The sequence below is a fragment of the Dermacentor variabilis genome, chromosome 3 (genome assembly GCF_050947875.1).
Source record: "Dermacentor variabilis isolate Ectoservices chromosome 3, ASM5094787v1, whole genome shotgun sequence".
Taxonomy (NCBI): domain Eukaryota; kingdom Metazoa; phylum Arthropoda; class Arachnida; order Ixodida; family Ixodidae; genus Dermacentor; species Dermacentor variabilis.
Window position 1 is genome coordinate 123,055,214 of NC_134570.1, and position 277,353 is coordinate 123,332,566.

General features: G+C 46.6%; 1 protein-coding gene and 1 pseudogene across 2 annotated transcripts; one reads left to right on the top strand and one right to left on the bottom strand.

Moving 5' to 3' along the window:
* The first annotated feature begins 90,635 nt into the window (after positions 1-90,635).
* LOC142576259 (uncharacterized) lies at positions 90,636-242,442 on the top strand. Of its 2 annotated transcripts, XM_075686303.1 has the most exons (8): positions 90,642-91,126; positions 94,409-94,592; positions 111,062-111,310; positions 113,923-114,165; positions 124,778-125,018; positions 193,720-194,243; positions 236,662-236,842; positions 237,081-242,442. In XM_075686303.1, the coding sequence occupies exons 1-6, from the start codon at positions 90,962-90,964 to the stop codon at positions 193,739-193,741; spliced, it is 1,104 nt and encodes a 367-aa protein (XP_075542418.1). In that variant the 5' UTR covers positions 90,642-90,961; the 3' UTR covers positions 193,742-194,243; positions 236,662-236,842; positions 237,081-242,442. The 2 variants fall into 2 exon arrangements, with proteins under 2 accessions (XP_075542417.1, XP_075542418.1); XM_075686302.1 differs by lacking the exons at positions 193,720-194,243; positions 236,662-236,842; positions 237,081-242,442 and having other exon boundaries at positions 90,636-91,126; positions 124,778-127,626.
* On the bottom strand, positions 132,183-133,592 carry LOC142576260 (uncharacterized; annotated as a pseudogene).
* Positions 242,443-277,353: the final 34,911 nt, after the last annotated feature.

The following is a 277,353-nucleotide window of genomic DNA, read 5'->3' on the forward strand; positions in this document are numbered from 1 at the left end:
CATACATACATACATACATACATACATACATACATACATACATACATACATACATACATACATACATACATACATACATACATACATACATACATTCCAGGTGCTGCAAGTAAACCAACTTTGTGGGCTTCCGAAGAAATTTGCTGTCTGACGTATTTAATACGCCGACTCTGGAGGTTTGGTTTATGCTTGGGAAAATTTCCTTCGCCAAGCAGATTTTCCGAAAGGCTCTCGAATGTCGCTCTCCAAGTAAGACGATGTCGCATTTCTTCAGTTTCCGGCGATGTTCCTTAATTACCCGATCTTATTTCTGCACCCCTGATTTCTTTCGTTTACTCGTAGTGCTATATTTTTCATCGTGCTTTTGTAATTTCACGTAGGTTGCCGTACTATTCTTCAATGTTTCCGTCCATCAGCTCCGCAGGAGTTAAGATAGGCTCTCCAGGTCCTTCGTGAATTTTTTAACCATTGCAGTGCATATCGGCCGCTCGCTTTTCGCCGTTGACTTGAAAACTATGGATGAGCCTTTCATAGAGACTGCCCCAACACGGAGCGTTTTCCGGAAGTAATTTCCACTCAGTGGTTGGTGATGAAGTCCTGAGTTCTTTAGTGACTTATCGTTAACCGCGTTCAATTCTTTATTAGTCTTCCTGAAAGTCTTGCGTTGTCGCTGAGCACATTTCTTTTCGAGCTGAGAAGCGCTGAAAAGATTGCAGCAAACCGAGGAGAAGCGTATCCAACAGTTTCCCAGTACACACCTCTTGTCACTGCAAATGTAAAATTTACTACATAAAGTTTGACAATGTTGCAATAGTTTGTTTTGTTGCAATAGCTCCCAGAGCACACCATTTGAAATAGCTGGCTTACGTTTCAACGGTGGTCTTAGTTACTCTATCGACAGGAAGAGGTACTTCCTCTTACAACGATCTGAAAATGCACCGTCGCCGCGCAACGCACTGTCATATTACCTATTTCACTTACTGTCGTCCTCTGATTACCCGAAATCTGGTTATTATAGGAGTCGGTGCGTCACGTACTCCGCGGTGACAATTTTGTCTATATACGTGTCGATATACGTCAGGAGAATCCCAGCTAATGTGATCGGGTGCTGCTCAACTCATATATGGGCCCTACCGAAGGCACCCGTGAAAGCGCAATGGGGCTTTTTTTTTTTTCTTGTCCAAAAGCATTGTACATCTGCGTATTGTCTGCACATTTGATTGCTTGCTGAATTTCTTATTCTTTTGTAATATCCACTTTTTTTTCCTAGCCCAATGCAGGTTACCTAAAATACCGGTCTCAGCGCTATTTCTTCTGCTCTTAGTGAACCGCTGACCTCGTCTTCTAACATAATGTACGCAACGACATTCACGCAGTTCATCTGCAAATGTTTAAGTAACTCCCTAATATGTCATCTTCAATACTTATTCTTGCTATCCTTCCCGGCGTATATGTAATACGTGATTCATCTCCTTCATTCCTTTCCTAATTATCCTAATTATCCCGGTTGTTGTAACACGGCTATTCTTTGGTCTGTAGCAACTCGGATCCCTTCCACAAAATTTTTGACGATGAAATCTGTGCTGCGGTGACACTTCTCGTTATATCTCCTGGATTTTCATTACTACTGACGTATGGCCATTGTTTTTTCCACTGATAAGTCGCTTATTTCTTCCTATCGATGTTCAATGGACGTTTCACCAATGCAGGTCAATTGCAGCAGCGGTCCAAAACTCGGTCACTTTCTCGTTTCAGATTATTCTTGATGTCACTCCACATTACCCATTGTCGCTCGCTAGTTCTAATTTTGTGAGACGGACGACTGTCTTCAATATAGCTACTCTGTTCTTTGCCAGCATTAGCAATGTCTATCTCCGCTCTCGTCGTACCGTCAATGCTGAACTTACATGCGCCGCCGGGCTTGCATCCGAGAAAATAAGTCAGTGCTTACGTTCCATTTCTTGTTGTCGATATACTCTTAAGGTATTTATTCTGATTTTTGTCTTCCTCCATGCATTGATCCATAAATCATTTATCTTCGTACGGAAGAGCGTTGCCCCATGATATTCCGGTTTTTCACAGTCATTGAATACCAATATTTGCTGTCACAGTGAAGGACGTTAGAAATTCCAGCGTACCAAATATTTTTTCCATGGCTTGAAGCACTCGGCCTTTCGTGGGAATTTCACTCGTCATCATATGGATGCGGTAGCAGAATATCGTCGTCCGTGTCCCATTGCATTCCTAGAATACTGGTCTCGCTTGATTCCTTAGGAACAGCACCATGATGCGCATTCAAATTTAAATTTCTTCGCTGTTTGATGTCCACTTCCTTGAATTCATTGCAGCTCCCCGAATTTCCTTTTTTTCTATGTGCACGCCTTTTGCCTGGTTTTCTTCTGATGTTGCGATCATAACTCCATCAATCCGAATCTAATTACGTGTGCTGTCATCGCAACTGGGTATCTTCGCAAATTCATTGTTAGTGTCGGTACATCTATATTCAAGTTTCCTCTTGTCTCAAGGTTATCATTCAGAAGATTCCTGATATTGACCACGTGGCGTCAAATACGATGCTTATTTTTTGTTGCTAGTCGGCCTCCTCGAATTGCTTGATGCGGCGTATGGTATTTAAAGGGTTCATTCCGACAGCGTTCGTTCTGTCATTCCAGGCATGAAATATCTTGCATTGCCTAGTTTTACTTTTCTCCCGGAATAGAATGTGTCTCGGGTCCTTGAGATAGTCTTCCGATTGCTACTTCATTTTCCACTTTAACTTACTCTTAAATGTAATCGAAGAAGTAAAGGTGTTGCAAATGTTCTTCTTCAAATTAGAAAATGTTTGCGCATAGACGACAAAATTATCTTTTTATTCCTCCACATAAAATGAACATGGCACTGTTCTGAGGGAGGATGTTCCCCTTCTGTGTTCTTGTTTCTACAGCGCCATCAACAAGCATATACAGCGTGCGTCTGTACACCCACTCTCCTGCCTATGGTATACAGATGAATTTGAGCACTACTACTCATATGGCCAACCGTGTTACATATGCATTTTCTCGCCGCTGTGGTCCTGCTGGCAGACTGGACTTTCCTCCTTACCCTGCACTACTAATGGTAAGTGTCGTGTACAGACGACTTGTATTACGGCTGTGTCCTCCAGTGGTTAACAAATGAGCAATGTGTCGTTCCAGGTTCCGAACTACTGTTTCTGATTGCGGCCTAGAGAGAAACCTAGCCCCCACCTGCACAGTGACTTTTGGGCCTACGCTCCAGAAATTACTTCGAGCGCGAGCACCACCCGTTCCCTAAGCGACTGTCATCCTCCCGTTGATGGCGGGCTGCTGCTACATTGGACTTAGCCTGGCGCCCTTGCACTTAATTCTGGTAAATATGACATACGCACGACAGTATTGCGACTGTTTACGATTGACCAACAAGCAGGCTTTGTGTCGTTTCAGGTTGCCAGTGTTTGTATCGCTTGCAGGACAAGAGCAACATTGTGTGGGGGGCAAGAGCAACAAATGTCTCCGCATGATCATTTACAAGAACCCTCCGGCTTTTACCCCAAGATTGACTATCCTCAGCCCGATCGTCCGGCCTCACTCCTTCAGCCCACCTCTGCCGATCTGTGAAATGTGTCGTACATGCATCCCTCTTGGAGGTATCCTGCACTGTGTTGGCGGCGTGTTAATATTCTGAAGGACTGCGTGTCATCACCATCCCGCGACCGTCCATCGGATGTACTCGTGGAGTTGTTCGCTTTTGCCTTTTTAAGCAGGCATACTCTATAAGATTAGTACAGCAACCTTTCCTGCTTTGAAAGTATGTTGCACACCGAATGAGTGGCGCTTCTAGCAGTTAGGATAATACGAAGCAGAGCAGTAAAAAGGTCTAGTTACGTGGAGACTCCCCGCTTTTCGTAAGGGTTGTTGATGTCATGAGTTGATCTATATATTTGAAGGGGAGAGTAATATAGATTCATTCACATTTCACACTATCGTACTAGTACATTGATATTATGTGTGTTATCCATTTGTGAGTGTTGGTTGATTTCGTATGTACACACCTGTTTGTGCTCCTTTTGTTTAGTTGAGAACATGTGTATGACAAAGCTTCGCTGCTGCTCTCGCACTTCGAATTCGTTTTATTACTGTAACATTTCCAGTGTCACCATTGTGTCCACAAAAACCGTTCATGGTTCATTTTCCACGAAAAACATGCTGTATTTTTTTAATTTTTACGTCAATGTATCTTGAAGCTGAGAAATTATGTGTCCTATGAAATCCCGCTATTTATGATAAAGCCCAGTCACGTGACATTGAGTCGCTTTCAATTTTGTTTGCTTCACAACCGTGTTTTGCGCTGATTCTACTGAACATGCATTGCAATAAACTGTATACTTACATTTCTGTCAAAAAAAAAGGAAACCTTATTCCTGTTTTCCGTCTCACTAACTGCATGTAGTGGAAAGACTGTGTCATATCAGCTAGCCAGCCACGAGGACACATCCTCTGTCTGCAACTGGTCGCGCGACACCGACTGAATGCGAGCTTCGAGGACGGGTTAGTAGAGCACAATCAGCCAACCATTCTTTCTCTAGAACATTCATGGCGTCAGCGCATGGGCGGATTGGTTATCACGGAATGAAAAAAAGGTAAGCCTATAGCTCATTAAAATGTCGGCCCAGCCAGATCCAATCACTTCTCCGAAAAGCGCTGGTTCGGCTTAAATTTGACCCCCACGGCCATTGCATGTTTTGACCAGATAAAGGATGTGTGCAGACTCGTTGCGTATCACGAAAAAAAGTCTTCCCGGCCAGACCCAATCACTTCTCTGAAAAGGAGAGTGTTTCTTGTGCAGTTGGCTTATCGTTCTTTCATTTTTTCCAGATGACTAATCTGAGCTTATTCGTTTACTTATACGGCGTCAGCACGTGCGTGGGTAGTTTTGTATGCGAAGAACCTTCAAGCCGTCACTTTAAGCCGAAGTTCTGACCTGGTGCTTAGCATTCGTGAACAGAAATGGGGGGCAAAAAGAAATGTTACGCTGAACATTGTATAACACTGTCACGTTGCAAAGCTGCAGAAACTACCAAGAGGAGTACCGTTCTTAGTGAACTGTCAATTTATTTATAGGGGTATCCCAGTCTCGTACATTCTTTCACGAGTTTGAGAAGAGGAGAAAAAAAAATAGAAATGATGATCGTGTCTGCAAAGTATCACATCGCTACACGCCGTGGAAAGATCTGAAATTTCAAACCGAACGCCGTTTGCCCTTCTCCTCGCGGCCGCCGCGCTCCAAGCCGGAGGGTGATGTCCACGTGCTAGTGCGCCTACGTACACGTGTTTGTGCTGTGACGTCACTCGCGGTGACACGTGACTTTGAAAATATTCAAGGCAACAGCTGTTATTTGTGTAACATGTAGCTTAAAGGGACACTAAAGGTTACTATTAAATGAACGTGGACTGTTGAAATACCATCCCAGAAACCTCGAAACGCTTGTTTCGTGCCAAGGAGAGACTTATTTTAAGAGAAAATGCGTTCTGAAGCGTCCGCGTACCTCTAGCGCAGTTCAAATCGCCCGCCCTCCGATCGAGGAGTACTGACATCATGGTCTCATAGTGACGTTGCGCCATCGGTGAGTAGAACGGCGTCCGCAGACGGCGCTACGGCTTTTCCGCGCAAAACGCAAACGCGCGGCCAGAAACAGCCAAAACAGAGCCGACAGCAGAGCGAACGTATCCAGCTTTTCTGGACATGAGGGTTTAGTTCGCGTGAGTGCCACCACGTGGCGTACTAACCTTAAACTTTTCAAACTTCCCGCGGTGACGCGTGATGACGTCAACCAAACAAAATAAAAAAAAAATAAAAGCTATCCCTGCGCATTGAACTTCGCCACAATGCTTGTCCCGCCGGTGTTATCAGTGTTCTTGATCAAGCGTATTCGCTCGTCGCCTAGAAATTACTCGTCATCCTAAGAGCGTTTAGTCGCGACGAGCAATGGTTGATTCTGGGCTTTTGATGCGGTTCTTTTTTCTTCTTTTTTTTCTTTTCCTTTTCTTTTTTTCATTCTACGGAGTAAAGAAGCTAGCCTAATCGTCAGAAGTACTTCGGGGCAGCCTTTCTTCAGTCGGCATACATTGTTAACGTCCGAACATCGCACAGCGCCTACTAGAGACGCCGTCGTGGGCGGATTTTGATTTTCCACTATCGAATTCGTAAAGGTGCACAAAATTATTTCACTAGCGACATTGCAATGCGCAAACATGGGCCACCGCCGCAGCTGCAAATCTAGATGTGCTTAAGCATTAAGAAATATGCACGGATAAGTTGGTTTTTCACCTTAACACAAAAGTCACGATACAAGAGTTGAGCAAACTGTCCCTGTGTCGTCGCAGGCTGTGAGACCGGGCTAGTTGGTATTCCATGCTAAAGTGACTAGCGCAAGAGTGGACACGGGACACTAGAGGCGACAAGGATAAGCGCGCAAACATCCAACTGGGCGCTTGTCCTTGTAGCGTCTTTAGTGTTCCCTGTCCACTCTTGCACTAGTCACTTCAGTTTGTGTCGTTGTCCGTTAGCACGCTATAGCCGAAGCTGTTCGCAATATTACGTCTCCATTTACTGGCCACCAGGCCAGGTACACCATTGGGTACGACATATACAGTACTTGCAGTTAGTTTCCAAAGTAGTCTCCTATGGCGGTTGTCCACGTGCGTGAAGCAAGAACGATATTTAAAATTATTGTGCAGTAATATATGCGGGATTTGTGTGTTCTCCCCATTCTCTACCATGTTGCCGTTCCGCCTTTATTATATAGCCGCAATGTAGACTAGCAGCTATCGAACGCCATAAAGGCTATCCACATACTCAAAGACCTCGCGCACAACTCCTGACGCTTAATTGTACTCAAGAGTTGTGCGACTGCCCAGGACATCCTTAACGAATGTTACATAACACATTATGAGGTTTTACTTGCCAAAACCACGCTTTCATTAGGAGGCACACCGTAGTGGAGGATTCGAGAATAATTTAGACCACTTGGGATTTTTTAACGTGTGCCCAGCCCTAAGTACGCGGGTTTTCGCATTTCACACCCATTGAAATACCGCTGCCGTGGTTGGGATTCGATCTCGAGACCTCGTGATTAGCAGCCGAACCCAATAAAAGCTAAGCAACTACGGAGGGGAAGGAATGTTGGCAGTAGGAGAAAGGTGACAGCCGGAAGGTGAGACAATTTGTTCCAATCCTCATTACGCGAAAATCGGTACCATCTGTTGAAGAATGACACCGTAGAATGCACTGTATTCAATGAGTGAAAAAATTATGCGAATCCTATGTATGTGCGAATCGATGTAAGCAAAGCTTTCTGCGTTTGATGTCATTGTCATGCGTAATCTCCACAGAGTACGCAGGCACTCTCTAATGAAATGCTGTCAATGTTTGCCTGGTTACGCCTGCCATTGTGATGCAAATAAACGGGCGCCTTCAACTCTTTTTCTCAGAAAGAAACGCTGAATGTAATGCTGACGTGATCCTAAAGAAGATCAACAAGCGCCGAAGTGCTCGATCTTACGACGCCCATATTCGTAAGCTTATATTCGTGATTTTTTTTTTTTTGGGGGGGGGGGGTTGTGCTCTTGTACCCTAGAAATGTCCCTCGGACGTCTCTGACGTGCTCGTTTTTATTCTCAAGTACGCAATGAAAACTCTCATCACTGCAAGTTCATGATGTATTGGTGGCAGGCCACCATGGCGTGTCGCGCAAGTATGACCACGCTGATTCGTTTGGGTTGACATATACTATTTTGTGCGTCATACTTCCCCACATTCATTTTTCAAACTATGCCAGAGCTCGAAAAGGGCGGCCAACTCACTACGTCCCTTTCCTCTGTTTACTTCCGCAAAATGTGTGTTTATCGCTGTGGTTACCAAATACGCCCAGCGGTATGCTACGACACAAGCCTTTCTGGCGGCTGAGCAACTGAAGTCGCAGGCTTTATTCAACATGGCGTCGACGTTCTATATGGCTATCCTCAATTACTTTTCGCGGACTTCGCTCACCGCCTTCTCTCCAGTGTCATCTCTTACGCTACTAGCTCCTGCTAGACACAACACAAACACGCAACGACCTTAATGAAGTATCAATTACACGCTAATTGACACACTGTCGACGTATATTGCCGCTGAGCACCAGGATGGGAGCGTTGTCCTGTCTATGGTGACATTATCCGTCTACAGCCTCGCTCAACAACACCGCTCGTTACTCATCACGTTTTTTTTTTGTCGGCAAGAGTATAGTGTATTTCCTCCGAATGTGCTTTCGGCTTTAGACGTGACCTTGCACGCCCGCTTATTCTGTTACGTTGACGGCGACCGTTGTCGTCAGGATGCCGCCTCATTCTGAGCTTCGCAGTCACCAGAGACCACAGAAAGCTGTCTTCACAAACAAACCACCGAGATTCGAGCCCATCTCCCAAATGCTCCATCTTGCATTTGGGAAATGGGCACGCTAACCATTACGCTACCACCTGCCTCCACCAATTTCTGTTTATCTATCTGCCTGGAGCAATTGCCGGACTTGTTCGCCAGGCTAAACCCGCCTGCTGCTACAATTCACCACCACCACCACCACCACCATCCCACTTCACGTTTTTGCCGTAGACGCAGGCAGAATGGATGCAGAAACGAAAAAAAAGTAAAGATTGCTTGAGCGGCCAGCTGACACATGACCTTAACTTTGGCAGGTTATTCTCAGTGGAGCGCATGTAGGCTTGCGGCTGTGTGCAGATTGTGGGTCGCCTTAGCTTTATTGTAAATTTGCTTTCACCGACTCTTTTCAGCTAGAACTCAAATGCCGGACAAAAATGATACCTACCGTTGAATATTTTTTTCTTGGTTTCAACCAAAAACGCTGATTTACACAAATAGTGATCTTTTTAAGAAATGGCATAAGGATACTACATTTCGGGTCATGTCGTTGTGTCAGTACGGGCCGGCACCACGTATCGACGAAAGGGCATCACAATGCCGATGCACGCGGCAGGTTACTGAATGAAGAAATCAGGAAGCGACTGTTTTTCAGTTCTCGCAACACATTGTAACAGACACGAAAGGCACGGACAAGAAGAGAAGAAAGAGAGGACGAAGAAAACGAGGAGTTAGAGAGGCCGGGCTGCGCTACGATCACGCTACCATCATCGTCCAATTCTCCTGTAAATAAAACCATTTCTTCGCAACTCCTCGTAACAGTTGTGGTGAAAGGTGCTGCGTAATCGACACCCGAAGACGGAGGCTGAACCACAAGTTCTTCGACGGAGCCGTCGCCTTGCTGGACTCCCACCGAATCTACCGGAGTTGAATATGTCCCACGACGCAGACGAACAGCGGCCCATTCCGACTGCTGCCCCAAGTTCTGCTCTGCAACTGAGAGATGCGCGTCCCTTCGCCGGAAGATCGGACGAAGACGTCGAGGAATGGCTCATCCATTATCACCGGGTGAGTGCCGCCAACAGGTGGAACAGCGCTTCTCAGCTTTCGAACGTCGTGTTCTTTCTAACCGATGCTTCATTGGTGTGGTTCGACAACCACGAGGAAACATTCACAACATGGGGAAGACCTGTTTCGGAAATCAAAGAGCGATTCGGTGACTCCGCAACGAAAAAGAAAAGGGCAGAACAGACGCTACTGCAACGTGCGCAAGTACCAGGCGAAACCTGCACGACCTACATTGAGGCAGTAATAAAGCTGTGTAGGATGGTGGACTCTGGAATGTCCGAGGAAGACAAAGTCGGGCACATCCTAAAAGGAATTGCCGAGGATGTTTACAATTTCCTCATTGCAAAAGACAGCCTGGCTTCCGTCGCTTACATCATTCGGCACTGTCGTACTTTCGAGCAACTAAAGACGAGGCGCATAACGCCGAAGTTTGGCAGGCTAGCCAATGTAACGACAGTTGCAAGCGTGGACAGCAACCAGCCCCTTGATCTTGAATCAACGATCCGACAAATAGTTCGGGAAGAACTCAGCCTGCACGCGCAAGTGACATATCCAGGCACTCGTAGCTTCCGCCTACCACCAGATTTTGAGCCAAACGTGGCATCCTTCTCCCCGTATCCTGCGGCAAGGGGCACTGAGGATTATGAACTCGCGCCCCGACAGCAGTCACGTCTCTACGACAGAGGCCCTACTTATGGCGCTCGGCCACAACAAGAGCAGCCGCGTTTTTACCCCCGAGGCCCTGCGACTTCTGTCAGGCCACGACAAGAACAGCACCGACCCTACTACCACGACGCGACTTATGAAAGATATAATGGATTTCAGCAAGCAGCAGAGACACGTTATCCACATGACCACGAACTTTCTCGCCGCCTGCAGCCGTCTACCATTCGTTTCGAGGTAGACGCTGTGAACCGCGACCCTCCCGTGTGCTACAACTGTCGTTCCACAGGCCATATAGTTCGGTATTGTCGCCAAGCCCGTCAATCACGTAGGACACCATCGATGTTCTCGCCACCCAGAACCCGTACTTCATATGACCTGCGGACGACCGATTTGCTTCCAAGGGATCACTTCTCACACGAGACCAGACGCAGCGATTCGCCAGCATCTGAGCAGAGTTTCACGCCTCCAAATAGCCGTCCCCGTCGCTCTGCGTCCCCTCGGCGCCGTTCTTCCTGACCGCCCCCGGGAAACTAGCAACCGCGGCCAGTGGATGTGTGGTCGCCGGACGGTCTTTGAAAGAAATACCTCTGCCTGTTGTGATGTTCAAAAACACAGTGAATGTCTCGATTGACGGAATACCGACCATGGCGTTAGTTGATACTGGGGCGACTGTGTCTGTGATGAGCCTCGCTTTGAAAAACCGGCAAGGCCACAAAGTTATGTTTTCTTGGAACGACGGTATTACCTTTCGTGGAGTAGGCGGCGAGTGGTTTCATCCCCTTGGTGTTTGTGCTGTGAGTGTTTTGTTGGCTGGGAAAGTGTTTGTGTCGGAATTCCTTGTTCTTTCTCGTTGTTCGCACGACGTTATTCTTGGTATCGATTTTCTTGAACAGTGCGGCGCTTCCGTGGACTGTGGTTGTGGCGAAATCTCATTGAACAAGTTATTTATATCAGCACATTCTGAACAAAGCTTGGGTAGTGAAGACAAGGACACAGACACAGTCAGTGTTCTTGATGAAGTGATTGTACCATCGTGGTGCCTGACGCCCGTTCGTGTTTCTACAACTACTGTTGATACTGATTGTGTTGACCTTGTAGTTAGGCCTCTCCGCATAAACGGTGCTAAAAAATATACTTGTGCCCTGCTCTGTCGTGTGAATGACGAAAGGAGTCGCCACATTGTGGGCGCTGAACTCTTCCGCCACGCCGGTTGTCCTTCCTCGCGGTATGAAAATCGCTCTTTTCGATGAAGCCGCATGTACTTCAATAGCGGCACTAACTACGGACGTTTCTACAGCTTACTTTCCTTGCGATAATCGCCATTCTGAAGAGCTAATGCTTGGCATGATCAGCAAGGCTCTCGGTACATCGGAACGGCAAGCACTGGTACAAGTCCTTGCCAGGCATGAGGCCGAATTTGATTTCACGCATGGAGATGCACCCCTTCATTTACCGTCATACCGCGTCCTGCGCTCGGCACAGAATAGATACTGGCTCAGCACACCCCATCCGCCAGAAGCCCTACCGAGTGTCATCGTCCGAGCGCAAAGTTATTGGCGAGCAAGTCAAGGAGATGATGAACAAAAGTGTCGTTCAAGAGTAATCTAGTCCATGGGCAGCCCCAGTAATCCTGGTCCGAAAAAAAGATGGCTCCTGGAGATTATGCGTGGATTACAGACATCTAAACGCAGTGACGAAGAAGGATGTCTATCCACTACCGCGAATCGATGACGTCAGTGATTGCTTACACGCTGCTTCTTACTTCTCAACACTTGATTTGCGATTGGGGTACTGGCAAATACCTATGGACCCTGCCGACAAGGAAAAGATCGCTTTCGTGACTCCAGATGGCCTATTCGAATTTAATGTTATGCCTTTTGGCCTTTGCAATGCTCCTGCCACCTTTGAAAGATTCATGGACACAGTACTACGCGGTCTAAAGTGGGAGATATGCATGTGTTACCTCGATGATGTTGTAATCTTTGGCCGCACGTTTGAAGAACGTAACGAAAGCCTCAGCCTCGTTCTCGACTGCATTGAGAAAGCTGGACTGGTCCTAAACTCAAAAAAGTGTCGGTTCGACGAACGTCAAACACTGGTCCTGGGACACTTAGTCGACAAGGATGGCGTCAGACCCGATCCTCGTAAGATTGAAGCAGTGAGCTCCTTCAAGCCACCGCAGTCAACACGAGAACTCCGCTCATTCATTGGCCTATGTTCGTATTTTCGTCGTTTTCTTCCCCGGTTTGCCGACATCGTTTACCCGTTGACAAGTATTTTGCGACAAAATGCATCCTTCAATTGGACGCCAGAGTGTGACGCATCATTCTCTCAACCGAAGTTTATACTAACGTCAGCACTCCTCTTGCGTCACTTCGATCCATCTTGCCCGACTGAAGTTCACACTGATACGAGGAGAATCGGGATAGGAGCGGTGCTTGTACAACGTCACAGTGGTGCAGAACAGGTTGTCGCATATGCCAGCCGTTGTCTGAGCAAACCTGAACGCAATTATACGGTCACGGAACAGGAATGCCTGGCAGCCGTTTTCGCCGTACAAAAGTTTCGATGTTATCTTTACGGTAGACCATTCAAGATTATCAACGACCATCATTCTTTATGCTGGCTGGTCGGTTTGCGTGATCCCTCAGGTCGCCTCGCACGTTAGGCGCTGCGCCTCCAGGAATACGACTTTGTGGTATCGTACAAGAGTGGCCGTCGTCACGCTGACGCAGACTGGCTCTCTTGCGACTACCGACTGCGATGCTGAGAATTTTGACGACTGTCTCGCTGCTGTTACTCCTACGTTCCCTGACGCGGCAGACTTTCAGCGAGAACAACGGGATGATGTTACCCTTGATCCGCTTTTTGTCGCCGCCCGTACTTCTAAAGGCAGCGGTCACTTTACTGTCCGTGATAAATTGCTGTACAAAACTAATTACTCCGGGCATGGAGCGCGTTTTCTGCTTCTTGTCCCCGAGAGTCTCCGCTCCGAGGTTCTACGCGCCATGCATGACGATGTGACAACCGGCCATTTCGGCTTCGTACGAACGCTGCACCGCACGCAGGAGCGCTTTTACTGGCCCAAGATGTACGAAGCAACCAAGCGCTATGTCGCTATGTCGCTAGTTGTGAAACGTGCCAACGTCACAAGCGACCGACCACCGCAGCCCCGGGTCCCCTTCGGCCATTGACACCGCCCAGTACGCCGTTTGAGCAAGTAGGCATTGACCTTCTGGGTCCATTCTCGCCATCTAACAACAGGAACCGCTGGATAATTGTCTGCGTAGACCATCTTACACGGTATGCAGAAACTGCAGCCATACCGTCTTCCACCGCTGCTTGCGTGGCGGCCTTCCTTCTCCGTTCCGTGGTCCTTCGTCATGGCCCACCACGTGTCATCATCAGCGATCGTGGTCACCGTGGTCGCCAGTTCACGGCTGATGCCACTGAAGAGTTACTTCGTTTGTGCACTTCACAGTTCCGTCATTCCATGCCATATCATCCACAGACCAATGGCCTCGTTGAAAGGACAAACAGAACGCTGACTAACAAGCTTGCTATGTACGTCTCCTCCAATCATAAGAACTGGGACGACGTGCTGCCCTTCATCACTTATGCATACAACACTGCGAAGCACGAAACCACGAATTATAGCCCATTTTGCCTCCTGTATGCAAGGTTACTGCGAAGCCCTCTGGACACTTTCCTACCCTTCGTTCTGCACAGTGATGATTCTGTATCGAAGACTTTGTGTCTCGCTGAAGAAGCGCGTCGAATAGCTCGTCTTCGTACTCTGGCCTCGCAAAGTCATTCGAAAGAGCGATACGACGACCGTCACGTACAAGTATCGCTGCAAAAAGGTGACTTATTCCTCCTTTGGACACCGCAACGCAAGCGTGGATTGTACCAAAAGTTCTTGTCACAATATTCAGGCCCATTTGTAGTTGTGGACCGCCTGAGCGAACTCACTTACGTCATAGCTCGCCTCCTGTTCAATGGTCGGCGATCAAGCAGGACTCAGCTGACTCATATTGCTCGCCTGAAGCCTTTCTACCCTGCTTGTACATCCTGACTCGCCCCACGGGCTTCGTCTGCTTGCGGGGAAATTTAACAGATACGAAAGGCACGGACAGGAAGAGAATAAAGAGAGGACGAAGAAAACGAGGAGTTAGAGAGGCCGGGCTGCACTACGATCACGCTACCATCATCGTCCAATTCTCCTGTAAATAAAACCATTTCTTCGCAACTCCTCGTAACAATATTGTACACAGCACACTAGGCAGCCACCACCATGACATTTTATTTTTGACAACTGCGACACCAAATGGCGGACTGATATACTTCCTAAAGGGGTTTAACTTTATTTTTTCATCGCAGAACCGCAAGCACAGGTTGCGTCGCGCGTATACCGCAGCCACGTACTGTGGCCGCACTCCTTTTCCTCTAACCATGTGGCCCCCGGCGGCTTCACGCGCTCCCGTAGGTGGCGGATTGGACTGTCACTCCAGAAGTTTAAATACACAACCTCTTTGCATAGAAACGACGGCATGATTGTTAACATATTGTTGGCTTGGATATGTTTGGCACGAGGCCCAAGACCCTGTCTTCTAACACGTTCTTATGTTTGCGTTCGCGTCTCTGTCTTGAAGGGACTCACACCGTGACATGCTACAATGGTGCTTGCGTTGGGCGTATGTAAGGCGAAAAACGCGGTTCTAAAATGTCTGTTCACTAACTTGTGCAGTAAACCCATGTTTATAGTATTCGCGCAGTATAGTAGTAGTATAGTAAGAGTCACGAGTATGGCATCCGTAACCGCAAGTGCCACGTTATGGTCGTAACTTGTCGGGACAGTGTAGATGTAATCCACAGACCCTGCCACTAAGGAATACGTGGCTAGGCATGGCTGATGAATAAGTAATTGCGAAGGTTGGTTTTCAGTAAAGGTTTGTTACCAAGAACAGTGGGAGCTTATACTGCCGCAAAGGACGGATGCTGGGCGGTGACTCCAATCATTTACTCGGCACATCACACATCTACACTGGAATTCAACTGGTTTCGCCAACTCTTGCTTATATTCTCTCGCCTCTAAGCTGCGACTTCGCCTGCCACCCAGGCCCCAGCTTTTCCTCTTTGTCCCCCGCTTCTTTCCCAGTCTGCTGAGACGTGCTTCCACTGAGTCTTGCTCCTCCTTTTTCTCAATAAATAAAGGCATTCATTCATGCATGCCTAGGTTACTGCAGAAAATAGCGTGTCTTTATCTCCATAACCACCCCGTCTCTCACCTGGACTCTCCCATCGCAAAACAAAGTTGCTGTGTTCCAAATGGCTGGGCGTCACATATACAATTTTCTAGGAAAGGCCAGTAGCACGGCGGGCAATTTTCGGTGGGTGACGAGACATTATATAGAACACCTTCTCTGCCATATCCACACTCAGTGCTCTGCTTCGTGAGCTACTATTAGCCGCTACGACGATGTACGAAATGAAAGAAACCTAGCTGGGCTGGTCGCGCGCAGCTCTTTTTGGATTCGTGATGCGTCGGTTTAAAATAATAATATTTCTTATCTAAGCCTAAATGACAGCGATATAGGCGAGGTGAGTTACGGTAGCTAGTTGGCTTGGACTAACGACGCTCTTCAAGCAGCACTTTCGTCTTATGCCTGTTTGCGAACGGGAATGAAAGACAGGAGGGTAACACGCCTTCCTGAAATGAAACATTCGGAATGACCCTTTCTTTGTCGGTTGGACATATGTCGAGGGTGCCCAATACGAACAATCTGCAAGTCTGTATTACCTTGCAAAGGGGAACTCAGATGAAACGCTGTCAAACAGATAGGCTTTTAATTATCGTAAGTAGATCTTTATTGGAATTCTTTACCATGAAGTGAAAGCCGACTAATAAGCATTTAAATTTTCTTTGTTAATAAAACGTCCTGTTAGTAAAAGGTTGCTGTGCTTTACAGCCCCCTAAATTAAAACGCAAGTTATGGAAAATAAATTGGTGTGGTTAATGTGTAAACGCATACGCAAGAAAAGGCCTAGTCCATTTCCTAGTATTCTCTCAATGAAGATGGAGCACCTCTATACTCTCACGTTGTAGTGATGTGAAGAACAAAACACTTCCAAAAGAGTCAGTCACGAATGTTACTCATTATAAGATGAGCTTGCGCTGGAAAAGAAAATAACACTCAAAGATACCGATGGCTGCGCGCAAAGTGCTTCCTCTGATTCCGATCTACGGATCAAGGCGTCGGTTCGTCAGATTGGAATGCTCGTACATCGCAGCGCAATCTCGGGTCGGCAAATGTGATGGAGAATGTACGCCAGTATTCGCTTCACGCGCGCAATCTGATAAGATAGCGCTCTTTCCCTATTGAATCCGTGCCAACATACTGGATATTAGAAACACATGCAGGCGCATCTTGAGCTAACTGATAACATTGGAACTGTGGTTAGACGCTAAACCCCCCCCCCCCCTTAAAAGAAGGAATACAGTTGCTTTCAATATTAGCTGAAACATAGTGCTGGTGGTATAAAAAGGGCCCACAACACTGCACAGCGGCGCCTATTGACATACAGGAAATTCAAGAGCGAACCACTTTACAATTACTGGTATTTATCAAACCAGCATATCGTGGTTTAATGTAGCCCTGTATTCCAGGGGCCAGTTCCAACACGGGTACTGTGTCGGAGCTCATATTTCATGTCAGCATTATTTGTCACAAAATCAAAGCATTTTTTCTTTAGATATTAACATTAGACAGCCAAAATACATGCAGCGAAACCATCACCTTAATATTTCAGTACTTTTCGTTCTAACGTACATATCCGTGCTGATCCATATGTTACAAAGTGCTGAAAATGTACCCAATGCTTTCCTCCAGGAAGCTGTTTTTATTCCTTATGATGCCAGGAAACCGAGTCTGATGCCACCAACGCTCAGAAACCTAGTCGGGAGCGCGCACAATGTTCTCGCACACCTTGTGGGATGTACCGTAGCGCTGAGGTGCTTCTTGTATAATGTATGAGAATCGGTTGTAAAGACAGACGTGCAAGGTTGGGTCATGTGCTTAAGCTCATGAAGTTGATTTGTGCCAAGATAACCTGTCCAAACTTTCACACTTACTTTATAAGAAGTCTACAGCACTATCAATATGCCGGCTGCTTTTAACTGCACAAAACAAAACCATTCGAACGATGCAAACAATGTTAACATCATTTTATCATTCAAGTGTTCAGATTGGTAACCTCTAGATGCGGAGTAAGTTGAGAAGTTGTTTGCGTAATTAACAAAGCTACGTATTAAATTTTCAGTAAGGGTTTTTACGTGGTTAAAGAAAATGAGCAGTTTGGAGCCCGTCCTCGAGATTAAGCAGCCAAACGAACAAATTTCGACTAAATATGCTTCTGTAAGAGCAATGCGAACAAAAATTTTCCAAGTAAACACTCTTGGAAGACGTAACTGACGCAGAAAAAGAACATCTGTGAAGTCAAAGAAAGAACAGCACTTCACGACGGGACACACAGGGGGAACCACACACAAACTGCGCTAACATTAAGTGCTGTTCTTAATGTGATAATGAAGCAACTAGCCCGTCCAGTCTTTCCTTCCAAACCTGTAAAGTCAACCTGAACACATCTAGCCTTTTGTGGGGCTGTCATCAATAGTATGGCCCCGTGAACATGTTCCCCATGGTCACATAGTTGCGTTCCATTTTTATTCACGCTGCTTTCTCGAAGGCAAGCATTTTAAAGTTTTAGTGTCAATACGGCAGTGAACGTGTGCCGCCGAAAGCTTGCTTGGTCGCAGAAGCGATGCATGACGGAATGATGGTGCAGATTTAGCGTGTCGTCGGCATCAAGACAGTGCACTGCCGCCGAGCGAAGGAAGATAACGAAAGGGAACAGCTTGGTAGCTGCTCAGGAAGCCGTGCCGATGGTGGCGGTGCCATCATGACAAAATCTGAGGCGGCGATATTGACGGCTGAGGCGATATTTTTTCTTTTATTCTTTTATTACTTTTTTTTACAACGAAGTCGTTAAGAGTATGCTTTAACTCGGGCCCAATTCCGACGTGGCCTATTCACATAAATGTAAAACGCCGAAACGATTTTCTGAGATAACCCCTGGGTCGATTTTAATAAATTTTGCTGGATTCGGGAGAGAAAGGTAAATTCTAGTGACTATTAGAAGCGCAAATTTCTATTTAGGGCTTGAATTCTGGTAAAAGATTTTCAAAAATTCAAAAGTGCGAAAAATACAGAAGCACGAAGTTTACAAATTAATAACTCCGCATCAAGAACTGATATCGCGGTTATGTAAACAGAATCCTTTAGACAATTCAAAGCGGACAAATCCAATATGCCGATTAATATCTTACGTGAAGTCGTTACTTTGTGAACAAGGGTTGTGGAAAAGCTGCATTTCCACATTACTAAATTTTTTTAGATTCGTGCGTATTATATCAATTTTGTCCGCTTTAGATGTGCTGTCAGATGCAATGTACAGAATTGTGATATCAGTTTTGATTGCCGAAAGACAGAGTTGTAAAGTTGGTTTCGTTTTCTGAAAATTTTTGATTTTGCCAATTTTGAATAAACAAATGATGACCCAAATAAAAAATTTTAAACCAACAGTCACTAGATTTTAAGTATTTCTTTCAAGTACAACAAACCTTGTAAAATTTGATGCAGTGGTTGTGGAGAAAAACGAGTTCTCCTTTTACATGTATTTATACAGGACCACCAGAGCTAAAGGTTCCTCTTAAGGGCTACTTTCCCCACTATCGCGTCCGCGTATAGAGCAAAATCCCGAAGATAGCATAATACCGGCCTGACCTGCAGCAGAGGTGCAGCAAACGTTCAGCTCTCCCCATACGTGGGCTGATCCCGAATGTAACGCCATGCCAGGCCGACCAGCGGCGGAGGTGAAGCAGGCATTAAGCACTCCCCATACGTGGGCCGATCCCGAAGACAGTGCAACGCGGTGCCGACATACGGCGGAGGTGCAGTTCGCCATTAAGGGGCCCACATACACAGCTTTGCGGGTCGTATTTCTTCAGAGAGTGGGAGGGCACTGAGATTTTTTACTTATCAAACATCAGGTCATCGACGGCGAAACTAGGGACACCAAAGCCGTCCTCGGGCTCCACCTAGAAAGCGCCTTCGACAAAGTTGCGCACTCTGCCATCCTCGCGCAGGTATCGCATCTAAACCTAGGCGAGAGGTCGTACGAATATTTCAAAGGCATCCTCACCGGCAGATGGCGGAGCTCAGACTCGGCGACCTGAAGACGGACGAGAAGACATTAGGGAGCCAGGGCACTTCCCAAGGCTCCGTCATCTCACCCATGCTATTTATTCTTGCTATGATTCAAGTTGCCAAAAGACTACGCCAGCTTGAAGGACTGAAGCACACGATATACGCGGACGACATTACGCTGTGGGTGGACGGGGGCAGTGATGCCCGCACAAAATCCACGCCACAGACGGCAGTTGACACGATCGAAGAAAGCTTGGAAGGTACGGGACTGTGTTGCTCCCCAAGTAAGTTGGAGCTCCTGCTTTACCAACCGATCAAAACGCACAGAATCAAGAAGCAAAGGAAACACGAAAAGATCAAGATCCGCACCAGGGATGGTAACACAATACCGACGGTCAGCAAGATCCGAGTCCTGGGCATGACGATCGAAGCGCTCGGCAGGAACGGAGACACCATCACCCTCAGCATGGGTGAGGCGTCCAATGCCAGCAGACTGCTCAAGCGCGTTACCACCAAGAAGGGAGTCATGAAGGAGGAAAACTTCATCAGGCTTATACACTCCTTCGTACTCTGCCAGTGTACGTGGCAGCCTTCCACAAGTGGGTGAAAAGACATCCTAATCCGGAGGGCTTACAAGACACCCCTCGGTCTACTTGAAACTACCAACATGAAACGTCTCCTCCAGCTGGGCATACACAACACGCTCGACGAGGTCATCGAAGCGCAAAGAGCCGCTCAGTTGGAAAGATTGTCATCAACAAAGGCCGGCAGAAAGATCCTGTGCAGTCTAGGCATCGGTTATCATGAACAGCAGGGACCAAAATGCCCCGTCCCCGACCACGTACGATGAAACGCGCAGGTTGACCCCTTGCCGAAGAGCATGCATCCGGAATTCAACGAAGGCAGAAGACGAGCTATAGCCAAGGCACTAACGGACCTGCACGCGGAAGACAGCGGTGCCAGATACGTGGATGCAGCCGAATATGCCGGCCGCAACTGCTTCGCGATCGCGGTGGTCGACTCCGTGCGGGCGACTGCCAGCACATCGAGCAAGCAAGTGGAGGAAGCAGAAGAAATAGCCATCGCCCTGGCCATCGTAACCCGAGAATGCCACATGATCCTCAGCGACTCCAGACAGGCGGTGAGGAACTACGCCAAAGGAAGAATTGCCCCAACGTCGGCACGCGTCCTGCTCCGACAGGCATACCGCGACAAGAGGACTCGAATCAAGTGGTTCCCGGAGCACGCAGGAAAAGCGTCGGAGAAGCATGCCAATCGCAACGAAACGGCACACGCCCGAGCGCGAGGATTAACCGACTGCCCCCAAGGCAACGGCTGCCCGCTGTGTTTCAGCGCCAAAGACCGGATGACCACCTATAACGAACTGACGAAGGCTTTCGGCTGCCCCGTAGACTTCTCCCGCCGCCCTGCAAAGGGCTCAGCAGGTCGCAGGCCGTGCTGTTCAGGTAACTACAAACGAGAACACTTCCAAGCCCGGCGCTATTGCATAGGATGTAACCAGAATCGCACCACCATGACAAGTGCAGAGCGTGCTGCAGGGAGAAGGCCACATTCGAGCACATGCTATGGGATTGCTCCAAACATCCAAGCCAAGCTAACTCAGGACACATACCGCCGCAGCTTGAGGAAGCAACGTGGAGCGAAGACCAAGAAATACAACTACAGGCCGTCGAGCAGGTCATCGAGGCGATGGCTAGGCAGGAGCCTGGTGAGCCGGCAACGGCGAGCGGGGATCCTCGCAGAGCACCCGCTGTAAGAGTCGGCAGTCGTAGCCGTAGGGAGGACCTTGTGGCGACAGGACTAGGCGAGCAGGATTTATTTACATATTAACATTTTAAGGAAGATACATTGGCAGTTTAGCGCGACTCCCATATGGAGCCCGCAAGACTATCATACAGCAAACAGCTTACGAGCACACAGCTCACTAGTACATTTCTAGCATGACAACGAGCACTCAGCTCCCGACGACGAGCACGCTCTAGCAGCCGGTAAACGCTGCTTATAAGCTCTCCGCTCGACGTCATAGTTCGATGTCCCCGTGGACCAGCCCTTCTCGCGGAGGGCTCACAAACACGTGCCGCACACACGCACAGGGGAAAAGGGTCCGGAGCCGACGTCAGAGGGCTTCGTAGAACTCTGCTTTGTCTCGGGTGGCGCAGCCGAGTACCACATTCCTGAGTTGACCGCGCGCCACGTGGCTGCCGGTCATCCGCAGTTCTCTGAAGTGCGCCCTGTCTGGTGGGATTGGAACAGGTGCTGCGGGCTGAAAGCTGGCACGTTGCCACCCCGTACGGCCATTCCTAACACCACCACGATGACGACGTAGGTCACGTCCGAAGCGCGCCTTCGCGCTTTACTCCAGGCTCAATAAACGTTTTCCCAATCTAATCCAATTACTTATCCGCGTTTGTCCTGCATGCGTGTGCAATAGAAACAAGAAGCACGTATGCATAGAAAATCTGAGGTGGCGCCGGCGGGTCGTAGCGCAGAAGTTAGCATGCCCAGCCCCTCCAGGTATTGACATCTGCATTGACATGGGTTCGTGGTAGTGATAGCGACCACAGCTCTACTTTTTCTGCGCGCGATAGCCATTGTGGCAGCACGCGCAGAACTGGCAGAACTTTCGAAGTTAATCAACAAGCGTAAGACAGCTGACATAAGGAAATATAATATGGATAGAATTGAACATGCTCTCAGGAACGGAAGAAGCCTAAAAACAGTAAAGAAACTAGGAATTGGCAAGAATCAGATGTATGCGTTAAGAGACAAAGCCGGCAATATCATTACTAATATGGATGAGATAGTTCAAGTGGCTGAGGAGTTCTATAGAGATTTATACAGTACCAGTGGCACCCACGACGATAATGGAAGAGAAAATAGTCTAGACGAATTCGAAATCCCAAAGGTAATGCCGGAAGAAGTAAAGAAAGCCTTGGGAGATATGCAAAGGGGGAAGGCAGCTGGGGAGGACCAGGTAACAGCAGATTTGTTAAAGGATGGTGGACAGATTGTTCTAAAGAAACTGGCCACCCTGTATATGCAATGCCTCATGACCTCGAGCGTACCGGAATCTTGGAAGAACGCTAACATAATCCTAATCCATAAGAAAGCGGACGCCAAAGACTTGAAAAATTATAGACCGATCAGCTTACTGTCCGTTGCGTACAAACTATATACTAAGGTAATTGCATATAGAATCAGGAGCACCTTAGACTTCTGTCAAGAAAGGACCAGGCAGGATTCCGTAAAGGCCACTCAACAATAGATCATATTCACACTATCAATCAGGTGATAGAGAAATTTGCGAAATATAACCAACCCTTATATATAGCTTTCATTGATTACGAGAAAGCGTTTGATTCTGTCGAAACCTCAGCAGTCATGGAGGCATTACGGAAACAGGGTGTAGACGAGCCGTATGTAAAAATACTGAAAGATATCTATAGCGGCTCCACAGCCACCGTAGTCCTCCATAAAGAAAGCAGCAAAGTCCCAATAAAGAAAGGCGTCAGGCAGGAAGATACCATCTCTCCAACGCTATTCACAGAGTGTTTACAGGAGTTATTAAAGACCTGGATTGGGAAGAATTGGGGATAAGAGTTAATGGAGAATACCTTAGTAACTTGCGATTCGCTGATGATATTGCCTTGCATAGTAACTCAGGGGACCAATTGCAATGCATGCTCACTGACCTGGAGAGGCAAAGCAGAAGAGTGGGTCTAAAAATTAATTTGCAGAAAACTAAAATAATGCTTAACAGTCTCGGAAGAGAACAGCAATTTACAATAGGCCGCGAGGCGCTGGAAGTCGTAAGGGAATACATCTACTTAGGGCAGGTAGTGACGGCGGATCCGGATCATGAGACGGAAATAATCAGAAGAATAAGAATGGGCTGGGGTGCATTTGGCAGGCATTCTCAGATCATGAACAGCAGGTTGCCATTATCCCTCAAGAGAAAAGTATATAATAGCTGTGTCTTACCAGTACTCACCTACGGGGCAGAAACCTGGAGGCTTACGAAAAGGGTTCTACTCAAATTGAGGACGACGCAACGAGCTATGGAAAGAAGAATGATAGGTGTAACGTTAAGGGATAAGAAAAGAGCAGATTGGGTGAGGGAACAAACGCGAGTTAATGACATCTTAGTTGAAATCAAGAAAAAGAAATGGGCATGGGCAGGACATGTATTGAGGAGGGAAGATAACCGATGGTCATTAAGAGGAAGCTTTAGCTCGGGCCCAACTCCGACGCGGCCTATTCAAATACATGTAAAACGCAAAAAAGTTTTTATGAGATAACCCCTGGGCTGATTTTGATGAAATTTGTTGCATTTGAAAGAAAAAGTTAAATTCTAGTGACTGTTGGAAGCGGAATTTCGATTTAAGGCTTAAATTTTTTTTAAACGATTTTCAAATATTTGACCGTTCGAAAAAAATAGAAGCACGAAGTTTACAAATTCATAGATCTGCATAAAGAATTTATATCGTGGTTCTGTAAATGGCATCCATTAGATCATTCAAAGCGGACAAATTCAATATGTCATTTTCCATCTTACGTGAATTTGTTACGTTGGTTACAACGGTTTTGCAAAAGTTGTATTTCCCTATGAATACATTTTTTATATTCATGTGCAACATATCGATTTTGTTCGCTTTGGATGTACTACTAGATGCCATTCACAGAATTGTATTATCATTTTTAGTGGTTGAGTTACGGAGTTGTAAACTTGATAGTTTCGTTTTTTGAAAAGTTTCGATTTTCGCCAATTTTTAATAAAAAATTGACGAAATAACTCGAAAATTCGAAACCAACAGTCACTAGATTTTATGTTTTCTTTTAAATGCAACAAACCTCGTCAAATTTGGTGCAGTGGTTGCCGAAAAAAAACGAATTCTCCTTTTACATGTATTTAGATAGGAGCACTCGAGCTAAAGCTTCCTCTTAAGGGTTACGGACTGGATACCAAGGGAAGGGAAGCGTAGCAGGGGGCGGCAGAAAGTTAGGTGGGCGGATAAGATTAAGAAGTTTGCAGGCACGGCATGGCCACAATTAGTACATGACCGGGGTTGTTGGAGAAGTATGGGTGAGACCTTTGCCCTGCAGTGGGCGTAACCAGGCTGATGATGATTATGATGAGCCATTGTGAAACTAAGGATGTAGTTGGCATGCCCAGCCGTAACTGCTGCAAATTGCAGCAGTTACGAGTGGTGGAACCCCGCTGGGGCTGATAGTGAAGAAAGCTTCCTTTCTCTGCGCACTCTCGCGATGGTGAAGCTAAAATGAGGAGGAGGCCACCATAACAGAATGGATGGACCACCTGCGGATAGGACGAAGCACACCAAGTTTTTAGCACTTGGCCTGGAGTCAAGCGCTACAATGGCTAGTATGGCCTCACGGAGATGATAGACCGAACTGCTTCGCACTGCTAACACTGGTCTGATACTAAGAAAATACTCCGTTCGCAGACACCACGCTACACTGAAATTAGCAAAACAAAATCAGTTTATAAACTGACAGTGTCAATTATCTGGTGTCCTTATTGTGCGTGTGAATGGCATAAAGGTCCTCGCAATGAAATGGTAGTATCTTTGTTTTTGCTGCAGTTGCACACAAACAGACTTCGTTGAAGTGATCGGACAGCAATCTACCAGCAGGGAAGACCAACCCGCAAATTAAAAATAATTGCTGGTTTCAGATCTTCCAATGTACTTTGCGCTCAGCTACTATCTGTAATATTTTTTTTTTCTTTTTGTGCTCTTATGAAGAGGAAAACTCCACATTTCTACAATATCAACAACAGTACACAAAATAGACTGGCTTTGAAGCTGTGACCACGCACCGCACTTTTCTACATTCAGCACATGTAGTATTGGGGCAACGCGTTTGAGCAAAATGATTAGGTTTTCGGTGAAAGCGCTGTGACAGGCGGGAAGAAATCGTTGTCATGCCCGGTCTAAATAATACCATCTGAAATCTTATTTACCTAACATATTTTTTGAGAAATCACTATAACCCTTTATACGTTTGCTTCGTATGAGTTATGTACTAGCTTGCCTCGTCAATCTCAAAAATGTATTGTCTTTGTGGGAAAGGCTTTCGTGAAAAACGGCCCAACATAACAGTAAAACATCCAGCATGGTTTCTATCCAGATGATTGACGAAATTCTGCACTGAGAACGTGTCGACTAGCGTGCGATTGAAAGTTTAATTATGATCGTTGTAAGCTTGTGTTGCGTCTAGCACGAGCGAGTAGTGTTAGCGATGTCATTGGTGTGAAAATGGTCAGCTCGGTCTGCGATTTGTTTTTGTGGACCTCCACATTGAACGTCGCAGTCGTCACGATGAGAGCACACCCATGACATCATTAGCTCAGTGGGCTGGGAAGGCTCGAGTGGTAGCTCACCTTGAGGGATATAGGTAACAAGTATTGACGTACGTACTTTGCGATGATGAAAAATATGCAGAAACACCACTGGTGTTGTCTGACTATTCGTAAACAGGCCCCCAAATTTCAATTGGCCCACCCCAAACAATAAGTAGGCCCACCCCCAAATTTCAAGTTGGCACACCCTCAAATTTAAATTGGCCCACCCTCAAGTTTAAAGTCGGCCACGCCCTATTTTCTTTTTGCCCAGCCTTAAACCCGAATTTCAATTGGGCCACCCCTAATTTTCAAGTTGGTCCACAGACGAATTTCCATAAATCGTCCTCCAAATTTCGAGCCGACGCATCCCAAAATTTAGGTTGGCCCACCCCCATATCGCCCCCAAATTCAGATTGGCCGACCCCGAGATTGCTCCCACATTTAGGTAGGATCACCCCCAAATATAGATTGGCCCGCCTCCACGACACCACCAAATTTAGATTGGCCCACTCCAATACCACCCGAAAATCTAGGTTGGCCCATCCCCATATCAGCCCCAAACTAACGCTGGCGCAACCCTCGATCACCTCAAATTTAGGATGGCCCACTGCAAATCGCCCACCAACTAAGGTTAGTCCACCCATATTTTACCCTCCAATTCAGCTTGGCCCAGCCGCGCATCACCCCCATGGTTAGGTTAGCCCGACCCCATGTCAGCCCCAAATTTAGGTTGGCCCACCCCCATATCATCCCCAAATCCAGGTTCGCCCACCCCCATATCAGCCCCAAACTTAGCCTAGCCCAGCCCTCTATCACCTCAAATTTAGGATGGCCCACCGCAAATCACTCCCACATTTAGTTTAGCCCACCCCCGTATCACCCCCGATTCAGCTTCACCCAGCCCCATATCAGCCCCATGGTTAGGGTGGCCCACCCCCCATATTTCTCCCAAATTTAGGTTCTCCCACCCCCGTATCCTCCCCAAATCCAGGATGGCCCACCCCCCATATTCCCCCAAACTTAGGCTTACCCACCCCTATATCACCTCAAATTTAGGTTGAGCCACCCCCATATCAGCCTCACATTCAGCTTGGCTCACTACCATTTCACCCCAAATTTAGGTTGGGCCACTCCCATATCACTACCACATTCAACTTGACCAATCCCTGTATCACGGCCAAATTTGTGCTGACGCCACTTCCAATTTCAAGTTGGCCACCACACCCACTTTTATAAAGACCTATGTATTCATATGGGAAATGCGTCAAGTTTTTTGGCGTTACAGACACGATTTCGCACGATTTTGCTACCAGATCACTGGGGCACTCACCAAAGAATGCTTCGCATTAAAAGCAACTGCACCGAACGAGTGACGCCATATGTTGATCCTAAATACTGACGGCTAGCCAAGCTAGCTTCTCTGTAGAGCGACCGGGGCAGACACAGCACGGGACATTTATTCAAATTGTTTTTTTACGGCCACACCTACGGATTCATACCACTTGGCTGTAGGGGACACATTACCAGTAGCTATTAATCCACACGCTGCACATCTCCTATTTGGTGCATTTCTTAATTGGATGAATCTTTAGAAATAATTAACGCTCGGGCAGCGACTCAGCTTAGCAGACACTTTGTTCCGCACGAATGTTGCGTAGGAATGGCACTGGCCACCGGGTGGCATTGTGGCCCAGGTTGACCTCATTCGCTCGGAGTATTAAAGACATGGGAAAGTCGAAGAAAACGCACCTTCCAGAAGGACGCAATAAGAATGGCCATTTTGTTCTCCCAGGTGCCACGCTACAGAGCACGAAAGTTTTTTTTTTTTTTTTGCGTAGCACAAAGCTTTGCGCAAGCTTCTAGTTATGATGTCCAATGAATAAAACCTTCATAAATGCGATGACCTAACAAATGAACACGACATTGCTGTGTTTTAGGAAGGAAAAATAGAAAACATAATATTTCAAGAGAACGACTGGAAAACCAGAACCGAAAGCAAATCATGAGTTTTGTGTTTCTTCCATCTGGTGGGAGACTATAAAACTAAGTCCTATGCGGCTGTAAAAAAAAAACTGCGCCGCTGAAAAACCAGATCCGAAAGCAAATGTTGGGTTTTGTGTTTCTGCCATCTAGTGCGAGACTACAAAACTAGGTCCTATGCGGAAGAAAAAGGAGACCGAAGCGAGAATCGAACCGCGGCCACCGCGAAGCGTGACTAAAGGTGCGCGCAATTCTACCGCTCGGCCACGGCTTCCAAGGGTTCGCGCAGGCGTACGAACGTCTTTTTATAGACACCACGTAAATTTTCACGACAGTGTTACAAAAAACGCTTTTGGGAACAGTGTTACGCCGTGTGTGGAGAGTCGAGCTAGGCATCAGACCAAAGCTGAGTCTCCGGACTACATACGCTGCACTGCGTATTGCGATAGAAGCCGTAGTGTAATCACAGCCGCGGTTCTTGCCTCGAAAATGGAGTGCAAATTTTCGTCGTTTCCATAGGCTTCCATTGCTAAATCTTTAACCGCTGTGGGAACAAAATTCTTACGTGCCATAGAGTGATCACTGCACTTGGCTCGTGTGGATTGTCTTCCAGAACACGTCTGTCACCTGCGTTTTTTGATAATCGACCTGCAGCTTTTGTTATTCGCGAAAAACCCGCTCGTTCCATTGAAAACGCGCTAGCTTCGTGCCGGGGCCGCTTGGGGCGCTAGTTGGTACGTGTCCAGAAAAGCTGGATATGAGCGGGAGTATGGTGGCTAGCGGAAGGAGAAACGCGCGACCATAAGCTGGTACTTTATTCTATGACGCAAATTTCGACGCTCGTTGCAATGGACCCTGACAACGACAGATTGGCTCGCGATGCTGGGCTCAACTTCAGCGATTTGAGCACTGACGAGCGCGACCTGCTGCTGAGGGCTCGCGCTGCCGGCGTCGTTGCGTACTACGACGGCGGCCTCGACACCGGCTCTCCGGAGCGGGAAAGCAACGAGGGCTTCCCACGACATCACAAGGACGTGGCATTCTCACTGCTTGTTCGAAATGAAAGTTTCGCGAGCCAGCAGAACCCGCACAGCACGACGCGATAATGAAACTACTGAAACTTCAAAGCGTGCGCGACGCAGAGTCGAGCGCGCAGAGTCGAGCGAAAACGAAACCTTTCGACCACCCATACTACAGAAGGGTAATGTCAAAATGTTATTTTTTCTTAGAATCGAATAGACGTAGACAAGTAGTATTTTCTTCCGTCTTATAATCGAATGAAATGATATTTTCAATACGAGTAGTTGAGTATTAGTAACACAAATTATGAGGAGTGCTTTCGTCATCGGACTAGTACCGGAATGTCGCTGGGGGGTCTCAAATCGTGTCATGCATGTACCTCAATTTCTCGGTTACTAAAGCTCAGTTCTCGATTATATTGACGCCTTAGACGTTCTAGAACATTGCTCTACCACTTTAACTTGACTTTCTGGTAACCTTTAGTGTCCCTTTAAATAGACGAATTAACGTTTCGAGAGATACTAAAACACACAAACTGAATGTCTGCGTGTTTTTCATTTCCTTCGCACCGCAGCAAGAGAGATGTACTCCCGTTTCTTCGGCTTGTTCCCACGTCGTGCAGTTACGCGCGCAGGCATCGACACTATGTGATTTTTCTACCGGGTTCCAGCGCGGGATCATGCTCTGTGATCCGCTTGTGTCTTCCTCAGTATTCGTGTAGCGCTGAATAATACCGCTAGTCACGTGTCCTCGTGCACAGCGCGCAAAATAGTGCGCCTGCGCGAAACGAAACAATCACAACACCTCGCGCGCGACACCGCCGCAAGAAAGCGAGAAGGAAAAAAAAATCAAGGCGGGGCCTGTGACGTATGCGTCACGCAATCCTCGAGGTCCGGTATGGGAGAACGCAGGGAAGGAATTTCGCTTGCGGAGGCTAGACGGGGCGAGTGGAGATAATGTCTCGCTTGACAGTGGAGCTCGCCTCCTGAAATCATGGGTTCACGGCCCTTAATGAAATCTCGGCTTTTTTTGAAATATTTTTGCGGCAGAACGCTTCCTAGAGGACACGTAATAATCACCACCGTATAACGAAAATGTGCTATGGGGCCTGGTAGGGGGCCCTTTGAGATTAAAACAACTCAATAGACAACCTGAACAAAATTGGCACGCTTAATTGCTCATTTTGCGTGATTATGCAAACTTTTGAGTAGACTACAAGAAAATCTCGGACAAAAAAAGACAAGCGGTAGAGCACACGTTTCCAACCAAGTCTCGCTTATGTGCTTCTTGTGGCATTCCGCGCACTTTCACAACGGCGATTTCTTTCATGTGCTTCGCTTTCAGTTCGCACGTCACCGGCAGTACCTCTCTGTCACACATTCCTGAGTAATTCGGTTCACTCGGCATAAATATCGTTAGTTACATCGATATTCTGTGGCATGAAAAAAAGAGAAGGCGAGAAAGAAATGTCTTATCGCTGGGCACATGCCGAAGCTTAATTACATATTGGGCACGTGCATTTGGTGTCCTACGTAACTTAAGCCAAGCTTTAAAAATATGCAAATACCACGTAGACGGACCTATTTAGGGTGATGTTTACCGTCGCTTGGAGATACTCGGATTATTTTTTGCATTCTTCCCATAGTTAGATAATTAGTCTTAATTAATTAATAAATTCCTAATTATTATATTTATATGAAAAGTGTCATTTAGAATATTGTAGAACAACATGAAAAACTCCCATTACATTTTTCTGTTGCCCAATACGCACAACATAAATGTTTTTTTCCGATCGTGAAAGGAGATACCACACTGCACGATGAACCTCTGTTCGTCGTTATGCTCCGTAAAGCACTCCTTTACGGCAGTCATAAGTTCCGCTTGGGATATTGCATGAAATAAATCCTCAACATCGATTGTGAACGCGTTGCACTCCCCCTACGTTACTGCCCTGTAAGTACCGTGCCACTGCTGTGCAACTGTTATCTTGGAACTGTTCTCTATGTATTTTTCATCCACCTATACACGTTTCCTGTCGATGACAACGTTTCATTCAGAAGTCTGGGGTCTGTATTGGCTCCAGAGTAGCACACGTCCGAAGTGACATCTTTTTGTCAAAATTTGATAGGGCCATCAGTGACGAGTTCAGTAAAATAGCTGTTCGCGTTTTTCGCTATGTGAGCGACTACCTGCTCTACGCCACCGCGGTGGCGTAGAGGTATAGTATTTGCCTCGCATGCAAGAGGACCGTGGTTCGAATCCCGGTGCCGCGCAATTTTCCACCGGATTAAAAAAGATCCGCGTATTGATAAAATTGCATCAACAGTCCCGGAGTGCGGCCTGATCCCAGTGCCCAGAACCGGTAATCCACTCCCTCATCAGAGCAGAATTAGCCACCCTGGGGCAGTACTTGGCCACAACCTCCTATACGAATACACCAATCAGACTCCGGCCCTCAGTCCCCAGCAGCTGCGACGCAACTGACCACGGCGGCGGTCTGCCCTATGACGCAGCAGAGGGCGCTGAGAATATCTGGGTCTGGACAGGCCGCCCTTGGAATCAACCTGGCAACGTTTAACGCTAGAACGTTATCTAGTGAGGCGAGTCTAGCAGTGCTATTAGAGGGCAGTAAATGGGATATAATAGGGCTCAGTGAAGTTAGGAGGCCAAAAGAAGCATATACAGTGCTGAAAAGCGGGCACGTCCTGTGCTACTGGGGCTTAGCGGAGATACGAGAACTAGGAGTCGGATTCCTTATTGATATGGCTGGTAACATACAAGAATTCTATAGCATTAACGAGAGGGTGGTAGGTCTTGCTGTGAAACTTAATAAGAGGTACAAATTGAAGTCGTACAGGCCTACGCCCCTACATCCAGTCATGATGACCAAGAAGTCGAAAGCTTCTATGAAAACGTGGAATCAGCGATGGGTAAAGTCAAAACAAAATACACTTTTGCAGAACAGAATAATATGCGGATAATGAATACCTTCTTCCGCAAGCGGGATAGCCGAAAGTGCACGTGGAGGAGCCCAAATGGCGAGACTAGAAATGAAATAGACTTCATACTCTGCGCTAATCATACAAGATGTGGACGTGCTCGGCAAGGTGCGCTGCAGTGACCATAGGATGGTAAGAACTCGAATTAGCCTAGACTCTAGGAGGGAGCGGAAGAAACTGGTACATAAGAAGCCGATCAATGAGGTAATGGTAAGAGGGAAAATAGAGGAATTCCGGATCAAGCTACAGAACCGATATTCGGCTTTAATTCAGGAAGAGGACGTCAGTGTTGAAACAATGAACGACAACTGTATGCGCATCATTAAGGAGTGTGCAATAAAAGCCGGTGGTAACTTCGTTAGATAGGATACTAGTAAGTTATCGCAGGAGACGAAAGATCTGATTAAGAAACGCCAATACATGAAAGCCTCTAACCCTAGAGCTAGAATAGAACTGGCAGAACTTTCCAAGTTAATCAACAAGCGTAAGACAGCTGACATAAGGAAGTATAATATGGATAGAATTGAACATGCTCTCAGGAATGAAGGAAGCCTAAAAGCAGTGAAGAAGAAGCTAGGAATAGGCAAGAATCAGATGTATGCGTTAAGAGACAAAGCCGGCAATATCATTACTAATATGGATGATATAGTTCAAGTGGCTGACGAGTTCTATAGAAATTTATACAACACCAGTGTCACCCACGACGATAATTAAGAAGAGAGTAGTCTAGATGAATTTGACATCCTACAAGTAACGCCGGAAGAAGTAAAGAAAGCCTTGGGAGCTATGCAAAGAGGGAAGGCCGCTGGGGAGGATCAGATAACAGCAGATTTGTTGAAGGATAGTGGGCAGATTCTTCTAGAAAAACTGGCCACCCTGTATGCTCAATGCCTCATGACCTCGAGCGTACCGGATTCTTGGAAGAACGCTAACGTAACCCTAATCCATAAGAAGGGGGGCGCCAAAGACTTGAAAATTTATAGACCGATCAGCTTACTGTCCGTTGCCTACAAAGTATTCACTAAGGTAATCGCAAATAGAATCAGGAACACCTTAGACTTCTGTCAACCAAAGGACCAGGCGGGATTTCGTAAATGCTACTCAACAATAGACCATATTCACACTATCAATCAGGTGATAGAGAAATGTGCGGAATATAACCAACCCTTATATATAGCTTTCATTGATTACGAGAAAGCGTTTGATTCAGTCGAAACCTCAGCAGTCATGGAGGCATTGCGGAATCAGGGTGTAGACAAGCCGTATGTAAAAATACTGAAAGATATCTATAGCGGCTCCACAGCCACCATAGTCCTCCACAAAGAAAGCAACAGAATCCCAATAAAGAAAGGCGTCGGGCAGGGAGATACGATCTCTCGAATGCTATTCACAGCGTGTTTACAGGAGGTATTCAGAGACCTGGATTGGTAAAAATTGGGGATAAAAGTTAATGGAGAATTCCTTAGTAACTTGCGATTCGCTGTTGATATTGCCTTGCTTAGTAACTCTGGGGGCCAATTGCAATGCATGCTCAATGACCTGGAGAGGCAAAGCAGAAGGGTGAGACTGAAAATTATTCTGCAGAAAACTAAAGTATTGTTTAACAGTCTCGGAAGAGAACAGCAGTTTGCGATAGGTAGCGAGGCACTGGAAGTGGTGAGGGAGTACATGTACTTAGGGCAGGTAGTGACCGCGGATCCGGATCATGAGACTGAAATAATAAGAATAAGAATGAGCTGGGGTGCATTTGGCAGGCATTCTCACATCATGAACCGCAGGTTGCCATTATCCCTCAAGAGAAAAGTGTATAACAGCTGTGTCTTACCAGTACTCACGTACGGGGCAGATACCTGGAGGCTTGCGAAAAGGGCTCTACTTAAATTGAGGACGACGCAACGAGCTATGGAAAGAAGGATGATGGGTGTAACGTTAAAGGATAAGAAAATAGCAGATTGGGTGAGGGAACAAACGCGATTTAATGACATCTTAGTTGAAATTAAGAAAAAAAATGGGGGGGGGGCACGTGCATGACATGTAATGAGGAGGGAAGATAACCGATGGTCATTAAGGGTTATGGACTGGATTCCAAGGGAAGGGAAGCGTAGCAGGGGGCGGCAGGAAGTTAGGTGGGCGGATGAGATTAAGAAGTTTGCAGGAAAAACATGGCCACAATTAGCACATGACCGGGCTAGTTGGAGAAGTATGGGAGAGGCCTTTGCCCTGCAGTCGGCGTGACCAGGCTGATGATGATGATGATGATGATGATGACGACGATGCTGCTGATGTTGCTGTTGTTGTTGATGATGATTATGAGGATGATGATGATGACGACCTGCTTTTTGTCGACTGAGGAGGACCGGGTTCTTAGCACTGGGAAGGTTTTTAAAAATCGTGGCCAGGACTTCGCGGTTGAACACCCTCATGAAAACGAGCTACAGTATTTGGATATTCGCCTGCGCTTTGAAGTGGCCGACACCTGCTGGTTATTTCATCCCAGATACATGGAAGCACCCTTAAGTTTTTTCTTCAGGTCAGTAAGGACAGTAAAAAACGGCATTGTTGGGTCGAGCATTGGTGCTTCCCTACTGAAATCTTGCGCCCACACTATTGCAGAGAGTGTTCAACATCAAGTAGTTAGTGTAAATACAGCTGGTTATCCCAGCTCTGTCACAGCAATGGCTTGCGAAAAAATAGATTAGGAAGGTTAAGTGTAGCGTCACTGCTCCCCATCTCAAGACAATAACCTTCTCTTAAAAGGGTGTGCTGACTTTAGTTGAAAAAGTCGCAGTTTCGCCCGAAAGGCCAAGCATCGATTGCGATAGTACCCGCCATGGTTGCTTAGTGGCTATGGGGTTGGGCAAGCATGAGGTCGCGGTTTCAAATCCCGGATACGGCGGCCACATTTCGGTGGAATCGAAATGCGAAAACACCCGTAACTTAGATTTAGGTGCACGTTAAAGAACACCAGGTGGTCAAAATTGCTGGAGTCCCTCACTACGGCGTGCCTCATAATTAGATCGCGGTTTTTGCACGTAAAACCCCATAACCTTTTTTTCGATTCTGATAGCGAATTAGTGAACAGCTATACCAAGTAAGGATATTAGTTTTATCGGCCGTATAAACTTGTAAACATAACAATACAAACTAAATTAACAAGCATGGTGTCACGGACGCGCAAGCAAACACGAACAAATTTATTTATTTATTTATTTATTTATTTATTTATTTATTTATTTATTTATTTATTTGAATAACCTCAAGGCCACAAGGCGTTACAGAGGGGGTAGGTTACATTGCAATGAAATAGTATAAAAACAAAACAGGAAAGGAAAGTACACCCTAATATACATCGTAACGTACATCCAAGTATACGTCATTATATGCTCTCACTCGATAACCGCGGAAGCTCGCTGTCAAAGCGCTGCAACGAGCAAACGCCGCCACAGCAGCAGCGAGCGAGCTTACCTTGGTGCCGCAATGGTTCAGTGGCATGGAGCAAACCGCAATCGATCTGATATATATATATATATATATATATATATATATATATATATATATATATATATATATATATAATATATAATATATAATAAATATAATAGGCTGCTTCTAATATATATATATATATATATATATATATATATATATATATATATATATATATATATATATATATATATTAGAAGCAGCCTATTATATTTCCACTGCAGGACGAAGGCCTTTCCCTACAATCTGCAATAACCCCTGCCCTGCGCCAACCGATTCCAACTAGCGCCTTCGGATTTCTTAATTTTCATCACCACACCTAGTCTTCTGCCGTCCTTGACTGCGCTTTCTTTTTATTCGCGCCCATTTCGTAACCCTAATGGTCCATCGGTTATCTAACCTACGCTTTACATGGTCTACCCAGCTCCATTTCTTTCTCCTCATGTTACGCCTAACATTCTTCGTTCCATCGCTCTTTGCGCGGTCCTTAACTTGCTTTCAAGCTTCTTTGTCAGCCTCCAAGTTTCTGTCCCATATGTTATTTACGCTATACGCTAATTATGGGGGCCCCAAAACGTTCGGGTCCGCTATTCCAAAACTCTAAGAACAGCAGCGTGATACCTACGAATACTTGTTCTCAAAATTTATCTCAGTTGTAATTGTAATTATGCCAGCGCTGCCGTATAAGTATTACACTGCTTATAGAACAGGCTAATAATGGCTTGAACCATTTGGATATGTATTCTACTGGAAAATGCGCCTTTAACCCACCCCTTTCCGACATTGCATACACATTCGCCATACCATGCCCCAATTTTTCACAGATATAAACAAAAGGCCATATTTAGCTCCGGATACCGGATACCGGAGAAACAAGCTAGGAATCTCGTACGGTTCACGAAAACGCATGAAAAAAACGTAGGTTTAGAAATTATCTGCAACACTTGCATTTAAAGCAAGAAAGTGAAAGTTTCGCCGCGTATTGAGCTTAAAATTCTCTCTATTTTCACGGAATGTCAACCGTCTCTCGTGCTGTTGTTTTAGGAATCTGCGAAACGTTTCGATTAGCGGCAGTATGGCACCCTGGAATGCTTTATTGAGCAACTTTCTACAAAGGCTGCAATGAACCTACACAGAATAAACATATATCGGTCGTCACTAGGAACATTGCTTCGTGCTTCAAATAAATATAAACACCGTGCCCCGCATAGTTTACCGAAGATACCGGTGGAAAATAAATGCCGTGTATAAGGCAGACAAATTGGGAGAAAGCGAGCATTCACGAAGGGTTTTAAGACCACATAAGCAACCTACACAGTTCAAGTTTTCAGTACACGTCACCGAAAAGTGGCCCTCACTTCAAAATGTGAAATATCTGCTGTTTCCGATCCTGCCGGGAAGCAAGTAATAGTGTATGTCAGGAGTGATGCTCGCCTTTAGAAAAATTAAAGTCAGTGTTCTATTCGTATCGAAATGGCTCTGCACGTTCGACCGTGGCCATTTTCATGAACATATCTACAGTAAGTCGTGACTGCATAATTAAATTTGACGGTTATACCTCTAAGAGGTTTGATTGGATTTTTGATGGTGACTGAGACTGCAACGCTACGCAGGCTATTTCTTGACGGAGACTCAATAGTTCCAGCATTTTATATACCAACGATTTCCTGCCGTAAGGCACGTCAGTCGTTGGGCGCGGCTGATTATAATACTTCATCCCGACCTGCGCTTCGCCCGCAGGTTAAATATAGCAAGCTAATTGTGCTTTCAAATACGGATATATACAGTGGTCTCGGCGGGATGCAAGTAGCGCAACCGGACATTTGTTAGGGCGGGAACTGCCCAGTGCCAGGCCTTCAGCGCAGCCCGAGTGCGCATGGCGAATCCCGTGCGTCGTCCGCTACAGGGCGTCCCGATGAAGGCACAAACGACAATTCTCGGTGCCCAAGCAGGGGATGCGTAGCGAAAAATAGCGTTGCTTATGTGGCCACTCTATTGAGATGGAAAATCTTGATTCAGCTGTAGTTTGGGTTGACTTTCCAGCGTGCAGCCAAAAGTGGCCGCCTTCAAAACGAGGGTGGGGGGGGGGGGGTGAAATGGCATACTTTGCCTCCCACTTTTGTCAATGCGGGAGAAAGTAAATACTTCGGTAAATACGCCTATCTGGCGGTTTTTCTTGGTGGAAAGTGTCGCGCAGAAGCGTGTAGACGTCTCATAAGGGGAAGAACTTTCCTATGCGCGGTCTTGATTTGCTAACGGCATGCTCCAGCGATCAGATGCGTGGTGACGCTGGTGATCGCTATTTCTTTCGCATCGCGACGAAAGTAAACAGTTTCATACATTGAAACACATTCCGTACGCAGAAAAGAAGAATGCCTCGCAGAAACATCCCAAAGTGTGCGAACGTCACGTTGAGGACTACGTCGTTCGGTATTTTTAAACGTTGTTCTTGAAAACAAACATATATTGATTCCTCCCGGGAAATATGGACGCTGGTTCTCGGCGCGATTCCCCGACTCAATTTTCCCGGTCTTCTTGAACCCATCTCGAAGCCAAGAGATGCGATGCAAAAGCGAAGTTCGCCAAGAGAAGGAGCTCGAGTGTCGGCAGGACCTTCGGCGGAAGTTTGCAGCGATGCGCTTCATCGGGTTCAAACCAATTGTGCTTGGAATATCGTTGTCCTTACTTTAGAAACATGCGCTACTGACTGTGTTCAACGAGCCCGACACCGTGACTTTGCCTTCTGTGCGCTGAAAACTTGAGTTTATTGAAAACGACGCTACACAGCGGCGATAGGTGGATCGTTTTGCATGAGGCAACTCGTGGGTGGGCGTCTCTTTAGTTGTGGGAACCGTTGTCCTTGAAGAGCATCGCACCTAATTTGCTGCATGAAATGCTGCAAAAAATTCACAAAAGGCAATTTCTAGCGACTACACTGCTCTCAAAATCGTAATTGAAATCATCTTTAGGGAAGCAGACGTCTTGAAAATTAAGCACGGGTGTGCATAACAGCAAGCCAAAGTAAAACGGCGACATATAAGATCATGTGTGCACCATAAAAATTTGTAGCACTTACAAAAGTGCACGAACGCTTTCTCCGTCGGCGCGGACAGCTTAATTCGTTCGCGCAAGCTTCCGAACGCAAATCTCAAGCGAGTACATCAGAACATGCACGTATGAGCAATATGATGAAGAAAAATACCTCTGGATGCGTGATTCTCGGCCATAACAAGCCTCATCGCAGGTATAAGCGGTTGTTCAAAACCATGCTGAGATATTTATCAATAGTGCACAGAATTTAAAGGTTACTCGTCACACACTTGAGTGAATCCTGTTTCTGGCGATTTATTCTGGAGCATCCCGGTCAGGCTAGAGATCCCATCTGCGGGTGCCTGCATTTGGATGTGATGATTTGTAAACCTTGAAGTGCGTAATAAAGTTTGATATGGCATTGCGCATGCGCAATTAAAGAAAACAAAGCAATAAGACGATCGTTTACAGATCACATGCACGTAACCCGCCAGAAAAAAAGAAAGACAAAATTACTCTTAAAAAAGAAGACGTTGCTCAAGTAAAACAGTGTGTCGGTGCACGCACTGTGAGAATCAAGGTTAGCGATGCTTTGTGTGCTGTTTCCTTTGATTCGTGATCCTTAGCGGTGACGTTAACGGCTAAAGCTTAATTTCTTCAACGTTTAGGCTAGCGCGAGGGTGGTGAGTTTATGTTGAACGTTACCCTGCGCGCACCGCTGCTCTTTGTCGGCGTAGTAGTACACGGAACAGACAGCGAGACGTGTTTGCTTGAGGCGTTGTCGTGCGCCATATTTAATAATCACCGAGAGTGTTGAGCATTGTCATTGCCTCACACGGCACATCACAACGTGGCAGAAGTGCTAAATTTCAATTCGAACATGGGGTTGTACATGCCAAAACCACAATCGGATTATGAGGCACGCTGTAATGGCGGACTACGAATTAATTTTGCCGCCCCTGGGCTTCTTTAGCGATTACCTTAATCTAATCACACGAGCGTTTTTTTGTATTTCGCCCCCGTCAAAATGTGGCTGCCGCGGTTGGGATCGAACCCGCAACCTCGAGTAATGCCATAGCGGCAAAGCTACCAGGACGGGCACAGAAGTGTTGATTTGACGTGCGACCGCTTCCGTTGTGTCGCCTATATATACGGTGCTTTAGTGAGCTACGCCTCTGCACTCCGTGCATCAGTTGACGCTTGGCAAATTTGCATGGTGTTTATTTTTCAGAAATAGCAGTACCGTACCGTAGCATACCTCGAACTTTAATTTATCCATATTTTTCGCCAACCGCTGTCGTGTCGCATTTATATACCCGGCGCTTTTAAGGCGAAAGCCTTTCTAGGCTCGTGGTGAGGTTTGTTTCAGCAGACCTGACCGCCGGAGTGTCCGCCGAAGCGTCATAGGCCGAAGCGTCGAAGCGTCACGCCATATGAAGACAGATTAAAGAATGAAAAATAATTGATAGTGAGAGTTAGTGAATAGAGATTGGTAGAGATTAATAATGACTAGTAGTGATAATAATGACTACTAATGACTTGTAATTACTTATAATGACTCCGAAATGACCAATATGTCTAACGACAGCTTTTAATGGCCGCAATTGATTACAAATCACTAAAAATTCTTAGTAGTGAGCAGTAATGACTAATTATGACTGAAATGAGTTGTAATGACTTGCATATGACTGCTAATGACCAATATGTCCAACGACGAATTGTGACGGCTATTAATGATTATAAATAAATAAATATGCTTACTAATGAGGGGAATGATAAGAGGAGGAATAGTAGGCTTTCGCTGTTCACCTGTTAAGAGAGATCGTAAGAGACCCTGTAATTTTTCTTTCTGCACCAAATATTTAAGATTAGAAAAATATGAAACACGGTAACGTTATGTTTGCAATTTGAGTGTACGAATTGACAGCCTCTAAGTACAGAGCAATTTCAGCACTTACGGGCGTAATTAGCGAAGTTATGGTAATTAATATTCTAAGTAGTTTCTAATTAACGCGCCATACTCGAATATGGCTGCGTTGTATGGAATCCATACAAACACTGTGAAGTAAAAGAACTAGAATCAGTGCACAAAAAAAGCAGTGCGTTCTGTTTGTAGGAGTTATGACAAGGAATTTTCGCCGTCTAACTCTCTTCCCCTACTTGTTCTCACTCCTCTTGCAGAGCGTCGCAAACTTGCATGCCTAAAATTCCTTCACACGTTAATCAATTATCCTCGACTCTCCTCTCTAGATAACTATTTGACTTTTTTCAAACCTTCACGTAGAAGGAGTCGACATGCTCTAAACATCTGAACTTTTTTTGCCCTCACTGATTCCTTTATACTCAATTTTTTTTCCATCAACAATTGAAGTCTGGAATTCATTACTGGGCAACATGCGTTTACTACCCCTGAAACAATTCACGCAAGCCTGTTTATAAATGTTTGTATGTTTGTTGTTCATCCAACTCTTGCAATAGCCTCATTGAGGCTGCAGTATGTATGTATGTATGTATGTATGTATGTATGTATGTATGTATGTATGTATGTATGTATGTATGTATGTATGTATGTATGTATGTATGTATGTATGTATGTATGTATGTATGTATGTATGTATGTATGTATGTATGTATGTATGTATGTATGTACGTACGTATGTATGTATGTATAAATAAATAAATAAATAAATAAATAAATCAGTAAATAAAAATTGTCAACAATAGGTGGCTACAGCAAATGAGTACTTTGGGGCCCGTTCTCGACACTACCTATCCCAACGATCAACTTTTGAATTGACCACAGCGGCCGCAAAGGGGCTGGAGTGACCCCGTTCCCCCTGCGAGAATGCCATCTTACGCACGCGAATACGCACGCGAAACGGTTGCCACACGGTGCGTTTTCGGCGATTGAGCCATATCGGCATCAAAATCACCGACGATTGACTCCACTCTCCCGCGAAAGAAACAGATGTTGCGCTATAGCGGTTTGCGGCCAACGAACGGTGCCCAACGGTTGAAACGCGATACTAGGAGCACGCGGCTGCCGGCACTTCTTCCGCCAGCAGGAAGTGCTGTAAGAAGAAACGTCAATCGTCAAACCAATTCACCCAATCGTCAAAACGATTGCAGCTCCCGCATCTCCAGTGGCGGGCCATGCGCCCAATATACGGAGCTTTGGATTAGTGATTCCGCACGCAAAAGCGAAAATGAGGTGAACTAATGACGAAACAAAAGATTTACAATGTAGACTGCTTGCGAAGTTTGACTTGCATGGTGTAACACTCGGTGTACCTAATAAGCAGCGTCGCCGTTCCACCATCTTCACGGACTGGAAGGGGCGGTGATTTTTTTTATTGGGCGGACGCGTGCCCACAAGAGCAAGTTACACTCAAGACACGACAGCGGCGAAGAAAATCGGCGATCCTCGAAAAACTTATCAGCGGGTCAAACGCGTCGGCTTCTACATGAGTTATCTAATGTACCAGAATATTCGCTGCTGCTCGCATGTCTTCCGGAAAGTTCTACACAATTCGCGTCGCGCATACATGCAATCAGATCACACAAGGTTCGGTGACAACAGACAGTGGATAGAACCACCGATAGCATTCGAGAAACTTGCGATACATGCAGGCACGTCCTGTGGTGAGCGATAACGTTTAGCCTTTGTTAGCCGATGAAGAAGCGGTCACCCTAGAGAGATAAACAAGTACACGTGTCAATATTTAGCGGAAAATGGGGGATGGGGGCATGTACGTAGAGGGTGATAATTTTAAATTTTATGGAATTTCCATAAATGCCTGTGGCGGATATGGATTATTCAAAGAGGAGGACATTACTAGCACAATAAATCGAAACACATATTCAACCAACTAAAAAAAATTCCAAATTAACGTATGAATTGATTACTTTACGGAACATATTGCACTTGAAGCCGGTGAGCTTGCAAGACGTATCCACTTGAATTGAAGTTCCAAGATGACACCAGTTTCGAGGTCTTATTTCCAAAAGTGTGGAACGAAATACATGGGGGTTCCAGTTACTTTCGTGCTTGCATGCACAAAAGAGCGCTTTGTTTAAAAAAGAAAGTAAGCGGAACAACACTGCATTTTTACGCCAGGTTTGATGGTGCATATCTCCAAATCGGCGTCGTTTGGAAATTCATTCCAAATGGATGCGCCTTGCAAACTCACCTGCTACAATTTGTAAATTCCAATATGTGCCGTAAAGTCATTAATTCAGAAGGTAATTAATGAATATCTGGTAATTAGTTGAATATGTGTTTCGATTACTCGTGCTAGTAGTGTGGGGCCTCTTTGAATAATCCAGCTCAAGGACTAGAATTATGCTATGTGCAACAGGTTATATCTAAAAAAAAAACATCCACATACATTAAAAATGATCACCCTGTATAGTACGGTTTCTTTTTTTTTCTTTGAATACACAAAGGTTGCCTACAAAGTTTATTCGAATTACGTCACTGCTGATGAATTACCTGCCCAGGTGACCTTACATGCTAGGAAAAGCAACGTGAGTATTAACATCCATTAATTGCTTAGTTAACAACGTTATACGGCACGTTTTTACTGTAAAGTCGGGGAGAATAACCGTAAAGATTTAATTCCGCGCTTATACTAGTGCAAGTGGCCGCGCATATTGAAATAACTGCTGTCAAACTATTTGTTCAATTCACCTCCCCGTGCAGGCGTCTTCTCAATGCGCGGTTGGCGGTCCAAGCCTCCTTTGACGCATATACGATAAAGGGTGGCGCAAAACCAAGCTTCGCCCCAACGCGCGAGATAAAGCGGCCCGCCTCGCCCGTACCGATAAAGCGATTGTCAATCGGCAGTTGCGCCAATCGGTATCGCCTCTTCACAGAGAGAGAGAAAAGGGCGAGGGGCAGGAACGTAACGGCGATCACGCGCGTGTGTACCACGATGACGCAAATACATATCGATGCATTCCGATACGGCGTCTCTTATCGACGAGACGCGAGTGTCCGTTAAATTCGTTTAGTGGCTTGCGAACGGTAATTTGGTCAGACCGAATCGAATCGAATACTATAGAAAGCGAATCGAATAACGAGTAGTACTTGAATAATAAAATGCCTTTTGTAACTGGTAGTAAAGATTACAATAATGTAACGCTACATTTAATGGGACACCGGCAAGCCTTAATTACAATGACGGCGCCGAATAAAACACACGAAGAAGGGAGACACGAGACAAGCACGTTTGTTTTTTCCTTCGGCGCCGTCTTTGTAATCATGCTTAACCAACTATAGCCCACCAGCACATGCTCAGTGGCAAACCTTAGTTAATCGAGCGACATGCGTTAGCTGCGTGGGATTAGAAGGCGGCACGCACGCTTAAGCCGACATGCAGCTTACGCCTCTTCTGTCGCTGCAGCTGGTCGTTGGCGCGCAGCGACGGCCAAGTTCGGTGTCGACCGAGGAGGAGGACCAGCCGTCACGTGCGCTCGTGACTACATCGACAGCATCGTCGTGGATGGCACCGGCGGCGGATAGAACATTGATGCCTCCGAACAATATATTAACGCCAGGCCGTTGCACGAAGCACGATGCAATGATGGCGGAAATTAACGGCAAACTGCATGCGCGACAGAAGGCCAGATCAGGAAACTCAAAGATGCAGTAAGCGTGCGCGGGAGCACCATTAGGATAATGGAAAAAGCATTCAGAGACAACTGCGAGGCAAGTACGTTGACTAAAAAACAGAACAAAAAAAGAAAGAAGCCGCAGAAATAACCTGTAGTCTTTTATGGAGTCGATGACACACCGAATCAGAAACGTGGGAACATTCCGAACAATTGCTCAATAACATTTGTAAAGAAAAAGAAGGCTTAGAAATGCAGTCGGTAGAAAGAGCGCACCGTATGGGTCGCTATAACGAAATTAAGACCGATCATCGACAATTTTGACTTCCGCAAAGAAAAATCCAACGTTCTTTCTAATGCTAGGAACTTCAAACGAACTGCATACATTGTCGACCAAGATTATGCCCCTAAAACAAAAGATATTCGGAAAAGGCTCTGGGAATATGCTAAGGCCAATAAAGCGGATGAAAAAAAATAACTGCATCAGACTAAGCTTTGGCAAGTTAGTTGTGAATGGTAAGACGTTTAAGTGGGATACAAAAAAAGAAGAGGTCGTTCAAGTCGCGAAAGTTAAATGACCCAAAACAGAAAAACGGGGGCATCAGATGATTTTATTGCAATGATAATGAATTCTAGAAGCGTCGCTAACAAAGTTGACGACCTCGCTGCTCTTGATGACTCTTGTGAAAGCCGATATAGTCCTTGGGTCTGAATCGTGGTTGGATCCTTCTGTTAGAGACAGGGAAGTTTTTCTGGAAGGCTTCGTTGCTTATCGCAAAGATACATCCCGCGTGGGTTCGCCGCTCTTTAAACTCACCTGAATTAGATATAGGTCATGACCATGTAGAATCAGTATGGTGCAAGGTTACGTTGCCAGATAATTTTTCATTCGCAGCCGGAGCTTTCTACTGGCCTCCTAACGATCGTCTTTCACCACGCTACGTGTTATATATGAAATTGTTTCTGAGGGTTCTTGTCACACGTTCATGCTGGCGTGAGACTTTATTTGCCTGATTTATACTGACGCGAAGGAACTTGGAAGTTCACAGAAGGTGGAATCTTAAACTTGGACATGAAAAGTATCGTAGATTCTTTCGGATTAACGCAATATGCTATTGATCCAACTCGTGGCACCAATACACTGGACCTTGTTTTCTGCAACTCGCCAAATATAGTGAATTTGGTTAATGTTATCTAGGGAATAAGTGACCACCTGGGGCGCTATAACGTAAAGCTATTCCAAACTTTTCTATTCCAATTCTGCAAGCAGCCTTCCGCGATTGGTCAAAAACTTTTTTAGACCACCCCTAGTTCACCTGTCTGTCACGCGACGTCACAAAAAGCGCGGTAGCGCGCCATCTGATATAACGGGTATACAATGATTATGCGTGATTTGACCGAACAAAAGAAAAATAGTTATTTCTGATTCGACGCCTTTTCGCCGTTAGCCCTCGGCTATTGGTTACAAGTTTTCGGGCTGAACCCACTTCACCTGCCTGTCACGCGACGTCACAAAACCGCAAGAACTTACCGCGTCAAAATGACATGTACGCGTTAAAGATGCCTTATAATGCCGAACAAAATTGAATTTTCTTCAGTGTAGCCACACGCTGCCCTGTTCCGAAAGGAATAAAAGATGGCTGCCGCCGATCGCTCAGGCATTGGCTACTCGCTCCTGTCGTAGAGCATGGGTTTATTTGCGTATAATACTTTTTGTCTGGCCATGTAACGTTTTCGAGCCCTTTCGGCACGTTTACGATCTCGTTATGCCAACTAATCTTAGCTGAGGATCCGTTTTAGCGTCATTCTTCAGCTTCTGTTGCATGCGCCGCCCCGATTTAAGTTAGGGAAATCTATGTTAGGGAAAGCTAAGTTAGGGAAAGCGGACCAGTTAAAGACGCCGGTACCACCCTCTTCATCCGGTTACCGATTTTCAGTGCAGTGGCTCGGCCCCGTCAAATCCCTCTCCATTTGAGCGTGCTCCTCGCCTCTTGTCAGTCAATTAGATAAGACAAGCCGCTCAGTGTAGGCAATGTTATTCGTTTTTCAAGCTAGCAAAAGCGACCTCCTATGATCGAGGACAGCGTTTGATTGGTCTTTTAAGACAGCCCTGCGGGTGACCGCCCGATGCTTGCGTCAGCGGTTACGCAAATTTGACGTCAGGAGATTGGAATAAAAACATGTTGGAATAGTTTTACGTTATAGGGCCCCTGGCTGTTAACAAATGTTAAAACCAAAAGTAGCAGACAAAAGAAGAAAGAGACCAGAACAATGTACCTATATGACAGAGATGATTATACCAGCATATCAAGGGAGCTTCTTGATCATTTGCCGCTTTTTGAAGGCCTCTCAGTTGATTGTGACATTCAAGAATTGTTCGACAAGGGGCCCTATAGCGTAAAACTATTCCAATATGTTTATATGCCAATCTTCTGACGTAAAATTTATGTAACCGCCGACGCAAGCATCGGGCGGTGACCCGCAGCGTTGCCTGAACAGCCCTATCAAACGCTCTCCTCGTTTATGGGAGGTGACGTTTGTTTGCGTTCAAAACGAATAACATTGCTTACATGGAGCTGTTTTTCTTATCTAATTTGCAAACAAGGAGCGAGGAGCACGCTCAGGTGGAGAGGGTTTCGATGGGGCCGAGCCACCGCACTGAATATAGATAATGGTAAAGAGGGCGGTGCCGGCGTCTGCGATTGGTCCCCTTCCTCTTACTTACGTTGCTATGGGTTGCCTAAAATCGCGGTGGTGTGCAACGGAGAGTTAAAAATGCCGCTGAAGCGAATCCTCAGCAAATAAAAGTTGGCAGAGCAACGTCGCAAACGTGCCTAAAGTGCTCGATAACGTTATACGGCCACGCAAAGCGTTTTGTTACACGCGAATAAACCCATGCTCTCTGGCATGTGAGAGTAGCCAGCGCCTGAACGATCGGCGGCAGCCATCCTTTATTATTTTCGGAATGGGACAATCTCCGGCTTTTCGGAAAAAGATGCAGTTCTGTTCGGCATATTAATGCACCTTTAACACGTGCGCGTCACTTTGACGCGAGAAGGCGTCAAATCAGAAATAATTGTTTTTCTTTTGTTCAGTCGAATCATGCGTAATCAGTATGTACACGTGAGGTCACATTGGGAGCTATCGCGGTTTTAATCCCGTCGCGTGACAGACAGGCGAAGCGGGAGTGGTCCAGAAAGCTTCTGACCAATCACGGAGGGCTGATTGCAGAATTGGAATAGAAAAGTTTTGAGTAGGTTTACGTTATAGCGCCCAAGTTTAAAGAAAAACTCAAGGAACTTACCGATACCTATATTCCCAGCATCAAATGCGGTAGACTTAAAAAGCATAACAAACCAAGGGTGACTACGCGTATACCTCAAGAATAGTTAGGGGTAGAAGGCGTATATACTTAAAACATCAAAGAACTAATCGCAATTGTCACTTTGAAAAGCTGTGTGATGTAATTCATGAATACAAAAAAAAATCACAAAGGTTGCTAAGGGGCGCTCTTTGATAAACTCGTCAGGGAAATAAAAACGAATGCCAAGGCATTCTGGTAATACATGAAAGGCTACGGAGCAGAACCAGTGGGCATCACACAAGTTGTCTTTAATAATAAAAAGTTATTAGATGAGATAGAAAAGGCTGCTGGTCTAAATAATTATTTTCGTTCACTATATTTGCCAAAACACAGTTGTAGACCTTCACCATGTACAAGTTCCGTTTCGACTATTAAATCGGTAGAATTAGATGTGAACCGAATCAGAGCATTACTAAACAAGATTAACGGGAATAAGGCAAATGGACCAGACGCCATTTCACCTCAAATTCTAAAGCAATGTGCTCAACCGATTTCCCTTTGCTGCTACGTAATCTACACCAACTCTTTATCTTCTGGTGCCCTCCCGTATGACTCGAAGACATGTCGTCCTTATTCATAAAGGTGGGTCTAAAACAGGTGTAAATAACTATAGGCCCGTTGCACTTAGGTCCATACCATGTAAATTATTAGAACACATTTTATATAAAGAGATAATAACACATCTACTAACAAGCAACTTACTAGCTTCCCAACAACGTGGGTCCCTTAACAACTGAATGAATTTCATCACGACCTTGTATCTGGCAAGGACGCCGGCGGACAAATCGACTGCCTTTTCCTGATTTTCAAAAGGCGTTTGATGCTGTTTCACACCCTTTGCTTTTAGGTAAACTTACTGTGACCCTAAATATTGATCATACAGCTCTAGCTTGGATCGAAAACTGTCTATCGTTCTGCCGACAGCGCAGAGTAATAAATGGCAAGAAATCCAGTTTCGAAGATATCACATCGGGTGTCTCACAGGGCTCAGTTTTGGGGCTACTTTTATTTTTGAAATATATATACAAATAACATTTGCTCAGGCATTGGTTCTAGTATACGGTTGTTTGCCGATGTTACGTTTCGCCTACGACGCGCGGTATAGCCGGCGCGGATGCAACGGACGTCGGGGCTTCATTCAAAGCGGCGAACATTTTGGCCCGTTCAGCGCTGCCGTAACGCTTCCTGCCAAGCGCGTCCAGGCATGTTTCAATGCCACGTGTCTTCGTGTGTGTGTGAGTGTGTATGCATGTTGGTGCCCACGCTTGTCAAAGCGCGGCATCCGGGGAGAGGAGCTCCCCAACTGTGAAGCGAGGAGGTCCGATCGGCGCCGGCCCGGCGGACGCGTCACTTCTTGTCTCAACGTGTCTCTCAACGTGTCCGTGCCCCGCCGTCACGGGCGCCTCTCGCAAGCCGTTCCTTCTTGCCCTCGACTCCGAGAGTATAAAAGCAGCTGCCCCGGACGCCGAGTGAGGCTCCGATTTCTTCCGTCGAGTAACGTGCTCTCCCGTCTCTCCACTTCGGTCGACCTGACCGGCCGCTCTTTTGCGATGCTAGAATAAACAAGTTGTTCTGTTAGCAGTCGACTCATGCTTTGCCAGGACCTTCGGATGCTTCCAGTTGTGCCCCAGGCCGCCAGGCCAACGCTACTCTTGGGGCTTGCGACCCATTTGCAACCACTGGTGGCAGCGGTGGGATCGCGACAACGGAGGCCAGCAGCGAAGATATGCGGTTGACTGTATGCTGCGCAGCACAACGACCATCCGGGAGCAGTGCAACGAGCCCTGTGTGATGACTGGTTGCCTGCAGCGGAACGACTGCGCTGAATTCTTGGCTGCGAGGTTTGGTGAGTGCGGGACTTTCTTCTTCTGAGTTTTGCCAGGCTTTTGTTAGTGTCAGAAACAGAGCTGGTAATTGTGGTTGTCGTTGCTGCCGGGTTAGTTTGCGGCAAGACAATAGTAAGCAGTAGAGAAAGCAGCATTCAGAGCAGCCATGGATTGGAAGTCGTTGCGCAAACCGAAATTGCTGGAGCTTGCAAGAGAGTTGGGTCTGGATGTCTCAGACAAACTCAGAAAACCAGAACTGCTAAGGGCTATTCTTGAGTTAGAAGCTGAGGATGACGAGCTGTCGGAATGCCTTGAGACCATTGAGGAGAGGGAGACGGCAAAAAGACAGGAGCGCGAACGTAAAGAACAGAATGAGCGAGAGCAACAAGAGAAAGAAAAGGAGGAGCGCGACCGTCAACACGCTTTGGAAATGAAGCGTCTCGAGGTAGAGATGGAACGCGCTCGTAATGGAAGTCAGGCACACGGTGCAGGAGAACGAGTATCGTTCAAAATGACTGACCTGATGCGGCCGTTTAAGCTTGGAGAGGACATTGGTTTGTTCCTGGTTAACTTTGAGCGAACGTGCGAGAGGCAGGGGTTCTCTCGGGAAACGTGGCCACAGCGCTTGCTCACTTTGTTACCCGGCGAGGCGGCCGACGTAGTCGCTCGCTTGAAAAGAGAGGAGACAGAGGATTTCGACCAAGTGAAATCGAGTCTGCTAAAAAAGTACAGGCTGTCAGCGGAGGCGTTCCGTCGGAAGTTTCGGGAAAATGAGAAAGGCACAAGTGAGTCATATACAGAGTTTGCCTACAGGCTTATGTCAAACATGCAGGAGGGGCTCAAAGAAGAGAAAGCGTTTGATGACCACGAGAAAGTTCTGCAGTGTTTCGGGCTGGAACAGTGTTATAGTCGGTTACGTGAGAACGTGCGGTACTGGGTCTTGGATAGGCCAGACGTTTGTACGGTGGCTAAAGCCGCCGAGCTAGCCGAGGAGTTTGTGACGCGTCGGGCTCGCGGAGCTAAGGACGGTCAAAAGGGTGAATTTGGCTCGAAGTTTGAGAGGCCGAAGTTCACGCCCATGAGAGCAAGGGGGAACACACGTAGTGCGGATGCGAGTGAAAGCAGTCCGACCGGACCTAAGGAGACGGCGGCAGCCGAAGCCGAACGCAGAAAGCGGTTCGAGACGAGGCAAGCGCGTGTGTTTTATACGTGTCAGAAGCCGGGTCACTTTTCGGCGCAGTGTCCAGAAACAAAAACAAAAGTCGTGTTTTTGTCATTATGCAGCACTGACGAGAACATGAAGCTTCTCGAGCCTTACATGCGAGACCTCCTCGTGAACGGGAAAGAGTGCCGAGTGCTTCGTGATTCCGCAGCTACAATGGATGTAGTTCACCCCTCTTACGTAGAACCCGATATGTTAACGGACGAGTGTGCATGGATCAAGCAAGCCGTGGAAGCTCATAGCGTGTGTCTGCCCGTAGCAAAAGTGCTTATTGAAGGACCTTTCGGAGCACTTGAGACGGAGGCCGCAGTGTCATCTATGCTGCCCCCCCCCCCCCCCCCCCCCCACGTACCCGTACCTATTTTCGAACAGGTCCGATCACCTCCTGCGCGAGAAGGGGCTTTTGTTTGGTGAGGCTAGCGTTGAGGCCTTAACCAGATCGAGAGTTCGGGAGCTCGCTGCAAAGGCGGTAGGTGCGGGGCCGACGTTGTCGAACAATGAGAAAGGGTCGGAGGCGCAGCAAGCTGATATTCAGAGCACGTCCGAACTGAATAAAATTGAGCCTGTAGCGTTGAAGGCACCAGATACTGGAGAGGAAATGTCCGACACGGGAAGGTTAGAAGAGCTATCTGCAAATTTGCTCATCGCGCCTACGTCAGATGGACTTAATAGGTTGCTAAAAGTCTGCCGGTCGGCTTTGATAGCCGAGAAAAAAAAGGATGGCAGCCTAGAAAACATGCGCTGCAAGGTCAAGGAAGGTATCGCCAAGAAAAATGCTCGTTTTGTGGAAAGAAGTGGGGTCCTGTACCGGAAGTATCTAGACCGCAGGGGAGTGGAGTTCGATCAGCTGATCGTGCCTCAGTGCTACCGTCAGGATCTGTTGCGCTTGTCGCATGGGGGTTCGTGGTCCGGACACCTAGGAGTTCAGAAGACTAAGGACCGTCTCTTGCAAGAGTACTATTGGCCAGGGTGTTTTCGTGACGCAGAACACTTTGTGAGGACATGTGACACCTGTCAGCGGGTTGGCAAACCAGGGGACAAATCGAGGGCGCCGTTGAAGTTGCTACCTATCATTACGGAGCCTTTTAGACGGCTCGTTATTGATACAGTGGGACCTCTGCCGGTAACAGCCACGGGGTTCAGACACATTTTGACTGTGCTCTACCCAGCGACAAAGTTCCCTGAAGCAGTGCCGCTTAAAGAACTCAGCTCAGTTGAGATAGTCAATGCACTACTGTCCATATTTGCGCGAGCGGGTTTTCCTGCGGAAATCCAGTCAGATCAGGGCAGAGTGTTTACTAGCACTTTGACGACAGTCTTTCTCGAAAGGTGTGGGGTAAAGCTGTTACACAGCTCAGTGTACCACCCACAGTCGAATTCCGTTGAGAAGCTCCACTCCGTCATGAAGCGCGTGTTGAGAGCATTGTGTTTTGAACAACAAACTGACTGGGAGCTGTGTCTGCCTGGGGTGATGTTTGCATTGAGGACCGCGCCGCATGCGGCTACAGGGTTTTCGCCAGCTGAGCTGGTGTACGGTCGCTCGCTGCGATCTCTGCTTCGCATGCTTCGAGACGGATCACTGCCCTCTCCAATGGCTGCAGACCATCTCTTCCACAAATGGCCGCCTCCTGCGCTGGAGCCTCGCTTTGCAACAATATTCCTTTGAGGTGCGTTGCAAAAAGGGGAGTCTCAACGGTAACGCCGATGGCTTAAGTCGAGACCCCTAACGTAGGAATCAGCCTCAAAGTTGTTTGTTACTGATGTTTTCTTCCTGAGGCAGGATTTTTAACATATTGCTTTTGTTTAGTCTTTCAAAGTGATGACGTGCTTTCTAGTACAATTTTCCAATTTGTGGACGCGTTCTGAGTGCTGCTAGACTGTAAGGAACTAGGCAGTAGTATAAAAGGGGAAAGAGCCTGGCAGGGCTAGTGAGGGTTGTGTCGTGCTTGCTGACTGAGCGGTTGAGTTTCGGCGTAGTTCTAACGCTTGCTGGGAACGAGAACAAAAATGGCAACTCTCCCGAAGTCACTTTGCAGTGTCCTGTGTGAACCTGAACGTGAGAACGAGGCCTTCTCTGTGCGCTGCGCTCAAGAAACGCCGAAGGACGACCGACTTCGGTTATGAGCATCGGGATCTCCTTCTCCCGGCGGGGTGGTCTGTTACGTTTCGCCTACGACGCGCGGTATAGCCGGCGCGGATGCAACGGACGCCGGGGCTTCATTCAAAGCGGCGGACATTTTGGCCCGTTCAGCGCTGCCGTAACGCTTCCTGCCAAGCGCGTCCAGGCATGTTTCAATGCCACGTGTCTTCGTGTGTGTGTGAGTGTGTGTGCATGTTGGTGCCCACGCTTGTCAAAGCGCGGCATCCGGGGAGAGGAGCTCCCCAACTGTGAAGCGAGGAGGTCTGTTCGGCGCCGGCCCGGCGGACGCGTCACTTCTTGTCTCAACGTGTCTCTCAACGTGTCCGTGCCCCGCCGTCACGGGCGCCTCTCGCAAGCCGTTCCTTCTTGCCCTCGACTCCGAGAGTATAAAAGCAGCTGCCCCGGACGCCGAGTGAGGCTCCGATTTCTTCCGTCGAGTAACGTGCTCTCCCGTCTCTCCACTTCGGTCGACCTGACCGGCCGCTCTTTTGCGATGCTAGAATAAACAAGTTGTTCTGTTAGCAGTCGACTCATGCTTTGCCGGGACCTTCGGATGCTTCCAGTTGTGCCCCAAGCCGCCAGGCCAACGCTACCCTTGGGGCTTGCGACCGATTTGCAATACCGATGAGTGCGTTTTATATAGGAAAATTAGAAAAGAAGATGACGTTGCCCTGTCACAAAGTGACTTGTCATGTGTTCTTGAATAGTTTTCAAGATGAGAAATAAACTTAAATACTAAAAAGCGCCTTCATGTTGCTCTTAAACGTAAAAAAAAAAAAACAGGTTAACCTCTCAGTATGCCATCAGCAATAATACAGTGCAGCAAAGATCACAGTGTAGATACTTCGGTGTGACGTTTCAGCCGATTATTCATGGAATGCTGACGTTGATACAGTGGTGGCTAAGGCTGCCAAGGCCTTAAACTTTATACAACAAAATCTGAAACATGTGCCGCTTTGTTCGAAATCAACTGCTTACTTAACATGAGTTCTGCCGATGCTATAGAATATGCATATGCCGGGTGGGACCCTTGGTAAAAGAAAAGAAAAAAAAAAGACGAGAAAAATCCTGAACAGCGCAGCAAGGTTTATTTTAGGTCGGTACTCTAGAACTGATAGCTGTACCAATATGAAAAATAAAATATGGTGGAAAAATCTTTCATCTAGACGAAGAAAATTGCGACTGAAACTTCTTTATCAAATATTTCATGGTAAAAGTGGTATTCGAAAGGAAATATACTTACACATGCCTCATTATGTCTCTGCACGTACTGATCATTGTTTCAAAATTTTAGAATACCGCACTAGAACTAACATGTATGCTACTTCATTTTTTGTTCGTTCCATTAGCGAATGGAATCGCCTGTCAATTCAGCAAGTGTGCTGTGCCAATGATGATGTGTTTTTTTTTTTTCTCGACATTGTAACCCTCCTGTTGTAGCACCTTCGGGCTAAGCGGGGTAATCATAGAATAAAGAATACTAAATAAAGTATTAAAAATGTTTCTGTAGTTGGACTGCTCATTACGAAGTGCTACTTATCAAAAGCTTGAATGGAGCATTGTAAAGAAAGAAACTGGCAGTCACTTTAGCATACGCCAAAGAGGGTGAAGAGGGAAGCCTGCGCGCTCGAGAGACATTCGTTAAATTACTTGACATTCTCATTTGAATGCGTTGTTACTTCTTATTACTTGTTTTCTCCCACCGAAGGTCGTGGGTTAGAGTGCCTTAATTGACGCTGCCTAAATTAACTGAGTCTTAATTAACTTCGCCCTAATTAACACCAAATGTCGTGGGTTCGACTCCCACCAAAGATATATATATATATATATATATATATATATATATATATATATATATATATATATATATATATATATATATATATATATATATATATATATATATATATATAAACGAGATACGAAAGGCAGGGAAGTTAACCAGAACATAGATATCCAGTTTGCTACGCTGCACTGTGGACTGGGTAACGGGAGACAGAAACATAAAGAAAAACGCATACACATAGACAGAGAGGGAAACTAAAGAAAAAAAACAAAACAAAAAAAGGAAAACAAAACACACGCACACACGAAGGAACTCAGGACTGTTACAGTCGTTCAAACAGATCGCTTGACCGGAGGAACTTCAGTAGTGCCTTCATCGCCTTCTGATTAGAAGACTGCATCAGCCGGCACTCCAAGAACGTCTGCTCAGAAAGCGCCCGGTCGTCGAGGCATGCCAACTCCGTTGCGAGTGACTGTCTCTGGTACCTGTAGCGGGGACAATGACCCAAGATATGTTCGATTGTCTTCTCGCTGCCGCAACTATCACAGGCAGCACTGACAGCCATTCCGATGCGGTAAGCAAATGTATTCGTAAAAGACACCCCAAGTCACAGTCTTCAGAGAACAGTTGTCTCAACTCGGGAATGTCTAGGTGGAATGCGTAGTCGGAGGGATGGGTCCAGACGGTGCAGTCGAATGCGCCGGACGCCTGGCGTTTTCCACATGGATCGTGTGGAACAGGCCCACCAAAGGTCGATGGTGTGACTCCCATCAAAAGCCGTGGGTTCGAGTGCCTTAATTGACTATATAATAATTAATGGTGCCTTAATTAACTTCTCCTTAACACCAAAGGTCGTGGGTACTACTTGCACATAAAGTCGAGATTCAAATCCCACTGAAGGTCGTGGGTTCGAGTGCCTGAATTAACTTTATCTTAATTAACTTTGCTTTTTTTTTGCATGATGAGCGGCACCGGAGCCAGCCGTGGAAGAAGACGACGAATGCCTGCCGCCGTGGTTGCTTAGTGGCTGTGGTGTTGGCTGCTAAGCACGAGATCGCGGGATCGAATGCCAATCATGTCAGATTGCTATAAACAAGTCAGATTGATATATTTAAACCAGGGGAGAGTGGTCGGGTCCACATAAAGTATATTATAATCAGCTGCGCCCAGCGATTGCACGCCTTACCACAAGAAGTTGTTCAGTTATCAAATACCGGAACTATCAAATCTCCGTCCAGACATTGTCAACATATAGCGTTGCAGTCTCAGCCCCTTTTAACCACCAAAGAAAAAAACAAATAGTGTCACATTTGTCAAATGACTGTCAAATTTTATTGTGTAATCACGAGTTATGTTAGATACGTTGGTGGAGACGACCTTGTCGAATGTGCAGAGCCGCCGCAATACCGTTACGGCACTGACCTCAATTTTTTGTTTCTTTTTGTATCGGCATGTGTCACTTCTCACGTTGTACGTCTGTCCATTTCATTTTCAGGCTGTTTCTACATAATATTTAGGCTAAAGCATGGTCCCTGGCAGGAACAAGATCAGCAGAGAATTCATATATTGAGAAAAATGGGGCTATTTTTTTGGGGAGATGCATACCGAAAGTTAGAACTGTGTAAGTACTTATGTGCTTCGAAAACGATTACTAAATGCTCGCTCTCTCCCAATCTGTATGCGTTATATAAGGCGTTTCTTTTTTCGCCTCAGTGCTCCCTTCAGTTGATAGTCGGCGTTCGTGTTCTCCACTTCTCTACTCTTGTGTCCTGTCTGCACGCCTCACCTCTTTTTTTACATAATAAGGCATTTGGTTGCTTTTTTTCGTTTCTTCGTTAAACTATATGCGAAGCACGGTATTTATATTTCGTTGAAGTAGGAAGCATGCTCTGTGTGACGAGCGATAAATGTCTAATCTGTGTGGGTTCATTATAGCCGTTGCAGACAGTTACTTGTTCAAGCGCGCCAGGGTGTCATAATGTCGTTCTTCAAAATGTTTCCCAGACTCCTAAAACATCTGCACGAGATACGGACTCCAAACTCGTTGCGAAAATTTCACGCTCCTAGCACGTTTAAATGGAAGCCCCTCACTTTCCCTATTTCCGAGTATCATACGCGGATCGTAGCTTGCTCCTTCGATGCCTTTGGTGAACTATAAACGAGGCACCACGTTCCTATTTAGAAAAAATCAGGGGCACAATATGGGCAATGTGTAGACAATATTCTAAACAGGCGGGTTAAATGCACCTTTTTGCAACAGATTACGTATGCCAGACTTTCAAGGGGCGCAAAGCGTTATCGGTGCCAGACGGATATCGCATGCACGAGCCAATTGACCTTAGTTTCCTAATAAGGTACAACTGCGATCAGAGCGAGTCATGCAGCTCAGATTATGTCTATATAAACTTGTAGAGTGCATACTTCGGTTTGTCGCTTAGTGCCGGGTGCCTTGGCACCAGACGTATTGTCAGATGGTCACATCTCATATGTTCCACGTAGCGTGCTTATCTGTACGCATATGATCTGTTACAGCCACATCCCAGCATTTGACTCGTTTGTACCACATAAAAAAAAAAAAACTGGTCATGAGAGAAGTAAAAACTTTACTCCCTTAATTGAATAAACTATATATGTGAAGATTTCTTTCTGTAAAATGACGGAACAACAATAAAGAGATTATATTTCGGTGAAATCACAGAAAAACAAGCTAACAGAACACAGACGAGAACATAAAATATATACATGCTACACAATTTCCATACATTTATTTTTCTGTTGCCTCCACACACACACACACACACACACACACACGCACACACACGCACACGCACACGCACGCACACAAAGAAAATTTACGGTGTACGCGCTTATTTTGTGCGCCTGGGGGATCTTTAACGTGCACCACATGCACGGCACTCCAGCGTTTTTTTTTTCTTTTTTTGCATTTCGCCCCAGTCGAAATGCGACCGCCGCGACCGGGATTCGATCCTGTGACCTCGTGCGTGGCAGCGCAACACAATAGCCGCTAAGCACCGAACAAGCTCGTGCTTTTGTCATCCTCTCGAGTGCGCTCTTGTCGACAGTGTTGTTTACTTAGAGCAACGGTGGCTCAAAACTCAATTATATATACTGTGGAGCCAAGAAAATAATAATTCTTCCCCAGGCCGTAATTAATTAACCGAAATACTATGAATTTTGCCTCCACATAACCAATGATGTGCCCCTACTTTTCGTCAAATATTGACATCGTGCGAATAGAATTTCTGCGGGACACCGGGAAACAGCGTAGTACGGCCATTTAACGCTTTCGAACATTCGCATATCTTTTCTTCTTTTCTTTTTTTTTTGCGAAAGCTGCATTGTATCCACACGCATCTAACTTCGCACGCCGTCACTACTACGTGACAATATTTCCCCACCATATTCCATGTTCCCAGCATGTTCCCTAAATCTTATCTGGGTGGTGTTTGTACTCACACCATGCAGGGCAGTGGGTTGAATCTATAGAGCTTCCGGTAAAACACTATCGTAACGCTCGGTGGCACTTGCATGCGTTCTTTATTTCAAAGGCCACGAAAGCGCAAGGACTTTCAACTTTGCCCACACAGGGCTCAAAATGTGCCCCCTATTGTGTAGACAAATATGAACAAATTAAAACGCCTTGTTCACGGACGACACCGGAGAACCTCGTATGTAACGCATGGAAATAGGGGATGGCCGGGGTGGGGGTGGGAAGGGGGAGGAACGAAGGCTTAGTAAATATTTTCAACGCCTCTAATTACACCAGACACGTGACAGTTTTCCCACTTATTACACCTACCATGTCCTCCTCCCCCTTCTTTTTTCCACCAAATTTGAATTTTTTTTTTGTACAGTTGTTTTGAGTCTCTAAGAAACATTTCGGATTATGGCGGCATGGCACCCTGAAACGCTTAAATAAGTAACGTTCCCCGAGGCTGTAATTAGCATACACAAATTAAACATTTGCATTTCGTCACGCAATATGTTTCCCGCTTCAACGAAATATGAACAATGTCGTCCCGCATAGTTCACCGAGTGGATGGGGGAAAAGCAACTGAATGTCTCGTATAACACAAAAAATTGAGGGAAGACAAATATTTAGCAATTGTTTTCTAAATACGTAATTAACCTTCACACTTCAAACTTTCGGTAAACGTCATCCATAAAGTAGCCCCAAGTACCTCTAAATATGACATTGCTGCCGTTTTCTGTCCTCCCAGGGAAGCGGGAAGATTTTGTAAACGATTCAAATAACGCCTCTAAACGGGCCGAAAACTATAGTATTTATCACTTTTCATTTAACCCTGAATTGTCACAAATGCTTCAAACTTCGCCCGCATATGGTCTCTAACAAGCCCCACATCTACTTAAACTGTAAACTTTGCGAATGTTCTAGTTTAAAAAAAAAATACCGCAACAACCGGCCTATAAGGTCTAAGAGAGCAAAACCGAACACGTGTATTGTACGAGGCGCGGGCGTACGCAGGTATTCGCGAACCGCAGGCATTCTCGGATAACGCTTCGGCCAGCGAATCTGCCTGTGCGAGCATGCATTTAAAAAAAAAAAAGGTGAAAACGTGTGCACGGCGGAAGGTTCTAGCGAATCATCACAATGGCACGACGTCGCTGCTCTGCCCCGAGCGTGCTAGGCGAGCAACGTAATCCATTTCCTGTTAACATATGCGATGACACAGCGCAGATGGTCTATACCGCGTTGTTCGGCCGCGCTTTATAGCTGGCGTATCGCCGCGCGCGATTCACAGGCGCTCGGCAGAGGCTCGACAATCGATCAAAAGGGAGGAAGAGACCCGAACGTCACGTGACGCGAGAGCGCGGGGGAAACGAAAAGTGGATAGCGGCGAATGCGAACTGTTGGTGAAACGCCAAAGACGTCGCTTATTAGATTCGATTTATTTTCTTTCTTTACGTAGTCTTTTGTTTTTTAGTTGCGATAAACTGGGCGGATATTCACAAAAACAATGCACTTACGCTAAAAGTGCCTGGTGAGGGAAATTCCAGCCAATTCTGATATCAGCTGGGCATATTATTAGTGAAGGTGGTGACAATGGCAAAAATGACTCACAGGCGCTCTTTGGCCATATCTGGCCCTTGCGCCACTAAACAAAAACGACTCACAAACGACAAGCTGTGTGAATTCGACCTTGAAGTGATATATATATATATATATATATATATATATATATATATATATATATATATATATATATATAGTGCCATGCTCCTTAGCAAAAGCTGCAACTGAATCAAGTGGGTGAGCTAGTAAGAAAGCGAGCTACTTATTGAGTGGGCTGTTGATTGATTTGTAAATATAAACGAGTTACTGAGGGCACGGAAAGTCGATCGAGTAAGAAAATGGGAAAAAAAAACTCATGAGTCATTCTACTCTGTAAAGGTGAATGACCAGCGAAGCTGTGTAGCACACGAAAAAGAGGTGACGAAGAATTTTGAACAAAGTTACGTACGAACACGTTTGTTGTCTTGATCTGTGGTCATCGCCGACGAAAGGTACGCACACACATTTATTTTGATACATTCGCGTTCATTCGTGTTATGCATACACACACACACACACACACACACACCGCTTTGTTCCTAAACAAAATTAAAATAAGCACGCAAGAAGACTGACCGCACTTTAAAGAGAACCAAAAAATAAATGTCACCGGCGTAGTCTCTCCGTGTCGTTTTCAGGAGAACGATCTGAACTGTCCGCTCGGCGTCGAGGGCTAGCTGCGGCTTGTCCTGCTCTCTGCACAGCGGTCTGCTGAGCCCGATGTTGCCTGGTTGCAGTCGCGCGCGTAGCTCCACGATTCGTTTCTTCATCAGTGGTTCGTGCCTTGCGAAGAGGCGCCACAATGCGTAGCGAAGACGTAACACAAATAGCGAAACTACGCGGCGCCCATGTCACATCATTGGATACGTGGCACGACACTATGCACGTGGTACATGTCGTGACACCTGCTGCAATAAAATTATGAGCCATTGTTCTCTGTGAAAGTGGATGACCACAGAAGCTGTGTAGCACACGACGAAGAGGTGACACAATTTTGAACAATGCTACAAAACACATTTATTGCCTCGATGAGTGGTCATTGCGACGAAAGGTACGCACACACATTTGTTTTACAGTGGAGCTGTTAAAACCTCGCCGGTTTTCTCTTGACGTCCGCAGCTTTGCCGAGCTGGGGGAGAGAGAACTGAGAGAGAGTGAAAGCAGAGTATAAAAATAGCATCGCGCAGCTTAGCGACAAGGCGAGAATGGGTGGGCGGAGCCTAGCTGGGGAAAAGGAGCGGTGCGGCGGGGGCCCAGGTGGTGCGACGTCATTGCTCTCCGATAAAAACCCGCGCAGTGGAAAAAAATATGCGTGACCCTGCTATCGCAAACAACAGAAACCAGTGGAGCTGGGAGAAGCGCAGCAAAAGATGGACTAAGTGTGCGGTTTGGCGCTACTTTACTGTCCTTCGCCCAGCTCCGCTGGTCTCTGGTGTTTGCGATAGCAGAGCCACGCATAATTTTTATACATCCTCGTTCATTTGTATAAAACATTCGTTATATACATTCGTGTTTTCATTTCGCGATATATTGAGGCAAAGAATTTGAGACGGAAATCAGCGCACCGACTGGCAGTGGGCCAGTGCCGTCAGCGCCTTCGCAGAGGGATGGGCAGTATGGGAACGCCGGCACGATGAGCAGCAACAGACCCAGCGGGCGACGCTCTAGTTCTTGGGCGAGTCGAAGGACCGCATATGACCCCTGTACACAATGTTATCCTTAATACCCTCTTTTTGCGGACTATATCTTTATGTTTTCAGTCAGCTTTATTATTACGTTACTTCGACCCCGCTGTTGTCATCATTCGCCTACACGGGACGAAAAGGCTACCGCGAACTTTTGCCCATAGGAGGAGGAGAAAAATAAACAAGAAAAGGTACGGAGCTCAACCAGACGTACGTGCTGTTTGCTACCTTACATGAGGCAAGGGGTTTAAGGGACGAAAGCAAAGAAAGGAGAGAGAGGAAAGAAGGTCTCAGTGTGAACATGTGCGGTTGTCCATCACTTCACGTCTACAGTCGGTCACTGAGGCCAGACAGTTTCATAAATCGTAGTAATGCCCGAGTCACTTTGTATGCCTGCGACACGTGGGACCCATGGTCTAAGAATCTTTGCTTCTGAGAATGGTGTGCTGACTAATCGGTTTAAGACACTCCGAAGAACGTAATGGATTGAAGGACATGTCTCAAGTTGAGGGAGATAAAGTCGGAAGTCTTTAAATTGGTTTGCTGTGGTATTCTGCATGGATCCGTACTGTCGCCTATGTTATTCAATCTGGCGATGTCGAAGTTGGCTAATACAATGGACACTGTCCAGGATATTGGCTACTCTATCTACGTGGATGACATTACTATATGGAGTGTCGGTGGTAGTGATGGAGAGCTTGAGGCTAGGCTGCAGAAGGTGGTAACGCTTACGGAGGAGTATCTGGGTCTCATGGGGCTCAAGGGCTCCACTAAAAAGTCGGAGTTGTTGATCTTCAAATCTAAGAAGCTAGGTCGTAGGCCGAATGGTTGGGTACCGGAAGTTGAGCCTTGCATTAGAATTCATACTAGGGAAGGGTCGGTGACGCCCAAAGTTAAAGCGATCAGGGCCCTGGGTTTTGTGCTTGAAGCGAACGGATCGAACATTAGAACTATTCAGCGTATTACCAAGAAGACGAAGGAGGCCATAAGAATTATAAGAAGGATCTCTAACAGGCATAGGGGTTTAGGAGAAGAAGGTGCGATGCGCTTAGTTCACGCATTTATTATGTGTCATTTCTCGTATGTGGCAGTTATGCTAAATTGGAATAGGGGGGAGAAAAAGAAATTGGAAGCATTAATCAGAAGAGCCGTCAAGGCTGCGCTTTGTCTGCCTGTGACTACGTCAAACGATATGTTGTTACGACTGGGTTGGCACAATATTTTAGATGAAATTGCCGAGGCTCAGCGTACTGCACAGAGGCAGCGGTTGCTAGGTACACCAGCGGGTAGGTATATTTTAGAGTCAATTAAAGAATCGGTGGCTGTGTCGCATGATAGGGCGCCCCTACACGAGTTGAACGTGAACCTTAGGGCAAATATCATGGTTCGGGCGTTCCCGCGGAATGCGCACCCCGTGCACAATGTAGTGAGGCGGGTCGCGAGAGCTAGGGCTTTGTTGCGATAGGCAAAGGATCAGGAGGAGGAGTGTGCGTTTGTTGACGCCGCATGGATTAATGGTAAAAATGCTTATTCGGTGGTGGTGGTAGATGGTAAAGGGAAAGTTAGAAATGCCGCTTCCAATTATACCAAAGATCCGGGGGTCGCCGAACAGGTGGCTATTGCTCTAGCACTAATTGATTCAAGAAGAGTTTTCGTGTTCGGTGACTCGCGATCTGCGATTAAAGCCTTCTCGAGAGGACTTGTTGCGGAACCGGCTAACAGATTGCTGCAGGGTAGGGATATCACTTCGCACACAGTTGCTTGGTTCCCGGCGCACATGGGGACAGTGGAAGAAGCCCCGCGTAACCTCAACGAGGTGGTGCACAGGGAGGCACGAGGATTAGTGTGCCGCGTACTCCCTGAAGGGGCTGGATCTCCCGCTCCTGAGTACAGGGACCAACTGTTAACCTACAACGAAATCGCCAAGCACTATTACTTAGGGCGCAGGGCATTCCCGTTGCCACATCCTAAATTAAGTAGGCCGCAGGCGGTTACATTAAGGCTTCTGCAGACACGGACGTACCCTAACCCGGTCATCATGAATAAAATTAATCCGGACTGCGGGGTTTCACTCTATTGTAGTAAGTGTGGCGGTTTGCTCGATTTAGGAAACATGCTTTGGCGCTGCTTGGCGTTGGCCGGTGATGGTTCTCGAGGTGAACAGTGGTGGCAGCGGATGCTGCACAGCGAAGTGCTGGCAGACCAACTCAGGGCTGTCCAGAGGGCCCGTGTGACGGCAGAGGGGCTCGGCCTCTCTGTACCGACGAGGGAGCGGCCCGCATCAGTCCCAGACTGATCCCTCAGGACTAAATAAAGTTCTTCATACCATACCATACCATACCATACCATACCATACCATACTCCGAAGAACGTCGCGTTCGATGTCATAAAGATTATAAAAGCACAGCATCTGTTCGATCGTCTCTTTACGGTTACATGAGTCAGAGATAGGTGCGTCGGACATTCCAATAAGGTCCTTGTCAAGGACAGATGCTGCAAGAAAAAGCCCATCAGTCGTGTGAGTTTGATTTATTGATTCCGAAATTCAGGAAACTCAAAATTTCCGGGGTCTCCCACTATACAATGTGCCTCATAATCATATCGTGGTTTCGGCGCGTAAAATCCCAGACTTTAAAGGGACACTAAAGGCAAATATTAGGTCAAGCTAAAATGATAGATTATTGCTCAAGAAAGGACATGATTAGAGACTCCCGCGGGACATTCAAGTACTTGCCCGATGACGAAAGCACTCATCAGTTGAATTCTGTCACTATTACTCAACAACTCGTTGGAAAAAAAAGAACATCCTTATATTGCATTATAAGACGAAATAAGATGCTACTTATGCAGTTCTATTTCCTTTTTAGAAACAAGAACTAATTGAAATTACCCTTGACAACTACGCGGGCGGTCGAAAGGTTTCGTTTTCGCTCGACTCTGCGCCGCCCACACTTTCTCGTTTCAGTAGTTTCGTTATCGCGTAGTGCTGCGCCAGTTTTGCTGGTTCGCCAAAGTGGCACAAACTGCAAGTAGCAGAGAATTCACCTTCCATGTGATGTCGCGGGATTCCCGAATGGTCGACACTACTTCACCAAAAAGCAGCTTCAGCGGCAAATCCACCGCTCTGTCTTTATTTGTCTTGGCTGGGTACCGCCGTCTGTCGAGCGCTGTTTTACTCACCGATGGCAGCAAAGGATGGTGATGGCGTATGCAACATCACCACTCCCTAGGTTGGGTGGCGGTAGACTTGAATTTCGAAAAAGGTATTCGGGCCCTTCAGATATGCAATTTTCTCGTAAACTAACTCTTGGCCCAAAACAAGCGTTGCAAAGTTTCTGGGATGGTATTTAAACAGCCCACGTTGACTTTGTATTTGCCTTTAGTGTCGCTTTAATTAAAATTTGGAATGCGTTTAAGATACTCAAGCACTGAGCAGAGGACGTAAACTTCTGGAAAACGCTGTTCACAGAACGAAGACATGCTGTGAATATTTCGTAACGCAGTGCATATACATATACATACATATATATACCGTAACGACAAAACAGGGGAAATTACTTGTACTTAATAATTGAATTAAAGAAATGATAAATTAATGGAAATGAAAGTGGACGAAAAAAGAGCTTGCGCAGGTAGCGAACGATCCCACGTCTTCGCATGACGCGTGCGTTGCTCTACTAATTGAGCTACCGCGGCGCCATTTTGCCATCCACCTTTTGGGGTATTTACGTGTTACCACGAGAACTAACGACAAGAAGCGCTAAAGAACGTTATGGTAGTATGTATAGTCATGTACTAGCCAGAATTTTAACAATTTATGCTAAGAACAGCGAGATTTTCCTTGCAAGCGGCCCGTTTGCTTGTGTTTCCGCCACACGAGTGCTTCAGCAGCTTCTTTTTTCTCTTTCCTCAGCTCCTGATCTCTTTACTTTCGGCAACCATCTATTTAGCGCTGTTGCAAGGCTTCATTCCATACAGCACCCATTGAGTCTCGGAAACCTTGTTTGCAACCCGGCTCTAAGGGTCTCGAGATAACACTCTTGCAATTATTTAATAGCAATTAGTCGTCTTGTGCTTAAAACTGATTCTTCGTCCTTGACAGCTAGCTGTCTTTTTTTGGGGGGACTAGTCAGTCAGCTTGTTTTGGCCGAACAGTTACCAGACCCTTAGATGCAATGCTGCCTGTCAGCGACAGCGCAGAACAACTTGCACAGAGGGCCGAAGAGGCACGTCAACTGACGCGATACAGTATTCAACAAAGGCAGCGCATCGACCCTGAGCGTTGCAACTTGCTGCGAAGAGAGAGAGAGAGAGAGAGAGAGAGAGAGAGAGAGAGAGAGAGAATGAAGAGGAAAGGCAGGGAGGTTAACCAGATATGAGTCTCCGGTTTGCTACCCTACACTGGGGATCGGGGATAGGGGTTAGAAAGATGACAGAGAGGAAAACACTAAAAAAAGGGGAAAAAAGGAACGCGCACACATGGAGACGCACACACAAAAGCGTTCCAGTTAAAGTCGTTCACACAGGCCGGTAGATCGCAAAAAGCGCAAAAGCGCTTGCACGGCCTTCCTCTGTGACGGTAGGTCCTTTCGATGTTGTAGAATTCTTTTTTCGGATAGCGGTTGGTCGTCCAGTTGATCAAGTTCGTGGCAAAGGCATGCCCTCTGTGGACTGTACTGCGGGCAGGCGCACAACATATGGCCAATTGATTCTTCTTCATGGCCGCAGTGGTCACAGGTTGGGGTGTCGGTCATCCCTATGCGGAATGCATAGGCTTTAGTAAAGGCAACGCCCAACAAAAGTCGATATAAAAGCGTGGCGTCTCTACGGCGAAGCTGTGATGGCGCTCGAAGACTTAGTGTCGGATCAAGTGAGTACAGTCGCGTATTTCTTAAATGTGGCTCATTCCATTGCGACGCAGTGCAGTGCCGAGCAAGTAGGCGGAGCTTCCGTGCCGCGTCAGTTCTCGAATGAGGAATTGGGACGTGGCGCTCCTCAGTATGGGCTGAGCGGGCAGCGTGATCCGCCCGTTCATTGCCGATAATCCCGCAGTGACTTGGAAGCCACTGGAAGGTTATTTCATGGCCTGCATCACTTATATGGTGTAACGTCTCTGTAATATGGAATATTAGTTGTTCGTGTGGTCCGCGTCCTGAAGGTGACAGTAGAGACTGCAGTGCCGCCTTCGAATCGCAGAATATTGTCCACTTGTGTGGTGGTTCATCACCAATGTGATGAAGGGCAATAAAGAGCGCTGCGAGCTCTGCTGCCGTCGATGTTGTCGCGTGGGTCGTCTTAAATTTGATTGTTGTAGCTTTCGCTGGTATGACGATTGCCGCCGCGGAGCTGCTTGGAAGGACAGATCCATCAGTGTAAATATGCGTAGAGTCACGGTAGTTCTCCTACAAATATAGTAGCGTGAGCTGTCTAAGGGCTGGCGATGATAGATCAGCTTTTTTCGAGATACCAGGTGTTGCAAGATTGATATTTGGCTGAGCGAGGCACCATGGAGGGATCGACGGTCTCGCAGCCGGAGTGAAACAAGCTGGCAATGATTCATCATATGCAGTTATCGTTTGGCTGAAAGATGTGTGTGGTCTGTCCGCTGGTAGAGAGGCTAAATGGTGACGAGGAGTCCTGGCTAGATGCCTTATATGGGCCCTGAGTACTTCAATTTCAATGTGGGTCTTGACAAGGTGGTCTCTAGCGATTGCTATCATAGCCACTGTTGAAGCACTCTGAGGCAGGCCTAGACAGATCCGGAGCACTTGACCCTGAAGACTTTGTATTGTGCGTAGATTCGTTTTGCCTGTGTTGTTTATTAATGGCAAGCTGTATCGCAGAAAGCCTAGAAAAAGCACCCTGTACAGTTGTAACATGGCACTTGGCGACATTCCCCAGGTCTTGCCAGCGAAAAACTTGAACAGGTGGCAGATCCCTGACAACCGTTTTTTCACGTATGATATGTGTAGGCTTCATGGCAAGTCCCTGTCGATTATGACACCTAGAAACTTGTGCGATCGGACCCGTCGTATTATTTGGCCATTTATCATTACACTGTAGTTTGCCATGGGTTTGCGCGTAAATGGCACTAGTGCGCATTTCTCGGAGGAAATTTCCAGGGCTCGATTACGGAGGTAGATAGCAGTTTGTGTGGCGGCTCTCTGAATTCTCGCTCGCAACTGTCGGCGTGTTACTGCAGACGTCCATATGCAGATGTCATCCGCGTACATTGATAGCCTGACTGTGGTTGGAACGTGCTCAAGGATAGCAATTAGTGTTAGATTAAATAACACAGGGCTAAGTACACCGCCCTCGGGGACGCCGCGGTAGCTATAATGTAGAGAAGTATGGCCTTCCTCGGTGCTTACAAAGAAGGATCGCATGGATAGATAGCTCCGTATCCATTGAAACATCCGACCACCCACTCCTACCTCTGCGAGAGCAGAGAGGATGGCTTCATGCGTAACGTTGTCATACGCCCCTTTAACGTCGAGGAATAAAGAAGAGCAGAGACACTTACGGCATTTATCATGTTGAAGGTAGGTGACCAGGTCGACGACGTTATCGATCGATGATCGACCGCTTCGGAAGCCCGCCATGGCATCTGGGTAGGTGTTGTGGTACTCCAAGTACCCCTCAAGGCGTCCTAGGGCCATCCTCTCCATTACTTTGCCCGCACAGCTCGCCAAAGCGATCGGGCGATATGATGAGAGTTCCAACGGCGACTTGCCAGGCTTCAGCAGTGGAACAAGGCGACTGGTCTTCCAGGTTGTTGGTAGCGTGCCATTTCTCCAAGATTCATTCTACACCTCAAGGAGAGCTCCTCTCGCTCGCTCCCCCAGGTGACACAGAGCTCGGTAGGAAATTCCGTCAGGTCCTGGCGCTGATGTGCGGCTACACAAAGCTAATGCTGCCTTAAGTTCGTGGATTGAGAATGGTAGATCCAACCGGTGATCACGTGGTGGCGGACAGCTGTTTGAAGGCGATGGAATGTTGTTAGCTGTGAGTTGGCTGGATAATCTGGCACAGAAATCCTCTGCCACGTTAATCTCCGATCTCTTTTGAGAGAGGGCAAGCGCCTTGAATGGGAATCGCTGTACGGGAAGTGTACGGGAAGTGCAACAGAGTATGGCTGTGGACTCCCGTGCGGACGCGCGACCTGTCCGAAAAGCTTTTGCGCCGTTATTTCGCCCCTTACCGAGTACTTCGCCGCATCAGTCCCTTAAACTACGAAGTTTCGCCGGAAGGACAAGTGAGCTCATGATGATGCCGACGTCGCCCAGAAACTGTGCATGTGGTCAGAATGAAGCCATATTATGAGAGGCAATGAATATTCTACCAAACACATCTATTCCCTACCAAATACCACTTTAGTGTGGACAACAGCTGGTCAACAATTCCGTCGCATTACGCATCGGGACGATGCGTTTCTGGAGGGGGGGTAATGATACGAGGCAGAAACCAGGCACGCAGGTTCGGGCGCTCTCCAAGAGGGCAACGGCGTATTGGTTATGCCTCCCACTGCTTCATTGTGTTACTGGTATTTGGCCTATGAGGGTGCTTAGTGCACTCCCAGGTTATATGTATTAGGGCAGGTATGCCACCGCACCAAGGACAGTTGGCCCTATAACGAGTGGAATACATGGCGTTTAGCAATTTTAAATGGTGGAATACCCCGGTCTGTATTTTACGCCAATCGGCGGCCTCTTCCCCGTTAAGTTGTGGGTGAGGGGGCGGGTATTTTCTGCGGACTCCGCGCTGATGAGCAAGGATGTCTTTGGCATTTAAAATGGTGGGATTTTGTGAGGGATAGTGCGGGTGGTTAAAAAATTATGGGGTTTTACGTGCCAAAACCACTTTCTGATTATGAGGCATGCCGTAGTGGAGGGCTCCGGAAATTTCGACCACCTGGGGTTCTTTAACGTGCACCTAAATCTAAGTACACGGGTGTTTTCGCATTTCGCCCCCATCAAAATGCGGCCGCTGTGGCCGGGATTCGATGCCGCGACCTCGTGCTCAGCAGCCTAACACCATAGCCACTGAGCAACCACGGCGGGTGGGTGGTTGGGGTTAGAAGAGGGCGCCGTCGCTCGGTTAGTGAACCCTCGAGCTAACGCGTTAGCCTTTTCGTTCCCCTGTACCCCCGCGTGGCCCGGTCACCAGAGTAGGCGATGATGGTGTGAAGTAACTCATTTACCTAGACGTTTCCTGTTGGTCTAATATCCGTGCACCTGAAGGAAAACAGTAAATTTAGCAGAAGGGTGTAGAGTGGCTTTAACTTTACTAATTTATTTACTATAGGTTGGGCGATTATTCGAATTTTCGAATAAGGATATATAGTTGGCGTGCAATATTGTATTCGTATTCAAAAATGAACTATTCGTTCTTTTTTTTTCGAATATCGAAGCTAACCGAATATTTCTTAACAACCGACCGTTAAAACAGGGTTACTGTTTTCGGGCGTGCCGAACAAAGCATCGCGAATTATAATTATCAGAGGTAAAACAGCGACAAAGTATTTGAAGCAATGCAGAAACGAAATCGGTGATGCAAAGCGTCGCTTTCGGTTTTGCGGTGAAAGTGTAGTGCTGGTTAACACTCCTTGGGTTAGGTCTCGCACACGTACATAAGTACCCAAGAATGCACGGATGTCGAAACTGCCGTTGCGGTAGTGCAATTGGTAGTGCAATTCGCGCGTAATGCTCCGTTTCCCTTTAGGTTTCATTTTGGCACGTCACTCAAAAACAACAACATAATTTCCCATGTGGTATTCTTTTCTTCATTCTCTATTCGCGCCATATTGTTCTGACTAACAAATATGTGCGAGCGTTCTTACAGAAGCGGTGCCCTTACAAAACCGGGCCCCTCGGTTCGCCTTCTTTTCGTGTAATACACGACAGCTGGCTATTTTTGCTTCTGGCTTGCCAGTCAGTCTTCCTTGCAGTCTAGTCATGCAGCAGTGTTATTTTTACATTACAACCTGTGATGTTTTCCTTGTAGCAGGCCGTTTATTGTGTCTATGGCGCACAAATACTTAACTTTTTTTCTTTTCCAAAACTTCTGATATTTTTTCGACAGCTATTAATTTTGCATTTTTTTTAGAGCTGGTCATACGGCAGCCTGACATTCCTAGAAAGCTTGCTTGCCACCAGGCTCTGAAAGTGTCAAGCGCGTATTCGCGCCATTCTTTTCCTGGCGGTTGTAGTGACATTGTGTTTGAAACGAATCGGTGGTAGTTGACTGTCTATATTCAGTACAAGCGCGTTCATAAGTACAACGAAATAAATATTCCTGCTGTATATATGGTGATTTTGGGCTTTTATTGGCGCAAGGGCCAGATATGGCCAAATAGCGCCAGCTGCAAACATGTGTGTCTGTGTTTGTATATTCGATAGTTGATTCGACATTCCATACTTACTGTTCGATTCGTATTCCAAAAAGTCGAGATTCACCTACCTATAATATTCACGCAACGGATTATGATAGCCTAAATTTTTCATTACGTTCAGATTGGAAGGTTACAAATACAGCCCGATTCAAAGAAACACAAGCAACGCTTTTTTTTTGTTTTCTAGCATGAAAATGCACTTAGTCTACATGCATATTATCTCTCAATTGTTTGTACTTCTCGACGTTCGTGGTAGCAGAACTAGATTCTGCGGAACGCACTTGGCCGCACGTTGTTAACAAGCCGATGACAACTACCCGAGCTTTCTACAGGTCAAGTACCACATTTTCGCCCTTGATCTACGTGAAAGCCGCCGTGAAGCACTGATTGGTTCGAAAGCCGCGACGAACGGAAGTGATTGGTTCAGGCGCACGTGAACGAGCTCAGTCGATCGTTCCGATATTTATGTCTTTTTTTACGCTTTCGATATGGCTTATTCACCCGGTGTGTTCTAAATCTGGACACAGAACTTATTCCACTTAGTTTTGGTATAAATAAAAAATAAATAAATAAAAATAAATAAATAAAAAAATAAATAAAAAATTAGTTAACTCTCTGACACGCTTATGTGCACGTCCACCAATCGAATGGATTTGGTGTCACCGCAGAACCTGCCGAGTTTAAACGCGCTCAAGTATGTTTGGCTAAGTAATAAAGAGACATAATTTTTGTGAGCACAGTGTGAAGGCTATGACGACCACTGTGCTGTGAAGCACAATGTTAATGTGAAGGCTACCAAAGTGAAGGCAACCGTTGGTTCCTCGTGGTCACAGAAGCCTACACGTCGTACCGCGAGTCTCGGCGACTTACATGTGGCTTTTGAATATTAAACTGCGTTCTAGAAGGCCATTTTTTGAAGCAACCTTCCTAACTTCGAAGTCGTTAACATATCGCCAGTTGTGACAATTCAAGTGACAAGAAAACTACAGACATTATGAGAATTGTCTACTAAACCGTAAGCATTGATTGGCTCGGATGTGACTTCGTTTTCCTTTTTTTTTTTTTGCTTTGTGTTGCTTACTTGCCTTTCCTAACATACGCGCGCCTACCCGGGGGGTTTCCGGTGCCAAAGAATGCTTTAAGGCTTTAGTGGCCAGTTGTCAGATTTTTCTCGCCGCATCCAACCCCTTCAATGCCAATTGTGCCAATTAAGCCGGAACTCCGGGCACGAGCGCGCCTCGACGGAGCAGAGCCGTCGAAAGCGAACACCGGCTGCCGCAGTAGCGCGTGAGGCGTTGCGTGAGGGGAGAGTGCATCGACGCGATGCCATGACACGACGACACACTCGCTGCCGCTCGCGTAAGCGTAAGTCGGAATGAAAACGTTCCAAGCGTTTCAACACGCTCGCTTGCCCGCGATATGTGTTCCTTACTCGAAGGACGCTCAGCGGCGTTCAATCGAGCATTGGGCCACGTACCCCTAAATTTCAAGCAAGGCCAATCCAAATTTCAAGTAGGGCCACACTCAAATTTCAAGTTGGCCTGCCTCCAACGTTGAGCTGGCCTACCCCCAAATTTATGTTGCCTTCCCCCTCCCAATTTAAGAAAACCCGCCATCAAATTTCAACTTGACCCACCCCCAAATTTAAGTTGGCCCATCCCCTTCAAGTTGGCGCTGTGTGTGTGTGTCGCTCTCTCGTGTCCCTGTATTTTATGTGCTGTGTCCTTTTCCCCAAATATAAGTTGGCCCTTCCCCAAATTTCAAGTTGGCCCATCCCCAAGTTTCAAGTTGGTCCACCCCCAAATTTAGGTTGGCCCGCTCCCTAATTTCAAGTTGGCCTACCCCCAAACGTAACTTGGCCTGCCCCCAGATTTCAAGTTGACACACCCCCAAATTTTTGTGCCACTGCTCGCGCGTTTGTGGTCGTCTTCCATCTTGCACAGCTGGCTGGCTCTATCTTGAAAGCGATCACCTGACGCCAAGGAAGGACGGACAGTTTTCTTGTTGGGCAACCAGAGAAATGCTTTCGCATTTAATTAAGTCGCCTATTGCTAAATAGAAAACCTAGTCGTAGACAGCCAAAAGAAGTAATTAAATACATAGCGACAAAATCGCTAAAACGGCAACACTGATTATATACCGTTAAATTAAAAAAAAACTGATTTCGTGCTTTCAAAGATGGTTATATTAGACGGTTCCAACAAACATGGATGATGCAAGGATAGGTTAAACTTGTTTTGGACTTTCCAGCGACAGCTTGCTCAGCAGTGACGGCTTGCAGGGCCCGTCCAAAGCCACCTAGAAATATTTTTTTCTAGGTGGCTTTGGCCCATCCCGCAGGCTGCTCGCACCGCGAAGTTCCTGCGGCCGTACGAGAGTCAGCTGCTACACCACGGGGCGGCGAGGCCCGAAAGAAAATCCCGGCCGCCCAAGCAGGGGACGCGTAATAAAGAATCGCACCTACGCGGGCTCAATTCTGAGAGAAAACTTGGCATCGGCTGTTGCTGGATTAGCCAGTGCGCAGCCGCCAGTGCTCGCTTTCGCAAATGTGTGCGTGTAAAGGGGGGGGGGGGGGCAAATGGCCTACTTGGCCCTTTCACTTTTGATTGGGCGGGTTCGGTACACGACTATGAAGTCCTTGAGGTTGGCCAGCTGCTTCATGAATCCGTCTACTCGTATTCGAATTCACACGTGCAGCTGACTGTTAAGTCCGAATGGGGGTGAGTCTAAAGAGTTTAAAGTAAATGAGTCTTGGAAGAGAAATGACGCTAAATTCTTGGGTCAATTTTTCTTTCTTGAAATAAGCGCTAAGTTCGGAATGAGGCCTGAATTCTTCGAATGTACAACAAATCATGAACTATAATAATAGCCTATGATGCGGAAAATTCAAGAAGCACGCTAAATTTCTTAGCGTAAGGATTCCTTACAATTATGGCACCCCACTACAACCCGAAAAAAGAGAGGAGGGTGAGCGGGAGATCGCGTAGTATCTCTTATACGCAGGTCGGTGGAGTAGTCGAAGCTACATTGCGATCGCTTTGCCGAAAGCTTGAGGCGATGGAATAGAGGAGAGAATGTGAGAAGGAGGAATGGTGACGAATCCATTTTTCTTTTGACGCGCATTTCGAAATGGCCATTATAAAAGACTACACAATTGCTTATTTTTCTTTTTGCACGTACAAGGAATTCTGCCATGAAACTATGTTTTAGATACCGCAGTAGCGTAGCCGGAAATTAGGAAAAACTGAGACAAGCTGGCAGCATCAAGAAACAGCGGCGGAGGATTAGATCTTTGAGACCCAGCCTACGCACGTATGCTCTACTATTGGCCTCAAACCATCTTGCTAGCGTGTGGGACGTGGCCGTCCAGGTACCAATTTACAAGTCATCAGTTTGAAGGATTCTAAATGACGGCCTTTCACCCGTCTTAGCACCAATGCTTGGAAGATAGGGACCTGTAGAATCGCCTAGATTTCTCTAACTAGGACCTCACAAATGTGGGTGCGTCAGCCGACTTTGTGAGCAACATCATGTGCACAGATGGAGCCAGTTTTCGCAGAAACGCCCAAGTAAATTTGCATAACGCACACTATTCAAATGTCTCCAATCCTCACTGGGTAAAGCGCAATCGGCACAAGTACCAGTGGTCGTTCAATGTGTGGTGCGGAATTTACGCCGGTGCTATAATGAGTCCCATCTTCTTCGATGACACACTGACTGGACAGCGTTACGTGGACTAAATTCTTGAAGGTGTGGTGGATGAGTTTCTCAGCGAACTCCCGCCGTCACGTGGCATCAGCAAGATGGAGCACCAGAACACAGCAGCAGCCGAGCACGCAACTGGCTGGATGCGACTTCTTATGCGCAGTAGATTGGAAGGCACGGGCCTGTAAATTGGCCGGCTAGGTCAGCTGACCTCTCTCCACTCGATTTCTTTCCTTGGGGTTATGTGAAAGATTGTGCTTACATGATCAAAACGGACGTCTGATTAGCTTCAAGGCAAGGATAACGATACCTGCTGTAGAATTTGAGCGTCGGTCATTAAGAAAGCCACTGATAATGTGATAAAACGGACAAAGTACTGCGTATTTTCAAAAGAAAACCTAATCGAACACGTCATCTAGGCAGCAGCTGGCTTATTTAGAAGTTGTATATTTTTTGTTTCTTGAACACAACGGTTTTGCCTTTTCTCTAGATGTGGGTCGCTTCTCGGTCGGTTTCACTTTTATTTTTTGGCACGAACCTGTTTTTGCAGCACGCATACACTTTCATGAAAAATAAAACCGTCGCTTCAATTTGGTTTCTGCAGTGAAAGCAAGTTTTTGGCGCGAAATATAGCTGCACGTGGACTCTTTCCATGTGGTGTTAGCAGAGCTGGGATTTTGAAACATTCCGTGCCCATTCCATTGCTTTTCGCGTTTCGGGCACAGTCAGTGCGGCACTTCGGCCGCATTACCAAGAGGCTTTTGTTATCAGTGTGATCAGTTGGCCTTGAGAGACGGATAAAAAGTGTGTCCTAGAAATGAGAGGAATGAATAGCTGCGAAACTCGAAACCTGCTGTTAATGCCCCTCCCGTACCATTATCAAGGTGATGCGCTGTCTCTTCGGGTTTGCGACAGGCATCCATTTGCTTTTAATCGGCTTATTTGAGGGCGCTGCTTTATGATGTGGGTGGGAGCACCCCCTCTCCCACCCCCAGTCACGCTGCATTTTTTTATATTTCGTGATGTTTCTTAGCTAGGCGGAAAAAATTTTTCGACAATGTGTGTGTGTGTGTGTGTGTGTGTGTGTGTGTGTGTGTGTGTGTGTGTGTGTGTGTGTGTGTGTGTGTGTGTGTGTGTGTGTGTGTGTGTGTGTGTGTGTGTGTGTGTGTGTGTGTGTGTGTGTGTGTGTGTGTGTGTGTGTGTGTGTGTGTGTGTGTGTGTGCGCGCGCGCGCGCGCGTGTGTCATGAGCCTGTTTTATGTCCACTGCAGGACAAAGGCCTCTTCCTGCGATCTCCAATTACCCCTGTCCTGCGCCAACCGATTCACTAGCGCCCGCGAATTTCCTAATTTCGTCGCTCTACCTAGTCTTTTGCCGTCCTCGACTCCGTTTCGCTTTTCTTGGTGCCCATTCTGTAAGCCTAATGGTCCAACGGTTATCTAACCGGCCCATTACATGACCTGCCCAGCTCCATTTTTTTCTTTTGATGTCTATTAGAATATCGTCTATACCTGTTGCTCTCTGATCCAAACCGCTCTATTTCTGTCTCTTAACGTTACGCCTAGCCTTCTTCGGTCCATCGCTCTTTGCGCTGTCCTTAACTTGTTCTCAAGCTTCTTTGTCAGTCTCCAAGTCTCTGCCCCATATGTCAGCACCGGTAAAATGCACTGATTGTAAACTTTCCTTCTCAATGATAACGGTAAGCTCCCGGTCAGGAGCTCACGATGTCTGCCGTATGCGATCGAACACATTTTTATTCTTCTGTGAATTTCCTTCTCATGATTAGGGCTCCCTGTGATTAGTTGACCTAGGTAAACGTACTCCTTCACAGACTCTAGAGGCTGACTTGCGATCTTGAACTCTTGTTCCCCTGCCCGGTTATTTATCATTATCTTTGTCTTCTGCATATTAATCTTCAGCCCCACTCTTACACTCTCCTTGTTAATGTCCTCAATCATTTGTTGCAACTCGTCTGCATTGTTGCTGAATAGAACAATGTCATCGGCAAACCGAAGTTTGCTGAGACATTTGCCGTCGACTGTTACTCCTAAGCTTTCCCAGTTTAATAGCTTGAATACTTCTAAGCACGCAGTGAATAGCATTGGAGAGATTGTGTCTCGCTGTCTGACCCCCCTCTTTATAGGTATCTTCCTACTTTTCTTGTGTAGAATTAAGGTGGCTGTGCAATCTCTGTAGATATTTTCTAGTGTATTTACTTAAGAGGTCTGTACTCCTTGATTATGCAATGCCTCTATGACTGCTGGTATCTCTACTGAATCAAATGCCTTTTCGTCATCTATGAAAGCCATATAGAGAGGCTGATTGGGCTCTGCGGCTTTCTAGATTACCTGCTTAATGACATGGATGTGATCCATTGTAGAGTATCCCTTCCTGTACCCTTGGCCTGTTCCCTTGGTTGACTAAAGTCCAGTGTTGCCGTTATCCTATTGTAGATTATTTGGTAAATATTTTATATCATACTGGGAGTAAGATAATGGGTCTATAATTTTTCAATTCTTTAACGTCTCCCTTTTTGTGGATTAGTATAACGTTTGCATTCTTCCAGTTTTATGGGACCGTTGCAGTCGATAGACACTTCGTATAAAGAGCCGCCAGTTTTCCAAGCATTATGCCTCCTCCATCTTTGATTAAATCGACTGTTATCCCACCTTCTTTTGCCGCTCTTCCTCGTTTCATGTCTTGCAAAGCCCTTCTGACCTCATCGCTAGTTATAGGAGTTTCTGTCTCATGTTCATTACTGTTTCTAATGGAAGCACCCTGACTCCTCTAGGTCAGGATACCTCCATTCAGGATACCTCCATTCAAGAAACCTCCATTCAGGTCAGGATCCTAACCATTTCAGAACTCACCAAATATAATCAAGGGATTTTATTCTACAAATATATGACTATGGAACTACCATCAATCTACGTCTCACCTTATGACCTGATAGCTCATAGTCACACTAGATTTGTGCTCAATAATAATTACCGTCTACCTAAAGTGCGAAATAACTATGGTAAACAGACTGTGGAATTTTCCTACGAATTTTCCTTCGGAATACTCTACCACCTATAATCAAAAATGCAAAAAATTTATACCAATTTAAAAGAGAACTAAAAGCATTCATAATAAATACTTACTGATATTGTCCATATTTTTGAAATATTATTTTGTTTTTTTTTGTTGTCATGCTGTTAACAAGTGTTCTTATTACTCATATGCTATACACATGTTTCCACATTACTCTTAGCTCTCATCTGTACTACTGTTGCTTTAAACATTGTATAGCATCATAAGTGTCTTTAACAGGAGGTCCCGATACAATCTGTGACTATGGGACATCTTTATGTACACTACGCACATGTAATTATCTGTATTTTTACTAATAAATAAATTATGCAATTATGAAAATTATAAAATTATTGCACACGTCAGTATAGGATTATTCCCTTTGTTTTGCTATATCTTCGAGATTGCTGATGATATTACACTGCTTATCTTTCAGTGCATACATCTTGGTTTGTCCTATGTCAAGTTTCTTTCTCACTGATTTCAGGCTGTGTCCATTCTTTACGGCTGCTTCAGTCTGTGTCACGTTATAGTTTCGAAGATCATTTATTTTCGCCTTGTTGATCAGTTTTGACAGTTCCGCAAATTCTATCTTATCTCTTGAGTTGGAGACTTTCATTCTTGTCCTTTCTTTATTAGGTCCTTTGTTACTTGGGAGAGCTTGCCTGCTGGTTGCCTTGCCTCCCACTTCAATTGCTGCCTCTGAAGCAAGCCTAGTTTCGGTTTGAGATGAATCCTAGCCCTCACTAACCTATGACCACTGCACTTTACCCTAGCCGTCACTTCTACATCCTGCCCTATGCTGGGATCAGCAGAAAGTACGAAGTCAATTTCATTTCTTGTTTCGCCATTGGGGCTTTTTCAGGTCCACTTTCTGTTGCTACGCTTCCTGAAAAAGGTGTTCATTATTCGAAGCTTATTCTTTTCTGCGAATTCTGCCAGCATCTATCCTCTAGCGTTCCTAGAATCGACAGCGTAGTTGCCAACTGCTTGTTCACCAGCCTGCTTTTTCCGCACTTCTGTATTGAAGTCGCCCATTACCACAATATACTGAGTTGACACTTTTCTCTTCGCTAATTCAACATCTTCTTAAATCTGATCTACTTCCTCATCATCGTGACAGGATGTTGGAGCGTAGGCTTGTACTAAAATTAATCTATACCTCTTATTAAGTTTGATTATGAGTACGACTACAGCTACCCTCTAGTTAATGCTGTAGAATTCGTCAATGTTGCCCGCTATGTCCTTGTGGATTAGGAATCCTACCCCGTATTGCTTCATATCTAGGGGACCTCTATAGCAGAGGACACGTCCGTTATTCAGCAATGTATGGGCCTCATCACTTCTAATCTCACTAAGGCCGATGATATCCCAAACAATGTGTGATAGTTCCTCGAACAGTCCTGCTAAGCTAGCCTCACTAAACGTTGCAAAGGTCAGTATATATATATATATATATATATATATATATATATATATCTATACCTCTTATTAAGTTTGATTATGAGTACGACTACAGCTACCCTCTAGTTAATGCTGTAGAATTCGTCAATGTTGCCCGCTATGTCCTTGTGGATTAGGAATCCTACCCCGTATTGCTTCATATCTAGGGGACCTCTATAGCAGAGGACACGTCCGTTATTCAGCAATGTATGGGCCTCATCACTTCTAATCTCACTAAGGCCGATGATATCCCAAACAATGTGTGATAGTTCCTCGAACAGTCCTGCTAAGCTAGCCTCACTAAACGTTGCAAAGATCAGTATATATATATATATATATATATATGGTTCGGAAAGCTGGTTGGGCCTCCCCTGCCCCCCCCCCCCGGAAAAATGAAAACTTTCTGCCTATGCCTTGGAGCATGAACTATACTTGTCCAGCGAAGCGGCCGTTTACGAACTGCGCGAGCGTTCTAAGGAGTGTTTGGTGCTGGATTACAGGTATCTTTGTTCTATATATCATAGTCCAAGCATATGGTATCAGCGTTTATAGATCTGTAAACGTTGTGCGGTGTGCCTATGCGCGGTCGTATTGCGGCGTTAACCCGTTTTCTCTTTCTTTTTCGAGAAAAAGGATGACGACCGAATTTCTTTTTTCGGTTGTATTCGTTCCGTTCTCTAAGACGCACTTACACGTATTACGGAAATATTGTCCGCAAAGATAGCCATCGCATTCTGTTTATGCGATGTCCCTCATATATTATGGCCTTACAGGGCAAAAAGGCAATGCCGAAGGACATAGCTTATATATGCATCATGCTGGTTCACCAATGTATGAAAGCCTCTAACCCTACAGCTAGAATAGGACTGGCTGAACTTTCCAAGTTATTCAACAAGCGTCAGATAGCTGACATAAGGAATTATAATATGGATAGAATTGAGCATGCTCTTAGGAGCGGAGGAAGCCTAAAAGCAGTGAAGAAGAAACTAGAAATAGGCCAGACGCAGAGGTATGCGTTAAGAGACAAAGCCGGCAATATCAGTACTAATATTGGTATTTTAGTTCAAGTGGCTGAGGAGTTCTATAGAGATTTATACAGTACCAGTGCCACCCACAATGATAATGGAAGAGGGAATAGTCTAGAGGAATTTGACACCCCACAAGTAACGCCGGATGAAGTAAAGAAAGCTTTGTGAGCTATGCAAAGGGGGAAGGTGGCTGGGGAGGATAGGACAACAGCAGATTTATTGAAGGATGGTGGGCAGAGTGTTCTAGAAAAACTGGCCACCCTGTATACGCAATGCCTCATGACCTCGAGCGCACCGTTATCTTGGAAGAACGCTAACATAATCTTAATCCATGAGAAAGGGGACGCCAATGACTTGGAAAATTATAGACCGATCAGGTTACTGTCCGTTGCCTACAAAGTATTTATTAAGGTAATCGCAAATAGAATCAGGACCACCTTAGACTTTTGTCAACCAAAGGACCAAGCAGGATTTCGTAAAGGCTACTCAACAATAGACCATATTCTCACTATCAATCAGGTGATAGAGAAATGTGCGGAATATAACCAACCCTTATATATAGCTTTCGTCGATTATGAGAAAGCGTTTAATTTAGTCCAAACCTCAGCAGTCATGAAGGCGGTACGGAATCAGGGCGTTGATGAACCATATGTAAAAATACTGAAATATATCTATAGAGGCTCCACAGCCACCGTAGTCCTCCATAAAGAAAGCAACGAAATCCCAATAAAGAAGGTCGTCAGACAGGGAGATACGATCTGTCCAATGCTATTCACAGCGTGTTTACAGGAGGTATTCTGAGACATGGATTGGGAAGAATTGGGGATAAGAGTTAATGGAGAATACCTTAGTAACTTGCGACTCGCTGATGATATTGCCTTGCTTAGTAACTCTGGGGACCAATTACAATGCATGCTCACTGACCTGGACAGGCAAAGCAGAAGGGTGAGCCTGAAAATTAATCTGCAGAAAACTAAAGTAATGTTTCACAGTTTTGGAAGAGAACAGCAGTTTACGATAGGTAGCGAGGCACTGGAAGTGGTAAGAGAATATATCTGCTTAGGGCAGGTAGTGGCCGCGGATCCGGATCATGAGACTGAAATAATCAGAATAATAAGAATGAGCCCCCCGCAGGGGCGTCTGCGTCAGTAGGCGTTTGGTGTGTTGCGACACCACGTACCCGAGCACACGAGGGTCGGACCCTCCCGCGTGTAGCCGTGTGCGGCTTAGCCGTGTCCGAGGAAAAGGGGATCTTGGGGGTTGAGTCAATGACAGGTGTTCGGACCGTTAAGGCCCCCCGACGGAGGCAACACACCTCTTTGGCCTCTGCTTCACGTAGACGGCACTCCCGGACTGACCCACCAGGGGGAAATCGACAGTCGCCTTTTCCTGTCCACCTCTTCAACCTTTTTCTTTCCTATCTTCTTTCTTTTACTGTCCTTTCATCTCTTCTCTTCCGTCCCTTCCTAATTTTCCTAGGCGGTTAGGGTTAACCTTGTGTATGTGCCCTCCCTTGGGTATAATATATTAGGTTATAGTGGCAATGCACGGTTGGCGCCTGCAGCCTTACGCGTTAAGTCCTGCAGCGTCGCCATGTTGGGCTCCGTGGTGGGTGTCCGCCATTACTGCCGAAAACAAACTAACATACTATGGGAACACCCGCATTTCCCCGCCTACTTGATCGTCACCCTCAGAAGAGGCGGCGCACCGATGACTTAAGTACATATTTGACCCGCACAAAAGAGAACTAACTACCCGAGATACCATGTTGTACATAGTGAGAACGCTGCAAAACAGGCCAGACTCATTTCACCATTCATAATTTCAAAATCTTTGACCGAAGCCTCAGGGTCAGGTTATAAGGTGACAAAAATGGCAAGCGGAGATCTTCTTCTTCAGATCCCACAGAAAAATCAATACGAAAAGCTAGGCAGTCTGTTGACCTTTGGTAACATACCAGTTTCTGTTACACCACACCGATCAATGAACAGCTCACGCGGAGTCATGTCAGAGGCAGACCTTCAGAATTTGACAGAAGCTGAACTGCTGGAAGGGTGGAAAAATCAAAATGTGACCGATGTAAAGAGTATTATCATTAGACGGGACTAATAATAAGGAAATTCCAACCAAGCATCTTATCTTAACATTTGCATCCAGCGTACTACCAGAAACCATCGAAACAGGATATATCAGGTTAAGCGTGCGACCATATATCCCCAACCCTAGACGGTGTTTCAAATGTCAGAGGTTTGGCCACGGCTCGCAGAGCTGCCGTGGTCAAATAACTTGTGCAACGTGTAGAGTCCAGGGCCACCCCTCCTACAACTGCAGTGGCACACCTCACTGTGTGAACTGCAGTGGAGACCATCCAGCCTACTCACGCTCCTGTCCGAACTGGAAAAAAGAAAAGGACATAATCACACTCAAAGTTAAAGAAAATATTTCATTTAAGGAAGCCCGTAAGAGGTGCACACCTTTCCACAGCACACCTTATGCTGATGCGGCGCGTCGGGGGGCAGCGTCGCAACGGCCAATGCCAAGTGCCCTGCCCGCGTGCAGCGAAGAGATATCTTTGACTCCTGCCACCAGGGTGGAAGTAGGTAAGCCTACTCCATTCAACCAGCAACTAGGCCAGGCCACCCTTGGGTTGCCGGCCCCACAAGAGTTATCTGCGGCAACCTGCGCTACACGCAGCGATCCCGCAGGACTGATAGCGGCCACGAAGGTAGGCGCAGCCGAGGCTGCCTCGACCTCCCCGGACCCTCCCAGCGCTGGCAACAGCCGGCGCAGTCAAATTCCACAGGGAGCCCCATCGATCTCCGGGCTGGTGGGCTCAGGGGTCTTGCCTTCCGAGGTGAGACTCTCCCGAAAAACTTCTCGCACGCAAGAGCGCGTGTCCGGCGCCTCACAAGAGGCAATGGACACAACACCTATCCTCACGGCGCACCAAGCGCCTAAGGAGCGGCGAGGCCCCCTCGAACGCTCCAAAAAAGGCAAAACCCCGGTTACAGGGCCTCGAAAGTGCTCTGTAACCTAATGCATCACTTTTGTTTCTGTATACACAGCACCGATTTACTTCAAATATGGATTCGCAAATAATTCAATGGAACGTCAGAGGCCTTCTTCGGGACCTTGATGATGTGCAAGAGCTTATCCAAAAACATAATCCAAAAGTGCTGTGTCTACAGGAAACACACCTAAAACCACAACGCACAAAGTTTCTCCGACCGTATGTCACGTTTCGCAAAGACCGCGATGATGGTGTTGTATCATCAGGCGGTGTTGCCATTTTTATCCATAAAAGCATTTCCTGTCAGCGCTTACAGCTACGAACGCCCCTTGAAGCAGTGGCGGTTCGAGTTATTCTCCTAAACAAACTCATTACCATTTGTTCCCTTTACATACCCCCACATTACAATTTAAACAAACATGAATTTCCGTCCTTTATAGACGAATTGCCTGAACCTTACGTTGTTCTTGGCGACTTCGATGCGCACAGTTGCCTGTGGGGCGACTCTCGTATAGATGCGCGAGGTCGTTTTGTTGAACAGTTCCTTTTCTCTTCTGGTGCGTGCCTTCTGAATAAGAAGGAAGCCACATATTACTGTCTTGCAAACAAAACCTTCTCTTCAATTGATCTCAGCATAGTTTCTCCGTCCATACTGCCCTAACTCGAATGGGAAGTTACAAACAATCCTTACGGGAGCGACCACTTTCCCATACTGATAAGAACATCTAAAGAAACCGAATATCATCCACAAGCTCCTAGGTGGAAGATAGACACAGCCGACTGGGAGAAATTTCGAACTCTCACTAGCATCTCATGGGCTGACATGTATTCTTTAGAAATTGATGCTGCTGTGGATTAACTTACAGCATTCATAATAGATGCCGCATCAAAATGTATATCTGAAGCAAGTGGTTTGGCATGCAAACCACGTGTACCGTGGTGGAACAGAGAATGTAGGATTGCCCGTAAGAATCAGAACAAGGCGTGGGGGTTGCTACGCGCTTCTCCCACTGCAGAGAATCTTATCAACTTTAATAAAGTAAAGTCCCAAGGCAGGCGAACCCGCCGACAAGCCAAAAGAGAAAGTTCGCACAAGTTTCTATCGAGTATTAACTTGTTCAGAGATGAGGCCAAAGCCTGGAACAGGGTTAATAGGATTAGAGGGCGGCAAACATATTCACTCCCTCTGGTAAACACACAGAGCGATACACTGCAAGACCAGGCAGACTCACTTGGGGAGTATTTTGAGAGCGTGTCAAGTTCAACAAATTATTCACAATCCTTTCTCAAACACAAACAAATAGAAGAATGTAAGCCTTTCATCAGAAAATGTCGTCAGAATGAACCATACAACCGTCCTTTTAGTATTGCAGAGTTGAGAGCTGCCTTGAGCGCATGCAAGAGCTCTGCACCAGGATCGGACAGAATAATGTATGAAATGATCAGAAACTTGCACACTGACACGCAAGTTACACTACTCACACTTTTCAACACCATCTGGGATGCAGGGTACCTTCCAACCGCATGGAAAGAAGCCATTGTCGTCCCTGCTTTGAAACAAGGCAAAGACCCTTCCTCAGTGGCAAGTTACCGCCCGACAGCCCTCACAAGCTGCCTTTGTAAGGTATTTGAAAAAATGATTAATCGGCGACTAATTCACTTCCTTGAACTGAGCAAAATGCTAGATCCCTATCAGTGTGGCTTTAGAGAAGGGCGGTCCACAACCGATCATCTTGTACGTATTGAAGGATATATTCGCGACGCTTTCGTACACCAACAGTTTTTCCTATCTATATTTCTCGATATGGAGAAGGCGTATGACACAACGTGGCGGTACGGAATCTTGCGAGACTTGTCGCGAATGGGCATCCGTGGCAATATGCTAAAACTGATAGAAAGTTACCTGTCCAACCGTACCTTCCGCGTGAAAGTCGGGAATGTGCTATCACGTCCATTTATACAGGAGACTGGTGCATACCAGGGAGGTGTGCTCAGCTGCACGCTCTTTATCGTTAAAATGAACACACTCCGCGCTTCATTACCACCAGCTATATTTTATTACGTGTGCGTAGATGACATACAAATAGGTTTTAAATCCTGTAACCTTGCAGTGTGCGAAAGACAAGTACAGCAGAGTTTGAACAAGATATCTAAGTGGGCAGACGAAAATGGATTTAAAGTCAACCCCCACAAAAGTTCATGTGTTCTCTTTACAAGAAAGAGAGGCCTGGTTCCAGACCCGTGCATGGAACTGGGTGGACAACAAATACCTGTCAACAAAGAACAGAAATTTCTAGGTGTAATACTTGACTCTAAGCTTACTTTCATCTCGCACCTAAAATATCTCAAAACTAAATGTCTAAAAACTATGAACTTGCTAAAGATGCTATCACACACAACATGGGGTAGCGACAGGAAATGTATAATGAATATTTATAAGAGCCTCATTCAATCACGGTTAGACTATGGCGCCATAGTGTACAACTCTGCCGCCCCGAGTGCACTAAAGATGCTGGATCCCATCCACCACCTGGGTATCCGTCTGGCCACAGGCGCATTCGGAACTAGCCCCATTCAAAGCTTGTATGTAGAATCGAATGAGTGGCCACTCAATCTGCAGAGATCTTACACCAGCTTCACATGTTTCCTCAAAGTGCACTCTAATCCTGAACATCCGTGTTGTGAAACTATTAACGATTCTACATGTACTGCACTTTTCCGTAATCGACCCTCTGTGAGACAGCCTTTCTCACTCCGTTTGAGGGAGCTTAGCGTGGAAATGGATGTTCCAATCTTCGAACACCGCTTGATGCCTCCAGCGAAGCAGCTACCGCCTTGGTACTGGCAAGTGATAGAATGTGATATGTCTTTTGTAAGAGCTACAAAACACGCACCAGAACTCGAAATACGAATGCATTTCCTAGAACTTCAGTACAAGCACTCATGCACAGAGTTCTACACAGACGCTTCCAAGTCACATGCCGGAGTATCCTATGCAGCCGTCGGTCCATCTTTTTCGGAATCCGATGTACTACATCCAGAAACAAGTACCTTTACGGCAGAGGCCTACGCTATATGGTCGGCTGTAAAGCATATACGGAAATCAAAACTCCAAAAAGCCGTAATATATACGGACTCTCTAAGTGTGGTGAAGGCCTTAATGTCACCCTACACGCATAAAAATCATGTACTTACTGAAGTCTATTCTGACCTGTGCAAAGCTTATTATCTATGTAACCAGCATACCATCATATGCTGGGTACCTGGCCACAGGGGAATCGAAGGAAAGGTTCTGGCAGACCAGATGGCTACGTCAATTGCACCCCCTGCTGTTAATAATACTGCTTTAGTGCCTCTCACAGATCTGAAACCTTACATACGAAAGAAATTGCGAAACCACTGGCAACGCATATGGGACGCAGAAATAAATAATAAACTGCACGTTATAAAGCCACAGTTGGGTTTTTGGCCCTCCCCAACAAGATCTCGGCGAACAGATGTCCTATTCTGTCGCCTCAGAATAGGACACACATTTGGCATCCATAATTAGCTGCTTACTGGAAGTGAACCTCCAACCTGTGGTAGATGCGGTGAAAGGCTTACCGTCCTCCACGTGCTTCTGGAGTGTCGGGAAGCCGAAACGGAGAGAAAGAAACATTTTCCGCTTGCTTACCATTATTACATCCCTCTACACCCGGCTATGTTTCTTGGTAAGGAACTGCTTTTTGACACCAAGGCAGTCCTCAACTATTTAAATGATGTCGTACTACACGTTATATGCCCATTAAATTCGTAGAGCATCCTCGCTTCAAAGGATGCCACTGCGATAACAGTTTTGCATAGCACATGCCTCCAGGCCCTTGTTTTTCAAGGGCATAAGGAAGCAGTAGTGCTCTAGCATATCTTATAAACTTATATATTTTTACACATCGTATCATTCTTTTTAAATGCATCTTAATGTTCATAGTACACGTCATAAGTCATCGCCATAATCTTATTATACAGATTTTACGCACTTTAGCGCGACCATTTTTAAGGCCCCTCTACAGCCATGTCACACCAACTTCATCGAACTCATGATTACACTGCGAAGTCATTACCACGGACATGGCGCTCTTTGGCCATACTTCGACCTTGCGCCATAAAACATCAAACATTCATTCAAGAATGAGCTGGGGTGTGTTTGGCAGGCATTCTCAGATCATCAACAGCAGGTTGCCACTATCCCTCAAGAGAAAGGGGTATAACAGCTGTGTCTTACCATTACTCACCTACGGGGCAGAAACCTGGAGGCTTACGAAAAAGGTTCTAATTAAATTGAGGACGACGCAACGAGCTATGGAAAGAAGAATGATGAGTGTAACGTTAAGTGATAAGAAAAGAGCAGATTGGGTGAAGGAAGAAACGCGAGTTAATGACATCTTAGTTGAAATCAAGAAAAAGAAATGGGGGGGGGGGGGCAGGGGCAGGGCATGGAATGAGGAGGGAAGATAACCAATGGTCATTAACGGTTACGGACTTGATTCCAAGAGAAGGGAAGCGTAGCAGGCGGCGGCAGAAAGTTAGGTGGGCGGATGAGATTAAGAAGTTCCCAGGGACAACATGGCCACAATTAGCACATGACCGGGCTAGCTGGAGAATTATGGGAGAGGCCTTTGCCCTTCAGTGGGCGTAGCCAGGCTGTTGATGATGATGATCATGATCATGTCCCGAAACGCTTCCCTGGCGATCTGACGAAGTTGAAGGCGTCGTCCTCGATCCCTTTAAGTACGTGGCCGACTTTGTCAACCTCGGCCATTTTCTCGTCGACTTTCCCGTAAAGAGCGAGCACGTCTTGTTTGTACGAGACATACGATTTAGTAGAAGACTGAACTCGGGTAGCAAGCTCTTTTCGAGCAGCCATCTGCCGACCGTTGGGATTTACGAAGAGGTCGACGAGCTTCTTATTATTTTCGTCCTCATGTGTCCGGAACCAGACACGAGGAGTTCCGCCCAAGTAGAATAGGACATTGGTTAGCATAATGGTGGGGTCCCAGCGGTTGGTTTGGGTAACACGCTCATACAGGTTGAGCCAGTCCTCAACGTCGACATTATCTTGGCCGGAGAATATGCCAGGATCGCGGGGATTTGTAACCGTAACGTACGTTGTTGTCGGGGCCGCAGGAGAAGGAGACGAGGTGTCGTCGCCGGGAGCCGTGGCGGAAAGCGGGACGGTGCGGCCGCTACGGAGCTCCGTGGCGAGGACAGGGAACGGCACCCTCCACCACAATGTTACGCGAAGGACGAGTCAGTAAGACGAGCCACTATTTGCAGGTTATATTTACGACAGCGGTTGTTGTTGTAGCCAGTCACACGTGTGGCTCCTACCCACGATGGGGGATTGGCCAAGAAATGGGTGGATTATTCCAAATTAATATGCAGCATAAATTTCCTAATATCTATGGAATTCCAGCGCTGACAAGTTAGATTTACAGCGCGAGCCGGGTTCGTTCTTCCTCCTCTTTGCTAGAGTGATGGCGCCCACGCGCCTCGTTCAAACAGTCAAATATCATACGCGTGTAGCAATATGAACGGACATTGCGTAAATTTCACAAAGTATTATCTAAAACATCTCGAAATCGTTCCGCAGCACGCGACAGCAGTACTTTCAAGCAGCGCCACGCCGGATCGCACAAGCCAGAGAGGAGGAAAGGCTCACCGTGCGCCCTTTCCTCCTCGCCCCATAAAGCATGGCAGAGAGGGAAGATGCGAGAAACTCGTTTGGACCTTTGCACCGCGTCGAGTATGCATAATGTCCGCTGGAGCTCCCTGGGCCTCGATCGCCATATTAGCCTCTTGACAGCTGTAAATACCCGTGACCCTCCGCAAAACCACTGCAGAAATCGCAGCGCTTACCTTTCCTAATCGACGGTCTTTCTCGGCTGTTGTGGGTATCTTCTAGTGCGCTTATTTTCCGTCGATCTGCAATGCACCATCTAGCCCGTATGCAGATGTTGTCAAACTACCTTTCCACAGGGAAGGTAGATGGAATGGTAGAGAGGAGGCAGAGAACGGATAGAACCGACGCAGTCGCGAAACGAGTGATTTAACAGCCTTGCCACTCTTCTCTCGCAGTTACCATACAAGGGGAGGGGATAGGGAAAAGCCGACGGGAGATAAGTTCTAGGTACGATGACATGACAACCCCATCCTCCCCTTCGGACCGCCACTAGCTCTCGCCTCGCTTTCATATTCAACCTTTCTTTCATCCATGTCGCTCTTTCGGAGCCCACCTCCTCAAAATTTCTATTCCGTGGGAAAGGGGGGTATCGTAAAGATATTTCGGGGGGTATCGACCCCTACGCCAGTGACCTACAGGGTTGGATGACGGGATAAAGCAAAGAAAAAGGCACTATGCGAAATGCAGGCGTATGATCAGCATGATATTTTGGAGGGCTAAATTTTATAATTGACGAAGTGAACATGCCAGTTTGCAGGCTTACTACCGACGTGATAAACATGCCATGTTGGAGGCTTATAACTTACCACTGACTCAATCAGCATGCTCGCCATTTTCGTCCGCCTCGGTTTTGAACTGTCATTGGACTGTATACTTTCTGTGAATTTGTTTCTATTGTATGATCGTATGTAATGTAACTGCATCGGTTTGACAGTAACAATAATCCCATGCAATAAAGAGAAAAAAAAAAAAAATCGGTAGCGCAGTAGGCAGCGCGTCAGTCTCATAATCTGAAGGTCGTGAGTTCGATCCTCACCCGGGGCAAAGTGGCGGCGAATTTTTTTTTCTAGCCGCGCCATCACGTACATTTTTGTTTCGCTTTTCCTCCAGCTCTATATTCTTTTTTTTTTCGCTTTTGCCCTCTGTTGTATGACTGTCGGCATCCCTAAAATAAGTCCGAATTTAGGAACGCACTACCGTTAAATTTGTAAGACGCATTTAGTGCGAGCATTTTCATATGCGTGACATCGTGATCACTTCTCCTGTATATGAAGCAGCAGACGTTAGACGAAATTGTAGCGAGAGGGGGTAAAGGTAATGCTGCCAACCATAGAGAAGTTACCCTAGATCGCAGGCCTCGTATAAGGGAAAAGAGAAAGTTATCGAATACTAGGGAAAATTTTCTCCCAATTAAGGCATAGGGAGGAATTAAAGGCACTGCAACGTCGGGATGACTGACGCACTTGACGGCCTGTTTTGATTTCAATCACCGCACATTACTTTCGCATTAGCAGGTGAAGTATGTATACCGTACGCATACTGGAGTGAACGCATCTTGCCGAGTAAACGACAAGGTAAGTTCTGGGCTGGTTAACAAATCAATGCCACTGCGCTATTTCAGTTGATTCTTATTGAAGACAATTTTATAAAACGTCTTTTATGAGATATAGTTCTTGCCTCTATCTGTGCTGTTATTTTCTGTGAATATTTATATGTAACCACGCAAAAAGCGTACCTACAACACTAAATAAAACAGCGCAGGAAAATCTCAACATAAACAGACTCGTGTCCCAGATATGACGCACCAAATAAAAAAAAAAAAAAAACTGCAACAAATACAAAAAATTATAAAGAACACGTGCGGATGAAATGCATTGCATGTCGATCGTTAGCAGCAAACTAAAAAAAAAAAACGTATCGTATTTTTTTCCTCTTAATTAGTAATAAACTTGTAATGCTCAATGAACTAACGGCAGACATGCCAACATAAATTAGGTGGTAGAGCGACTTCGAAATCGTCAGTTAAAACTTGAACAAGGTTTGCGAAATATTTTAGAAGCATTAAATAATTATGATTTTTGTTTCGGGTGACAATTGGGGGGTTTGAACACGAAGACGCACTAAAGAAACGTCCTAAGGGGAGTTCCCGGAACAGCAGTGTTCTGTAACCGGAAGGAATAATCATTGCGGAGAGTTCACGGCTTTACGTTGAGGAATGCAACAATAGCCCCTTTTTTTCCCCCCATGAATAGCGACGAGCAGTCAAAGCTTTCGCGCTGCGCTCGCCCCTCCGTAAAACCATCAAAGTCAGCATCTCGCTAACCTCGCCTACAACTCCTGTGAAAGAGCACCATGGAGAGCGCAGATAAGTCACGTGACACTAAGCGCTTCGAAATGTACGCCATTTTGGAGGGCATGCACCGTGCCAAGAAGCTCCACAGCGGAAAATTAAAGTTGGGGCGTTTGGAACCGAATCACTCTTCAACACAAATGAATCCGTGTACTACGTGGCAGTGAAACCTGTGATAAAATGCCAGCGTCATGCTGCGCTTCCGGCTGCTCCAACAGCGTGACCCGCGGCAAGCGCCTGTTCCGTATCCCCTTGAGCGAGAAAGACACAGCCCGGCGCGAGGTGTGGCTGGCGATTATCAAGCGGCAGGGATTCGTGCCGACGACGGAATCACGTCTCTGCGAGGTGAGCGTTCCGATAAACCCTGACGAACTTGGCCCCGCAGTGGCTGTTACTTCTCTGAAAAGCGCGAGCCGGCAACATCCAGGCCTAGCTTTCGACGACGCTCTCGATGTCTCGCTGTAACTATGTTTTGGGTTTCCTTGTTGAGTTGTGTATGTACTGTTTAGTTGTGGTATACCCTTCCATGGGTGAGTGTCGCTGTATTATGATGTCAACATGCTACTGACGTTGACTGTTGCACGCGTTCTTGTTAATTTCATCCTCTCCATTGCACCGACCTGTTGAGCGGCACATGTGACTGGTGAAAGTCTGGAGGCGTGGACGTAGCTTTCAATCTTTCGATATGACACCGGAAGGTTGCTTGGCAACAGGTAGCGTGAAACTTTTGAGCATCGTAAACACTGCGGCGGCTAGAGAAGGAACAAAGAAAAACGTGAAGGTTTTATCAGAACGCGCGTGGCCGTTGCCTTTTACTGCGGGCCAACTTTCCACGAATTGTTTTCGAACTGTTGTTGCCGGTGGTGACTGCAGCGGGCTAGCGAGCGAATGCTGTGATAAACGAAGCCGGTCGTCGCGAAAGCGTTGCTTGCGTGCGTTGTCATCTTGGCTTTCCTAACGGTGGAGACACCGATGAAGCTGTTCGCTTCGACATTTTACTACGCTTTTGTGCTTACTAGCGAACGTAGGGGTCGCAACTAGCAAATATAAATGCTGCCCAACCATCCAAAAATATAACAAGTGTCTTTAAGACACCTGCGATGTCGGGCCTCGTAAAAAAAAAAGAGAAAGCCTGGAGTAGGCAGCAACCTGGCAGTACATCGCAAAGCTTGCGGGTGCTATTCAGATTTGAGTAATGCAAACATTCTGCGAAGATATGAAGATTAGCGAGCACGCGAAATCAATGAATCGTGCAGCATGCCTTCAGTTAACCTTTTTGATGAAGATGACGAATCTTTAGGCGTTGGTTCATTCAGTGGTACTTAAAATGAAATCTTGCGTAAGCATCTCGTCCAGATTTCCTTCCCCTTCTGCAGCCCCTTCCTGGAGCACTTGCAGTGCTTTGTCATCCATGTTCCACTCTTTCACAAGTCTACCAGCAGGCCTGCATCAATGCCTGTCTACAGATTGACGAACTCAAAAAAGTCTGCAGGGCATTCATGCAAGTGTCTACAAACACAGACCGCTGGGACGTCTTTTGTTTGGCCGCTGTTGGTCACTTTAGCCGTGTATGGTATTGCATAGTACATACTACAGCACTGCCACATACCGAGAATGCATAACAATGCACTTACATTTTTCTTCCAAAGAAAATAGGAAAGCCATGTTGATATTAGTTAAATTTTATGGCGCATACAACTGGTTGTTTCGGAGTACTCTAGCAGTAGTACGAAGGTTGTGTAAAACAGTTATAATGCTGTCTTATGAAATAAGCAGGTATGGTAGAGATTGCATGGCTTTGCTGATCCCTGTGGAGCCGTTTTATGCTCGTGGTAAATCTTGGTTGCTGTCTCACATGACCTTTATAACTCAATCTAAGCACTCTGAAATGATCAATGAAATGTGCCATTAGTGTGGTGAGCAATTTCTTTATTAAGCATTAAGGCAGATCGTGACAGCAACCTCTTGAGAACGGTCCTACGTAAATTGCAGATATAGCGGCAGAGATTTTGTAAGCCAGGCCTGGCAGTTGACCTCTGCATTGGAGGCCCAGGACGAATGCATGGTAGCACTCTTGAAGCCCATAGTTAACATCCCAAGTCTTGATACTTCTGTAATCGCTCTTCTCATCATCTTGCACTTTCTGTAGGAGGCAGTAGAATTTGTGTGCCTGTGGCCAACATTTGTACGATAAATTAATAGTGTGCATAACTTTGAACTGAGATTGAAAAGCTATAAAGGGGCAGAAGAGTCATTCACAGCTTTCAAAACATTTTAGGCCAACATAAATTATGTCACCTTCTTAGGAGCTGCCATTTAAATACACGGGAATGAAGAAATCCTTTTACTTGGTCTCAGGGTGTCTACCAACCAGGAAAACCAGGAATTCTCAGGGATTTTGAGTAGTCGGGAAAAACTCAGGGGAAACTCAGGGAATTTGTGCCTCTATCAGGGAAATATGCTGTAATTTTATTGAAAGGGTCGAAAGCCACGGTAATGCTGGCTTGAGTAACAGACAGGAATCCTAATTAATCGTCTTTGACGCCCTGTCGTCGGCTAGAGGTGTTGCCAGTGTACAGTCAACGACCGACTTTCCGGATTCCTGATAATTTGGACGGCTTATTTCTATTTGAGAATGTCTTACTCTATTTGCAATTTTTTTGAAGACATATTATTAGCTGTGCATTTTACTAACCCCGCTCTTCTATTCTTGTTTTGGATAACATAAACACTACTCCTTAGTATTCTAATTGGATTAAATAGTTTTTTAATTTTTTTCATATGCTACTAGAGAGTGACAGCATCGGGCGATATAATTTCAGCCCGTCTTGATATAAAACATAGTTCTGCATCACTAAGGGAATTTTGCAAAGGCACTGAGGGAAAACCTGGAAAACTCAGGGAATTTGGAAATGTCAACTTGGTAGGCACCCTGGTTCTCTTCTGAACCAATTTTGATGAAATTTGTCGCATTTAAAATCGGTAGTTAAAACCTATTTGAGATGGAAACAGATTTCTGATTTAGGCCGTCTACTTTACATAGTGTGGCAGCGATTGGAAAGAAAAAAAGATCGAGCATGCTGGAACTTTCAGTGAGAACTGATATAACCTTACTGTGAACTGCGTTGATTAATTCATTGATTGATAGAAGAAGCTTATTGCTCTTCAACAAAAAAAAAAAAAATCAGATTAGGATATCCATATCTGAGGAGAATTGTCCAGCTCTTAAATGTGCTGCTAATTTGTGGATAAAACTTTGACAGCTGACCTGAACTCTTTCAGGCAAATGACTTTTGCAGAAATCTTAAATGTAGAAGTAGCCTGAAAAGGATGATTATGGCTGTGGTGACTGCTCCTGCAGCAATTTTGTGACTGGAACCAGGCTTTCGGTCTTGGTTTGTATCTGCTCATGTCTCGTATAAGATGTATCATGGTGCGGCACATTGTGTTGGCTAAACTTTAACACTTTTTTAAAAAGGGTAAGGTGATGCAACTTCTGACTCCGCAGTTGTTGCAACTTGCCAAATCATTCTCGTGACAGGCCTACTGTTCATTTTGCCACCTGCCATAAAGTTGCCCTTCCACGAGCAAAGGCAAAAACTTTGTTAATAACTGTGTTGTCTTCAGGACCATTTTGAACCGGACCAGTTTGAGCAGTACAGGGCAGACGGGCGCAAGCTGCTCAAACACAATGCCGTGCCAACCATCCCCGGATCTGCGATACCCACAGGTCAGAAGAGAGGACGGCGTCGGAACAGGTGGGCACCAAGTGCAACCAAGAGGAGGCGCTCGCCGTCGGACTCTGTGGATGGTCAGTGGTGCATTGAACTGCGTTTTCATTCCTGATTAAATAAGTGGTTGCAGCGCCCAGTCCAAAGTCAGTACAAGACAGAATTAGCTTCTACAGTCAACGACGGGCCAAGAATGCAGCGACTCAAAGGGAACATGCACCCACGTGTATGCATACGGCATTTTTAGATAAAATATGTCATTAAGTATATCATAGGTACAAATATGGTATACTAGAGTGGTATCTTAAGATGCTAGGTTATCCTGTGTCTCTGTCACGTCCCTGTCTTATTGAATTGCACTAAAGGGTTTGCCATTATGAGTAAACCGTACCAATTAGCCCAAGAATCAGCCATGCTAGGTTACAGGTATCGTCAATAAAGTCCAGCCCTGTCTTTAGTGTCTTGCCACCATGTTTTTAGCCAGTCTGTTCTTGAAAACCATTTACAGCGAATAGTATAATCGATTATCTTAATTTGAAGCATTGAAAAAAAGATAAAAGGATTACCTCTGGCTGCCTCTTAATTGGATCAGAATCTTGCTTTATTCTTCCAAGGCTTGGGAGGGACTCCTGGCGAAAAGCTACAATAAATAGCTGACTGGGTGTGGGGCCACTGGGTACAGGGCACACGACGGCTGGGAGGCATGAATAAGAATAACACACAATTGCTGATGAAGAAAATTAGTGCAACAAAATGACCGCGCATGCAGGAAGGGAAGTCAAAAGTGAGTGTTTGTCTTTGACTTTTCTTCCTGTGTCTGTGTGCTCTTTTTGTTGCACTAATTTTCATCACCCATGCAAGGCTAACTAGAAATTCTCCTTCTGTGGAATGAGCTTGGAAACATTAACACTAGTGAAATAATGTATTATGTAGCATATTAATGGACAGAAGTTAAAAATATGGAAGAAATATAAACACCCTTGTACAATTTTCACAAAAAGAAACAAACAAAAATACAAGCAGAAAGGCAAGAATATGTACCAAAGAAAGGTAAAAAATATCTGTATTAGAACGTATGCAACTACAGACAGAAACAATCAACATTTTTAACCAATGTGTCGGTTGCTTCACCATAGAATAACAAACACATGAATGATGAAAATTAATGAAGCATGGAATAGAATTTTCAGCATTGTACTATTCATTAAAGGGCCCCTCACCAGGTCCGGCCATATTGAGCTGACCAGCTTAGAGCACACATTGCGCAATAACAATCGTGTCTGCAAAGTATTACATTGCTACGCGCTGCGGAACGACCAGAAATTTCAAACTGAACGCCGTTTTTCCTTTTCCTTGCGGTCGCCGCGCTGCAAGCTGGATGGTGACATAGTCATGTCCGCAGTGCGACGTCGCTCGTGGTGATGTGTGACTTCGAAAATTATTCAAGACAACATCTGTTATCTGTGTGATCTGTTGCTTAAATTAACGAATTGAAGTTTAGAGAAATAATAAAACACACTAACGGAATGTTTGCATGTTTTTTGTTTTACTTTGCACTGAAGCAAGAGAGAGTACTTCCGCTTCGTCTACTTGTTCCCATGGTCGTGCGGTCACATGTGCAGGTACCAAAACTATGCCATTTTCTACCGTGTTCCGGCGCGTTATCATGCTCTGCAATCCACTTGTTCTGCCTCAGTATTCGTGTAGCACTGAATTATACAGCTAGTCATGTTTCCTTGTGCACAGCGGGCAAAATCATGCTCTGCACGAAGAAGACAACAGCTTGCGCGCAACGCCGTCGGCAAAAATGTGTACACCGGAAAAAAAAACTTGCAAAAAAAAAGATATGAAGGCGGGGCCTGTGACTTGTGCGTCACATGATCCTCGAGGTCCAGTATGGGAGAACGCAGGGAAGTAATTTTGCTTGCGTAGGCTAGACGAGGCAAGATGAGAGAGCCTCTTGCTTGGCAGTGGAGCTCGCCTGCTGAAATCATGGGTTCGCAGCACCGAAATGTTTCTATCTTGGCTATTAATTAGCTGATTTGTTTTGCGGCCGAACGCTCCCTAGAGGACACATAACAGCTTCCAGCGTATAACCAAAATTTGCTATGGGGCCTAGTGAGGGGCCCTTTAAATGTCACTCTAAAGGGTATCTGTTTAATTGAAAAGTTCCACGTCCATAAGGCACAATATCTATTGGTGAGACAAATGGTAATATCGATGGTTTTAAGCTTCCCTTGAAGTTCTCGTTTTAGCCAACTCTTCCTTTTACAGCTTAGGCCAGTGTCATCGTGCAAGCCTTTGTGTGTCGCATTGTCTTATCGAGTGATCTGGTGCGATTCGAAATTGCACACGGCCCTGTGTGACAATTCTCTGTATAAGAGCAAGCCGTTCATGGCCATAAAATGAGTTGTCTTTCTGCTCCTAGACCCCTGTTGCTCATCTGCGTTAGTTCATCTGGCGACGAGGGTGGGCTCGCCGTGACCTGGCCTACTAGACACGATCACTGACAATGTGGCGGCTCAACAAGGCCACGCTACTCCCGGAGGTGTTGCTACCATAGGCCAGCAAGGGACCCGCAAGTGAAACAAGTAACATTTATTTCTCCTACCAAGCCATGGCTCTCCCGGCTTGGCAGACTAAACGAGTACAACCCTAAGATCCAGAACATCGAATCCAATGCCGAATGATTTAGCATTACGTCAGGGCAAATGAGATGGATGAAGAGAAGAAACTGTGTTTTCTTGACAGTAATTGGTACAGAGGCATATGAAATTCTCAGGAACTTGGTTGTTACATTGCTGCCAGGAAAGAAGTCTTTCGTGGAAGTAGAAGAGCTCTTGCAAAGCCATTACAGCCCGAAGATGCCTGTAATTGTGGAAAGGTGCAAATTCAACCGTCGAATGTAACTTGAACACGAAAGTGTTGAAGATGTCTTAGTAGACTTGAAGCACCTCGTCCGGATATGTGGGTAATTTCTCCTGGATGCACTATGCGATAGACTGGTAGCTGGCATTTGAAGTGAAGAAACGCAGAAGGCATTGTTCACGGCTGAAGCACTCACCTTTGAAAGGGCATGCAAAATAGCTCTTGACAGTGAGTTGAGGAAGCTGGACAGAGAGCATAAATGGAATGAAAATGAAAACTAACTAGCATAAGCATAGTGACTGTGACCCAGCAAAGGAGAAATACTCGGTGCGAAACAAGGCCAAGGAACACAAATGTTATCGCTGTGGCAACACGCATGCGCCAGAAAATTGCTGGCATAAGAACTACAGTACTCATGCAAGCTATGTTCAAAATTTGGACACCTTCAACACGACGAGGGAAAGTCAGCTGAACGCACATGCAGTAATGGAATCATCAGGGAAGGACATGCACACACTGTACAACTGCGCAGTTGACACATCAGGGAAGAATGGTTATGTAGTGACTGTAAACGTGGAAGGCCAGCAAGTGTCAATGCAAGTGGACACGGGGGCGGCAGTGACAGTTGTACCTGAATGTGTGTACAAAGAAAAGTTTTCGCATGTAAATTATGAACTCAGCTTTTTCTAAAGACGTACACAGGCAAGAAAATGGATGTCGTAGGGCAATGCAATGTAACCACGACCTATGAAGGGCAGAGTGCTATTTTGCCAATCATTGTCAAAGAATGTGAGCATGAGTTACCTGTGTTGCTGGGAAGAAGCTGGCTTAATAAGCTTCGGCTGAATCGGAAATCGCTTTGCAGTGTACGCAGTGAGGATAGAGTAGATAAGATTCGCGTGAAGTTTCCAAGCGTGTTTTCGCATTCGCTCGGTGCTATCGGGAACTTCGAGGCATACTAAATTGTTTCGCAACCGGGTTGTACGCCGGTGTTTTCCAAAGCACGAATGCTTCCTTTTTCTTTGCGCGAACAAGTGGAAAAACACCTCACTGAACTAGAAATTCAAGCGCAGCCATAATCATGCCTGTGAGTAGAAGTGACTGGACAACTCCACTGGTTTTGGTCCCAAAGAAGCAAAGTGATCAAATACCGTATTTACACGATTTTAAGTCGACTCGAATGTAAGTCGACCCCCCCATATCGCTTGACCGAAAAAAAAAAAAAATCCGAGGGCGCATTCGATAACGAAAATTTATTAGTAGCTGACATGGTCACTGGACTACTCGTCTTCACTAGTGCTGTCATCATCGTTGCTGCGGTCCCACAGCGCGTCGTGGTCCAGCGAAATTTCAAATTTGGCAAACGACCGCACCAGGACATCTTGCAGAACAGCAGCCTACGCCAAATGCACCCAACCACACGCAGCTGTCAGGGAGGCTCTTTTGACAGGTCCGGTTGGCGTAATCTCGCAGTCTTCTGCCGCCAGCCACTCGTACTCACGGCGGAGCAGAACCTTAAAATTAAGGCGAAGGTCCAGGCTTATTTCATGACCACGTCACACTTCACTGGCACTTCAACTTCACTGTAGGCTAAGCTTGCTGCCGCAAGCTTAGCCTACAGCTTTGCAAAGCGTCCAGACTTCGGCACGTGGGAAATTTCTCACTTGCCGCCACAGGGTGAAAATTTCGCTTCGCTGCAGTCGCCACTCTCGCACCACCAGCTTGGAAACATCGAAATTGCGGCCCGCTGCGCAGTGATTTGTTTCTTCGGCGTAAAGGATGGCAGCCCTCTTGAACGCTGCTGTGAACGAGTGCCGAAAGATTAGTGGGCCTGCTTAGTGACGACTGGGGAAGCATAGAAGTAGCACGCAGCCGGCAGTCAAGTGGAGCGCGTCAAAAAGTAGGTCAAACCAATGCCAATGCCTTTAAACAGAGAAAGAGAAACCCGCGGACGGTGTCTGCTCTTCCATGAACTACCGATACTCCCCGCAAGCGCCGCCGTTCTAAGGGTGCCGCCGCAAATAGGAACAGTGACGCTTCCATCAACTATTGACACCCCCCCCCCCCCCTATGAGTGTTGCATGCACTGTAAGACTCTCAAAAATGTTGAAAAACCCTTCCGAAAAGCAAACAAACACGCGGGATAGCGAAAAGATACGGGTAGGACCATAGAGCAAACATAAAATTGTAACTACCCTGTAGCTCTCGTTGGTATCGCTTTTTTTTGGCGGGGCCATGTTTTGGTTTCGATTGTAAGTCGACCCCCCAACTTCAGACTTTCAAATTTTAAAAAAGGGGTCGACTTACAATCGTGTAAATACGGTACGCCTCTGGGGTGATTACGAAATCACTGTAAAGCCTGTGCTTAAAATAGACCACTACCCGCTACCACAACTATTCACAACTATTCAGTTCACAACTATTTGCTGAGGCAAAGCATTTTGCGTCTTAGATTTGTCACTGGTGTACCAACAAGTGGTACTGAGCCAAGAATCAAGACAGATTCTGACAGTTAACACACATAAGGGACTTTATCAGTATAGCAGACTTCCTTTTGGTGTAGCGAGTGCCTCTGCTTTGTTCCAGTGTTGGTTGTTACATTGATGATGTCATAATTGCAGGCTGGAATGTGGACGATTACCAACAAACACTCGAGTGGGTGCTAGGCAAGCTTCCGGAGCATAACATTATGCTAAAGCTGGAAAAATGCAAGTTTTTCCAAGATTCACTCTCGTACTCTGGTCAGTGCTGATGGCATCTACCTGACAAGAGAAAGTGAAGGCAATCCTGCATGCTCCTGAGCAACAAATGTAACCGAATTGAGAGCATACTTAGGGATGCTCAATTTTTACAGCAAGTTTATGAAGAGCGTGTCACCTGTTGCAAATCCAATGTATGGATTGTTAGGGAAGGGAGAGTGATGGCTGCGGACGAAGCAGTGTAGTAATGCTTTCAAAGCAACTACGCATCTGCTTGTAAACAGCTGTGCTCTTGCAAACCGCTCGGGTTGCAATGTGACGCGTCTGCGTATGGCGTGAAAGTGGTTATTTTTCACATGCTGCAGAACGGAGAAGAGCATCTGATAGCTTTTGCTTCGCAAGCTCTGATGTCAGCCGAGAAAAATTATGCTCAATGTGAAAAAGAGGCCCGAGCGCAGCAGCAAAGCGGCGGCAAGATAGAAGAAAGTGCTGTATCGTCTCCTCCTCCTCACAAAAAGAACAAAGGGGAGAGGGAACCAAACCCGACCTGTATAAATAGAAATTTAGGGAGGGAATGCGGCAGCGTAATTTGGTGAGGCAGACCTCAAGCATCTTTATGTAACAAGATTCGCTATGCCAGGGAAATGCCAGGTGTTTATACTCTGGAGAATCTGTCAAATGTGGGTTTAATAAGGCTGATCTAATTGATCTCATCCGAAATCTTGCCGCCGTGATCTGTGCTGTCACTGGTAGAATAGGAAGAACAGGGCCGGCTAGTGATGCATGTGCCAGTGAATTGGCAGTTTCATTAAAAAACAAACCTTTATGACCAGGCACCCAAATCAAATGAATACATTGCACATGGGCAGGAACTAGTAAGTGGAAGAGTTTTAGCATGGGTGACTCATTAGTAGCGGTAAGGCAAGAGCATACAGAAAGGGAGTCAGTAAGAATAGCAGCCGTTGTAACCATTTGGTCTAATTTACGCAAAGCTAGGATTACTGCTAACAACTCGGCCAGAAAAATAGGCACAAAATCAGGTGATCTTAAAGAAAAAGGCCAGTCGAGCGCAGGACAAAATATTCCAATGCCAGCTTTTTCCTCGCACTGTGAGGCATCTGTTGCAATGATAATGTTTGTTTCTAGGGTGCTTAGGTGCTTTGCCCGGCTATTTATCATTATCTTCATCTTCAGCATATTAATATTAAACCCCACTCTTACACTCTCTCTGTTAAGGTCTCCAATCATTTGTTGTAGCTCGTCTGCATTGTTGTTGAATAGAACAATGTCATCGGCAAACCGAAGGTTGCGGAGATATTTGCCGTCGATCTTTACTCCTAAGCCTTCCCAGTTTAATAGCTTGAATTCCTCTAAGCACGCAGTGAATAGCTTTGGAGAAATTGTGTCTCCCTGTCTGACCCCTTTCTCTATAGGTATCTCCCTGCTTTTCTTGTGTAGAATTAAGGTAGCTGTAGAACCTCTGTAGATATTCTTACGCGAAGGACGAGTCAGTAAGACGAGAAACTATTTACAGATTATATTTACAACAATGGTTGCAGCGCTGACCAGTTAGATTCACAGCGCGAGCCCAGTTCGTTCTTCCTCCTCTTTTCTGGAGTGATGGCGCCCACGCGCCTCGTTCAAACAAACAAATACCACACGCATGTACAGTCGCCGACCGTTTATTCGGACCTCACGGGGACTGCGAAAATGTCCGAATAAGCAGGTGTCCGAAAAAGCAGATTAAGAAAAAAAAATGAAATCCTTTATTTCCACGCACTTATTCGGGCTCGGCAGTAGCCTTGGAAGAAATCGTGAATGCGCCGTTGCACGCTGTTCCGTTTACGCGCAATCAGATAAGCCTGAATCTCGGAGAGGGTCGTACGGTCACTATTGGTGGCTGAAAGCACAGTCACTGCTTGTACACGCTCCGCATGCGACGGCAGCGTAGCACATGGTGCGTCATCTTCCGACTCGGAGTCATCGTCCGGCGGTGCAGCAGAAACATAACGAATGATCTTGCCGTCGTCGAGTTCTGCGCATGTCAATACAGCAGTGTTAGCACCTATGAAACTTTCAAATGAGACGGTGTCCGGAATCGCAATGCCACCACTGCGCAGGTCTCGGCAGAACATTTTCCGCGTCAGTAGGCAGCACATCGGAAGGCGACAAATCTTAGGCCTCCCGGCACCCGCTTGCCGGCATTCCCCAGCGCAGTCTGCGCGGGCACTGTCGGCGCCATTAGACCCTTGACGCGATGTTTACGTATGCCGCGTTGGATCACCGAAACCTCGACACAGCACACAAAGCAAACTAAAGCCCCACCACCGTGCCGACACCAGTCGCACAAACGAAAAACGCGGCCTGCTCGCAGCGTCTTGCGCGAGGAAACAAATCAGCTGCTGGATTGTCTTGACATGGCTTAGTAAGCTGAAACCGGAACTGCTGCAGAGCCGCTCTATCTAACTACAGTCTAACCAGGCAGAAACGATGATGATGAACGGGGATTTCTAGTAGCGCCACTTCGTGGGGCAGCAAGGAAGCTCCGTTCAAAACAAAAATGGCGTTCAGCAAGTCGAACCATGCAGCGGTCAGAGTCGGTGCATGGTGCTCTCGACCGAGTTAGCTAAAGGAGTGTCCGAAAAATCAGACGAGAGGTTGCAAGGTGTCCGAACTTTCGGCAGTTGTTATACATTATGGTCTATGGGGAGAATGGCGGTGCCGCGAAGCTGACCGAATAATCGGGCATGTCCGAATTTTTGGAGTCCGGAAAATCGGTCGGCGACTGTAGCATTATTTTCCAAGCTTTTTACGTAAGCGTTCTGTACTCCTTGATTACGCAGTGCCTCTATGACTGCTGGTATCTCTACTGCATCAAATGCATTTTCGTAATCTATATAAGCCACATAGAGAGGCTTATTGTACTCTGCAGGTTTCGCGATAACCTGATTGATGGCATGGATGTGATCCATTGTAAAGTATCTCTTCCTGAAGCCAGCCTGTTCCCTTGGTTGACAAAATCCAGTGTTGCCCTTATTCTATTGAAGATTATTTTGGTAAATATTTTATATAATACTGGGAGCAAGCTAATGGTCCTATAATTTTTCAATTCTTTAACGTCTCCTTTTTTGTGAATTAGTATAATGTCTGCATTCTTCCAGTTTTCTGGGACCCTTGCAGTCGATAGACACTTCGTATAAAGAGCCGCCAGTTTTCCAAGCATTATGTCTCCTCCATCTTTGATTAAATCGACTGTTATTCCACCTTCTCCTCCCGCTCTTCATCGTTTCATGTCTTGCAGGGCCCTTCTGACCTCATCGCTAGTTATAGGAGTTTCTGTATCCTGTTCATTACTGTTTCTAAGTGAGGTATCGTGACTCCTCTGGGTACTGTATACAGGTCAGCTTAGAATTTTTCCGCTGCTTTTGCTATATCTTTGAGATTGCTGATGATATTCCCCTTTTTATCTTTTAGTGCATACATCATGGTTTGTCCTATGCCAGGTTTCTTTTTTACTGATTTCAGGCTGCGTTCATTTTTTACGGCTTCTTCAGTGTTTCTCATGTTATAGTTTCGAATATCAGTTATTTTCGCCTTGCTTATCAGTTTTGACAGTTCCGCGACTTGCGTAACGCTGTGCGGCCGCCAGTCCCATACAACCGCGTAGAGCGCAGGACTCTGCGATTCTAGACGTACTGCGCTCACCACGAAAGGTTAGAAAAACACCCACATAAGCACAGCAGAGAAGTGGCTACGTGAGGCGGTTCGACCGATAACTGTATAGAAGCGTCATTCAAAACAAGTAATTGTTCTCCACTTCTGGCGGCGTTTTCTCTACTTCCTTTTTCAATAAAAAGATGTTGATCCATAAATAGTCTCATAAACAACGGTTAACTTTTTATTATTCGCTTTTGCTTGCAGTTTGGTTGTTGCCTTGGCTCTCTCCCTTAGTAGATCGCTTAATTTCTCAACTCCTTGTGATTCTTGTTTCCAGTTGCCAATTTTGCACGAAAAGTGCTATACAATTAGGGAAAAACAGACGAGGTAACGGGCGACAGCCATCTTGCTTATGGGTTTAAGGGTTATTGCAGGGTTTCATGATGGACACTCTTTCACATTATTTTATTTCCCATCTTATGTAACCCATATCACGTGTATATGGTTCCGGGCATCTGCCAGCGTCGCGGCGAGCCGTAACTCAAGAAAATAATGAAGCAAAAAAAAAGTTAAACGCAATTGGCGTTTTCTCTGGCCGCAACTTGTTCCATGAGAGTACAGACCAGCTGAGTAACAGCCGCATCTCTCTCCTGGTCCCAGGATCAGCCTAAACAAAGAAGGTTGAACTAACAAAAGCAACAGCTATGCGCGTGACGGTTGAATAGATGGTGACAACTGAACGCATCTCGAGTTAATCGCGCGGGTGCGGAATCTGTGAGAAAACTGTCCTTCACATTACAAGAGGTGCCGATAGCTACTGCCATCTAACAGGAGTGAAAAAGGCAGCGTAATGCTGACCGATGAACAGCTGTCAAGTCTCAACATTGATCTGGCGGCGCTTTAGGAATGTGTGAGGAGTGGTGGCGTGGATGGCGAGGGGGGTATGCCACTTGATTTCGGGGGGGGGGGGGGGGGGGGGGCCGTGCCCCCCCGGGCCCCCCAACATGGGTACGTGCCTGCCCTAGCGCTTATGTTTCGACTTAAGAAGTTTCATAAGTTTCGTTTTGGTAGAAAGTTTATGTTGTACATGGACCATCAGCCACTCGTAAGCATCTTGGGACAAAACAAAGCGACCCCATCACAAGCAGCAGCCAAACCGCAAAGATGGTCCTTAATAATGTCGGCATACCAGTGTACACTTAAGCACCAAAGAAGGGCTGAAATTGAAGTAGCTGATGCTCTGTCTTGTCTACCTTTACCATCTCGACCCAAATATGGGAGTGCGGAAGTGCTTTCCATATTCAAAAGCACTCCGTTGAACTCTTCAGACGTAAGGTCACTGCACGAGATGGCAAACTGTGCAGAGTCGTCGAGTTCATGCAATATGACTGGCCTTCAGAGATGCCTAAAGAACTTCAGCCATACTACGTTAGACATCTAGAGCTACCGCTCGAGCAAGGTTGTGTCACGTGGGGCACAAGGGTGATCGTGCAAGATGCATTGCAACTGGCTGTGTTGTCTTTGCTGCATGAGGATCACCCAGGCACCTCAAGGATGATGATGCTGGCTAGAAGCTTTATCTGGTGGCCAGGGCTCGACAAAGCCATAGAAGACTACGTATGAATCTGTCGGGTTTGTTAAGCCATGCAACCGGCCCCGCAGCCTGTACCATTACACCCTTGGCCTTATCCATCAAAGGTTTGGCAAAGGTTGCATGTTGACTTTGCTGTGAAAGGACAGTTCAACTTTCTAGTCTTAGTTGATGCCTATTCTAAGTGGATTCAAGTCTGGCTAATGACCTCAACCATCACAAGCTAAATTCCAAATTTCGAAGTGTTTTTGTGGCGCACGGATTCCCAGACGAAATTGGGAGTGATAATGGGCCTCAATTTGTATCGCAAGAGGTCGAGCACTTCTTAGCTACAAACAACGTAAAACATACAAGAACGGCGCCCTATATTGAACAGGGCAGCTGAACGTTTGGTAGAAGCTATGAACCACACATTACTGATACAGTTACTATCAGATGTCTCGCAAAACAAAGAATCTGTGCAAGCAGGATTAGACAGCTTTTTGATGAGCTATTGAGGCACTCCTCATAGTGTGACTGGAAGCACTTCTTAAAGAGGCAACCCAAGATAAAGTTCTACTTTCTCAAACCCGATTTCCAGCAAGATATGTTCCTCAAACAGCTGAACAGCAAGCGGCAGAAAGATAAGCACCGAGGTGCCAAGTGTGCATTCCGAGTGGGTGACAAGGTATTTATTGAATGTGTTCGCGGTGAGAATGTGGCTTGGGCAGATGGTGTAGTTACGCAGATTGTGAGCCCAGTGACATATCTTGTGAATGGGGCGGGTGAAGAAGACCAGTTGCGTAACTCTTTGCGAGACCTGTTTCACCTCGACCATTGCAGCTACTTCCCGATGTGATGCGCCTGGCCGAGCCGCAACAACCGCCATATCAAAATCCTGTAGTTACGCCTACAAGACTTCCGATGGACGCCGCACAACCCATGGAATCATTATCATCATCATCATCATCAGCCTGGTTAAGCCCACTGCAGGGCAAAGGCCTCTCCCATACTTCTCCAACTACCCCAGTCATGTACTAATTGTGGCCATGTTGTCCCTGCAAACTTCTTAATCTCATCCGCCCACCTAACTTTCTGCCGCCCTCTGCTATGCTTCCCTTCCCTTGGAATCCATTCCGTAACTCTCAATGACCATCGGTTATCTTCCCTCCTCATTATGTGTCCTGCCCATGCCCATTTCTTTTTCTTGATTTCAACTAAGATATCATTAACTCGCGTTTGTTCCCTTACCCAATCTGCTCTTTTCTTATCCCTTAACGTTACACCTATCATTCTTCTTTCCATAGCTCGTTGCGTCGTCCTCAATTTAAGTAGAACCCTTTTCGTAAGCCTCCAGGTTTCCGCCCCGTACGTGAGTACTGGTAAGGCACAGCTGTTATAAACTTTTCTCATGAGGGATAATGGCAACCTGCTGTTCATGATCTGAGAATGCCTGCCAAACGCACCCCAGCTCATTCTTATTCTTCTGATTATTTCAGTCTCATGATACGGATCCGCGGTCACTACCTGTCCTAAGTAGATGTATTCCCTTACCACTTCCAATGCCTCACTACCTATCGTAAACTGCTGTTCTCTTCCGAGACTGTTAAACATTACTTTAGTTTTCTTTAGATTAATTTTTAGACCCACCCTTCGGCTTTGCCTCGCCAGGTCAGTGAGCATGCATTGCAGTTGGTCCCCTGAGTTACTAAGCAAGGCAATATCATCAGCGAATCGCAAGTTACTAAGGTATTCTCCATTAACATATATCCCCAATTCTTCCCCATCCAGGTCTCTGAATACCTCCTGTAAACACGCAGTGAATAGCAGTGGAGAGATCGTATCTCCCTGCCTGACGCCTTCCTTTATTGGGATTTTGTTGCTTTCTTTATGGAGGACTACGGTGGCTATGGAGCTGCTATAGATATCTTTCAGTATTTTTACATATGGCTCGTCTACACCCTGGTTCTGCAATGCCTCCATGACTGCTGAGGTTTCGACTGAATCAAACGCTTTCTCGTAATCAATGAAAGCTATATATAAGGGTTGGTTATATTCCGCACATTTTTCTGTCACCTTATTGATAGTGTGAATATGGTCTATTGTTGAGTAGCCTTTACGGAATCCTGTCTGGTCCTTTGGTTGAGAGAAGTCTAAGGTGTTCCTGATTCTATTTGCAATTACCTTAGTAAATACTTTGTAGGCAACGAGCAGTAAGCTGATCGGTCTATAATTTTTCAAGTCTTTGGCGTCCCCTTTATTATGGATTAGGATAATGTTAGCGTTTTTCCAAGATTCCGGTACACTCTAAGTCATGAGGCACTGCGTATACAGGGTGGCCAGTTTCTCTAGAACAACCTGCCCACCATCCTTCAACAAATCTGCTGTTACCTGATCCTCCCCAGCTGCCTTCCCCTTTTGCATAGCTCCCAAGGCTTTCTTTACTTCTTCCGGTGATACCTGTGGGATTTTGAATTCCTCTAGACTATTCTCTCTTCCATTATCGTCGTGGGTGCCACTGGTACTGTATAGATACCTATAGAACTCCTCAGCCACTTGAACTATCTCATCCATATTAGTAATGATATTGCCGGCTTTGTCTCTTAACGCATACATCTGATTCTTGCCAATTCCTAATTTCTTCTTCACTGTTTTTAGGCTTCGTCCATTCCTGAGAGCATGTTCAATTCTATCCATATTATACTTCCTTATGTCAGCTGTCTTACGCTTGTTGGTTAACTTCGAATGTTCTGCCAGTTCTATTCTAGCTGTAGGGTTAGAGGCTTTCATACACTGGCGTTTCTTGATCAGATCTTTTGTCTCCTGCGATAGCTTACTGGTATCCTGTCTAACGGAGTTACCACCGACTTCTATTGCACACTCCTTAATGATGCCCACAAGGTTGTCCATGGAATCAGCATTACATAACTCTATGCAGAGTCCAATTCCTTGGGCTTCAACAGACTCTCCGACAACGGCACCTTCAGCGCCTTCACACAAGGACTCGCCCCCCGCAGAGCAAAGCACAGAAGTTCCAAACAAGCCAGAAGTCATGCCTCGAAAAAGTGGCGATGTCCACTGGATAGGTTCAGACATAAGCATTTTAAGAAGTGAAGTGCAAACTTAATCAAAGTGGGAAGGAGTGTTGTAGCCCCAGCTCTTATGTGTCGCATTGTCTTATCAAGCGATATGGTGCGATTGGAAATTGCACACAACCCTGTGTGGTGTCTTACAATTCTCTGTATAAGAACAAGCCATTCTTGGCAATGAAAGTAGTTGTCTTTCTGCTCCTGGACCCCTGTCGCTCATCTGCGTTTGTTCAGCCATGTGCCTCATTTCGTATGTCATATTATTCAAATAGTCCAATGTTCATCTGCTCTATGCATTACATGGCCTGCCCAACTTGATTTCTTTTTATTAATTTCATCTATAAAAATGGTTTTTTCATTGATATGCTAGCACTTGTGAAATGCACTGATTATGTACTTTCTCTCTCAGGGATATTGGCAAGCTGCCATTCGCTACTTGAGAATGCATTATAAGTGCTCTGCAAATGGTTTTTAATCGTCTGCGGAATGACTATTCTTGTCGAATTTTTCGTGTCCTTGCAACTGTAGCTCATCTTCTTATGAGCCAAATTGTTAAGTGGAGCACTGATGATTCAAACGTCCAAATTTGAGCTAGTAATTCCGACTGATTGTTGGGTGCTGTCACAGCTCCATGCATTTCGATGGGGTAAGGCTCCTTGTGAATTGAATGCATCAGGATGTTCAGTGACTATATTGAATGAAATTGGCCCCTTGTGATTGTACCTTATCCGCTGTGGTGGCATAGTGGCTTTGGTGTGGCACTGCTAAGCCCAAGCGCATGGGATCGAATCCTGGCCGCAGTGGCCGCATTTCGGTAAGGGCTAAATTAAAAAAACGCCCATATAGTACTGTGCAGCCGTTAAAGAACCCCAAGTGGTCGGAATTAATCCGGAATCCCCCCTCTGTGGTGCGCCACATAATCATATCTTGGTTTTGGTACACAAAATCCAGGATTTTTTCTTTTTTTGGCTACATCTTGTTGCAGAAAAAGCACGATCATTGAACTTAAATTTGCAATGTTTCTTTTCTCACAGTGGAACACTTTAGTACAAGCAGTAGTTGCTTTCCCTCGTGCCTCCGTTCGGTGTGGCACAGGCTGTTGCAGCATTTTTTCATACCCTGTACTATGTTCCCAAAATGAAATGAGACAGGGAAACTTTGAAGTAGAACACCACATATGCACAAGAACTCTAGGGTGCCATGTGCTACAAATCTGGTCACTAAAGGGGATGCAGACGCTGTTTCAACTGCACAAGCTGAAATTATGCCAATGGCACACAAACTGGAGGCAATGGAAGCAAAAACACGTGCATAAGTTAAGATTTAATGGACACATTTTGTTCCACGAGTGCAGTAATGTCACTGTCATGCTTAACTTGGATATGCCTTAAGCACTTTCTTGCTTCTCCCTTGTGGAGGCTGCTTGAGATTTCTTGTTTGGGTGCCTCAAATGTGCTTAGTTAGTGCCTTCCAAAGCATTTTGTGTTTGCTCTTACAGTCCCTGCTTCATATAGCTATGTCAATGTAAGTGTGCCTCCACTGCAGGAGGACACGTTTGGTTAGTTGGTGCTTACTTAATGACATATTGTAGCATAAAGGCACTCCCATAAAGAAAGAGACACATGTCACAGGTGCAGCTAACCTCTTTGCATGTGAAATTGTTGGTTGTACTTGTGACGTGTCTTTGCAGGTGCGCCTTTGCACTTCAATATCGCCACTATGCGTCTTCAATGTTTTGGACAGGTCTCACAGTGGCTGTGCTGCCTGGAACCACGTGATCCTGGCAAAGCATGTGCAGCATTGGACTAGAAATTCTGATGTGGCTCTGTTGTTGCTTTGCATGCTGTTGGCTTTGGTTTAGTTGTTAGTCTCGACTTTGTCAGCAGCATCGACAGGGTCATTTGGCAAATAATCTGCATCTTGGTCCATATTCGGTAGTAAACGTTTTGTACAAAAGGATAGAAAGTTGAGCGAGTTGGTACGGTAACATGATCTTGGGTTGCAGCGCGAAGGGACACGGGCTGTTGCTAGTGTACATTGCGTACATTGGATGAGACTTCTTTGAGCTGTGATGCCCAGCGACTGAGACGTCCAGACAGATCATTAGCAACGAGAGCCAGCATAGGGCATGATGGTCTGTAATTACTAAAAAAAAATTTGTCCGAAGAAGTAAAGCCAGAATTTGATGACAACCCCTTACTAAAGCCAGTCACTCGCCCTCGGTAATGGAAAAGTTTCATTCTGACCATGAAAGAAGGCAGCTGACACAGGTGATTTACCCATTCCTTGCTGTGCTGTTGTAGACCAAGCTCAGACCCAATTCCATGGCCACTGGCATCATTGCAAAGTTATGTAGGTGATGAGGGGTCGAAATAAGCCAGTAGTAGTAATGTATTAAGCACATGGATCAGGTCAGAAGAAGCTATGTTATAATGTTATGAAAATCCAGATGTCTGGTTGGGCACAACACTGAAAATTGTTCCCCTGTCCAAAACTTTCTTGAGGTCTGGTTGAACACCAGCATCACTGACCAACAGGATGATGTTCTTCTGTTATCTTTAGAGTTTTAATGACACGTACCTTCCTCCGTGCACTTATTGTGGCTGAGTTGCCTTAAGCACCGTGTTGTTGTTCGTTCGTTACAAGCTCTTTTCACACTTGTGCAGATGCAGATAGTGAGAGTGAGGAGGAAGTGGATCACTCCTCGGGACCCGAGGCAGCAGAGGCTGCTCACATGGAAGAGTCAGCAGAGACATGTGGCCCCTCTGACTGGGCTGATGCGCTGACACGCAAGGCCCTGCAGATCCGCTTAGCAGCTGGCCAGCAAGGCTATGCGGTAGTGCGCGAAATGTGCCTTGGATTTCCCTCAGAGCTGCAGCTACGGCAGTGTGTGGAGACACTGCCTTTTGAACCTGGTAAGGAACAGACGAGCACACTTAAGGCTCCCTCAGTGATGGCACTGAAATAGTGCCCACCTGTGCCATTAGGCAGGCAGAATGGATCCTTTGGGGATGATTATCTATGTTAATGCGATTAGCATTTCATGCAGTGGTACGTACCGTATTTACATGATTGTAAGTCGACTACTTTTTTAAAATTTGAAAGTCTGAAGTTGGGGGGTCGATTTACAATCGAAACCAAAACATGGCCCCGCCAAAAAAAGCGAGACCAACGGGAGCTACAACGTAGTAACAATTGTATGTTTGCTCTGTGGCCCTGCCCGTATCTTTTCGCTATCCCGCGTGTTTGTTCGCTTTCAGAAGGGTTTTTCAACATTTTTGAGAGTTTTACAGTGCATGCGACACTCATGGGGGGGGGGGTCGATAGTTGATGGAAGCGCCGCTGTTTCCATTTGCAGCGGCACCTTCAGAACGGCGGCGCTTGCGGGGAGTATCGGTAGTTTATGGAAGAGCAGACACCGCTCGCAGGTTCCTCCTTCTCTGTTGAAAGGCATTGGCATTGGTTTGATGCGTTCCACTTGACTGCCGGTTACATGCTACTTCTATGTATGCTTCCCCAGTCGTCATGAGTGCTCCAGGCCCACTAATCGTTCGGCACTCGTTCACAGCAGCGTTCAATAGGGCTGCCATCCTTTACGCCGAAGAAACAAATCACTGCGCAGCGGGCCGCAATTTCGATGTTTCTGAACGGGTGGTACGAGAGTGGCGACTGCAGCGAAGCGAAATTTGCACCTGTGACGGCAAGTGAGAAATTTACCATGTGCCGAAGTCTGGACGCTTTCTGGAGCTGTAGGCTAAGCTTGCGGCGTACGTCGCTGAAATGCGTGATCTATCCCTGCCAGTGAAGTGTGGCATGTTCATGAAACAAGCCCGGACCTTCGCCTTAATTTTAAGGGCCTGCTCCGCCGTGAGTACGAGTGGCTGGCGGCAGAAGACCGCGAAATTACGCCAACCGGGCCTTTAAAAAGAGCCTCCCTGATGGCTGCGCGTGGTTGGGTGCATTCGGCATGGGCTGCTGTTCCACAAGATGCCCTGGTGCAGTCGTTTGCCAAATGTGAAATTTCGCTGGACCACGACGCGCTGTGGGACCGCAGCAACGATGACGATGGCAGCACTAGTGAAGACGAGTAGTCCAGTGACCATGTCAGCTACTAATAAATTTTCGTTATCGAATGTGCCCTCGGGTATGCTCTTTTTTTTTTTTTTTCTGTCACGCGATATGGGGGGGTCGACTTACATTCGAGTCGACTTACAATCGTGTAAATACGGTATGTAATTTGGTGATGGAGAACTCATTACTGGTAGATATTTACTGATGTATTTATGTTATTTAGTTACGGAGTGTAATACAGACAACTTACACTCCGTAAGTTTGACCACTAGGTCGAGTGCCGTTCCGGCAATAAATGAAGAGAATTGCAGCTTTCTCATTGCTTTTGTATTAAATAGATGCGGGATTTGTTGATTCATTCAGTAAGTAAATGCGTGCTTATTTATAAGCATTTCTTTGTTTTTTGTATGCCCTTGATAATTTGACATCTGGTTGATTTTGACTTTTTTTTTTTTTTTGGCCCTGCAATATCCGAATGAACAAGCTTTTACTGAACATGCAAACTGTTATCCTTTGTGGAGAAGGATTTGACTTTTCTCGCAACTGCTGGAAATAGCGATATGAGCCGAGCTGATTTTACCTGGCATGAATGTTTAGTGGTGTTGATGCATTTCGTTGGGCTCAAAGTAGTCAAACTGCCTGCCTTTTACATGCAGTGTGCAAATGCAAGGCTAGCTTCATCACGATAATGATGTGCTACTGAAAGTGTAGTTTTAATCGTGGCAATAATGTACTCATGTAATAATGTAATATAATGTAATCATGTAACAGTGTACCTGGCGATACAAAGCCACACCTTTGGGCTCTGCTGCTGCAGCGCTTGAGTGTTCACCATAACAATGGACCCTAACATGTATGCGTACGACACAATGCCTGTAACACCGATGTCTGCCTGAAATCACAGTGTACAGTTGAGTACTGTTAATTCGAACTCAGTTAATTCAACCTTTGGTTAATTTGAATGCACCGAAAAGTCCCAGCAAGAAACCATACATTGCTACTTGAGGAAAACTCGCTTAGTTTGAATGCGAAAGGATGCCCCACTAGTGCCCCCTCACATGCATAGTGGTTACTAAAACCTTGAAAACAAAAGAAATTCAGCAGACGGTGCGACTTACTTTCTCTTTTAAGGACTTTTTCAGTGCCAACGACACTGTTGAGGTTTGTGGGCCACTCACAGATAATGGCATTGCCACCAACATGACAGACAGTCCAACACTGTTAACACGTCGGCACTCTTTGCTGCATGCTGGTTGATTCGCACTTGAAGAGGAAGGAGCAAAAGTGCAATGTGCACTACTTCAAGAATTAAAAAAAAAGAATTCATTCATTTTGTTGCCACTTTCTAATTTCATCTTTCGGATAATTAAACCAAATGTAGCGGTCTGACAAGGGTCAAAATAATGGCAGTGACGAGTCAACTGTATTACAGGTATAGGGGGGTGGTTGTGCGCAGGGTTGCTGGATGGTCTGTTACCTGCACTAGAGCACAAGGTGTCCACCATGCGGCCAGAGGACAGGCACGTCGCCCTCTGGCTGGAACGGGTGGCAGTGATGCCAGGTTCAGGACCGACCCTTGGCGGGACGGACGAGTCGTCAGGAGACGCACTTGTTTTCAGCATAGCGGGGCTGGCCTCCTACTGGAAGCAGACGCTGGGATACCACCTGCTTACTGAGTTGGCCTCTTCCACCTCTACAGGTGAGAATCCTGAAAATCTGCCATGGTAGCTCGGTCACTATGGCGTTGCGCTGTTCAGCGTGAGGTCACGTGCTCGATCCCAGTTGCAGCGGCTGCATTTTGATGGGGGTAAAATGCAAAAGTGTCTGTGTACTTAAATTTACGTGATTGGTAAGCTGGTCAAAATTTGGAGTCCTCCATTATGCCATGCTTCAAAATTGGATTGTGCTTTTTGCACATAAAACCCAGGAATTTACTTTCTTGAGTCGTTCACTTTGCAGCTACAGTGTAACCGCATTCCTTGTCGGTGCATCTTTCTGGCTTTAAGGTTTTCAGAGCACAGTCCCAGCAGAGCTGACATGCGGCAAACCTTTGTTACCTGCTTTATTATGTGCAAACATCAAGCAAGCATGCGTGCTGACGAGGCAAACTCTATTGCCGCCAGCAGTGACAAAGCTATAATGCAGGTACCCCTGCTCAACACATCATAGAGGGCTGCATCTTTATATCGTCAAATCCAAATCATAACAAGCAGAGTCTGACTACCATAATTTTCAGATAGATCTGTGTGCCGTACCTGAGGGGTACACAAGAAAGGCAGGTGACGTGTTGCAACTTCGTGGCATTGGCAAAAGAACCATGGGAAGGCGTTATAAGTAGCTTGGTTATTTCCAATCTGGTATAGTCATATTGACTGTGTCATAGGTTATACTGGGAGTGAAACTGAATGTTGTGCCAGGCATACAAACAAAATCGTGACAAAACTCTTGACAGCTCTTGGTATTTGTATGGGTTGAAGAGAGGCTGATACACAAGGAGACTGCCAAAGTCATTAAAAAAGTACCGTGGAACCTCAATTATACATCCCCCAGTCATGCGACGACCCACATTTTACAACGAATCGGTATGGTCCCGCAAAACCTCTGTAGAAATATTGTGTTGAAAACCCTGATTATATGACGTATGGCAAAGAAGTCCGACACTGCTGTGGACGACACGAAGGACGCGGACAAGAAGACGCAACAGCGTAGGCTTAGCCAGTCACACCAGGAACAGCATCTAGCCCGAGCCCCACTTCCGTAGCGCTGGCAATCCGGCTGCGGAGCTCGGCACGGCGCACTTCTTCTTCCTTACAACTTCCCCCCTTGCTGAAGACGGAGCCGCACAGGAGGCCTAAGGCGTCGTGAGGACGAAGGGCTCGTGATACGGCTTGAGCCGATCTACGTGCACAATTTCGCGGCCTCGGCGACGCAGGTCCGTAGGGGGCGTCAGAGGTTCGATAACGTAGTTCACCGGAGAAGTTTGGCGTAGAACCCGGTAAGGTCCATGGTATCGGGATACGAACTTGGAGGAGACACCTTGTGTCGAAGTAGGAGGCACCCACAACCAAACAAGAGCGTCAGGCGAAAACTGGTGGTGGGGGCGCCCATCGTCATGACGAAATTTCTGTAGCGCTTGTTCTTGTGTTGTAAGGGAGCGAGCTAGTTGCCGACATTCTTCTGCATACCGGGCGGCTTCGGAAACCGGTGTACCCTCTGATAAGTCGGGACGGTAAGGGAGAATAGTGTCAAGAGGAAATGAAGGTTCGCGGCCATATAGAAGAAAGAAGGGAGAAAAGCCCGTCGTTGACTGGGGTGCCGTGTTGTAGGCGTACGTGACATAGGGAAGGATGAGGTCCCAGTTGGTGTGGTTGGAGGCGACATACATCGAAAGCATGTCGCCAAGAGTCCGGTTAAAGCGTTCTGTCAAGCCGTTTGTTTGCGGGTGATATGCGGTGGTACACCGATGAATAATGCGGCATTCAGCGAGAAGTTCTTGAATGACATCGGCGAGAAAGACGCGGCCACGGTCGCTCAGGAGTTCGCGGGGAGCGCCGTGACGTAGAACGAAGCGTTGAAGGAGGAAGGAGGCAACGTCACGAGCCGTCGCGGCTGGCAGAGCGGCCGTTTCTGCATACCTCGTGAGATGGTCCACAGCTACAATGACCCAGCGATTGCCAGCAGCTGTGTATGGCAGAGGCCCGTAGAGGTCTATCCCAACCCGGTCAAAGGGTTGCGAAGGGCACGGCAAAGGTTGCATTGGTCCAGAAGGGCGGCAAGGATCAGGCTTCCGGCGTTGACATTCTGTGCAAGAGCGAATGTACTTTTGCACAAATGTGTACATACCACGCCAATAAAACCTATGACGTAGTCTGGTGTAGGTCTTGAAGAGACCAGCGTGTGCGCACTGAGGGTCGGTGTGGAAAGCGGCGCATACATCAGTGCGGAGCTGCCGAGGTATTACAAGCAGCCATTTGCGGCCGTCGGAACTGTAGTTACGGCGTTAGACAATTCCGTCGCGGATGGCGAAGTGCGAAGCTTGTCGGCGTAATGCTCGGGATGGTGAGCGTGTAGGTGAATTAGAGATGTAATTTATCAAAGATGAAATCCAGGAGTCCTTGCGCTGCTCCAAAGCCATGTCGACAGAAGCGAACGGGAGAAGTGGGTCGTCTAGCACGGACACACTGACAATGTCGGCGTGGACAGGCGAGCGCGACAGAGCATCGGCATCGGCGTGCTTCTTGCCTGAGCGGTAGACAACCCGGATATCGTACTCTTGTAGCCTCAGTGCCCACCGGGCTAGGCGGCCGCAGGGATCCTTGAGAGACGACAACCAGCAAAGTGCGTGGTGATCGGTAACGACATCGAAGGACCGGCCGTACAGGTAGGGGCGAAATTTTGTGATGGCCCAGATGATCGCGAGACATTCTTTTTCCGTGACGGAATAGTTGGCTTCAGCTTTCGTCAGAGTGCGGCTCGCGTAGGCAACAACATATTCTTGGCAGCCGGGCTTTCGCTGGGCGAGCACAGCGCCAAGACCAACACCGCTAGCATCCGTATGGATTTCCGTGGGAGCAGTGGGATCGAAATGGCGTAGTATCGGTGGTGTTGTGAGCAGGCGACGTAGCGTCGCAAAGGCATCATCGCAAGCCGGGGACCATGAGGTAAGATTGGGGTCTCCTCGAAGAAGCTCTGTAAGTGGTGCCATAATCGAAGCGAAATTGCGAATAAAGCGGCGGAAGTACGAGCAGAGGCCAATGAAACTGCGCAAGTCTTTTAGTGACGTTGGCCTCGGGAATTCTGTCACAGCACGGAGCTTAGCGGCATCAGGGAGAACGCCATCCTTCGACACGACATGTCCGAGAATTGTCAGCTTGCGTGCGCCAAAGTGACATTTTTTCAGGTTTAGTTGGAGGCCAGCGTCACTGAGACAGCGTAAAACCTGCTCCAAGCGATGAAGGTGAGTAGGAAAATCTGGTGCAAACACTACTACATCATCCAAATAACACAAGCATGTGTGCCATTTGAGGCCTCGGAGAATAGTGTCCATCATTCGCTCAAAAGTCGCGGGCGCGTTGCAAAGTCCGAATGGCATCACACGAAATTCGTATAGGCCATCTGGTGTGATGAAAGCAGTTTTAGGCTTATCATCTGTAGCCATAGGCACCTGCCAATAACCAGAGCGCAGGTCGAGGGAGGAAAAGAACTCTGCGCCTTGTAAGCAGTCTAGGGCGTCGTCGATCCGCGGCAACGGATAAACATCCTTTCGGGTTATTTTGTTTAGGCGACGGTAATCCACACAAAAGCGGATCGAGCCATCTTTCTTTTTAACTAAAACTACTGGCGATGCCCATGGGCTGTCGGATGGTTCAATGACACCACGCTTTAGCATGTCACCTACTTGCTCATCAATGACGCGCCGTTCGGTCGACGATACGCGGTATGGTCGCTGCCGTAGCGGTGAGTGAGAACCGGTGTCAATGCGGTGACATACAGTCGTCGTTCGGCCCAGAGAAGTGGTATGGCTGTCAAAAGCAGGGTGAAATTTCTCGAGGAGACGAAGAAGGTCATGGCGTTGCTTGGGGGTTAAGGCATTGTCGATGACATGGTTGAAAACGTCTTCAGGCGATGTGGACGTCACGGGACTACAGTAGAGGGTGTTGACCTCTGACGCTCCAATAGGAAGTTGCAACGTGGTAATGGCGTCGTAAGGCTCCACAGTGCCGAGAGATTCACCACGAAGCAACGTAATCGGGAATGGGAAGTAATTGTATACAGGAAGGTGAGTCGCGCCAGCTTGAAGGCCAAGCAGCGCAGTTGGGAGTGGTGAGAGGTGGCGATGAATGAAAGCAGTCGAAGGTGTGAAGAGGACGGTAGCGACGGAGGCAACGGAACAGGATACAGGTGCCAGAACGGATGCGTGTGGAGGTATTTGGATGTCGTCAGTGAGGGACAACTTGGTGCAGGAAAGCGAAACGTCATCAGATATGGCATTGCCAAGCGAAGAGAAGGCGACTTCTGCACGGGAGCAATCAATGACAGCTTGGTGACGGGAGAGAAAATCCCAACCTAAAATAATATCGTGGGAACAGTGGGGAAGAACGACGAACTCGACTGCGTAGAGCACTCCTTGAATTTCAAGTCTGGCGGTGCACGCAGCCACCGGCTGGACGTGCTGTGCTGTGGCCGTGCGGAGTAAAGGACCGAAGAAAGGCGTCGTGACTTTTCGTATTAAGCGGCAAAGTTTTTCGGAAATGACAGATATGGCGGCGCCTGTGTCAATGAGGGCAAACACAGAGACACCTTCAACAGCGACATCGATAACGTTGGTCGGCGAAAGAAGAGGGCTTGAGCGTTGCGGTGATGACGCAGTTCTTGCCTCAGGAACTGCGCCACCTAGTTTTCCGTGTCAGCAGGAGAGGGACGTCGACGCATCGGGGAGGGCGAGCGACGACGAGGAGAAGGAGAACGGCGGTCAGAAACTTGACGAAGCCTTGGGCGGGGAAGGGGCAAATCGCGGTCAGGAGCGTAAGGCAACGGATGGTCGTACGCGGCTGTGCGTGGGTCGTCACGTGGATGAAGTGGACGGCGGCGACACAGGCGTGCAACGTGACCGGGAATACCGCACGAATAGCAGATGGGCCGATTGTCCGCTGTACGCCATGGATTAATTACTCGATGAACTGGGGGTCGTGGCGGCGTGGGGGTAAAGACAGGGCTAGGCATCGGAGGCGGAGCCCGGAAGGTCTGTGGTCGTGGTCTTGCGACGGCGTCAGCGTAAGTCAAAGGGGCGGTGAGTTGAGGCGCCCGTTCGAGAGGAAGGACCTCGGACACTTGTTCTTCTATAACGTGTCGTAGGGTCGGACTAAGGGACGAACTTGACTCCGATGGGTTGGAGATGAGGGAGAGCTGGCGAGCAACTTCTTCCCGGACGAAAGCCTTGATTTGCGAGAGGAGGGTGGCATCTGGAAAAGGAGAGGTCAAGCCGGACAACGATTCCTGATGGGGAACACGACGGCGGGTGAGGAGGCGTTGACGGCGGAGCTCGTCATAGCTTTGGCACAGTTCAATAACTTGGGCAACAGTAGAGGGGCTCTTTGAAATGAGCATCTGAAACGCGTCCTCGTCGATACCTTTCATGATATGCTTGATTTTATTGCCCTCAGTCATGGATGCATCGACGCGTTTACAGAGATCGATGACATCTTCGATGTAGCTGGTAAAGTTCTCACCAGGCTGCTGAGAGCGCGACTGCAGACGCTGGTCGGCACGAAGCTTTTGAACAGCAGGGCGGCCGAAGACCTCGCTGAACTTTGTCTTGAACACCGTCCAGCTTGGGACTTCGCTTTCGTGGTTCCGAAACCACAAGTGGGCAATTCCGGTGAGGTAGAAAGGGACGGTGGTCAATTTCATGAGGTCATCCCATTTGTTGTTCCGACTGACGCGTTCGTATGATGAGAGCCAGTCATCAACGTCGTGGTCGTCAGTGCCGCTGAAGATAGGCGGGTCCTGCTGGCGGAACGTGCCGGGGCATACGGTAGACTGGGGAGCAGATGGTGGTAAGCTCGTGGCGCTTTCGGTGGTCATGATGGCAGGGAGAGTCCGGCTGCGCAATTCCAGGATTGCAGGAGACCCAGCAAACCTCCACCAATTATGGCAAAGAAGTCCGACACGGCTGTGGACGACACGAAGGACGCGGACAAGAAGACGCAACAGCGTAGGCTTAGCCAGTCACACCAGGAACAGCCTCTAGCCCGAGCCCCACTTCCGTAGCGCTGGCGATCCGGCTGCGGAGCTCGGCACGGCGCACTTCTTCCTTACAGACGCAATTTTATGCCAATTTCGCCTTGTACGACGTCTCTCTGGTACCGTCTCAAAAAAAGAAGAAAAAAGGAAGGACTCATCATTTCGATCCTGCGAAAGTAGATGGCCAGCAAAGCTGTTAAAAAAACCACTCAAATGCCGTCGATGGGGATATGAAATCTTTTATTGTTCTGCCTAGTCTTAGCATGACACCATTCTTGAGCATTACGATTTTGCGTTCTTCGGCGCTCGTCATATTATGCTGCTCTTCGGGAATGTTAACTTTGCGTGGTCTACCCATAGTGGTCTTTCGATGAAGTGAATGAGTTGCTAGGCAGGTATCCCTCTTATATATGAAGATTGGCGACATCACTCACTTATTCCTACGATGCTGTTGTCCCGTTCCCACCAGAGCAGCCTATGCAAGCATATTATTTACTGGCAAATACATGTGGATAGAAGGAATGTGCCTCGCTTTATTTACAGACACCTTGTCATCCATCATGTGGTTTGTTTTGTGCTTTTCTTTATTGAAATGAGTACTGAGCTGTGTGTTGTATGCGTAATTCCAAAGGAGATATTCACTTTCTTTTCGATTCAATTTCATTTTTTGCTGACAGACACCAAAAATTCTGACCAACTAGAAGCTAACAGCTTCACTGTTAAAAAGCACCCCAAGCAGACGCAGGCTGCACGTGAGCACACTGCGTCCAGCTGATGACATGTTTTGTTTGTGTTACATTCGAATAACAAAACAATTCACAATTTTAAAGCAAATATCCTAAATTCCGCAGTTTTCAGCGCTACATTGGCAACCTGTGCTTTTACGTCTCTATCCAGTCCCTAGACAAGTCAAACAATTTCACTTTTTCGTGATGTTGTGGCATTCGATATGACGCCCACTTGGAGAGATGGGCGATTTTGAAGGCCAAGAAGGAGGGAAACTCCGTTGTGGCTCAGCAGCTCAACATCAACGATTCGCGGATGACAGGACCCGTGGGAGGCCCTCTTTAGATGTGAGGCCTGTCAGAACTGCTCTGTGGACCTCGTAGTGGCCAGGTACCATACCTGAATCAAATGGTTGTGCAGCCTCTTAAGGGGAAATGCTACTTGGAAATATTTTTAAATTATTATTTGTACTAGAGATTTGAAAATGTACCCATACATAGAATTTTTTATATGGATTTCAGATATGTCATTAGTTCTTGTGTAGCCGCTATAGCTTTGTTTAGTTACTTTCAACACAACTGCAAAATATAGGGATCTTTGGAGGCACTTTCTTCTGTGCTAAATTATCATGACAAATGACGTGCTGTAGCTTATTTATCTCTTTGTAGACTGCACAGTGTCAATATCTATCCATACTGCATGTATAATTGGTGGAACTGTGCAAAAAAGGACTAGTACATTTCAGCAAATTTTATTTACAATCCCATGACAATAACCTTGTGAATTTATAATTGTCTTATACTAACGAAATTTGGCATACGTGCTCTTTAAAGTACCGTAGTTGCTCAAGCCTAACGCGCACTTTTTTTCTGATAAAACAGGTCCAAAAACTACTTGCGCATTAGAATTGAGTACGACCCTGAATCTGCATTATCATATCGCCATCGGCATTTCAAGATGGCTGCCTCGCATGCACTGTGATCCTAGCTGCTGTAGCTTCCTCCACGTGCTGTAGTGCATGTGCTTAGGTTAGTGCGCCATCAGTCTTCCCGGTCTTCCTGGCCTTCCCATTTTCTGTGATTGCTCTATCAGCATGGAAGTGCCATTTGCAAAGACATGCCGAGTTGATCACAAGGCTGTAATTAAGAGGAAAGGGATCACGTGTGTGGAGACAGACAGAAATTGGGCCGCACCACGGGTGTTCGGAATTCCCGAAACTTGCGTGCCGGACGGGTGCAAACAGGAGAAACTTTTTACTTCGGTGGCTGCTGCGTACTGTGCAGCCGCGCGGCCCCTTTCTTGAAAGCGATCTGCGATGACGACCGAGCCTATGCATCTAGGCGCACCGCGCTGTGTTCTTGTCGCTTAGTGCGCGTTGAAGCGACAGGCCGCACTAAGGTCAATTTGCTCGCTGATGCTTCCGCTCTTCCTCACTGCAGCGTTTTGATAAAGAGTTTCCGCAGTCATCGCGTGAGACGTGTTGTTTGCTTGTGCGCGCGTGACACCATGCTTCTTAATTTAGTAAGCGAATGTTTAAAAGTTTATACAGCCGATAAAGCTACTATCCTTACTTTTCGTATAGCTGTCTACTAATTTGCTGTCGTAATCAGTACTTCGCCTTTTGGGCGAAACTGCGACTTCTTTTATTTATCGCAACATTATTGTATTCGGAGTCAATCTTTATTTTTGCAAATGAGAGAAAGTTGTATTCCTGTATGAAAGAATCAGGTGCACAGTACTGTAAAGGGCATTTCTTTTTTTCGATCATGGAAAACGTGTGCACGTTACAATCGAGGGCGCATTAGAATCGAGTAAATATCGTATGTAGAATGCTAATATTCACTTGAAACTGCAGTATCTCAGCAGTAGTTGTGAAAGTACAGTCTGCGCTCATTACATTGGACCCGTGTACAACGGACTTTCAGATATAACAGACCATTTTGCAACCTTAGTTTGTTCTGCCTATTTTATTAATGCAATGAAGTTAGCTTTTAACGGATTGCACTACAACGGACTGTCAGCTACAGCGGACGAAATTAGTGGCAATTTTTGTCAAAATCGGGTGTGTAAAACGGATTTTTGCCGTGTCAACACGGCCTGGCAACTGACTTGCGAGGTTCAGCCGACAATCACGGCTCAATCTTGCACGCAAGGGAGGGAGGAAAGCGGGGCGGAAGGGTACCGTCTTTCGTGCGCGAGGCATGGGAGGGGGGCGGCGAGGTAAACACCGAGTTCTGCTCCGGTGCCTGCTGTTAACGGTGCGGCCGTGCAGACGCCGTATCTTGAAAGTGATCTGCGATGTGAACAAAGTGCGCACCTGCACAGGACTCTTCCTCCAAGTGACCTGTGATGTGGACAAAGTGCGCCCAGTGCCGGTAGCTTCGTATGTGCTGTGCTTTTGACGTTTAGTTCGCGTTGAAGCGAGAGACAGCACGAAGGTCAGTTTGCTCACTGCTGCTGCTGGGCTTATCTTGCATCTGTGCTATCGCAATCGATGCTTTGCCTTTCGGGTGAAACTGCGACTTTTGTTTGTTTTTTACTTTGGACGTTTTTCACTCACTCCTTGCAATAATCGTGTTAAACATAACAAATCTTTCAGAATTGAGGCATCTCGGATATTACGGACTTTGAATATACTGGACATTTTTTGTCAGATCAGCAGGGTCCGTTGTAAAGAGAGTCAAGTGGGATTGGGAAAAAATTTGTTAAACTGTCTTGACTTTTTTTGCAATGTTCCAGTAAGTTTACATGCTGTTTGGATAGATATCGGCACTTTACAGCCTACAACAAGCTGTGTAGACTGCCATGCACCATTCCAATCCATATCATTTCAAGGCTGCCATTGAATCCACATTTCACTGAAGTGATCACCCATCCCTCATGTAATACCCCATATCAGGGCCTTTGAGGTAATAAATAAATAAATAAATAAATAAATAAATAAATAAATAAATAAATAAATAAAAAAAAAGTAAGATACAGCATAATGCTTTTATGAAAATGTTATAATCAAGGAATTGCCTCCAAAAGTCGCTATATTTTACAATTGTGTAGGACTTAACTAAAAGCGTATGGGATCTACACAAAAACTAATGACCTATTTGAAATCTACATAAAAAATTATATGAATGGCAATATTTTCACATTTCTTGCACAAATAATAATAAAAAAAAAACGCTTGCTTTTTCAAGTAGCATATAATCTTAAAGAAGCTCGGAGGTGACGTGTACCCATGTCTTCGTGCAATCACTTATGAAGATAGTTTCGTTTTCGTGAGATTTGGCTCGTCCCAGCTCCGAACCCCTCGAAGTATATGGCAGATAGTGCTCTTGGCACTGATATGAGCTTTGCACAGCGCCAAAAACGCTTGTCAGGGATGCTTTTGGCGCCAAGTCACGTGAAATTTCGCTTAGGTAAAACCATCTCTGAAAGGGATTGCCCAAGAATACCGCTTAAGGAAAGCTGTCTCCACCTCGGACGACGACTATGAATGAAAAGAACTTGTTTCCGAATCGTCTGTTTGTTCCAGCTTATGCGGATGGGTTGCGCATCGTTGACAACATTTCGCAGTTTCGTTGTGTACCTGGTGATGTCGGAGACTTGCTGCCAGATGTTGCAGCTCTCAAGAGGAAGTAAATGTCCAAAAATATATCCCAGATTTTTTTTTAAAGGTGAGAATAATGATACGTTCACACCTCCTCCAATTAAATGCTTGCTTGTCATTTTTTTGAATATAACTTAATCTACCTTTCTTGGAGCAGTACCGCTTCGTGCCGCGGGTTTATTCATGCGGTCTGTGTCTTCTAAGCATCCCTGCATTTTTCTCTCCTGTTCTCAAACAGGTGGTTCGGCACTTTGTGGCATGCTGAAGAATGCCATCTTCCGAGTGGTCAGAAAGTGTGAAGCCCTCGGCCTGGCCATCGATGCCCTTGTGACGGACCTGAGTGCCCTCAGCCTCTCTTTGTGGGAGCTGTGCAGAGTTTCCACCCGTCCCGTCAGACGACCGGTCTTCTCAACCCATCACCCGTGCACCACCGCCGAGCAGTCCGACCATCGGTGGCTGATGATCCTCGCCGACTTACCGTATGTGACGAAGAGCATCGTAGATGCTCTCATTGAAAATGAGACATTGCTTCTTCCCAGAGATGTTGTTGAGAAGCATGGCCTTCCCACAGATGAAGTGTGTTTCGACCATATTAAGTCGCTCTTTGTAAAAAACAATGCTGATAATTTGGGATTTGTACGCGTCATCGAACTAGATTGCCTTATGCCCGAATGCACGCGAAAGGACACGAGCATATCTAACGCAGTCTTGAGCCAGGGCACTGTGACGGGGCTACGTTGCCTGCTTGCAGTCAAGGTTCTTCCAAAAGAAGCAGAGACGACAGCATGGTTTGTTGAGCAGGTAAATCGCTGGTGCTCTTTGATGATGTCGGTTGCACCAGGTGCTACAAACGAACAATGCAAGGAGGTAACAGCATTCCTCCATGAATTCAAGGACACATTCTCGCGTGTGTGTCTTTTTTCGCAGAAAAAGGAGGAGGGAGCGCTAAGGACAGCTAAAATCGGATTGTGTGTTTCGACAGCAGCGGCATTGAAGTTGCACGAGATTTTGGTGGTTGAAAAACAATTTAGGCATGTGCACATTTATAGAGGGCCATCTGCCTCGTTGCAAAAAGTACTTGGGACTGCTTGTCTAAGTAGCTGTGTGCCCAGCCACACGGACTTTCGATTGTTGCTGCACACAATGTGTCTCGCACAGCTCTTCCTGCCCATTGAAAATGGTGGATCTGTGCTTGATGAGAGTGGTGACACTGCAGAATTTATGTAGGTGCTAAGCCGAGTGAGAATAGGGATCAAAGCTGTACCTTCATGTAAATAGAAAAATGCACTGAGAATGCTGAAAGTTGACGATGTTTGATAGTGCAACTTCACTTTGTTATGGTGCATCTGACTGGTCACATTCGAGCGTTCTTATTTGGCTGGTCGAAATCGAACGCTCACTGCAATTGAGGTTTTATTTGGACATAGAAACGTCCAGCAGCTCCGGGCAATCAAAACTACCTGAAGGGATCTTACGCTCCTCTGCGTGCTTGGCGTGGTGCAACAAAACAAAATCATCACCCCTTCCAGTCTGTGAAGATAGTCAAACCGTGAAGACGTGTTAGTTATACTACAGAGTGTTGCACCATGCAAGTCAAACTTCACAAGCCGTTTCTATCGCCGATCTTTTGTTTCACTATTCTTTCGCCTCATTTTCATTTTTGCGGTAGGCCGCTTGTTCCTCAGGAGTACGCACTACTCGTGGTCTTCCCATAGTCGTAGCTGGGATGGAATGTGCGGAACAACTAATCCAAAGCTCTGTATATTGGATGCAAGGCCCGCCACTGGAGATGCGGGCGCTGCAATCGTTTTGACAATTGGTCGGATTGGTTTGACAATTCACGTGCTGGTACTTCTTGCACCAGCAAGAAGTGCCGGCAGCCACATGCTCCTAGTGTCGCGTTTCAATCACTGGGCACTGTTCGTTGGCCGCAAACTGCCAGCATAACATTTGTTTCTTTCGTGGCAGGGTTGTATCAATTGTCCATAAATTCGATGCTGATCTGGCTCGATTGCCAAAAATGCACCGTGTAACAACCGTATAAGATCCGCATATAAGATAGCATTCTCACAAGGGGAAAGGGGTGACCCCAACCCCTCTCCCCCTGTTGAGTTCTTCTTTTCCTCTCCTGCTAGGTCACGTGGCCCCTGTTTAGCCAAGTCCGACGACGACGGTGCACTGTCCGCATAAACAGCTTCACTGTAAAAGGGAACAGATTATATCATTTAGACATGACGACAAGGGCTTTAAGGGCGGAGGCTAGCCTTGAAAAGCAAGTTCTTTGTTGAGATATCTTCATGAAATTTTCACGATAGGCTCACAGCAAAAGCATTTGAAGAACCACAAAGTTTCATGCAGTTATGTTCACTGGTTCCCATGTTACAGCAATATCTCATGATGCTTCACATAGGTCCCTTATTCCAGGTCTGGAGAATTTGCAAAATGTGCTAGCATGGTGAAATTCACTATGATGATTCCTGGATATGTACCTCAGGCCAAGACAGAGAGCCCTTTTAAAAAAATTTACTTGCTAAAAAATTTTTATCAGAATACTGAATTTAGTGTCGGTATTAGGCTTCTATCAATTAAATTTTAATTATCACAAATTACAGACGCAATACCATATAGACTCATGTAAGGGCCGCATCGGTGTAAGGCAGCATCTTCAACGTGGCAGCCCGAAATTTGGCAAAAAAGTTTCCAATGGATAAGCAGTCGCGTTCGGTGCTCCTATGCTGTGCACTGCATACTTTCCCATGCCACTACTTGGTGGCTAGAGCCAGGGCATACGCATGATCCAGGGTGTACACAAGTTGCCAGCTGCGCAGGCACCATTTTGACCAAAAGGTTTGGCCCTGTGCAAAGGCCACACCTCGTCAGAATTATGAAAAAGAAAGTGCGGCCCTTACATGAGTCTCTATGGTATATTGACAAATGTGCTTGTGTTGCCCTGAGAAATTTATTCGAGTACACAATGAAAGAAACCTGATAAAAGTCCAATCAACGATTCCAGAGATATTTCTGAAGCAAGCAGCCCCACCAGCCAAAAGATGTCATTTTGGTAAAGTGAGCTTTCAAAGTTTCGAACACATACCGTATTTACTCGCGTATAACCCGCCCTTGCATATAACCCGCACCCCTAACTTTGAACCCCATGAAATAAAAAAAAATATCCTCGCGTATAACCCGCACACTTACCTGAAAAAATGAGGACTAGGAAGTTACAACTGAGCAAACAGTCACCATTTTAGTTTTCAAAACAAATATATTTGAAAACGACTGCCGCAACGTTGTCAGTGCTGTCGTTCAATTGTCAATCGTCGCCACTCTCACTGCTGCCGTCTGAGGCTTCATCGCCGCTCTCAAAGACGTAATCATCTTCGGTACCATCTAGGCTGTTGCTTATGGCACACTTCTTGAAACTCTTGCGTACCATGTCGGCCGGGATCATCCCCCATGCATCTACGATCCACTGGCACAGCAGTGCAATATCTGGCCTTCGCACGCGTCCCGTCGGCGTAAGGGCGTAAAGGCCATCGGCCATCCACTGGGCATATAGCCGCTTCACGTGAGCCTTGAAAGGCTTATTGATGCACACGTCGAGTGGTTGGAGCATGGAAGTCATGCCGCCAGGTATTACGACAAGGTCTGTGCCGTTGTCAGCGAGGCGAGCTTTCACCGCGTCAGTGCAGTGGCCTCGGAACGAATCCAGCACCAGCATCGAACGGCGTGCCAACAAGGCACCTGGTCTTTTTTCCCAGATTGCTTGAATCCAGTCAATGACGAGGTCACTGTTCATCCACGAGTTATCTTCCACTCGCACAACAATTCCTGGGGGAAGTGGTGTACTCGGTAGAGTCTTGCGCTTGAATATTACATACGGGCGCAGTTTGGTGCTGTCGGCCAAAGCACACAACATCACTGTGCAGCGCAGCTTGGTGTTGCCGCCAGTCAGCACACTAACAGATTTTGCGCCCTTTTTTTCCAGGGTCGTGTCCATAGGCATCTCGAAATATACTGGCGTTTGGTCAGCATTTCCCAGCTGAGATAGCAAGTAGTTGCGCTCTTTCCTCAGTCCGATGACGTAACGTTGAAAGTTGAGCAGCTTCTCCTCGTAAGCGTCGGGAAGCCGCTGGCACATGGTAGTTCGCCGCCGCATCGAAAATCCATGCCTGGCCATAAAGCGCTGCAGCCATCCGCGGCTCGCATGAAACTCGCGTGGAATGTGCATTTCCCGGGCCAGCTTCAGGGCTTGCATCTGCGCCATCTCTGTAGACACAGCGTGGCCACGACTCCTCTGCTCCTCGATGAATTTTGCAAGCTGCGTCTCGAGGTGAGGGTACGCGCCAGTCTTCGGGCCGCGAAACGCTCGCCTGTCCTTGTTCGCAGCTTCGAGAGAGTCTTTTTTCTTCCGCCAGTCGCGAATGCAAGATTCGTCGACATCGTTCTTTCTCGCAGCAGCTCTGTTGCCGATTTGTTCAGCAGCGGCGACGATCCTGAGTTTCTCCTTCGCCGTGAATGATTGCCGCCGAGACACACTCATGATGCCTAGACAAGGCTGGCGAACTGTGCAAACTGGGCGTACAAGAAACGGCACCTTACTCAAGGCCCATCAACGTCTGAACAAAGCGTATGCAAAGCATGCGAAACGCGTGGCTGGCGTGGGACTAAACAGACTATGGATGTGGATCTGGCTGTGACCTGCGTTGGCCTCTTGTGAACTGTAATTTGTCCCTCTTTTATAGACTCACTCGTCCCTAGCCCCTTTTGCACCAATCTTCCAACCTACTCTTTGTCACCACTACCCTTCTCTCATCCACACGTCCGTCCTCCCCTGCAAATCCCAGGGCACCCTCTATATCTATCGCCGCGTCTTCGGCAATGTCCGGACGAAGTGTTCTGCACCGCAAAACGATATGCTCCATGGTCTCCGCTTCCACGTGGTCTTCTTTCAGTCCATACTGGCCTTCGGTGGTCAAAAGGTTGGTGCAATATTAATATGCACTGCAACACACGTTGATGTCGATGGGGATGCGGACTCTGCACGGCAGGCCGCGCGTTGCCGTGAAGCCGACCCGCCGAGCCCCCCTTCTCCGGAATATTCGCGTATTACCCGCACCCCCACTTTTTAAACACATTTTTTCAATTTTTGGTGCGGGTTATATGCGAGTAAATACGGTATCTTGGTCTAAAATGACCCTGCAGAATAACTGAATCTGTCCTTAGAAACTCTTCTTTTGCCACTTTTCCTCCGTCTCTTGGAACTGTTTGGCCTTTTCCAGACGCAGGGTATCTTTCTCGGCAGCCTGTTGGATGACTATTTGGCCAGGTGTGAGCCCTACCAATGAAGATATCTTGGGTGGCCCTATAGCAGCCAGCGTCAGACCTCAGAACTGCCTCACACAGTGCAGTCTCTGCAGCAGTGAGGGATGCTTGTTGTTCTTTGGGCGTCAAAGACCACAGCACAGAGTGAAAGGACTCCGATACATTTTGGGTCTTGGCTCTCAGGCAGCATTGCAGAAGAGAAGCCTGTGACAGATGCTGATAAACAGGCAGCATTGCTTCTGCAATGTAGCCCTTTTCTTGGTAGTGTTGTGACGGCGCCACGAGTTAGCACCCTCTGGGCACAAGTCATGGTCATGAGCCTTGTCCGTTGATGTCGTACGGTGATATGACACCATCACTGCACACTGCATCGAAGCCACATTGTTCGAATTGTTTCATAGGGCCCAGCTGTAATAGTCAGTCAACTTGTCGATGAGGGCCTTCGTCAACCTGCCCTTCCCTCCCAAAGGCTTTTTTTTCTTTACTAGGGTTGTGTGAATACCGAATAGTAAGTCTCGAATCGAATATCATATAACAAAATTATTGAACAGAAGTTTGAATATTTACAAATTCTCATGCAAAAAAATATCAGCTGTTGTACATGATCTGAGGTCAACTTCTCCCTCCGGGCCATAACAATGTTGCCAGTCGTCGAAAACAACTTTTCACTTGATACACTCGTTGCTGGAATACCTGTGTACTTCATGGCTATCTTGCACACTCCTGGGAAGTGTTGCTTGCCTGTTTCTTTCCAGAATGCTAGAAGGTCTTGGTCCTTACAGCAGGTGGGCTCTCGAAGATACCGTTGAAACTCCTTGATGTTGGCTGTTTTGGAGGAGTGTCTTCTTTCTGATGAAACTGCCAGCTTCTCAATGCTGTTCCAGATACTGCTGACGCACTGCTTGTGAGCTGTAGATGTTGACACTTCTGCACAGTCACTTGATGCTTCTGCTGAAGAGCTCCGCAACTCAGTTCTTGCAAGCTCCAAGAGCCTTGTTTCCTGGAACGACTGAGCACAAAAGAGTTTTGTAAACCTTGGGTCACAGGCGGTTTGCCAACTGTTACATTCTACTGGCCAAAGGCGGGCAGCTACGCGATGAAATCCAGGCCGATTCGCAGAGCAATAAGATGACACTTTATTTCCATCTCGGAAATATATATAGAAGAGAAAAGAGAGAAAGAAAAAAAGAGGGACCATTGACGCATGCGTGGAGAGGCGCACGTGGCTCCGAATAGGTTATCTGCAGCATTCCTTTCCCCTAGTAGCCGTAGCGCTCCACTGGCTTTCTGGTTCTTGTGGACCGACGTAGGTCAGGAATAGGCCCTTCGGGAAGGTCTTGAGCCTCGTATTTCGGGGCCCCTAAGGTCGTCGGAGGCGATTACCCGGGACTTGATATTTCTATGCTTCCATCTGTGTCTGATGAACGTTTCCGGATCAGGTCGACATGGCGTCGAACGACACCGTCCTCGGTAGCCACAGTGACTAAACTGGCACCACTCGTCGATTTTACTTTGCCTGGTGTCTACTTTTCTCCTATGCCGTAGTTGCGCACATAGACGGCATCTCCAGGGGCGAAGTACCAACTGGCGGAATCAGCTGCTGGATTCTTGAGCTTTTCGTGGCTCCTGGGAGAAAGACACATATCTAGTCTTGTACGCAAACGGTACCCAAGAAGTAGTTCAGACGTAGAAAACCCTTAAGCCTGTTGCGAATTTCTGTAGGTTCAAAGAATTCTAGCCAAAGCAGTTTCCAACTCCACACCAGGCATTCTCGTCAAGCCCTCCTTGATAGTTCTCACGGCCCGTTCGGCGAGACCATTGCTTTGAGGGTGATAAGGCGGGGTGCGAATATACTCAATTCCATTTTTCTGGGAGATGCTACTCGAAGACACTTTTTCTTTAATTTTTGACTTAGAGCTATGAAACTCCACCTATTAATTTAGTTTTTTATGCTGATTTCAAACCTGCAATTAGTTTCACTGTAAGTTGCATAGTTTTTGTTCTATTTGATGCCAATGTGCAAAATTGCACCTTTTTAGCCCCCCTTTTTGTCACACTTAACTTCCATAATCACAGATCATTGATGACTCATTTTGATTCATATAAACTGTAGAGGGCCAAAAACGAATGATAAAGTGCATACAAAATATGCTAATGACGTGAAAAATTTGAACCTGGCAAGTCTACATTTTCATGAGACCACCAGTGGAAATTTTAATTTTTTTGTAAATATTTGACCAATATTTATGTTTGAGAGAGACAATGGCACTCCTCACACTTCAGAGAAAATGTGTGCAAAATTTCATTCAAATCCAAGCATCAGAAGTGCCAAAAACATGAGGGGCAAACTAAAAAAATTGCCCAAAATTTCACTTTGAGAGAAACGCATTTGAAGTTATAATTGCATGTTTATTTACAAAAGAGGGCTTGAATTCTAATCAAATTTTGACATAAAAGAAGAAAATTGTTCATAAAACAGCAACTGCCACTACAAACTTCCTGCAGCGTATGTCTCTCCCTCACGGCCCTTGTGAGTGAACTCCTCAACACGTGCCTTTTTTGTCAGTGTGCGGCGATTTGCTCTCGCTTCCACAGTCAGCTTCAAGGACATTTTTTTCTGCCTTGCAATGTCTTTGGATGTGCCAAGCTCCACCAGACTTTCAGATGGAAACATGCCTAGTTCTTCGAAGACACGCTCAAAGCTGATGTGCCCTCTGTTGAACCAGAGGACAGCCAAGGCAGTAGCCATTTCCACTACATACCGTGAGGCAAATCTCGTTTTGGGGCAGAGAAGCCATATTTTGCTATTCAATGACGCCGCGGCATTTTGGGTTTTGCCTTGGATGCACCTGGCCAGCAACTTCTCATCGGTGAGCCGCTTGTAGATCGGCAGTATTGCCTTTCCCTGGGCCTTGGTCAGTAGCAGTGTGTGGGTGAGTGCAGGCTCACTTGACGCTTCAGCATGCCTGTGCTTGCACCTGGATGTTGCTCCTTCTGGACAAAACTTATGGCTGCTAGCACCATCGGATGAGCATGAGTGAAAATATGAGGCCCAAATTGCTCTATACATTCCTTTCACGCTGCCCCTGTTGCTAGTAATAGAAACCTGATAGTAGGTCTGCAGCTTTAGGATAGCAGGCTCCTTCAGTTTCTCTCCTCTTGGCAGGGGTTCTTTTAGCTTCCGGAGAGCGGTTCCGAGGCGCTTTGCCACGTGATTAGTGCAATCTTCTTTTTCAATAAGGACACCACTGTAGGCATTGGCCTCTACCACTGCTGCATAGGCTTTCGAGTCCCCGTCGCTAAGAAACCTTCTGAAATACAGTGATGTGTCGTAAGATCGGCTCCTCTGCCATATACGCACTGCTGCTTCAGTCTCCATAGCATGGGACGAACAGCCTACATTCTTTCGACACACAGGGCCATGAAATGCCTGCCAGACTTCTTCTTCCTCATCTGGCAGGACCCTGTGCCGGCTGCAGGCAAGGCAGTAGTTCGAAAGGACCTCGAAGTCCAGGCAAAGGCCCGGTGTCCAGGGAAACAACTGTCCCAATGCCGTTATGGCTTTTATGGCCGTGTTTATGCCATGTGCCATCATACATCACAGCAATATTATCCCCGCCGGCATCTCTCTTTGTAATCTCCCGCGATTTCTGGAGATTTTCGGAGACTGCACTCATCGCAGCATCGTGTACCTTTCGGCTGATTGCAGCGAAAGATTTGTGATGCATCGGTTTGTGAAGTCCAATCACTGATGAAAACCGCACTAGCTGCTCATGCCCAATTCCTATCGAACGGGCCGCCACAACAGCTTTGACGTTGACGGCGAAGCTTTCACGCGAGCTCCCGCTGTCATAGTCTCGGCACGCACCTTTGCTGGTGTCCCTGCACGCCGCAACTCGCCGCGATGAATAAGTTGCGGAAAGAGCACTTTTTGGGCACGCACAGTTCTCGAAGTGTAGCTCCAGGAACGAAGCGAGTCCTTTGCGCTTCGTGGCCGGTTCCCGGACACGGAGTTCTGAGCGCTGGCATGTTGGGCAAATCGCGCCGCTCACAAGAATGTTGAGCGCTGTCAAATCAGTAATGAATGATGACACCCCATCACGCGCTCTTTGCTCATCTTGGAAATGTCCAATCTTCTTTTCCGACGCACTCACGTATTCTAAGGCCGCTTCAAGCTCGCCGTAGGCATCCGTAACACGGGCGGGATCCGCACCGCTTGCGCTAGGCCTAACCGCCGTGGCGGCCGTGGATTGAGTTGTCGCTGGACGAGCCTTTGCCTTAGATTTCCGCCGGCGACCTCAGTATTTGTGCACCGAATGGTGTTTCACTCCATGACGACTGCGCTTGCTTGGTCTCGCTTCGTCCATGACGAAGATATAGTTGCCGAACGATCGTCACTCTGAAGCGCACCTCGACGAAATATGGACCCAGCAAGTAGGCTTCGCCACATGTACGCGCATGATGGCCACTGACGTTTCCCAATTCGTACCACGTGATTTAAAAACCAGTCGCAGCGCTCGGAAAACGCAGCAATAACATGCTTTTTTTATTATTTCTAGCGCTGTAGACGCCCAGGCAACCATGGCGATTCAGAGAATGAGGCTTGGCTGATCTCACGCGATCCGCAACAGCGAGGCATAGAGTTTCCTACAAAAATTACTAGAGGGAACTCTGGCGCTAGTGTCTACGGGAGCTGCAATGGGAGCAGTTGTCCCAGCATGGGAATTATGGGAAGTATACATGAATTTGCCTAAACTTCATTCTTTTGGCTTCAGACGGCTTTGTGACTTTGTAAACTCGTCATTTTCAACAGTTTATTGCATAATAAATAATAATATAAACATCATTAAAATTGCCTGACGGCACAATTCGAACACAGGGACTCTAGCACAAAAGCCTGATATTGAAATTATTAAGCCACGAACGCATGTATTGACGAGCGAATGAAACGCCCTTATGAATTTATCGCGGGCATGCCAGTGCCTTGAGACACTTGGCGCGTTTCGATTTGGCCATCTGTACGAGCTCAGTCGTTGCAATTAATAGCAATTGTGCGCGTTGCCGGCGTCTTCTGCACTTCGAAGAATATAGATTGCGCTGAAATATACGACAATAAGATTTATATAGCGTAACATACAAGGCCACAAGAACGTCTGAATCCACAAGCACGAAGATCAGACAAATCCATGTACTTCCCATCATTCCCATGGTAGGACAACGACTGCAGCGCCAGAGTTCCCCCTAGTAATTTTCATAGGAAACTCTATGCAGCGAGGAACCGTGCCATGGCGGCGGCGAGACGCTCGAAGACAGAGTACTTTCGGTTTTTTAATAGCCACCTTGTGCTCTTTAAATGCATTTTTAATCCATTTCCCATTTAAATTCCGCTTTAGTCTTTATTTTCATAGAAGTAGAGGTATTAAACTTGGCAAAACAAGTAAAAACAAAAAATGGATAATTTTCGGAAAAAAAACGTGATTTTCGACCCGCATCTCCCCTTCGCATGCAATCGGCAGTTGCATTAGCAGTTGCTCGAGATACTGGAATGGCTTCTATCCAATAGCTGTGTGCGTCGACGATTACAGTGGAACCCCGTTCATACGTTTTTCACCGGACCGAGGAAAAAGAAAAACCTAACAGCTGAGAAAACGCAACAGTGAGGAAAGCTCCGAAAATGAATGAAAAAAGTGCAGCTTCAACTATAGACAATTTATTTCCACAGAGTGCGCTTAGGACTTAAAAAAGCTTAGAATGGTGGCTTGCCATTTCTTTCGCTCGCTAGAGATCACCACACGTTTCTCAATAGTCTGGAAGGCCGCATTGCTGTCAGCGTCGCTGTGAGGTGCGACGTACCTGCGGAGGAGGTCCAGAGCCGCGACGGCTTCTCCAAAGCTAGGATTTGGCAACTCCCCGCCATCATGTGGCTCGTGCTCCTCGTCGTCACCGCGCCACGGCAATGGCAACGGACGAAGGAACATCCGCGGGAAATTTTGCCCTCTTTGGCGAAATCGTGCTAACGTGCTAACGATTGTTTAGTATTGCTGCTGAGCGCGCGCGTCCGAGCAGCCCGGTTGCGCGCAGCGCGGCGTGGTTTCGCGAGAAATGGAAACAAGAGAGGAGAGCTTGCCCAATAGGCGGAGCAACGCCAACTTCTGGCTTCCCTTTAGCTATAGCTTCACAAAGAGTGACGTCAGGGCCTCTCCTGAGTTTCCTTCCTCCGTGAGTCGACCCGTCCAACAAACCATACGGTGACCGTAACCACAGTGATGATAGTGAAAGCATTTTTCACAAATGGCCACCTAGTGGCGGCCTCTCAAACTGGCGTGCGGCTTCTTGTAGCCAGTTCCATAGCCAAGCCTGGTCAAAACTCGTCAAAAGCCAAAATGGTGGTTGGAGCGCGTTGCCTACTTTAGCCCAGGCGGGTTTGGGTTGCGACGCATCATGCGGGAACGTTTTCACAGCTACTACGTAACAGCGGGGTTCCTTATACATTGGATCCTATGGAAGCTATGCCGGGACCGGATGAAAACGACGTAGCAGCCGGGAAAACGCAGCAGTGAGGAACGTAACAGCGGGGTTCTACTGTACCAACAACATCTTGTTTGCAATGGGCCCTGCGTAGTCGGCATGCAGCCGTGACCACCTCTCTCGCGAAATCGGCCAACTAACGGGGTTCCGTGCAGGTGGCATGGGCAGAGCCTGCACGCTGCTTCGACAGTCTGAGACCATTGTAAAAATGTCTCGATCTAGATCTGGCCACCAAAATCTAGCCCTCGCCCTTGTCTTCATGGTAGACGCCCCCTGATGAGACTCGTGCAGCATCTTCAACAGTTTCTCATGCACCTCACTTGGTATCACCACACTATGGCCCCAGTACAACAGCCCCTTCTCTACAGACAACTCGTGTCGCCTTTTCCAGAATTCCGCCATTTTTCCGCAGTCATCTTCTACGATGGAGGGCCACCCTTCAGTCACGTACCTGCATATCGTTTGCAAAAAAACGTCAGCTGCTGCGAGTGCTTGAATCTCTTGGTGGGAAACCGCTGGCTGGTCCCACTCGTTTATGATAAGCACCTTTTCCGACAGATCTTCGGTTTCCGCTAGCGGCTCCTGCAGCGATTGAGGCAAACGGCTTAGAGCATCAGAAATTAGCATCTGTTTGCCAGGTTTACAGATCAGCTTGTATTAGTATGCCCCAAGCAAAAGTGCCCAGCGCTGAATTCTGGCGGCAGCCATGACAGAAGTTTGATGATCCTGTATGAGAAGGCCCAACAAGGGGCGGTGGTCCGTTACAAGCGTGAACTCCCGTCCCAACAGGTAATCGTGGAACCGTGTCACGCCAAATACCAGGGCTAAAGCCTCGCACTCAATTTGGGAGTATTTTCTCTCTGCTGAGGTGAGCGTTCGTGATCAGAAACCAATTGGCCTGTCTTCACCATTTATTCGATGGAAAAGGGCAGCACCGACACCTTAAGGCGACGCGTCGCATTCGAGCATCAACTCCAGCTGCGGATTAAGTATTAAGTATTAAGATTATGCTAAGTATGTTAGCACTGGGGCTGAACACAAAGCATCCTTGGCCTTCTGAAATGACGCGTCTTCTTTTTCGGGCCAAACCCATTTTGCACCTTTTTCAAGAAGGCTGTACAAGGGTGCAAGTATAATGGAAAGATTTGGCAAAAACTTATTGTAAAATGTAACCATTCCACAAAGGATTGCAACTCAGCAACATTTCGCGGTGAAGGGGCTAGCCTGATTGCATTCACATGCCTCTCGAGTGGGTGTAGCCCTTCAGCATCTATACGATGGCCAAAATATGTCACTGATTGTTCACCAAACTTGCACTTGTCGGAACGAAGCTTGATACCGTACTCGCAGAAACACTGTAGCACAGCTTGCAGGTTTACGTTTTCTGCATTGCTGCTCTCGGCTATCAGGACGTCGTCTAGATAAGCCTGGGTCCCTTTTAGTCCTTGCAGCAGAGATTCAATTTTCCGTTGGAATATCGCTGGAGCTGATGCGATGCCAAACGGTAACCTGTTATAGCAAAAGAGCCCCTTTTGTGTGTTCATCACTGCTAATTTCCGCGAGTCTTCACCTAGCTCGACCTGATTGTAAGCATTGCAAAGGTCTAAAATACTGATTTTTTTTCCTCCACACAGGTTTGCAAAAATATTGCCTTTGACAGGCAAGGGTACTGCTCAACATCGCACACAGGGGCTGCACAGGGCAGTGCAGCCAGAGAGGAAGGTGTGAACGTAGTTGTAGGTTTTAGGGCCTACCTGTAGTGCCTGTAGTTCCCGTAAAATGGTAGCATGTTGAATTCTGTCAAATGCCTTAGTAAAGTCAACTGCCAGGATAGCTTTAGTGAGATGGGGGGATGGTATCATCAAGCACATTGTGCGTATTTTGAAGTAGGGCATCCTGCGCAGATAGGTGCGCATGAAAGCCCACCATACTGTGGGGGAAAAGGTGATTCTCTTCCATGTACATTGTCAGTCGGGCAAGGATTATGTGCTCAAAGGCCTTGCCGAGACAGGATGTAAGAGGTATAGGGCGGATGTTCTCGAGGGGGATGGGCTTGTGAGGTTTTGGGATAAATATGATTTTTCCATGCTTCCCAGGCAGGGAGGGTACCTGCTTCCCAGCACTCGTTAAAGTAGGTAACTGGTGAGATATGGAGGCATCATCAAGATTTTGGATGGCAGCTTTTGTAATTTGATCTTCCCCGGGTGTGGTATTGCGCAATTTCGATAGGGCTGTGCGAAATTCAGATTCTGTAATAGGGGCGTCAAGCTGTGGTTGGGGTGAGCCCGTATACTCAGGATCATACCTGCCAACCCTCCTGATTCGTCTGGGAGACTCCCAATTTTTTACTGAACTTTCCGATTGTACGATCACTGCCTGATATCTCCCGAAAAGTGGTCTCTGTTCGAGCAATAATGGTTTTTGCGAAACCGGCACTGCAGAATCTACAGCCACATCGTAATCGTCAGCATCACCAACAACGGCTGCACTAGCACCATTGATATCATTGACTAAGCAGCCGACTACGGTGCCTAGTAAGCCAACCAAAGCCAGAGCGAATGTCGCCCTTGCATTTCATGCATGCCTGTGCAGTGCCTCCTCTATTTTTCTGTGCCTGGAAAATGGAGCGGAGAACCAAGGGAACCGGCTGTTGGCTCTAGTACAGCTTTTTGCCGCGCCGCCGGAGTAGGATCTTTGTCGCTCATGGAAACGCAGGGCACGGCTGTATTCGCAGCTGTTAAATGGTTGAGCTTTTGACTGTATTTGCATTGTTTCAAGTACAATTAAGACTTTTGTAAATTCGAACCCTGAAGCACTTGTCGCTCTGGGCAACCAGCCCATTTTAGAAGCATGTGTCGTTCATGGCTATTGCTGTTCGACGCGCTCGCGCGTCGTCTGCTGCACCGATACGAGAGCGCTCTCCGGTTGAAATCCAATGCATTGAAAAATGTTCTGTCACCGTTATGTTGTTCGCTTACGTAAAAGTCGATATTTGAAAGCAGTGCTTGCCACCATATAATGGGAAAGCTTGGGCACTGAAAGAGCCCTGGTGCGTCTTAACGTCTACTTATGTAGCGGACTGCATGCAAGCCGGGAGTTCATGCGCTAAATGACACGTAATGTCGTGAGACTGCGTCTGCAGCAAAATGTGATGTTGTGTTCCCTTCTTAAAGTTTTTGAGAATTACATTTGTTGCCACCGCAAGGAAGCCACACCTGGTGTCAGAAAATGAGCTGTGCCGTGTCATTTAGGAACTCAAAACAGTTGAATCGTGACTCTCACAGTTTCGTGTACTTTTAACGAAAGGGGCTTTCTTACAAAATGTTGAACTGTGTCGAGCCTATCAGTAACATTGAAGGTGTCGCAGAACAGCGTCCTCAGGAAACGAACCGATATGAGGTTTCTTTAGCTTAAGCCGGTGTTCATTGCTGTCGTTGCTCTTACACTTTAGCAACTTTGAAGCACAATGAACTGGGACGGCGTTCTCCACTAAGGTAGTTAGTGGCTTCTGCAAGGTCTGGTGCTCCTGCAGGGCACGGTCAGCAAAATCTCTTACAGTCCAGGACAAAGAGAAGTTGTTCCGACGGGTAGAGCAGCCCACCTCGATCTTGGCTCCGAGTGAGCTGAAAGAGCAGCTGGTTGCTCACTGGCTTCGTACACAAAGTAACACAGTTCTCGCAGTCAACATGCTTGCCTACAACCCTTGCAACATAGCCCCCCACATAGGCAGTAGCCGAAATCTGTAGCGATGACAGCTGCTGTGGCAAAATTGTGGTATTAAGTCTCTGCAATGCCAATCTTGCTCTCGAGAGCTGGGGCAGTGCTTGCACAGTCGACGTCAGGGGAGGCATTGGAGCTGAAGCAGAAGCTGGTTGTGCAGAGGAAAGCGTGTCATACAATATGTGCCCCGACATTGTACGACATTCTTTGTGGGCAATATTGGAGGCTGCATTGGATGCAGCAATTCCAGTCTTCAGTAGCTTTTCTAGACCTGATAGTGCAGCCCGAACGTCCAACATGTCGTTGCACCTGGATGACATTCTCAAACTTCCAAAGAGCGATTCAATTGGATCGCTGTTGAACTTTCGAGTGAGCAGAAAAGAAAACTTCTCTTCTGTCCACAGATATCTGATGCACGCCACTGTCGAATAGGTGGTTAACAAAACTGCTTCATACGTTTCGGCTGTGAGAAGTTCACGGGCATGTCCAGATCTTTTCTTTAATGTCTCCAAGTACATAGGAAAGGTGACCTCAAGCCATTCAAGCCGCGGATCAGCACTGTCATCAAATTGTGGCCATCCGAAAAATTGTAGCGTATGTGGTGCATCCTGTGACATCGTGAAGCATGGACCACCGATAAACATACTTCATGAAATGTAATTGTTGGGCCTGCGGCTGAAAATGACAGTGCACAAGTGTGTCCAGCCTGATCCTTGAGATGTTCCAAGGCAGCGGTTACACTTGGAGACATGAGCTGGATGGCTCTTGCCACGTTCATCTTTTCTATGTTAATCGGATAGACATGCTTTTTGCTTAAAAACTGAACAGGCTTTACAGACAAGCCTTTCTGCAGTTCGTAGAGATCTTTTATGTGTGAAGCAGAAATCTCACCTTCCGGGCCAAAGTCACGCGATAGAAACTGTGACCTCACATTCTTCAGCACGCGGCACGGATCAAAGCTAATGAAAAGAATCCTGCTGCGGTCACAGGGGTGTTCAATCCGGTAGGTAAGCAGGCCATTTCCAAGCAGTTTCATGCAGTTAACATTCACTTTATGATTGTCCGTGACAAGGCGAACAATCCTAAACCCACAAGCTTCCACTTTTTGCATGACGAAAATCTGCAACTTGTGGAGTTCGGGGCCGGTTAGCCCTTTTGTATAATAGTAGGCAACTGGAGTTCGAAACTTTGTTGTCAGTCCACTGATGACAAAGCACAGGAGTGAATTGGCTAAGACAAGGTCACTGTTTTGCTCTTCCACCCCAATGTCTACTTGCCCAACAAAGCAGTCACGTTGCTTGTTGTATTGCAACTTCTGCTTTACCCTCATCTCGTCAACGATGAGCGAGCAGACCTTTGATTGATTGCGGTTTGGCAAAGTTTTCGGCTTCACATATCAGCTGAGCTTCCACCAGTTTGCTGAAGCTGGTCTCACCACTTGTAGTTCCAATATAATTGGTTAGGGTCTTTCGGTCTGGAAGCTTCAAAAGCATCTCCTCGCGAATATGTTCGTAGGCTTTCGTTGATAAATGCCTCAGTACCACACAACATAGTGGCTTTTCAGACCAGGTAGGCCTTTTTTTTCTTGTAATTGGTAATTTGGTCCACGATAAACAATGCTGAAGCCTCTTTCTCTGCTGCTCTTTCTCTAGTGTAGAAAATGTCTGCAGTCAAAGAATCCTCCTGCAGTTTCTTGAGCTTCTCTGTGTACTTGTCAATGGTCTGATGTGGTCTCAGTATCTGGCTCCTCAGATCTCTTTCATTTCTCTTCCATTTGGCCTTTTCAGTATTGAGCAAAGCAGAGGCCGAATTGTTGTTGACCTGGACACTTTTGTCGCACGAGGCAGCCTGGTCAGCCCTGTGCACGCATTTATTCTGGCACTGTACATCATGATTGTCTCTTGTTTCGCAGGTAGCGCTTGTAGTGTCCATCGGCTCTGATTCTTCAGCTTCGGGACCTGATGTTGCCAGCATTGCACATGGCAGCGGTCGCGAGGCAGCGTGGCTACTGGTGCAATCGTTAGTTGACTGTTCGTTCGCAGCACGGTCACGTGTAGTGATACTTGCCATGCTTCGTTTAATAGCTTATTCACACCAGCAACTTGAGAAGGTCGTGCGACCATTTGCGACTTGCGACCAAAAAGCGACCGAAGGCGACAGATGTTCACACCGGCAAGCCCGGCTGCGCGCCACCAGCAAGTCGCAATCCCGCAGATTATCGTTCTCAGCGAGAACTCTCGGAATCTACGCGGAATTCGCCTCGACGCGGGAGGAGGCCAGACGTAGACACATGAAAGATCACTTCCGGTGCGCCACTGATTGGTTCATCAGTTTAGTGACCATGGTCGCGCGACTGAAAAATCGAGCAGCAAATGGTCGCTTTTCGAGAAAAGCGACCATTTGCGACTGTTCGCTTTGTGGCCAAATTTGGTCGCGCGACCACTGTCAGTCACCGGTGTGAATGAGCCTTAATTGTTACCTTCAGCTGCAAACGTGAAGGGTAGTCTGCAAAGACTGACGGAACTGCATCCTTCTTGAGCCGCTGTTTTTTTCCTTTTATGAAAGTAGTAAAAAACGGAATTGCCATGTTGTGCCTTAAGTCTTCTCTCACCAGATGCTGCATGCACAAAATGAGCGCCAGTTTTAATGCGTAGGTCCGGTGCCTATTAGGAGCAGGTTATCCTAGTGTGGCAGTGGCCACTGTGGCTGAGCGCCTAAAGAAGTCGGTTTTGAGGGGGATGGACGTGATTACAGAAAGTAGTAATAGCAAAAAAAGAGTAGTGGCTATTCCGTACTTTCATTAAATGTTGCACAGGCTTAAAAAAGTTGCAAGTAGATATGATGTTAATGTTGCTTTCACTGCTCCCAATAAGCTAGGTAAGATATGCGCTGCCGTGCAGAGGAAAAAGGAGCAGGTAAAAGGCAAAAAAAGAACAGATAGTTGTCCAGTGAAGCACAATAAGAACAACAGGTTTACTGACTGTCGTATGGGTGTGGTTTATAAAATTCCCCTTAGCTGTGGCCAGTTCTCCGTAGGTCAAACGGGGCAGTGTGTCAATCAGAGGCTAAAGGAACATAAAAGGTCGTTAACCGGTGGATCGCCTCCTACTTTTTTCCTACACTGCCAAGATTGTAACTGCATGCCAGAGTTAGATGAATGCGCAATATTGTACAGACATAAGAATGAATAAGAATGCGTCTTATGGCAGAGGCATGGCAAATCTATAACGGTGGAAGTGCGTGCGTGAGTGTGTGTGTGAAGTGATTTTAGAAGAGGAAACGGAAGAGATGAGTGCAGTGCCGTAACTGTCTCTCACAGGAGGACACCTCAACAGCACTGCACGGGGAAGGGAGGAATGGGAAGAAAAAGATGAAGGAGAGAAAGACAGGACGAACGTGGCAAGGGGAAAAAAATAGTGAGTGCAGGGCTCAGAGCCGCGCTCTCAAGTGCGTCGCATTGCAGTAGTCTACCAGTGCTGAAAGAGCGTGCTTCACGATGGACGAGTGGGCTGCAGGGAATAGCAGCGCGGTCGCCGTATCGCAAGTCAGTCCCAGTCGCCGATAGACTGTACACAAGTCCGTGCGCTCCACATCGAAGGCAGGGCAGTGAATTAGCAAGTGGTCGAGTGTCTCCAAATCGGCGCAGTTGCTGCACGCGGAGTTGCCAATTCCCTGCAGTCTGTGTGTTCTAGCAGCCGTCTTGTAGCAGCCAACGTGCAGGCGAAGCAGGAAAGAGCGGTCCGCCCGGGAGAAGCCCACGCGGGGGAGGAGTCGAAGTGACGTACCTGCGGTGACGCGCTGGTCCGGGTGCTGCGCACGTAGCCTTCGCAGAATGGTTGTTTTGGCCACGTCGAAGCCGCTGACCGAGGTGGCGAGGGGGAAGCGCAGGGAGTGAGCCTGCTTTGCGAGAGCGTCGGCGGCCTCGTTCCCTTGCAGGCTGATGTGCGCTGGAACCCATTGCAACGCCAAATCGCAGCCCTGGCTGACGAGATGGCGGAGCTTTGAGCCGACGCGCTGCACCAACGGAGGTCCAAGGTTGGTGCAGCGCGTCGGCTCAAAGCTCCGCCATCTCGTGAGTCAGCCTTCGATTACTTTACATAAGGAAGAGGTTACGTGCCTTAACAGTTATCTCTCACATAGACCGACACATGTACCCAACTTACACGTGATGATACCATTCCTGAGCTTGTGCAGATGAGTTTTGTGTCTTCTTTCTTTTTTCACCTCAGTGCTCCCTTCAGTTGATAGTTGGCGTTCGTGGTGTCCACTTCTCTACTCTTGTGTCCTGTCTGCCTCACCTCTTTTTTGCATAAGGAATCCTTACCATCTAGCTCAGCTTTCTGTCGTTCTAAGCTACAGGTTGGGCTGGGCTCTCATCAGGCCTCCTCTTTTTCTGAGGAGGTTGGTCGGACGGGGTGGATGAAGAAGATGGGGGTGGTGGAGTGGGGGTAGAGTAGGGGTGGAGGTAGAGAGGGCTGCCTTGAGCTACCTTACCTCATCCCGCAGAGCCTTCACTTCCAAGTCCTGGGAGGTCATGATGTTCGTCTTGGCAGCCTTGGAAGCCCATGTAGAGGTAGACGGGAGGGCCGTGCTAAGCGGGGGAAAGTCCTTCTTGGTAGGGCACTTTGTCTTCTGGGGCGGTGGGCTGCGTCGTTTGTTGGTGGCATTTCTTGCCTTGCACGAGCCAGTGCCCGTGAGGTGCTGCCCCTCCGAGAGAATGCAGGTCGGTATGCAGGAGGGAAGATCTTGCGGCTCATGCTTGACCCCGCACCACGGGCAGAGACCACTCTTGGGGTGGGGGCACAAGTCGTATCTGTGGCCCGGTCGACGATAGTTTGTGCACGCGTCTGGACTTCCCTTGTACGTTGTGCATCTGTACACTACACTCATGTAGCGTATGGTGTGAAGGACTGGGCCATGTGCAAATGTGATCAATATGGAAAGGGTCCTACCCATTCTGCGGGCTGCGATGATATCAGCTTCTGGGTTGCGAGTCTGGAGGTCCTGTATCATCTCTTCCGGTGTTTCCGCCCAGTAGGCTTGCAAGATGACTCCACGCACAGCAGCGGGCAGCGGAGCGATGTAGGCGGCGACAGGATAACTGGTCTCTTGAAAGACCACTTCCTCGAGTTGTGCAACGTGAAAGGCCGTTGACTCGTGAGGTGTAGCGACCGTGAAGGTGTTATTCGTAGTGTGGATTCCGGTGGTGAAACTCTCCTTGGTCCCGATCAGCGGCGGTGACTTGCAGAGCTTGCATGAGTGGCTGCGCCATGGCTTTGTTCAAACCGAGGCCTCCTCTTGGTCGGAAAACTACCCTTATATTGCCAGGAGGGAGTGAAGCAAGTTGCTTACTTTGCAGTGCGATTGCCTGCATCATGGGCAGCTATTGTTGTTGAGCTTGGTATGTCAGCTTGAAGGTCGCAGGGGCAGCGTTGGCCGGAGCACCGACGACAAACGCGGTAGGCTTAGTTTGAACAGCAGCTGCACGAGGAGGCACAACCAGCGTTTCCGGGCTTGGTTTGCCACCCTTGCACGCGCGGAGTATCATGGTCCACTCACTGGGTCTAAACGTTGTTGAGCTGAGGTCTTCACCCTGCGATTGCACCTCCATGGCTGTTGGGGGTGGGTGCGCTACCGGTGATAGGCCTAGCCTCTTGCGAGGTAAGACCCAGCACGGTGGCTGGCCAGGAGCAGACTTTCTGACGTCGATACGGTCAAAAAAAAAAAAAAAGGTTCGGATGAAATAATGGCCGTAACGGTTGAAAGGAGCTCACCTTTAGGAATTGTTTGACATAAGAGGTGAGGCACAAAGCGCGTGTGTCGCACGAAAAGATTACACCTGGAGCCAAAGCGGGGCACGTCTTGCTTCTCGAACACGTCCCCCCCCCCTGATAGAGCTAGTACAGCATACAAGATGAGGCTCGTATGGTATTCAATGATTGCCCAAACTTTAATATGATAGGCGTGGAAACGCTTATGCTACATTTTATCATAACTCAGTGATGTCTCTGTAGAAAGATGGCATGTGCACTGAGCTAACACAAGAGTAGGAAGTTCCGGAATATGTTGTTGCAGGGAGAAAAAACGCTTGACAATATATCTTACGAGCACGACAGGAGATGCCCATGGTTTGAAGAAGGTTTGATGACATCACAGGCAAGCATTTTGTCAACTTCCTTTTGTATAACTTGGCGCTAAGCGGAGGAGACATGATAGGGATGCCGGTGTATGGATTTGGCATCGCCAGTGCGAATCTGATGCTTGACAACTGTTGTTTGGCCCAGTGGTCGGTCATTGAGATATAAAATGTCCTGGTACGATATGAGCAGGCCCCGAAGCGCGTGTATGTTTTCAGCCGGAATGGCAGTGGCAATCGTCTTTGTTATGTTATTTAACATCATGGGGTTCGAATCAGTAGCAGCAGGAGTCGGTGCAGCAGGCTCAGTTAAGACGGAAACATGATAGTCCGAGCCTGAAGCTAGGGTTGCAAGATAGATACCCTCGGGTATCACTTGAGGGCATAGTCTAAAATTCACAGTAGGGAGACCTGTGGCATTGCCCTTTATACTGATGACCGAGTGCGGCAACATGACATTCTGCGAACAGAGGATGGTAGCGTTGGGCAACACAATGTAATCACCGTCGTCCGCATGGGGATCAGGAAAGACGTCAATGTACATCATGGCTAGATGTGGTAAACGAATGTAATCAGTGGAACACAGCCGACTCGGTGCAGGATCAGAAGGCTCAACAGCATGATTTAAGGTGAGTTGGATAACCCCTGCAGAGCAGTCCAGACGAGCTAGATGTGCTGAGAGAAAGGCAAGTCCTAAGATGATTGCATGTGGGCACTGATCCAAGACTGAAAACAAAACAGGAGGGTGGCGTCTGGCAACAGTGACACGGGTGGTACACAGTCCAGCAACAGCAGGAGACGCACTATCGGCTATGTAAACTACAGCGATCGGAGCAGGCGTAAGAACTTTTTTCAGACGAATACGGAGGTTTCAGTTCATGACCGATATATGGGCGCCGGCATCAATGAGTGCGATGACAAGTATACCGTCCATGTCTGTGTTGATGAGGTTGTGATCTCCTGGTAGTGTGAGCAGAGGAATTTCGGCTCACCTCTTGGAGCTGTGCCCAACAGTTTTCCGATGAGCGACGGGAGTGTGAGGGAGAAGGAGAGCGACGACGCAGAGGTGAGCGGGACAGGTGGCGGGAAGGCAAAGGGGAGTGGTTTGATCGTGCTGGCCATGATGGCGGAGCGCTGTCGTTGTCATTGTGTACCAACACTCTGGAACTACCACCTGGACTTCAGATGTTTCGATAGCTCGGCGAAGGCTGTGAGTTCCAAGCACTGCAACAATGGTGGGAAGTGTGTCCAACGCTTCTACAACAGAATCAGATGGGCCTGTTATCTCAAGTGCGCCATTCTGCAGAATTCTGATAACGAGGACAAACGATGGGGCGTCTGTATAACTCGGGTGCGGCGGGTTTCTCTTTCCCTGTAGCTCTTTAGTTTCATGCGTTCGATTTGACTGCCGGCCACATGTTACTTCGGTGCTTCCTCAGTCGTCATGAGTGCTCCGAGTCCGCTAAACATTCGGCACTTGTTCACAGCAGAGTTCAAGAGGGCTGCCATCCTATGCACTGAAGAAACAAATAACTGTGCAGCGGGCCACAAGTTTGATGCTTCATAATGGGTGTTGTGAGAGTGGCAACTGCAGCAAAGGAAAATTTTCACCTGTGATGGCAAGCGAAGAGGTTTCCACAGGCCGAAGTCGGGACTCTTTATGGAGCTGGAGGCCAAGCTTGTGGCATACGTCGCTGAAATGAGTGATCGGTCCCTGCCAGTGACATGCGACATGGTGATGAGAAAAGCCTGGATCTTCACCTTTTAAGGACTTACTCTGCCGTGAGTACAAGTGACTGGCAGCAGAAGACCGCGAACTTGCGCCAGCCGGACATGTCAAAGGAGCCTCCCTGACGGCTGTATGTGGTTGGGTGCTTTCGGCATGGGTGACTGTTCCAGAAGGCGTCGTGGTGTGGTTGTTTGCCAAATGTGTAATTTCGCTGGACGACGACGTGCTATGAGATCGCAGCACCAATGATGATGGCAGCCCTAGTGAGGACAATGGCACAATATATTGTTGAAGTAGGCCCTGCTTCCGTCGGTAGCCTCTGCAGTTCCATTGCTATATGTCTAGATTTTCTTGTTTGCTTAAGGTTTTTCTGGCCATGTTATGCTTCTGTGTTAGTCGTGGCTGCGTTGGCGAGGGATGTCAGTGTGGGACGGTGGTACGCCTTCTCTCTGATGTTTTTGGTGAATTTTCGCTTGCGGATCGAGCTGCGTAATTCCGTTATTTGTGCTTGCGTTTGTTGTGTTGTTTATTGAATAATCTGTTGCATCATCTGCTGCATTTTGGCTTTAAATTCGTTAAAGTTCTCGTTGCTTGCCTGCGACGAGTGCGGCGGTTGGGTTAGCTCGGGTTGTGGCTGCTGAGGGCTGCTCGATCTTTGATCTCTAACTGCTTTCGTGAGCTCGGCTACCTGGCGTTGTAGCTCGCTCTGTCTGACGTGGGCAAGTTCTAGTTCGCATCTTAGGGCTGTGATTACTTTGTTTGCATCCTCCTGCTGCTTAGGCGCATTGTTGTTGTTTGTGTTTGTGTTCTGTTTAACTTCCCCACCCGAGTGCGGAGCAAACCAGGGATTTCCTGCTCCCCAGCTCACCTTGACTCTGGTCTTCCGTGTGGGTGTCTTCTGCTTTTGCTGCCGCTGCTGCTGGCCAACCAGGGGCACCAGGGGTGGGAAGGACCATGAACAGCTCCTCGACCGGCTCCGTGATGCCCGGGATCTCGAACGGCTCCGCGAGGACTCCCCTTCAGAGCCGAACCACCGCAGCTTCTTGCCGCGGTCGTCCTGGCTGCGGCGTCTGCTGTCGTGGCCGCCGGGTTGTTGTGCAGCTCCCTGGCTTTCTTCAACTTGTCTTGGAATTGGATCCGGTGACGTGGCTACCACCGCAGATCAGGCATTTGGGTGTGCATTGGTGGCCCTCCGCCGGGTTTTGCGTACCACACTGCTTGCACGCCTTGGCTTCCAGATTGGGGCACACGTCCGACCGATGACCTTGTTGACAGCAGATATAACGTACCTGCCTCGTGGGACGATACGGGTAGCACCACATCTCGCCTCTGTAATAAATGACTTGTTTCGGGACTATGGGGCCGTCGAAGGTGATGACAGCCGACTTGGATTTTCCTAGCATTTGGGCACTGTGAATCTTGACTCCTTGTGTCCGCACCCGCAGGTTGGCTTTCAGTTCTTCTGGCGAAGTCCTGGGGTCCACTCCGTGAATCACGCCGCTGCGGGTGTCTTCCGGAGCTGCCATGTAAGCATTAACATCATACGAGCATTCCCCAAACGTGAGGTTGGAAATGCGTCCCACGTGTTGGGCGGCCATTTCGCTTGCCGTGCTCACTATTATGATGTTGGATCCCGTGCGAAGTCTGTTGATCAGGTCTCCTTTACATTGGTGGTTGCACGCTACCGCTACGGCGCAGGCTACTTGGTGGGTCTGGGGCGACCTGACTATGAGTGCTTTCGGTCGCAAAATGATCTTGAAATCGTCCTTGGGGAGCGGGGGCAGCCTTGGCCTGGGCCGCCGCAGCGCTCCTCTCGCCGCTATTCGAGGCGCTAGCTGCCGGTGGAGCAGTCGCCGGGGTTTTTGCCGCTGAGGTCACCTTGAGCGGGCAGCGGAAAATTCTCAGGAGCGTTCCGTTCATTCTTCCCTTGTCGCTTCTTCTGGCGTTTGGACAGGGCCAATTTCCAGTTCGATTCATCTTCTCTCTGGGCTTTGTGTTGCTGCTCTCGCATGGCGGCATCCTCGATCCCCCCCGTCTACCGAGTTCTCGGAGTCGGTGGCGCCGAGGTAGTCCTCGTCCATCTTCTGGGCTTCCAATAAAGTCTGGGATAGTCTGCTCGTTATTGGTTCAAAACTAGGGTAACTCATAGGGCGGGAGTCCATACCGGGCTGCATCGTTGCCTCGGAGTGAGCCGGGGTGCCCACGAGTGCCCGTAGTCAAGCTAAGCCTCGTTACGCCTAGCGCCCGCTCGGCCACGTGGAATCTTCCAAGTTTGGTAAAAAGCCAAGAATTGGTCTTACCGTCATGAATTCTGTGTCCAGGTGGTCCAGCTTGTGTTTCCTCTAAGCTCCAAACAAAATTTGGGGGCCCAGTGGGTTGAGAAAGTCCGGGGGGTCAGATTCTGCGAAGCCCATGCAACGCATGTCCGCACTTCTTCGTCTTCTGCTCGCATCTCTTCGAACAAAAGTATTCCTCACAAATTTGACAAGGTGTGGCAAGTCAGAAGTGAAGTACAGAAATTGTTCTGGGTCTGTAGGGTGCTGCCTTCTACAGACCGTGTTTTCTTTTCTGCCATGTATATCGAACGAGTGCCACACAGTCCTGTTCCACGCAGCTCCATCAGTGGCAATGAACTCTATGTGCAGCTCGGCATTTTTGCACATGACCACTGTTTCGAGGATTATTTTGCATAACGCGTCCAACTTCACATTGCTGTGGGATGCAAACACACCAATAATCAGGTGCCACTTTCCATTAAAAGGCAGAAACAATACAACGAGGCCATGATTGCATGTCACGGACTGCTCTCTTTCAGGTGTGAACTTTCCAAGGTCCACAAAAGCTTCAATGTTGCCACTGGATGCTAAGCTCAAGTTTTCGGATAGCTTAATCTCATCAATTAAGAGTCCACCATGGCGTTGGAATGAGCGCATTGATTTTGTTTTTTCCACTACAGCGCCAAACACCTTCTCGCTTAGGCAGAACCCACTCCTGTAACTCTTTAGATAACAATATAAGGATGTTTGAGATTGCAAGGTCATGATCTTGTTTCTACACATGTGCTCGTAGAGTCTGGGGCTCTTCGTGCACATAATCAAGCACTCCAGCACCTACTCGCTTTTATACTTCATTCCTCGTGCCCTTCCTCTTAGATGCTGCAAAGAACATTTTGACCTGTTGCTGTTGCTTAACTCGTAGAGCCTTGATCGTTTCCTTAAAGACTGCAGAATCAATCTGCACATTCTGCTTCAATTGCTTTATGCATAAGGACACTCAGCCTGGTCCTTTTTGCTTGTACTGTTCGCAGCTTCAGCCTGTATGTGAGTGGACCCCTGTTTTTACTCTTCTTCTTCTGTAGGATGCCCGATTCAGGAGCAGTCTCCTGAGGTGCTTGTACTGTGGGCAGGATTTTTCTGGTGTTTGAGCAACTCAGCGGCAAGATGGGCTGAAAGTTCTGCCACCACAAGTCTTCTCTTTGTGCTTTGCATTCACTTTAAATTCACCAGTTTTACCGAATCCTCTGCATACGATCATAGAGTCTAAGTTGCAAAGCAACTCTTCTGCGATTTCAATGCTGGTAATATGAATGGTTTTGATTTTTTGGTTTGTGCAAAAAAGCGTTGCTTGCACTGTCCTCTCATTTGTTGTCATCAGCACATACTTTTCATGATATATGTTTTCACCTTCTAGAGCGCACATGATGAACGCCGTGACGTCGGCTTCAGCCATCAGGTGTCTAGCCCAGTAAGTGCTGGGAAGACCACGCTTGCGGACGTCAGGAATTGCTGGAGAGTTCAAACCAGGTACTTGGTTGCAATCGCCTTGTGCACTGTATGAGTGAGTTGCTTCTCCACAAGCAGATGTGCTTGCTTCCTGACCCTGGATCTTCGAAGGCAAGCCGCAGATTGATGTTCTCGACGTCCTTTTCTTTGGTGCTTTCATCGAAAGATATGCAGGAACATTGGGAAATACGGTTGGAACTGCATTGGGTTTCAGTACCGATCGCCCTCAGGAAATCTGAACAGTTTCTCTGTTTATCACAAGCGTAAAACAACGCTCAATACATTGCTCGTCGAAATGATGCTGACAGAGTGCCGACTTGGCGTCCAAAGATTTGTCAGCACGAGGAACGGCTCATCGCCAAGCTTCGAAGCGTGCGTTGCCCTTCGGCATAGAAGAGAGAGACACACACTGACCCTGCTGCCTCGACGACACGTAACCGGACATGAAGCTGGGAGCGAAGCAGTGAAGTTGCCTCGCTTTCTTTGCACTGGAGTCGATCTGTCTGGCAGACTTCAGCACTCACATTAGCATGTCATCAGCTAAATACATCAAATGAGATAACACGCTGGCAGCTATGAAGAAAAGGGGCACTGTCCAGATGCTGCGGGAAACTGCACACGTGACACGCTCTTTCAGATGCCCTTAAACGTGAGTGCGAGTGACTGTGTGATTGCATCGACAAGTTGATGGCATCGCCACTGTGGCCTTCGTTGCAGCACATGAAGCAGAGGATTGCACTTTCTCGATGGATATGTGGGCGCTGGCACCACTTCACCCTTCTAGCCACCATAGCCGCACGCCGATATGACACAGGCCAAAATGGCGACTTCGCTCGTGTACTTCACTTGGCTACTGGTGCGGCTAGTAGCGACTGCGATACTGACTTTCTAGATGGCGCTAGCTATGCACCGTATTTATCATTTTTAATTTCAAACTGGCACGTTTCTTTAAAATCCTCCAGTCTAAGCCGACCCTAGATTTGGCTTCCAGCCTTCACGTTGAACAGCCCGCTCCCATGTGTTTTGCAAATTTGGGTCCATACGAGCTTTTTGAATGTGAAGAACAACCGAGAGTCGCTGTTAAGAGGCCTGCTCTGAAGAACATTCCCTTCTCTTCGAGGCACAAAACATTTCTTTGTGAAGTTTCTGTAACTGGAGAATCCGAGCTGGCACCATATGTCCCTGTTTGCGGCTTGAATGTCTGATGCGTTGACCTGAATGCCAAGGTAATGGTTGTACAAATCTCAGACATATATTTTCAAGTCTCCAATACATATATTTCTTAGAACTGATATCAGCATATCACTCCCACTGAAGTGATAATTGCTTCTTCATCTGACTGATCTCTGGCCACGGATGAAGATTTATGCTAGAAGGAACAAATGGCAGTGGTTTAATATGAAGTTTTAGGACAGCTGGTAGGATGGCAACTCACCTTTCACCCATGCAAGGGCATAGTTAGCCTCTTTATTTTGTTTATAAAGCAGTGTTACAACTCCCAGAATTGTTTTTGCACAGTGAAGTCCATATGCGTTTAAAGCCTTCATTTTTGTTGAGCAATAATAGTTTTTTTTTTTAGACGTCTTCCATATTCTCAACCTTCACCTTCAGCAGCTGAACATCTTTCAGGATTCCCAGCTCAAGTTTTATCGTTACGACGCTTGTCTGGTTAGATTAATGTGCAAATAGATGTGATGCACTTGATAATGCCAATGTTGGGGCAAACATCAATCCAGCGTCCAAGACAGAAGCAGAGAGTAGAGAACTGTACCTGGGGCTTGTGCAGACTACAGTACATCATGTCTCAATAGTAGACCCAGTGCAGGATGCTAGAACCAGCCAATATTGAAATAGCGGTGTGCACAGTGGAACCCATCATAAACTGGGAGGATACGCGAGTCAGGATTCCAAAAGTTGGCCGTGAGCTTTGCTGAGGAAGTTTTCAGCCTAGTGTGGTAAATAACTGCTCAGCAGATGTTGTGAGAAGAAGCTTGGTAGGCACGAGCAAGTTGATGATACTCTGGGACTCTGAGAACATCCGATACTAGGAGCTTTGTGGTTACAGATGAGCTGCCATTTGAACTGTGCAATATTTGCCTCAGGCACGAGAACTGAGCATAGTATGAACGCAAGAGTGTAAGTAGGACCTGTGTCACATCCTGCACAACCTTCATCACAGCTGTTTTAGAGTGTGCATGTGGTACACACCGAGTTTACCAGTTAACTTGGACCAAGGATTAAAAAGAACCCTAAGAGCTCTAGAGAAATCGTACCACCTGCATAGTAGCGGCAGTTGTGTGTACTTACAGCCAGTATTTTTTCATCACGAAGTATAAATAATTAATTGCTTTTAATTAGTGAACTTTCTCATTATTGCTTCATTCGCAAACATGTCAGTTACAAAGTGGTAGAGCCTCTGAATCAAGCATTTATATTGGGCTGAAGTGTGCCTGGTTGTTTTTTCAAGAAGAAACAATCCTGCAAAATACGTGAAATATGAAATAGATGTGCGCTCGCGCGCGTTGACTCAAGCACCTCCAAGCAACCTTTGAAAGATACACAGCTGAATTCATTTATCATCGCATCATACAGTACAAAGCTTCGCATTGTGGGATGGCTCGAGAGCATTCATTTCTCATCGCATCGTACGAGGCTTCATCATGTGGGATCGTCCGAGAGGTTCGACAATGCCAGTCAGCCGATGGCATTGTGATCACTTTTTTTTCTAATGCTTAGCTATCTCAATTTCGAATCGTAAAGCGTAACAGTTGTTTGACTCACACAGGCTAGACCAGCGGTTTGGGTATGATAGGCCTCTAATAGTTCACATGCGGTTTTGTTCTTGCTTCTGCCTAGGATCCTGACACTAAAAACAGTGGTTCACAGTTTGGACAAGACCAGCAATGCGCAGACAAGTGCGCAGTCGTATCCTTTAAAATATTTGTGTGCTCTCTCATTTGGTCGATGGCGCAGTGCCCAGTTTGGCCAATGTAGCACTTGCACAGCTGAGAGGAATCAGATAAACCACTCCAGTGGAGCAATGCACGTAACGCTTAACGTGCTACACTCTACATCCGTTCGTAGCGCCACCCATGATTCGGGGGCAGAGACAGGCCAGCTTGTTCGGGGCGGAGAAGACCACAGGTACTCCATACCTGTTTGCCACCTTCTTAACGTTGTGGCTAACCCTGTGAAGGTACGGGACCACTTGTGCCTTTTTTTCGAGCATTACGCTTGACTTCATCCCCCACCTTAGGCTTCTTGTGGCCTTTCAGCTTCTGGGGCAAAGTTTTCCCCGCTGACATCAACATCTAGCGAGGGTAGCCGGCATTTAAAAGCCGCTCAACCTGATTGTCAAAATGGGTCTTGATCCTGCAATCATACCGTTATGGGGGGACGGGGGTTTTGCATCGCGAAAAATGGCCAAAAAATCGTTTTTTTTTTTTAATCATATTTTCAGTTTCTGTAACTCTTTCTATCCGATTCCGAAATATCATGCATATAAATCGCGTAGAAGTGCTCTAAAAAGTTTGTTTTATCAGCCAAGGTGGCCAAAAATTTCGCAGTAATCAAGAAAGAACCACGTTTTTCAAGCCACAATATCTCTGGAACGGTGCAACCGAGCGCCGCCGTCTTGGTCTCGGAAAGCGCATTTCTCTGTCTTCAAATATGCCAATGCAGCTATCTCCTCCGTACAGAAACAAGCACACAAAAAGCAAATGATTGAAGGTCGAGCTGGACTGCGATTGGCCGCGCCCACCACGTGACTCCAGCGCGGTTCGCCATTGGTCCGGCACTCCCGTCGTCTGCTCGGCTCTTTCGCGGCTCTTTGCACCTTGCGAGCCTGGAAGTCTCTACACGCCGTAATCTTGACGTGCCAAAACGGGTGCTACGCGGACATTGCGGTAGCGTGGCCGATCCCTACGTTTGTGGACGTCTCAGACCCACGGCAAAGTATTCCGAGCAGCGGCGACGCGGACTTCGTGACCAAGATTCGTGCGCGGAATCCTCGGATATGCGGCTAGGCCTTTCAGCACTCGGTGTTTCGGAATTCGTGACCAAGCACATCGCGCATGCAATCGTCGTATCGCGGCTAAGCTTTTCGCGCATAGGAGTCTTCGACTCGTCGATCAAGCACATTGCGCGCGGACATCTCGGGCCCTTGCCTAAGCATGTTGTGCATCAGCGCCTCCGACTGCGCGATTAAGTACATCGAGCGTCGACTCCTCGAGCCCGCGTCTAGGCATTTCGCGCGTCGGCACCTCGGACTGCGCGAATAAGCGCATCGAGCGTCGACTCCTTATATCTGTATCTCCTTAACCCTTAAAAGCCCATAGTGCTTCTACTATGAAAAAATTGGCTAAACGTTTCAGAAACAATCTTTATTAGTCTCTCAAGCCATCTTCAAGCAAAAGAACGCATCAGCTTGTATGCGGTGGGAAACACAGCTATGGGAATATTCTTCCCTGTGGGCTATGAGGGCTGTCCTACTTATGGTGAAACTTCATGAAGCAGGGAACAACGCAGAGGTGAACCTTGCATGTTGAACAGATGATCTTTGACCTTTTGTCGTTCTTGGCAGTGGAGCAATACCTGCAGCGCTTGTACGATGTTGCCCCTTATGGGAAGTGGGGTGTGGCGGCAAAGCGAGTTTCATCTGGCACGCCAAGATTTTTTTCAGGCTTTTTGATGGAAGGTCGTCGTGGCGCAAGGGCAGCTGATCTTTTCCTGCTTGTGTAGCCGTTGACAAGCTACCTTGACAGCCTTATTAGGAAGTGTACGTGGTCATCGCAACCAACATTTGACAGACGGTACAGCACATAGCTGTTTACAAGAGCGCAGTCAAGAATGAAATAAAAGAGACGCATCCACCACTTTCGAGACTTTCTGCTGACCGTGTAGTACTCCCTCAGCTGGTCAAAGCGGTCTACTCCACGCATGTATTTCGTGTACTCGACTATAGCAAGAGGACACTGCAGGTCAATTTTAGTGCCATCCTTTGCTTTCTTAGAGGCATTCACTGTGTGCGAGGGATTGTGGGCAGTCGTGAGTATGTTCACAAGCCTCTTGTCTTGCCACTGTAGGGCCGCCACATTCCCTTTTACACGGAAGGTGTGATCCCCTTCTTTCATCTTCTTCTTGTTCTTGAGAATCTCTGGAAGCCCTTTCCTTTGCTGTCGTACTGTGGCAACTGAATAGATACCTTCTTCGAAGAGGTTCTGGAGCAGTTCTGGCGACGAAAAGAAGTTGTCGAACACCACAAGGCACTCGGTTTGTGCCAGTTCCTCAGTGAACTTCTTTACCACACGAGTGCCTAAGCCGCTTCCATCACTCTCTTTTCCGGTATAAACGTCAAACTGGATCACAAAACCAGTAGTGGCATCTGCGCGCACCCAGACTTTGAAGCCGCGCTTGATGGGTTTTAGAGGCATATACTGCTTGAAGGACTTCCTCCCCTTGAAACGAACCATGCTCTCGTCAATTGAGTAGCAGGAAGATGGTTGGTAGCACTCTCCAAATTTGCTCATTACTGACGTCATAAGCAGCCATATCTTGTGCAATGGGTCATGACCTGGCTCACCTTTTGGCACCGACGTTGTGTTGTCATTAGCATGGAGAGCCCGTAAAAGCATAAAAAATCGGGATCTTGGCATGATGCAATTGATCGCAGGTACGGTGAGGTCGCTGTCGGTACACCAGTAATCCCTTCGGTTCTCGAGCTTGGGAAAACCCATCTTTATTTATCATACCTAGAAATGCACGCATCTCTTCGATTGTTGTGTCTTTCCACCCTTTTAACTTTTCTTGTTTTGCAAACAAGTTGGTTTCACGCACAAGAATTTCCTCAGCTTCACCAAACAGTGCCTCGAAAATCTGCAGAGGTGTGCACGTCTCGGGGAGCTTTGACGACACTGGCGGAAGTGACGAAAATTTCGGAATGCTTTTTTCATGCGGAAGAGAGCGCATGCCCCAATCTTCATCATCACTTTCATGTTCTGCAACGCTATCGCTGCTCGAGTTGGCATCTGAGGAGTTGATGCAAGCTGCAATGCTGTCGTCTAGATCTTTCGATCGGGTAACAACTGCTGCTGGCTCATCAACATCTTCATCTTCTTCACTATCCGTCGAGTGGTCTACATCATCAGGAAGTGAAAAAAACAGATCTAAAGCCTCTTCTGCAGTCAGACGTCCGGCCATCTGGAGGCAGAGAAAAGATAGGGAAACTGGCCTGAGTTTCCGTGCAAAGCTCGTAGGGAAATATGTTCCCACATGACAGGCCTGATTCACACCACATTTTTCTCACATGACAGCTTGAACAAGGCTCTAAAACACTATAATACGTTAAAGGAGACTTCAAAGTATCGATTGTATATAATTTACTTACTTCACTGTAAGCAGGGGAGACAGCATCCGTAATTTGATCTCCTCGTGGCGATCGACGCGTGCCAGAGCACTCGGAACGAAAAAAAGGCGCCAAGTTCCAGAAAACGTGCAGTGGCACCTAGCGGGTCGCAAAAGAAACCATTCTTTCTTTTTAGCTATGTTTCCAAGACCTTACACTAGAGGGCGCCACAATATTGTAAGCGAAGTCACATGCCTTTGGCAAGCATAAGCATTTGAATGAAGTGGGAAATATTGCCCCCACCCCCCACCTGTCTGGCGAAGAAGCTAGTAGGGGCTAATGCACCAAAGACAATTGAGCTTTTCATGCACTAGCTAATTGCTACCTCAGCCCAGCAAGTACTATTAACACTTTCTAAAAAAAAAAAAAAACAGGGAAGAAAAATAACACATACACACAAAAAATAAACTAGGTCAGGTAACAGGTGGACAGATTTTATACACGCGCTTTTCTTAAAAGAGTTCGCCCAGCTCACCCATTAATGAGTCCATGTGGGCGGCCTCGTCCGACGATGGGTTCCCTTGCAGTGCAGGCAATGGCGGCCCCGCCATTAGTGCCGCGAACCCTGGGCTCTTCCGCATGCGTCACTGGCACAGGGCCTCGAAGTCCATGTCCGGCAACGAAGATGACTGATGTCCAATTGGGACGCCTACCCTACGGCCCTTCTTCTCGGTGACCTCCTTTGTTCACGCCATGTGCAGGTCCCCGGAGAAGAAAACAGGCCGTCATGCTGCATGTGGCACAAAACTCCGTCTCTGGCGGTGCGGGCATTTGCGCCCCCCGAGTCACATGATCAATTCCGGCGATCATGCGGCCGCGGAATGGCCAAGGCACCCGGTCCATCGGCAGCCCCTAGGTCACCCTAGGCGCCCCTAGGCGCATCGCTGGCCAAGCTCCTGGGTGCCTCTTGAGCTTCCTGACGTGTCCAGGTTGCCACCATCCTTTTGGTCCCCGGTCGTGGCCTTGAGGTAGCCGCAGGCAAAGACGGTCTTGGTGAACGTCTGGGTCTGCCCTTGGCCTGTCGTCAGTGGGGGCCATGTGGCTCAGCGTTTTTAGATCTCTCAGTTTGAAAGCTCCGGCGCGCGGAGTGTCGCCTTTCTCTTTCCTGCCGCGCGGTGGCGCTCGCCACAGTGTTTGCCCGACCGGCCCGGGCCATCCCTATCGTCGCCGCTGCAGCCGCCTTGTCAGAGTAGCAAGCAGTGGTTTTTTTCACGTGTGCGTGTTTACGCTGTGTGGTACAGTCGTGAATTTCACACAAATATTCCGTCTGCTTTGTCTGTACACACCTATAAAGACCGGTCTTCGTGGAAGTGTGGAGGGTGCACCGAGTGCTGTGCTTGTAGGTGTTCAAGACACACTGAAAAAATCGAGAGAAGCACACCGCTGTAAGCAAGCACAGCTGCATGACCTGATTGAATCCAGAATTCTTGAGTTAGCCTCTGAACCTAATGACTTGCCCCAGCACAGTGGCAGTGACCCCTTTTACTCCAAGGGAGAAGTAGATGAAAGCACCTCCTACTACTTTTCGGGCTATGTGGTGCATAAACTCAGCAAGAGTACAACATGCCCTTCCTGCATAGAGGATATCAGCTCTCCAGTGCCAGTTGTTGGCAGTCACTCATACCTCACGGTGTACAGGAGCTTCAAGCAAGGCTGCCTAAAGCACCTTACCAAAAAGATGTTAGAGTTCACAAATATTGTAGACAGAGCAGTTTCAATTTCATTGAAAGAAGGCCCACTTTCCGCGGATATGTTTTGGGAGGTGTTGGACGAGTTGGAATTGAGAAACCTTGCGCGGCTTGGATGTGCAGAGCATATGGCCTCTTTTACATGCCAGGTGTTCAATTTTGTCATAGTTACACGCAAGCACTTCTACACGAGAGATGTGAATCGCCGGCTGGAAAGCAGAGAAAAAGTCACCATTTCAAATAAAAAAGCTCGTCTTCTGTAGGCATTCCTTCCGTGTTTCGCACCAGGTGTGTCTGCATTCAGTGTTTGTTTGTGTGCACTTAAATAAATGCTCAAAGTGAACGTGAAAAACCCTGCTCTCTGTGCTGTGCTCCGTACGTCGGTAACAGAGCGCAGAATTTCGTGACTGTTTTAGGAACAGAACGGAACATGGCTATTTTAAATCGTCTTTTATGGTTCGTGAACTATTCACAAGAACTATTGATAGCGTTACGCCAACAGGCACTAAACTATCCAAGATAAACATCGCAAATACGATGCGATAGATAAAGCGCGAAGCAAGTAAACGATCGCAGTTTTTCGTGATCTTGCTTCAGCCTGCTCTTTATCTCACCATTACTGCTCAGGCCAAACAGTTATTTAACCATGAGACTGAATTCAGTTTCTACGTGACAACTACAAAAAGGCCAACAAATTTGAATTCTGCGCATCCGGCGGAGATGGCTGCCGCAGCCGCTGCCGAGCGCGAGCTCTCCGGGCCGACAGTGACCGCAGCGCCGCATGGTGAGTGGAAACGGAAAGGGGCCGCTTTCTCGTGCGCGGCTCGTTGGGAGCTTGCAAACTGAAAGAGATCTAAAAACGTTGATGTGGCTCTCCTCGAGCGGCCATGCTGCTTGGAGTCGGGGGCTTTCGTTGGTGCGACATCCTGTCAGCAATGTCACTGTTGGTCTAGAGAAACCCAACTGCTCACTTGCCGGCACAGCCGCGTCACCTGTCACGTCATAGTCCTACGCACCAATAGTCGAGCCAGCACACGTGCGTGCGCACCCCTGGCGGTCACCCAATGCGCGCTGTTCGCCCGCGCACCAAGCACTGAGCGCATAGGATGGGGGTGAAAAGGGGGTGTCCTATCCACCGCCGCGCTTCCCGATGTCTTCGTTTTTTTAATGTCGCTCCTCTCGCAAAAAAACTGAAAACAAAAAAACAAGAAACAACAATGTTCAGTACCTGTACGACTAACGAAATTATTCAACTGTACATGGGAACATTAAGTACACTTAAAGAGTAAAACAATAATGACACTCAGCATGCATACAAAAAAAAATGCACACTGATACAACACACTGCCAACAAGTCTAGCAGACCAGCTTCTTTTCGTGCACTGGCCGCAAGGAAGCTGGCCCACTGAGGCTAAGCAATATTACTGAGGGCCTTCGGTGGCGGAAAGAGTCTGCCGTCAGGCGCGATATCACACAGGTAACCGTTTCCTAAGGTTGTACCGGTGCGTGGTCCAAATGCGGTCCTTTGCCCCAGGTGTGCCCTGTTTCTTGCGGGTGGTGCCACTGTGCAGCGGCGCGAGCTCGTCGGACCATGATGCAAAGGCCTCAGGTCAGCGATATGGGCACGGCTGAGTTTTCCTTAAGGGGAATTCTTCACCAAGTACGCGAGCGGAGACCAACCTTTCTCTACTCAGTACGGACCAAGCCACTGAGGAGTGAGCGAGGCTGAGAACCCCTTGCTCGCGTCGCTAAGAGCGTGGTTGCGCTTCAGGACTCAATCCCCCACCTTAAATGAAAGATGGCGAAGCTTCTGGTCATACTGAGCCTTCAGCTGGGCCTTGGCCGAAGTCAAACTCTGCCTTGCTCTACAGAGAGCCTGACAAAGCCTGTCCCAAAGTGCTGAAGCGTAAGCATAACAATCTGCCAGCACCACCTCATCCCCGAGCTGGCATTGAATGGCACTGGTCAACGGATTTGCCAGCTCCCTTCCAAAATTGAGGAAGGCGGGAGAGAACCCAGTCGAGCGATTCTCGGCGGTTCGGATTGCGAACGCGAGCTCACTCAAGTGGTGTGCCCAATACTTTTGACTTACGGCAAAGGCCGCTAACATTGGTTTGATGTTTCTATTGACTCTCTCCATCAAATTGGACTGGGGATGGTAGGGCAACGTGGTGCAGTGATTAATTCCCAGGGAACGGCAAGTAGCACCAAACACCCGAGCGGTGAAATAGGATGTGTTGTCCATAATCAGTCTTTTCGGATAGCCGAACCGACAAAAAACTTCCTGTAGCCTCTCCAGCACCACTCACGCTGTTACTTTCCGAAGCAGAAACAACTCCACCAACTTCGAAAAATGATCAACGACCACCATCAGGTGCGTGAACCCCTGCTTGCTCCTGAGGAAAGGCCCCTTAAGATCGCAGGTGGCCACTTGCCACAGATGCTCACTGTCAATTGGTTTCATCAACCCGGGCGGCTTGCCACCCCTTGATTTCATCGTTTGACAGACATGGCAACAACGGCAATAGCGAAAAATGTCACGCTTTATGCCAGGCCAGGTCACAGTTTGGCTTAGTTTCGCAAAAACTTTGGAGACACTCAAATGACCGGCCAAGGGTTCGTCATGAGATGATGCAACAGTGCGCTTCTCAGACTCTTGGGGATAACCACCTTAAACGGGCCCGCAGCCTCATCATCGGTAGCTATGTATTTCAACAGGAGCCCATCATGATCCAGCAAATATGAATCCGCGGGGGACCCAGCGACACACGCTGGTTCCGGCCCCCCTGCGCCCGCCGCACTACCAGCAGCATCTCAGCACTCCGTCTCCCTGAGACCGTCGCTCACTCCGCGACAAAATGGATCAATTTGCTGAGCCTTCAGTAGCTCTTGCCTGCTGAATGCAATTCCAATTCTCCCAAAGGGGAGTCTGATCTCGTCCCCACTCAGGACTGCAGCCAATGGCATCGTGCTGCAGTTCTGCACAAATGCACATAAAGTGGAATTAAAATATGCTGTCAGGGAAATTTGCATGCATGATCAGGTGACATTTTAAAATTGTTTTGAGGATAAGATAAAGATGATGCAAAATGCAAACTTACACAACAGTCCTCCCCGGGGTGAGCAATGCGACAGGGGTAATGTGGTGCTCCCGCTCCAAAACTTCGGAAAGCTCTCTGTTAAGAAACCACATTCGAAGAAATTATGCTGGGTCGGGACATGAGTAAAACAATGATGTGAAAACGTCTGCCGCCCCTTTGTACTCGCAGGCTGTACGGGAATGGCCGGATTAACTATTCTTTATTTTTGTTTTCTTATATGCTCGTTCCATGGATTTCCATTTATTCTCCACTTGCAGAGGCGTCATATGGCATTGGAACTCGTTATTAATCTCATGGGCCAGTTTTTCCCACATGGCCTTTTTGGTCCTGCGGAAAGAATTTATGTATTAGTACCTGGAAATTAGTTCAACTTTGGCATCATTATTCAGAAAGAATGACCAAGTGCGGTTTCCCCACCTTTCTGAATCATAAATGGCACAACGTTTCAAACGACGGACCGATGTAGTTTCACGTAAACTTAACGTCGAGGTAGCGGTAAGCTCGTGAGAATTAATTCAAGCGACTGTGTGACCTGTGGGAAAATCCCGGCCTCCAGTGCACTTAGCAGCAGCTGAACCCGGAAAGCGCCCTTAACAAGATGCTGCGTACACATCCTGAAGAAAACTGGCGTCCGTGCTGCATTACTAATAACAGGCGTCGCTGCAGCTGCATTATGTGACGCTTTATTGTGCATATACATCCATTACCGAAGCGTGCACAAAATTAGCTCTTCTCTAGTTGCCATTTTACATGTTGGTAGCAATGGAAGTGACTTACCTGAAGCCGCCCTTCTTGCCAATTATCTCCTTGAATTCCTTACATTTTGCGATGAGGAACTTTGATTCATTGGTGCTCCACACCTCGCGTTCACTGTCTGCGGACGGTGGCGGCGGTGCGGCTGTCGGCGGCAGTGTGACTACCGAAGGCTGACTTGTCGAAGGCGTGGCCTGACTGGCGCTGCCTCATGTGCGATGGTGATGTGAAGGACAGCTAAGCAAAAAGAAAAGTTGTAGTGAATCATCACAAACGTTGCAATCGCCCATGTGTTGAAATAACAGCACTCACCGTCTGTCTCGTACAGAAATGCTCCATCATGCTGCATGTGACAGCCATTGTCGTCTGTCACGGGAAATGCTACCGTTTCGATGCCGTCTACCAACACCCACATGGCCACGGAGCCGTATGTGTCGTCTGCCATCAAGAGCCTTGCACTACGTGCACGAGAAAAGAACTTGCGGAGAGTCTAGTGCCGAAGGGTACATGAACTCGTGCAGCACGATGTCAAATCGAGTGCCGAAGTGCAGGTGGCTCTAGCTGCACTGGCAAATCGAGTTCTAGAGTGCTGCACCCCCTGAACTAGTGCAGTAAGTGCAGCCAAATCGAGGAGACCTGAGATCAAAGAGCTCCTCATCCGCAAGCTCGGCATGGGTAACTCGCAGTGGCTGAAGCTCAGCCTCTACTATTGGGCCGGAATGCTGAGTAGTTCACCTGCAGGCGGGGGAACCTTGAGATGCTTTTTTCGGTCTCGGGGTTGCTGCTTCCCGGAGAGCTCCTTCATATTCGTCAGCATCAGCTGTGTGGACTTCAACCTCACCTGCAACATTGTTTGCTAGAGTGTCTACAACGGCAATATCACTGTCGCCCTGCTCTTCATCCGTAAGAATATCATCCGCATTTGGTGGGGGTAGCAGCACAACATCACTTATTTCTGCAGAATCATCGGCAAGAACCAATTCCATCGCTTCCTCGAGCGTAAGGAACTTTTTCCAAGACATCTGCGTGAAGTGAGACGCATTGAAGCCAACATACACGCACCGGCAGTACGGCTGCTCCCACTACCCCACTTTGCGCCAATGTTCCCAAATGGGAACATGCAGACATTTGTCGTCATATTTAAGTTATCCATGCAAACAGCTTCTCTATTTCGCATGTCCTAATACTAAACATTCAAAAAGAAGGTAGAGTAAACAATTCTGACAAGGCAGTTAAAAAACTTACCTTTTTTCGCAAAGATGCTCCGTGCGGTGGACAGCCGTGTTCACGCAACAACTGCTATGCAGTTGTCACTGCATAACATAAGGTACGAAACTAACAAGGAACTTCCTTTGCTTCCAAATAAAACTTCGAGCATTTTTAAAGATGTTGTTACCAAATATTAGCACATTTTTTGTAAACTTTAGTAACTATGGCTTCAGAAGTTAGCCACGTGTTGTGTTCCCAAAGGGGAACAATGGCACCAAATGGGTTTAGAGCCATGAGATATTACAAAACGCTCTCCTTTTGCATCTTTCCTCACCAAACATCGCGTCCAGGGGAAATTCATTGTGCCAGGAGAACCCAGGTGGGGAGGTTGATCCGCTTAATCGAGTCTTCACTGTGCAAAGTGCTAGAAAAAGATACCTGAATAGCAAAGAGACAGAGACAGTACTGCTGGAAGTCAAAGCAGCGATAAATTCAGAACACTTGACCTACACATATACTGATGTGGTGGAATCCTTCAGCAATATGCTCAGCCCAATTTTTTTGTCGGTTGTTCATTGATTGCTGCTCCAGGAACACGCAGCTTGGAGTATGAAAGTGGTGCATGCAAGTGCGCTTGTCAAAAGATAAGTCCACCTGTCGATACATTGGCTCGTGCTTTCACCTTGTTCTTGTTCTAAGCACTATCTCAGGCAACTTATCGGGAGGGTATCAGATATTCTCTGAAGGAGGTTGGTGCAATGCCAAAGTATGCAAACACTTGACTGCCATACATGCAAGTACGGCAGTAAGTGGTGGAATCCTTCAGCAATATGCCCAGCCCAATTTTTTTGTCGGTCGTTCATTGATTGCTGCTCCAGGAACACACAGCTTGGAGTGTGAAAGTGGTGCATGCAAGTGCGCTTGTCAAAAGATAAGTCCACCTGTTGAAGCGTTGGCTCGTGCTTTCACCTTGTTCTTGTTCTAAGCACTATCTCAGGCAACTTATTCGGAGGGTACCAGATATTCTCTGAAGGAGGGTGGTGCAATGCCAAAGTATGCAGACACTTGACTGCCATACATGCAAGTACGGCAGTAAGTGGTGGAATCCTTCAGCAATATGCCCAGCCCAATTTTTTTGTCGGTCGTTCATTGATTGCTGCTCCAGGAACACACAGCTTGGAGTGTGAAAGTGGTGCATGCAAGTGCGCTTGTCAAAAGATAAGTCCACCTGTTGAAGCGTTGGCTCGTGCTTTCACCTTGTTCTTGTTCTAAGCACTATCTCAGGCAACTTATTCGGAGGGTACCAGATATTCTCTGAAGGAGGGTGGTGCAATGCCAAAGTACGCAGACACTTAACTGCCATACATGCAAGTACAGCAGTTGGACAGCAGTGTTGCAAGTTTATACATTCACCCCACCCTCCGGTGTGTCATTTTTTGATTTTGTGAAAATCAACGAATGCAAAGTCGGCTGCTACCTTGCCAAACCCCCACTCTACAGCCTGCCGCACTGTGCTCATGCGCTTATTGAAATAAACCTCATAAGGCTGCAAAGATGCACCTCCAAAAGGCTTAAGGAGCACGGGCCGGAGTGGGTAGGCTGGGTCACCTTAGATAATGTATTCGTGGCCTTGGGTGAGTTTCTCCAGGTTGCGGTAGAGGGCAGTCTTCTTCCGAATTGCTGAAACAAGGTTACAGCTCTTGTGAGAGTAGAAGAAGGTGAGTCAGGCAAATGCACTTGTTTTGCACAAACAGAAGCAGCGCGTGAGCTAAAGAAAAGTTAAGAGAAATGAGGGTATACATTCCCACCATTAAGTATGCAAGGTGCCGGTAGCTTTGAAATGGGTGAGCAGAAGGCCTCTGTTTGAAAAGAATGTGTTTGTGAAAAACGTAACCTTGCAACCCTGTGAACTTCATGCGTCCTGCATGACTGGAAAATTTAGCTGAAATGTTCACACGAGTGTATGCTATCCGCTGAATGTGTTTTTTTTTCGCAATGCGCGAGGGGTGGTTCAGGACCCCTTTAATTTTCGGTCAGACATACCTAAGTAAGCAGGAGAATCGAACAACACAAACGTGTATAGTTTGATATTTGGTGTAAGTGGTCCTGTAAGTGTAAAGTGATTCTGAAAATACGGAACACACCAGGGCAGGACTTGAATAGGCAGCTTGGCAGCAATCATAACATTGAATATTATCATAATAGATTATGTATTTGAGTTATTGAAGCTTATCGCCATGGCGCATTCGAGAAGCAATTAGAGGCAACTTCACTCACCAACATCGTGGCGCCGACGGTGAAATAGTCGATCCATTTGGCATGTCAAGCCATTGGGGCACATCACAGTTTGATATTTCTGCACGTGATGGTGTTTGTGCCTAGAGAAATGATCTTGCTGTCTAACTGAAGGCTTGCAAATTCGTCGCGCTGTGCTGTCAATGAAAGCCCAGCAGTTCTTCAATGGAGCACCTCTCCTGTGAATGGCCTGATAAAAAAAGAAGAGGAAACAGCGGTAAACAGCTATCTATAGCAAGAACCAATAACATATTGGGAAAAAGATCATAATAGGATTAGACAATGGTGTAAGATATACTCTTTAGGTTTGGACATCGTGCCTTGCAGGAAGAGTTAAATATGTTCCTGTTTCGAAATCGTGCCACAAGATGTATCTCTAACCATACGTGTGTCACGTTAGAGGTGGCAATTCTTGTATAGTAGAAATGTCCGCTGTTGTGGCGTCGTTTCATGCAGGCACTTGTGTGCAACAAACAAATTTACTTGACTGTTCTTTTGCCAAATCTTCGTCATCTGCACATGGTTACGTGCGAAGTAAAAGAACTATTTTAGAAGTTAATGAAACGACACACTTCTTTATAACTATTACACACTAAAAACATGGACGAAGAATCGACAAACACGAGCTCTGACTCACGACTAAAAGTTTATTGCATTTAAACACGTAAATATCTTCTTGGCTCACTATTTTGTTTTCCACAAGTAATGAATACCGCCTGCCACTGACCAGGCAAAAATATCCACGTTGGTCCTGTGTGTGATAAGAGAGCGAACTATGTACCAGTTACCGTGGCAACAAGATCATTTCCTCTCATTCTACTTTTTGCAGGTGCAATGTACCGATTTCTCACCAGATGATGCTTTGACCGGTATGCTGAAATGTAACATGAAGGTACATTGCCTGGGAGCGCTCGCGGCTACATTACTTGTCATGTGCGCACACCTAAAAAGTGTATATACAGTTGCCGACCGTTTATTCGGACCTCACAGGGGCTGCGGAAATGTCCGAATAAACAGGTGTCCGAAAAAGCAAATTAAAAAAAAAAAAATGAAATCCTTTATTTCCACGCACTTATTCGGGCTTGGCCGTAGGCTTGAAGAAATCGTGAATGCACCGTTGCACGCTGTTCCATTTACACGCAATCAGATAAGCCTGAATCTCGGAGAGGGTCGTACGGTCACCATAGGCGGCTGAAAGCGCATACACTGCTTGTACATGCTCCGCATGCGACGGCAGCGTAGCACATGGTGCGTCATCTTTCGACTCGGAGTCATCGTCTGGCGGTGCAGCAGAAACCTGACGAATGATCTCGCCGTCGTCAAGTTCTGCGCATGTCAGTACAGCAGTGTCAGCACCTGTGAAACTGTCAAATGAGACGGTGTCCGGAATCGCAATGCAACCACTGCGCACGTCTCGGCAGAACATTTTCCGCTTCAGTAGGGAGCACATCGGAAGGCGACAAATCTTGGGCCTCCCAGCAGCCGCTTGCCAGCATTCCCCAGCGCAGTCTGCGCGGGCAATGTCGACGCCATTAGACACTTGACGCGATGTTTCTGTATGCCGCGTTAGATCACCGGAACCTCGACACAGCACTCAAAGCAAACACTAGTCGCACAAACGAAAAACGTGGCCTACTCGCAACGTTGTGCGCGAAGAAACAATTCAGCTGCTGGATTGTCTTGATATGGCTTACTAAGCTGAAACCAGAACTGCTGTAGAGCCACTCTATCGAACCAGGCAGAAACGATGATGATGAGCGGGGATTTGCAGCAGCGCCACTTCGCGGGGCAGCAAGGAGGCTCCGTTCAGAACAAAAATGGTGTTCAGCAAGTCGAACCATGCACCGGTCAGAGTCGGTGCATGGTGCTCTCGATCGAGTTGGCTCAAGGAGTGTCCAAAAAATCAGACGAGAGGTTGCAAGGTGTTCGAACTTTCGGCAGTTGTTATACATTATGGTCTATGGGAAGAATGGCGGTGCCGCGAAGCAGACCGAATAATCGAGCATGTCCGAATTTTTGGAATCCGGAAAATCAGTCGGGAACTGTATGCCTTACACCGTGGATTGGACTTCTTTGCTCAGCCAGCACTGCTGCTCACGACCTCAAGATGCAACAAGAACATCTCACTACCTGCACTTTTGACATGACTTCAAAACTCTAGCATCACTACAACAGATTAAACCAAGGTTCTTCCTTGCTCTCTTAAACACAAACCCATACAAGCACACACATAGGTGAAAAAGCATGCATATCCCACATGCTATGGGAATCAGTTGAAGCAAAGCTTCCTTTAATGCTGACACTGCTTGATCATTAATTATTGCCAATTTTTTATGTTCACAGTTTTGTGAAGTACGAAAGTGTTGAAATGATATTAAACATTATCTTGGGTGCAAAATGTGCTTGTCTACGCAGTACAAAGAATACACAGTGAGATGTTTTATTGCGGTTTGTCCTACACAATTTGTATCCTGTGAGAAGTTTTTGTACTGTCACCACCTCACACAGCGAACTGCATCGTGGCACAACTGTTTATGTGCTGGTCTGCACCTTGCATATTAGTGTTGCCTTGATGTCACGGTCTGGGTGTGAGCAAGGGCTGTGTAACGGAAAAGTATGGAACATACTTTGTGAGGTTAAGCATTTAAGTCCCCCTTGTGAAAACAATGATTGGTACCACCACTAGCTCTGAATGCAGGTAAAGGTGTGTTAAAGTGTCAGTGCACAATGTTTACACCAATGGCCTCTTCCATAAAATTCGCAGCCAGAACATTTCGGCTTTTCTTAAATACAGTTAAACATGGATATAATGAAGTTGACAAAAGCTCGCAATTTTTTGTTACATGCAGGTTTTCATTACATGCAGGTTTCGTGTGAAGGCTTGTAAGAATGATTCAAAAACGAAACCAAATGGCTCAAGATATCCGTGAAGGTGAACTCACCATTCAAGCATTTATCTTACAGCGAAAAACTGCGTAATTTCGGTTTGCTTCTTCTGCACGAGTGAAGGCACAACATGCCGCTCCAAAGAAGCTAAATCGTGTAAAGTTCCTTCATCATCGCGCGAACCAACGAAACAGCACTGTTCGCCTGCAGCGGTCTCGTACGGCTGGTTAAATCCTGTATGGAGGCAAAAGCTGTAGTGCAATGTTCTTTGGGATTACTACAGCGAAATTTAAAACAAGGCTTTCCTTTACATCCATAAGCTATCAGGTTCCTTTGCTGAGAAAGAATGGCATACCTTATGATGCTGTAATCCTTCTAGTTCTATATGGCATATGGACCAGCTGCATTGTCCATTGGCACGACGACGTCGACTCGCGATGTATGCAGGCATACTTCTGCACGTCCGCAGCGCATTCATCAAACCCTAAAGCCTTCAGCCATATGTCCCTGAGTTGCTTGCTTTGAGAAGCTACCACATTGCATCTTCCAATGTTGTTGATTTGGCCGTTTCATTACCTGTTTTCAGTACATTAAAAAAAAATGCGTCTGTGGCCTAACTGACTACGCATATCTCTTTTTCCCTTTTACTGAAGAGATCGCAAACGGGGCATGCTTCTTGGCGTCACGTTCGCCCCTTTAACCTGCTGCTCATGTGTCCATTCTGCATGCTCTCGGCTATCCCAGCAGGAGCGCCAAAGGAAGAGCAAAGGTGGCTTCGCTTATATGAAATAAAAGTACGCACAAAGGAAAGTGGGGGGGGGGGAAGAGGAAGGATCTGTGTTTTACACTTCGCAGTGCCTATTCTGTGGTCCAGACCACAAGATAAACTCTCACTTTATTCTGTGGACCAGACCACAAAATACATTTCAGCTTTATTTTGTGGACCAGGGCACAGCGAAAAATAGACGTCATCTTGCGCTTTAGCTTTAGACTGGAGTCAGACCCACCAGACTGCTGCTATCATATGCTATGCGCTGTAGCACGTAGCCCCCAAGCAACCAACCTTTCTTGACGGTTTTTCTCGCCTGACATACGTGGTTTTTCATATCAATAAGTGGAAGCCGCAAAACGGAGCCGCAAACGCGCAGAGATAACTTGGTTTATATGCCTAATGGGTTTAAAGTTCAAAACCCACTTTACTTCGAACTTGCCTGTCATAAACATATTTAGATTCTGGCGATGTTAGCTTGACAGTTAACATGCTAAAATTGCTGCTCAGATGGAAATATGTGTGCCATCTCAGCATCACAGTCTACAAACATCATGTTTGTAAAGTGATGCATTATTTAAATTGCTGTTCATAAAAGCTTGCCTGCTATACATGTACAAAACAAGTCCAGAGTGGTTAATGAGAGCAGCATTCCGGGCAAGTTGGTAATCCATTACTTAAATGATATTGCGCAACAAAAAAACAACACGAACGTGAGAGAAGACGACACACCAAGCGCAAACTTTCAGTTAAGTTTATTGTGCCACTGCGTCGATTTTATACATGGGAGGCAGTGTATACCTCGCATGCACTAACAAGAAAATGAAGCGCGAATTCATGTAACATAGTTACGAGTCATGTGATGCCGCGTCCAAGAAACTTATTTTTTTTTCTGTGAGAGCCAGAGACGGGAAGCTAACACACTTATCACCTAATTTCGCGATCATCTGCGCTTCAGATATTTCACGGATGAGCTGCTTGCTGCCATGGGAAACAATCGTGCATTGATCCTCGAGAGGTTTGCATCCATGATCGCGACAGCGGATCGCCAAGAAACCACCAGAGCCGTTTTTTACATTGTTGCTTTGTTCGCGGAGCGGATCATTGAGGCAACGCCCAGTTTGTCCGATATATTTCTTCCCACATGAAAGCGGGAGGTTTTACACCACCCGGTGGACACACTCGACAAACTTTTTGTGGTGATGCTTTCTGCACTTATCGGAAGGGACGGCATTTGGATCCGTCAGCCTGCAAAGCCTACCGAGCTTGTTGGGAGCAGAAAAAAAGGACTCTTACATTTGCCCTTTGTGCCATCTTTTTCAAGTTATGGGATATCCCGTGCATGTAAGGTATGACACTGACTTTAGGGCGTGTGCGGGGAGGGGCATCGGCAACTGACTTCTGCGTGCTGGATCGCGCTTCTCCTAAAATGCGTCCTGCGACAGACACTAGCACCACCCTAGGATATCCAGCCAAGGACAAACGTAGAGTTTGCTTTTCAAAGCGTACGTCCACCACATGGCAGCAAGACTTGCTAAGGGCATTCTTGAAGCACAAACTGATAACGGCCCGCTTAACACGCTTAGAATGTGCGGTCGTATACGGCAGAAGTGGCTTGTTGGCTCGCGGCTCATACAACCAACACGTGTGGCTGTCCTGAAAGCTCAGGTGAAGATCAAGGAAATGAAGAGACCTATCTACCGGCATCTCATGAGTAGTTTGAAGGGGGACTAAGCACTTCTGAAAAGTTTCTAGGGCTTTGTTAGCTTCCAGAATAAAGGCATCAGAAGAGCAGTCAATGAAAATTAAAAAGTCATCAACGTATCTAAATATTGTAAAAACTGCAGTGCCTTGCACTTGTGATGAAATTTCATCACATTTGGGCAAACCATTATTTGGGCAAACCATTAAGACATGCACATTTCAGATGTCTCCATTCCAGACAGGAATCGCAACAGACTGAATCCACCTTGCCAAGTTTTTTGTATGCGGGACAAAACCATACTGGTTTTCTCTTCATTTCTACTCATGACATTACAGAGAGCCAGGCATCATTTCTAAGTATGGCTTTATCTCTGCCAAACTGCAGGTATCATCTAAAATTGCCGAGGACACCTTTTTTGGCAATACCTCCACCATGTGTTCTGACATCTTGGTGCCATTCATTGCAGCTTCCAAATTGCAACTATCCACAAGCCATCCAAGCATGAGTTTCGCACTATCAGCAGGTGCCTTCTTAGTGAATGGAACTGGACTTGTGCACCTCCGTTTTGTGGGAAAACCGATAACAGTATGCCCCCTTCCTTTTGGCCTTCCACTGTGCTTCAATGTTGCTGGTAACTTGATGTGGCCAAGGTAGTCCACAGAACCTAGAATCATACAACAGTTCATCAATATCAATCGAAAGCTTCACAACAGTGTATATCACAAACCTAATGTATTTTCCTTTGAATCCCTGTTATTGTTTTGTTTTGTATTTATACTGCACCCACCCCCTCTGTAATGCCCTCTGGGTCCCGAGGGTGTAATCTAATAAAAAAAAAAATTAAGTGTAAGACAAGACAGAAGTGGCATCTCTTTAGAAAAACCACGGAAATGCATCACTGAAAGCAACTGCAATCCAGCTTACCACTTGCACTGCATGCTTGCTGTAATATTGCTGCAGGCACTCCTTCCGGTGTGGGCAGCGACATGGGCCCTGTTGTTCCTTTGCTGGGTGCTAGTATGTCCATGGGCTGGCCTGCCATAAAAATGTACAGTTCATTTTCACAGGTGCAATGCGTGTCGCCACATAAAATATGAAACTAGTGACTAGGCATAAACTGCAACGTAGCTTACCGCTTGCACTGCATGCTTGCTGTAATATTGCTGCAGGCACTCCTTCCAGAGTGTGTAGCGAAAATGAAACGCATTTATTTAATATGAACATGCCGAGCTCACTCTACGTCGTCATCGCTGCTAGCCTGATACGGTTGTGGACGCATGCAAGCATGTGTAGACAGTGTGGCATGGCTCGTACGTGTGGAAATGTGGTGCGATCTCAGTGAACAGTTCCTCTCTGTTATCATGCGCTTATCTTCCCTATCGCTGTCATCTCCTCGTTGCGGCACTGGGAAAAAACGTCTCCCCTTGCTCCCTCCAATGACAGACGTTTTTCTTATTGATGCTGATGTCCCGCCCGGCTTGAATGCTTGACGATGCCTCTGTGACTAGCAGAACTTTTCGTTTGAATACGGCACTATGGTGGCCCGGAGGTAGATGGCCCCTTCTGCTGGGTTGGCGTAGCAGCGCTAGCTGCAGCCGCCAAGGGGGCGGATGGCGTTTCTGCTGCCTCACTGGGTGTGAGTCGGACAGCCACCGGAGACCATTGTGGCGCTGCCCCCTGACGCGCCACTTAGGAAAATCTGTTCTTGGGCAGGTAGGATACCCGCCTGCGTGCCTCCTTAAAACTTATATTTTCCTTTACCTTTATTGTCACAATTTCTTTTTCTTTTTTCCAGGATGGGCACGACCGCGAGTATGCGGCGTGCTCCCCTTCACAATTTACACAATAGAGAGTTCTTGCAAGCTTCAGAAATATGTTCGTGGGCACTGCACTTCACACAGGTTTGACGGCCTCGGCAGCTCTGTGAACTGTGTCCGAAACGTTGGCATTTTAAACATCTGAGCAGATTGGGCACATATGGCCTAACACGGAGCTTGATGTACCTTACCTCTATTGACTCGGGCAGGACACTTGATCCAAAGGTTATCAGGTGCTTGGTTTGGATTTCTTTGCCATCTCGCCTCATCTTAATTCTTTTGACGTTGATTACATTCTGTTCACTGAAGCCCTCCAAGAGTTCAGCCTCAGTGAGCTCCAGCAAGTCATCGTCCGACACAACGCCGCGGGTGGTGTTCATAGTACGGTGCGGGGTTACCGTTTGTTGGGTCTCCCCAAATGACACTAGTTTCGGCAGTTTCTCGTATTGCTTCTTATCGCGGAGCTCCAGGAGGAGATCACCGTTTGCCATTCTGGTCGCCTTATAACCGGCTCCAAAAACATCAGTCAAAGTCTTCGATACAAGGAAAGGTGAAATTGTGCGCACTGGTTTGCCGGGTTTTTCCAAGTGAACTGCATGGAAACGTGGAAAGTTGTGGACTTGCCGTCCGAAAAACTGAAAAACTTCATCAATGCGTCCTCTTTTCTGAGGGCGATCAGGGAGTTGAGGAAAGGAGCTATCCATAAAGATATGTGATATTTCAGCAGTAACGCCAGCCACCCACTGTGGAGTCCTACAAGGGGACGCTGCAGGACCTGTGAAACACGGCCTGCAAACGCCAGCTGTACATTACCACTACAACCAAATATGAAATAACCTAGGTTGACTATTCACACAAGGTTAACCCTTGCTGCCTGGAAAAATTGGAAGTAAAGGGAAGCCAGAAGAAGACAGGAAAGGTGGAAAGTAAGGGAAAGATGAAGGTAGTAGGGAGAGAGAGACAGGAAAAGGCAACTACCGATTTCCCCCGCGCGGGTCAGTCCGGGGGTGCCGTCTACGTAAAGCAGAGGCCAAAGAGGTGTGTTGCCTCCGCTGGGGGGCTTTAAAGGTCCGAACACCCAGGATCGGCTCAACCTCCAGGATCCCCCTTTCCCCGGACACGGCTAAGCCGTGCACGGTTAGACGCGGCAGGGTCCAACCCCTATGTGCTCGGGTACGTGGTGTCGCAACACACCAAATGTCTGCTGACGCAGACGCCCCTGCGGAGCAGGATGTCAATGTAGTGTTGCATCGTTAGTGTGTTGTCTAAAAAGATGGGTCCGATGATGTTGCCATCAAAAATACCGCACCACACATTAAACAACTGCTGGTATTGGTGTTGTGTTTTTGCCAGTCAGTGGGGACTCCTATCACACCAGTAGTGCACGTTGTCAAGATTAAACTTGTGGGTTTCTGGAGAAATTAGCCTCATCCATTCAAAGCACGTGAATGAGAACGTCTGGTTCTTCTTCGTATTTTGTGAAAATCCAATTGGCAAAGTCAAGTCCATTTCAGAATCTGTGTCTTCAAGTATTTCATGGAGATGTACATGGTATGGGTGCATATGACCTTTTCTTAATATCCTCCACACAGATTACCTTGAGGTACTGGGCTCCGCACTGGCGTCCTGCACACTACCGTGAGGGTTAGCAACAAAGAATGCCTAAACATTTGTTTCTGCTCCTTGAACTACCATTGCAGTCCTGGATCACTTTCTTGTGAAGCTACCCATTTCGCAAAGGACGTCGTACATGTTAAGCATTGTTGACGGACTAGGGCTTCCTCCACAATGCCACATCTGGAATAGCTTGGTTGTCTTCCTCTTGTCACCGTGCGCCGCCCCCAGGGCAAGGATAATTTTAGCCTTCTGATCATTCGTGAAGGGCATGACTGTCTTCTTGAAGAACAGGTCACTGGTGGGGTACTATTCAAATCTTCAGTTATTATCTACATGCCGACACGTCAAGCAAGATGATTTACATAATCGACAACAGCATATGCTGGCCGTACAAATCCGCCAGAACGCGTTAAATAAGAATAGCCTGCGCAGGGTTTGTTTCTATTGTTAAAGGGAACAAAAGGAATATACGTTCTGGGTGTGACTTTCTACAAAACAAGATGAGTGCATAAAATTTGTCCCAAGTGCACTGTCACGGTCTCCCGGCTTCAACATCCCCCCTTCCTCCCCCTCCTATAGCTACGCTATGCTTAACACGTAGCGTGAAGCCCTGTCTCGAGCTGCCACCGCTAGTAAAGCCGTGTATTTGTGGCCATTTGCTTGGGAGCGCTTGAGTAGCGGCGTGTGAGTGCTTATCTATTTTGTGTTTTAGATGTTTCGCATGCTTTTGTTCTTTCTCGGAAAAACCAATGAGGGAAAGCCGAGCACAAAACAAATGCTTGATTTGGAGGTTATTTGAAATGCTCTACAACTTTATAATTGATTTGTTTGTGATTCAAGCAATAATTAAAATGTTTACTAATTAAAATCAATTAATTAATATTTTGTGATGAAAAAGTGCTGGATGTAAGTACACATGACTACGGTTACTATGCAATCAGTACAATTTCTCTAGAGCTCTTAGATTCTTTTAGAAATCTTGGTCCAAGTTAACTCGGACACCCGGTGGGTGCTGGAGCATGCTGGACAGACAGTTATTTCTTCGCACGTGCTGCGAGGTGGACAGGGCTTCACCACTTGCTGTGCTTGCCATGTTCCTTGCCCGGTTTGCCCTTTTTGATGGTTCTTCTCAAAACATATTTAGTGAGAAGTTCCTGGACTGTCGCAGCGCCATTTCATGTGGACTCGCTCGCCTTTCTGGTCGGGGGAAAGAGCATGGGACACCCACCTTTTCGTGGTTGTCTTTTTCTGCGAAGAGGTTGTCGAAATCCAGTCAAGCAACATAGTTAACAAGCCTGCTTCGTGAGCTATCTCTTCGACTGTCATTCTACGATTTCCTTTAGTCGAGGTAACAGCAATGGAAAGCGATGTGTCATTTGTCCCTTTTTGAAGATGACCTGACTGGGGATGATCTTCAATTCTGCTCTGGCCCTGTAGAAAGCATGCTGACCAGTGGAAAATTGGGCTTCTATCAAGATTCCCTTCACCACACACTTTCTGCAAGGCAGCAAGAATTTGTGTTGGCATTTGGTTGGGCAGAAGTCTCGATCTTATCAGTTATTATCTTACATTACTTATCTGTGCTGCTCCAAATAAGTAATGTGACCTGAAGAACATGATGATTCCATTTCTGGCACGTCTTCTGCTCACGGTGCACTGTGCTCTGACAGCCACGTCTTGAATGCCAAGGAATACCAGAGGGATTGCCATTGTATTACACAGTTGCCTAGACCAATTGGGTCGGCCAACCTGGTGCCAGGCAGTCATGTGCAGAACATGGGTTGTGACCTTTGTAGCATTGACCATACCCATAGTTCACGTAAATGAGGGTGATCTAGGAAAAGTTGCGGTTCATTGATTGGCAACAAGCTGACTCATTAGACCAAGCATGGTTGGCTTCTGCAAGCCTGTCTGCTTGATGCTGTCAATAGCCATTTTTTATTTTATGCAAGGAAAAGGAAAAATAAATAAATAAATATGAAAAGTGGTACTGAATAACTTCTAATAAAAATATATGGCAATGGGTAAAATGATGACCTGAAACAACCAAAGACCTTTGAAAAGGGTGCAAGAACGAAACTGTGGCATCTATGAACAAATGGAAGGTTGCAGCACCAACACGTTTGACTGCAGAAATCAAAGTACAATGTTGCTGGTGCTGACATTACAATGGCAAGCAAAGCAGTTATGAATGAGCAGCCAGAGATTTTCACCTTGGCTAACCAAGTCATCGTTCCAGGACTCGACCCACTTGCTAGAAGGTTTACTGGTCATCCATGCTTTCCTGTTAGATGCGAGGTCACTGGAACAGAAAGTGCATTCTGTAAGCATCGTGGCAATTTTTTCTTTTCTGATTGCAAGTGGTTGAAGCTTGGGTGATCTATGTTGGTGTCAAGTAATAGCGATATTCTAGATTTGTTGATTTTTCTGCTTGTGACTTGTCATGACACCGCAACACGGAGCACAAGTTATGTGCCTCGATAAGCGTATACGTAAGTGCTATGAGGCCATATGTGTGTGAAGAAGGGAAGGGCAAGCACCCACACAATACACGCTCAAGTGAACACTTCCATGCGTGTAACACGGTGCTGCTAGATCACCTTTGAGAGAAATGTTTGGGTTTGAGGAGGTTAATTCTTAAATTGCGCCACACGTGTGATCAAGAATTCTAATTTCAACCCGGCTTGATTGTGATTGAAAGTGCCCAGTATGACACTCTCATAAAATTCAGCCTTTGCCTGTTACAGCAGCATTGCGCATCACAATTTTCACCACCTCAATCCAGAGTCGTCTCTTCACATGCTTGTTCTTATGGGGCTTGTGCTTCGCCAGCCATAGTGCAGGCCAATCCTCAATGCAAGCAACCTGAGTTACATTATAGACAGTGTCCACCGTCTTTGTGTGACACGGAATCACTGGTGGCTCCCGGTGTCTTGGCACAAGTCCAAAACTGCTATAACCGATTTCAAAACCCTCGCCAGAAGTTTACACGCCCGCCATGCGGTGTTGGCACACAAACACTTCAACAACTATGTTGAAGGCACTTCAACAAACTATTAACTTTTTTTCTTCCCATATATGATTTTAGACTACTTTTGTACATTTTCTTATCATCAAACAAAAACTAGTCGTTCTAGGCGCATCGTCTGCTAGTAGCAGACGATGCGCCTGTTGCCTGTGGCGCGATCTTGTAGGCGTTCCAAAATCGAATGCAGGCAGTCTGTTCTTTACGTCACGAAATAGGCGGTCCACAATGTTCACGAGAACGAGAGAAAGCAAACAGCCAGTGAGCAAAGTGGAAGCCTGGGTCACGCTTTTGACGTCTGCTTGGGGACCGTATAATATATTTAGAAGCATTTCTAGCATTTTGAGAAATATTTGACTATTATGACTGAGTAGCAAAATGTGTTGGTGTTGCTTTTCAAAGATTCAATTGGGAATGCGGAACGACTGAAACAAAGTATTGTGGTTAATTTCTTGAAATGGCGCTAGGTGGTGTCGCAGTTTTGCGAAACGTTTAGTCGTGGCGCTAGCCACTACCCCGTTTCAAGCAAATGGCGCGACTTTTGAACAGGTGGGTCAGTGGGTGACTTAGGTTTGAAGGACAAAGAGGCTGAAGTATGAACGAACAAAACTTGTATATACAGATAAAATTATGGAGTTCAGTTACAAGATTGCATAGTTTCAACAATGCATCGGTTGCAAAGAGTTACACTGGTTCGGACCACATAGGGCGACCCTATTTCGGCAGAGCCGATGGTGCTTAGCACCGAAGCCAGGTCCAGAACAATGATCGGAGCGCGGCGGCCGCCTTTTCTTGACACAACGCTCCGCCCAAAATCTTTGCTGGCGAATTACTGCCGGCTGGCTTACCAACTGGACAATCCCTTCACCAATCACTGCGTTTAGCAGAACTTGCATGCGTGATTGGCCAGTCGAACAACCATCAATCAAAGCACACTTCTTTAGTGCAGTTCGCAGTGTAGAATCCTCACCCAAAATACACAATATACGACAAAGAAGTGAGGGTCATGCCAGCTGTACACGTCGCAAGTTCCGAGAAACTGCACGCGAGCACAGCCGGTATAACAAGTTCTGACTAACAAAACGCATGGGCAAAACCCAAAAGCCAGGAGACGCGAGATCATGTTGTCAGTCCTCGAACACCTGCGCAACGCGACCAGATTCTAAGAAACCGAAGGCCATGTGGTGCCCTAAACAACCACTTGTTTACAAGGCAAACTGTCGCACGGTATAATTGCCAACCCGCTAAGGTCGGCCCCGTGTCTGGGCCATAAGCAGAAGAAAACATTCCCTCGGCGTCTCGGAACTGAGACGAAACCATAGGCTCTTGTGCGGTTCTAAGAACCAACACGCCGGTCAGCGCGCGGTGCAAACCCGCAAAAAGTAATGAAGCTCGCGCGCCTGGTTGACGCCGCGCGATCCTCGCTGCCCGCGGCCAGACTCGAACCATGCATACTCCAAGGTCACCCGCCAGAGAACCGCAGAAGTCAGACGCACACGCCTATTAGGGCGTTGGACGCCCATTCGGGGAACCTCAAGCTGTGAATCAGTTCACACCTGCCAGCCGGCCGCGTGCAAAAAAAAAAACGCCTGCAGGGATTCTGCGGAAGCACAACGCGACGGGGGTTCGAAGCTCCCTTTTCACTGTCGTGCGCAACCGCTACTGTGGCGCTGGTGGTCCTCTCCGCTCCCCGAGCTCTGCAGCAGTTAGGGGTGCCAGCAGCGTGTTTACTTTGCTTGTCCGCAAGACCTCGCTCTGTGTCAACTGTTGACAGCCATTACTCAAGTGTGCCAAATAAGCTCATCGAAACGCATGGCTACTGCCGAGATGGCCCACACCGTGTTTTTGGGTTTGTTTTGCCGTTGCCCGTAGCGGGGCTTACACTCCCCACCCAAGATAAGACAACAACTCGCTTACAGTGTTGTCGAAGTAGAAACCAAAACAAAAACAGGCTGCGTGTAACCTTGTACATACGCCGCATCTGGACATGACGAAAAAAGTTACCAACCAAGCTTAGGCATCGTGTTTTAACGATGGTCTCAGTTCGCACACGTAGGGAATGTGTGAGCCACGCCACGCTCACGACAGTAAGACACCAAGAACAATGTACAGCACTGGCTCGCTTATTGAGACAACTAAATGCCAGCGCTTTATGATGCGTGCTGCATGTGGCACATTCCATAGCAAGTGTGAACACATGAATGAATGCCACAGTAAAATATGTACAAACGACACAGACAAAGCAAATACACAAATGAAACAAATGGCAAACGCTTTCCTGATGCAAGAGGGCTTGTTCCATGAAACTAGTATGCAGCATCCTACAAAGATGAGCCGGAAGTTTTGGAGGAAAAGACATAAATGTACATCATGCAGCTTAAAAGACGACACTCATCAAAATAAACGCACTAAAAGAACAAGGCACACACAGAAATACGGACGCATGAGTTCATTGTCTAAGTTCGTCGTGGTTACCGCAGTCATATCACACCGCACTTGTTCCCTCGCCTACACTGTCCATCACTGTGGGTTCCCTGTCTTCTACATCCTTTCCCCAGCAATGGTTTCTCAGAAGCGAAAGTGCATCGGCGTTAGTATGTGCGATTCCCTTTTTGTGTCGCACCACTACATAATGCTAAAGCCCAGCATGTCAGTTTTGCTCCCTGAGGCGTGGACTGAGTGAGGTACGCAAGAGGGTTATGGTCGAATACTACAAATACTTTCGTGCCAAAGACCCACGTGTCGAACTTTTTGAGACCCCAAATGACACCAAACGCCCCGCGTTCATTTGCAGACTACCACATCTTAGTGGGCGTGAAGTGGTGGCTGGCAAAAGCAATGGGGCCATTGTCGGTCATCTGAGCTAGACATGCCCCCACAGCAATTGCAGAGGCATCGGTGAATAGCCAAAATGGCTTGCTTGAGTGTGGAGTCGCCAGCTCTACGGCACTTACTCGGCACTCTACGGCACAGAGCACTTTTGAGACCTTCGAATGCCTCGTTGGCCTCAGGAGACCACGGAACGTGATTGGGAAGGTGCTTAGCAGTCATCTGCATGAGCGGCTTCACGATGGCCGCGAAATTTGAAATGTATTCCCTGTAATAACCACAGAGGCCAAGAATGCTTCTCAGTTCCTTTTTAGTATGCGGCAGCTGCAGTCCCTTGATGGCCGCAAGCTTAGTAGGGTCCCGACCATGCTTGCCGTAGCCTACCACATGTCTGAGATACCGCATAGATCCGTGGGCCACCTGACATTTTTCAAGGTTTGCTACCAATCCCACTGATGTCAGAGCTGAGAAAACAGTGTGAAGGTGTCGGATATGCTTCTGTATTGACCTGCTGAAAACAGCAATGCTGTCCAAATATGCGCAGGCATAGTCCTCTTCCAAGTGCTAACAGCTGATTCATGCTCCTTTGAAATCTAGCTGCGGCGTTACTGAGACCGAATGGCATTACCGTCCAAGCGAATTGACCCAAGTGTGATACGAATGCCGCCGCCCGCTGCGAGTCATCCGCTAAGGGCACCTGCCAATAACCACGACGTAAGTTAGTAAGGGTAATATGACTAGCGTGCCCAACGTTCATAATTCAATCCTGTGGGACTCCCATAGGAAATGCATCTGGCTTGGTCATCGCGTTTAAGCTTCTATAATCAACACAGTCTCCCTGTGCCATCTTTCTTGGGGACGCACACCAATGGATGCGCAAAGGGCATCCAGCATCACCCCTCACCGTATCGGAGCTAATTGGGGATTTTTCTTCTGCCCCTTCCTCGTTTGGATGCAGCGCATCGGCCCTTCTCGTACCGGTAACCGGGTGTTTGGGATTAACCCGTTCCCCATCTAGTCCTACGGCTGTAATCAGCTCTTCGCTGCTGCTCGGCGGGAGTTTGTTGGCGGGCAGCTCGCAAGCCTCGTCCTGACCCTGCTGGAGCGTGCTCCAGTCCTCTGCTGAGAGCAGGCAGTCTGCGCTCATGCTCAGCCTATCAGTGAGTGCGCACAATACTGGTGTCGCTTCCTCCACTTTGGAAAACAAGGGTTGGCCCTGTTTTAGCATCAGCGGTAGTGCTTTGAGTTTCGCTTCAACCCTTTCGCCAAATGCTGCATGGAGGTTTACGCTACCGTGCGACTGTGCTAATTCCTGTGGTACAGCGCTTTCACGAACTACAGTTATCACTGTGCCCGTATCCACTATTGCCTTCATTGTTTCGCCCCTACAATTGAGAGCTACACACAACAAGCGGTCACCCTCGGATGAGTTCTCTAGCGAGACCCCAAGCAGCGAGCTTCTCTGGCTGTTCCTGCTGGGCAGCCGTCTGCGCCAGCCTTTCACGGATGCACGGACAGTTTGGCCTAATGTGCCCGGCCGACCCGCACTCAAACCAGATTGTTGGCCTCTTCTGTCCTGCGGGCGGATACGGGTATTTTGGTTTTGTCCTCTGACCTTGGTGCGAAACCAAACCACTGTTGCTGCGGTTCTCATTTGTCATTTCCGGGCCCTTACTGCTGGCGTCCTGAGGTTGCCCTTTAGGTATGTCTACGCGGCCTTGAGCGTCCTCAAAAGCAATTTCTGAGGCCTAGTACCACCCTGCACCCTCTCGCAGCCTGACGTACCTGAGCGCCTCTTCCGACAACACTGTCTTCAGCTGGTCAGCCACCAAGAGTTCTAGCAGCTCCGCAAAATTTGACACGTCCCTAGATGCCACATAAAAATTTAGGTAACTCGCAAGACGAGTCGTGATACTTCCACATCTCGGTCTTCCGCTTCCGTACCCAAAAAAAACTTTTTTGATATTCAAGGAGAGACAACTGCAGCTCATCAAGGACGACTTCCTTTAGAGCTTCATAGTCACGGCGTTGTGCGGGAATCAAACATGTTGACAGGAGCGGAAAAACTATCTGACCCCAACAGCTTCGCGGCACCTCGTAGGCCTCCAGGGTGTGCTCTACAGATTCGAACCGTATGGGGACCTCGGCGTCTGTGGGAAATTTGGGGAAAGCACCGACTAATACTTTTGAATATTTACGCCATTTCGTGTTTCTGTTCTCAAGTGCTCTGCCACTGTCGTCCCGACCACTCGACGGTGACGTTGTATGTGCCCTGGCAAGCTCCAGTTCAAAGGCAAGACTTTGGTGACGTTCCTGAGCCATTTTTAGTCTGAACTTCATCACCCGCTCAGACAGAAAGGGTTCGCTTTCACTATTACTGCTACCCCTCTCCCTCTGACCATCCTCATCCTCCCTGTAGTTCAAGAACACCCATGCACGCCAAAGCCAGCCAAGGCAATGGATGTAAGTACTTCCATGTTCAAAATGCTTCCATCGTATCTTCCCTATAGTGTATCAATTTATGCTGCGACTACTACCCATTTTCCTTAACCTCTTCTAGCCTGAATTTAGCATACTGCATAAAAAAATTATTTTTGCTGTGGCTTTTTATGTTCTGGTTATGAGGAAGTTACACAGCAACTTTTATGCGTGTCGGGGTTTTAGGAAGAAAGTTACAGCTATGTCGCGAAAACGCGACAACAGGTCGTAATGGATCAAAAAATGTTTATTTTCAAACACACTTGAGAGCTCATTTCTTTGAGTTTAGCACATTTGTATCTCAGTTCTTATGAAAAGAAATGAAACAATTTGAACTTTTTTTTATACACAGATGAACTTTGCACTTTGTGCAGAAGGAAACAGGTTGGCCTTTGCAGCCAGGCATCTTGCATCGTTGTCGTTGCTGCGACACTTCAGGCCAGTGGCCAACATTGTCTTGACGGACTTCAGCATTAGGTGTTGGAGCTGCTGGTCCTCTTCTTTTCTTCTTCTCAAGCTCTCCTTCCACGGAAAGAGACGGCCGGCCCCTCTTCTTCATCACGTCCTTGTTTTGATTGCACAGGCAGCTGGCTAGAGAAGCCTTGAACGCTAGAAGATCCAGTTGATGTTTCTTTGGGATTCCTAGAGCATCACAATCCCTCCGGTAGAGCAGCCAGCTGCTCACAACAGCCATGTCCACAAAATGAAAAAAAAATCGCAGGTAGAATTTCTTCGACTTCAGAAAAATTCTGTAGTACGCCATGAGCCCATCGAGAAGGTCGACTCCACCCATAAAAGTGTTGTAAGCCTTCACAATGGCTGGCTGCTCAACTTCACATCTTTCTTTCTTTTTGCGGTCATACCGCTGGCAGCTTCCTAGAGGCTGGGCACTCCCGAATGTGCTAGCAATATTCACTCCCCGGCTGTCGTACCACTTCACTACTCGGACTTCGACCCCTTCAATAGTAGCCTGCCTCTCCACGTGGCTTCCTCTACCGTTCTTCTTCATTTCTGCATCGCTGGGCAGTCGGCATCCAGAAATTCTGTTTGCGCGTGCAGTTCCCATTGCTGGAATACCACGCTGATGCAAATTTACCAGCAGTTTTATGGATGTGAACCAGTTGTCAAAAAAGAGCAAGTAGCTCTTGTTCTCTGGGATGGAGCGCGAAAGCTCGAGCACAACATTAGAGCTTGCTCCAAGGTCAGGTAATCCAGGAACAGGGCGGATGTCCCCTGTGTATATAGAGAAGTCAGAGACAAGTCCGTGGGTGTCGCAAAGTACAAAAATCTTGTAGCCCCACTTGTGAGGCTTGCTAGGGACGTACTGCTTGAGTGAGGAGCGGCCTTTGAACGGCACAATTTGCTCGTCGACCACCAGCATCTGTGACTTTGGAAGGATTTGAAATTTGAGCAGCAGATTGTCAATGAGTGGTCGCATTTTGAAGAGCCTGTCTTTGCCAGCATTTGCTTGTAGGAGATTGTTGTCGTTGAAATGAAGGCTGTTCTTTATCGCTTGCCACCTGTCACGTGACATAACTTCTGCCACTTTTTCTACTCGCATCTCGCGGTTCCAGTACATGCGCGATCGCGGAAGCCTGTATATGGACATATACATTGTGGCCCCAAGAAACTGCTCCAGTTCAGCGCGTGTTAGGCACAATGCTTTGTTGGCATTCTTCTGCACTGCATAGAGATTGGACTGGTCTGTAATCTCCTCAAGAAGCTTGTCGTCAAAAAAATACCGGAGGTACGCAATGGGAGCTTTCGGCTCATCTGGAGGGTCTGGAAGACCGTCTTCCCATTGAGGGTGGCATGTCCGCGGATGGTTCACTTGCTTCCAGAGGAAACTTCTTGCGCTTGACGTTGACGGCTCTTCCGTTTCACCTTCTTCATCTGCAAACAAAAAAAGAAAAAGAAATCACTGCGAGGTCGCAAACCACATTTGAGAAGCCACAAAAACCTTGGCTTGAAAAAATTGGCTGGGGCTTAGCTAAGGGCCTGGATATCTCGAAGCGAAAAGCTGCGGTGATCCGCGATAAACACGCGCTTGCGGCGAACGTCAAACGATGACGCATAGCGCGCGGCAGCGTGCGCCTGTTCTATGGGCAAGCGCGCCTTATATACCCCTCCTTTCAAATGCGCACGGCTGCGGCGAAAGGTCAAACGGTGGCGCGGAGAAGCGACGGCGCACATGGGCAGTAGCCTGCGCAGTGCGTGACGTCACTCGTGCTCCGACAAACGCGGTGTTGACTATCGTAGTGAAGCTTTTGGCTTCAAAAGAAAAAGACGCGCCACTGCAATACAACACGAAAGAACGCTGACGGCGTTTCACATTGCAGCCGAATGCAACTCGCCCAACAAACAAAAAATTGCGCACCTGTGTCGCTCCCAGACTGCCCAGATTGATCTGATGGGGCAGCATGTACTGTGTCAGGGCTGTATTCCGAATCGCTGTCGCTGAGGCAGCTATCTTCGCTTTCTTCAACGGGTGGAACCCTGATCCCGTAGAACCTTCTGGTGTCCATCACGAACAAAAAGCACCGAATAACTGCAAAAAACAAAAATTACTAGTTTTTTGACCACATGCCGAGGAAGACGAAGTTGTGCACAAATCGGGACGCTACAGCCTGTTGATGCGAAAACGCGACAAAGCGACACATGCTTGAAAACACAACTAATCTTCAAAAACAAATTATTTACGTGATCTGCGTGCATTATTCAACCAAGTGCCTATCATGCAACATTTTTTTATATTCAAAAAACTTACATACCTTGAATGGAGACGGATGTCAATGGATGGATAGTGAGAAATGTTCTTCGTCGGCATCAACTGGAGAAATGGCAGCCGTCAGCTCTTTACTGAATCGACGATAGATGGCGCTGCCTTTTCCACGTGTTGCCAGACATCTGTGGATTCCCTCTGAGCGCAGGGGTAGCGGCTACAGATGTTTTCTTCTGGTGGTGCGGCTTAAAACCGGTATGATGCGAAATCGCGACAACAGGTCATAAGAGGTTAATACCTCCGAAATGCACGACTCCATTGTGTATGCACGCCAGAACAAAAACACAATTTTGGAATGGCAGACGACTTATGCACACAAACACATGGCATTCATCATTACCGCTGACAGGTCAAACTTCAACGAGCTCGTACACAGTTCCCCGCATGTCCTCTTTTAATCGTTACATTACTACTTATGCCGGCATTAAACTGAACAATTGCTACTATGGGCGAGTAAAACTGGCGACTACAGTTTGTAGTAAAACATTCAAACGGCACTTACAACCATGACGTTTAGGGCGTAATAACCCTTTCTCGACACGTCACCTCGTGAACGTGTTGCTCACGGCCAACTGTGCCATGCCTATGTGCTCCTCGCGACCAACGCTCCTCTGGAAGCTTCCGGTGCCGAAGAATCACAGGGTGCACAACACCTTCCTTTCTGTGGAAAGGCCACTGGGTCGCTGGCATCTAATGATCGGGTCAAGCTCGTCGCACAAGCTACGCACTGTTCATTTGGACAGATGAAAATAGTGCCGGAACTCTTCCGTCAACTCTTCAAATGCATCATCTACCTTGGGTTGTCGTCTCTGCGCAACTGCAGAAGCCGCACAGGCGACATGAAAAGGCACGGCAGAGAAATCAAATGCCATTTTCTCCAACTACTGGCGGTGCTGAATTGGATTGAACCGGATACGAAAGATGCTAACTGTCCCAAGCGCTTACATTTTAATCCAATCCAAGCCATTTGGTAGCCGTTCTAATCTGTCCTATTACGGTGGCTAGAAGGCGAGGTGAGAGCATCGGTCGGCGCGGAGTGTAGCAAGAGATCATGCTTGCAGCGGCGGTGATGCTGCTCTCGACACTTAGATTTCTTTGATCGTGCTCGGCGGCTCGCTTCTGCTGCTCGCGCGCTCCGCGAGTAAGGTAGTTTTGCTTTGTATTAGTGTCGAGGGGCATGTGTTGACTACGTGAGGCTTGCCCACCACAGGAACATAAAATGGTAATCGGCTGACGTGGCCAGTCATTCTAAACAGGAAGATAATAAGCCTAGTATTAACGCAAACGTACTAGATGCGCGAGTAACCCTGACGGGTAGGAGGCTCTCGCCAAAAACTTTTTTAGGTATTTTAGCCCCTGAAGGAGCTCAGCAAGTTGTTGACGAAGAAAAGCGCTGGATTTCTCTTGGCTGTGAGCATGTTTCACTCTCAAGCTGGAAAAAGCAACAGGGCCCTTGCAGTACAACACAAAATTTTATTGCAGGGATGGACAAGTGTGTGGGAAAAGCCAGCCAGTAAGGACGAACAAGTGATGCAGCCTAAGACAGAACACAAAAAAATTAGCGCACTATGCAAGGGACAACACACCCTCAGGTAACATGCCTCAGCTTAAGGTGCCGCATTCTTTGCCTCTTTCCCTCTCTAGCCTTGTTCTGTGCTTGTACTAGAAAATGTAGCCTTGTTAGTGCATAAAACTTCACAACGTGGTTTGTTACTTCTGTGCTGTGTTTGTCACAGCCAACTGTACTTAGCCTGTTCCTTGCCGAAGAAGAAATCAAATCCATCACACTGTTGGCCTTTAGACTATTGACACTAAAGCAATGTGTGAATGAATCCTCTAGCTTCGTAATCAATTCCTGAAGCTCCTGAGATGAATATAACAACCCTCCATTATCAACCTCTTGTGTGAGGCAAGCTTCCTTTGGAAGTTCAGAGCCAGCTGGAAGGAGCAGTGCTCTAGAGCAGTCATGGCTTTTTGTTTTGCTGAGGATCTTCCGCGCAACATATCCTGCGACATAGTAGGAAATCCGAGAGTCACTCCTTATTGCAACAGTCGCATCATGATAAGGAACTAGGTTGCATGATGCATGCACCTCATGAACTTCGTTCAGGCACTCAATATCCATCAGCTGATTAAGCTTTCCTTGAATGTTTCCTGGCCTTTCACTGGTTGCCGAGAGCAGGCTCTTCATCAATGAGGGTGACACATTTCCATTTGGCGGGGCCTTCGCTAACCTATAAAATGACAAACAATTCACTGATATCAAGAACTGTGACGGTGTAGGGTGATCATTGTTGCCTGACATTTGCCTAAGGATACAGAATAAATTTACTGAGTGATCCTGACTGAAACGAGAGGTCATTAGGTACTTGTAATCAAGCTCTTCTGCGAGGTAATATAGAAGAGACAGTGTGCTTGTAAGCGTAACGCGAAGCCCTTCAGCTGTGCCTTGCGTAAGAAAGCCTACTTTCCCTATTGGTGCTTCCCAGGCGTCTGTGTAGGCTAAGAAATCCTCCACCTCGGTGTGACTTTTTGAACCAATGCGCATAGCACCACGAGTGCACCTAGATGTCAAAAGAGCCAAAAAGAGCCAAAAGAGCTCTTATAGCCCTTCATATACTTGTGCAGGCAACTCTTGCTCGGGAGTACCATCACCTTTTGCTTACGAATGTACTCGTATAGCTTGGGGCTCCTTATTTTCATTAGGATGCACTCTAATACCCATTCTTGGCTATACATCATTCCCTGCGTGCCTTTCTTTTTGACGCGTGAAAGCATGCTTGAACTTGCTACCGCTGCTTTTAAGGCAGTCCAGAGAGGCTCTTCTCCAGCTTCCCCTCTGAAATAGCAGCATTTTCTTATTTCATTGCTGTCATCATTGTTTTCAGCTTAGCAACCTTTGCCTTTTCACGATGCAGCTGTAGGTTGCACTTCACAAGTTTTTTTGATGCATTGGAAACAGGAGCCGCCCACACCTTCGTCTTCTTATAGCAAGCTTGATTTACTAAAACCTTCCGAAAATACTTGCACTGAATGCATGACTTTTCACCTTGGGAGACTCCTCGACAGCCTTTGCTGTGCAGTCTGTAATTTACATGGCTGCGGCTTTGATGCAGTTCACTCGGCGCCAAGCTCTGCTCAAATCCAGGCCATACATTCATTTGATCAACCAACTGAAGCAGGTTTTCCACACCTTGGGGGTCAAGCACGTTGACTTGTTTCAACGCCGTGCCTTGGATGAACACGGCACAGTGACAGTGTGTATTTTCCGCCGAGCACCACACTAGCTTTTTAAAGCACACGCTGTCACCTGCCTGAAAAAAAACACGGAATGCAAGTGACTTGGGCGCGTCCGCGACAACTCGACCAGAATTCACTTGCAAGACTTTCACCAGTAACTTGTCCAGTTTTTCCAGTCTGCTGGTGTAATGAATCGCTGTGCCATCGGCTGCTGCGTCGTCGTCAGTTGCCACGGACTCCCGGGTGCTGTCAGCCACGAATGAAGCAACCTTGCATGGCGAGCCGTCGCTCCTTTTTCTTTGTTTTCCGAGCACCTCGCCTCTCTATGTTCTTGACTTCCTCTTCACGGGCAGCCTCTTTGAAAGATACGCTGGAGTATTAGGAAACAGCGTGGGAACGGCGTCCTCAGATAGGCGTAGTCGACGGCAGGGAATCCTTACGGTCTCCCCATTCACAACGTGGATGTAGTCTCGCACAATGAGCCTTTGCTCGAAGTGCAATTCACAGAGCACAGATGTTTTCTCCAGGGGTCTGTCTGCACGTGGTACCGCACGTTGCCACACTTTCAGCCTTTCTTCATTGCTTGGGGCAGCAAAAGTGGAGACTTTCTTGCCCTTGTTTCTGGTGGAGCCGTATCCTGACGTGCACCCGGGCACAAAGCAATGCGTTTGGCGGTTGACACATCTCTCCATTGTTACCTGTGTGCTCAGCACATGTTAAGGTTACAATGGGTAAACGTAATCAGAAAAAAGAAACTGATTGCTAGCAAAGCAGCGAGAAAACGTACAGCAGTGCATGCACCTCACAGACATTCGCCAGCCGAAAAGAGGCATCTAAGATGTGACGCGGGCGCCACCTGTCCACGGCATGAATGACTACGGTCTGCTGCGAAACTCTCACCTCCCTTCTAGCCACTGTAGTCCTGTCGAATCGAACGGACTCGGCATCCGTTTCGTTGCGTTCGTCCGATAGCAGACACAGAATGATTGACTGCAGCGAGATGTCACGGCTCATGTTACAGTTCATGTCATGGCATTTGTCACGGTTCAAATTGACCAATCGTGTGCGGCTCGGTGGAACGGACCGGTTCCGTTCTATTTTGGAATGCGTACAAGATCGCACCCCTGCTCGTAATATCGTCGTTCGCCGAACATGGGCGGCTCTGGCGGGGGTCCCGTTTTTCGAGATCAAAACACAACCCACTGTCGTGGAACGTTAGCGATTTTAATTATTGAAAACAATTGTAATCACAGAGAAATTAAATGTTACCTGTGCTGTGATAAATATAAATGGTGTTCCTTTTTTTTAATTGTTGAGTGGTATGAATGCATTCGTCGACAATGCTTGCCTCTTCATGTTGTGCTCAGGGAACCGTGTCAGTGTTTGGCCCCAGGGGTGAATCTCCGCATGGCTGCCATTGGCTGTTTTTGAGCAGACGCTCTTTCAATGCTAGCGCCAAGGTCCCCTTCAGTTACGGCCCTAACAGGAGGGCAATGCTCTAGCAGAATGTCAGGGCTCACGATTGTATACTTTGTCATGGCAACAGGAACAGCAGCCGCGTGGCGCCTCCGGGCACCCGGAAGGCACCCGGAACAACCTTGCATTGCTTGTTTTTGAGGTATTCGCGCACCACTGCACGATACATGAGCGATACGAGTCGTGAAACGGGTGAAACATAGCGGAGCGCAAGCACACAGCTATCGAGGACCACAAAACTGACGAGACTACCCACGCCGGTCAACGCACAGCAGCGCACGCTTCCCGATAACAGCAGGTAACGAAACCTGAAACATCATGCAGTGTGCTAAGCTGGCAGTGGGCCGCCGGGAGCGCGCAGAGACAGTCAAAGGTGAGGGAGTTATGAGCGAGGGCGAGGGGAGAGGATTGGGGGGTGAAGGGATCGGCCTCTAGATCGGCGCCGGCACGCGGGCGTGCGACGATCTACGAAGCCATGCAAGGAAAACAGATTTTCGGCTCTGCCCCCCTCATAGATGGCACCAATTAGCTCTGCCACCGAAGCCGGGAAGTTTTCCAGGCCGGGTTTAGCGCTCACGAGTCACGATGGCCGCTCCTATTGTCACGCTTTTGGAGTCTCTTGGGCAGCCTCGGCGACGCATTTTTCTGGAAGCATTTGACGAGTTGACAGCGGAAGAGTTGCGCAAGCACTTCAGGCTCTCGAAGAGCACTGTGCGGTGGCTCTGCGAACAATTGCGAGGACGCCATCAGTGGCCTTCGAACCGGTGGCATCACGACGCAAGACAAGGTGCTTTGTGCTCTCCGTTTCTTCGCAATGGGGAGCTTCCAAAGATACATCGGCAGCGAAGAATTCATAACCATGGAGCAGGCTTCCATGAGCGAGAGCATTCACGCGGTTGCGGAGGCAATAACCGTGGTGGGCCAGCGACAGGGCTGGGTGAGCTTCCCGCTGACACCGGCCGGCAAGGCTAGCGCAAAGGCGGCTTTTGCGGATTGCAGCCGCATTCCTGGTGTAGTAGCCTGTGTCGACAGGACGCTCATAGCCATCAAACAGCCTGAAGAACTCAGTCCAGGAAATACTGCGGGCTTCATGTCTAGGAAACGCTTCTACGCATTCAATATCATGATCGTAAGTACTCACAATCTGCCATTTATTGCACACTTTCTTCTTTTATGGTACCTTAACGGTTTGATCTAACGTCGTCGTACAAAATACGGGTATCAAATAACGCATTATCAATCATGATCGAGCCCATTCGGAATTTAATTTCTCGGTCGAGATTGACTCCCTTGCTCAAGCTGCGGGAGGGAGGTAACCGTGGTTGAGAATTTCAAACTGGATCAAATCAATCGTGATCGATAGTGGCCATGTGCCATGTGGCACCGGTATAAGAGTACGCATTGAACGACAAACGCGACTACGATGAGCGTTAATTCTCAAATCTCTCATGAATGTTGCTTTTTGCACATTTTTGCAATAATTCAACAAAACTATTTCAGAAGTTCCTTTTTTACTACCGTGAGAAAGAATGCAGCTGTGTCTGGAAAAGAATGATTAAATCATATAAATGCAGAAACATTTTATTCAGACTGTATTTAGCTGTCAGCATGACAACGTGACGTAGAAAAGTATTCCAGCTCGAATTCATTATTCTGAACCATTTTTCACCCATTTGTTCTGCCCTCCATGTGTGTGATGCCAACATGTGCATCGTAGACATTGATCCCAGTTTCCCCAGATCCTGCCACTACTCGTACATCTGGAGGCACTCGCCACATTTAGGCCACCTCACCACTAACCTTTGTCGTGGCGAATGCATGCTTGGCGAGTGCTGCTGGCATGTTGCAGTCAGTGAAGTATATTACAGTTATGTTTTCAACATGCAGGAGACTCAGGCTACCCGCTTGAGCCATGGCTGCTCACACCTGTGCCAGGCCATCCAGGCTTTCAGACTCCAGAGGGGCGCTACAACTGGGCCTATGCCTCCATGAGGGATGTTGTGGAGAGGGGCATTGGCGTCTTGAAGGCAAGATTTCGATGCCTTCAAAGGTACTGGACCCTTTTCTATCAGCCTAAGGATGCAGTCACAATTGTGGCAGCCTGTGCCACTCTCCACAACATTGCTTTGAAGGCAGGGGAGTCAGAGCTGCAAGGCAGCGATGGGGGGGCCGAGGACGTCCAGCCACCACAGCAAGGACAATTGCAACAGGACTTGCCTGTGTCCGAAGGGCCTCACACCTGGCAGCAGGAAACGCCCAGGGAGTTGCTCCCGAGGGCAAAGCAGAAGAGGAGCCACGTAATCAGTGTCTTCTCTGTGGCCCCTACCTGGCGTATAACTCATCTGCGTGTGCTAAGTCATCAGCTCAGGCAGCAACACCAGGTTTGTCGCATGGCTCAACCATAAAGTCAGGTGAGTTCTCTGACATAGGCATGAAAAGGCAAACCTAATAATGCTATTGAAAAATTGAAATGAAATTCATGCGCAAGGCATTTTCAAAAATGTTTGTATTGATTAATGCTGAAATCCCCACTGCATATTTTCACAGGGTGTGTTACACCAACAAAAGGTTTAGAAATAGTGGAAGCGAAACATTAAATAAGTGTTGCTGGTAATGTTGGTTCGTGATAGCAATGAAAATTCATGGAGAATACAAAGAACAGCACAAGCACCTGAGCACTTGTGCTGCTGCATCTCTTTTCCGGATTGTTTTTTCTTTTGTAGTTCTATTCTAAAACAAGTACAAATACAAAATACAAAACAGCGACACACTGTTATAACCGGGAATAATGAAAATGATACAGACAGCGGTATGTTTTGCACTAAGACATGTCGCACTATTTAGTTGTATAGCCACCTGGGTAGCTAGGTTGAAACTTCAGAACATTTGGTTTCACACTGCAATGGGCAGACACTTTTTTTTTTTATTTTTGTCATATACAAAGGAAATTTTCAGGCAAGGTATACTTTAGCCTGCTAGAAGCTTATATGCAATCTATTTTTTCTTATTTTAAGTCTTTTTGAGATAATACCGTCTGAAAATCATTTTGCCCAACTTTTCATTCAACAGTTTTACCACTGAATGTCAGGGAAAAATTTATATGTACACATTCTAGAACAATCAAAGATCACAATTAGACCATCACTGTAATTTTAGCTCTATTGTTACACAAGTTATTGCCATATCTAATGTGGTGGTTATGAAGCACAAAATTCTTATCTGTTGTATTGCCACATAAAAAATTTCAGCGTAAGGGATATAATATTTTATTAGTTTTATTGTGTGTAGAAACTCATAAGCTTTTGAATGAAACAAGAATAATTGAAATCGGACTATCACATCAAAACAAAAGGTACTCTGGGCAACAGCACGTGTCATAGGAGAAATGCAGCTTTTAAGAAAACGCAAAACTAAGTTCCAGGACATGATCCATATTTATTCTTAGCGATTACAGCAAGAAATTCAAGTGCACCTTGCACTAGAAGCCACCAGGCACATAAACACCATCGCTCTCTTTCATGCGCCTCTTCTTTATGGCATGCATGAACTTTTCTGCTCTGGCGTGCTTTTTGTCAGACGCCACTAGCTGGTGCTGGTCTTTTTCAGCACATCTTTCAACTGCTGTGCTGCCTTGGTTCAAGTGTAGCTCCTTCAAGATGGCCTCAGAGTCGTGCTTCTTCCCAGCATTAAACCTGGTGATTGCTTGAGCAACAGCAGTTTCCACTGTGAAAAGCGAGGCATGTTTGCTTTTAGGCACAAGCGACCAGATTACCGAATGGAGGCTCTCATTTGCGTTTTGAGTTTTCCCTCTCTGACAGCGGTTCAACAACTTTCGGTCAGAGAGGCGAGAATACACTGGCAGGAGGGCTTGCCAACATATTCAGGAAGGTTGTAGTGAAGCTTAGGTGGAGCTTGCTGCCTTGTCACAGCCTTGTTGTATGTGCACCATGATTGTTCACCCTTTGGGCACCGTGAATGATTTGGCTTTGCATCGGTGGAAGTCGCATGGTAATAAGGGGCAAGGACAGCATTCTCCCACCTCATCGATATGCCCTTAGTGTTCCTTGAGCGCCCAGCCATAATAATTTGTGAGCTTTGCCAAAAGCTCACCTGTAGAGCTTCCCTTTGCCACCATTGCTTGGCCTACCTTCTCCCTTATCTTTCTGCAGGAGGTTTTGGAGTGCAGCACCCATCCGTTTGTGCACATGAGTTACGCAATCGTCCTTCGAACTTGCCATGTAGCCATATACCTTCTCCTCCTGGAGGCTGTTCAAAGCGCGGCTATCGCCATCACACAACATAGTTGTGTATCAGAGTCCACGCTTCTCCAATGACCGACCAAACAGAATTTTCGCAGCCTCTATCTCCATTTGGCCAGGCTTGCTCAAAGTGTTTTTTTGGCACTTATGTTGAACTCGCCATTCAGTATATTCAGGGTCATCATCCTTGGGGCCGAGCTCGCATCCCAGGCAGAAGTTGGACAGAAGTTGAAAGTCCAGCACATAGCCAGAAAAAATTTCTATAACAGTTCCCACACAAATGTGTGACAGGTGTACATGAGTCAGCCAAGTCCCGTCAAACTAAACCGCTACGTTTCCAGGATTCCCAAAGTTCAGTTCAGAATAAATAGACTGCACAGCTGCCACACCCTTGGTCATAACACCCGCGGATGCGTTCAGTGCGGCGGGGTTCATCTTATTTTTACAGTCTTGGTATGTTTTGGTACCCATACCACGAGAGGAAATGTTGAGAGCTGCGAAAATATCATGAAGTACAGTCTGTCTGTTGCCTGTGCTCATAACAGCAGGTCGTATTCCCACCTGTTCTTGGTGAGCTCCATCCGGTGCTTATGTCACCGCAAATGGCACAGTTCACCACTAGTTTCATGGCCACTCCATATTCCCGATCGCCCTTTAACATGTTCACAGGGCCACGATAGGATTCGCATTTCGCACACCGAAGCAGGTGATTTAGGCTACATTCACACTTGGGAAACGGCAAGTAGGCGGAAAAGCCAAAGTGGCCGGAAAATCTTTTCCGTGCATGTACAAGGTGTTCATATTTGTTTTGCCACTGCAGCAGAAACCACTGCCGCTTTCTCCCACATCCATCTAGTTTGCGTACGTTTGTCTGCGTGGTGGCACTGTTCATCACACTAGAACACCTCATACTAAAATGTGATGGTATCCATCCCGATGTCGATGCGGGCACTGTCATGCTTCCTGAGGCCCTAGGGTTCAGAGATAACAATAGTCATGTAAATAAATAGCGGTGGAAATTAGCAAAAAGCGATTGGAGGATTGGTGGCTCAAAAGCACAGAGGTGACATAAGCTGAAGAGTGTAGGAAGACGTATTTAAAGAAAATGGCGAATTTTAATAACTTACAACACAGTTAAACAAAAATAAAAAGCTGAGCATGGTGGAAACTGCCATCATCCCGTTTCAAAGGGGACGCTCCTGCCTTCCATCCATCCATCCATTTCAATACTTACGTTCATTCATTGACCCATCAGTTACTAAAAGCTATCATTTCGCGCAACTGCGCGTGTTGTTTTTAACTTTTGTCTACCATGGAAGATAAACAAGATATAGTTTCGATAGTTTTAGCTAGTTGCTGGACAATGAACAAGACAAATAGACTTAAAATAAATGGAAAATGTTAAAAATTATGACCAGTGTAGTTGGCTTTTCGGCCGCGATGCTAACCACCCACCGTGGAGCCCAACAGGGGGACGTGACAGAAGTTCCTGCAAGAGAAGCCCTGCCAACGCCAGCTGTACATCGCTGCCATAACCAAATACAGCATAACCAAGACTGGCTAATCACACAAGGTTAACCCTTGCCGCCAGGAAACTAGGAAGTGAGGAGAAGTGAAGAGAAGACAAGAAAGGTGAAAAAGGCGAGAGAGAAAGACGAAGATTGGAGAGGAGAACAGGAAAAGGTGACTGCCGATTCCCCCTAGGTGGGTCAGCCTGGAGGTGTCGTCTATGTGAAGCAGAGGCCAAAGAGGTGTGTTGCCTCCACCGAGGGGCCTTAAAGGTCCCAACACCCGGCATCGGCTCAACCCCCAGGATCCCCCTTTCCCGAGACATGGCTAAGCCGTGCACGGCTACACGTGGGAGGGGCCAACCCTCGTGTTCTCGGGCACGTGGTGTCGCAACACACCAAACGCCTGCTGACACAGACGCGCCTGCGGGGCAAGTTGTTACTGAGCATAAATGTTCTAAAACCAGAAACTAGGACTATGCATTCCTGCATATCATACATTCTACGTGCTGCAAAAGCACCCTGCGCTGTCAAAAGCAGGAATCGCTGATCTGCAAGGCGTTTATTGTACAGATTCTGAAACACATTAGTTTCTGCCTGCGATGGCATGATTCCACAGAAGAGGGCAAAATTTCCTGTAGTTATTCCTTTGCCCGTTGCCTTTGCGGTGGTGCAGTACATTGCGCACAGCTTTGCATGCGCGTTCATTTCACAAGCTTTAGTTCCTCCTGTCCCACCTGGCCACAGAAACATCCGGGAGGGCACAGTCCAGATAACACAGAGCAACAAAACATGAGACTGACGTAAACCTGCCCACACGGTGCTTTTGCCATGGTATGAAACCTACAGAGCAACATGTGTGAGCAGACAGAACCATAACAAGGCTGCCATTGTGGCCTGGAAGCACGGCTGCTACAGCAAAAGAAATAAAAGAAACAGCAAAAAAAAAAAAAGAGGGAGAACCTACTACACTAAGCCTTTCCTTCACTTTTGTCCTAGCGCACGGATGGGGTAGGGCCTCTCCTTAGTTTTCCTTCTTCCATGGTGGTGGCCTACGACCTTTTCGCTAGATAAGGCCCGACAAGGTTCACGGCAAAAATTGGGCTAGTGCGCTCCATTTAAAAATGCAGCAATTTGGCTCCTGGCATATGAAACCGACATTTTTATTTTCTGAATGTTTGATTCAATTGAATAGTTCAAATAGTAAAAGGCGGTGTGGATCGAACCGAATGGCAAACATTATTCGAAAAATATTCGAAAGTTTGAATATTCTCACACCCCTAGTTTTCTTCTCTCGCATGACATTTTAGGCGCAGATTATATGTCGCTACAGTAAGAATTTATTCTTTATATTAGTGTACATGTTTAATTATTAAAGCATTACAAACATTATGCGCTTTATGTATCATCCCCAATAGAAGACCAAACGCATGCATCTCCCCGCAAGCCAGCTGGATCCAGAGAACAATAGCTGCTATGACTTCACACCAGATTTTCCTTCCCTGAGTTGTCACCAGAATTCTGTGTTTTTCCTCCGTGTGTTCCCTATGACGCTGCAAAGAAAGACGAAGATTGGAGGTGAAGATTGGAATGTCACGTGAGCATGACAACATGGCTGACGTGCTTGATGGAAGATTGGGAAGGTCACATGAGAGTTAAGATCTACTATAGTTGCGATCACCTCAGTTGAGCGGGTCACTAATTGTGTGAACCATCACTGCGTGTTTGTAGTAAGCACTTAACGCAAGAACATGTGAGATCACCACAAGAAACATGTAGGGGCGACAAATGCGGTAGTGACGGCCCTTCATTGGAAAGTGTTTTGAGATGGAAAGGATCACATTGTGACAACACACAAGTTCCTAAGTACAATTTGTGGTTAGAAAATGCTAAAGGTAAAAACTATGTTGTATAATGTGGTTCATTTATTTTCGGATTTTCTACGAGGAGAATGCACAAATGTGAGGAGAGGATTTCGGCCGATGGCTGTATGCAAGAAAGACCATTAATTCAGTGTGTAAAACCAATCGTCTGTAATGTCAATGAATGTGTGGTGGGCGTTTTTAATGCCTGCAGCTTCTCTTCGGTGAATTAATGCTGCGGTGTTGCATTGACTGCACCGGACTTTCTCTGTGTAGCAAACCGAAATAAACTAGTTCGCGTGTTTAGTTGAATCATTCACTGGCGAATCATTCAGTGTTGCACTGAATGACAAAAATGTTGAGTGCAAAATATTTCCTACTGCTAAAACACGAGCACGGCATGCTAAGTTTGTGCACCAGAAATTCCCAGTGCAGTGCAAACATCATGTTTTTGTTAAACCAACTGTTAGCATGTCTTGAGATAACTCACTCGCTTAAAATACCGCATTTATATTTATATTAGACTAATAAACATCGAGCCCATCAGTTAACCCCCTTTTTTCTCTATTATCACATTTATGTTTGTAACACAACCAGCCTTATACCCCTGTCACACTGGCCGTTTTAATGTCATTCGAATCGAATGGCATTCGGTGCAACGAATGTCATTTGCCCGCGGAGGTGCTACACTCGAAAAATTAATGTCATTCGGTGACGATGTCAATGGCGATCAGTCTGAAAAAAAAAAAAAAAAAAAAACTGGGCGACTAAAGTAGAGCAAGGTAGGTATAAAGTGCTTATAAGCAATGCATTTATTTAAAAATATTTTTTGGGACGTCGCTTCACTGAAAAAAGAATATTTTAGTAGTGCGTGTAGAAAAAGTTGTTCTATTTCAGACTATGTGGCCACTATAAGCCAAAACAAGGCTTAGCTGCCTGAGTAGCCCATAAATTGAAAACAAAATGGCTGACATGGCGACGCTGGACGACGCCGCCAAGTTGCAGCAGGTGAAGCGATTAGTTGCTGTGTACTTTGCATTGCGAGCAAGGCGTAATAATCAGAGGAAGCGATTAGACGTTCTAATAGATGCACAATCAAGACAGAGTGACAAAATTGAGCAGCGTATTCAAGCGAACTCGTTCACTGTTGCGGCTGTGATGGCCAGTTTTCCATTGTTCACCGAGAGCGTTGGACATTTCAAAGAAATGAGCACTGGTTTGAGGACACTTTGCCGAACCTTGGTGAAAATCACTTTAAGCAAGCTTTCCGTGTATCGCCGCCTACGTTCAGGTATTTGGTGGAATCCTGCAGATCCGTTTTGGAGCGCCAAATGACATGATTGAGAAAGCCGACCTCCGTGGAAAAGTGAGTGGTGGTGGGATTGTACAGATTGTGTTCCAATGCAGAGGACCGAACCATCGCGCACCTTTTTGGCATCGGTAGATCAACGGTGGATGTGCTGTGCAGAGAATTCTGCTAGGCTTTAATTGATCAGCTTGAAGGGGAGTGCCTTCGCATGATCCGCCGCCAAGAAATGAAAGAACACATGAGGGAATATTTTGCTCTGAGTGGCTTTCCTCAGGGTATTGGCACTCTTGACGGCTGCCACTTTTGTGTGTCGCCACCGAAGGAGAACGCTGTGGATTACCACAACTAAAGGAATGGTAAGCACTACGAAAACATTAATTTTTTTACAGCTATAACAGCATTTCACAAACACAGCTTGGGCCTTGTGTCTATCGTTTGGGAAATATTAAAATTTTTATGGGCGTTTTACTGTCCATATACAGAGAAAACTGCATATGAAATTGAAAGCTTATAATAATTTTTCAGTCTTTCGTTCTTGTTTGTTATCAAAGTTTCATAAATTTCTTGTAGAGCATATTTTTTGTTAGCATGGCACAAAACTATTGCTACTTAGTAGCGTTGGTCTCTTCAGCAGCACTATGGACAAAAGTGACTTCTACCATTTGGTCAGAAAATTACATTGCAGAATACACTGAAGTGAAGTGCAGCGCATAATCATACTTACATATTGCTTTCTGTGCAGGTACAGCATCATACTTGTGGCGATGGTGGATCATATGTACCGATTTCGGTACATAAATATAGGAGCGCCAGGCAGATGCCACGACGCCAACGTGTATGCAAGGTCGAGATTGTCTGCGTTGGTCGAGGGTGCATACTTCTCATTGCCTGTAGCTGTGACTGAAGATGTTGAGGTGAAGCCAATTATTCTGTGTGACCAGGCATTTCCACTTACTACCAACCTCCTGAAGCCATTCTCAAATGCCTTGCCTGACACACACGAAGCTGCTTTCAACTGTAACCTATCAAGGATGAGACGCATTGTTGAAAATGCATTTGGAAGGCCAAAAGCTCGCTTTAGGTTTATTATGAAGAGAATGGAGTGCACCTTGCCCAATGCAAAGCATGCAATTAGGGCATCGTGTATTTTACACAATATTTGTGAAGGTCTCAGAGACACTGTGGAACAGCAGTGGGAAAATGAAGCCACTGCATTTGATGCTCTGTATGAGCAGCCATCACATACTACTACTGCATCCACTGCGACAGTTCATGAAGTCAGAGCTGCCCTTGCGCAATATTTCTGGAAACTGGCACAGCAAAACACACAATGAACTGAAACATCACAGTAGGAAGCATACTTAGGGGTTTGTTTCTTAGTATGCCTGAAGGAGTGTTTGGCGTCAGTCAAAGAGGTCACTTGAATAGAGAAAATAGAAAACAGTTTATCTGAAAATACGACTATTTTTCAGCAATTTTTTCTAATACTGCTATTAAGCGTTCTTCCTGCTCAGCAGCAGTTTCGTCGAGCCTCATTTGCCGCTCGCGCATCTGAAGCTCCTTTTCTTTCGATCTCTCCAAGCTGAAGAGAAGCTGCCGCTGCTCCTCGACAACTTGTGATAACAGCAACTGCTGGGAGGGCTGCCGTTTCTTTAGGGCCTGTCTTTCACCTCTCTTGCGAGCTGCTGGTGGTGTTGGCACTTGCGAGCTTTCACTGTCGGACATGGGCACCAGCGGCGATGGGATCTCACTGGCGGTGGCCGAGCCCTGTGTTGTCGACAAAGTTTCGGCATCTACAAGGACCCCATCACCCACCGAGGCGTCCTCTTCACTACCAAAATCATTTCCATATTCCATGCTCGTGATGAGCTGAAAAAAAAAATACAATAAAAATGCAATTCACTGTTACCCAAATGTTTCTGAGAAACTGTTCCGATGATTTCATATACATAAACCTGCACACGTGAAACATTTCACAGATTAATAAACTTTAATAATTAAGGGTGCTGCAAATGTTTCAAATATTCATTCCTGGTATGTCCCTCCAAAGTTTGTTGGGCAGACAATAGCAGTGGAAGCACCTTGAAAAAAAAAATTAGCTTTGCTTAGCGCCAATTGTGATATAAAAAATATCGCATACTTGAAGACATCACTGTTGCAAAAATTTATTCGAAAATATTGTGCAATACGCATTGCACTTACCTGTTCCGCTGTGCTGCTGCTGTTGCAGACACTCTCATGCAGCTGCTGTCGTCATTAATAGCAGCGCCTGGAGGAATTTATGTATTTCCCAATAAAAAGGCCTCATTATCTGGCCACAGCCCGTGCCGTTTTTTTTTATTGATATCTCTGCAACAGAAATAAAGCAAAGCCACGTTTCAACTGCATTGTCGGTTATCAAGTTCATATTTTGTGCCATAGGTTCATAGAACACCCGAATATCAGTAGCAGTACAATACAGGTACAGCACACGTAAATATGCGCTCTGAAGGTCAACGTAGCGAAAAGATATCGTTGCTTGAAATTAGCTGTTCCCTGACCTGCACCGAGATGCTCGTTTACAGATTTTCTTTTTATTTTGCTATTTGGAAATGAAAGTTGTCGCAGCACGAAAAATACCAGTCACACGGCACTTCCAATCCCGAGCAGACACTATTCAGAACGCGCCTCGCATTCTCTATGTGTCCCAAAGGACTCGTGTATCACATTTCGGAGCGTCCCCATCAGCGGATTGTTGTATGCCTGCTGGTCCAGTATGCTAAAAGATACACAATGCGTCCGATGAAGGTATGCGCTGCGTGAAAGAAAAAATGTGCGCCGTGTCTATTAGCTCTTTTGACAACGCGAAGTGATGATACTGGCGTGCGCTCTAGAAAACAACCTGCAACGCTACTTCGCTCGATACATTCCCATTATTTCTTTCTTATTTAACGAACATGCACAGCGTCAAAAATTAAAATCGTACTTGCCTGTATTTGTTTCCCAGGTTTTCAGTCGTCGTCTTTGTTTCTTTCAGAGTCTTCTCGATGCCGGTTTTAAAGAGTTGCTCCAGAATGTGCACGTACATTTTATGATTTCTTTTTGCCCGACGCAGGTCATTTGGGTTATCTTCCCAAATTCGTATTAGTATAAACGTTTACGCTTGGTTCCAATGTGCCCGTCCCGCTGCCATTACTCGTTCCGCTGCTCGTGATGCCTGCTTAAACGGAACGTGCAACGAGGCGCCCGACTGTTTGCAATATGGCCGACGAGCAGAGTGTCGGCGGCAGGGGCAGAGGCCAGATGCTGCTGAGCTGGAGAGTATAACATTTTGCGACAGCCTGCCGTACATATTTTGTCTCTTTAAAGTCGCAAGTCCATTAAAACATGCAAAGCTTATTATTTATTTAAGAGTACGGCTTTCAATTTGCAAACGCTCTGTCATATTTTGCTTCGATTCTGGGGTTGAGAGTACACATTCGCTCCGAAGTGCGAAGCCGAAGGAGTTTCTCGAACTCATTCGATTGCGGAAGTCATTTGGTGCTAATGACATCAAATATCGCTGTGTAGCAACCAAATAATGTCATTCGATGCTAATGCCATTCAGTTCGAATAACATTAAAACGCCCAGTGTGACAGGGGTATTAGGGATACCTGCAAGGATAGTATAGATGTACATTGGTGTCGGGCGAAAGTTTCTACAATATAGTACAGTATTAGGTTGAGTGAACAGATTGCAGTACAAATAATTATTAACCAGATAATTGTAACACTGAGCTAAGTGGTGTAGCCAGGTGGGAGCTGACCAAGCTTCTGACTCTCCCCCCCCCCCCCCCCCCGAAAATTTTCTGGCAGGTGCCCTGCTCCTTTTTATGCCTGGCACGTCGCCTGTGAACTAGCACATATCCTCTGAATGCCCGCCCCAGAGAAATACACGAGGGTACACGCCTTCAGGCAGACCAAGGGCCTGCTGATGGTAATGTATTTTAACATGATAGTGTTAACCCATTCACTTCCGCGGCTTCGACGGGCGTTCCCGCGAGCTGTTCCGCGCAACTTTCGGCGCCACGGACTGCCGTGTATGGCGTCGTAAAGAAACCTCCATAGCACCGGCTATTGCATCCCACATGAACATTTTTTGTTTTATTTTGTTTGGGAATGTTTTCTGGAAGCACTGCACTCAGAGTACCTTGCGAGTGTGGAAGGTCTTGAAGCAGACGGGCATGTGAAGTGCCACTTCACATTTCTCGCAGTCCCACCGGCTCTCACTCTTCTTCCCCTGAGCTTTACAGACATGACATTGCCTGGATGGATTTTGCTTGATTGCGTTCGGTGAGATTTGGCGAGGGAAGTGAGCCCACTCACAGGCTTCTAGCCGCATCGGTCAAGCACCAACAGGCAATTTGCCTCGTCGCCGGTATCCCGGTAGCACAGCCTCTTCGATCAGCTGTTCTGCCAGGTCGACTTTCCAGTCCGTGTAGCTCACTCTCTTTCCTGTAATCTTGCCCGATAGGATGTAGTTGTTATAAACAGCGATATCCATGATGTAAAAAAATATCTTCTTGTATCCTTTTGCGTACCTTCGCATTATAGGAAAGTAAGCGAGCTGTTGATCTTCTCGATCCACACCTCCCATTCCACGGTTGTAGTCCTGCACAACCTGTGGCTTCAAAACAGGCAGGCCACTCGCAATTTTTCTTGCTAGTGTCAGTCACACTGGCTGTGTTGTGACACGTAGAGAGCATATTGACAGGCTTCTTGTCCTGCCATGTCAAAGCCATGATGCCTTGCGAGAAGAAGGCTTTGCACTCGCCTTTTTTTTAGCTTCATCTTTTTTAGCTCCTTGGGCATGTTCTTACGGTTCACCCTAACAGTACCCACAGCGTTTGATCCTGCTTGGTTTATGTGAAGGAAAAGGAGTGGTGAAGAATACCAATTGTCTACGTAGATTGTGTGACCGTCCGCGAGACGATTGCCGACAAGGTTGATGACGACGGCCTCGCTACACAACATTCCAATGGTAGCGGTAGTTTGCTCACATTTTCCTGTATAGACAGAGAAGTTCAGGCAGTAGCCACTAGCAGATTCACACAGCTTGTAGAGCTTTACCCCAAAACAGGCTCGTTTTGAGGGGTTGAATTGCAGGTATGCGAGACGACCACGAAATTTCATCAAACTCTTGTCCACAGCGAGACCTTCTGGAGAGTAGGTTGATATAGTCCAATGCAGGTCGTAGCTTCCCCAGCTTGTCATCAGATGCTGCAAGGTTGCTGTCACAGAGATGTAGATATCGGGAGAGCGCCCAGAAACGTTGCCTGGGCATCACCGTCGCAAAAAATGGTGTTCAGATCAAACTTCTTTGTGACCATTATGCCTGGATGCTACTCTTTTGTACCTGGCTCATTAGCACACACACAGCGCGAAATAAACTTTCATCTCTCCTGGTGTCGTTTCATGACATGTGGGGCCCAGCTTAGAAGCCTGTTTCTGCCTTGCGTAAGCATTGCTGTGCCTTGCAATCATGTCCCAAAAATCGTCTACAAGGAGAGCGTTGAACAAACCCAAAGCACTAGGACTCTCACCTACTTTGAGCTGGGTCACTCGCTTGACTCCAGGACTTGCGGTAAAAAACAGTTTCGAGACATCTGAACGGTCTTTTTCCTCCCACTGCCAATCTTCATTTCTTGACTTCTTGGAAGGCGGTGAGGAGGAGAGCGGAGTGCCTTCAGATACACACAGATCGCTTTCACAACCACTGCTGTTCTCACCGTCACTCTCATCGTCGCCACTTTCTTGGTCCGAGGTAGCTTCTGGATCGTCACCACAGTCACTTTCATCATCACTTTGGAACACCAGCTCGAAAATTTCCTCACACGTGAGAGCTGTTTTCTTTCGCGACGCCATGCTCGATTCTCGAGACGCAGCGAATGACAACAGAAAAAGAGGAAACGCCAACTTCTTGTTTTTTTTGAACCAAGCTCAGAAATAGTGAACAACTATGTCCATCTGGTGTTAAAAAGGTGAAACAACCCAACAACAGTGTAGAGGGAAGCGCCATCTATCGGAACCTTTTAAAAACTCATTTCTTCCAGAGGCCAGCGAACCGCCGGCTTATCGCAGTTTGGCCTTGGCCGAAGCGGCCGGCAGATCGCTGGCTTTGGCAGCGAATGGGTTAAGGGCCCCACATCGAAGAAAATACAGTGTCAGCCTTCTTTATCTTTTCGGCAAAAATTGTTTAGAAGAATGCATACCCAACCACTCTTTTATCACCTAAGTTGCTCATACCTTGTCTTTCATTCTTTACAAAGTTATTCCTCAGAATTTTGAGTATGACAGTCCACAAACAAATGCAATGTAAAAGAAAGCACTGACAGCACATACCTTTTATGTTAAATCTTCTCAGACTGAAATATTAAAGTGCAAAACAGTAGCAGACCAGCCCATGCAAGATGCCACATTTCTACCAGAAAGCTCGCCTTTGTGCCTAATGTTCGCTGTCAGCGTTTCCTGGTAAATATTATGGGTACATAACCCGCCGTGGTTGCTCAGTGGCTATGGTGTTGGGCTGCTGAGCACGAGGTCGCGGGATCGAATCCCGGCCATGGCGGCCGCATTTCGATGGGGGCGAAATGCGAAAACACTCGTGTGCTTAGATTTAGGTGCACGTTAAAGAACCCCAGGTGGTCAAAATTTCCGGAGTCCTCCACTACGGCGTGCCTCATAATCAGAAAGTGGTTTTGGCACGTAAAACCCCAAATATTATTATTATTATTATGGGTACATAAGTTGTAGTTGCTGGGAAGCATGAAAAGCAGTCGGGGATCTTTGAATGATATCGCGTTCCACTCCTAAAGGTGAAGCATAAGCGCCCTCCGAGTGTTATGCACCAAGCATTGGAAACTTAACATAAAATAATGGAACTTTGCCCTCCACCCGAAATGCTACCTTAGTCCCCCCCCAAAAAATTTGTTTCATCAGAAAAATTCCTGCAGGCATCTCTTGCAGCACAAGAATGATGTTACCAAAGGCCACACAGTTACAGATGCCCTCGCAGAGCATGCGGAGAAGGTGGGTCTCAAGATAAGCTGGGACAATGTGGGCATCGTGGCCACACAGAACTCAACGAGGCTTGATCTTGAATCACTGATAATTCAAACGAATAATGCAATCAATAGATCTGTCATTTTAAACCACATGTACTCCTGAACTTTGCATCATGCACTCAACCCTACTGAAGAACCTTCTGCTTAGCCGACATTCCAATGTGAACAGTGGTCCTGAATTTAAAACCACATCTGTCGTCTGTCATTTTAAACCACATGTACTCCTGAACTTTGCATCATGCACTCAACGCTACTGAAGAACCTTCTGCTTAGCCGACATTCCAATGTGAACAGGGGTCCGCATGGATACCAAAACACCATTTTGTTTCAAGCATAGTCAGTGAGCTACTCCATATTTAACAATGATTTTACCTTACCAGACAGTATTCTGCCAGACTCTTGACCACGGTGCAATCCCTTGTTTTGAGATGTACTTCACTGAGGCTTTCCTGCAGGAATTGTAATACCAGATGGCAGTTGGGTGCATCTATAGACCCACAAGCTGCAGAAGTGACCTTTTTTTCATGTCACCATGTAGATAAAAAAAAGAATAAATTCTGGCAGGCAGTGAAACGAAATTTCGCCTAGCCATTTTTGTGTAATTTATTTAGTGTTGCAATTCTATCAACCAGTTTCTAAAATTAGACACTTTGGTAAAAAGTTTAAGAATAACGAAAAGTGCTACCCTTACTGTCAGGGAGCCCAAGCTCTCGGGTCAGAGTCGTTGACGTGCAATAGTCTCTCTCTGCTGTTCGCTCAAGTAATAGGAGTGATGGACAGCAGTGCAAGCATGTCTGGCAATGAATAATAAACAAAACTGTATAAGCTCACCAGTGTGATTGAGGCATCTCATAAAAATTGACAATGCCCGATGCACAAGGGGACTTCAACATTCTTCGTTAACCCTTTGTTGGTTCATGCATATTTTTCACACGATAATATAAAAAACGGCCGTGGTATATGCATATAAACTGCAAAGAAATACTATAAAACAAATTTCATCAAAATTAAGCCAATAGTTCATTAAAAAAAAGTGCAACACATAAGTCCCGCTGACCCATGAACGACCTTTCAAAAGTGGGAAAACATTGTCCCACTGGCTCTTGAAGGCACCATCTTGCGATTACTTCGCCGTGTTTTTTGCATGAAATGGCCCAAAACATGTGGCACAGAGGGGTACTTCACAAGTTGTGCGAAGGAACTGTGTGCGCACCTCATTCCCAGCAGTAGAACACCGCCTACACCGGCACCTCTTGGGAACCTCCATAGGGTTGTGGTCTGTTACCGCAAACCTCACCTCATCGCATACACCAACCATTTTCTGGCCATTATTTTGTAATTTCTTTTGCTGTCGATAGGGTCGAGTACTGCTGTTGACCCTGAATTTCTGGCCATTTATCAAGAGACGGCCAAGAACGAGGCGGAAATACATGTAGGGAATGTCATTGCTTGCTACGAGTTGAATAAATGCATTTACAACTGCTGCATCAAAAAGCAAATAGAAAATCCTATACCATGATTTCTTTGAGCGTCTGGCGGTGCGGTAGGAATTTCTTTTGATCATACTTGTCCATAGCATTCATCCAGCAGTTGTAATCAGCAGTTGCCTTTGGGCATGTGACACCACCTCAGTGTCTTCAGGGGTGCTGTGTCATGGCAGCAGCAATCAGCGCACTTGGATGCAAACGCATACAGAAGACCTTAAGGTTGTATAGAGACAATGCAAGGTGCACTTGTATTATGCTGTATCATGCATTAAACTTGTTTTGTGAAATTGAACATGCTGTCTATATTATAAGGGAGAAATCGTCTTGTGCCCTGCCAAATTGTCGGCATTTTTAACTATGGGAATGACAAGTGAACTGCTAGAATACAAACAAAAAGTGTTTTATTAAAATTGCAACTGAGTTTCTTTCTAATAACTTCTCATTTGAGATGATGTCACACAAGCTTCTTCACTAAGTCATGTCCACATAATTTTCCAGAGTCTTCAGTATGGCTGTTTCGCATGCGATAATGTCAGCCTTTGGAATGAGGCGCATGTGCGCAGCAACTAACTTCCCAAATCATTCAGCTGCATCTTCGGATTGTGTAGCTTTTGCTGGCTGGTCGATGCTGGTTGCTATCTTTTGTAGCACATTCTGCCTCTGTGTCCACATATCAGCTGACGACATAGCAGATTGTCGACGCTTCCTGCCCACTGATGAACGAAAGGTTGCAGCAGATGCCTTGCCAATCGGTATGTCAGTCACGGTACTGCTGTCATCGTCCAGGGCTGTGGTCTCTGTATCTGTAGCATCTGGAGTCTCATTGACTTCGGCTGTCTGCAGTAAGGAAAATAATGTATTAAGTCTCTTGCACTTCCACAATTTATCCGTTTCTTTTCAGACAACAACAAGAGGATCGTTTGCTACTAAAACCTATATAGTAATTATCTGCAAGCAATAACTTATTACTGCAGCACACAAACAAAAATGCAAAATTTGAACTTAAGTGCCAAAACTATTATCATATCTCATCTACACCTAACAGCATTTGGAGCTACTTCAATATGCTTAACAAGATATGTTAATGGACATGTATTACGGCATCTTGCTATTGTAACATCTTACTAAATAGCACATATCTTCCAATATTTCATCTAGCAGAAGCGGTTCATCACACAGACGAAAAAAGGAAATTTACCTCTGAGCTCTCCGGCATAGCTTGGTGAGTTTCACCACTCACCGAACGCCGGCAGGGCACTTTCGCCGCGTCCAGAAATTTGAGAATGTTATAGAAGCGCCAGCGGCCTCAGTAAACATCTGAGCATGCCATTCCGCTCTTTGTTGTTTCCACCTTCTTTTTCTCCAAGCGGTAGGTGTGCCTCTTGTTGTCAAAGAAGCGTCGTAGGGCTTCTGTAAATGAAAACATATTTATTAGTACCACATAAAAATTTCGCTGTGTTATGTCAGTCGCCATGTCATCATATGACATGACTGACTTTCCCAGTGCATCTTTCTGATAGTGTGAATAACGTCCTTTATTAGAGTACAAGAAGACGAACTTGTTCTTTTTCTTTATTTTTTCTCTTCCTTTTCTGTTCCATATATCTAACACAAAAACACATATTATTCTTGTCTTAAATGAGTGTTTGCAGAAATACGTCCACTTGCTTGGTCTGTATAGACTGCAATATGTACAAATAAAAATAAATAAATCACTTTGTCGTGGGAACGATGTCACACGTATAGACAACGTTGATTATTCCACAACGCCTTCCACATTACAGTACGCAGACGTACGTGCTATTCTTCGACGGCTACTTCCGTGAATATCTTCACTTTCGCCGCAATATTGCGTATGACTAGCGTCGGTGGCCAGGGATGTCGGCATCCGCTAGTAACAGCGTTTGGGATCTATGCCACGGGCGCTTGATCAAACCTTGCGTTTTTATTGAGCGACCGTGCCTCTGCTGCAACAGCATGTTTGGCAGTAATCAAACCAATCCTGTCACTCCTAGACGCCGACGTGTCCAACGCTATGTACACGAAGTCTATCCACGTGACAGCGCCCAAATATATAGTTAAGACTACTTACTGGTGTTGTATGGCCCGTGCACTGGCCACTCCAGGCCCATTTCGCTGGCGATGTGCTGCCAAATTGTCTCCTTGGCTTTAGTGTCGGCGTATTCGGTGAGCGTCATGTCCCACAACGCGGGGAACTGCTCTACCAGTTGTAAAAAAAAAAAACAGTTGCGTCGTCGCTCAGGTTCATTTCAGTGCCTCGTGTAGAGTCACGCGCGCACAGACACGAATGATGTCAGCAGCGATGAAGCTGTCACAGAAAGATCCCAAAGCCGCACTTGTTGCCAGACTGTAGAGCATGTTAGGCTAAATCCGCAGCATTCGATCCCCAAAATCCAAATGCGAAAAATAGCTCGGCATTTTCCGTCCGAGGGGGTCACGGACGACGCGCGGACGGCACAAATCCGTGACGCGTAGTCACGTGATGCGCCGTCGGTCGCGAGAAAGACTGATTTCGTCCGTCGTGTGGATCCACCATAAAGAACCCCGGGTGGTCGAAATTTCTGTAGTCCCCCACTACGGCGTGCCTCATAATCAGAAAGTGGTTTTGGCACGTAAAACCCCATAATTTAATTTTTTTTTATCCCTTAACGTTACACCCATAATTTTTTCCATAGCTTGTTGCGTCGTCCTCAATTTAAGTAGAACCCTTTTCGTAAGCCTCCAGGTTTCTGCACTGTACGTGAGTACTGGTAAGACACAGTGTTATACATTTTCCTCTTGTGGGATAATGGCAACCTGCTGTTCCATGATCTGGGAATGCCTGCCAAATGCACCCCAGCCCATTCTTGTTCTTCTGCCAAAACACTAACACATGCTAAAATGATTATTGGGTCTTTCTGTCAGACATACATAACTACAAGAATCTCTAACGCCATATTTTTACAATACATTGTTGTCAGATCTGTTATATGAACATGAGTGACACTTAAAGAAGGGAATTGCGCTAAAAAAAGACACGGACGAGTAAGGACATGGACGGGCGCAAACTCGCGACTGATTTTATTCAGAAAGCACATACATATATATACCTAAATTTTCATACAATCATTGCCTAAGCGCACATGCCAAGAACGTTTTCTCTTTCTTATACAGATTGATACTAGAATCGCTTACGCATTTATCACCTGACTTATCAATGTAGAAAGCCTCTGCGAGTTCACGTGCTACCTGGTTACGACTGCGCCTTAAGATTTTGGTTCTAGCCAGCAAAGGCTGGCATGCTTTATCAGGCGTAGCCAAAGGGCATGCGCCGCAATGTAAGGGCAAATTTGACCCTTTTTCGTTAACCATAGAAAGCTTATGTTCCCTTAGTCGTTCATATATACAACGGCCCGTCTGGCCAATGTAAACTTTTCCACATGTCAGGGGAATTTCATACACAGCCCCGACCGAACACCTGAACACCTGACAATTCCCTTCTTTAAGTATGTATGACCGATTCGCCCAACAACGTGCTCTCCTGAATGAGTGACACTCCAAAGATAAAAGTAAAAGGTACATTGCAGTAGAAAAATTGCCCCAAGAATGGTGACAATTAGCATAATGGGACAGAGGTACCCATTTAAAAGCACCGGTTTCTAATGTTGGAAAGAGCATTAAATGATGCTGTTGCATGAACTTATATCAAAACCAAGCTGAATGTTCTTTGTTGAATGTTGTTTGAAGCCAAGAACGTTGCATTTAGGGGTAGGCTTAAAATAAGTGTTTTGCATGATGAAGCATTGGAAGCAGTTTTCCAAAAGAACAAATACAGCATGTAAAACACAGCAGTCTGCAGAGTAAAAAGCTATTTGCACTCTTGCTTCTTTATTATAGGGAGCTCCATGTTCACAAGGGCAACACACACAGCAGCTGCTTTGTTTGTGTGTAGTATTAAGGTCAGGGGCACTGTGTTGCTTAGAATATATGTCTTCAGTCTCCGAATCCCTCTCCACGTGTATGTGAACTGATTCAATTTGATATGTCATGTCCATGCCTTCCTGAGAAATTTGCCTGCCACGTCTATTAAAAGGTGGCATCAGCAGTACTGCTCCCTTTCCCTCAACTTCTGTCCTAATCCTAAAGAAGCCCTTGTCGCTTAGCACTAGATCTCCAGGCTTCAGAAGCTCCAAAAATCCAGTCTTGTGTAATAAAAGAGTCTGTGAGCCACCCACCATACATTTTAGACATAAATGCTATCATTCCATTAGGAAGTATGCCCACCAAAATCTCAAGTGTGTAACCCCTTTGTTATTAGAATACATTACATGTGGCGGTTCCACTTTAGGGAGCATTTCTGCTCGAATTTCAGTGCAGTCTATTATAAAAGTACAATTAGGATACTTTTCTGTAAATGGGAGTGACAGATAAGAGTTTGATAACATTTTGTGAAGGCTCAGACACCCAGTCTTCCAAGGCAACACTAAGGAGGTCCAGTGTTCTGAACACATTTGATGCAGTTGTGGTGCTCACATCAACTATTGCAACAAGAGCACTGAATGTCACACCAAGCTGAAGTTTAGCTAGAAACAAAGTTTGTCCTCCCGTGTCACATCAGGGCTTTTGTACCTCGAATGAGGGAGAATGTTCAGCCGGAGACTAAACACTGGAAATGTAATGCTGCACAGGTCACGCATAGTGTCCTCATTGACCTTCACTGAGTTGAAGCCCTCAAAGCTGCATCTCCATTTCCAGCTATAGCCTGTGCCAATCACCTAAACAAATTGTAGGAAATGGTCACTATAATGCAATGAAAAAATGTACTCATGGGTCACTAATAAACTGCTAGGAAGCTCACAGAACCACTGCTTCTCGCTATCATAATTACATGAGTATTCACTATTATTTTTCTCGTGCCTGTGTTTTTTCTTAATAGTATTGCATATGGTGTACTGACATAATTTATTCATTTCTTTAGTACATTTGGTATAATATAGTGATAAATGTCGTATTTAATGTCTTATCTGTTATACTTTATGGGAAATTTTTTTGTAGTCCCTATTACCTAGTAAAGGGTTCATTGACCTAGTCATGCTGTCCATAACAGCTTTTAGCCAATAAACTGTTCCAGAATTTGTTCTTTCTCAGAAAGAAAAATGATTTGGTTTAGGTGCATGAAAGCTTTCAGTAGATAGCCTAGGGGCACCAATATTTTTACTTCGGCATGGCTAAAACTTGCTGGAACAATGTGCTGATGTTCCCCGACTGTTCTTTGGTCTTTACAACTGAACATCTTGGTATAGGCTAGTTGGTTTATCTTAAACATAAGCTAAAAAGGTGCAGCTGAAACAAGGACACAAGCAAAATTATGGCAGTGTTTTCCTGCAGTGTGTGGCCTTTTGTTTTTGTTTCAGTAATGTGTTTCAGCATAGATTCCACAACTCTACCTTTCAGGTAGGGTTTCATTTACATGGTACTTTTCTCACAAAAATGGAAAATGTAATGTGCAAGTTCTGTACAGTCACAAACCTTCTCACTTTGTTCAGTGTACATGATCAGTTGCTGTGAGCAGGAGGTTCAGCTTACCTGAAGCAGAACATGCTGTCTGGCATCCCTGAAATAGTTGACAGAGAACAGCACAGGGTTCAATGAATAATTGCCACAGTTTTTACTATGTGGAAATATATTGAAGGCACTTACAAAATAGTAATGACAGGACAAGAACTAGCACAGAGTTCCTGTATAGCAGAATGTGCGTGGAGCCAATCCTGCTACCTTATAATTGATAAAATAATGCTGACCTGTTTATGAACAAATATGTGTAATTACAACATCAGCCACTCTGGCAGTAGGAACTTCTGTTGTCTTACTACTTGTTGATTGCAGATTCAGTGGGCTGTTTGTTGATGGTTCTGTCAGTTCAGAAAGGCATTTTCTGGGGTCTGTTTCACCTGCGACTTGCTGTTGCTCAAGCGCTGTGTTGCTGCAGTCTGAAAGCACATGTCCTGGTGCTGCTCATTGCTGAGAAGACTGCTGTGATTGCCATTGGTCTGTTAGACGCCACTCCCATCTGCATTGCATAGAATGAGAGTGTGTGCCTATTTGTTGTGGGAAATAAAATCCTCCCAATCTTTGCCTAAGTAACATTCCTGTGATTGTGTGCATATATTATTCTAGAAGAGTGCTACCTCTACAAGTCATGGTACTTGCAAACTGCCAGTTGTACCTTTTTTTGCCCTCTCTCAATCTGGTGCTTTCTTTCTGTATACAGGCGGGAAGATGGTAGGGATGTATGGTGGCAGCTGACTTAGGTCACTCTTTCAGTTGGCAATAAAATGGGTTCTGCAAATTCGCGTGTTTTTTGATGGCTCCAGAGAGTGTCATCAGCACTGTGAGCACAGAAGGAACACATGCATTACGCACCAATAAGCATGGCACTATACTAACAAGAAAAACCCTCTTCCCATATTAAACAATGTGGCCTAGCTTATAGCTCATTATACCCTCTCAGCCTTAGCTTCAGGCGAATCACAAATAAAGATGTTTTTGGCAAACTGTACACGCCTTTAATATACGGTGATTACGAGATGCTAGTCCCTGTAACTTGTGCTGCCCACTTCTTGTCACATAGCATCGCTGCATGGCACGAACAGAACTGCATTAATATAAAGCTAACGCAGTAACGTGGAAAGTTGGGTGAGTTAGTGGTTAATCATCATACCGTGTTGGTGATGCAGTGCACTGACCAGTACATGGCGAAGACACACAGCACAGTGAGCGTCGTGGCTCCGCATTATCCTGGTCAGTGCACTGCTTCACCAGAGTACACAAAATCCCAGAGCGCAACAGCCAAAACACACATGTGCACAAGTTTAACAATGTAAGTACTGCATAAAGGGTGTCTACTGTGAGCGGAGGAAGTGGGCGGAAAAGGTGGAAAATGTTTATTTGGGCAGAATTACAAAGTACGGTCACATTGTACGAGGCTGGAGAACCTCGGCTCTCCCCTCCGCTCTTCTCTGGAAAAACGTCCAACAGCTCTCAAGGTAGCTTGACCTGGTTTCTGAATACAGCTATGTTTAGAGCTGAAGTTCACATCCCACCCCACCTAGAAGGCCAAGTCCACTTGGAAAAGAAAAACTCTTGCATTGACAGGATGTCGGGGTTGTGTGCGGTAACACAGGGGCCGTCGACTTGAAGGGTGGGCCGATGCTTCATCTACGGGTGAAGGTGAAGTATGTGCGTGAACAGGGACGTGGTCCTCGGGTGGCGACTCGGCGGAGTTTGGAGTAGGGGGTTCATCTCCCTCAGTCGGCTGGGCCAGGATGGGGTTGAAGTATGGTGGACGTTACCTCTTCATCTGGCTTCCATGAACAACTCAAGGGTCGTGTCTAGACAGTGTGGAGTTTGTTACCTGTCGAACGTCGTAGGTGACTGGAGTTCTCTTGCGTGTGACTTGGTATACGCCTTCGAACTTGGGAGCAAGCTTTTCAGATCCGTGTAGGATATGTTCTTGTCGTCGTACCCACACAAAGTCGCTAATGTCAAATGATGCATCACATTGGGTCCTGTCATATATTGTTTTCCGAGTTTCTTGCGCTTGTTCTGATTTACTGACTGCTTCGCTTCGCTGGTCTGGCAGTGTCAGGAGGCTTGATGCGGGTGGTCTTTGATGTGGCAGCTTTGGTATCAACCCAAACAAAAGTTCGAAGGGCGAAAAGCTAGTGTTTCGATGGTGGGTTGTATTGACGGCGAAAGCGGCTCCTTCTAGTGTCGTGACCCAAAGTGACTGATCACCATTGCACAGTTTCCGAAGTATCGTTACAAGTGTTCCATTGGCACGCTCAACAACTCAGCATGGTATGCTACTGAAAAATGCATGTTCACATGAGGCATGTGCATGAAATTCTTGAAGTGATGAGACTCAAATGACTTGGCATGATCGGAGAGACAGTCGTCAGGGGCTCCAAATCTGTAGAACAACGAATGCAAGTGCTTCATCACATCTTTGGTTGAGGTTGTGGGAACCGCTGCTGGGACAGTGTATCTGGTTGTGAAGTCAGTGACATTGAGGATGTGCTTCTGTTCCTGGCATTGTGATGTCAAGAGCTATGGCACTGAAGGGAATCTCAGTAGTAAGCATGTAACACATTGTGCCAACTGAACGTGTGGTAGGCCGGTTGTGCACCTGGCAAACTTGACAGGCTTTGACATACTCTTTCGTAGTAGAATCCATCTTTGGCCACCAATAGCGGTCTTTGATCTTTGTGAGGGTGCATGACATATCCATGTGTCCATTAGCATAATGAGCAAGTTCAAGGACTCGCTGTTGCATCTTGGCTGGGACAACAATTGTGTACACGTCTGAACTCACAACCCTGCAGAGGATTTCATTGGCCACAACAAAGTTCTGGTTCTCCTGTCCTGACAGAAGCTTTGCACAGATGGCCTTGCATGTTTCATCTTCAGCTTGCATTGTGATGAGGGCATGGACTTGAGACACTGTGGTGCATGAGTAACCTGAAAGCATGTCAGCCACATGGTTCTGACGTCCTGGTCGATGTTCAACAGAGAAGTCAAACTCTGCTAGATCGAGTAGCATTCCTGTGAAGCGTCGAGACTGCTTAAAATTTGTCGTCAAGCAGTCGAATGACCAGTTGTCTGTCAGAAGATGGAACCATTGTCCGAGTAGGTAATGTCAAAAGTTCACTGTAATGGCCCAATGCACGGCCAAAGCTTCCCAAACGTTGCTGTGCAGTTTACGCTCAGGTTCTGTGAGCAATCGGCTGGCATACTCGATCAGTCTCTTTGCTGTTTTTCTATTGGGTGAGCACTACCCCAAGGGCTTTAGCAGATGCATCTGTGGCGGCTGTCGTAGCTGCATCAGCGTCAAAATGGTTCAGTATTGGCGCTGGTGTTAGTGCATAGTGAATAGTGTCAAAAGCCCTCTGGCACTCAGGTGTCCACTTGAACACAGCAGTCCGAATGGTGGCTTGGAGAGACGCAGCAATCTCCAAAAAGTCACGTATGAAGCGTCTGTAGAAATTGGCTGTTTCGAGCCAAGAGAGCACTTGTTTTCATGTTTTTGGCACCGGTATTCGCAGGAGTGCTTCAGTCTTTGAGGGATCTGGTTGCTTGCCTTATTCAGAGATCAGAAATCCGAGAAACTTCACCGAAGAACAGCAGTGTTATGCAATGAAGTATAACAAACGTGGGAAGAGGCAATTGTCAGGGGCACAGTATGTATTCCTTAATTTTACACACGTACACCCCCGTCTCCTGTCACAGTACGAGCACCAATATGCTTAATAAGTACTGGCAGGCCTTAAGAGCGTTTTCGGACGTTCCTGTGGCAATTTTAGCTCTTAAGGGCAGTTAACGACATGCAGTAATTTTTTTCGGACTGCTTGATTTTTCGGATGTTATTGCGTCCCTACGGAATCTGAAAAATTGGATCCAGCTTGACTACAACTGACTCAAAGGATGCTTCAAAGATTCATGGGATGAACGTGTGGCAGAAGGAGGATGAGAACAGAAAGGACCGACGCACTGAGGAATTAACGGGAAAGGAAGCGTGCCGCCGCCTTATTGAAGGAGCTTGAGCTCAAAAAACATGTTGGCTGATGCCGAGGTGCAGGTGTCCCTCATTTAAACCAAAATAAACTCTTTAAAGCGGTGAAACCCAACACTGAGATGTTGTGTATGGGCTGAGGGTATCTTAGTTGTAACAAAGTTCAGGCCTCATACCGATAACCTTGCTATGAGTTCATAGAAATATCTCGTATCCAAAAATACTTACTTATGTATGCATCTCCTTTTCATTCGTATTTGAAAATGTTCGACTCAATTTGGAATGGGTTTTACCTTTTTTTTCGCTGTGCATTTTACTAACACCTTCCTTCTGTTTTCTTTTTAAATAAAATAGATACTACTACTTACTATTGAAACTGAATTGTCATTTTTTTTTCAACATGCTTACTAGAGAGTGACAGCATCGGGTAACATGGTGTCAGCCTGTCTTGACATAAAACAATGTTTTGCCTCATTCAGGGACTTTCGCAAAGGTGCTCAGGGAAGACCTAGAAAACTCGGGAAACTTGGAAATTTCAACTTGCTAGACACCCTGTACATTGGTGCATTGCCTTATGTCATGCTGTAATAAATATTTGATGTATATCATGCCTTATGCAATGCACACGTAGAGTCATTACAACTCATTGCATTAGCGAGCTCATGAAAAATGGCTCGTACAGACTGCTTCACGAAATGAACCCAGACCATGGTAACCAGTGATTACCTTCGGACCAGCAGCATGAGTGCAAGCATTAGCAATACATGCCTCATCAAAGCAAATCTAGTTTCTCGCACGCATTCGCGTGCGAGAAACTAGATTCGCTTTGATGATTGCTTCTTCACTGCACTTTTACAAATACGCTCACGCACACTCGGGTTCTCCTCTTTTTCAACGGAGTACGAGCGCAGCATTTGCATCCCTCCAAAGAAAGCATTGTCCCGATGCGCAATTTAAGCTATGAGGGCAGTGTATAACGGCATAGAGAAAAAGAAAAACAAAACAGACAAAAATCAAAAGTTCGACAGGTACAGCTTCATCCGTACTACATGAACCACTTCAGCTTGCTTCAGCACCACTTAGGCTTGCGGCGACTATTGTCACTGTCAGGAATGACCTCATAATTCACGTCACTCAGGCGGCAAATCACTCTGTATGGCCCAAAGTACCGTCGTAGGAGTTTTTTGGAAAATCCACAACGGCGTACGGATACCCAGACCCATACTCTGTTGCCGAGAGTAGAAAACGGACCTGTGTCTAAGATCGTATCGTTTTGCATCTTGGTCTTGCTGAATGCAGATACGTATGTGAGCAAGCTGCCTGGCTTCTTCGACACGCTGGGTAAATTCATCAACATCAGTAGGTATGTCGTCAAACTCGTGCGGCAACATGGCTTCCATCGTTATGGCCTCGTGACCGTGGACCAAGCTGAACGGTGTCATTCCAGTAGTTTCTTGTCGAGCGGTATTGTAGGCGAAGGTAACGTAGGGCAAAATCTGATCCCAGTTCTTATGCTCTACGTCGACATACATGCAAAGCATGTCTGTAAGGGTCTTATTAAGACGCTCGGTTAGTCCGTTCATCTGTGGATGATTTGTGGTTGTTTTCCGGTGGCTTGTACCACTGAGTCTGAGAATCGAGTCAAGGAGTTCGGCAGTGAAGGCAGTTCCCCTGTCTGTGATGATGACTCTTGGGGTGCCGTGCCTAAGGACGATGTGTTCGATGAAAAAATGAGCTGCTTCGGCTGCTGTGCCCCGCTGGGTAGCTTTCATCTCCACATAACATATTTGTAAAAGTGCTGTGAAGAAGTTGCGGTTGCACTCATAATTAAAACGGCGACCTGCTGCTCTGCCTCCTGCTCTACAACCCCCGTTTTGACGTTGCGACTATACACACACATATACACCCTATTGAAAATTTTTATGAGAAATTGAACAAGATGTATGCATGTCGCACAGATTTGACAAGAAATGAACGATATGCTGTGCATATTGAACGAGCTCTCTTAGAAAATGGGCAAGACCTGTATGAAGTGCTACGCAGACTTTTACAAAGTGCACGAGATTTATGCGATGTGCTGTAAGAATGCGTATAGAGCTTGTATGACGTGTGCGATGTGCTGTGTAGACCTGACAAGATTATGTATGAGGTGTGTGAAGTGGCATGTGATGTGTATGCACTGTAGCCGTATGAGCAACATGATCTTTGAGGATGACTATGAATTGTGTACAAAGTATGTGCACCTAAGTCATAGTGCATACAAAAGCTCATTAATGACAGTGAGATTTATGATGAGTTGTTTGTAGTACATGCAAAAGAATGATCAATGTGCTGTATGGTGACATTGAACCATTGTGACACATATATACGAGCATAAATTACAGAGCAAATATGTTCAGAGTTCAACTTCTGGAATTTCATGCAACGAACACATACACCCCCATCAAAGCTGGTGTCGGTACTTTTGATGCAATGATTTTCACTCGGGGACATACATGATGAACACTTATGGCGATACTACTGCCTTTGCATTACGCATTCCTCGACCAGCCAATAAGCACTGGATAGCACAATGATATTGTCGAAAGCTATCATCAGAGAATGAATCCCTTGTTCGGAGTAGATCTGCCTAAGATTTTAACACAATATAGGAGTCGGGTACCATCAGTTTCATAATAAAATGCTACATGTTTGTTTGTGCACACAATAAAAGAATCTGGCCATGTGATTATAGCGCATTGGAAACATTTAAACAAGGACGAGTTGGCAAAGGAGTTTATTGCAAGCAGTTTGATCAGTGACAGAAGATGCATGCACTTTGTCACATCCTAATAATATTGCTTGCATCAGAGATAGTAATGGGCGAACTTGAACCTGCATATTTTCCAAATAGCCAAGTGTGTCAACCAGAATACCATCAAATACAAATCTGCTCTTTTCATTAGCCATGCTAAGAGCATGTTAGTGCCTGTTTATGTCAAACCGTAGAAGGCAGGCATGAAATTGGCCATGCATGCCCACATAAAAATAAAAAGCAGAGTCACAAAACACAGTGTAAATAAGTTGAACAGATAGCCAAAATAGCAGTCAAAATCCATCGCGCTTTATCACAAATAAATAAAAGAAATAATGAAATTCAATAACCATCAATTCCTAAAAATTTCATGCCATCAATGCACAATTACTGCTATGAAAAATTATTTACACTAAGTCTTTCACAACTTGCTGAGAGAACTTGACCTTGTAAAAAATCCTCATATGTGCACAGCAGTGGTAAAAAACAAGGTTAGCATCACAACTTTGTGACCATTATCTGCCTACATACTACACAAAACTGAACTTGAAATTGTAGGAGAAATTACAAAGTAGTTCGTGTGCCAATGACGGTTAAGCGCACTGCAATGCCTTGCGATGCATTGAAAGCTGACCTCGAAGCAACCAAAATGTAAGTGTCCCTACATTGAAGCAGGGTCTTTAAATGACGAACTTGTAGCACATCCTGGCACTCACGGAAGTGCTCACCAAACGGAAAACACTTTTGCAAAGCGCAGTAACGACGCATGTAAGATGCGCGCGCACACAGACAGAATGCAAGCAGTTTCCGAAAGCACTCGCGAAAGACTGTACGGATGTGCTTACGCGTTCGACGCATTTCAGAAGCGCATGCGCGCACACACATTCACAGAACACGAGCAGTTTCCAAAAGCACTCGTGAAAGATGGTACAGATGTTCTTACAAGAAAGCAAATCCAGCCGGCATGGCACCATTGCCCGATGCACAAACAGCACCACTCATTAACAGCACACATCCGTAGAACGGCGTACAACTGAGAAACGTGAACGCCTTCTACCATTCACAAACCAAACGACGATGTGCTGCGAACTTCAAACAGATTTTACGGCCCTTACCGGTTCATACGGCTGCTCCGCAGGCTGTCCTCGCTGTTGAAAGCAATGTCAGCAAAGTTGTTGAAACAGGCCGCCTAATGCGCACAACATGGAAATAATACGCCTCTACTACCCATGGGATCACGGTTACAGGAACCAGAGACGCCGTAGTAAACATCCTCTATCGTATTGAAATGACGTCATTTGCCCTCATTTTGGACGAGGTTTATGGTCACTTTCTCAGCCGCGCGACTCTTCCTTTCGACCAGGCTACGACTTCTTCCTGGGACTGTGACGGTGCTGCGGTAGAGCTCTGCATGAAGTGAGTGGCGCTGCTCTGCTGACATGTGCATGCTAGTTGCAGGTGTTTGCGCTGTAGCCGATTTTATTTTCTCACTGTGTGTGCCTTGTCACTGTTTTCGTGCACGTGGCTGACGTTTGAGGCCTTTTGCGTCCGGTCCAAGTTCTGCACTCATGGAGATGCCAGTACCGGCGTCATGTGGGTCACTGAGCGTTAATATTGCATTCGCTCTTTGGTTTGTAGGTCCACTTTCTCTTCATATCATTCCTTCGGACGTGCACCCCCAGGTATGGTGTCTGTAGAATATTATACTTCAGCTTAAACAACAACAGAAAGAAATAACGGCTGCTTTATTCAGTGAGCACCATGTAAATGCCAAGTGCCGCGACAAACAACCATAAGCGTGCCAGGCTGTTGGGGGCGAGGAGTTACGGAGTCGCCATCTGTTGGAAGCACCTCCCTTGCGTAGTATGAGGGATCACGTGGCGCGCTCCTCATAGGTTTCGCTTATGGCGCTCAATAAAAACACCACGCGGCAACCCTTGTGGACATTTATCTAGGTACTTTCAAAACTAGGGAAGTTTTTGACTGTCAATATAATAATTTTGTGCAAACTGAAAGCACAGAATCCTTTACAGACGCTATCTTTTTACCGAATACATACAGTGAACGCCACTGCGCACGGTCGCCGCGATGGAGTTTCCTGAACCAGCTTCTTGCGTGAAAGGTAGGCAAACACTGAGAGTAAACCGTCAAACACTGAGAGTAAACCATGTGAAATATGTTCATATCGTGGGCTGTCTGTATAACGAAATGGGGCATAACAGAATGAGGCCTCAATGCAGCGATCGCATGGGTTCACGGCGACCGACTGCGCGTCTGCATGCATGTCCACGCACAATGTTTTGCTTTTGCTGTGAGCGCGTTTTTGCATCATGCCGGGAGCATTAGGCTGCAGCATGTGAGCATTTGACATTACACTAGCAACCATTGCTGCGTGGACGTTATCTACAATGCACTAAACTCATAAACATCGACTTGATACTGCAGCTTATTTAGCTTTTGCAGCCAGCCTGCAGGACTGTACCTACAGCAATCTCCTCGGCATCCTCCTGTGAGCACAGTATTTTAGAAAAAAGACTTGCTTTCTTTTGTAGTCATTTGCGTGGTTAGTTTGCATCGTGACATGGTCAGCACTGTAGGTGGCTGAGAGGTTGCTGCCATTACACTGTACACAGGCATGTCTGCCTCCCACGTTATCATTTCTTGTAGACGTGACAAGTGAATTTTGCAAAACTGTTTCTTTACTGAATGAAAGCCGCCTTATCTCATCTTTTTGTGAAGCACTCATTGAAGCTAATTTCTGAACATCATTGTGAGGACAGGCTATTTCAGAAAAATGTTCATGAGCGTATGATGGGGGAAGCTGGTCGGGACATGTGCCTCCAATGAATTTTTTCGGACCTGCGACATGAGTAAATGCAATATATTACAAAGTTCATGTCAACAGAGAGTATTACTACATATGTTCAGGCATAAACTTCACATATAAAAGAAGCCCAAGGGCGAATGGTACAACTTACGGCCAAAGAGCTCTTTGATAGATTCTCTGGCATCTATATTCGGATCTTGTGAAGGGCTTCCCCAGGTTTCTGGAACCTCTGTACATGATGCTGGCTGGAAGTCATTCACCCTGAGGACTGCAGCAGCAGCATTTGCCCAGGTATGCCTTGCATAAGCATTTGCTTGAGATTATGGCATGCTGAGGTGAAAGCTGAATTGCATATCTGCAGTGAACAGCCACATGTGCATGCATAGAATGAGGATTCATGCTTTCTACAACAAAAATTGCCTAGTACGTCCCTACATAGACAACTGTGCCACACCAAGCAGCAAAGCAGCGAAAAGTGTACCGTGGCAAGCACCAAAAAGTTGGGAATGCACAACACAGCAAGCAGCAAAAAGTGAGAGATGCATAGCAATAATTGACAGACCATGTCTAGAGAATGCGCAACACAGCAAGTAGCAAACATGAGAGATGCAATATATAATTTGCAGGTCAAGTCCAACACCTCACTTCAGATAATCACTATTAAATGGCAGACCGACACAGCAGCGGGCTTGGCTGGTGATTCACGATTCGAGACCCAGCCACAGCGACGATTAACAATTCGACCGGTGCGAAGTGGTGAAGTGACCAGGTGTGTCCAAATGACCACAAATGGTCGGGCTGATTCGGTGACAATTAACTACCACGGGGCCGGGGCCCTAGGAAAAATTCTAATACAAGAACTAATAGCCTATGAGCTAAGTTATTGACACTAATATAGTGTATTAGTGTTAGACTAAATAGCCTGTATTTGGCTGATAGTTGACATTAATAGGACTAGAGTAATAGCCCGTATTAGGCTAACTGGACAAGACCAATAGGGCTAGACTAATAGACCTATTAGCACTGGTACTAATAAGTGTATTGGACGTTCTAGTCTACACACAGGCACACTGAGCAGCTAGATCCTCCTTGTAGCTTACCACAGTGGCACGCACGTACATTGTACAAAAGGTCTTTATTTCACTCCACATGTTCGTTGCCTGCTTATTAGAGTTCTCGAAGATTGCTGGCACTTTCTTCATTGCTGTCCTGCTGCACTCACTTTCGTTATGTCAGCAATCTTGACAGCAAGGGTTTTGTTTATCAGTTTCTTTTTCTTTTTTCCATTTCCCCAATCGGATAACGTTGTAGTAAACAGTTGCTGAAGAAATCTGGGAACCAAACACACATAAACAAATTTCACGACGCACACGCACACCCAGAAAACATGAAAGGCTCACAGCAAGACAACAATAATTGCAACGAAGTGCTCTTGATCAAGGCGCAATAAAAAATTGGCCAACATTGACATTCTGGGAGCTGCCTGTTGTAAAGTGACGTCAGCCGCAATCAGACTGCCTTGCAAGTGCTGACGGCGCGTGAGTTTATCGTCTCATATATTTGCCTTGTTCTCCCTTTCCTCTTCCCCCTCTCAGTTTTGTATATAGTGGAACCTCATTAATTCGAAGTCCATCGGACCGCGAAAAATCGTCGAATTAACTGAGTATTTGAATTATCAAAAATGGTTGAAAAACGAGAAATAAAACGTGGCTGTATCAACACTGCACCTTTATTTTGCCTGAAAAACGGTCACTTGAAGTAGTCATCGATGCGTGACTGCTTGGCGCAGTAGTTAGCTGCACCGTAGGCTGCGTCCTCCAGTCTGCTTACAGTGCGCAGCAATTCACTATTACCGCCACTACACTCCACAAAACTGCGCACAACGTTCAGCGACTCAACGACTGCAGCTAAAGCTGGTGCTCGGGTGGGCTCAACATTGCCTTCACCTTCGTTGGAAGGCCCGTTGTCACATATTTCTTCTTCCATGTCGGCATAAGACGTTCGGGCATCAAGTTCCACACTCAAATATTCCTCAAAGGTCAATACGTTGCTCTTGTCGCCGTTTTCTTCATCGAAGTCGGTCATGCGCGCACATAATGACTCTCCTTCATCATCCAGTGTGCAGTTGGCATCAGATGCGTCCTTGGAACTGTCATCTTGTTGCTTGGAAAAACCGGCGTGCACAAAGCAATGCCTGATCATATCTCCCTCCACCTGCTTCCAGGTGTACACGATTAGGCAAATGGCACCCAGTAGGTCCACGAAATATTGTTTGCCGTTATCATAGCACATCAAGATCCACTTAAGCAAATGACAGCGATAAATCTTCCTCGCTTGCAGAATAACGCCTTGGTCCATAGGCTGCGATACAGCTGTAACATTCGGTGGCAGGAAGACAAGCCTAACTGCTGTCAAGTTCCGGATGTCGGCATGGGCGGGGCAGTTGTCAACAACAAAAAAACTTTTCGTCTCGCGGCAGCAAACTTATGGTCAAGGTGCCTCACGTACTCCTCAAATAGCGCTGCCGTCATCCAAGTCTTCTTGTTACTTCTGTACAGCACGTCATCCTTAGGAGGAAGTCATGGGTTCTTGAAGCACTGAGGCTTCTCCACTTTTCCGATGATCAGCAGCGGGAGTTTGTGACTGCCAGACATATTCACACCAAACAGAATGGTTATTCTGTCCTTGGGTTGTTTTTTTCCCGTGACTACTACATCCTTTGGCACAAACGTCTTCGTTGGCAGCATTTTATAAAACAATGCGGCCTCGTCCATGTTGTAAACATCATCCTCCACATACTGCTGAAGCAGCGGAGCCAATGTATGCTTTTTCCAATTCTCGACAACATTTGGGTTGACGCTCCTGCTTTCGCCGTATACTGTCACGAACGTGAGGCTATTGCAGTCTTTAAATCTGGACAACCAGCCGTTGCTGCACTTAAATGCTGCATGGCCCAGCTGCAGCGCAAGCTCATCGGCCTTTTCGCGCAGCAGCGTGCCATTCACAGGCAGGTGTGCTGCATTTACATGCTGAAGCCACTTTATCAAGGCGTCTTCAACGTCCGGATACGTAGGAAAACGAATCCTTGTCCGCTTCGTCTAATGCATCTTCCCGTAGGCCTCGAGGATCTTTGTCTTATTCTTCAATATTGTTGAAAGGGTCGATAAAGGCACCTTGTGCTTTTCCGCCAGCTGTGTTTTGGAGCTCGTCCATTTTTCAGTCTCCTCAATTTGGCACACTTTCTGTCAGAGAGTCAGAGTTCTGTACTTTGGCATTTTCTTAACACCAACAGTGCGCACGTGGTCAAGAATAACTAGCTGAGCACAGAACACGTCTGGTTGCAGCACAGAACAATCAAAACACTACGAGCAGTGCCTGCCACAAGCTAGACAAAGAAACAACGGAAGCGGAACCAGAAAAATTTCCACCTAGTGGAGCCTGGTTGCTTGGCAACTAAAGCTAGCCTCGAAAACCGGCTGTAGCACTGTGCAGATCGCTGAGGCACAACAAAGCACCGGGAACAGGATAGATAGATGGATGTTATGAGCGTCCCCTTTGGAACGGGGCGGTGGGTTGCGCCACCACGCTCTTGCTATTATACTGCCTAAAGTTCTACCTAGGTTAAAAAAGGAAAAAAAAAACACTATGAACTACCACGCCCAAATTTTCTGATCCCCTATTGTGAACTGTGCTTTTGTACCTCTTCATCTTTCGTCGTTTCCCTACTTCCACCAATCCTCCAATCACCTTTTACTAATGCCTATTGCAGACATGTTTGCTTCACAACTGCTCCTGCTGAACCCAAGGGCTTCAAGGAGGCCAATGGTGCCTAAATCGACCGCTGGGTAGACGTCTTCACATTCTAATAAAACATGCTCCATTGTTTCCCTAGCTTTACTGCAGCAAGCACATGCTTCTTCTTCCTTCTTATATCTCGCCTTATAGGTGCGTGTTCTAAAGCATCCCGATCTCACTTCGAAAAGCAATGAGCTTCCCTTTGAGTAATTATAAATGGTTTCTTTCCTGGTTTCGTTTTTTCCTCTTAAGTAGTTACTCATGGCAGCTTTCTTTTGCATTGCCGCCACCCCTGAGATTATTTCAGCCTCTCTGACTTTCCCTTTGACGTGCTTTGTTGCTGTGTTGCCCACCCTACAGGCCGCATACTTGCTGGTAAGCTTCCTAGTTCTTTTCCTCCACTATGAGTCAATGTTTTATTTTCCTGTACAGATACCTGAACACTCTCCCAGCCCATTTACTTTCTTCCATATTCCTCAGATGTTCTTCATACTCAATTTTACTGTGAGCTTCCCTAACTTCAAAACTAGTCGAGCCCATATCACCCTGCACAGCTTCATTTGTAGTCTTCCCGTGAACGCCCAATGCGAGGCGACCCACTGATCTTTGGTTCCTGTTGAGTCCTGATTGTACCCCTGATTTAAAGCAAACAACCCCATTTCCAAAAGTAAGTCCTGGAACCATTACACCTTTCCACATACCTCGGAGGACCTCGTACCTATTGTATCCCCACAGCGCTCTGTGCTTCATTATGGCTGAATTTCTCTTCCCCTTTACTGTTATGGTTTTTTCCTGTGTTTTCATATATCTATTGCCTTCGTTTACACATATACTAAGGTATTTATATTTTGTTGCCCGAGGTATTCTTGGCACTGTATCTCCACTGTCTGTTCACTGTTTTCACTGAATACCATAACACCTGGTTTTAGAACACTAAATTTCAAACCTAAATTGTTGCCTTCCTGTCCAGAGATATTAGACAGACGTTGCAAATCACTTTGCTTGTTAGCTAGCAACACAATGTCGTCCGCATAAAATAAGCCTGGGAGTTGCTGCTCTACTACTATACCCGCCTGTTTGTATCAGAGATTAAACCCTATATTACTTCCGTCTAGCGCCCTCTCCATCCTCACCATGTACATCATAAACAGCAGCGGAGATAAAGGGCACCCCTGCCTCAGTCCCTTGTTGATATGAACTTTCTCCTCGCTCCTCATCCCTTCCCATTCAACGCAAACTATTTTCTAGGTAAATCTCTCTCAAAAGCTGTAGACAATCGTTATCTAAGCCTTCCCCTTCCAGAATATCCCACAAAATGTTGCGGTCTATGTTGTCGTAAGCTCCTGTAATGTCTCAAAAGGCCACATACAACGGTCTGCTTTCTGCTTTTGATATTCTAATACACTAAATAAGAACAAACAAGTTATCACCCAAACGTCTACCTATTCCGAAGCCATTCTAAAGCTCTCCCAAAATGCCATTATTCTCTGCCCATGCTTGAAGCTATAATTTTATTGCCTGCATTGCTAGCCTGTATATTACCGATGTAATGGTCAACGGTCTACACGAGTGAATTCTGTCTTTCTCCCCCTTACCTTTATAAATTAAATTCATTCTACTTTGTCGCCAACTGTCTGGTATCCGTCTATCTTTTAAAGTTTTTTCCACTGCTTTCACAAGAGCTTCCTTACTTTTTGGTCCTAGTTCATTTATCAGCCTAATGGGAGCCTTGTCTAGCCCTGTGGCTGTGCGCTTAGGAATTTTCTCTTCCGCTCTCTTCCAGTTTAATTTTTCAGCAACAGCTCCTTTTCTACTTGGGTCTCTTTCATACTCTTTTTTCTTCAAATATAACCTCGTCATTGCCTTAGAAAGATTCAGCTGTTACTTTTCGGATGTAATTTATTGCCGCTTCTCCTTCAAGTCTTGTTTTCATCTTCGTCTAGGATATGTTGTATTGTTGTTGACTTCTTGCCTAATAATTTTATATGGTTCTAAAATATTCTAGATGTGGCCTTCTTTTTCTCACGTATTTCTGACAACCAACGTTCACTTTCACCTTTTAATTTTGCTTGCACCAGTATTTGAACCATAGACTTTTTGTCCCGGTATATTTCCCATTTACTGGTTACTTCATCCTGCGGCAACTGTGCCTTCTTTGCCTGCCTGTGCTCTCGAGATGCTTTCTGTTGTTCGGCGATCGCATCTGGTATCTCCTTGTTCCACCAGCTTTTCGGTTTCTTTTTTCCTTTCCAACAAACATGTTGTTTCTCTTTCCATATTCCTGTCGTTATTACACTTAGAAGCTCACCATATTCCCACTTTTTACTTGGCCATTGGCCAAGTTCTTCCTCAACTCTAGTGACTATATTTGCTATTTGTTCAGCGTTCAAATTTGGGCTGGCCATTTTGCACTTCTTGCTCTCTTTCCCAACTACATATCCCATTTTGAAAATGATGTGTTTATGGTCACTCCCTGTGCTGCTAAACCCTTCCTCATCGATGACCTAAGTTATCATGAATTCCTTCTCTCATCAGACAGTAATCAATGGTCGATTGCCACTCTCCCACTTCCCACGTGATCTGCCCTTCACACTTAGGCCCCGTATTCATGATAACGAGGTTATGTTGCTCACAAAGGTCTAGCACTGACTTCCCGTTATTGTCAGTATAGCCATCTAAATCCTGTATGTGGGCATTCATGTCACCTGTTCGGACAATTTCAGCGCCATTCCCGAAACCCTTAATATCAGCGCTTATGCATTCCACTAACTCTTTATTCTTCCCCGTGCAATTTTTTCCGGTCCACAAATACGTAACGCCCAGCCAAGTTTCTTTCCCACTCATTGTACCTGATAACCAAAGATGCTCTTGACATTGTGAATTTCTCTTTTCCATTTGGCTTCCTGATGGATGAGCATTCCGACTCCCCCTCCCTTTCTTTCCGACTTAGTTCTGTTGCACCCCCTCCTCAAACATAATTCTCAATAACTGGCGGCTCTTCCGAGTCTCTAAGGTGTGTTTCTGTAACCGCATACACCCCTATTTGTTCTCTATGTAACTGCTCCTCAATCTCTGCCCACTTTCCCTTTCTTCTGCTGTCCTGCATGTTTATGTAGACTATTGTATGGCGAGCTATTTCTCTTGCTTTCCTCCTTTTTCTGTTATCGATGGTGATGCTCTTATGATGTTCCCCTAGGGGAACATCTTCATTACTATCTACTCTGACCTCCTGAGCGCCCGCGGGCCTGTAATTGAAGTGGATCCCGTCTTGTTTAAAACCACCACAACTTCTCACTTCCCTGTTTACTTCGACAACCTCGAAGCCTTTCTCTTTTTTTAGAAAGTTGATTTAAAATGCCACCTGGCTGCCGCTCCAGCAACCATACTGGCCTCAGAGACTGGCACACAATTTTTTTTCATTGCGGATCACGGAGGCTATGGTTTAAACTGACGTATTATCCAGATATGGGCACACTGGCTGTTCAAATTATCCGGCAAAATTTCCATGCAAACTGTTGGAACCGCCGAAAACCTTCGAACTACGTGGGATTTAGAATAAACCGAGTTCGAATTAACAAGGTTTTACTGTACACTCCGATACGGAAGCAAAACATTCATGGACCAACCTTCGAACTGCATGCAGTCGTTTACAGTAGGACACGCCACGTGTGTGATAACTATGTAACAGTGGCAACGAGGCCAGACAGAACCCTCGAGTTGAAAAATGGATTAAGCCAGACAGTTAAGCAGGAAACAGCGGCTGCGGGAATACTGACCATGGCTCGTCATTAACTAACAGTCCGACAACTGGAAGGCCTACATCACGAAGGCAGAAGCTTATTTTGAGGCAACTGGCGTCAGTGACTCGGGAAAGAAGAGGTCGTTGCTGGTAGCAGCATTAAGTATGCGCACCGTGCAAGTGCTCTCGGGGCACGTTGCACCGAGGAAGCAGTCAAAGTTTTGGATGACTACTTCGACCTCAAGAGTCATGAAATAACTGAGAGCTACCGATTCTTCAATCGCTGCCAGTTGGAAGGTGAGCCCATTCAACAGTTCATCGTTGAAGTTCACCGGATTGCAGATGGCTGTAATTTCAGTGGCATGCTAGACTGCATGCTTCGCGACAGGATCGTCTGTGGAGTGAGGTCAAGCGCTGCTGAGAAGCAGCTATTAGCGAAAACAGATTTGACGTTGAGGGAGGCTGAAGCAATTGCCATATCTGTAGAAGCAGCGGAAAAAGATACAAGAAAGCTGATGAGCCGGTGTCAGCATGTGGGCGTTGGGGAAGTAAGGAACACAACAGAAACGCCTACGGCTGAGCGAAAACGAGGCGTTACCGCTGTGGTGGATACGGCCATCTGGCGAAGATGTGCCAAAGCGACGTGTGGAAAGGACGCCCAAAAGCACGTTCACAATGCAGGCAAGGAGAAGCGTTTGCAGTAACAGCGGATGTCACTGAGGAAAATGGAGACGATGCGCACATTCGGACACTAACCGCACCCTCCAGTGGTCGGCTACCACCACCTATTCTTCGTACTTTCACATGGTGTGGCATTGACGTACCTATGATTGTGGGCACCGGCTCACCCGTCTGTGTTGTGTCCAAAGAGATTTTTGATAAAAACCTTGAACAGTGGCTGCAGTTAGAACCCACATGCATTAAACTGCCCTGTTATCTTGGAGAACTTCCAGTATTAGGGAAATTGAGTATTTCAGTGTCCTGCAATGACAAGGAGGTCAAGAGTTCCTTGATGGTGCTGAACTGTTCAGATCCGAGGCTCTGCGGACGAGAGTTGATTTCCAAGTTCTATTATGTAGGATCCTCGGTGTTGAATATATCAGTGCAACAAGGCTCTGGTCCAGGAAGCAGCCATACCGCCGCCATGCATGCCATCCTGTCAGAGTTCTAAGACATCTTTAGCCCTGAGCTGGGTCTAATCGACAGACACCCAATCCATCTGAAGCTCAAGGCAGGTGCCATGCCGAAATTTCGTAAGGCCCGTTCCATTTGCTTTACTCGACAAAGTTTTGAAAGAGATTGATAGGCTCGTAACACTTGGAGTACTGTCACCTGTAATGCCCGCTAAGTGGGCTACTCCCATTGTGCCTGTAATGAAGAAAAACGGCGCGGTTAGAATCTGTATTGATTTTAAGGTGACCTTGAATCCCGTATGTGAACTGGAGCACTACACATTGCCAGCCATTGACAACAGTTTCGCATGCCTGAATGGTGGGGACTGCTTCAGCACGCTGGATTTAAGAGACGCGTATGACCAGGTTGCTTTCGATGAGGGCTCAAGGAAGATGTGCGTAATCAATACATACCGTGGTTTGTTTTGGTACAGCCGACTACCGTTCGACATAGCTTCCGCGCCTGCCATCTTCCAGTGGAAAATAGAAACAGTTCTAAGGGCCTGACAGGTGTTCAGGCTTGCCTTGACTATGTTTTGGTACCAAGAAGCGGCAAATCGAGAATCAAGAACAGGTACTCCTAGCAACTGCCCACTGTCGCTGAGAACGTCAGCCGAACAAGGGGGCATAACAGAACCTGAGCATGAAGTTCAGCCGGAACTTGTAGGGAGCAACGCTGAACCCGTCAGATCACCCCAAGCCTTGCGGTGCTCTACACGTCAAAGAAAACCAGTTAAGCGACTTCAGTATTAAGGAAGAAATGTAAGGTGACGTCAGCCGCAATCAGGCTACCTTGCAAGCGCTGACGACGCATGTGTTTATCATGTATCTTTCCCTTGTTCTCCCTTTCCCCTTTCGCCTCTCCATCTCATATATATACGCTCCGAGACGGAAGCAAAACATTCATGTTCCAACATTCGAACTGCTTGCTGTAAGACACCACGTGTGTTGGAACTATGTAACACTGCCAAGCAGTCATCTTGTGTATTGCTTTTCAAGCTATTAAGCACAATATGAGCTGTCAAAAAGGAAAACATATATAATGGTGGAACCTTAGTCTGGGAAAGTAATGTGTATTAGATGAGCATAAAAAACAAATATACAACTCTGGTTTTTATGTTCTGGTACCTATACCATGAAGCAAACAAATTGTGTAGGCTAAGCAGACAAGACAATCAGGAACATACTATAATGGGTATTACCCCATTGATTTAACCATCTGCTACAGGTAAGTTAGCACATGAAACTTAACTATAGATACTTAGTTTAAACATACCACTTAAGGTGGAGTACTTCGTTTTGTCCAATGCTGGCCTTGTGCCAGTTTTTGTCCGGTTCGACACTGCGCCGGTCACACTGTGGCCAGCCAAGCCTGCCGTGGGAAAAATGGCCACAACAGCTTCACGGACAAATCGGCTGTCCGTCTTCACAGCCATGAGACTGTTATAGACAGCTTCCGTAATGTATACGTCCTTCACCAAATGCACCTGAAACAAGTTGCATGTTAAATGCTTTACTTGTCATATTATGCAGCAAAAAGTACTCAAAAAGACTGGTCATTAGGAAATTAGTGTGACAAAGTTATCGCAGCATGACACAGGATCTGGTGTTATTCCATGTTTGCAAACAAGCACAAAGCTGCCACATTAACCTATCAAAGAAGTCTGTGTGAAAATAGAAATACTTACTCGTCCTTCAGCACTTTCATAAAGAGAAGCTGTCGACTTTCCAGAATTTGGCTCGTGATTTTCATTTAAGTTGCTGGATGATAGCTCTGAGCTGCCCTTCACTGATCCTTCAGGACTCTGAAGGGCTCTTGTGCTGCTTTTGGTGCGTCTGGGCTCCCGGAGGGCTGCAATGCCTTTTTTATGCTCCTTTCTGAGCTTGTGGGCAGAACTCTGTCACCGTGCGAGCTCTTTTCACAACAGTGTGTTTCTGGAATACAGGTTACCAAGAAATGCCAAATGTACAATACACAAACATAAATGATGGAACATTTTCCCACTGCAAGCATAATCTAAAGACAATGACACAGAATATCAGGCATGCACAGGCTCATCTACTTTCATGGTGAAATGGCAAGCATGTGGTCACGCTACGTGGAGTGTTGGTGCAGTCGCACATGGAACCAAACCTGCATATATATGCAGTTGTGCCCAACCTTATTAGACTAGCTTCAGTTGTAAAACTCTTCGCCCGCGCGCTTACAGCCGCAATGGCCTCCGAGATCCACTGCGGCGCACAGAGAAATGCACGTGGGGTAAATCTCGGAGGCCATGCAGCCGCCAGATGGCAGCGCGGTTCCATCGAGCTCCACTGCAGACTCCTCGCCGCATCCTTGAGCTCGTGCAGACAGGTAGTTTGCGCGTGTTTCACGATCGCTGGCATTCTCCCTTGTCCGAATTAGTGATATGAGATAGCGTTATCCTCATACAGCAATAAGATTTATCGGGCTAGTTAGTTCATACTGAAAGATGGGTAAACTGCACGAAAGGAAGACACGCATCCAGTGAAGCGCAGAAGCTATGTTTCTAAACGTCGTATGTTTCTTCCTGTCTGAATGTTTCGTGCAGTTTACTTCTCACCTAGAGCAGCTTGGCACGTTTCCTCACCACTTTTACTTGCTTAATTAACACTTTGGTATGAGGCAGTTATAAGCCAGCTAGCGAGACCAAATTTATTATCCACAAAAATAACAGCACAGCTTTTTTATGAGCCTATATTTAATTTTTTTAATGAAAACTTTATTAAAGAATATGAAGGAAAAAAATCTGCATGACCCACATATATATAGCTAAGACCGAAACTGTTACAAGGGGCAGAACCTAGGCAAATGATTTGCGCTCACGTGGATACCAACTCCAGCTACAGCAGCTTGCCACGTTTCCTCGCTGCCTTTACTTCAAGACCGTCAACTCTGCCTATTGGAATGGCTAGGTCATCCACTGTGCGGATGCTAACGTTGTTGAATGCCACGACCACATGGCCGAGAGCACTTGCCGTGGCTCTATATATGGCTTGCATTGAAGTCACGGCTAGGGACCCTGGGTACTATTTCGCCATGCTGGTGCAGTCACAGCGGCTGCGGTGCAGTTGATGCTATTCGTGTGTGCGTCGAAATGGTTATCTGCGTAGTTGTCGGACGCTCCAACTGCACGTGTTGGGCGAAATCAACAAATACAAACTTTTTCGTCTACCAAACATCATCGGACATCAAGGTGACCATACAAAAGTTATCCGTGAAGCGATGGGGTCTGTAGCTGGCTCGAATAAAACACGCCGACCTCAACACTGAAAGGACCAGCATACGTGTTTGTGGTAAACGATAAGCCCGTCGCATCTGCACAATGCTACTTTAGCTGCAGGATGTACAAGCACAGCGGAACGGCTTATTCTTTAACGAAAATTTTTCTTGTTCTTGTAGGCAGACCATCAAAACTGTGGCAGGAGGTGGACCCGGATTGGGCCCCTACGCTTTTGCTCAGATGCCATGCTCGCACAGCATGTAGCCGAGGCAGCGGAAACTGTGGAGGCGACGAACCTGGACTTCGTTACTGCTTCTCCGTTGCCCTCACCGCGTACAGACGATGAAGATGGTGAAAAAGGTGGGCGTCTTTGTTGTGCATTTGGAGCCGAAACAAAATATGAGAGAGAGGGGGGCTGACGCTGTTCTTTCTTTTTCAGCAAAATGGGGTAGGCCAGATGTTACTCTCCTGTTTTTTGCCAGCCCATTTACTATGCCTTCCTGCAAACCCTCCCCCCCCCCCCCACTCAAACTCCGTGTTCATTTTTGTTTGCAGCACATGATGAACTGCACAGTAAAATTAATTTTGTATGTTGCAGAGATTGCAGTCCAGACAGACATGACAATGGGTGACCTCAAAGAACTGAAGGAGTGTGTGTCACTTAATGAGCATCTCTATGCTGCAAGGAATGAAAGCAAGCTTCTGGAACTGACAGAAGAGTCTCTCAAATGTAGTGACAGAAAGGTTGCATACTACACTGGCATGGCAAATGTCACGATTCTTTATGCACTGTTTAGTGTCATGGAGAGATTTGTGTCACACAATGCGAAAAACAGTTTGCCAAAGTTCCAGGAATTGCTGCTCTTCATCATGAAGTTGAAGTTAAATTTGCACATTACTGACCTCGCTTTTAGGTTTAATGTGTCAGATGCCACAGTATCACACATATTTGATAAATGGCTGCATGCTGTGTACTGCCGTCCAAAGTCTCAAATTGTGTGGCCACAACGCAGTGCTCTGCAATGCAGTGTTTTACGATTCTTTTGGAAAAAATGTTGCAGTCATACTTGACTGTTTTGAAATGAAGACATAGAGACCATCTTCATTTCTGCCCAGAAGTGAAACATGGTCTCAGTGCAAAGGTAGTAACACGGCGAAGTATTTAATTGGCATTGCACCACAAGGTATCGTCAACTTCATTTCTAAAGGCTGGGGAGGACGCACTAGCGACAGGCACATAACTGAGCACTGTGGTTCTTTTAGACAACTTATTTCCAGGTGACGTGCTCGCAGGCCGAGGGTTCTATGTCTGAAAATGTTTGGTTTTGCTGCGCTAAACTTCATGTACCAGCGTACAAAAAGGGGAAGAAGCAACTTTCTGCAGCAGACGTCCTGAGCACTAGGAAACTAGCAAGTGTAAGGATCCACATTGAGAGAGTGATCGGGCTAATCAGAAATAAGTATGTTATCCTGAAGGCCACGCTGCCCATCGACTATGTGGTTGGAAGACCTGGAGACAATTTGGCACCTCTTGACAAGATTGTTACGGTTTGCTGTGCCCTTTCAAATCTATGCCTTTGAATAGTTGCATCACTGAGAGAGTGTAACGGTGGCTAGGTGTGTCTCTCGAATGGGCAAAGATGATGAAAGTTATGGGTCCGAATCCCTCTGAGGAACTTTTCTTTACTTGGGTATGTTGCCTTAAAGAGTGAATTCGAATAAGTGTGTTGCGCTAGCCATTAAAATAGCTGCAAAGTTATGCAGAACAGTGTTTCTGTGTGGTTGTTCTACGAATTGCATTGTTGGTCTGTACAATCGCACTCTCCACGTGGCAAAGGTGAAATGTTTAACCTTTGACAGTAAAGTTGCATGATTTACATTGTTTGTTCCTTTTTTTAATATTTTGTCTCTCTATGCCTTGCATGTACCATGCTGTGTGCCCTGTATTGGTTATACACCTTTTGCAGATACTAATCTGCATCACTGCTCTTGCCACTGTGCATAATGCAAAATCTTAAGATGCAAACATTTCAATTTAGTGAGTGTTGTAAATGAACACCAATTAAAATGTTTTTACAGTGCATCTATAATATGTATTTGTATTCTGATGATTGCCAGTTGCATGTGTTCAGGGCTCTCACTGACGCTGGTACTGTGGGGAGTGTTTGCATGCAAAGCACCGTGACATAGAAGGATTGAAGAATGCACTGCATTTTTTAGAAGTCCTGAAAACTCTGCTTATTCCTGACATATGTTTCATAGTCATTACACCAAATTTCTTCACACTGGCAGGCTCAGATTGGCAACATAGGTGGAATCCTGAACTGTGCTTTTAAAAAAAAGAGAAAACACACTAATTCGTCTTGTCTTTACACTGAGGACAAAACCACTTCTTTGCTCTTGGCTTTTGCTTGAGTCCAAGACAGGAGAAGTGGAACCACTTGTACTAGCATGACTCACTGTCACAAGCAACCATTTTTACAGTGTCTGGTCGACGGTAGAAACAGTATTCCACATCGTCAGACAGATTGTCTTCAAGATTGCTTTGTTGCCTTGTGTAGTAGTGGCTAAATAGCTCGGGTAAAATTACCCTCTCAAAAAACTGCTTCGCCTGAGTAAATGTATAGATGCAAAACTGCGTCACGTCTTACTCTTTCAATGTGTAACACGTTTGGTCCCCACTCCACAAAGTCGCAGAAGTGAACCTGGCACAGTCATCGGGGTCTAGATTTGATAGTAGTAAGCGTGATCTGGTCTTCAGCTCAAATGTTCCACCGGTATCGCTCAAGCATGAATTTTGGGTGGTGATCTCGGCACCTTCAGCAAAAATGGGAATTTCAACTCCACGACACTTTTCCTACAGCTACTGCATGAGACGATGGCATCTGGTGTTGCACCGATAAAAGGGTAAGCAGCGCTGAGGTGCAAAGCAGACCTGCGGCATTGCAAGTTGTGATGTTTGGTGGTTTCCTGATCTGTGTAAGCTTGGAAAGCATCTCGTTCATGGTCCAAACCCCACATGACGGCAGGGACTTTGACGGAAAAATTTTTCTAGCATTATGACTTCAACAGCGATATGATGGGGCTTTCAATATTTGTGTGGCGAACCCTCTTCATTACCGAAGCTGTTACTCTGCCAGCCCGATAAAGAAACCAGTCTGATGAGTTGCTCTACTGTCTTGTGGCAGCCTCAACTGACATTATTGTGCCCTTCCCAATTGAAAACTCAGATAGAAAGTTCTTAGCCTTCTTCATAAGCACGTCAAGGTCATCAGCCAAGTTCTGCTCACTGTACAACTTTCTTGAGCAGGCTGGGATTGTACGGGCTGCTGGAAGCTCTCGCAATATTCTGAAATTAGTGCGGGTACAACGTTGGTGGTTTGGAAAGCTCTATAAAGGCCTCCAAGTTCCTCTTCTGTTCGCGGTGGGATGTCCACATGTTTCCTCAGTTCGACTTCTGTTGTGCTGCTGTTTGCATCGTCTAGCTTTTGCTTTTTTATCCTGGATGAAGTGAAATCTATCTTTGAGCCTCATGAACTGTACTTTCTCCACATATGCAGGAAGTCAGATGGTGCTGTTTGAGGTACAGCTAATAGCATTCTTCATTCTCACACCAGTCTCGGTGGCATACAAGCAGGCTCTAACATGAGAGTATGCCTCTCCTGCTCCGGCCATAAAGGTGCAATGGGCTGTGAGCACAACCCCGCTTTGTTTGGCATAAGATCCACACATGTAGCAGCTGGTCTCGTATCCTTTGTGAATGGTTCACCTGAAAAGGAAATTTCAGGGTACAAATTAACGTTGGGCACATCTTTGCACGAACTTGTCACGCACTAAGAACCGGCAACAGCAACAAGCCGAATCAGTTAAGACAGGCCATAGAAATCGCGTGATGCGTAGCCAGTACATAGATTGGATGGAAAATCTGGGGCGATTGATATCCATTTCTTCATGCGCAACTTAATGCAAGAAAAATAAACTCTTTTGGTTTCCAATCTGAACAAAGCATCAACAGTTGCCATTATATGCGCATAAAAAAAAAAACGAGGCGTCATCTGAAATCTCCAAGGTACATGTGAAGAAACGGAGTCTAGCTTGACAGTTTGTAAATAATTCTTTTGTTTATGTGAGTCCTTAGACTTAAACATTTCTGGAATGAATTAATGTTATTTCTCCTTCTCTCTCGTTAAAAAACAGCTTACGAAACCTTGCTACTTACCGCTCCAAGCAGAAGCACCTTTTTACCTGGTAGCTGTTTTGCAGACAGACCCTTCACCCAGCCGCTAGTAAAATAATTATTCGCTTCGATCGACTTAAATGCCTTCATCTCCTCAAGGTTCAGAAAATTTGCAGAGAAAACAAGCTAATTGACGATGTCACCGTAACAAATCTCTGGGAATATGCCGACATCACTTGCCGTGTCCGTTCCCGGTCACAGCGTGAAGGGGTCGATCTTTTCACACATGCGTACTTTTTCCGCATGTCGCACGTGCTCACACCCCATGAGATCCAGGTGGTATTTCGCCTCCAAAGGCTGCTTGCTGAAAAGCGGCGGCATATCGCATGAAAAAAAACACTGCCTGCGACTGCGAAGGGATGCGCACGGCCGGGCCGCTGCACTGTGCTGACTCCGCATGGACTGCACCAACATGACCGCCACAGTGCGCGCCGGCCAGCGTGACGTCACGTGCAAGCCATGTATTCTCAGTTCCCACTGCAACAGCTTTTTCAATTTGAGAGAGCCTTTGTTCTGTTTTCAGAGTGAAAAACGTGACATATTTGCCGTTGATATCCAACATGAAAATGAGGTGGGAATTTCCAGCTGGAAAATCACTTTCCAGCCTGTTTTCCAGCTGGGAACAGCTCCCCAAGCTGGAAATTTTCCATATCTAGCTGGAAATGTCATTTCCCAGCTGGAAGTTTTCCATTTCCAGTTGGGAAGTTGCTATTTCCAGCTGGAAGTTTTCTAGTTAAGGCTGGGAAGTCTTATTTCCAGCTGGAAATTTTCCAGTTCCAGTTGGGAAGTCACATGTCCAGCTGGAAATTTTCCAGTTCCAGTTGGGATAAGTTATGTCGAGCTGAAAGTTCTGCAGTTCCAGTGGACAAAATTTCAGCTGCATAAAGGCTGTTCTATATAACTGCCTTGAATGTGCTGCTGTAGTTAAATATTGAAAAGCAGATCACACATAAGGTTTGGCATGCATTCATAAAGCTTGTAAATTTGCTTATGCAACTATATGAAAATTAGAAGTGCATTATCATTGCATGCATTCTATGATACACAATATGGAGTAAATGCAAATCAACAATATACTTCCAGATGAATAAACTCCCCTATAGTTATGTCTTGAGTACATAAGAGTGCTGCTTGTAGTCACATTTAATGTCAAACAGCAAATTTATTTGCTCAAGAACCGCAACAACAGTCATGAAGTGTGTGGCAAATACATATGTAATCTGTGCAAGAAAACATTCACATGCATTTTGCTTTAAAAGGCATGTAATGGAAAGCAAGTGTAAAGCATATGTTAGCCATATGAAAAAACAATCAACCTGCAGACATAGGAAAGAGAAATTACCAAGTGATCAATAGGGAGAATTAAATTAGGTTCTACATTCAAATGTATTGCTCAGCCCCTAATGTTATTCTGGCCAGATAACATATGTCTGCATAACATTATGAGCATGCGTGCCAGATCATGTGGTGTTATCACTACTAAAATGAGCATATACAAGTGTAATTTCATAACAATGTTCTATTGAATTGAATTTGCACTTTGTTCTCCTCCTTGCATGCAAGGTGAAAAGGCTGAAGGCTAGATTGCCTTACGAATGCCTCTACTACTATTACAGCGTGGCATACAAGCCAATGAGGACAATTATGAAAAACAGCATAGTATACAGTTTTAATTATAGAACTTACATATAGCAAAAAAATGTTGACAAATCATGGCATCTTACAGACGCACAAATATATATATTGTGAGACGAGGTTTAGGCAGCCAGTCTCTTCTTTATTCTCTCGAGTGAGAGCCCCACCACCAGGGTCCAAAACGGTGATGATGAGTATGTACAGGTGAGAATATGAAGCGTATGGATAATGCTCACACTAATTTCCCCGCACGCGCAAGCGGCCAGCCAGGCCGTGACTTAGCCAGGAGGGGAACGCCGAACGAATCGTTTTAGGCGCGAAACGTGAACGATCTCCGAACCACGACAACGATGGTCGGAAGAAACGTCTACGGGAGTAACGCGATAGTTCACGGGGGATGTTTGTTCGTTAATAATATAAGGTCCAAGAAAGCGGGATTCAAACTTCTCGCACAAACCGGGTGTACGAATGGGCGTCCAAAGGAGCACTTCCTCTCCAGGACGAAAGGAGACGTCGCGACGAGAGATGTCGTAACGTTGCTTGCGGTCTAGCTGACTGACTTCTGTGTTGAAGCGAGCGCGTTGACGGCATTCCTCAAGTCTCGAGACGAACTGTTCGGGTATACTGGCCGAGGTGTTAGCTGGGGCATTGAAGAAAGCGGCGTCGATGGTGAATGTCGGGGAACGGCTGTAAACTAGGTAGAAAGGTGAGTATCCCGTAGTTCGTTGGATAGCGGTGTTGTGAGCAAAAGTCACGAAAGGTAAAAGTTTGTCCCAGTTGTCGTGGTTTGGCCCGATATACATGGATATCATATCTATTAGTGTGCGATGAAATCGCTCGTTTAAGCCATTTGTTTGTGGGTGATATGCGGATGTTGTCTTATGAACTGTGCCACAAGCTCCGAGTACTTCTGCTAGCATTGTTGACATGAAAGTCTTGCCACGGTCGCTTAACAGTACACGAGGTGCACCATGGCGCAGCACAATGGCATCTAGAAAGAAGGTGGCAACGTCGGAGGCCGAACTAGAGCGTAGAGGAGCGGTCTCTGCGTAACGTGTGAGCTGGTCAACAGCTGTCACGACCCATCGATGACCTGCTGGCGTTATGGGCAGAGGGCCGACTAGGTCTATCCCAACGATGGCAAACGGTGTCTCGGGACATGGAATGGGCTGTAAAAGCCCAGCAGGAGGCGAAGTCGGACATTTCCGCCGTTGACACTGAACGCAAGAAGCGACGTACTTGGCCACAAAGGTAGACATGCCTGGCCAAAAGAAACGGCTCCTAACGCGGTGGTATGTTTTGTGGAATCCCAAATGGCCAGCAGATGGGTCGTCGTGCAAGGCTTCAAGGACTTGTGTGCGCATCGAACGTGGAAGAATAGGCACCCAGCGGTGTCCGTCGGAGTTGTATACGTAGCGGTACAGCACATCGTTGTCAAGCTTAAATAGTCGCAGCTGTCGACGTAATCTGGCATTTGGTGCAGATGTAGTTCCGCACAGGCGTTGGATGATGCTGTCGCAGTAGGGGTCAGAACGTTGACACGAGGCGAGGTGAGTGACGCGATTGGAAGATAACGTGTCAGTAACCGATAGAGGTAATAACGGTAACAACGGGAGTGACGACTTAGTCTCATCATCAAGAGGCGAGCAATGGGGAGGTGTACTCGAAGCTAATAGTGGCAGCGGGCAGCGAGAGAGAGCGTCGGCATCTTGATGCTTTTTCCCAGACTTGTAGACAACGTCAAAATCGTACTCTTGTAAGCATACCACCCAGCGACCAAGTCGTCCGGACAAATTTTTGATTGACGACAACCAGCATAAGGCGTGGTGGTCGGTTATGACCGTGAAATGGCGTCCGTAAAGATATGGTCGAAATTTTTGGATTGCCCAAACTACTGCGAGACATTCCTGTTCTGTGATCGAGTAATTCTTTTCGGCAGGTGTTAGTGCGCGACTGGCATAGGCAACAACTCTCTCTCGTGAGGTGGTATCACGCTGTAAAAGTACAGCACCGATCCCATGGCCACTAGCGTCGGTGTGCAAGCAAGTTGGTGCGTTCTCATCGAAGTGACAGAGGACAGGGTCGGTGGTTAATGCCTGCTTGAGGGCTTGAAAAGAAAGTTCGCATTCATCTGTCCAAGGGAAAGCAGTGCCCGACGTGAGCAACTTGTGTAGCGGCGACGCCACGGCCGCAAAATGACTGATAAAGCGGCGGAAGTAGGATGCCAGGCCCAAGAAACTTCTTAATTGCTTTTGATTTTCAGGGCGAGGGAAGCGAAGTACGGCAGCAACCTTTTCGGGATCCGGTCGAACGCCATCTTTGCTGATAAGATGGCCCAACACTGTGATGTTCGTTCTGGCAAAAAGGCATTTCTTTGTGTTGGGTTGGAGTCCAGCGTTGGAAATGCATGTGAAAACTTCGTCCAAGCGCACAAGGTGCTGACGAAAAGTTGTAGAAAAAATAACGATGTCATCTAAATAGCACAGACAGGTCTTCCACTTAAGGCCACGTAAAACTGTGTCGATCATGCGTTCAAATGTTGCAGGGGCATTACATAAACCGAATGGCATGACGTTGAACTCGTAAAGTCCGTCTGGTGTTGCAAAGGCTGTCTTGTCCTTGTCCGCATCGTGCATGGAGATTTGCCAGTATCCGGATCGGAGGTCTAGACTAGAGAAATATTCTGCACCCTGGAGGGAGTCAATGGCATCGTCAATTCTTGGCATCGGATATGCGTCTTTGCGCGTGATCTTATTAAGGGCTCGATAATCGACGCAGAATCGTACAGAGCAGTCTTTCTTGCGAACCAGCACGACAGGAGACGACCAAGAACTGGAGGATGGCCGAATGATGTCTCTCTTGAGCATGTCATCAACGTTATCCGCAATGATTTTCCATTCTGCGGAAGACACGCGATACGGGCGGCGGCGTACAACCAAACTGCCTTCGGTTTCGATGCGATGTACTGCAACGGAAGTGCGCCCCAGAAGCTTGGAGTGGACGTCAAATAAGGCTCTGTGTTTGTGCAGGAGTGCCAGAAGGTCTTCTTTCTGCGCAGCGGTCAAATCGGGATTTATCGCGGCCGTTAAAGCAGCGGTAGCAGTGTGATAATCAGTTGTGGTAGACAAAGGTGGTGATTCGGTGTGAAGCGGTACCAGCGAAAGAGGTTCGGTGTCAGTAAAGCATGTCACAGTAGAGCCCTGGGAGAGCACAACTGGCGAAGAAGTAGGGTTATGAACAGCGACTAATGCTCTACCGTCCTGAAACCGTACTAGGCTAGAAGTAAGGCTAAGCCCACCAGAAATGCAGTAACCGCTCGGTGCAAGGAACACATCACCATTAATAATAGTGTCGGAAGTCAGCGTCAGAATATGCTTATTACCCGCGGGAATGAAACAGTCGGTAGACGTGACAAAACGCAGGCTATGAGCATTGACAGCGGACGAAGATTCAGTGTCCGTCATATGAATAGTTCGCTGACGGCAAGAGATGAAAGCTGAGTCGGAGGACAGGAAGTCCCATCCCAAAATCATCGCGTAAGTGCACGAAGATAGCACGACGAACTGAATGTGGTGGAGGATGCCATCAATGAAAACGCGCGCAGTGCAAACACTGGAAGGCTGAACAAGAACTGTATTAGCACAACGAAGGGGAGGGCCATCATACGGTGTCTTCACTTTTCGCAATCGAGAACACAAGTCAGCACTAATAACGGAAAGCGATGCATCTGTGTCAACCAAGGCTTCGATTTGGATACCTTCAACACACACCAGAAGTACATTTGACGGGCGCTCCGGAGGAGTTTCACGTTGTCCAAAAGATGCAGCTTTCCCTCCTGAAGCTGCACCATTTAGTTTTCCGGGCGGTGATCGAAGGACGAAGTAGCCGGTCGTAGAGGGGAAGAAGAGCGCCGCATCGGTGATGGAGAGCGACGACGCGGGAAACGCAATGAACCGGCAGTGTTGAAGTCCTGTGGAGATGGGGAACGTCGTGGATAATAATCGTAGTCAGAACGCCGACGTCGTGGTACAGGGCCAGAAAACTGATCCCTTTCAAAGCCGTCATAGCCACGTCTTTCATCTTGCTGACGGCGTCGGCAAAACCTGGAAATGTGGCCACGGATGCCGCAGTAGTAACAAACCGGTCGAGGTGGGCTCCATGCGTTATAAGACGGAACAGGCGATGGTCTTGCAGTGATAGGATTCAGGGACATGTGCGGTGCAGGTGCCTGTTGTGGTGGCTGCTGGGAGGGTGGCGCTATAGAGGCAACCTGAGCGTACGTTGGCGTATGGATAGGGCGCGGGCTCGTGATTTGCGGGCAGGTCACGGCAGCTAGCTCTTCCCTCACGATATGGCGTAGGCCGCGACCAGGGGGCATCAGATGGACCTCAGGAGGGTTTGACGAAGCTTGGGCGTGCAGTTCCTCACGGATGATGGAGCGAATCAAAGCACATAGCTCGCTGTCGTTGGACGCCTTGCAATCAGACGTGTCAGGGTGTAAGCGGAGCATATGAAGGTCATCGAGACGCTGACACGTACTGATGATGTCGGCGACGGTAGTGGGATTCAGCACTACAAGAGCATTGAATGCCGCAGTCCCAATACCCTTGAGCAGGTGGCGCACACGGTCACTCTCTGCCATCGAGGTGTTCACGCGGCGGCAGAGGGCGAGGACGTCCTCTATGTACGAAGTGTAGGACTCGCCTGAGTGCTGTACATGCTCAGCAACCTTCTTCTTAGCGATATCGGAGCGGACAGACGAGTTCGCGAAAATCTGGCGTAGATGGTGTTTAAAGATGCTCCAGTTGACCAAATCGAGCTCATGATTGGAAAACCAAGTTTTCGCAACTCCGGTTAGGTAGAAGGCGACGTGAGCAAGTTTTGCTGATTCGTTCCAGTGGTTAAAGTCACTCACGCGCTCGTATAGCTCCAACCAGTCTTCAACGTCGTCGCCTGGAAGCCCAGCAAAGAGCGGTGGATCCTTCTGAGGGGTGGTGACTGTCCAAGAAGGGGTTCCCGCAGGAGTAGGCAAGGTGGATGTCGTGGTACTGGTCTGCTGGTCTTGCGACATGGTTGAGTGCAGTTGGTAGAGGCGGCGACCCGAGCGGAGCTCCAGGGATGTAGCGTAGGTGAAGCTGGAGAGAGACCGGGAGCGAGAGGGCGAAGGAACCGGACAGCACACTCCACCACTTGTGAGACGAGGTTTAGGCAGCCAGTCTCTTCTTTATTCTCTTGAGTGAGAGCCCCACCACCAGGGTCCAAAACGGTGATGATGAGTATGTACAGGTGAGAATATGAAGCGTATGGATAATGCTCACAATATATATATATATATATATATATATATATATACACATACAAAGAGAAAGAACAGATTTTCAATATGTAATGCAACATCACAGTGCAAGAATATTATGAGAGATGTGTGAGTGGTGGTCCCTTTAAGTTTTGTCTGTTTAGGATTTTGAAACAACACAGCACAATAGTACTTGGAGTGCTGTTTATCAATCAGGAATTGTCTTTCTATGACCACTCATAACTATTTACCAGATTACAAAATAATTCTTCACTGCCAAAAGCAAAGTATATGCAAGGGCGGGCATGCTTATCAATCTCAAACAGCCTTTCATATTGTTGCTTTGCAATCTTTGTGTTCAGTTGGCATCAAAGCACTGACTGAGTACACATTTGACATTACGTAGAACTGTTCAGTAGAGCCATGTCTACAACAAAATATTCTTTTCACCTTAGCATAGGTACCATCAGCCAAGATAACAGCTGTGCTATTTATTCTCATGCGTCTAATATACTTCTCTGAAGTAATGATGGCACCGGTCACATTTATCCTCTTATATTCCACTGCTTCAAATATAGGCAGCGCTGAGTGAGCATGGAGAAAACTGGGAGAGACGGCTTCACCATTTCCCAAGGGAACAATGTTGCCAAGGATTTTTTTAGACTGCGCTTCCATCAATGACAACGCATAGTCAGTCGCCAATGCCTTTAGGGCAAACATACTGCTGTGAAGCAGCAGCTGTGTGGCAATTTGGAGGGCTACTCCATTAGAAGAACTCAGAAGTCGCAGCAGCTTGACCATGTGCACTTCAAAACTAAAACATGAGTGTGCACATAAAGGGCCAAAGAGGACCACTGACTTTGGGATGTGAAAGAGCTGGTGCACGTTATATGTCATGTTCTTTTGACGGTAAAGGAACTTGACACCAACTACAAACTGTGAGAAATCGGGCACTGTGCTCCATGTCTGACGGTGACACCGAACCTTTCAAAAGGAGAAACATTCCTTTTACAAGGAGACCCCAGTGTTCCAGATACTTCCTTGGCAGTACATTACTGAGGCACGGCAAGCTGTAGTACAGCAGCCAATATTGCCATTCAGATGCTTTCCAGTACTTTCGAACTGTCAGTGCCCTTGGCTGACGGCTGATGCACTCAGGCATTTTGATTGAGTGAAGTCTTTCATTAATGACTTTCATTGTAGAAGGCCTTCCACAATAATAGTCCATTCCACACTCTGACAACCATAACTCGGTTATTTGCCTGCTAACACCAAGCAACACACAGTGCATGTAGTCAGGGTACCAGGACCACACGGCAAAATGCAGGCAGATTGATTAAAGGAGAAGGGCCTTTTACACCTTTCACTGTGGAGCCAGTGTGGCAGGCAGCTGCCATGTCTGCCACTAGCTCTTCATCTGTGCGGTCAGGATGAGGCTGGCAGTACTTGACTGTACCTGCATTGCAGAAAAAAAGTGACAAGGTGACATTCACATCCAGTACTGACCGTGTGCTAGCACCTAGTTCAACAATTAAGAACAGTGTTTTTAACCCACAGTTAACCTAACTGCATCATAAAAGTAAAAATGCCAGTTTTTAGTGATTAGTGATTTTACTGTGCACAAGAAGTTATTATACAAGAGACAAAGCTATATATACAATGACAAGTAAGTGCCACTGGTGTATCATTATAGTAATCTGATTATATGCTAATACATGAGATTCATAAAACCACGATTCTTTTGGCTACTGCCTGTTCACATTCTACTGGGTTCTGGGCACTGTTATACACCTGCTAGCGTGTGAAACTTATTGAGCTTCACAATCATACTGCACTGCTGGGTTAAAGTTGAGTTGAACTTCAGATAAATAATGAATCTGCCGATGACACATGTGAATGCTATAATAACGAGGAAGACAAAATATGCACTTCTTGTGTGAAACTTACCATCTACATTGTTGCCTGGATGGTAGCACCAGCTGCAGCCAAAGTAGCCGTTCAACTGCATCATATGCTGCATTGGTGCTCTTGGCGGGTGAATCTGCACAACAGCAGATGCAGAACACCTGCTGCAAAGTGAACAATTATATAGACAAGCATATATATATATATATATAGACAAGACATATATGGCAATTGCACATCAAGGACTCTTACTTTAGAGCAAATCTGCGTGTCGTTGAATATCCAAGTTATGCCACTTGTGTTGAGCTTCTGCAGCTGAATGACAAAGGCTTCCAGCAGCAGTGTCATGTTGGGATGTTCATTTCCATACCACAGTAGCAGCACTATTACATTCTTCCAACGCAGTAATGGTGGCAGTTCATTAAGGGTTATTTTAACTTGGCCATATGGCCATTTCAATTAATTGAAAACGGGGCTGCCATCACAATTTACGGTCACTGTCAAGTCGTGTGCAGCCATGCCAACTTTCTCCCGCGTCACTCAGTACTGCGAGCAGTCTGTTATGTCACTCATTGAAGTGCTTCCAGAATTATTACGCAGGCTATCCATCACTGCAGTACCAGCTGTCTTGCTAGAAAGCACGAACTCCAGTTGCTTATCGATAGGCAGGCTCACACAAAAAACTGCCCGAATGGCACAATTGGCACTCAGCTTGAGTTCTCGTCGTTCTTCTAAACTGCCCTTCGTTTCTCCAAGCAACAGCTTGCAATGTGGGCAGTAAAAGTGAAACACGATATCTGTGATATCGACACCCACAGTGCTTCTTGAATAAATATTTGCTCTCAGGGAACGCCTTTTTGCCCAAAAAGTTGTTGAACAATTTTTGGATGGCCTCGATTACCGTCCAGGAGAGACCGTACTTGACAGCGACGTCCAAGAGCATCATGTAGGCATCGCCTCGGGTCAGTGTCCCGTCGTCATTGAACGGTTCAGCTAAGTCTGCGTAAAAGGTGTCATTTCTTTCGGAGAACACATTCCCAACTGCATAGCTGTCCTTAGGCGGTGTACTTGGTGATGTGGCACCATCGTCCATTCGGAATGACGCAGATTCGTGCAAATCTTCGTCGCAGTCATCAGTAAAACTAAAGCTTTCCGGTGATGGTGCCACCATCGTCCATTTCTTCGTCGCAGTCATCACTAACAAATTCCGGAGATGACAGTTCGCGCTCCTCGCCATGCTGATCGTGCCGAGGGCGCAACGAACTCTCCGGTGAAGGTGCGGGCAGAGGAATGCGATCTTTCGCCCGTGTATGAAGTGGTGACATGGGTTGCGAAGCATTGCACGATGAATTGTGAAGGCGCCATTTTGTTGTCTTCAGTAAGGAATCACTTGATCCGGGATCCAAATATGTTTTTCGTCTCTTTGGTGGACCCATTGTATACACAATCTGTGCCGAAACGTGCGAGACTGAGAAAGGAGCTGGTGCTGACAAATTTAAACTGGAAGAAAGCGGAAGAGAAAATTCCTAAGCGCACAGCCACAGGGCTAGACGAGGTTCCCGTTAGGCTGATAAATGAACTGGGACCAAAAAGTAAGGAAGCTCTCGTGAAAGCAGTTGAAAAAACTTTAAAAGATAGACGAATACCAGACAGTTGGCGACAAAGTAGAATGAATTTAATTTATAAAGGTAAGGGGGAGAAAGACAGAATTCACTCGTATAGACCGTTGACCATTACATCGCTAATATACAGGCTAGCAATGCAGGCAATCAAACTAAACCTTCAAGCATGGTCAGAGAATAATGGAATTTTGGGAGAACTTCAGAATGGCTTCAGAATAGGTAAGCGTTTATATGAGAACTTATTTGTTCTTACTCATTGTACTGAATTATCAAAAGTGGAAAGCAGACAGTTATATGTGGCCTTTTTACATATTACAAGAGCCTATGACAACCTAGACCGCAAAATTTTGTGGGATATTCTGGAAGGGGAAGGCTTAGATGACGATTGTCTACAGCTTTTGAGAGAGATTTACCTAGAAAATACCGTTTGCGTTGAATGGGAAGGGATGAGGAGCGAGGAGAAAGTTCATATCAACAAGGGACTGAGGCATGGGTTCCCTTTATTACCACTGCTGTTTATGATGTACATGGTGAGGCTGGAGAGGGCGCTAGAAGGAAGTAATATCGGCTTTAATCTCTCACACGAACAGGCGGGTACAGTAGTAGAGCAGCAGCTTCCAGGTTTATTTTATGTGGACGACATTGTGTTTTGCTAGCTAACAAGCAAAGTGATTTGCAACTTCTGGCTAATATCTGTGGACAGGAAGGCAACCATTTAGGTTTGAAATTTAGTGTTAGAAAATCAGGTGTTATAGTATTCAGTGAAAACAGTGAACAGACAGTGGAGACGCAGTGCCAGGAATACCTCGGGCAACAAAATATAAATACCTTAGTATATGGGTCAACGAAGGCAATAGATATATTAAAACACAGGAAAGAACCATAACAGTAAAGGGGAAGAGAAATTCAGCCATAATGAAGCACAGAGCGCTGTGAGGATACTATAGGTACGAAGTGCTCCGAGGTATGTGGAAAGGTGTATTGGTTCTAGGACTTCTGGAAATGCGGTTGTTTGCTTTAAATCAGGGGTACCATCAGGACTCGATGGTAACCAAAGGTCAGTGGGTCGCCTCGCATTGGGCGCTCACGGGAAGATTACAAATGAAGCTATGCAGGGTGATATGGGCTGGATTAGTTTTGAAGTTAGGGAAGCTCGCAGTAAAATTGAGTATGAAGAACGACTGAGGAATATGGAAGAAAGTAAATGGCCTGGGAGAGTGTTGAGGTATCTGTACGGGAAAAAACATTGATTTACAGTGGAGGAAAACTAGGAAATTTACCAGCAAGTACGCAGCCTGTAGGGTGGGCAACACAGCAACAGAGAATGTCAAGTGGTAAGTGAGAGAGGCTGAAATAATCTCATGGATGGCGGCAACGGAAAAGAAACCTGCCATGAGTAGCTGCTTAAGAGGAAAAAAGCGAAATCAGGAAAGAAACAATTTATAACTCAAAGGGAAGCTCATTACTTTTCGAAGTGAGACATAAGAAGGAAGAAGAAGCATGTGCTTGCTGCGGTAAAGCTTGGGAAACTATGGAGCACGTTTTACTAGAATGTGAAGAAGTGTACCCAGTGGTCAATTTAGGCACCACTGGCCTCCTTGAAGCCCTCGGGTTCAGCGAAAGCAAAGGAAAAGTAAACATGTCCGCAATAGGGATTAGTAAGAGGCGATTGGAGGATTAGTGGAAGAAAAGTAGGGAAACGACAAAAAACGGAGACTACGAAAGCACAGTTCGCAATAGGGGATCACAAAATTTGGTTGAGAGTTTTCATCGTGTTTTTTTTTTTTCTTTTTTTAATGTTTAACTTAGGTAGGACATTAGGCAGTATAATAGCAAGAGCTTGGTGGCGCAACCCACCGCTCCGTTCCAAAGGAGACGCTCATAACATCCATCCATCCGGTAAGCACGCAGCCGAAATGAGCGCCTCGCCAGCCTCGCGTCTGCTGCATCGCTACCACCGAAGTGAAAGTGAGCCCGTTTCGGATATTGCGCGCTTTCTGCGAGCGTCAAAGAATAAGTCTTGATCATGAAAACAATGTTATATCAGCCCACATCATTACTCCTGTGAAATTTTACGGGCCCAGTTAGCACTGTATCGAGATTCGAACGCGTTTTGTCTGTGCACATTTCGTGAAGCGGCTGAAAGTGTTAGGGGCTAATGGCGGGCTTCGAAATAATTTCGACCACTTCGGGTTCTTTAACGCGCACTGACGTCATACGGCACACGGGCGCCTTGCATTTCGCCTCCCTGAAAATGCGACCGTCGTCCTCGAGATAAGCGGTCAATCACCCTATGCGTACCTGTAAACTGCAGACATCACCTGATAATGTCTCGACCTATTTACAAGCCACTTTTCATCTGCGCTTGCAGACCTGTAGCATGTCATTTTGACGCTCATATAAGGAATTTGCTATGATTGCAGACAGTGAAGGAACAGATCTGTTCATGAAACCATTCATTCACAAGCGAGGGAAAAAAATTGTGCAAACTTTACAACACACAAGGTTTCAGTGTTTTCCGTTTCTTCTCACTGCCCTGCTGATTGGCACCTTTAAGGAAAAAGTGAATCCTTGTGAGGCTATAAAAACGTATAACTGAGTCTGTCAGGGTAGCAGAATGGTCTGGGCGACCAATTTTTGGAATATCACCAATTGACTGCAAAATCTCGGTCACAGCTTTGGCATGCAAGCGTGTTACACTGAATGAACGAGTCGGCTTGTTTTCAAGGGCATTGACCAGCTTATAGAACGATTCTGAAGGATATAAACGGCCCCCAAGGTGCCTCTGAAATAAGTTCTCAGGGGGATATTGCCTTTATCACTAAGACATGCTGCTTTGCAGTCTTCACAATGTGTGGGCAAAACACGCCTTCTCGCCACATAACCTGCAATGTAATAAGCTAGCCATGCGTCGCTGCGGTGCTCAACATAACTATGGTGGTCTACAGCCACTTGTACGGCATCAGTTGGCACAACCTCCACGCTGTCTTCACTGTGGCTTTCTTGTTCAGCGAGCACCTCTTCAACAGATAACAAGGACTCCAGGACATCCGACGACACATTGCCGTCCGTGGGGCTCCTTGCTAGGCTGTAGATGCCTATAGACACCTGGGTGTGCACAAGCAACAGGTGTTACATAAGCATGCCGAACTTCTACTAAACATAAGTACTATTTACCAAGCTTGCACGTATACATACCTTATGACTAGAATGAATTGAGCTGGGGTAGGATGATCGTTTGCCCCACTCGCTTGTCTCACAACGCCAAAACAGTGCTCTAGATGGTCTTGGCTCAGTTTCGAAGTCATCATGTATATAAAATCAGCGTTTTCTGCAAGGTACTTTAGAAGGTGTTTTGTTGAATGGATGGTCACCCTCAGCCCCTCAGAAGTAATTTTATTAAGAAAGCCGAGCCCTTTGGATTGATCCTCCCATTCATCAAGAAACTGGAAAGTTTCATCAAGGGTGGCCTCTTTCTTGCTGCCCCGTCAGAAATACCAAAGGCAACAATAGTGCATCATTTTGAGAGAAAAACTATGTTAAAATCAGGCACGGTGTCTTCCTAGAGGGCAGGAATGGGAGGCGGTATCAAGACTTCAGTCCCATTAATAATGTGCTTGATGTCGCGAACGATAAGCCTAAGGCAGCAAAAAAGAAAGCAGACGGTGGTGATGAGATTCAGCTTGCGTAAAAGGCCTCGTAAACAATACTAGGATGGGCATGCCGCGAGGATGTTGTGCAACGCGTTATGTATCCATACATAGCACACCAATAACACGTGCAGCAGTTTTGTTACTTTTAGCCAGACCTCACCCACAATCCCAACTAAAGATTTTGGCTACGTACCGTGAGTCGAAGTACTTTTCACAAGCTGCCGAGTTTTCCTACAATGCTTTGTCGGCCCTTGGGATCGCTCGAGCCCATTTGGCAAACGCTTGTTTGCACGCAGGGGCACCGAAGAGAGACATTTTTCTGAGGTTTTCCTGTACCTAGTATCACATCCAGGCACAAAGCACCAACGCTCAGTCTTCTTTTTCGCTGCCGACTGCATCTCGCCCTCGAATGACGAAACGTCGCGAGGAACACTCCAAAAGAGGCGACGAAACCAACTCACAGCGGAGGCACGGAAGCGCAGACCAGGGCGGCTCAGAGTACCGCGCCTAAAACCCCTTAAACTTCTTAAAGTAGCGACTCTCTCCTCTTCCGCCTACACTCCTCGTTTCTCCTCTCTTTCACGCTCCCTCCTCGACCGTGGCGCCACCTACACTGCTCGAGTGTAGCAACGGCGCCAACATGCGCTCCTCGCAACTCCGTAGACGCTTCTCAAGCAAAAATGGTGCTGATGCACGGCGCGAGGGCCCACGTGATGCTATTACGCCAATAGCGACGCGGCGTCGGCCTCGACCAGAGCGCGCGAGGAGGAGGCGGCATTGTTCAAAGCGTGGCACTACTTTACGAAGTTAAGGGGTTTTATACCGCGCCGCGGCCGGCAGCGCCACATTCCTCCTGGTGGCATCGGTGCGCAAGGGGGTCACGCGCGCCCGAAGGAAAGCGCCGCCAGAATTCACACCTCCCCTTCTACACTCTAAGAAGTTTACACCCTTTTGAGTGCCCCTTCTGCCACACAACAATAATCGTCATCTGCCTTGATGCGTTTCCTTTCTTGAAAACGCCGCGCCCGCTACTTTCCTGTCGGGAATGATATCATGCTGATAACGCGCATGCCGTTCGTTACTGGAAAGTACCGGGCTCGCAGCGTTAAAGAAAGGAAACGCATCAAGGCAGATGACGATTATTGTTGTGTGGCAGAAGGGGCACTCCAAAGGGTGTAAACTTTTCTTAGAGTGTAGCCACCCTAGTATAGCTTCAGAGCGCTTTCAGTTTTTTGGAATAGATGCTGAAGCAGCGCAGCTTCCAGGTACAATAGTTTTGCATTCTCCCCAAACGCAGAATAGAAAAGCAGCAAAATAAATCAAATTTAGGACGAGTATTTTTTTATCATTTTGCATTTGCAAATATTTCCTTTTCCCCAGCAGGTATTGTAGATGAGAATAAGGAACATTCAATGTTCAATAGTGCAGATCTACAGGGAAAGAACTTGCATGTTAGTGAAGGAATTTGACAGGTAATTGAGGAAGCTTAGGACAATACAGAGGAAGATGGAAAAGAAAAAGAGATTAGACATTAGGATGAAAGCAAGCAGCAGATATTATAAATAAGGAGATAACAAGATAAGCACTGTGAAGGGCTGCTGATCAAGGATCAGACTGCGTGATCATAGAGGAAAAACGCTCATGCAGAAATGGAGATCTCTGGAAAACACTCGATACAACTAAATTGGATCGGAAACCTGCATCGAAGACCTTGCTGCACAGCGCTTTTTCTAGCATCTCTATTCTTGCAGAGAATTTGACATTTTCTGATCTCAGCCTTGACACTTCCTGCGCAAGCTCCTCTGTCTTGCGGTCCTGTTCATCAGGGAAGAGAACCTCTAACTGCTTTTTTCTGAATGTCGCCTCAACATTCTTTTGCCGCAACTTTGAAATTCGTTCGTTCTTCTCTGTGCGTGAGCAAAAAAAAAATACATGAGGACCATGGAAGTGCACGCATGAACATCTGCTCGTTGAATAACTGATGGCGGACTACGTTGGTGTTGCCTACAAATAACTGCGAGTTATGGTGCGAACTCACTAAGGCCACATGTGGACACACTGCATTTACATTTCCTGACTTACCCTGTTTAGCGTGGACATGACCTTTCTGGATGATACGGGGCCTTTAATTATTATAAATTCTCTGTGTGTGTGGGCCGGGGAAAGGTTACTATGCATGCCACTGTATACGCGCTTACGCACGTAAGCGACCTGGCGGTACATCTCGTAACGCCGAAGGTTTCAATGAACCATCGGTAGTCTGCACCCGAGCTTTCTTTTTTTTCACGTTTCTCCTTGTGTACCGTGGTCTTTCCGGCTCGCATAATTTTATTTATTTATTTATTTCAAGAAACCCCTACAGGCCCTCACAACGAGGGTATTACATAGGGGGGGTGACAAAAAGTTCTACAAACATCTAGAGAAGCGTATTTAAGGAATAGGCAACAAGAATAAAAAAAAGAACAGCAACACCCAATGAGACATAATGGAAAAACGCAACATAATAAACAACACAAAAAATATATATATATTAAACATCAGACATTGCGGTAATGGAACAAAACTAGAAGAAAAGCTACCCATCGCATTCATTTTTTAGAAGTTCATGAAACCTAGATGAATTCATTTCAGTTGCGATTGAAGCAGGCAGCTGGTTCCACTCAATAATTGTTTTGGGTATGATTGATTTTGCAAAAGATGAAGTGCGGCAAATGATGCGTTCGATCTTGAAAGGATGGTCACGGCGTGGAAAGACCGCCGATGGTGATTGAAAGAAATCGTCATGAAGCAACGGATGATGGTAAATTTTGCGAAAACGCGTTAAGCGAGCAAGTTTGCGACGATGGGAAAGGTTATCAAGACTAGCACGAGCCTTTAACACTGTGACGCTAGTGAAACGTGAGTAATCTGAAAAAATGAAACGAGGAGCACGGTTCTGACGGGATTCGATGTTATCTATGAGGTAGGTTTGATACGGGTCCCATATGGCTGAAGCGTACTCGATTTTAGGTCGGATTAAGGTGATATAAGCAAGTTTACGCACAGGCGCCGGAGCGTGTCGAAGGTTACGTTTTAAGAGGCCAAGAGAACGGTTAGCAGCTGCTAGAAGCAGATCAATGTGGTAGTTCCAGGTTAAGTCGGACTGAAGGTGAACTCCTAAATATTTGTAAGTAGAAGCTGTCTCAACTGTTACGTGATTAATAGTGTATGCGGTTGGGATGCGGGAAGAGTTTCTTGTAAAGGAGACCAGCTTTGTCAGTTAAAATCACCAAAGATAATTAGGACGGAATTTGGAAAACACGTACATACGTCAGTCAGCAGGCGACAAAATTCGTCAGCAAACCCATCGTACAGGTCGGGTGGACGGTACAACACACCGGCAATAATATTTGTAGTAATGCACTTTATCGAGATGAATATACATTCCAGAAAAGAGGAAACAACAACTGGTACGGTAATCATTTCTTGCTTCGCCGCAATAAGGACGCCACCTCCTCTCCTGTCCTTTCTGTCACATCGAAAAAAATTGAAACCTGATTGCATGAAAGGATGTTGTCGTCGGCAATATAATCGTTAAGCCACGTTTCAGTCAGTGCTAACATCGAGGCTCCAGTGGAGTCGATAAGGGAGGAGAGGGCAACACTTTTCGCCGTAACGCTTCTGCTGTTAGTGTATAGGAAACACATCTTATCTAAACACTTCGGTCCCGACAATGATGGTGCTGCACGATCGGAAGCATCATGATGACTTTGATAGTGTCATTCGGTAGAAGACTCGGACACACGCACAGCCCGATTGCCAGTGGTATCCCAGAGATAAACATCATTGTTCACACGAAGTTTATTGAACGACAGACGAATGCGGTCCCCCTCCTTCCTTATCGTTTTAGAAAATTGCCACAGTCCACGGCGTTTCAGACGAACTGCCTCAGAGTAATCGCGTGATATACTTAAATTGGTGTTCTTTAGTTTGTAGCCAAGACTAAGGACAGATTCGACTTCTTTTTCATTATAAAATTTTGCAATGATGGGTCGCTTCTTGTCTGTCGAAAAACGTCCTAAGCGGTGAGCTCTGGCAACGGAGGTAACAGCAATGCTAAGCTTTTGAGAGCAACATTCCCTCACATGCCGCTCTGAGTTTTCCCAAGGCTCAGCTGCATCGCTGTCATTAATGCCAAAAAACACGTTTGACCGCCTTGAGCGATTTTCCAGGTCGTTCACCTTGTCCTGAATTTTAGAGATGTCAGTATATTCATTTGAAACGGGCTGATTAGAAGGTAGAGTTTCAAGTTTGGATTCCAATTCGGTAACCCTCTTAGTTAACAGTTTAAGGTCGTTCTTGAGGGTGACGTGGATGTGCAGGACCTTATTTATAGACTCAGAAAGGCTTATGTTGTTCGCTTCAAGACGCTGAACTGTCGCTGCCACGGCATCAAGCTTATCTTCTTGCACTTTAGTCATAGGGCCCGGGTTTACCTCCACGGCACCCGTGAGAACCAAAAGGCGCCAAAAGTACTGAACAATCGTTAAAATGAACCAGCTATTCCGACATGTTCTACTCAATGGGCCTAGCTAGAACCGTGCAGCTAGCAGGGTTGCTGTAAGCTGCCCTTTGCCCATTTCCCGGGGACCAGTAGTATTGTCAGGGAGAAAACAGATACCAGTAGTATTGTCAGGGAGAAAACAGATAGTGCACTGAATTAGGACCGCCCAATAGCCGCATTGTTACCATACACGCCTACAAGTGCCAGGTGCATGCTGCCCGAACATGCAGGCACCAGTGAATCCGCCGCTAAAAGGCATTTTTACACCACCAAATAACTTAATGATGTTCGTATAAACAGATATTTATCGGTCTCATCTCTTGGTAAGATTCCTGACTGGTGCAAGAATCTTCTTCCGAATCACTGTATAGTGGCATTTTAGGGCAAGAAAAGCGCTTGTCCACACCCGTCCAAGCGTCGGCCTCTTTGGTTGCTGGAAATCACAAAAAATGCACACTTCTCGATACCCGCAACAGTCGCTTCATGAAACATTACATAGAAAAACATACTTACCAAACAACTTCATAATGTGGGCCCGGAAATATCCGCTGTTTTCTTCGTCCTCCCAGCGTACTCCATACCATCTTGCGAAGTTGAAGTCCCTGAGATTTTTCGGAGCGAAATTCTTAATACGATCGATGGACACGGCTACCTTAATTCCATCATCCCTTAAGCGCACAAAGGCATAAATCGTGTCGGGATGTCGCGACACACATGCTAATGGCACTAGCACTAACACTAGAAGCCTCAGATGACTACAAACCAACAAGTGCGATGCGACAATAGAACTGTTTCGTCGGCCAGACTCCGCCACACGCACTGCGCGTGGTGATCGATGGCAATGATGACAGGTTGGGATATATAAAATAATGGGAACACTATTTTATTGTTATAGCTTTTATAAATATATTTCGTCTTGCTGTCACGTACTTGAAATTACAGTGGTAATTGCATATTTTTATTAAACTACCAACTATATTAAAATGCATTTAGTGACCAATAAGGTGATAACATTAGCGCCAGCTTTTGATTTTTATACTCTTTAGCGCAAAGTCGTCCTATAGGACTGTAGGTTGCAAACTATGATGCGTGCAGCACATGTGCAACATGTTTTTTTTTTCTTCTCCATGCCATAGAATGAAGAACCACGTGACATTCATTCAGGAAGCTTATCCATGCCTTGGTGTAGGACGAGTTCAGTTCAGCTCAGTTTTTATTCGTTCAGTCTTACCGTGTCATGTGTTTTATTTCTTCAGTTTTACCCTGCCGTGTACGATGCCGTGAATATACATTTTAATGGTGGAAAGTCGAGAGCATCATGCATCATGGACCAGACGCGAAGCATTAGCGACGGAGGGACGTCGCAACGTAAAAAGCCCTGGAAACGTTAGTTAGAGCCCGGGGAGACCTACTCCTTGCCACAGACATCTTCGCGGTACCAGGAGAGATTCCGAGACACCCAGTCATGTTGCAGACACCTACGCAGCTTAGAAGCTCCGGCGCTGGAAGTGAAAATGCCGGCGTGTGTGAGATTGATGACGATGATTTCGACGCCAGTGACCAAAACTTTGACATGCGGAAAGGGACGAGGGAGACGGAAACAAACAGTGTGACAGTGAATTCAGTTGCCCTGAATACTGCAGTAGTGCTGAGGAGTGCGAAGGTGATGCAGATGAATTTTGTTGCCCGTTCTCAAGTGAACGCCTTCCGAACTCGGACATAAGTGTCAGAGATGCCATGCTGACGCTACTGGCGTACACTGCGTCAGTAGGCTTAAACTGGACGGATATGGAGAAGCTTGTGAGTGTTATAAACCCTTTTCCTTGCATGCGCGTCCTTCCTACTTTGCCCCGCAGGGGCGTCTGTGTCAGCAGACGTTTTGTGTGTTGCGACACCACGTACCCGAGCACGCGAGGGTTGGACCCTCCCGGGTGTAGCCGTGTGCGGCTTAGCCGTGTCCGGGGAAAGGGGGATTCTTCGTGGTATAGGCGTGAGTTTTAGTTGTTGGGCGACAGCGCATCTACCATGACTGAGCGAGACTTCTCTGTGAAGTTAAAACTGCTTCTCGGTCCTTGACGTGGAAAATTATGCGCCGCCGTTCGGCTCTTGGCGTGGCGTAGCGGTAAAGTACCGGTCTTGGGATTTGTAGGTCCGACCATCGAATACTGGTCGGAGCTTCACCATATATGCGTTTTTTTTTTCATTTTCTTATTGCACGAAAACGCTCTCTGTTGCTTTCTGTTCTAAAAAAATATAAAGACGGTGGCCAGGCACCGCGTATTTAACGCGCTAGAGCTGTTCTTTCGCAGCAGTACGCCGCGCCTGCCCAGCGCGCGGCACTGGGCCCATAATCCTTTTGCAATAGGCATACCTGCTTATGTGCCAAAGCTGTCAACGTGTTGGCGGTCTTAAATATTACTGGTGAATCAATTACCAACCATTAGTATTTCGACTCTGGTACCCCATTAAATTTGCTGTAGAAACGTACCCACCTACTAGCAGGCACTGGATATCAGCCACACCTGCAAGTGCCACTTCATTATGTGCCTTTTCACTGCAGGGATTCCAAAAGTAACCTTCTGTGGGAGTGTAGTGAAACTTTTTCTCACAGGATTGACATAGCTACATTATGGGTAATAATGCAAAACACAGTTAGGCCCTTACCGTATGGTAAATAACGACATTAATTCATCTTGCATCCTGCTTCACATAAGCAGTAGTAGATGAAATATCTCTACTTAGTAGTGTAACCTCTTTTATGTTAGTTATTTAAATGGGGTTTAATGGCGCAAAAGCGGCTGAGGCTATGCTGCGCCAAACACGAGGTGTTTTAAAATCCAGTTTATCAAGGAAAAGGCTTTGTTAATCTATATTTTATGTAAAAAGCCAGTGTCCTCTGGAAATTTACGGACGTAACATAATGGTACTAGTGGGTCATCACCTAAAATTAGAGCAGGATGTAAAGGTATGTGTAGTTGATATAATTTGTGCAAAAGTGTTCCTCTGTGTGTTTCAGTCTCCGTACATGTGAGTAATATGTGCGCAACTGTTAGTGGCTGTTGACTTTTCTCGCATGTTGGTGTGTCTTCTTTCGTAAGTAAGTAATTGTGTGTGAGGTGTGTGTGCCCAATGCGTAGTCGGCATAAAACTACTTCGATGAACCGCTCCTGATGATAGCATGACTTCCACTCGCCAACTATGGGTTTCGTGAGATGTAGCTTGTTGTCGGCACAACGGTCCCATTCGCGTTGCCATTTTACCGTTAAGGCTTTTCTAATTGCACGGATGCTATCTTTATATGGGAGTGTTGTGTTTGTAAATGTCTTTGTGCGCTGCCATCAATGCATATCTATCAGCTGCTTCGTTACCCGGTATCCCAACATGGATTGGGACCCAGCAGAAACGAATTGATGATGATGATGTGTGGTGTTTTATGGTACAAGGGCCAGGTTTGGCCAAAGAGCGCCATGACAAGTGGTAATGTTGACGATGTATTATGGAAGGTGTGACTTGGCTGTAAATTGGCTTAAAAAAATAGTCGCTGTAAAGTGCGTAAAATCTACGTGCTATAAAATTATTGCGATGACTAATGACCAATACTATGAACAGTAAAATCCATCGTAAAAAAATGATGCAAAATAGAAAATATATAACATGGTAATATTGCTTGGAGCACTGCTGCCTCGCCAGTGCCCTTGAAACACAAGGGCCTAGAGGCATGTGCTATACCAAAGAGCTATCACAGCGGCACCCTCTGAAGAGAGGACCCACTGCGAACATGTGGGGCTAACAACATGCAGGACAACATCTTTCAGAAAACCTAGGACTGCGTTGGTGCCAAATAAAGGTTCTGGGCCGAGTAGCATTACGGGATGTAGGGGGATGTGCTGTCGGTATGCTAGAGAAAAATGTTTCCTTATCTTAAATTCGGCTGCCCGACACTCCAGTAGGACGTGGAGGACGGTCGGCCTCTCCCCGCATCTACCGCAGGTTGGAGGATCATTTTCAGTGAGTAAGAAGTTATGCGTCCCCGCAGGGGCGTCTGCGCAAGCAGGCGTTTGGTGTGTTGCGACACCACGTACCCGAGCACACGAGGGTTGGACCCTCCCGCGTGTAGCCGTGCGCGGCTTAGCCGTGTCCGGGGAAAAGGGGATCCTGGGGGTTGAGCCAATGCCGGGTGTTTGGACCTTTACGGCCCCTCGGCGGCGGCAACACACCCCTTTGGCCTCGGCTTCACGTAGACGGCACCCCCGGACTGACCCACCCGGGGGAAATCGGTAGTTGCCTTTTCCTGTCTCTCTCTCCCTCCAGCCTTCGTCTTTCTCTCACTTTTCATCTTTCCTGTCTTCTCCTTCCTTCCGCTTACTTCCATAGTTTCCAGGCAGCAAGGGTTAACCTTGTGTGAATAGCCAAACTAGGTTATTTCGTATTTGGTTATAGTGGTAACGTACTGCTGGCGTTTGCAGGCCGTGTTTTACGGATCCTGCAGCGTCCCCTTGTAGGACTCCACGGTGGGTGGCTGGCGTTACTGCCGAAATTACAATCTCTTATGGCTTCTTCTTTCCCCACATTACCTGATCGCTCCCTCAAGAGGGGGCGCACCGATGATGTCTTTGAATTTTTTGCCCGCCAAAAAGAAACTTTTCCTCGTTTCCATGTAGTGCACTCTGAAACACCAGGCAAACCCGTGCGAACAATCTCTCCATTCCTCGTGTCCAAGTCTCTTACCGAAGTTTTTGGTACAGGTTATAAAGCATCCAGGATGGCAAGCGGCGATCTCCTCTTGGAGCTCCGCAACCAGAAACAATATGAAAATCTACCCAATCTAGTTTCATTTGGTGACGCCAAAGTAACAGTAACTCCTCATCGTACCATGAATACCACCCGTGGCGTAGTCTCCGATGATGATTTACTGGAGCTGACTGAGGCTGAGCTCTTGGAGGGCTTCAGCGAACAGAATGTCATAAATGTCAGAAGAATTAAGATGAGGCGAGACGGAAAAGAAATTGCGACCAAACACCTAATACTCACCTTCAACTCCAGTGTCCTGCCCGAGTCAATCGAGGCCGGGTACATCAAGCTTCGTATAAGACCGTATGTGCCGAATCCCTTGAGATGTTTCAAATGCCAACATTTTGGCCACAGCTCGCAGAGCTGCCGAGGCCGCCAAACATGCGCCAAATGCAGTGCCCTTGAACACGCAACTGAAGAATGTAAGAACTCTCTACACTGTGTAAACTGTGATGGGGATCACGCCGCGTACTCACGGTCGTGCCCATCCTGGAAGAAAGAAAAAGAAATCGTAACGATCAAAGTGAAAGAAAATATCTCATTTAAGGAGGCACGCAGGCGGGTTGCATACCTGCCAAAGAAAAGCTTTGCCGAAGTGGCGCGTCAGGGGGCAGCGTCACAACGGCCTCCGGCGGCTGTCCGACCCACAAGCAGTGAGTCGGCAGTCACGCCATCTGCCCCCGCGACGGTTGCAGCTAGCGCTGCTCCGTCAACCGAGGAGAAGGAACCATCGACCCCGAAGGAGGGCGCAGCCGAGGCTGCCTCAACTTCCGAGGTTCCTTCATGCGCTGGCAACGGCCGGCGTAGCCAAGTCCCTCTGGGAGCCCCATCGACCTCCGGGCTGGTGGGCGCAGGGGTCTTGCCCTCCAAGGCGGGACTCCCTCTGAAATCTACCCGCTCGCAAGAGCACGTGTCCGGCGCCTCACAAGAGGCAATGGACACTACACCCATCCTCAAGGCGCACCAAGCGCCTAAGGAGCGGCGAGGCTCCCTCGAACGCTCCAGAAAGAACAAAACCCCTATTACAGGGCCTCGAAAGGGTTCTGTAATCTAAGGCATCCCGTCCGTTTCCGTAAACACAGCACCAATTTATTTTAAATATGGATACACAAATCATTCAATGGAACATTAGAGGTCTCCTTACAAACCTTGATGATTTGCAAGAACTCATCCGCAAACATAATCCAAAAGTGCTGTGTTTACAGGAAACACATTTAAAATCCAGACACGCAAACTTTCTCCGTACGTATGTTACGTTTCGTAAAGATCGCGATGATGCCATCGCATCATCGGGTGGTGTTGCGATTTTCACACATAAAAGTATAGCATGTCAACCTTTACAGCTTCGAACGCCCCTTGAAGCAGTGGCGGTGCGAGTTGTTCTACTAAACAAACTCATCACTATTTGCTCGCTTTATATACCCCCACATTACAAATTAACTAAACATGAATTTCAGTCCTTTATAGATGAACTGCCAGAACCCTATGTTGTTCTTGGCGACTTCAATGCGCACAGCTCCCTGTGGGGCGACTCTCGTATAGATGCGCGAGGTCGTCTTGTTGAACAGTTCCTTTTTTCTTCCGGAGCGTGCCTTCTCAATAAGAAAGAGCCCACATATTACTCTCTTGCAAACCGATCCTTTTCGTCAATAGATCTTACTATAGTCTCCCCGGCTGTACTGCCTGAACTTGAATGGGAAGTTACCGACAACCCTTACGGTAGCGACCACTTCCCTATACTGCTAAGATCACATAAAGAAAACGAATATCCACCACACGCTCCTAGGTGGAAGATTGAGACAGCTGATTGGGAGAAATTTCGATCTCTAACTAGTATCCCATGGGCTGACCTGTCTTCATTAGGAATTGACGCTGCAGTCGAGGTTTTTACAGCATTCATAATAGATGTCGCATTTAAATGCATATCAGAAGTAAAAGGCTTGGCCTGCAAACGGCGTGTCCCATGGTGGAACGACGATTGTAGGATCGCTCGTAAAAAACAGAACAGGGCGTGGGGGTTGCTACGCGCTTCTCCCACTGCAGAGAATCTAGTCAACTTTAAAAAAGTAAAATCCGAAGGTAGGCGAACCCGCCGACAGGCCAGACGAGAAAGTTGGCAGAAGTTTCTATCGAGTATTAACTCGTTCAGAGATGAGGCGAAAGCCTGGAACAGGGTCAACAGGATAAGAGGCCGACAAGCACATGGACTCCCTTTGGTAAACACAGAAGGCAATACCCTACAAGATCAGGCGGACTCGCTTGGGGAGCACTTTGAGAGCGTGTCAAGTGCCACCCATTACTCTCAATCCTTTCTGAAATATAAACAAATAGAAGAATGTAAGCCACTCATGAGAAAATGTCAACAGAATCAACCATACAACTGTCCTTTTAGCATTGCCGAGTTGAGAGCTGCCTTGAGCTCATGCAAAAGCTCTGCACCGGGCTCTGATAGAATCATGTACGAAATGCTCAAAAACACGCACAATGACACGCAAGTAACACTACTTACACTTTTCAACACCATCTGGGACGCAGGGTACCTTCCAACGGCATGGAAAGAAGCCATTGTGGTCCCTGTTTTGAAACAAGGGAAAGACCCTTCTTCAGTGGCAAGTTACCGCCCGATAGCCCTCACAAGCTGCATGTGCAAGGTATTTGAAAAAATGATAAATCGGCGTCTCATCCATTTCCTTGAACAAAACAAAATGCTTGATCCCTATCAGTGTGGCTTCCGAGAAGGGCGCTGCACAACCGACCATCTTGTACGTATTGAAGGACATATTCGTGACGCGTTTGTACACAAACAGTTCTTCTTATCGATATTCCTTGATATGGAGAAGGCGTACGATACGACCTGGCGCTACGGAATCTTGAGAGACTTGTCAGAAATGGGCATTCATGGTAATATGCTAAACGTAATAAAAAGCTACTTGTCCAATCGCACCTTCCGGGTAAAAGTTGGCAATGTCCTCTCACGTCCTTTTACACAAGAAACTGGTGTACCCCAGGGTGGCGTGCTCAGTTGCACACTCTTTATTGTTAAGATGACAACACTTCGTGCTTCCTTACCACCGGCCATTCTGTATTCTGTCTATGTGGACGACATTCAAATAGGTTTCAAGTCCTGTAACCTCGCCGTCTGCGAGAGACAGGTACAGCATGGCTTGAACAAGGTGTCAGGGTGGGCAGAGAAAAATGGATTTAAAATCAATCCTCACAAGAGTTCTTGTGTGTTGTTTACAAGAAAGAGAGGCCTGGTTCCGGACCCTTCCTTAGAACTGTGTGGACAACAGATACCTGTAAACAAAGAGCACAAATTTCTAGGTGTTATACTTGACAATAGACTCACTTTCGTCCCACACATTAAACATCTGAAAGAAAAATGTCTAAAAACAATGAACATAATAAAACTTCTATCCAAGACTACGTGGGGTAGTGACAGGAAGTGCCTAATGAATCTCTATAAGAGCCTAATCCGGTCACGATTAGATTATGGTGCCGTGATATATAACTCTGCCGCCCCAAGCACGCTAAAGATGCTAGACCCTGTTCACCATCTAGGTATCCGTTTAGCCACAGGCGCTTTCAGAACAAGCCCGATTGAAAGCCTATATGCCGAATCCAATGAATGGTCTCTCTACCTACAGAGGTCATACATCAGCTTTACGTATCTCCTTAAAGTACGCTCTAATCCTGAACATCCATGTTTTGATACCGTTACCGATATGAGGTGCGCTACACTTTTCAGCAATCGCCCCTCCATAAGACAGCCTTTCTCGCTGCGTGTGAAGGAGCTTAGCGATGAAATCCATGTCCCACTCCTCGAGCATCGCTTAATGCACCTAACCAATCTCTTACCTCCTTGGGAGTGGCAGGTTATACAATGTGACATATCCTTTATAAAAATTACAAAGCACGCTCCTGAGGCTGAAATCAGAATGCATTTCCTAGAGCTGCAGTACAAACACTCCTGCGCAGAGTACTACACAGACGCTTCGAAGTCAAATGCCGGGGTATCCTATGCAGCCGTCGGCCCATCCTTCTCGGAATCCGATGTACTGCATCCGGAAACCAGCATTTTTACGGCCGAGGCCTACGCATTACTCGCTGCTGTGAAGCATATTAGAAGATCAAAACTTCCAAAAGCAGCGATCTATACAGACTCTCTAAGCGTCGTGAAGGCCCTAATGTCACTCTACAAACATAAAAATCCTGTATTCAATGAACTGTATTCGGTATTGTGTAAAGCGTATACATCTAACCAGAACATTATAATATGCTGGGTACCTGGCCACAGAGGTATCGAGGGCAATGTACTGGCTGATCAAATGGCCACATCACTCACATCACTAAACACTTCTTCTGCAGTTGCTGTCCCGGTCACAGATCTGAAGCCTTTCTTGCGTAAGAAACTGCGACAACACTGGCAACGCATGTGGAACGCAGAAATAAACAATAAACTGCACGTTATAAAGCCACAGCTAGGTTTTTGGCCCTTCCCATCAAAATCACGGCGAACAGATGTCCTATTTTGCCGCCTCAGAATAGGGCACACATTTGGTACACACAATTTTCTTCTTACTGGAAACGAACCGCCAACCTGTGGTCGATGTGGTGAGAGGCTGACCGTCCTCCACGTCCTCTTGGAGTGTCGCGAAGCCGAACCTGAAAGAAAGAAGCATTTTCCTCTTGCATATCGTCATTGCATACCTCTTCACCCAGCAATGTTTCTTGGAAAGGAACCGCTTTTTAACACCAAGGCAGTCCTCGACTTCTTAAAGGATGTAGTTCTACACGTTATAAGCCCAATAAATTCGTAGAGCATCCTCGCTCCAGAGGATGCTGCTGCGATAATTGTTCTGAATAGCACATGCCTCCAGGCCCTTGTGTTTTCAAGGGCCATATGGAGGCAGTAGTGCTCTAGGATTTCTTATAATCTGCTATATTTTACCTATCGTACCATTCTTTTTAAATGCATCTAAATGTTCATAGTACAAGTCATACGTCATCGCCATAATTTTATTATACAGATGTTACGCACTTTATTGCGTATATTTTAAGGCCCCTTTACAGCCACGTCACACCAACCTCATAGTAATCATAAGTACATTGCAAACCCATTAGCACAGACATGGCGCTCTTTGGCCATACCTGGCCCTTGCGCCAAAAAACCCCATACATCATCATCATCAAGAAGTTATGCGTGCCAAATGTGTGTCCTATTCTGAGGCGACAGAATAGGACGTCTGTTCGCCGTGATTTGGTTACGGAGGGCCAAGAACCTAACTGTGGCTTTATCACGTGCAGTTTGTTATTTACTTCTGCGTCACATACGTTGCCAGTGGTTTCGCAGTTTTCTTCTTAAGAAAGGCTTCAGGTCTGTGACAGGGACCGAAGCAGTAGGACTAACTGCATGCAATGAAATGGATGTGGCCATCTGGTCCGCTAGTACGTTTCCCTCAATGCCCCTATGTCCAGGCACGCAGCATATAATCACATGTTGGTTAGATATATATGCTTTACACAGTACGGAGTAGAGTTCATTAATTACCGGATTTTTGTGGCTACAGAAAGACATCAAGGCCTTCACAACACTAAGGGAGTCCGTATATATAACTGATTTCTGGAGTTTTGATTTATTTATATGCTTTAGGACCGACAGCAGTGCGTAGGCTTCAGCCGTAAAGATACTAGTTTCCGGATGCAGTACGCCGGATTCCGAGAAGGATGGACCGACGGCTGCATAGGACACCCCGTCGTGCGACTTCGATGCGTCTGTGTAGAACTCCGTGCAGGAGTGTTTGTGTTGGAGTTCCCGGAAATGCATTTGGATTTCAATGTCTGAAGCGTGCTTTGTAACTTGAACGAAAGATGTGTCGCATTGTATCAGCTGCCACTCCCAAGGAGGTAGCAGCTTGGCTGGATGCATTAGGCGAAGCTCGAGAAGTGCGACATGCATTTCATGACTAAGCTCCCTCACACCCAGCGAGAGAGGCTGTCTTACGGAGGGACGATTACGAAACAGTGTAGCATATGTCATATCGTTAACGGTGTTAAAACAGGGATGTTCAGGATTAGAGTGGACTTTTAGAAAATATGTTTGGCTGATGTATGTTCTCTGCAGATGAAGTGACCACTCATTTGATTCTGCATATAAACTTTGTATGGGACTTGTTCTGAAAGCGCCAGTGGCCAGTCGGATTCCTAGATGGTGGACTGGGTCTAGCATCTTTAGTGCGCTCGGGGCGGCAGAGTGATAAATCACGGCACGATAGTCTAATCGTGATCGAATGAGGCTTTTATAGAGTTTCAATAAACACTTCCTGTCACTACCTCACGTAGTCTGGGATAGAAGTTTCATTATGTTCATTGTTTTTAGACATTTTTCTTTAAGATGTTTAATGTGGGGGACGAAAGTGAGTCTGTAGTCAAGTATGACACCTAGAAATTTGTGCTCTTTGTTTACAGGTATTTGTTGTACATGCAGTTCTAAGCAAGGATCTGGGATCATTCCTCTCTTTCTTGTAAAAAGAACGCAAGAGCTTTTGTTAGGATTGATCTTAAAGGGACCCTGAAACGCTTTTGACGATTTTCTACAAACGTATTGAGTCGTTAGAGTAGGTCCTTCTGATCATTAATTGACACATATAAGTGCTCCGCGTAAAGCGTGTAATTTATTATAAGGTTTTAAATATGCACATCGCTGCCGATCGCAGCGCACTGCTCGGCGGAATTTTAAGCCGCCCCTACCCATATGACCGAAATCACCCACACGACGTCAGTGGGGCGAGCTATCCGATTGGCTGACAAGGACGCGTGATCGATAATTTTTCCAACTTTATGGTAAACAAATGATCTTCGTAATAGTTTGAATGTTAGTTAATTTGTTTTTATCAAAAGAAAGTAACATAAAGAGAATGCACAAGAATAATTTTTCAGTACACTTAAGCACTTCCGGCACACAGCATGTGTCGTCTGCTTGTGTTACAACGTACTCCATTTTAAAGAGAGCGCCGCGGTCAGAGTCGGTCTCAGTCTTTTCGCGAGCACTATGATTCGACTTTGTTGCCTTGTGGACTGCAAACGTAGCGACTGGCAATATGTCAAGCTGCGACATCGTGTCCCTCTGCAAGGCAGCGTACGAGCGAACTGGCTGCTGCGCATCGGACTGCCGCTATCCGATCGGCGCCAGGATTTGCGCGTTTGTGGCCGTCACTTTACACCGGAAGATTACTAACGCAATAGCGTTTCCCGAGTCCGGTATTAGGGAAAACGCAAGCGCAAGGGGACAGAGTCTGGCCGCTTGACTTTGCCGTAACGGGATGAGCCATGAGATGAGCGGAAGGGCAAATGCGAATGGTCTGCACGGTGCAGCCACCTGGTGGCACAGAGCTCAACCATACACAGTAGCAGCAACGAAGTGTATTCTTCTTTGCTGCTGGTGTGTATTTTTCGCAGGAGTGTAACACGTTGTTTTTATAAATGTTTAAAATGTTTTACACTTGGTTAGAGCAATATTAGCGCTTTGTTTGGCTGGTTAAGCGCTGCACCAACAAGTGTATCGACCGCGCAGACCGATCAGGCCGCTCACGTACGTCTACGCTAAACTTCCTTCATCAGCTTGAGTTTATGCCTGCAGTCATTTGCCGAAATGACCAGCTTGCCTGTGGTTACCGGAATACAAGACACGTTCGGCGCTACGACAGAATGCTCGCAACGCACGCTGCTTCGATAGCTCTCGCTTGGGGTCGACGGCCAAGCGGCTAGCGGAGCGGTCTCGCGCGGGCGGGGGCGGGCTCCAAAACAACCGGAAGTGGACGATGTGACGTCGCATCGTGACGCTGAACCAGTGAAGGCGGAGCTTAGCCCCACTCGCTCGGCGAGCGAGTTGAGGAGGAAAAGCATGGCTAGGGAGGAGGGTAGCTTCTAATCGCTTGTAGCTCCATTAATACGTAACGCTTCACTTAAATTGTGGTGCGAATGTTCCACTTAAGCTGTATCCTACGCGTCTACAAAATTTGTCCGAACCGTTTCAGGGGCCCTTTAAGTCCATTCTTGTCTGCCCACATCGACACTTTGTTCAGGCCATGCTGTACCTGTCTCTCGCTCACTGCGAGGTTACAGGATTTGAAAGCTATTTGTATGTCGTCCACGTAGACAGAATAAAAGATTGCCCCCCGCAGGGGCGTCTGCGTAAGCAGGCGTTTGGTGTGTTGCGACACCACGTACCCGAGCACACGAGGGTTGGACCCTCCCGCGTGTAGCCGTGCGCGGCTTAGCCGTGTCCGGGGAAAAGGGGATCCTGGGGGTTGAGCCAATGCCGGGTGTTTGGACCTTTACGGCCCCTTGGCGGCGGCAACACACCCCTTTGGCCTCAGCTTCACGTAGACGGCACCCCCGGACTGACCCACCCGGGGGAAATCGATAGTCGCCTCTTCCTGTCTCTTTCTCCCCAAATCTTAGTCTTTATCTCTCACTTTTTTATCTTTCCTGTCTTCTTCTCTCTTCCATTTACTTCCTTTCTCCACGGCGGCAAGGGTTAACCTTGTGTGGATATCCTACCTTGGGTACACCATATTTGGTTATAGTGACGGCGTACGGCTGGCGTCGTGCAGGCTTGTACACAAGCTCTGCCGCGTCCCCTCGTTGGGCTCCGTGGTGGGCGGTCGGCGCTGTTGCCGAACATACACAATTTTCTCATGGCAGCGCAAACCTCTATTCTCTATGATCGGCGTCTGAAAAGATGCCGCACCGAAGCAACGTTCCAGTTCTCTTTTCGGAGCAATGTTCCATCATTTCCCAAATTCTATGTACTGCACAGCGAAAACAACGTACCAGTGAGAAAGCTCTCTCCATTCCTAGTGGCCAAGTGTCTAAAAGAAAAAATCGGACCTACATACAAAGCTTCAAAAATGTCTAGCGGGGACCTCCTCCTAGAACTCAATGACAAAGACCAAGCGCAAAAGCTCACAGAACTTACCAGTATTGGTAACGCAACAGTGACAATTTCACCGCACAGAACATTAAATACAAGCAGGGGTGTAATATCAGAGGAAGATTTTATTGGCTTAAGCGACGAAGAACTGCTGGAAGGTTTCCAGGAACAAAATGTTACCAAAGTCCAAAGAATTGTCATCCGCAGGAACGACCAAGAAATCCCCACAAAACATGTAATACTCACCTTTGGAACGAGTGTAATGCCTACCTCGCTGGATGCAGGTTATGTAAAGGTAAATGTTAGACCATATATTCCGAACCCCAGACGATGTTTCAAATGCCAAAGGTTTGGACATGCTTCGCATGCATGTCGAGGACGAAATACTTGTGCTAAATGCAGTTCGAACGATCACCAAACTGACAATTGCACCTCTTCTCCACTTTGTGTCAACTGCAAGGGAGATCATCCCGCTTATTCGCGGTCCTGCCCTTGCTGGAAAAAAGAAAAAGAAGTAATTGCTTTAACAGTCAAAGAAAAAATCTCGTTCTATGAAGCTAGAAAGCGGCTGTCGTACCTTCCGCGAAGAAGTTACGCCGATGTGACGCAGATGGGGGCAGCGTCACAGAGGCCTCAGGAGTCCTCCGAGCCCACGCGCAGTGGTCCCGCAGTGACCCCTCCCGCCCCCGTGGTGGAAGCAGCCGACGCTGCTCCATCCTCTTCAAATGCCCTGCAGACACCAGTCCCGCAGGGCCCTAAGATCAAGCGAACCCCAAGGCCCGAGACACGTGTCTCGGCGCCTAACTCTCGATCCTCCAGCGCCTCAGAGAGAGCGATGGAGGTCGACGCAAAAACCCCGGTGTCATTGACACCAAAGGACAAGCGCTCTCTTGAGCGCGGTAAGCGGGACAAAATCCCAATAACAACTCAGATTAAGAAAGCGATAACCTAAAGGTTATCGCTCATTTGTATAAGCCTTTTAAATTCCATGTCACCTAACATCTCACCTCTTATTCATTCCATAGTGCCAATTCTTACCCTTCAATTTCAAAATGGCTTTTATTATCCATTGGAATTGTAGAGGTCTCATACACAATTTAGGTGACATCAAAGACATCATCAACACCTTTTCACCAGTTGCTGTATGTCTTCAGGAAACGAATCTCGGCGCGAAAAATAGTCAAATTCTCAAAGGTTTCACCGTTGTCCGAAGGGACCGCGAATGTTCCACCCGTTTGTCAGGCGGAGTGGCTATAGTCGTACAGGGCGGCACTCCTACCCGAAATGTCCAATTGAATACATCCTTAGAAGCCGTAGCTGTCACCATTCTATCTTATAAAACCATCACCATTTGTTCACTGTATATTCCACCTCACACCCACTTCACTACTAAACAGTTAGAAAATTTAACAGAACAATTACCGGAACCATTTGTTTTAGTAGGCGATTTTAATGCTCATTGTACTCTTTGGGGCAGTGTCAAAACTGACCAAAGAGGGCAACTCGTTGAAGATTTTATTCTGTCAAACGATATCTGTCTTTTAAACTCAGGTGCGCCAACTTATTTTTCACCAAGTTCACGCAATTTTAGCTGCCTCGATTTAGCCTTTTGCTCTCCGGACATTTTTACAGATTTTAAATGGGATGTACTCGAGACTTCATATGGCAGTGATCATCTACCTGCCATAATCAACCTCACCTCAACGCTACCCATTATATCCTACAGGCCACGCCGATGGAGGTTACAAATGGCAGACTGGGCTGTTTTTACAGAAAGTGCCAGGCTGGAGGAGCTCACTTTAACAAACTTAAGCATCGACGAAATTAATGAAAAATTTACTAACTGTATTATTTCTGCAGCTGAAAAGGCCATTCCACAATCTTCTGGCGTTGTTCGCAAAAAGCTAAATCCTTGGTGGACCCACGAGTGTACCATAGCAAAAAAGCTGCAAAATAGGGCCTGGGGAATCTTACGCAGGTACCCAACACATAACAACCTTCTAAATTTTAAACAAGCCAAAGCGAAAGCTCGATACATTCGGAGACAGGCAGAAAAATCTTCATGGCAAAAATATGTATCAACAATTAATAGCACCGTCACATCCAAAAGGATGTGGGAACAGGTCAGGAAGTTTAAGGGGGACTACACACCATACACGATACCTATACTCACACCTTCAGGCACTCAGACAACACTACAAGAACAAGCGAATATACTTGGGGAACATTTCTATGACGTCTCTAGCTCGGCTAATTATACAAACAGGTTCTTAACTTACAAACTATCCGCAGAAAAAGAAAAACTACCAACTACTTGTACGTCAAGGGACGAATACAACGCTCCATTTACGTTACAAGAGCTTAACAGGGTTCTCTGTGCTGGCAAAAAAACTGCAGTAGGTCCTGACCAGATCCATTATTCTATGCTCGCACACCTGTCCCAAGCATCCGTAGATGCTCTCCTTAAATTTTTTAACAAAGTATTTGAATCCGGAAGCATGCCAAAATGTTGGAAAAATGCAATAGTTGTGCCTTTTTTAAAAACAGGAAAATCCCCCACATCCCCAAGCAGCTTTCGACCCATTGCCCTGACAAGTTGTTTGTCAAAATCGTACGAGAGTGTCGTAAATGCAAGGTTAACCTTCACGCTTGATAAACGGAACTCCATTGATTTTCACCAGTGTGGCTATAAGAAAGGGTGTTCAACGACAGACCACCTCGTCCGACTTGAACACGAAATACGTGAAGCATTTTTACACAAACAGCACTGCCTGGCGGTGTTCTTCGACCTTGAGAAAGCGTACGACACCACGTGGAGATTTGGAATCTTACGTGACCTCGCCGCGTTAGGAATCCGTGGCAAAATGCTAAACTGTCTCGCTGATTTTATGTCCAACAGAACATTCCAAATCCGTCTAGGCACTGTGCTCTCGCGCACATTTATCCAGGAGAGCGGCGTGCCACAAGGTTGCGTACTTAGCACAACACTCTTTATAATAAAAATGAACTCTGTCAACAATGTAATTCCCACCTCTGTTATGCACTCCATATATGTCGATGATCTACAAATAGCGTGCCGCGGCTCTAACTTACGAACATGTGAAAGGCAACTCCAGATAACAATAAATAAACTAATGGAGTGGGCTGAGAAAAATGGCTTCCGCTTCTCTACTCAGAAAACTGTTACAGTGCTATTTTCGCAAAAACGAGGGATGTACTTGGACCCGGTTTTAAGATTGAATGATGTCGCGCTGCCGGTAAAACAAGAATATAAATTCCTGGGAGTAACCTTTGACAAAAAACTAAACTTTCTTGCCCACATTAAAGCACTAAAAATTAAGGCAAATAAAGCATTGAATATCCTCAAAGTGTTATCTCATAAGCACTGGGGTTCCGACCGAACGTGTCTTTTACGTATTTACCGGTCTCTTGTTCGTAGCCTTTTAGATTACGGCTCCATTGTTTACGGCTCAGCCAGACAATCCTACATCCAAAGACTTGATCCAGTACATAACCTTGGACTGCGACTGGCGAGTGGTGCCTACAGAACTTCACCCATTGAAAGTTTATACGTCGAATGTAATGAACCCTCCTTACAGCAGCGCAGAGCATTACTCACTCTTTCCTACGTACTCAGAATTCAGTCATCACCGCAACACATATGCTACAACATCCTCACACAATGCAACTCACGCTTACACTACACGAATAAACCGAACATGATTAGGCCACTTGTCCTGCGGTATGAGCAATACTGTCGGGATTATGACATTCCCCATGAAGTCCTCCAGGTTGCCAAGAAACCACAACGGCTGGCCCCGTGGTACGATTTCACACAGTTGTGCGACTGGACATTGGCACATTTAAAGAAAAGAGATACTCCACGCGAACACATTATACAAGAATTCAATGCTCTTCAGGACAAATATCAAAATAACATGCAATATTACACTGATGGCTCTAAAACAAAAGATCACGTGGGTGTGGGGGTCGTAGCGGAAAATTGGGAAACAAGTATTCGATTACCACAACATGCTTCTGTTTTCACGGCTGAAGTTTACGCTATCTGGGTTGTTGTTAAAAAGATTATAACTGATAAACACAGACATGCAGTCATATACACAGATTCTTTAAGCACACTGAAGGCACTACATCTGAAATCTGAGTGTGAACCCCTGATAGGAGACATTTTAAACATGTTGGTGCTTAACGAATACGGGAGGTCAATTCGTTTCTGCTGGGTCCCGAGCCATG

What these genes read in the sequence shown, in the direction of transcription:
- LOC142576259 (XM_075686302.1), top strand. Translation starts at nt 90,962, where the DNA reads ATGCCAGCGTCATGCTGCGCTTCCGGCTGCTCCAACAGCGTGACCCGC. An exon ending in GCCGTCGGACTCTGTGGATG is followed by an intron (nt 94,593 to 111,061) that starts GTCAGTGGTGCA and finishes ACACTTGTGCAG; the next exon opens with ATGCAGATAGTGAGAGTGAG. An exon ending in GACACTGCCTTTTGAACCTG is followed by an intron (nt 111,311 to 113,922) that starts GTAAGGAACAGA and finishes GGTTGTGCGCAG; the next exon opens with GGTTGCTGGATGGTCTGTTA.